Below are 243,549 nucleotides of genomic sequence, written 5' to 3'. Positions count from 1 at the left end.
TGTTAAAATCAGCAGAAAAGTAGTAATTTTTTTTTCACATTTGTTCATTGTAGAGGATGTCTTCACTTATTTACACTTAGAAAAACCTTAATGTGTAATCTAAGTGAGGAGGAGGTGGGCTTCAAATTTTTGACTATAACTTATCACAAAATGACTGTATATAGATTTAATGCATTATTTATCATTGAATAACTTCTTGATATACCCCAACACCAACTTAAAGTACTTTAATCTGTGTTCTGTAAGTTATTATTGAATAAAATAACAGCAGTTATTGATAGAAAAAATGGTTCCAAACCTTTGAACGGTAGCATAAATACCAAGTCATTTCTAGTAGTTACTGAATAATCAGGCTTAAGATAAATGGCTGAATAATAGGCCTGAAGTTTAAGGGGTTAAAAAGAGGAAAATCAGCCAAACCCAGAAAATAATGCAGCCTTCGCACGTATTCATATTTTATGAAAAGCACAAGCTGCACAGAAAGGCCGAACTGATGGTAACTTCATGTATGTAGGCTGTTTACGTCAAAACATGAAGCTCCACATTTGTGTTTTTCTTTTCTTGTTCTTTCTTTTTGGCGTATAGCGAGAAACCCAGTCCGAATTGCTCCGGTCGTCCCGTGTTCGCTGTCGTTCCTAAACGGTTTGGTGAGGGTTTTTTCTGTTTGTTTGTTTCTCTCCTGTATGATTTCTCGGAGGCTGTCTCGATCTGTGTGTTAATGTCTTTGAATATGCAGTCTTTGCTCTCTTTCTGCGTGTTTTCTCGATGGTACTGGAGATGTAGTCTTGAGTTTCCATGTTTGGTTCGGTGCGTGTTTTCTGTTTTGTTTTTGTTTTGCTTTTTTTTTCCGAGACGAGTGTCGAACCCCCCCTCCTCGCGGTGCTCCGAGGGGAAACAGAGGGGGGCTTCTGTCGCATTCTGGAGATACAGTAACAATAACATTGGCCTGGATTTTCTGGACTCAAAACACAAACCAATTGATACTAACATTGAACGATTTTCCTCAAATTTTTTCCCCCTGAAAATTCCACAAAAGGGATTCCGTGTCGTCCCATTGTGAAGACCGAACGTCCGAACAGAACAGGCCATGGTGCCAGGGGGGTGAAATTATTGTAGTATAAAAGAAAAAAATGAGAATTGTAACAAAAAAAGGTTATTTTATTGTAAATTATTTCACGTCTGTAATAAATAGATCATTAGTCTATTTGCGAATAATGCAAAGGGTGAATGTAGGGGAGGAAACTTCCCGCTACTGTTGTTCTTGAACCATGTTGACCTTTGTGACCTGTGGTATGAGTGTGGATATATATTATATATGACTGCAAAAAAAAAAACAACGTGCAGCGCATCTCTTCTTTTATTTCCATTTCACTTTTACCTTCATGTTCTATTGAAATTGTTACATTTTAACACTTTAAACTGTTTTATCAGCTCGATACTTAATAACTTTTACAACCTAATTTTACAAGAACTGCTTACAAAATTACACACTGGAGGTCGTGTGCTACCGAAAAGGTTTGCTTTAATAACAGTTTAAATATTACAAACTATTTACCAAATGTTTGTTTTTTATTGAATATGTCAGGAATTGTGTGAAGATGATAAATATTATACTGTAATTATCTATTTACATGCATTTTTTTTTCAAAATTTCTGCTTTGAGATTTGATCTTTACTTAGATTATGAAAAATCCTGGATATTAATTATATTACAACTTAACTATTTGCATCCTGCAATTATTCTAGAATCCTCTACAGCTCTGTTGATCATCCTGGATACATTTACAATTTTTTATTTGCATCCTCCAAGTGTCTTACTAATTTTTTGAAACGTTTAGAGTTGCACGTGAGAAGCATATTAGAGGAATTTTGAATGTTTGTTTTTATATTATCGAAAACATACAGCAGTGGACGTGGACATAGATATAGCCTTTAAATGTCTTAAGAAACAGTGAAATGTTACATTATTTGATGTAGCAGTGTCGCTTTACGGGTCGACTTTCAGATATGTGTGCATTCACTTTATAGGAAAAGGGACTTTTAATATAAAGTTTTAGTATTTTCAGAAGGTTTAATAGGTCAAAAGAGAGAAAAAGAAAACATTTTTGAAAATATAACCAATAATCATTATCTTTGTTATTTGTACACATGTAGCACAGACTCTGGGTTAAGTACTTAGATTTTGTAAATCATGAAGGCCACATTTCTGGGTGACTTTGACTCCGAACGCGAACAGTTTAAATTGTGGAAAATCTCCAATTTTCTCATATTAAATTCAACTACTGCATGCGTGATAATAGAAACGAAGACCGCTTTGTCTGGTGGGCCGGTGTGAGGTGGAAGTTGCTTCGTCCTCGTTTACGTGGCCGTTTTAATATGCGGTAATTGCGGACACCTCGCACAAAAGGAAGCTGATTTTCGAAGCGAGCCGCTTTCAGACAGGTTTAAATAATGAGCGCTTTTGTGACGTTCCACAGCTTGTTAGTTGGCATTAAGCTCATGAGCCTTTCTGCTGTGTAGATAGTAGAGTTTGTTTTTTTTTGTGATATTGTTTTTAACCATGAAGCGAGGTAGTGGGTTATTAGAGGATGTCTGAATGCCTTTCTTGGTGCAATTCAGTTTTGTCCTGTGTGGGTTTACATACGCAAGGCCAGCCAGCATCGCACACAACTCCATCTGCGCGCCCTTCGCTCTCCCGGTATTGTGCCACGCTCACAAGGCCATGGAAGAGCCTCCGGGCCTGCGTGCTAGCTATCTCTGCTCCCAGCCAGTCAGGAGTTTGGGTTTTCCTTTTGTTTTTCACACTGTTTCCCCACTTTTTCAGGATGGTAGTAAAGACAACAAAGCTTAAAGAACTTTTAAGAATTGATTTGTTTATTTTTATTTGTTATTACGTAGAAGAAGTTTGTCATACGCAAGTGTGAGTGTCACTATTTGCATCTGTCTTCAAGCATTTCAGCTCAGTGAGGAGACTGGTTGCTGGTCATATTGTGATCTTGTTATTGGGTTCTGATGTTTTGACAGGTGAACAGCAGGTCGGCTGATGTTGCGCCGATCTGGACTTTGTTAGGACGATTAGATCAGGAGCTGGAGTGAGAATTTGGCCGGATTCATGTCATTCTGGCCAGTGTCCACTGGGTTCTAGCAGGTTTTGACCAAATTCGCCCCACATGAGTGGCAGCACACACCCTTGAATAGTAGCAGTCTAGCTTTATTTATTTATTTACTTGTTTATTTTTTTAACTAGTTTGGAGTTGCAACACTAATGGACACTGTTTATCAGATTTCCTACGCTAAAGCTTCTGAATGGTGACTGGGATATAAAAAAGAGAGCGTTTTTCAGGGCCTCCTCTGACATTTTCACTAGATGAGTTCTGGGTTTCTTCATATTTGTCAGGGGGTGGGGAGGAATTTCTTCTTAATATTACTGTTGTTCATATTTTTATTATTATAATTAATAGTAGTGTTATTATAATAAGAATAATTAGTAGTAGTATTTGCATTGTTATTTTTATGTAGTAGTAGCAGTAGTAGTGGTACATTTATTATTTATTAGTCCTACAACAGGGAAATTCACAGTGCTTCAGCAGCAAAGGGAGAGCAAGGTACTCAAGAAAAGTAGTGACAAGAAGAGAAGACAAGTAATTAACCTTGTTAGTTACTTAACACGGTTACAGTTTGTTACTTATTTATTACTATATAGACAATATATTTATTATACTAAAGGTTAAAAATCTAAGATAAAAATATAAACTCTATTCTTTACATAAACTCTGTTCACAAAAATTAACAATATAAACAATTATAAACAAAAAAGCAAAAAATATGTACACTGTAAGAAAATGTTTTTACCCAAATTGCACATGCAGTATTGATTATACTACACATGGGAATGGTGAATAGGGATTAGTAGTAGTCGTAGTAATGATGGTTAGTGATCAGTAGTGGTAGTAGCAGAATCAGAATTATGTTGTTAGTATTATTATTAGTATTAATAGCAGTAGTAGCAGTAGTAGTAGTGGCAGTAGATTTGTAGCAATAGTATAGTGTTATTATTATTAGTAGTGGTAGCAGTAGATTTAGTGTAATTATTTTTAGTAGTAGTATTAATATTAGTAGTAACAGTTGTATAACATTAGCATAATTATTAATATTATTATTAAAAGTAGTGGATGTCGTAGATTCAGCTTTATTAGTAGTAGAAGTAAAAGTAGTAACAAGTTTTATTACTATTACAGTATTTCTGTGATCATTATTATTAGTAGTAGTAGTGACAGTAGTACTATTTCTATTATGTGGTTGTATTAGTAGTATTACATATCTTTGACTAGACTTGCTTTTATAGCATTAGTGCTGTTATTATTAATAGTCTCAGTAATAGTAATGGTAGCTAATTATTATTATTTATAGTAGTATTAATATTACAGTATTAGTAGTAGTGTACTAGTTACAATAGTAGTAGTGTAACTTTTATAGCATCATTATTATCAGTGGTTGTAGTAGTATTTGTATTGTTACTATTATTAATATTATAAGAGAATAAAAGCAGTAATTTAACACAAAGTGCAAAACCCAAAGGAAAATGTTCATTTTTCAGAGGTTCAACCTAAACACATCTTCTTCCATTGTGTTTCACTTTTCATGCAGGAGAGCTTCGTCCAAAAAACGGAGCGAGCGAAACACGGAGGTGAACAGAAAGAAGGAGGAAAGAATAGACTGTCCTTGCGACAAAGATGAACATGGTCACTCTGTGACACAAAGAGGTAGAGAGATAGTGAAGACGCTGAGGGAGTAGAGGGAGAGCACAGAGATAAATTGTCTCTTTCTCTCAGTCGAAGTTTTGTGAATGTCTTAATTCATCACAGGAACACAGTCTGAAGGTTGTAATCCGCTTTAGAGACGGCAGCACGGTCCGAACAGAGTCGGCGCAAGGCCGCTTCGCTGTCCAGCAGCGTCTCATAAAGAAAGCTGGGTTTGCATCAGTTCTCGCTGGTGTGTAACGTGCTTCTCAGTGGTGTGTAACATGTGGTAGCATATGGCAGGAGCAGAAAAAGTTTGGACACGTATAGGTTATAGATGTGTATAGATTTTTTTCTTATTTCTTACTGTTTTCCACATTTTAGAATAACAGTGTAGACGTCAAAACTATAGAAGAACACATATGGAATTAAGCAAAAATGCCTTTATGTAGCTTCAATCTCCCAGGAAGCTTCATAAGCTTCATAATACACACACCTAATAAATATAAGATATAGTATTACATATGATACTTATATATTTATAATACGTAAGGGTTAGATTATGAGTGTGTATAAATATATATATATATATTTATATGAATATATGTATGTAATCTATGTAATCTATGTAATATATATATATATATATATATATATATATGATATATATGTAATATGTAATATATATATTATATATATATATATATTACCTATAGGTACTAACATATATCCAATACTTGTGGGACATATTATTACTGAATATAGATACATACACATATATAATACATATGGGACATATGACCTGACAAGGTATAAAACAAATGTCCCTGTTTACATGTGAGTGCACACTTTCAGATTCAGTCACTGAAGGTCTTTGTCTCGTTAGCTGTGTGGACGTGTTTGAGCCCCAACCTGTCCCAGCCTGTCACTGAGGCTTGGGAATCTCCTCAGTAAATTAAAACAGCATAAAAACCCAGCTGCAGCCCCCCCCCCTGCACTCCTCTCCCCCCTGTGTAGACCAATTAGGCTGAAGGTCAAGCAGGATTGGGCTGGGAGGGGGGTGGGGGGGTGGAGTTAACGGGGTTTTGGAGGGCGGGGGGGGTGTGAGAGTGTGTGAGACCACCAACATGTTTCCTGGGTCACATGACTATCACTTTAGCCGGGCTGTGGGGAGGTGGAGGAAGGACAGCATCCTGTGGCTGTTTTGTCCTCTTTGTGCCCCCTTTCATGGTGAACGTGTGTGTGGAGGACGGAGGAGAAAGGAGGGAGTGTGTGTGTGTGTGTGTGTGTGTGTGTGTGTGTGCGTGTGTGTGTGTGTGTATGTGTGTGTGTGTGTGTGATTCTCACCCCCCGCCAGGAGTTCCTGGGACGGTGGAAATCCTCCCCAGGCTGTTTGCGGCTTTTCCTAGCGCGCCGGTCCACGGACCTTCCGATAAGTTATCCAATTAAGCAGTCTGGGGATTAGAGAGCGGAAATGCAGGCATGTAGTGGTACAAGCACAAACACACACCTGAACAATCTAAACTCTCACTCACTTGAATGTTTACACACCTGAACGCTGAACTGAATGCTTGTCTGAACACTGACTCACCTGAACGTTCACTTAACTGAATCACCCACTTAAACGCTTAACTGACCGCTCACTCACCTGAACATTCACACACCTGAATGTTCACTTACCTGAAAGCTTGTCTGAACCCTCACTGTCCTTAATGTTTACACACCTAAATGCTTAACTGAGCACTTGTCTGAATGCTCACTCACCTGAACACACGCTCCCCTAATGTTCACACACACAAACGCTTATCTGAACACCCACTTACCTGACAACTCACACCTGAACATTCACTTACCTAAACGCTCCCTTTAAATGTTTATACACGTAAATGCTTAACTGAATGCTTGTCAGAACACTCACTCACCTGAACGTTCACTTACCTAAATACTCATCTGAACGCTTGTCCAAGCATCCACTCACCTAAACACTCAACTGACACCTCAGCGCTCACCTCAACTCTGGTCTGAACATCCACTTACCTGAACACTCACTCCCCTGAACCGTTACACACCTGAACACTCACTCTCCTGAACCGTTACACACCTTAACACTCACTCTCCTGAACCCTCACACACCTGAACACTCACTCTCCTGAACCCTTACATACCTGAACACTCACTCCCCTGAACCGTTACACACCTGAACACTGACTCTCCTGAACCCTTACATACCTGAACACTCACTCTCCTGAACCCTTACATACCTGAACACTCACTCTCCTGAACCCTTACATACCTGAACACTTACTCTCCTGAACCCTTACATACCTGAACACTCACTTCCCTGAACCCTTACATACCTGAACACTGACTCTCCTGAACCCTTACACACCTGAACACTCACTCTCCTGAACCGTTACACACCTTAACACTCACTCTCCTGAACCCTCACACACCTGAACACTCACTCTCCTGAACCCTTACATACCTGAACACTCACTCCCCTGAACCGTTACACACCTGAACACTGACTCTCCTGAACCCTTACATACCTGAACACTCACTCTCCTGAACCCTTACATACCTGAACACTCACTCTCCTGAACCCTTACATACCTGAACACTTACTCTCCTGAACCCTTACATACCTGAACACACTTCCCTGAACCCTTACATACCTGAACACTGACTCTCCTGAACCCTTACATACCTGAACACTCACTCTCCTGAACCCTTACATACCTGAACACTGACTCTCCTGAACCCTTACATACCTGAACACTCACTTCTCTGAACCGTTACACACCTGAACACTGACTCTCCTGAACCCTTACATACCTGAACACTCACTCCCCTGAAACCTTACACACCTGAACACCCACCCCGTAAACCCTCACACACCTGAACACTCACTCCCCTGAACCCTCACACACCTGAACACTCACTCCCCTGAACCCTCACACACCTGAACACTCACTCCCCTGAAACCTTACACACCTGAACACTCACCCCCTAAACCCTCACACACCTGAACACTCACTCCCCTGAACCCTCACACACCTGAACACTCACTGTCCTGAACCCTCACACACCTGAACACTCACTCCCCTTACACACCTGAACACTCACTCGCCTGAACCGTTGCACACCTGAACACTCACTCCCCTGAACCCTTACATACCTGAACACTAACTCACCTGAACCCTTACACACCTGAACACTGACTGTCCGGAACCCTCACACACCTGAACACTCACTCTCCTGAACTCTCACACACCTGAACACTCACTGTCCTGAACCCTCACACACCTGAACACTCACTCCCCTGAACCCTTACACACCTGAACACTCACTCCCCTGAACCCTTACACTCCTGAACACTCACTCCCCTGGACTCTTACATAACTGAACACTCACTCCCCTGAACCGTTGCACACCTGAACACTCACTCCCCTGAACCCTTACATACCTGAACACTCACTCACCTGAACCCTTACATACCTGAACACTCACTCCCCTGAACCCTTACATACCTGAACACTCACTCCCCTGAACCCTCACACACCTGAACACTCACTCTCCTGAACCCTTACATACCTGAACACTCACTCCCCTGAACCCTTACACACCTGAACACTCACTCCCCTGAACCGTTACACACCAAAACACTCATTCTCCTGAACCCTTACATACCTGAACACTCACTCCCCTGAACCCTCACACACCTGAACACTCACTCCCCTGAACCCTCACACACCTGAACACTCACTCCCCTGAACCGTTGCACACCTGAACACTCACTCCCCTGAACCCTTACATACCTGAACACTAACTCACCTGAACCCTTACACACCTGAACACTGACTGTCCTGAACCCTCACACACCTGAACACTCACTCTCCTGAACCCTCACACACCTGAACACTCACTGTCCTGAACCCTCACACACCTGAACACTCACTCCCCTGAACCGTTGCACACCTGAACACTCACTCCCCTGAACCCTTACATACCTGAACACTCACTCACCTGAACCCTCACACACCTGAACACTCACCCCCTGAACCCTTACACACCTGAACACTCACCCCCTGAACCCTTACACTCCTGAACACTCACCCCCTGAACCGTTGCACACCTGAACACTCACTCCCCTGAACCCTTACCTACCTGAACACTCACTCACCTGAACCCTTACATACCTGAACACTAACTCACCTGAACCCTTACACACCTGAACACTCACCCCCTGAACCCTTACACACCTGAACACTCACCCCCCTGAACCCTTACACTCCTGAACACTCACTCCCCTGAACCCTCACACACCTGAACACTGACTCTCCTGAACCCTCACACACCTGAACACTCACTCCCCTGAACCCTCACACACCTGAACACTCAATCCCCTGAACCCTCACACACCTGAACACTGACTCTCCTGAACCCTCACACACCTGAACACTCACTCCCCTGAACCCTCACACACCTGAACACTCAATCCCCTGAACCCTCACACACCTGAACACTGACTCTCCTGAACCCTCACACACCTGAACACTGACTCTCCTGAACCCTTACATACCTGAACACAGATTACAAATAAACTGGATGTTTTCTTTCGTTAATCAGAGATCTCTGCACAATAAAGTGCAAAAGTCAGACAAAGTTACATAATATAAATTACTCTTATATGATTATGAACATGAACATGAATGACAAATTGCTGCTTTGATTCAGCAAGTCCTTATTATCGCAGTCTGTGAAAAAGTGGCATTGCATCATTAGGCAAAGGTTTTGATTTAATTTACCTCTATGAAAGAGCAAGGCCGCGCAACAACAACAAATACGCTCCCATCTCTCCTCTCTCTGTCTCTCTCTCCCTCCCTCTCAGTCAGTCTCTTCCTTCATATCTCGCTCACCCTCATTCCTGTTTCAGTCTCTTTTTTCTTTTTTCTTTTCTCTTTTTCTGTCTCTCAGTCTCTATCTCTCTCTTTCTCCCCCTGTCTGTCCTCTCTCTCTCTCTCCCTCTCTCTCGCTTTCTCTCTCTCTCTCTCTCTCTCTCTCTCTCTCTCTCTCTCTCTCTCTGATGTATTTTAAGCGAGGCCGTTGCTCCGGTGTGGTTTCCTCTCTTCAATGGTATTAATCTGTTATTTTTTCTCGTCAGGCTGAGCGCTGTGGATTGACTGTGGAGAGTCTCTCTGGGAGCACATGCACACACACACACACACATACACACACACACTCATCCACTCCAAACTGTAGTGCTTTCCCCACAGAGTGTACAGTGTGGGGGTCTGTGAGTGTGAGTGTACAGCGTGGGGGTCTGTGAGTGTGTGTTCAGTGTGGGGGTCTTGGAGTGTGTGAGCGTTCAGTGTGGGGGTCTGTTAGTGTGCGTGTCTATAGTGTGGGGGTCTGTGAGTGTGTGTGTGTTCAGTGTAGGAGTCTTTGAGTGTGTGAGTGTTCAGTGTGGGGGTCTGTTAGTGTGTGAGTCTATAGTGTGGGGGTCTGTGAGTGTGTGTGTGTTCAGTGTAGGAGTCTTTTAGTGTGTGAGTGTACAGTGTGGGGGTCTGTGAGTGTGTGAGTCTTCAGTATGGGGGTCTGTGAGTGTGAGTACAGTGTGGGGGGGTGTGAGTGTGTAAGTGTTTACTGTGGGGGTCTGTGAGTGTGTGAGTATACAGTGTGGGGTCTGTGAGGGTATGAGTGTACAGCATGGGGGTCTGTGAGTGTACACTGTGGGGGTCTATGAATGTGTGTGTGTACAGTGTGGGGGTCTTTGAGTGTGTGTGTACAGTGATGGGGTCTGTGAGTGTATGTGTATACAGTGTGATGGTCTGTGAGTGTACAGTGTGGGGGTCTGTGAGTGTGAGTGTACAGTGTGGGGGTCTGTGAGCGTGTAATTGTACACTGTGATGGTCTGTGAGTGTGTGTGTATGAGTGTACAGTGTAGGGGCCTGTGAGTGTGTGAGTGTACACTGTGATGGTCTGTGTGTGTATAAATGTACAGTGTGGGGGTCCGTGGGTGTGTGTGTACAGTGTTGGGGTCTGTAAGCGTGTGAGTGGGTGAGTGTACACTGTGGGGGTCTGTGAGTGTGTAATTGTACAGCGTGGGGGTCTGTGGGTGTGTGTGTACAGTGTGGAGTCTGTAAGCATGTGAGTGTACACTGATGGTCTGTGAGTGTGTGTGTATGAGTGTACAGTATGGGGGTCTGTAAGCATGTGAGTGTACACTGATGGTCTGTGAGTGTGTGTGTATGATTGTACAGTATGGGGGTCTGTGAATGTGTGAGTGTACACTGTGATGATCTGTGAGTGTGTGTGTATGAGTGTACAGTATGGGGGTCTATAAGCATGTGAGTGTACACTGATGGTCTGTGAGTGTGTGTGTATGAGTGTACAGTATGGGGGTCTATAAGCGTGTGAGTGTACACTGTGATGGTCTGTGTGTGTGTGTGTGTATGAGTGTTCAGTGTGGGGGTCTGTGAGGGTATGAGTGTACAGCATGGGGGTCTGTGAGTGTACAGTGTAGGGGGTCTATGAATGTGTGTGTGTACAGTGTGGGGGTCTGTGAGTGTGTGTGTACAGTGATGGGGTCTGTGAGTGTATGTGTATACAGTGTGATGGTCTGTGAGTGTACAGTGTGGGGGTCTGTGAGTGTGAGTGTACAGTGTGGGGGTCTGTGAGCGTGTAATTGTACACTGTGATGGTCTGTGAGTGTGTGTGTATGAGTGTACAGTGTAGGGGCCTGTGAGTGTGTGAGTGTACACTGTGATGGTCTGTGTGTGTATAAATGTACAGTGTGGGGGTCCGTGGGTGTGTGTGTACAGTGTTGGGGTCTGTAAGCGTGTGAGTGAGTGAGTGTACACTGTGGGGGTCTGTGAGTGTGTAATTGTACAGCGTGGGGGTCTGTGGGTGTGTGTGTACAGTGTGGAGTCTGTAAGCATGTGAGTGTACACTGATGGTCTGTGAGTGTGTGTGTATGAGTGTACAGTATGGGGGTCTGTGAATGTGTGAGTGTACACTGTGACGGTCTGTGAGTGTGTGTGTATGAGTGTACAGTATGGGGGTCTATAAGCATGTGAGTGTACACTGATGGTCTGTGAGTGTGTGTGTATGAGTGTACAGTATGGGGGTCTATAAGCGTGTGAGTGTACACTGTGATGGTCTGTGTGTGTGTGTGTATGAGTGTACAGTATGGGGGTCTGTAAGTGTGTGAGTGTACACTGATGGTCTGTGTGTGTGTGTGTATGAGTGTACATTATGGGGGTCTGTGAATGTGTGAGTGTACACTGTGATGGTCTGTGTGTGTGTGTGTACAGTGTGGGGTCTGTGAGTGTGTAAGTGTACAGTGGGGGGGTCTGTGGGTGTACAGTATTGTTGGATGGCATGCACATATGATCTGTCAAATCACAACTTCCCCAATTTAGTCGTATCCAATTCCATCCACTAGTTAGGACTCCCCCGAATCATACTGATACCACCAGTGCTAGCACAGGCTTCCTTCGAGACCTGTGAAGCTCCACTGTATCTTTATGAAACTGCTGTTAATGCAATGTCATTAGACAGTCGAATGTGCTCTGAGGAGAACACTAACTGGCTGTTCTGTTACGTCAGCTAACAGACCCCTGTGCTGACTAGCATCACGTTGAGTGATGGGGGGAGAATGGGAGGGGGGGCATCATACCCACCTAGAGAGAACAAGGCCAACTGTGCTCTCTTAGACTCCCGGCCACAGATGGCTGTAGCATCACCAGGGGTCAAACTCGCAATCTCTTGATGATTGGGCCAACACTTAGACGGTTGTGCCACTCGGGAGGCCCTCTGGTTGGTCACTTTAAACTTTCCGCCTTGGCATATTCCCACCATGAATACACTGTGTGATTTTAGCTTATTTTTAAATGCACATAATCACAACTACATCCCCAACACGAGTGGAGATACGTAGGCTAACAAAACTGAGGTGAAAAAGTCAACATTTGCTGCCAAAGTCTGTATATGCCCACATTACTCTGTTTGACTGGATTGAATTGTGAAGTATAAACTTTAATGTAGTGATTTGTTTTGTCTGGAGTGCACATTGTGGCACAGGTTAGCAATGCTGCCGTAGCCGTAGCTCAGTTTCTTTGCGTGCTTTGCTAAGTAGTCGGTGCTCACCGTGTTGTTCTGCATGAAACAGCTTTATTTGAAATTGTCTGTGGACACAGCTGTGCTGTCCGTAGGGCTGTGTTTCACTTAGCATGTCAGACCATTTTCGTACAATGTGAGTTTATAAATCATAGGCTTTGTACACGATAGTCTATTCAAACTGTCTGTTCAGGCTGTTGTTGAAAAAGACAGATGAGGATCAAAACTATGAAACGTACTTTACTTACCTACTTAGAATGCAGTAGTTGTTGGTGTGAATGAGTGCAATGTATCTTAACAGTTAAATCATTAAAATCTAGTGGATTTTAAATGAAGTGCATTAGCTAGCTAAGCTACATTAGTTAGCTTGGCTGCAGTTATAATAGTGCATTGGAGAAGTGCTTTTCTGTCGAGGGACAAAACCTGCTTTTCTCCAATGCACAATTACTACTTGATCCAAGCTAACTTATGTAGCATAGCTAGCTAATGCTAACTATTTAGCTGTGAAGGCACTTTGCACTCATTTACCCCAACAACAACTACTGCATTCTAAGTAGGTTACTCATTACGGTATCAGAATAAGTATTTAAAAACAGTCTGAAAAAAAGCTATTGATGTATCACTAACCTTGACCATTTAAATATGTGGAAATTGTGAAAAATCAGTGGAATTTCCCTTTAATACCAGATGTGAACATGGCCTGATACACTTATTATGAAAAATAAATGCTGTTAGCATGGCCAGCACACTGCTCAACCAATCAGATGGTTTTGGAACTAACTTATATAATCGCAAATACACCACAGCGTAAAAGAAAAGTGTTATGATTTCCCATTCACACTGACTTGATAATGCTAATAGAGAAAAATAGACAGTGTAGTTGAAAAAACAAATAAAAAAAATCTTTTCTTACACACACACAGAATGTTCACAGATGTGTATTAGCCATGCTTGCCTTGTTGAAAAGGCAATCAAAAAGACATATCAACACCTGAACAGTACTTTCAGTTATATTTTTGTAGTAGTTGGGATTGTTATTGAACTTAGCCAAGCAAAAAAAAAAAAATAAATTTACAACACAATTCAAACGAAACTGCTCGAAACCGTCGGCGCCTAAAAACACCCAATATCTCTCCACGCGCAGTGAATTGGCTTTGAGTGTTAGCTGCCCACCGGCTGAACGCGCTCGTGCGCTGGATCATGGCTGAGATGGGCTCTTGAAGCTCGGCGGATGGGGTTGAAATGTCACCTTTTTGAGATCTTTTTGTTGCTCTTTGGTGCCGTTCCATCCCAAGCACTTTGGAGTAGTTTTAAAACCGTTCGCTCTTGATGTGAAAGAGTGGAGGGAGGGAGAGCAGGATGGTCTTTCACTCTGTCTTTCTGTTCTGTCGTTCTCTTTTGAAGCGATGGTTTGTCCAGAAATTAAGTGAACACAGTTTTCCCCTCTCACTTGGTCAGCCAACACCTGTTTGTTGTTTGAAGTTTGCTTCTGAAGGTTTGTACTGGGGCTACCAGGCTAATGCTAACAGCCCTTCTAGAAAACCCAGTTCTGTTTTGGATGGTGGTATGCTGGTCACCCAGCACGACCATGCTGGGTGACAGGGCTAAACCAGCACCAGGCCAGCACTAGTGGTGTGTGCTGTTTTAGAGAGTATGCATATAACTAAAAACAGTAGTTATATGCCATTTTGATGCTTGAGTTTATGTCTGTACTTTTGTCCATGTTTATAGATAACAGTGTATCATACAGTATCACAAATGCATATTCAAGCCTATTTGAGACTATTTAAAGGGGAATTAATTAAAATTATAATTTAAAATAGTCATTCAGAGTGGTTTGGTGTGAAATGCTCCATTCTAGAGAAACTTACAGAGTCAGTTCACAGTGGTGGTGATAGGAACCAGACGTCTACCTCCAAATGCTACCTCACTGAAAGTTATTACAGGAAATGGTTATAAATACGCTGCCTGATTTACGAGCTTTGTGAAGGTTTTGGATTAAAATGTAACTTTAAAACTCATTCATGTTGAAGGATACATTCAGGGTGTTGTGAGGCAAAATAATCCCCAAAGAAAACTTTATTTTAGATTTTTCACTATTTTTCCATCATTAACGTTCCATATAAAAGCTCAGAAGACACGTGTAGGTTCACTGGTGGTTTGGATAGTAAATAAATAAAGAAAAACTCACAGAAACCATTAAAAGTTTCTGTTGGTTGCTCGTGGGGTCCAATAGTCATTAATGTTGTTTTATGTTTTCCTGATGGGTTGATATCACAGTATAAAGGACCCTAATGGTTTAACTTGTGTCCTGGGACGGATTCCAGATGCATTTAATGGCTTCCTATGAGATTTAAAACCATCAGGTTTACATCATTCTAGTGCCCTTTCTCATCAGGGTTTAAAGCCCATTAAACTTATTTTTAATAAGTTGTCTACAACAAATATAAACCATAAACTTAGCTATAGTAACAGTGACAGCGTTAGGAGCGGGAGCGCGCACGCAGCTTACCGTCCCGCCGTGCGCGCTCCCGCGGGCCTGACTTGGGTCATATGACTGAGCGGCGCTAGAGAGAAGCTGTAGCCGGACATATCTCATTCTCCACCGGTCAGACTTCCCTTAGTGCAGCCGAATAAGCGTCACTCTCCCGCCGGCCACAGTCTCTGTAACTGATCTGAAGATGGCAACCCTGTTGGCGAACCGGCCGGTGGATCTGAACGGGCCTGAAGCTGCGGCGCGGCAGCACGCTGAGGCGGTGAAGAGAAACTACATCTCCCAGCCCAGACTCAGTGAGTACGGATTAGCTTCAAACTGACCAGATAAAGAACAAATACGCGACATGTCACACTGTATTTGGGTATAATGGCATTCTTCTTAAGTATTATTTACTTTTATGCTCTGTTTGGTCATTTTTCCTAGCTATAATGGCGTTAAAATGAGGCTTGATTTTGCTTCTTATTAAAATGGTCCGTTCCACCTTAAATGGCACAGCAGTTAACGCTAACATTCTGGTGGCTGTGCGGGCGCTAGAGCGCAGCTGCTGTACCTTTTAAGGTGGAACGGAAAGTTCTAATTAAAAAGTCAGTTTGCTCACAGTCAGTCAATGTCATTTGCTCCCATGAAATAACACGTTGATAATACCTAGCTACCTAGGTTATCTATCTAGCGACAACTAGCTTTTCCCCACCTGTACAGTAATATCATAACAGTGTACTCTAATTTCGCACCGTTAAACAGCACAGCTAACCGCTAATGTTAGCTTTCTTGCTAACTGTCAGGTGACAATAAACTTCTCGTCGAAGTGATAATGCTTATAACAATTCTTGTCGTCTTTTTCACCTAGGAAATATTGACACAGCAGATTGCACTCTTCTTTAACAATACCTCACATTTAAAAAATGTATTTTTAAAAAAGATATTCTAATGTAAACATAGCGTAGCTAACCAGCTAGCTTGTTTGCTAACTGTCAGACTGATTGGCTAATTTTGGGTGAGCTGGCTGATCCTACAGCCTTTTTAACCATACCTGATGGTCAATTCATCAGTTTTTCTGATGTTAGAGTTATACGGGACCAACAGGGGAACTAAGTTACTTTCCTTATACAAGGCTGAAGTTGGTTCCTTATTCTCTAGCTTTCATGTTCGAATTTTCCCGTTCCACCTTAAATGGTGCAGCGGTTACACACTGGCGCCGCAGGCTCCATAATGTAACTGCCGTCCCATTTAAGGTGGAACGGGAAAATTCGAATAGAAGCTAACTTCAGCTTCGTTTTCATTCTCAGTACTGATGTGGGTTTACTTGGCTAGGTTATGAGCTTAGCTTGGCTCTTTCCTGCTTCCCTGGTGGTGCAGATCCAAATGAACTTTATTCTGATTAAATATTGTGTTTCTTTTGGCTCTGTTGAATAAGAATGGTTTATCTGTAGGCATAGTTAGATAGCAGGTTACGCTATGATGGGCTCAGTAGCTTTACAAGGACACAGTGCCCAGATGGTGTTATGATGATGATCCTTAACCATGTGATGTAATCACGTGAGGCAGCCTGTTCAGGGATGAGTAATGACAGAGCCACTGCATGTGCCTTTGAGTCTACATTTAAATGTTAAAAGTATATTAAATTATTTATTTTTTTAAGTTAGTTCTGAAATAGGAGGTCTTGGGTGCATTGTACCTCAATCTTCTCACTGACTGTGATGCACATCGCACAATAAACAGCACAATGTTTTATGGCTATTTTTGTAGTTAAATAGGAACTCCACCACTTTTTCAAAAGATGTAGAGTCATTCAGAGTGGTTTGGTGTGAGATGATCCGTCCTAGAGAAACTTACAGGGTCGGAATTGTTCACAGTGGTGGGGATAGGAACCAGACGTCCACCTCTAAAAGCTCCCTCGTTGAAAGTCGTTACATGAAATGGTTAGATATAGGCTGCCTGATTGTCCGACATTGTTTTATGATAGGTTTGCTATAAAGTTTTCGTTTAAAATGTATTTTAACTCCATTTATTTTAATCCATTCAAGGTGGAGGGGTACATGCAGGGGCGTTGGGAGGCGAAATAGTCCCCAAAGAAAACATATTTCAGTTTTATCACTACTTTATCATCATCAGCTTTCCATATAAAGTTCAGAAGACACGTGTGGGTTCACTGGTGGTTTTGGATAGTAAATAAAATGTCTATATTTGTGTTGTAGTCATGGCGATGCCTGGTTCCTATCATCACCACTGTAAAGAAGTAACCATTTCACATTAAATCACTTTAATGACTCTATTTACATCTCAAGGACTGAATTATTCAGAAATTTTGAAAAATGGGTGGAGTTCCCCTTTAATGATGTTCTTTTAGGCTTCATTTGTTCAACTTTTCTTTTAACGTGGTAACGTTGCACAAATGACTAGGCTTGCTTCTTTGGCTTTAACTCTTCTCATTGACCATAAGCTGCTTCGTTCACGTCTTATTACCAGTTTAGTCTCTGGGCCGTTAGGAAAATGCTGCTCAAACAGCCGATTCAGCAGAGGGATGTGAAAGCGTCGTCTGTGCTCAGTGTGGACCTGCAGGTCAGCTGACCCTGCACATGGAGAACATGTGACACTATGGGCGGCCCTTTTGGACCTGGAAAGCACAGCAAACTGCAATGGGATGAGGAACCAGACACTTAACACAAAGTTAAAGGGCTGTTTTGCAATTCTTTTTCACACATGTTGCAAAACTGGATTTTCACTGTGAGAGTTAAAGCCAGATGTGCTGTGGAATCTGTTAAAAACCTAAACTCCTGTACGGATGAGCTCAGATTTTCGTTGTGTGTGTATATATACACATACATTCACTCATTGCCCACTTTATTAGGCACACCTGCTTTGTAGCTGCACTTATTGTCCATTTTATCAGCTCCACTTAGTATAATGGTGAACTTTGCAGTTCTGCAATTACCGACTGTAGTCCATCTGTTTATGTGCGTACTTTGTTAGCTCCATTTACCATATTCATCAAAGGTCAGCACTTGCACTACCAAGCCAATCAGTCTTGTGGCCAAAATTACTAAACCTCTCAAAACCTGTCCATCATATATACGTTGCATTTACAATTAACAAAAACATGCTTCAGACAAAGCAGTCAAGTCCCCCACACCATTTGTTCTTCATTTTGTACAATATAGTCAGCCAGACTGAAGATTTTTATTGTTGTATCATGCTGACCCACCTCAGTCTTCATCAGGCTTTGATCAGTCTTCCTGTGGGTTAGTTATTGGGGTCAGTGAAGATCTTTCTGGCAGTGCCTGTAGTTTTGAATATCATGTTTTCTAATTAGCCGTGTTTACATGCAGCCTGATAATCTGTTAATAATCTAAATAATAGACTAATCTGATTGAGGCCATTCGGAATACAGTTTTTATCCGATTGAACGAGGTGGGTAGTCCTGTAAATAATCCATTAAAAAGAAGTATAATATCCGTGTAAACGCCTGTGTCTGATTAGCTACATTCCTAGTCGGAAATTTTAAGTGCGTCCTGCGCATGTGCGTCGCATCATAGTGAAAATTTATAATGTTCAACATGGCGGGAGCAGAAACTGGTCTGCAGAGGAGACAAAGTTTATGCCCTGAGCTTTAAAAGGCGGCGGTGGGACGGACGTCCAGCTTATGTGTCTCAGAACTCGACGTCTTCCTCTCACCTTCTTTAATAAGTACATGTGAAGTATGTTTTCTTGAGTCAGACATCATTTTAAAGCAGTTAAAAACACAAGCACTGCTCACTGCTGCTCGTCTCACTGACTGGACTCGTGATGCTCGTTGTCATGGTAACGTTACACTAAGTGGTAATCTGCGCATCTGCAATCCATAATTTTGGATCGATTACTCGTAGTGTGCATGTAAATGGAGATTTTCATCAGATTGTTGAGTAGAGTGAGCATATAAACACCCCGGTCTTGATCTATAATTGGAATGTATCTGATCAGATTTGCAAAAATCTTTGCACGTAAACACAGACATTAAGTTAGTTATTGTTGAACTCTGAACTTTCTAATTGGTTACTTGTCATCATTATCAGATTTTTAAAAAAAGTTTACATTTTTTGTCAGCACTGCTGTATTTTAATAACTCAGCCATTGCAGACTTCTGAAAATAACTTGTCGCTCGCTGCTGTCACGTTTGCTATCGTGGTGGTAACGATCATTTTATAGGTGGTGAATTGATAAAATTTGCTCAGTGACCGAGCAATTTTGTGCGGTAGGATGAAAAGTAGTTGTTCTCTTACTAAAAAAGTTATAAAAAGAAAAAGTCTGCTGGTCTGGTCTGGTTTTAGTGGACAAAATTTAGTGTTTTTGCTGGGGGCTCCCAGCAATATTGATGCGGAAGGTGTACAAAACTACACTAAACAGCACTTCATTAAATACTACTGCTTTTTGACCATTTTATCCACAACACTTATCATACAGGTCCATTTCGTAGGTGTACAGTTGCTGATTGTAGTGCATGCAGTTCATGCACAGTTTATCAATGCCCCTCTACACCATTGATTGGTCTCTTTCTGACCACAGGACCACCACTGACCAGATATTATTTGGGTGGTGGTCCATTCTCTGCATGGTGGCGCATGTTGTGTAGCGGTGGGGGATATGGCAAAAATATTACATCATGATACTTCAAAATGTTTTCATGATACACAGTGTGCATCACTATATCCAGTTTAAAAAGTTGGAACAGGCAAAATAGAATCTGTAACGCCATATGTAAGAATACTATAATAGTTATTAGGATTAGTAATAATCATAAATCTACTACAGTAATTTTTATTCAATGTTTTACAAACTTCATTGCACTAAATTCTGTTAACCAGGCCTATTTATGCTCTCTTTTTACAGAAACTTGTTAGTGTTCTTTAACTACTGACGACATCCACGATACGCTCAGAAAAACATATTGTGACATTTTATCTTTATTGTGATAAATTATATTGTCATATTGCCCACCACATGTATGTATTGCTGATATGAATACATCAGACACAGCGTCCACTCTCTTGTAGCTCTGCTATGCTGATGTTCAGTTAGAGACTGTAGCTCATCTGTTGGTGCACATTTTGTGTTCTTCATCGTCTAGATGTTTATCAGTGGTCAGTTTCTGACCACAGAGCTGCTCCTGTTTGGTTATTTTTGGGTGAACAGTCCACTCTCAACCTAGCAGTGATACTGACGTGTGTAAAAACGCTGTGTCTGATACACTCGTACCAGCACCACATACACTGCCATGTCAGTGTGACTGCTGTACTGAGAATGGACCACCACCCACATAATATCTGGACAGTGGTGGTCTTTTTTTTCCTCCAAACTTCAACAGCACAGCCGGCTAATATTTAGTATGATTTAGATGGTCCCTGTGTGTGTGTGTCTTTTCCCTCCATGTAAGAACCGTGAGATCCTTTTGTTCTTCGTAATGTAAAAACAGGCCACGAAGGCGAAGCGGAGACCTCTTGTTGTGCCGACGTCTCTTTTGATAGCATAATTTGCGTCTTGTGATGTTCCGGCACTTGATTCGTTAATTTTGTTTACCCTTTTAATGAAGAGCCCAGCGAAGAACTGCCTCACATTCTCCCTGTCTCGCTCGCTCTTTTCTCCTCCTTGTGTATTATTGATGTTATTCACCATCTACCTCATTAATTTACACCTCAAACATGCTTTCTCTGAGACGGCCAGGTAGCGCAAGGTTTTTATTTTTTCCCCGAGCGTGTCACAGGAAAGCTCGGGCTAAAAGCCTCTTAGCAAACCAGGAAGAAATGACTTAATGGAAGAATTGAATCTGAAAGCCAAAGCAGAGACATAGAAGGAGAGGGTGAGAGAGAGACACCCGCCTGATCCCCACCCCCCTCCCTCCACCCACCCAATCCCACACCCCTCTTAAGAACAGCTCAAATAGCCCCTCTAATGTAGGCATGGCTGGATAGCAGCACCATTTTCTTCATCATCAGGGAGCGAAAGGCTGAGTGTGTGCTGATAGCAGCCTATGATTGAAGGCAGTGATGAATGACGGACGTACAAACATGCCGCGCGGTCCTGCACCCGGGCGTCCCGAGAAACCAAACCCCCTCACCTCAAGCCTGATTGGCCAGTTCTGCTTTCTAAGAGAACTTGACGTATGCAAACAGATACAGATCTTGAGTCTCATTGGTCGAAGCCCTGCATTGATCATCGATCAGTTTCTCAGAATCCTTGAAGCTGATTAGGTCAAAGGTCTATGAGCCTGTTGATGTTATTAAAATTAGTCACTGAATTTACGTTTTGTGTCGCACGCGTACGTGTGTGTGTATACACACACACACACACACACACACACACACACACATATATATATCTCCATTTTTGTTTTTCAGTTTTTGACATTTGGAAAATGCCTTTTGCCCTTTGCATTATGTGTAAATTACATAATAATTGGACATAAGAAATCACTTAAAATTACTTGGACAAAATGTCTGGTTCCATTGACTTATATTAAAAGTAACATGTTTTTTCCGTCTCCTGTACAGTTATCATTTTGGAGATACAAGGTTTTGTGTGTATATATATTTAGATAGACCGTATATCCACATCAGTTGCCGTAGTAACAACATATGCGTGCGTATTGTTGCTGTCTGAAGAAAAACAAGTACCTTCAAAATGGTAACTTTAAAGGAGACGGCTAAAACATGCTTCAGTTTTAATGTAAGTTAATGTAAAGGCATTTTAATCTAAGCGATTTGAGAGGATTTCAATTAGGCTGTTTATTGTAAATTTTACACCATGTAAAGGGCAGCTGCTGGACTCAAATGAAGTAGAAAAATAAAAATAGAAAAAAGAAGATTGACAGTGACGATAAGCTGACTAGGTAGGGCAAAAACTTAGCAAACCTAATGATGATGAATAGCTAGTAGAACGGTTACTATATTTCCAAAAAGTTTCACTTTTTATTAACTACAGCATAAATAGAACATGAGTGCAGGTTGATCTCCTAATAAGCTATAAGCTGTAGCAGTGATGTTAAGAGATTTAAGTAACTGTAAACTGCAACAAGTAAAGTGAAAATGTCTTCTACTCTCCATTTTTAAGCTGTAATATGTGAATGTCTTACTGACTTTCTTGTCACACTTTCAGACATCCTGAACGGACAGAAAAAACACATGAAATCCAATCTGACCGGTCAAACTGAGTCACATTATCAGAACTGGATCAGATTCGAAAACCACCGACAAATGTGGCTTGAATACAGTTGCAGAAAATCTGTCCTGCTTAATTCGGATACACCACAAAATCTGATTTCAGCTGCCAGTCTGAAGAAGGCCTAACAAATCTGTCCTGAAATGGCACTTACTTACTGTGTGATGTTAGTTGTGCGGTAGGAGCATTTGAGTAGTTTCACCATGACGGCCACCTTTTAGTGTGAAGGGCCTCAATTCAATAAAGCTAATTATAAAGCTTAATGTTTTTAAAGAACCGTTATTGTGAATATTTGCTGTTGCTCAAGGTTTCAGTATCTCTATCAGAAACAGAAAAGTTGTTTCGTGCTGTCTTTCGTTTGCTGGTAATGTTCAGGCTTTGTGTCCTTCATACTCGCAGTAACTTAAGCGCTGTTTTACTGGGATCTAAATGGTAAAATAGTCAATTACGTTTGATGTGAAAATCCCATTAAACAGGATGTGATGTGGCCAACAGTTCTTCATTTCTCAATCATGAACAAAATGCACCCCAGCAACAAACTGAAACTGTGAACATATTCACATTTGTTCCACATTGCTGGCCATGCTGCTTTGCTTTTGTGCAGTAGCAGCCATGCATGCACGAGGTGTAGTTTTACTTTTTTGCTGCTTCTCCCGAGCGGTGTGCACTAGAATTATCTGCAGATACACCATCATGGCTGATTTCACTCAAAAAAACCAAAAAATGTGTCCTTTATAAAGGCCTATCTGCTTTTCCTGGTAATCAGCTACTGCTGATGTGAGCCCTCGTGGTATTTTTGTGAAACTTATACTAGGATGATTTGATAAATTGGCCTGTCAGTGTTAAGCACTGTTCACACCGGAGGACACAAGTTTTACAGTGTAGTTTTTATCTGCATTTCTCAGTGATTTTAGTCGACTGTGCATCAGTACAGATTCCAGCGTCTTTTACCTTCCATAAAACAAGCAGTAGAAATAAACTCAGGTTTTATTTATCCTGTGCAGTAAAACTGATGTGGAAAAGGAGTTTCCTGGGTATAAAGGCATAAAGTGTTCTTTGTGGCAAAAATCAAGCCAATCAGCCTATCATTCTTCAACTCACAACATGAAAAATGTAAAAATTACAGAAAAACATTTCATTTTGCAAATGATAATACTAATAACTCTGTGCATTCACTAAAGACAGCAAGTCAGATGGTGGGGGTAACCAGAATATGCCTCACTTACATTAACATGTTTTTTACTCCTTTCTGGAGTAAAAGCAGCGCGCAAATCGAGTAGCCACTCCGATCTCTGTCATTTCTACCGAGATTTCTTATCCCATGTGTATCCCAGACTTCATATGCTAAAGCAGCATTGCTCCACCTCCCTGTTTAAAAATGGATTCTGGCTGAATAGTACTTTGTATGGAGTCCCGCTGGTGACATCACGTATAAGTAATAATAATGCATGGCCATGATTTAATAAGGCATGGGAACGAGATCCTAGTGGCCACGACTTAATTATCTCATTCTCACGCCTTACTAAGTCATGGCCACGTCGTATTTATGTGTAGGAACAAGATCCTGATGCTTGGCCACGCATTATTTTTATTTATACAGGATGTCGTCACACCTATGGCTTAAAAGATTGATTGTTTTTATTTCAAAATGGCACTTGAAATCGCATGAGCTGCAATTTTTACAATAGCCTTCATTTATCAACAATGTTGTCAACAGATTTTAAGTGGGGAACCTAAAACACGAAGCTTGTGAACCGTTTGCACGTGAAAATGTTCACAATTTAACCTGCCAGACTGCCCGTTACTGGCTATGTTCTAGCCTCAAGCCAAAAAAATGGATACGGTCATCTTGGCCAAAAAAAAGAAGCCCTGGACCTCAATTTCTAGAAAGTAATCACAATTTAAATCGCCATTGGTATTGATCAGAAAAATTAGAAGTAGAGATTTTTACTGAATTGCTCAGCTCTGCTGGTTTGCATGGCAAAATTCCCTCTATAACAGTTGACGTGTGACCCTTAAACATAAAGTACCTGCTTAACACCTATAGATGGCAGTAGCTGTGAAAGGCCAGTCCATTTTGTGGGGCTATAGCTTCTATACTCAGCTTGCTGTTTGGTATACATTTGCTATGGAGGAGATATGACCAGCTCCAGCTCATATTTGTTTGTGATACACTGATGTATCGTGATATATTGGACCATAATGCATGTGTCGTGTATAATGAGTTAGTTGGGCCCATTGTAGATAGTCAATAAAAGGCGTAAAGCGCTAGTAAAGCAAGACCATCCCAAAATGTCCAGAATTAGGACGTAATTACACGCTGTCGGAGGGATTCGTCCTCGTTTCCGACATTTTATTTGTTCGTGCCGTTCTCTCCGGGTTCCTCGTGCCGGGCCTCTTGCCGTTGCGATGAGCTGATCTGTTCACACGCTCGTGCTAAGTCAGTCGCCTGTGACTATGAAAGCGACAAACAAATAAAGCGAACACAATACTCATCTAGCTTTTGATAGCTGGGGCCTTTTTTTTTATCTTAATCATGTCATTTGCAACAAAGGCAATTAACCCAGACTGTCTCCGCTCTTTGTTTTATCTCTGAATAGACGTTTAAATGAAATGAAAAGACATTCAGCGCGGTAATGGTATTTCTGTGAAGAAACAATTACCCATAATGACACGGTTATAAACAAATCTTTCAGATGTCACAGCCTGCTTTATTTTGCCTACAGTTTCCTGTTTCTAATCCTTTTGTCCGCTTGTAATTAATCAATTGTCGTGACAGTGAAAGAGAAAGCCCCCGGTGGGCGTTTGACTTTGTCTTGCCATCAAAGAAAATGAAATGATTTGAAAGAAGAGTATAGAATAGTTGACTTTCAAAAATAGTATCCAAGTCTCTAAATTATGTACCACTTAGACTGAGGGGTGAAGAGAGAGAGAGGGGAAAAAAAATGCACCCATTATCCTGAGCACAAAGCGCCACGACGCAACGCGCGTTTTCTTTTCCTCCGTTCAAGGTTCCTGTTGGCGCCTCGTGCAAAGTTGTTGGTCTCGTTTGTTTGTTTAAGGCTCCAGAATAGAAAAGTCTCTCATATTTAGTCGTTGTCTGGTGTTCACCCTGCATGTGTAGTAAGTTTCTCAAAATTATTAGCTTATGGCATATTTGCATGTAAAGTTTTGTCATTGCACTGTGCTTCTATGTATATGTGTAATGAGAAGCTTATCTATCTGGATCTTAAATGCATAAACGTTAAACTGAACCACATACAGCAGTTGGTGCACCAAAGCGCAGTGGCATACAAGGTTGCACATTCAGTGTATGAGGCCAATCAGAGCTTCATTTTTGCTTCCACACATGGTAGATTCAAACCACCTAATCTTAGGGATGGGTGAGATTTGATGCTGTTTTTATTGTATCATGGAAGAACAGAACAGTTAGGTGGTGGTGGGCTATTGTGCTAAACCACAGCTGCCTGAAAGTGTGGGCCGTGAACCGAAGTTGGCCCATTAGGACGTTTGGTTTGGCCCACCTGAACTGTGCCCTCACCCAATAAGTAGAAAGATATTTTTATACTATTAATGTCTTACTATGTTCTCATTTTGCTTTTAAATTTGTATTTTTAGAAGCATTTTAGTCAAAGTATGGTGCAATGTTATGTTTAAAATTTCAATGTTATATCTTCTGTACTCTGTTAATATTGTTTCATTTTTTGGCCCTTGGCCCACCAGAAACCTTGCACTTTGGCTCCCCAAGACAAAGCATTTGGGTACCCCAATGCAATTCATTCATAATTTATTTATTTTTTTTAATGTAATGAACTTTTGTGCATTTGTAATCCCTATAAATAAATGTTATTTCTCCGTAATACTAATCCAGCTAGATGTAGTCCCAGTTTCAGAGTGTTTATGTTTATGTTTATGTATCGGCATCAACAGATACGTGCATGAAAAGTATCGGATCTTGCCATCGAACTAGAATTCCTGTATCGGTGCATCCCTAGCAAATACTCTTTGCTGTTTACTCCTTGCTAGTTTTGATATTTTTCCTTGAACTTGTTTTTTTATAGTTACAACTCAATGGAAAGGTGAAAGCCGGTGGCTACAGGAAACCCCAAAATTAGACATTTGATAACCTGGGATGCATTTTCTGATTTAGGAATTCTTGGCCATGGAGGATATAGTCACTGTCCAAAGAAAAATCTCCATTTTTTTATGTTTACTTTTCTACAGCATTTGAGCATGGAAATGGTCCATACTGCTTGGAATAAAATCTCTTTACACTAACTTGACTGAAAAGTAAAGAATGTTTTTGCTCTCTCCTGTAAAGTTACCACTTTGGAGATACTTGTTTTTTCTTTAAACTGCGACGATATTTGAATTTTCAAATATAAATGCTTTTATAAAGTGTACAAATTGGGATTAAATGCTAATACTTGGATTAGCATCACAGAGAAACATTCATTTGGTACAAATGTGGTAAAATGAATAAAATGCAGATTATTTTGGCGCATTAACCCTTCATGTAAACTTCATGTAAACATTCTGCTTCTCCACAATACAATAAGCATATCAAATATCGGCTTCAAATATGTCAAATCTAAACTAGAGGTGGGCAATATGACGATGTTTTAATTGTTATTGTGATAAACCGTTTGCATTTGTGTGTGCATATAGCGGATATTGTCCACACTAACAAAGTTAATATCAAAAAAAAAAAAAACGGAATTATTCCTGTTTGTTTACTGCACTAATGCCCTGCAAATGCATTGCTTCTCTGTCAAAATAGTCACATTTCCTATTGTGTATCATGCATCATATTTTTGGCATATCACCCACCTTGAATCTTCACTATTTGTTGTTGCTAATATTGTTACAACTCTAATATCTTTGTGCCTCCCTATTGGTGCGGTAACTCTTAAGGAGGGTAAAAAACTGAAGTGGCAGATTTAAGAGACGTTTGCCAACTTGTTGAAGGCCTGGCTGTTTATCGATCTGTTGCCAGGCAGAGTCCTTCCAAATAACGTGCAGATTGCTTCGAGCATTACAGCCGTTTCAGTCTATTGTAACGGCGCCACTTTGCTGCCTCCTTTCTCCAGAGAACAGCGGAGGGGGTTAACCAGTTACCTCAGCGTCGCTGACAGCCCTTCAGTCCGGCAAACACGACCAACAACACACAGAGTCCTCTGATTACACGCAGTCCAATCAGCGCGAGTGTGCGGGGTGTCCTCACTTTGCCGCCGTAGCCGCTACCTGTGGGGTAAAAAGCATTCCTCTTTGATGGGGTGTCATCACTCTCAAGGGCTTTGTTAGGACAGCTACCATTATGCCAGGCTGGCCTGTTGGGGCTGGGATTGACTTATTATTATTTTCTCTATTTTCTCGATTTGAATAATGTTTTATAATTGCTTTTATGGTAAACCTTGGACTGTACCAAACGAGCAACTTACTGTTTCTTTAGAATTTTTTCATATATCATTTAATGCAGCTGGCCTAAACTTTCCCTGGCTGTGTTAATGTATCTGCCAGATGTATTCACATGAATAAGGCGCCACATGACCTTCTACGGCTCTTAGATTAATGAAGCGACACTTGTCGCACTTTATTTATTTTTTTTCTTTTCAGTTCCCAGCACTCTGACGGCTTTTGAGGGTTTGAGGCAAGATATTTCAGGCTGGCAGATTGTATTTTATTTTATTTATTTATTTATTTATTTTTTGGATGAAAGATTCATACAAAAGTCTCATACGAGACTCTTAAAAAAAAATATTCCATTTTTCTGATACTCTTGAAGTTTTGAATTTTGCCGCATTTTCTTCGGATTCTTGTACTTTTGAGTTCAGAGAGCTGCCGTGCTGCTGTCAGTGCCATAATTGGATTCTGTCTGTTTGCAATGAAGCCCGTATGAATGCCATCGTGGTCCCCCCCCCCTGTCAGTTTCGATTCACAGGCTTTCATCCATCCTTTTGCTCATCCTCTATTTCTCTTTTTATCGCATCTCATTTTGCGATTTTCACACATAACGTTCGGAGCTTCTAAATACGATTGAATCGAGCCACAATTACGTCTCTTAACGCGAAAGCTGGTGCAATTATGACAAAAAATAATTGATTATTTTTGCAGAAATGTGTTAATGTGTGTTTAGTCGGAAGGACATTTTTGTGGCTTTTGAAAAAGCCTTTATTTGTATGCCACGTATTGAGGCCGTCGCTCGCTGTTCGGAAGAATGGCCGGCTAATTCAGTTAACGCGCTGCTTTTCGATGTTCATTCTGTACACGTTTGCTTTAGTCGGCCACTCGATTCATGAGAAATGGGCCTTTACCTTATTGCAGTCACATTCAGAGTGTAATTTTGCAGCGGGGATGTAAATGTCCGACTTCATTATGGACCTTTTCTTCACTTTGTAGAACATGAGTTCTTGGAGCTAATGTTTCTGAGCTGACGCTGGTGTAAGGCCTTATGTCACTGGGTCTGTTTGATTCGTAGTGCCCAACTTTTGTATTTGCCTCACAAAATTTTTGATCCCCACACAGACTAGAACTGTCGAGTATGTCTCACATTACCAGTTCATGTGCTCATTCTTTTCCCTTGACCTCTATTTGCATTTGGAGCAAAACCTTGTGTTCCCGTCTCTTTTGTAGGTTTTACATATTTATTTGAAAACACCAGCTGCTGTTTGCTCCTTATTTAGATTTCATTATGAATGGATTGACAGAAATGGTCCAAAATAACTTGACGTTATATTTTGTGACATTATCTTGCATTGAACACTGGGGCAGTACCCCTCCTGTCACTGGGTTGGGACCCTCAAGGGAACATAATTGTACCATAATTCTTTGAAATTATATTTTCTAGGTTGTATTGACTCCACACATTCCCTGTCTCGTCTCCAGGCTTTTTATTTTATTGTTCTGTTTTAAAACATTCGGTTATGAAAAGGTACAAATATGTACTTTTCACCTGGAAAAACTTATTGAAGGTTCACAATTGGACCTTAAAACCACTGTTGTACCTTTTGAGGGCACATTTACATTGTTTTTACCTTGATAAATGAAAAATGTACCTGCACAGAACCTTTATTTCTAACATTAAAGTTGAACTTTTCCTATTGAGTTTTTTTGGATTTTCACAGCGGTGACTGGTTTCTAATGTTATTTACTGATTTAATCTGGATTCTGTTTAATGATTAGGTTCATTTTTCATTCATTGCTCTCATTAATCTTATTCTCTTGATATTGTTTTGCTATTCTGTGTCTACCAGAGGGGGATGATCCTTGGTTGCTCTCAGCGTTTCTTGCCACTTGGCCTGCTCATGTGGTGCTTGGATTCAAATTTCTAATACATTTTAATTGATTTGAAGTGATTTGAAAAAATAATTCAATGTTGCATCATTTTTACTGGAAAATGTTGCATCTTTAATTACCCAAAAAATAAAAGTTATGTCATGAATGAGTATCACTAAAATTGGTTTAAATACTACTGTCATTCATTTTCATCCATTAAATACTCTACTTGGGTTGTGCTCCATCATCTTCTGATGACACTATGCTCACTTTATACACATTATCAGTGGTGGGAAAATAAATGAATTTGAAAATGTACATAAAATGAATTAATAAAGCTTTAACTTTTACAACCAAGCTTTATAACTGGCTTTATAACCAGTGTCACGCAGTGGATTGACAAAGCTTACTGTGCTAATATGTTGTTACGCAACAAAGTCTGACTTCTTGTTTCTTCTCCATCTTAATGATCCATTTTTCCCATCGATGCATTTTTTATTCTTCATTACCTTCGTGTGAAAAACTGGAAAAACCATTTTAAGGATGTGGAAGGTGTGACGACGAGCTGGAGGTCGAATATAAATCTCGCCTTTTGTTCGACCTTTTCAGGACTAAAGGATGAACGTGGTTTTCTGTCAATGATTCATCCAATCTTGAGTCGATACTCGCCCTCGCCAGCCTTCTGTCGACAACGCCAGGGCGCTGTTTTAGCATCGGAGCACTAATCTCTTGTTCGGGATCTGTTGTTTTGGTGTTTTTTCTTCTTTAATTAAGAACTCTGTCTATGCATATACGTAGAAACAGTCTAGCAGGTGTCATGGGTTGAGTTGTATTATCTACGTATGCCTGTTTGGTGCCCTTCCGATTCCAAACCGAGGGCAATTAGCGCTCTGTTTACACAGCGTCTTATAGAAAAGCCAGTGTGTTCGTGGAAAGAAAGGAAGATCCCGAGAAGAAAACTATGAATTGCAAGCAGACCATCACTGTTACAACTGCTTTTGTGTCGTTAATTCGGGGCTTTTTGCAATGCACCCGCAAAAAAAAACAAAAAAAAACACCAAGCCTGTCCCGTACAAGCCCCCCCCTCCCCTCCCCATTCTCACCCAAACGCTCTCTCTCCTCAGCACCTCATCCCTCTCTTTGAGAGAAGGACTGGGGAATGTGTTGGAATGCTCTGTTCCTCTTTTCTCTGCCACTTGAATGGGCCCTTTTAGTATTTCACACCAAGGTGTCCTTCAGGGCGCGAGGTCAGGCTACCAAAACAGCTCCTAGCGCCGGATTAGAACCAATTAACGTCTCTTTGGACAATGGCGCCTTGGCAGCTCCGCTGGGCCCGGCTCTGACCCAGTGCTGCCGTTACACAGCCAGCCCTCGCACCGCAGCCACTCCAGCTGAAGTGTCCCGCGAGAGGCGGGGACAGTTTTTCAATCCTAATGGGAAATGTTGCTACTTCACGCCTTGCGAATGTATAGCCATTTTTTTAATCTTTATTATATTTTTTTTTTTTAAAGCAAGGCCCTCTTTTCTCGAGGCGCTGAAAGGGGCTCGAGTGCAGAGGCCGCCCAGTTCATCACCGTCACACAAACTGCGTTAGGACTGGCTTGTATTGCCGCTCGCATATACGTTTTCCCCTCTTTATTTGGTGGTTGTTGAAATTTTACAGGGTTTTGTGTGATTTATGTTGGCTCTTGTATTATTGTTTTATTTCTGTGATTTTCTAGAACCTACTGAATTCAAAATTAATTTAATTTAATTTCTGTCATTCATTCATTCCTTATTTAGTGGTTGAGATGTAGATAAACTCATTCAGAGTGGTTTGGTGTGAAATGGTTCAGATTTCTTTACAGTGGTGGTGATAGGAACTAGCGGTCGCCATGACTACAACACAAATATAGACATTTTATTTACTATCCCAAACCACCAGTGAACCTACACGAGTCTTGAGCTTTTATTTTATTTTATTTTATTTATCTTTTAAGGGGGTGATTATGTTGGCTCACATGTATCTGTCCACCATAAATTAATAAAAAAAATCATTTTAGACCAAAATCTTCTCAGAACTATCGTAAAACAGTGTCTCAGACATCAGGCAGTGAATTCATAACCATTCATGTAGTAACTTTCTGTGAGGGACCTTTTAGAAGTGGATGTCTGGTTCCTATCACCACCACTGTAAACAGCTCAGAGTCGGTAGGTTTCTCTAGAACGGAGAGCTTTTTTATTTATTTATTTATTTTTTTGTCTCACAACACCCTGGATGTACCCCTCCACCATGATAGGATAGAAAAGAAAAAGGGAAAAAAAACATTTTAGGCCAAAACTTTCTCAAACCATTTCATGTAGTAACTTTCTGTGAGGGAGCTTTTAGAGGTGGACGTCTGGTTCCTATCACCACCACTGTGAACAATCCTGACAGTTCCCCTTTAAGACTAAGCCGAAGGTACGGCTCATTTTGGTGGACGCTAGACTTGTGTTTTTGGCTGAAAGATTTCGGTAGTGTTGTCCATTAGTAGTGTGTGTGTGTGTGTGTTGTGTTTTGAGAGATGTTTTAAGAGGTTGATGCACAATTATACGGTGGCAATTTTCCTGCATCATAATTATGATCACATCTCGGTAAATAGCCATATGAATCTCTTTTGAAACATATGGGCAATTTGTAGGGTAAGTGTAGCTATTAAGTCCATTTTATAAACACATCCATCGAAAGCACGTACCGCAATTTGTCTGGGCTGGGTCGAAAAGGAGGCGTAGAACAAAACCCATAATGTCTTGCAAAATGTCGGAATTTGCAGAAAAACGCGTATTTCTGCGTATTTGTGAAAAGGGCATTATTTGGTGTTGGCCGTGATTAGGCTGGTGTTTTTCTTTCAGAGTCATAATGATAATTATGAGGCTAATCTTTTATTTAGAGGGGAAAATGTGCTCTCTGGAGATCCAAGCAATGATGACGATGATGATTTCATCTGAAGCCCTTTGGATTATTTATTTATTTTAGGCAGCACGTGTGAAGTTTCCTGGTCTCTTCAGTAACTATAGTCACCATAGGCTGGCGCAAGCACTCACTTTTCACCACAAGATGCGATCACACCGGTCACTTGTACCGCTGTCTGTCGTTGTGGTGCTGCGTGCGAAAGTTTGTGCGCCCCTGGTCAAATTCCATGTTATTGTTGTTTATTTGAGTGTAAATAGGTTAAAACATCCACTTCATAGAACACACTTCTGCACATTTTAATGCACAATTACTGTTTGTTTGCTGAGTTCAACATATTAAGGACGAAAGAATAACATAAACCGGGGCCTGTGCAAAAGTTATGGCAAATTTTATGGTTTGGTTATTTTTGTTTTTCTCCTAAAATGTTAAACCCAGCGCATGCTTTCTTTGTATTTTTTAAACTTATCAAAATGCCATATTTAAGGTTTATTTTGACTTCAACAAATCATGTTATTTGACTGGGAGTGTTCAAACTTTTGCATTCACAAATTAGCTACTTTATAGTTAGTATTTCCATGCTACCTTTTTTTTCCTGCTCAAATGTTTTAACATCGTAAAAAGCAGCTTTTTTAGAAGTCTAATCCTTCACTAAATCTCAGTGTTATTGTTTTTTTGCCCCCCATACAGTCTTTATTGTTTAATGTGATAATCAAGTCACATAACAGCACAAGCTTGATATAGATGGTTAGATGTTTCCTCTCTGCTTCCTGAGTTCTAATGGTGAGTGTGTGTTGTAAGTTTAGTGGGATGCTCAGCTGTGATGTGCCTGATAGAGTGAGCAGTATTAACACTTTAACTCCCTCATTAACCCACGTTTACGGGCTCAGATGCTAAAACCGGCCTTGTTTCAACGTTAGCGAAGGCTTCGCGCACAGCTGAATCATTTTTCCCTCTTAAAACGAGACAATTCTGACAATGTCTTTCGTGTCCTCGCTGAGCCACAGTCACAGAAAAGCGAAGGGGGTTTCCAAGGTTTAAAATACAGTTTATGATCTGTATGAGAGGCTGCTTATGTTGGCTTCTCATAATTATTTTATGACTAGTTTAACCAGTATATGTGGTTCTCATGTCTTTTATATTTTGTATGTTTTATATCTGTCTTAAATTTGCCCTCCAGTTGAATTTAATTGATAAAAATTTAATAAAAATGTTTGAAGGAGTAGAAAACGTGAAAACGACCCACTGAGACGGAGAGAATATTTCTAGTTCAGTTGTGTCTTTTGGCTTAAAAAAACTCCAAAGAGAATCTTGATTTGTGAAACTAGTTTGTGTTGATTAATAGTAGTACTTATTTATTGATTGATTGATTTGATTGATTTTTATATAGGAATGCACATCAATGACTGGCTGAATCACTGTCTGAACTGGATAATATAGTTTAACAAGCTGACCAAAAACAAAAATCATTAATATCATTGCTTTATTTTAGTGGTAATGAATGCATTAATTAATTAATAAACTGGAACTAAGAAAACGTGACCTAAGAAAAGTTAACCAGATCTTTTTAATATTATTGCGTTATTGAAGAGTGTACAGTCAGTGGCTTAAGCTCTGATCTAGATGATGTAAACAAATAAAATGTCTAGTATTATAACAGCCAATGTGTTTTATAGGTTTCCGAACTGGATAGTGAATGTTAACGGAGGTTTACCAACACAAAAGAGTATTGTTTCTTTATTTAACCCTCTATTAATCAATAGTGAACTAGATAATAGAAGCTAAAAAGAATTAGAACGTTATTTAATTGTTTAACCCTTTATAATCAATATCCAATGTGCGATTGGGGTCTGAACTGGTTAGTATAGACTAACAGGAGTTGACCAAAGTAAGAAGATAGAAGTTGAATGGTGCTAGCAACTTTGCAAGAGCTGACCAAAGCAAAAAGATCATTAATGCTATAAACTGTATAAGCTAGTAAGCATATAAGCTTATATAATTTAATATTATTGCATTATTTAAAGGTGTACAATTGGTGGCTTAGGTTGTCTCAGATCATGTAAGGATTTCTTAAAACTGCTTCTCAGACTGATCTACATAAAATGGGCAACAGACAACTAAAAGTGTTTTATATATTATATTATTAGCCATTGATGCGTCAGTTTAATACTTTTACGCTCTGTGCTGTGGATAATACAAGTGGGTAATGTAAGTGGATAACATAAGCTAGCAAAATAGCAAGAGCTGACCAAAACTAAAATCTTTTAGTTTATCACTTATTATTTAAGAGTTTACAAAGTCTGATGAGCTAATAATGTTTGAACTGGACAGTGCAGGCTAACAAAAAATTGACCAAAGCAAAACAGTGTATTCCCTGTGTAATCAATAGTGTATGTGTTATCAGTGTCTGAACTGGACAATAGAATCTGTAAAAGCTGAGGAAGCTGACCAAACAAAACATAATGTTATTTCATTGCTTGACCCTCTATAATCAAAAGCTTATGTGCTATTAGTGTCTGAACTGGACAGCATAGGCTAACTGGAATTGACCAAAACAGAAACGTCTTTCTTGAAGAGAAAGAAGAAAGGTGTTTTGTTTTTTGTTTTTTTTTGCTTTAAGCTTTGAGTGTTAATAAATGAATGATGCTAGCAACTTTGCAAGAGCCGACCCAAACAAAAAGATCCTTAATATTACAAACTGACTCTACTTAATATTGTAAAAAGACTCACAACTCTTTTTATATTATTGCATTATTTAAGAGTGTATGATCAGTGGTTTAGGCTGTGTGGCTCAGACTACGTAAGGATTTCTTAAAACCGCTTCTCAGTCTGATTTACATAAAATAGGCAAATAGACAACTAGAAATATTAAATATTATTAGTCAATGTGCCGTCAGTTTAATATTACACTCAATGTGGTGTCTAAAGTGGATTATGTAAACTAGCAATTAGCGATTACTATTTGAACAGGACAATGCAGGCTAACAGAAAGTTGACCAAAACAAAACGGTATTATTCTGTTATTTAACTCTGTGTAATCAGTTGTGTATGTGTTATGTGTCTGAACTGGACAATAGAATCTATAAAAGTTAAAGAAGCTGACCAAAACAAAAAGTCTTTATTTCATTGTTTTGACCCTTTTATAATCAAAAGCTTACGTGCTATTAGTCTCTGAACTGGACAATATAGGCTAACAGGAGTTGACCAAAACAGAGATGTCTTTCTTTCTTTCCTTCCCTCTGTTCTCTCCCTCCTTTCTCCCTCCTTCTCAACCTATGTTACTAATTGGGTGTGAAGTGCAGGTGTGTGTGTGTGTGTGTGTTGTGTGTGTATGTGTGTTAGCGGCGTATTCAGTGCTTTCCAGGCTAATTGGAGGCAGAATGGATGCTCCCCGTCGGGCTGCAGTTTGGGGCATTAAAGCCAGGCCTCATTTCCGCCGGGCTTTGATATGAGTGACGCCTCACACACAAAAACCCAACACACTGACGAGTTTACAACACACACACTCACACACACTCATTCATCACGTCTAAACACCCCGGGACACACTGAGACCCTGATGGACGACCCAGAACAAGCCAGAGCTGACCTTTGCTGCCCCGTCCACACAGACGCCAGGACCGAGAGACAGCACATTGGCTCTGGTGACAGTGCAGCTAATGTTTCCCCAGAATGAGCGAAAAGCTAAAGTGAGGACCACACCCCGTCTCTGCTGCTATTGTTAGGCCTTCTGCTAATGACGGCCGCCCACCCGGGCCCACCCAGGACACACACCTGCAGTGTGTGTGTGTGTGTGTGTGTGTGTGTGTGTGTGTGTGTGTGTGTGTGTGTGTACTTTATAGTGAACTATTCAGTTTTCATTGAAGTATTTCTTTGAATGCTGCGTCGTTTTTGGTGTAAAGTTTTTGTTGTTTTGGTCTCACTTTATTTTGCTGGTCCACTTCAGCTTGTATACAAACGTTTAAGCTGTTAACATCTTGTATGTTGAAGCTCAGTTGGGTTTGGAGGCCAGGACTGACGTTACGTTTAGAGTGAGTGTTAGCTTTAGCACTAGGGAAAAGTTTTAGTTAGAGATGCACCTACATTGGAATTGTGCGCCGAAGCTAATATCTGATATTTTTAATGTACATATCTGTCGATTCTGATACAGAAACATTTGTAAAATGCAGAATTTGGGACTAAATCTGCCTGGATAAGCATTACAGAGAAATGTAACGGTTATTTCTATAGGATTATAAATGCAGTAAATTTACTAAAATGCAGATTAGTGCAGTGTCGCCTGAACATTCAGTTCAATAAATACATTATAAAACACAGAAGCCATTCATGTGGTCAGATTTTGGCTTTTTGGGCTTTTTATAAAAAATTTTGATATTTTTAAGGTCTCACCTTCATTTTTGGTGAAAGTGTACTTTGTTAGCCCCCTTTTACCCTGTTCTTCAGTGGTCAGGACCTCCATGGACCCTCACAGAGCAGGTACTATTTGGGTGGTGGATCATTCTCAGTACTGCAGTAACACTGACATGGTGGTGTGTTAGTGTGTGTTGCGCTGGTCTGAGTGGATCAGACACAGCAGGGCTGCTGAGTGTTTTAGGTGTACAGCTCACACATTGCTAATTGTTGTACATGAGCTTCCATTACTTGTTAGCTACATTAGCCTCATAGCTCCAAAGAAGCAAACTTCAGTCACCAGACTTGTCTTGGCTGGTTAACTTCGTTTGGGGTAAACTTGAGCTCGTAAACTTAATTTTCCACCGGACTGTCAAACTTTCACTTCAATGCTGGAACAGGCTTCAGCACCTCCCATGCTCTTCCCAAGACGTTCCTCTTCCACTGCAATCCGTGTGTAATGCTCCGTACACTCCTTCTTTTCCTCCGTTAGAGCTTTTATTACACATTCCCCCTCAGAAAGAAGCAGTTCCAGCCTCTCTCCCTCTAATGTCTGTTATTTCTGATGCATTACACTCAGACTTCAGGCCGATAAATGACAGGCAAGCTATGGAAAGGTGATTGTTGAGGCTGGAAAATTGGCATTCGCTGTGCCCGCGTGAACGGGGCAGGGTCGTGCTCGGGTTTTGGCGAAGTGAGGACCGAGTCCCCGTCTTTGCGCCTGCAGCGAGAGGACCCGGCCGGCCCTGACATTTGCACACGGAAATGCACAGAAAGTCAGTTATGATGCTTCTGTAAAGGTCACTGTGTGCAATTAGACGCACAGGTGTTGTAGGACAGGCAGCATGTGTGTCTGTGTGACTGAAGGCTCTCGTGGTGAATTTTGTCCCATAAAGGAGCCGTTTTCACTGCGGAGCTGGAACAGGAGACTCACCTGAGTACGAAGTGCTGGACGATATGCGTATATATGTCGAAACTGATTTTTAGTTTGTTATGCAATAATAACTTTATCATATATCCTCAAAGTACCCTGATATGGTGATATTTTGTCAAAAGAATCTTCATTATTGTTCATTTTTTTCTTTGTATGGATTTTGAAAGGTGTTGTTCTGTTTTTTCCTCAGCGTACACCACTGTGTCAGGTGTTAACGGCCCCCTGGTCATTTTGGACCATGTCAAAGTAAGAGTTTATTTATTTATTTATTTATTTATTTATAGTGTATTTTTTTTATTTGTTTGTCTTTAAATATTGGACATGCAGTGTTTGACGTTGAGACCTGATTGATGTTAATCTTTCTGTCTTATGTTCTTTTTCTCTCACTCTTTCTGCCTTTCTTTCCTTGTTCTTGTTTTATTTCTGATGTTCTTTCTGCCTCTTTTCTTTCTTTCTTTCTTTCTGCCTTTTTCTTTCTGTTTTTCTTTCCTTTTTTCCTTTTTCTTTCTTTCTTTCTTTCTGCCTTTCTTTTCCTTTTTGTCTTTTTTCTTTTTGTCTTTTTTGTCTTTCTTTATGCCTTTATTTTTCTTTTTGCCTTTTTCTTTCTTTCTTTCTTTCTTTCTTTTGGCCTTTCTTTCTTTTTGCCTTTATTTCTGCCTTTCTTTCTTTCCTTTTTTCCTTCTTTTTTCTTTCTGCCTTTCTTTCTCTCTTTCTCTCTCTCTCTAGTTTCCTCGTTATGCGGAGATCGTCCACCTCACTTTGCCGGACGGTACCAAGAGGAGTGGTCAGGTGCTGGAGGTGATCGGCAGTAAGGCTGTAGTTCAGGTACGACTGCAGTGTCTCATTTCAGCCTCTACTTCAGCTCTTCTGATCACCTCGACTTAAAAAAGGAAGCACGAAGCTGTCGTTTAGAAATGCTGTACCGTCGATTAATGCAGGGTTAGATTCTCATATTACAGTTAAAGCTGCAATTAATGATTATTCCTGTAATCAGTCGTTCTGTCAACTGTTATTAGATTAATCGTCCACCACTGCCTTTGTCACCTTTTAGAATTCAAAGGTCCATCTGTGCAACATTTTTATTTATTTATTTATTTATTTTTTATTCATGGTCCAGGGAAATGAGGCCATATCGCCCCCTACGCTTCCTGTAGTGTATTACAGTCTGTCAGCATGACTGTGTGGATCATATGAACATTATAGAGCGCTTTTTAAATGTAACAACAGAAGTCATATTGCCCACTACACTTCCTGTAGTGTATTACAGTCTGTCAGAATGAATGACTGTGTGGATCATATGAACATAATGTGCTTTTATTTTAAAGGAAAAGATTTTTTTTTTCCCTCCATAATTGATGTCATCGTCTACTTGTTGCAGCTCTACTCTCAGTGTAGACTTAGCCAGAGTAGAAAAGATGTATGTATATATTTCATGGCCATGAAAAATTTCTCAAGTGACTGTTACTCATCTGTCCATTTTGTGGGTTTTCCATAGTGGAAGTGGTAAAGAGGAAGTGGGCAAAGGCTGAAATATTGCTAAACTAGGGCGGTTCTTTAAACGTGCTGGTTCCATCACATGACTGGTTAATCTTTAGTATGTCTAATGAGCGTTTAGGTATTAATGTATGAGTAGAAATAATTTCAGTAAGCGGATTTACCTAATATGTGCAGCCTTGGGTGCAAAGCTTTAATCAAGCCTATTGAAGCAAATCTAACCGCACCATATTGACTACCTAATGAAGAAGGAAAGTCTGGTTTGTCTGTTTTTTCTCCTGTGTGTAGCAGAATGTTTCACTTCTGTAGGTTTCTTTCTTTTGCCCTGAGATGCAGCTGAAAGAAATTTTTCTGTGGTCTGAGAATGCATTGTGTTCTCCTGCCTACTGAATTTGGAGGGACACAGGGTTCAGGGTAGCATTTATTTTGTTAGTACAGTGACTGTAGGCCAACTGTAAGAGCTAGGCCTAAGAGTGTTTGGGCTGTGGCTAGCGATAGGCATAAACTAACTTGTTTCATAACCACCTATTTATCTAGTGAAATGCTGCTGTAATTTGGTGAAAAGACTGTGATTGCTGAGATCAGATAGATAAAAAAAAATGTGAGTGTGTTAGGGTTGCAATGTATATTCAATAAAATAAAATAAGTAAAATGAAAAAGTCGTTTAAATAACTGTCACAGCGCTCATTAGCAAGAATGCCAACCAATCAGCACTCAGTGGCAAGAATGCCAAGCAATCAGAGCTCAGTAGCAGTAATGCTGACCAGTCAGAACTCAGTAGCAGTAATGCTGACTGATGGTCCCACTGTGGCTGGGCAAGTATGACGATATTTATTGTTATTGTGATAAATTATGTTTCAATACATCACAAATAGTTTATCATGGATATCATAAGTACTTAAAGAACTCTAATCAATGAGAACCTCATTAGTCCTGTTTAACTGGATTTAGTGCAGTCAAGTGTGTGAAATTTTAAATAAAAATCAATAGTAGTTGATGTTATTTCAGTGGATTTTTTTTTAAATTTGGCTTTTTTGTCTGTTCCAACTTACCAGGTATCAGAAAAAATAAATATTGTGGCTTACTGTATACTGTGAAAATGTCTTTAGGTATTGTAGTGTTCCATTTTTACCATATTACTCAGCTTTAGGTCTCGCATAAATGATTAGAAACAAGTTTCACATTTTATTTTTAGCTGTTCAGCTCTGTTAACCCCAATTCATTGAGGACTCGCTCACAGGGGCCCTCTAGCGTTCTGCAGGCATGTTTTTGATATAATGAGAGAAATAAGAAGTGGCTAGGCTCGCCTTGAACCATCTCTGTTTTTATTAAAGCATGCACTTCAGTGCACTGTTTTTATCCGTCTCAGGAGAAACGGCGAGCCAGCAGTTGCAGCACAACTAAAGAAAGCAAGATAATCTACCTGCGCATCACACAAACTAACTAGGTGGCCAGGAAGCTGTTTTCAGTTTTTAAGACAATGTGGGTAGAAAGACGCTGATCCTCTGCTCTCCTGCAGCGCTCATCACCAACCTTTGGTCTCAGCAACCTGGTCAGGGTTGCCAGATTAAGCATGGTCCTAAGAATAGCAATGTAGGCTACTTGCTATGACAGTAGCCTACATTGCTATTCAATTGTTTATAAGTGATATTTGTGCCTTGCTTTGTTTTTTTTCCAAGTTTTAATAATAATAATAAAACAGCAATATACAGCACAATATATGATTTTAAAAATGTTTTATTTGATTTAATCATTAAAATTAAGCTCTTCTTAGCATTCCTTATTTTTCTAAAACATTTAAATACCTGATAGAATATTTGAAAATGAAAGTATTCTGTAGTTCAGCCCTGCAGTACATATCTCACCTGCATCTGAGAGTTAAAATTGAATCCATTGATTAAACTGCAAAAAGTTTAATCTCAAGTTCGAGTGCAGCACCGTAAACTTTGACCTGTCCACAGAGAAAAGACCAGTGCCAGTTACGGGATTCAGTGCACTTACATGCAGATTTGTACACGTGTCACAGTTTATTTTTAATTTTAAAGCAATCAGTTACTCATTTTTTGGGGTGTTTGTGTCCTTGACCAGTTCAGTTCAGTCATCTACAGACGAGTCTGGATGGTTTTTTTGATGTTTGTTTTGCAATCTGCAGGTGTTTGAAGGGACCTCAGGGATCGATGCTAAGAAGACTGCATGCGAGTTCACAGGCGACATCCTGCGCACGCCCGTATCTGAAGACATGCTGGGTAAGTATACAAAATTGGTGTGAAGTTGCTTTTAACTGTACATGATCAGTAGTAATGAAAATATAGGGAATATTTGGAGTAATGGTTTCATATATCTGTGATTGTGATTTAGTTTGATTATTGCGCCCTGGTCATTTTTCCTGCAGGACGTGTTTTCAACGGCTCTGGTAAACCCATCGACCGCGGCCCCAGTGTCCTGGCTGAGGATTACCTGGACATCATGGGTAAAAAAGACACCTTCAGTTTCTTCCCTTTTCCAGCTTAGCCCTACGTTATCAATTATTTATTCAATTATTCTCACTCAGCAAAAATAAATGGCCCATAAGCACACTGAGCGTTATTGACCACTTTTTGACCTTTGACCTCTCTCAGGCCAGCCCATCAACCCTCAGTGCCGTATCTATCCAGAGGAGATGATCCAGACTGGCATCTCTGCCATCGACGGCATGAACAGCATCGCCAGAGGACAGAAAATTCCCATCTTCTCTGCTGCTGGACTTCCACATAATGAGGTGTGTACCTGTGAATTCATACCGTTGAATCGACTGATTCAGAGGGAGAAAAACAACGACCACCAAATCTGAACCACTAAAACTGTTTGCTTGCTTGAATTTCTACATGCGTTACTGTGCAAAACATCCCTGAAAATAAGATTTAACCTCTTATTCTCCAGGGTATATTTTGATTTGTCCATCTGAATTCACATGACCAAATTGTAAGGCAAATTATTCAGTAACTGCATGAAATAAATGTACATTTTTATTTTATTTATTTATTTATTTTTCCCCTCAAATTAACAGCAAATGTGTTTTATGATCATACACATTTTGATATATGCCAAAAATAAGCCAAAAATCTTTTCGCTCTTTGTATTATTTCATAAAAATAAATTTTACACAGCAGATCACTGAAGAGACGCCATCTGTTTCTAGTTTATAGCCCAGATTTGTGGAAAAATGGGTCGACTTTCAGTAGACAAAAAAACTTGTGAGTTCAGCTTCTTCTATTATAAGGGTTTAAAATGACATCACCCATCTATTTGACTGGAAAGAAGACAGTTACAGCTCTCATACGACATTCACCTTTTGAGTGTAGCTTATGAAACATGAAAGTTATGAAGAATATGACGAAGTGCGTTTTGGAACCACCGGTGGTCTCAAGGAGTTGAAAAGGTTAAAAGCTATTATCTGGGCAGTAAGAGTTTAATTTGCTCAGAAAAACACAAATATTAGCATAAACACAAATAATATTAATACAATAACAATAACAACAACATTATTTTTATAGCGGTTTTTGCAACTAATGTTGTCTCAAAGCAGCTTTTACAGAAACGCAGTTTATTTCCAAACATTTCCTCGTGCCAGCCCAGTAGTATTTGTTGTCATTATTCAATACTTGGTTTAGCTAAATCACGTGCTGCTGATGGAATTTAACAAATCCATGCGATGGCTGGAGGCGTCCAGGAGGGATCTAGAACCAAACGTTGTTCCTCCTTTTATAAAACAAGAAATTGTTTTGTTTTACTAAATATATTGTTTGTTTGTGTTTATTCTAATGTTACAATGTGTTTTTAGAAGAAAATCAGGTAAATGGTTTTTAAACAGTTTGTTTAGATGCCTTTAGAACCTACGTGTCAAACACAAGGCCTGCAGGCCAAGTCAGATCCGTGACACAATCCTGTTAGGCCTGCAAAATTATTTTAATTTTCTATTAATATTAGCCAATTTCACCATGAACTGCACTACAGTCCCCAACATGCACTGCAACGTAATGTGTGCTCCCACCCCCTCACCAACAACGATCAATGGGACAGCACCACAAAAACAACAACAACAAAAAAATGATGCCATGTGTTTAGTTCAAGCGAATGGGCAGTTTTAAAACCTGCTGTACTTGGGGACATTTAAAGAGGTTTAACAGTGATCTGGAGCTAATGTAGTCTATTGTCCTACATAAAACAGTTTGTTTTTACTTAAAATTATTTTTGAATTGTTTAAGTATTCAGTGCATATTTTTGCCGTTGTAGTTTTGGCATATTTTGAATAAAAAAATGGCCAGTTGGGGTGATGGCAAAATGTTAAGGAAAAACAAAATAAAAACACAGCTGGACCATGGATTAGTTGAGTTTTAAACATGGCCCTGTTAGTCGTTGAGTTGGACACCCCTGCTTTAGAAGATGTCTGCGCAGAGCCACGTTTTCCATGAGCTCCCATTGAACTCTTACATGATTAGAAGCTTGTCGGTGCCGTTCGGTGAAACTCAGTTTTTTACTATCTCAGTCAGATTATAATAAAATTTGTTGCTCGCTTCTGAGCTGTTTATTGTCTTGCTTGTGTCTCAGTGCCCAGCTGAACAAGGGAACAGTCTAACATGCTGTTTACGGTGGTGCAGTTATTAAACCACAGGAGACACATTTACATTTGGCCAGTTGTAACCCACTGCTGTTTCTCAGCACGTTCCTGCGCAGAGTGGACAGGTGATTCCTAGAGTGCGTCTCCATGCATATGCCTGAATGAGTGCGTGTGAGAGACAGAGGCCTCTGATTGCTGTTATTAGGCGCAGGAGCTTTAATCGTTTTCTGCCTGTGGTGCTACAGCTCGTCGTAACAGAAGTGGGTCAGGAGGACAATCTCCTAAACACACTCTGACATTTTTACAGCACGTCAGTGGAGCAGGGAAAAGAGCATAGGGAAAGAGAAGGAAGATGCAGATGCACAAGGCTGAGAACGTGGAAGAACCTGACTAAGCTTCTTCAGTCATTCAGAGAGTTGACTCTGATCACCAGTTTTATCACCAGATTGCTTATGAATCCATTTATTTAAACAACTAATTTACACTTATCCACCTGTTCATCTTACAGCACTTACACTGAAGTTATAACAGTGTCTCAGCTTGGTCTCAGCTGGTTTACAGCGAGGCACCGTGCTTGCTCACCCAGAAGCAACATGTGGAAATAGACACGGCAAGAAAATTAAATGAACCTCCATGTAAATAAGCACTTTCGTCATGCTATTTAGTTAGCTGTGCTAGTTACCTGGACCTTTCTAGCTAATATTACCTACACTAGCTCCTCTCTTTCAGTCTCGACAACAACACAAAGTAAATTTAAGTTCTTATCTCACTATGAAGCTTTCAAATTAAGATGGTCTGCTTTAACCGTCAAACAGTGGATAAGCATGGCTGCTTACAGGCTGCTGTTGGGTTTGTGATGCTAATAAAGGTAGAACTGTGTCTCTGTCTCTTCAGGGTCAAACGCTGAGCGAAGCTGCTTGATAAGATTCGAGAAATTGTCTGGAGTGAAATGTGCAGAGCAAACTAACAGCTCTGAATTAAAGCTGTCTGGGATCCTGTAAAAGATGTGGGAGCTGAAGGTCCTATTCACCAGCTTGTTTTGTGAATTTTTAGTTCCAGTTGAAATGGTGCCTCAGTTACATTCTGGTGCCTGTACAACCCGAAGCGTTTAAGGTAGAACGGAACATTTGATTAAGCTGGCTAATAGGAAGCCAACTTCAGCCTTGTTTAAGGATGAACATCAGTCTGCCGACAGTTTGGTTTCTGGGAAGGGAGTGAAAAGTGCCGACATCTCTTCACAGCCTGGAACGCTACATTTCTGCACATAGTCGGCCGTTTCCATTGCTGTTGCTCCGTTGCCTTTGTTCCGTTCTTCACAATGCCTGCTGGGCTAGAACGTTGGCTTGTATGTGTACATTTTGGGGGTGTAAATATTAAGTCAAGACTGTTATGTAACAGTTTAGGAATTTGGAAAATGGCCTGTTTTACTGCCCCCCTTTGCAGTGTTTGAGGTTCACATATGTTAATTCTATGTACTAAACTCGCGTTATCCAGCTGTGCCAAAGCAAATACAGTTTTCCATTCTGTGGCACATTTAAGTGCTGTTTATCTGATGCGGACAGTTTTGGTGTCACCCGCTCTTCCAGGTGGTTGTTATGAGCCCCACTTTCTCTGTAGCCTTTATTTTTTTGAACTCCAATTTTGGAAACTCCCATTTGTTTACTTATTTTCCTTTGGCTTTATCTCATCTCTTCAGAATCATCTCCTGAAAATTAATAACTTGTACTTAACAGCTGTTTTGACTTGAAATTAAATGGACTCTGACTTCTGTGCAGTACTGTGTATATGGTGTGTAATAAATAATATAACTTCTGTTCATAGCCACAGGACGGGGGGTCGAGCAGGTGGACTGCAGGGGGATTATGATCCTGTGTGAATGACCGAATGACTCTGACGGGTCAGTTACCTCAGCTGTGGGATTTTAACGCTTGAGGTGGCTGTCCTGTCTGAACCATCACTCTTTTAGAGGCCTCATTAACACCCTCTCACTCTCACATGTGCACACCATATTAAACTGTGGAGCAGTGACTGAGGGGTATTTGGCTGTTGGGTCCGCAGGAAAGTATGTGTGTGTGGGCATAATTTGCTGAAAACTGAGGCATGAGATACACAGATTGGCAGGTTTAATTACCAAAGGAGCCGCCTTTGCTGGCATTACATTTGTTTTTGGAGGCCAATAAAGAATAAAATGTCTATAAATACAGTAAATTGGAAATAAACAGAAAAACACTTTGTTATATTAAAAGTTTGGGCGCTCCTGGTCAAATGACGTGTGTTTGTTGATGTGTTGGTAAAAATAAGTTGGCACATCCTCTACAGAGAACACACTTCTGCTGCACATTTTGATGCATAACTGCTATTTATTTTATTTAACATACTTTGGGGGCAAAAATGTGCCCTGTGCAAAAGATATGGCACAGTTTATACTTTTATTTTTTCTGATATGTTAGAGCAAATGTGGAGGATGTGTTCACTTATTTTCACTTAGAAAATCAGCACAACTTTTGCATATGACTGTGTGCGTTAGTCCTTATAACAAACAGCATGTGTAGTTAATTCTTTATAAGCATTGAAGCTTTAAATAAAGAGCAGCAATTCTCATAAGAAATGAGAGTAAAACAGATATTAAACAGCGTAAATCTGATCTATTATATAACCATCAGCAGTGGTCCTCTTGTCGTTTAAATGATATTAAAAAAAGGACAAAGAGAAGTTAGCGGTTTGATTAAGCGCGGCTGGCGAGGTCATGGCCGTTTTTATCCCCTTAAAGAAACAGGTGTTGTGGGTCAGAGTTCATCCACCGGTCAGACCAGATCAGACACACAGGACCATTACATTAAGTGATAAGCGTGAAATTCCTCACACACACACACACACACACACACACACCACACACACACACACACACACACGCGTGCGCGCACACACAGATGTATGTTAAAGCATAAACGACCAGCAGTCCCACCAGCTTTCCCCCCCGATTTACTATTTTAACTTGATGAGGTTGTGATTTAAATTTTTTATTTGGTGGTCTCATTTTTATCCCTGTTGAGCCAGACTGCATTCTTTTTCACCTTTTGAACGATTTAATCTGCTTCTGCTTTAATCTATATTTGTGTGTTTGTTTTATTTATATTATAGACTGAATAGAGCTACGACAAAGAGGCTGAATCTAACACTTATTAAATCATTTTAATGGTGATGAAAACGAGAGAGTAATTAAAAATGCTGTTCATTTTCTTTGCTTTTCTGCAAGCAAGTTTTTCTTTATTACCTTGTATTTTTTGTGTCTGGTACATTTCATTCAAAAGCTTAAAAAAAAAAGTAATTAAGCAGTGATTAAAAAACGCTTTTAATTTTCTTCGCTATCCTGCAAGTTCGTCATCTTTATTACCTTGTTCTTTTTATGTTTAGTACATTTCACTCAAAAGCATAAATAAAATGGAAAGTTGAAAAAACATCAATGGTTTTTGGTTTTTAGGCAGGCGTGTTTGAGTGAATCACGAGTCATTTCTGTGCTCACTAAGGAGTAAGTCATTAAAAATGTTGCAGTGTCATGCTTGTTACCCCAGAGCAAGTTTCCATAAATAGGTATATTAATAAATATGAATGACTGACTGAAATCAGTGATTTTGCTTGAAAATAATAATTAATTTTTTTTTTCCCTCAGATTGCTGCTCAGATCTGTCGTCAGGCTGGTTTGGTGCAGAAGTCGAAGGACGTCATGGATTACAGTTCTGACAACTTCGCCATCGTCTTTGCTGCTATGGGAGTGAGTGCTTACATCTATTCAGTTTGTCCTTCTGTTTGTCTGTGTAGAGCTTTTCAAATCTGCACTTTGACTCCATACTGGATAATAAGCTTTATGTAATAAACCTGAGAGTTTAAGGGGTTAATTGAGTTGTTTGTCTAACTGATTGGTCACTAATGAATACATTCCGATTGTAGATTTAGACTGAGGTGTTCATGTGCTCTCTCCACTTAACAATCTGATGAAAATCTCCGTTTACATGCACACTGGTCTTCCTCTGCAGACCAGTTTCTGCTCCCTCCATGTTGAACGATATTCACTTTGGCGCGATGCACATGATCAGAACGTACTCAAACTTTCAGATTGGTAATATAATCAGATACAGGTGTTTACACGGCTATTATTCTTCTATTTTAACAGATTATTAATGGGATTACCCACCTCGTTCAGTCAGATAGAAGCAGTATTCTCAATGGCATCAGTTGGACTGGTCTATTCTGAGGTGTTTACATGGCCGTATTCTATTCCGATTGAGCTGTTAGTGGGATTATTAAAGAATTGTCAGGCTGCATGTAAATGTGGCTACTGACCAAATCAGCATTCAGTGTGGATTTGAAGACCTCTGGCCTATGAGATGCTTTATTCCAGGGTCTCTGCAGTTTACTGGACTGCACACTGCACAGAGGATGGTCAAACAGTGCATTACAACACATAATAAGTGTTATTGTATTACAATACAATGAGTATACCACAGTGCACAACTAGGCTTAGAGGGAAAGTCCACCAATTTTCCAAAATGTTCAGCATAATTCAGTGGTGGAGATGTTAAGTCATTCAGAGTGGTGTGTTGTGAAATGGTTGATTGTAGAGACTCAGATTTCTTTACAGTGGTGGTGATAGGAACCAGGGGTCGCCATGATTACAACACAAATATAGACATTTTATTTACTATCCAAAACTACCAGTGAGCCTACACGTGTCTTCTGAGCTTTTATATGGAATCTTGAAAGAAATAGTAGTAAATCTAAAAAAACAAACAAAAAAAAACTGGTTTAAAACTATCCACTAATGTAAAAGTTTTGTATATAAATACATATATAAAATCATATCAGCACATATGGTTGTTTGGGTGCTCCCAGTCAGATTACGTTTTCTTTATTTTCTAAGGGAAAATAAGTGAACACATCCTCTACAGAGCACACTTCTGCACATTTTAATACACAATTACTGTTTATTTTCTGAATTTAAGATTTGAAACATACAGTCTAGCCTGTGCAAAAGCTTTAGTATTGTTATATTTCATGTTTTATTTTATTCAATTTGTTAAACTCATCAAATACATAGAAATCATGCACTAAAGATAGTGTGTTCTCTGTAGAGGATTTGTTGATTTTTATTTTCACCTAGAAGATCAACAAAACATCTAATTTGACCGAGGATGTGCAGATTCTCTCCTGAAGACCCGTCTTGGTGTGAGACTAGGCTTTGTCCATGTCTAGACACAGACAAAAAGCCCTTTGTGTCCATGTGACTTAATCCCCCCCATTAACCCCACCTAACCCTTCTGCTCCACCTTCTGTAACCCTGTTGTTACTGTGGCCTCAGTGGTCAGCGTTATGGGGGTCAGGTGTCGTGTTCATCCACACATTCAGACACTCAGGTGTGGAGGGCTTCCATTAACCTGACTCTGAGATGTCACTGACCTGGGCTTCTCCTGCTGTTGTCCACTGCACCCGGGTTGGTTTTGTGCTTAATACATTCTCCATTCACTCCCTGTAACACTATATCCTGATTTCATGCGCAGCCAGGCTTCAGCTTTAAACCTGCGTCTGAAAGGTGTGGGCTTTCCCCTGGCAGGAAATTACCTTTTGGAAGGGCTTATTTGAACAGCGTTCAGAAAATGGACAGAATCTCTCCGTTTCCAATACTGTGAAATACCTTGACTGTGTACTACATGCATTTTTTGTGGTGGGGTACGGTAATGTAATTGTTAGCAGAGTGATTGTGGTTCCATCCCAATTCATCATGTCTGTAACTTTTTACGAACTGTGCGCTGTAAAAGCTGTAAAAAGAACCTCAGGTTATATCAAACCCATGCAAATACATTTTTGCTTTTATTCTCTGTGGCCCAAATCCAGCAAATAGGTGTTGGCCTAGTGCAGGGGTCAGAATCAGTTTTTTTTAGGTAAAAAATAAAAGATCTGCTGCTTTGTGGTAACATAAAGATCTGATCATTCTAACACAGTTTTAACAATACATTTTCTTCAACGCTGAAGATAAAGTAGGTTATGACTTCTTATTCACCCTTTAACCCTGTTTGTGCGCAGACTGCTGGCCACTTTGGCAATGCAGACAACAATCTCGCCTAGCCGTTAGCTAACAAAACGGCAAAAAGAAAGATTTAAGACGAACATCAATAATTTTGAGATGAACAGACTTATTTGCATTTATAATCACTCCAGCTGGTTTCCTGATACGTCTAATCTGCAACGAGAAACTGTCAAACGCTAAAAAAGTCACGAGGCTGAAGTCAGGTGCAGTAGTTACATTCTGGCGCTTTAGGCACTATTTAAGGTGGAGCGGGAAAATTGAAGCTGCTGAATAAACTATTCCTACTGTTGCGGAAAAGTTTCCTGCTGGAGATGTGAAAAAAGTGGCTGTAGCTGAGCTAAAGCCTAAAGCAGAGCAAAGTAAGTCTGTTTTTTCGTATGTATATTTTTTAGCCTATGTTAGTAGCACATATTTACAGCCAAGATGGTAAAATGGACATAAAGTGTTGTGGCCCCCAACACAATATATATATATATGGGCTGTAAAATAGGCTGTTTTTGCAGCTTACGGCCAAGGACTGTTTTTAGACAGTAAACAGCGTTTACGTTCTACATCAAGCACCTTTATTTCAAGAAGGTGCAGAAAATTCAGTTCTCCATGACATGGGCTCTTTAAATGAGCTGATATTTACACCTAAGGCACTTGCGTGATGTAGCTACAGATGTGATTGGACATGCGTGATGCTGATGTATGGCATCTGCTGTGAATTTGGGGTTAATCATTCTGAACAGTCCTTTTTCATGTGTAAGATGAAGATTTGCAGGTGGTTTATGATGTGACTCACTCTTATCAACTGTTCTCAGGTCAACATGGAGACTGCCCGTTTCTTCAAGTCAGATTTCGAGGAGAATGGATCCATGGACAACGTCTGTCTGTTCCTCAATCTGGCCAATGACCCCACGTGAGTCCTTGTTAGTTATTTGGTCTCTGATTCGAAGCACTGAGCTGTTGAATAAACTAGTATGCATGAAATGCCACACCTGAGAGGGTTTAAATACTCTGCACTGGACAATATCAGCCACTGTACTTACTGTACTGTCTCCGCAGTATTGAACGCATCATCACACCACGTCTGGCCCTGACCACAGCCGAGTATCTGGCCTATCAGTGTGAGAAGCACGTGCTGGTCATCCTGACGGACATGAGCTCCTACGCTGAGGCTCTGAGAGAGGTGAGGACCCCACAGTCTGGAAAAGTCGTCCCATAAGTACAGAGTGCCATTGTCATGCAACCTTCTGACTGATCATAATGCAGTGTTTCTGCATATAAGGTACTTCCATAATAAAATCATCCCAAACAGAATCCTCACAGATGGACAATTCCCATAACACAGCTAAACTGCTAAACTGCATCTCTTAAAATGCACAACTAAACTCAAGTACCCGACTAACAAGGATCACACAGACAACAGTGCAGCCCATACAAATAACAAATCAAAGAGCTAAATCCTGCTTAGTGTTGGATGTTGTAAATGTTTTGAGACTTCACTGTGAAAAATGATGTTTTGTCAAGTGATATTATTGCAAATCTAATCGAAATATCTGATATTTCTCGTTTTCAGGTTGTAAGCTTATTATAAAGTTACTCAGCTGATTTGTAGACACTTGTACTTGTTTTAAGTGATTTTAGTAAGTCAAACATCTCACTATATTGGCAGATCAGTCCTGTTATCTGCCAATATAGTGAGATAATTTGATTTGACTAAAAATCACGTAAAACAAGTAAAAATAAAAAAGTCTAATATAAACAGTCTTATACTAAGCTTACAACAATCTCAATATGAGAAATAGTAAATATATTGACTAGACTTGAGAGAATCTTTTTTTTACGATGCCATTTTTGCAGTGTTAAATGCAATGTTTTGTGCAACAATGTGCTGTGTAAAAGTGAAGTTGTAAGTACCATATATCGCCACAAGCTTATCCACATTTTGCTGTATATCGCTGCTGTCCAAAAAAAAAAGTATCTCCATTTTTGACGACTTTTATTCTTCTACATCATTTCAACACACCAGCTGTCCTTTACATCGTGTGAAAATTTCATGATGAGTGGACCAATAGAAATCCTCTAAAATCACTTGGAATAAAATCTCTTTACATTAACTTACATAGAAAGATAAGATTGTTTTTGTCTTCTCCTGTAAAGTTACTATTTTGGAGATACTTGTTTTCCTTTGGACAGCGACGATGTATAATTTAACAGCCATAGTTGTCTGACAGTTAACTTTGGCAATAGATTGTATCATCTCTGCTCTAACAGCAAGCTTAAAAATCTTGTTTGTTGAAAATGTGCGATAAAGCTACTGTGGAAAAACAGGTTTATTGGAGAAGGGAGAAATATAATATCCCGTGCTGAGATGGAGAGTCGGTCCGCATGCCTCTTCAAGGCCTTCTCCTTTCATTTCAATAAGAAGAATTATAGTATCCTGTGTTGCCAAAGTCTCCACATCCAACTCTGCTGGCTTTTTAGTCTGCCTCTGTGGCACGTGGCAGCATCTACGACCAAATGCAGCTTCAGGCAAACAAATTGCCCCTTTTTAAAAAGTGTCGCTGATGTCGAAATGCTCGAGTTTATATATTGTGAGTTGTGAATTGGGAAGAGTCCATGTAGATCTCCATTAAAAAAAAACGCCTTCATGGCATAGTGCTCCCTTAAAGCCGCCCTGGTGTAGAAGTGGCAGCAGAAAACAAATTCTTCCTGAAGCGCACCCTCACGAGACCTCTTTCCCTTTCAAAGTGCCCGAGCGAAATGGAGGTCATGCCACAGCTTGACTGCCATACACGAGCGTTTTCACTTAGTAATTGCCCCTGTCGAACAGCGACCTTGATAAATTCTATAACCATCAACTCTTTTACACATTTAGTTTTTCCCGAAGAGGGTCACACAATCATCTCCATAACTGTGGTCAACATGAACCGGACCGTAAATGGAGGTCTTCCTGACCATTTTCTCCCTCCACTCATTAGTGTTAAGGTCACGGATATAGAACCAAAAGGAGAGGCCATGCTGTCAAAGTATCCACTTCCTGTAACATGTGAAAGACATCCAGTAGGCAGTCTTAAATGAATAGCCTTAGAAATGTCCCCCTGACCTCATTATGGTCAATATAATGTGGAGACACGGGAAGGTCACCGTTTAGACAAATGGAAGATATTCCTTAATGTTCAGTTCCTCGCAGAGGTGAGAGTTTAAATTGGAAGTGTTTTTATTTGTTTGGTCTGGTTTTATTTGGCCATTTGGTTGTGGCCTGTGGCAAGACACCTCTATAAGGCCATAGACTTTTATTTTTGAAACTTGTGCAAAGCCAGCAATAGAACAATTTGCGTTTAAGAAAGCTGACGAAGGTTCAAAAGTGACTAAAAAAACTTTTGGAAGTCTTTCACAAGACATTCTGTACTTACACATTGATGTTATGCATAGATTATTCATTCGAGATGCCTGTTATTATATGTTTTGTTATTTGTTATTTATTATATGTTTTCATTTGATGTAGCGCTTCAATGTCAAAATACCAGCTTCTCTGTGATAAAATCGCAGTAACACACGGCCTAAAGTGGCTTATTGCTTTAATAAAACGGCGGCCAACATAAAATAAGATTAATTATTTTCTAAAAAATTGTGTATTTTATGTTATTATTAATAATAATCGATATAAACAAGTATTCCGCCAAGAAATGTAGTATGTCCTTTAGAGTATGGTATCGTTGCCAAGCGACATCACTGTATATTGCTGTCATTTCATTAATTTTTAAACTTTTTGTCATATAATAATGAACATATGATAACACAGCACTGTTTAACGCAACACTTTCACTTTATAAGTACTTTTTGATCACCGGAGCACCACCGTGAGTCTAATTTACCACCAAGCCAGCCGTCCCCCTCTTCTCTGCTGGGGTTGAATCTCAAAACGGCTCCCTGCTCTCTATATAGTGCACTACGTAGGAATTTAAATATTGGATCCTGCAGTCCAACAGTGCAAAATACAGCTAATAAATAGTCATTTGGGATTTAGACACATCCATACTGGGCAAATGATGCACTATTCGGCTGTAGAGGCTAGAGTTGCTAAAGTTTTATAGCTTTAGAGAGTACAGAACCGTTTGAGACTCAGCCTGGGTTTGACGCCACCACTGACTGAAACATGGACATTTGCAGCGTGTAAAACACTCAAAAGATATATTTTTTTAGACTTTCATACTGCTGTCTTACAGTGAATCATACCATAAGTGCTTTAATTCAACCCTGTGATGTTAATGATGGAGTTGTTTAGGCTGTTGGCTATGTTTTAGCCTGTTAGCTAGCTGACCAGCCTAGTTCTAGTTAAGAACATAAATTGCCAGCCCCTCAGTTTAAACAAAAAACAGGTTCTTACTTCATCAGTGCACTCGGTGGTCCATGTGAGCAGCATGAGGGTCAAAGATTATTCCATTAACAGCACAAGGATTTTTTTCGTGACGTGACATTCTTCACTTTGGACTCCTGTGGTGCCTGAATACCATTAGTCTTCCTTTTTTTAAAACTTGTATAATGGCAGAAACATAAAAAAAAAAGTTAGGGAAACATGTGGAGTAAGAACATCTGTTTGCTCTTGAACTAAACATACAAACTATTTCCTAAATGTATACAAAACTGTGTGCAAAAGCCAGAGACCACCCCTCATTCATTTAATTCCCAGTCAAAACAGCTATGAAGTACCAACTGTTCATTTTTCAAGTGAATATTTCTGAGGAGACTAGATATCAGATAATCCACTTTGCACAAAGAAGAAGGAAGTCTAAGGAAGACAACGCTGCTGTTGGAACAACAGTTTTTGGCCGACTTTGAAATTGCCTGTTGCTCTTTACATTGTGTGTGAATTTCATGATGAATGGAGCAAAAGAAACAGGCCACAATGACTTGGAAAAAGTCTGGTTCCATAGACTTACATTAAAAGTATGTTTTTTCCTTCTCCTGTAAAGTTACCATTTTGGAGATACAAGGTTTTGTTCCACCAACAGCAATGAGTGAAAAAACAGGAGTTTCCAAAAACTGGAGTTGGAGACAATGGGACTCCTAACAACCACCTGGGACACTTGGTAGTCCACTAAAATGGAAAGGATGTGCAGCAGTCAAGAGGACGTTACTGAGAAAAGGATAAAATAAGCTGAAAAGAATGTTGTGTATTGTTTGCCGGTGCAATTTTCTGTTTCTCCTGATGCTGAAAGATATAAACAACTTGGGCTTAATGGCTTTTAATACTTGAAGGCTGTGGTCTCTGACTTTTGCACCATACTGTATATTTTCAGTTATTGTTATAAGGATATTATTGAATGTATTTGAGTGTTTCATTACAAAAGCAAAAGCCCAGAATGGCATTATTTGACCCCATTTGAAAACAGCAGTAGAATGGACCAATAGAAGTGGCCCACATTAACAAACATAAGTTTGTTCTGTTTAAAACAGAATCTTTACATGCATAGTTGCCATTTTGCACGGTAGAAACTGTTATTGTTAGGCATTAATTATTCATTCTAGACACTTTGCTATACAAGTCTTCTGTTGCTAATTGTCAGCTTTAGTTTTAAACCATAAGCTCAGGCCCAGCTGGACGAGATGTCTTGATGTTGGGATCGGATTGCAATGAGTGTTTGTTTACAGCAGGAGAATGGAGGACGTCTGGCCATGACACACACTCAACAAGCAGCTCTTGACATTTGGAGCAGTTTTAGAGTGCTGGGCAGTTTTGGGGTCAGGTGTAGGGTTTCCTGCAAGGCTTTGTGTCTCCAGCACCCATAATAGAGGGATTTCGGAAACATCTGCCACTCCATAAACATACAATATCACATTTAGGCACAGAAGCACATGCCTCTTAGTCTGCTGAAGAGCCGTGACGATGACGAGCATTTATGAGGAACTAGAGAGGTCTAAACAGGCGCTCACAATTTCCTAGAGGAAGCAGAACAGCCATTAACCTGTATTTGGCAGCACGCACACACACACACACGGGTGGGGGGAGCACATAGAGTAAGAGATGGAGAATAAAGCATTCCTTCTGTCATATAAAGAATAAAGCATTCCTCAGCCTCATGGAAAATACCTTAACTTAATTTTTATTAGGTGCTCGGTCGAAGAGAAAAGCTCTTTTGATGAGACGTCTTCTGGCTTTTTCTTTGCAGTGTACCCCCTGTTTTTCTACATATATTGTGTGTATATATAAAATATTTTTCCCCTTTTTTGGGCGCCGCCGCATGTTTTGATGTATGAATGTGCCAAAGCGCACAATACACATTCCAAATAATTGAGATGCATGTGAAAGCACGACCTTCTGCACTGCGCGATTGTGACCTTGGTCCGTAATCGCTCACGTTAACACTTAACTTACTCTCTCTTTCTGTAAACGCGAAGGTTGAGCCTTCAGAAAGCTTACTGCGACCCCTCCTCTCCCTTTAACAAGGTGCAACAGTCACATCAGCATTGTCTTGAGTGTGAAGGTTTTTGCTTTACAAATTCCACAGATTTGAAAATGTTATCATTGTAGTCTTTACATTGATCATTTGAAGTGTTGCTGTGAGGAAAAAGGCCTCATTTTAGACCTCATTCATCACTTTGTAGGAATCTTCTGCAGGTGGTGCAATAGAAGTTCCGATCAGTGCAATAGAAGTTACCTAGCAATAGAAAATAAAATTGGACCAAAGATTGACCCCTGAGGAACCCCACATATGACTGTGGCTAATTGTCAAGGTTCAGACTTATTCAGTTATTTGTTTTATTTAGTAATGACGAGGCAAAGGCTAGATACTATTTCGTCCAGACATAGAGAGAAATAGTGTGGACTAACGACTTCATTTTAATTAATCAGTAGTCACATTAATGGAGCTCAAACTATTAAATAATATGAATGAGACAAGGTTGGAATTTAAATTATTTTCAAGTCATTTGTTTTAATCATTAAAAACAAGGCTACATACCTTTTTTATACTGACACAGAGAGAAATGGTCTGGACTTATGAATTCAGTTTCATCTGTGTAAGGTTGAATCTTATTAGACAGTTTGTTGTAATTATTAGAAACCGTGCAGTGGCCTTATGCCCTTCTATATAGATGTATGAAAAAGCAAAGGACTGTGGAAATGTTAACTTAAGTTGTCATCATAATCAACATAAATCAAAGTAAGTATGAATCAAAATATAAATGCAAACAAAGCCAAATAGTAATTTAGCAATAGGAAATACAGTTGGCCCAAGAATCGACCCCTGAGGAACGCCACATGTGATCTGAAAGTTGGAACTTAAATTATTTGTTTTAATGATTAGAAACAAGGCAAAAGCTATATACTCTTTTGTACAGCCGTACAGAGAAATGGTCTGGACTTATGACTTCTATTTTATTTGAGTAAGACAAGATTAAATCTTATTTGACAATGTATTGTAACCATTAGAAACCATGCAGTGGCCTTATGCCCTTTCATATAGACATATGAAAGAGCAAAGGACTGTGGAAATGTTAACTTCAGTTGTCATTATCATAATCAACATATATCAAAGTAAATATGAATCAAAATATAAATGCAAACAAAGCCAAATAGTAATTTAGCAATAGGAGATACAATTGGCCCAAGAATCGACCCCTGAGAAACACCACATGTGACTGGAACTTAAATCATTTGTTTTAATGATTAGAAACAAGGCAAAGGCTATATACTCTTTCATACAGCTGTACAGAGAAATGGTCTGGACTTATGACTTCTATTTTATTTGAGTAAGACGAGATTAAATCTTATTTGACAATGTATTGTAATTATTAAAAATCTTGCAGTGGCCTTACGCGCTTCCATTTAGACATATGAAAAAGCAAATGTAATAGCAATAGAAAATACAGTTGGCCCAAGAATGGACCCCTGAGGAATGCCACATGTGATCTGAAGGTTGGAACTTATATTATTTGTTTTAATGAATAGAAAGAAGGCAAAGGCTATACACTCTTTCGTACAGATGTAGAGGGAAAGGGTGAATCTAGTCGTTATCATGAGCATGGAAAAACAAAAAAATTGTGTAATTCTGTAATACTTAACAAGTTTAAGAGGGTTAATGAAGGCAGCAGTCTAACAGCGCTCAAGATCATTGGTTACCTTGCAATCATTTATAAAGGCTAGTCATAGTACACTATGAAAGTGCCTTGAATATGAAAGTAAGTTAAATGTTAATGCCTCTGGAGCACTTTCTGAGTGGATACAGACCAAACAAGCCAGCACGTGAAACACAGCATGTATTGATGGGCGAACATCTGCCAAGGTTAGCAGAAGGTCATGCTTTCACATGCATATAAACTAATCAGCAATGAGTGTTCAGCAGTCTTATTGAAATGTAAACGGTGTGTGCTACTGTGTGTTGGCTTTAATTTGATATGAAAGTGTTTTTCTTTCTCTCCTAGTTTTCCAGAGCATAACCTCATGGATTTAATGTTTTCAATTCAATGAAATGAATTAGCTGTGATTTACATATAACATACAGTGTCCTGTCAGTGTTAAAATAAATACTGAAATACATTTCCTTTATTCAGTATTACCATTTATATTTCATGAGCTAGCTATTCGCATTGGTCCCAAAAGTATTTGGACATTTGGGCCTTTGACATTTCCACCTCTATGCTTTTCAGAACGCTTAGTACAGGTTAAGTTCTTCTCCTGGCTTCTCTACATATTCTACCATCAGTCTGATTTTGAAGTGTTTTTCTTTGAAATAAAATATCATGTTAAACAGTTTTAGGAAGAAACCTAAAAAACCCAATGGTTACCAATGGTTAGTGTCCAAATACTTTTTAGGGCCACTGTATTCATTCAGTTAATACTAAACATATGTAAGTTGAAGGCTGTATGTTTGTACTATGCAGTTTTTTTATAATATCTATTTTTTTGTGCTTTTGATTAGGTTACAGTTATAACTGTAGTTAGGCTGGGGGTCGTGGATGTGATTAAGGTCCAGGGTCGGGTTGGGGTCATGTTAGGGTTAGGCTCAGAGAGAGAGAGTCACAGTAACATTTAGGTCAGCACTTACAGTTAAACTAATGTTGCCTATGCCTGTAGGTGTCCGCCGCTCGTGAGGAGGTGCCGGGTCGTCGTGGTTTTCCTGGTTACATGTACACGGATCTGGCCACCATCTACGAGAGAGCCGGGAGAGTGGAGGGCCGAAACGGATCAATCACGCAGATTCCCATCCTCACCATGCCGAATGACGGTATATGTGTACACACACACACAGGGCGAGATTTGAGTGATAAATGCACGGGGTTACCATCCCCCCAGACCAAAAAATATATATCATGTAGTAAAACTATTATAAAACTGCTGTCCCCTCTTACAAACCCCTTTGAATTAAAGTCTCTTTGAGTGATTATATTTGTAGTCAGTTTCAGTTGAGACTTCACAAAGGGTTCCAAAACAATTTATGCCGCTCAACACAACAGCGAAAGGAGCTCCACATACTACATACTACTCTATGTTGTGTCTGTTCCAAAAAATAAATAAATAAATACATTTATATTTATATATATATATATATATATATATATATATATATATATATATATATATATATATATATATATATATATATATTTATTTATTACAGGTTTACATGCACTCAATAGTACGATCACCATCAGTTTTCTGCAGTTATCTGATTATTTAAATGGTCATGTAAACGGCATTCTCTCATTTCTTAGTTCAGAGTATGATCGAGAAATCCGATAAAGAGAGCTGGATTTTAGCTCAGTAATCAGATTTCTCAGTGCATGTAAACTCTTACTCTGATTTCTTTTGGATTTCTTAGTCTGCACATGCGCGAAAGCAGACAGCGGTACTAGAAATAAGCAGGCAGTGTTTATGTTGCGTTATGTTTACGTCACGTCTTATTCTGTGAGTTTATTGGCTGGTTGTAAAGCAGCAATCCGGTTACTGTCTGACTCATGTAGATCCAGAGTTTCTCAATTATCTGATTACTAAAGTGCATGTAAAGTGTTGATAGGATTACTGACAAAATCTGATTTTCTTCAGTTATCAGATTAGTAAGTGCATGTAAACGCACTCAGTGATTTAGGTTTACTGGAGCTTTAAATTGATAGCTACTGAATCAAAACCAGTTATTTTTGTATGTAAAAGAAAATAAATAAGTGATAATACACACTTGTACAGCATCTTCCTAATGACAGAACTACACACAGTAGGGCTGCACAATTAATTATGTTTTACCGTTATCGTGATATCAGTTTCTGCAATAATCACATTCGATGCAATGACTGAACAGATCAAATTACCTCACGTGCAGCACCAGAGAGGCATCATATCATTATCGGCCCAAAGGCTTACAAATGCTTTTCTTCGCTGGAATTAAACCCTGCTGCTCTCCCACACGTGGACAAGGAACTTAACCATTAGGCTAAACAGCCAGTTACAAAACACACTTGCAGAGCTCAAACAGTCCAGCCTGAACTACATGCCTGTAACAACATCAAACATTAGGATTGTTCTCGCACCCAGTGTTGTGTTTTAGTTGTGCAGGCAGTAATGGCTTCTTTTATCAACAAACATACTTAATAACTAAACAGAAATCAATCCTGTGTGTCAATACAAGCAATAAATATATTGATTTGTTTGTGTAGCCCTTGTTAAAAAAGCTGTTGAGGTAATGCTTTGTTTCTCAGTTTTGACATAAGCAGCTGTTAATATTTCATTTTTTTTTATTTTGTTTTGCGATAGATTCACAATAGTGAAATGATGATTTTGTAATTTTGTATTTTGCAGATCTGATCTGTTTACACATCCAAAAAAAGTCTGTACTTCCAGTTAGGGGTCACATCCAGTTAGGGGCACACTATTTTAATAATGAGTTATCGCTTCTCGTATCGACATCCGACAGCTTTATCAAACATCACATTTTTGTCCATACAGTCCATCCGCGCACACACACACACACACACACACACTGTGCTGTGTGAAGTTACACACTCACCTGCTGAACACACAGTACTGAGAGAGAGAATCACCCGGCTTGCAGCTTCAGCACCACAATCCTGCAGACTGCACAGGTATTACTGGAGAGAGGGAGAGGGAGAGAGAGAGGTGGGAGTGATGCTTCTGTATTGATTCTCTGTTCAGAGCACAGAGAGATGAGCATTCTCCATTTCTTTGGTTACTATAGAAACATCCTTGTAAAAGACCAGTGTGTGTTTCTGAATGGGTCTGCCCCATTATAGCTGTATTAGGAAACTCTCTCTCTCTCGCTCTCTCTCTCTCGCTCTCTCTCTCTCGCTCTCTCTCTCTCTCTCTCGCTCTCTCTCTCTCTCGCTCTCTCTCTCTCGCTCTCTCTCTCACGTTTTCTTTTTCTTTCTGTTCTCTCTCTATCTCTCTCTCTCTCTCTTTATCTCCTTTTTTTTCCTTTCTCTCTCTCTCCCCACTCTTTCTGTCTAGCTCTCTCACTCTTTTTCCTTTCTCTTTTTTCTTCTCTTGCTTCCACTCTCATTCTTGCTTTTTTCTCTCTCTCTTTTGCCTGCTCTCTCTCCCTCTTTCTCTCTCATTCTTTCCTCTCTCTAGCTCCTTCTTTCTCTCTATCTCCTTTTTTTCTCTCTCCATGCTCTTTCTGTCTAGCTCTGTTGCTCCTATATTTTTCCTCTCTTCTTTTGCTCACTCTTTCTCTTTCCTTTTTTCTTCTCTTGTTCACACTTTCACTCTTTTTCCCTTTCATCTTTTTTCATCCTCTTCTCTCTCTTGCTTTTTCTCCTTTGCTTGCACTCTTTCCTTCTCTTCTTTTTTTTCCTTTCTCTCTCTCTCTTTCTCTCTAATTCTGTCTCCTTTTTTTCTCTCTCTCTGCTTTTTCTGTCCAGCTCTCTCACTCCTGTCTTTTTTCCTCTCTCCCCCTCTTTCTCTTTCCTTTTTCATTCTTTTGCTCACTGTTTCTCTCTTTCCTTTTTCTTCTCTTGGTCGTGCCTCTCTCTCTCTCTCTCTCTCTCTCTCTCGCTCTCTCTCTCTCTCTCTCATTCCCCCGTCATTCCCTTCATTTCTCCAGACTATCACCGCAGGCCGCTCCTTGTAGAAGAGCCTCCAGGATGGTTATTGTGGTTTAGTAAACAGTGTCTGTGGATCGATATGTTGTAAACGTGGATTGTAGGTGAAGCTTGTGTCGCCGTGTGCCTGTAAGCTCAGACTGCCCTGTAATTTCAGTCTGCGTTCGGGGGTTCAGTGGTGTTTACAGTAAAGACTTTGGGCGTTTAACAGCTGCTTTATCTTTTCTTGGTTTGTTGCTGTTCTTAACAGCTCCTTCCTTTCTTTTCCTTTGTAGATATCACTCATCCCATCCCTGATCTGACGGGTTACATCACAGAGGGTCAAGTTTACGTGGACAGGCAGCTGCATAACAGACAGGTGAGACGCTTCCCTTTACCTGCTTATGCAATAGCAGATGCGACACGGAGCTCACAACCAGTTATACTGTTTATACCTGAAGGGCCATGCCATGGAAAACTCAAATTTACTTGCTTTTTTTTTAATGTGTTTACGTTCTTTTCACTCCTCAGTCCATATACAGAAACTGAGCTCTTTTGATTCTGAATATCTGTGATGTCACAAGCACATTTCCATATGACTGCCTGAATGAGGCTTATTACAGAGCAGCCAATCAGAACAGAGGTAATTTACATATATCAACCTTAAAGGCCCAGTAACAAAAGCAGCCTGTTTAATTGTAGACAATAAGGAGAAGTTAAAAAAAGATCATGCAAAAATGGATTAGGACTGCTTTGCTACTTTTTTAAAAAAGATGGTTCTTCAAGAGTTCTTCAGTAAAGAAAGTGGTTCTAAATAGAACCATGAACATTCAAAGAACACTCTGCATGATTAAAGGGTTCTTTGCATGGTGAAATCGTTCTTCAGATTGATGGAGTATGTGCTGTAGATGGTTCTATATAGAACCTTTTTGAAAAGGGTTTAATAAAGCACCACAAAAGGTTCCACTATTGTTACCCCTTTTTTGGTACTATACTATATAGAACCCTTTTCACAAAGGTTCTATATAGAGCCATCTATAGCTCATGAAACTGTAAAGATTTCCAGAATATTTTCCTGTGATGTTTTATCCTCTGTTTATTTCCGTATTTAAAGATTTATCCCCCCATCAACGTGCTGCCCTCCCTGTCTCGTCTGATGAAGTCCGCCATCGGAGAGGGAATGACCCGCAAAGACCACGCAGACGTCTCTAACCAGCTGGTAAACCACAGACTGCTCACCCTGATCATGACGTGTTTATTATTGTTCATTTTCATTAATTAACGTTAATTAAGGTGTTGAAATGCATCAAGTATTATCATTCAACTACATCAATTTTGCAATATTATAGTCAGTCATAAGTGGAAGTAACAATATTTAATTAAGTGTGCCAAAAAATTTAAAACTGACAATTTTCAAACACAAAAATCCAAAGGAAAAACAAGCTTACTGTATAGTTTTTAATGTCTATAATCAAATATTTTGTGTAAAAGTTCCTCACATTTGTCACATTGGTGCCTGTTCACTGTATGGCCCAATCCTGTTTCTTTTTGCTTGACCTCTACCCCTTGTTTTCAAGTGTTGTCTTGCTCCTTGGAACAGAGTTACATAGGGTAGTGGTTGAAATCTTCCTCTATGAAATGGGACCCTCAAATAAAAAGAACATTACTTCATTAACAGCTACTAGCGCTGCACTGTAGGTGACCCTGCCAGTCTAAAGTCAGATATTCGCCAGCTTCTTGTTCTAATTTTCCTGTTCCACCTTAAACGGAGCAGCAGTTACATTCGGGCACATTCTGGAACAGGTAATTTAGCTAGCTAGCTACCGAGACATTAGATAATACAATGATTATTGTAATTTTAACAGAGAAAGTTCTCACATTTGTGAGTTTCTTTGGTCATTTGTGCTCCATGTTGCTGGTTTTCTTTTTTCCCATAACACTCTGTTTGGAGCGTATCTCTGACAAACCTCCGTTTGGAGGGCCATGTAGCCCTAACACTTCGCCCTACCCCTCTATCTCAACAAGAATCAGGACACCCTACTGCTAGACATGCACAAACAAAACGGAAGGTAGGGCTAAGTGGTAGAGGCGAGGGGTAAAATGGGGCTTGGGCCTACATTTAACTCTGAAACGTAATTGAATGGAAATGAATTAGTGTGAGGTCACATCTCTACTCTCCATACAGGTGAACAGTTTGGACTGTATTAATGAGGTGCTATATTCTCTCTCTCTCTCTCTCTCGTCTCTCTCTCTCTCTCTCTCTCTCTCAGTATGCTTGCTACGCTATCGGTAAAGACGTGCAGGCGATGAAAGCCGTGGTGGGTGAAGAAGCTTTGACCTCTGATGACCTTCTGTATCTGGAGTTCCTGCAGAAGTTTGAGAAGAACTTTATTGCCCAAGGTACAAAAACACAACTTAACCCTCCTATTTTCCACCCAGTTTAGTTGTAGGCTGCAAGTTAGCTCTCCCTCTGTCACACAATGCTGCCAAGCTGGGATGATGAAGGCTAACATGAGCTTCTTCCAGGACACAGGAAGCTCCACCACATCTTTTCAAACTGCTGCTAACAGCAATGTCATTGAACAGCTCAAACAAGCTTGGAGAAGATAGTTAACTACAGCTCCTGCAGTTGTAAACAGTCTCAGTATGTGCTAAAGTACTTGTATCGGCTAAAAATATAATATAAATGAAAATGCAGACTTACTTTGCTCTGCTTTAAGCTTAAGCTCTGCTTTTCTCGCATCTCTGGCAGGAAACTTAGAAAAGTTTCTAATAAAATCCACTATTTAAGGTGGATCGGGGAAAATACGAACAAGAAGCTGGCGAATGAGAAACTGACTTCAGCTTCGTGACTTTTTAGTGTTTGACAGTTTCTCGTTGCAGATTAAACGTATCAGGACACCAGCTGATTATGAACACAAATAAGTCCATTCGTCTCCAAATTATCGGCTGTTTGTCTTAAATCTTTCTGTGCGCCAACCTTCTGGGTTAAAGGGTGAATTAGCAGTTCTACATTAGCTCCGGCGTTTAAGACCATTTATTATTAAAACAGTGTTAGAACGGTCAGCAGAGCTTTATTTTACTGTAAAGGAGGATTATTTTATTTTTACCTACACGTCTAATTCTGCTGTGGAGCTGCAACAGGGCAGTAAAAGAGCCGCATGTCGCCGAACGCTGGGTTAGGTTTAGAATTTAAAACAAAGTAGCACCAACACTGAGAAACGCTCGATCCCCATAATTCCGCAAGTACCAATGTGTGTAAACACAAGAGCCGGCTTTTGAAGTGTATGTTGGCTGTTTCGCTGAGTGCAGTCAGAGCCTTTTCTTTTCTCTATATATCCACTTTACCTCCTCACTGATCACCACGTTTCATATTGATCACAGTTTGAATTGTTGGTGGAAATTCTCCATCGGCCTTTGTGCAGCTTCACAATAGCTGCATTTCTGCCGTCAGTTTAGATAACAGGAACTGTTTAAGTCCCACCAGTAAGAGAACAGTGTGGACTGAAGAGTCTTAACATACTTTTCTGTTTGTTTCTTTCTTTTCTTGTTGTGGTGTTTTTTTCTCCTGAAGTGTTTTACTGCTGGAGCTGTAGTTTGGGATTTAACATATGAGGGTTAAGATAACAGGAACTGTTTAAGTCCGGGTGAGGGTTAGGATTGGGATTTGGGTTTTGGGTTGAGATTAAGGTTGGGGTTAAGATTAGGGCCACAGTGTGGGTTAGGATTAGGTTTTGGGTTGAAGTTATGGTTACGGTTAGGATTAGGGCCAGACTGAGGGTTGGGATTAGGTTTTGGGTTGAGGTTAAATTAGGGTTAGGATTAGGTTTTGGGTTGAGGTTAAGGTTAGGGTTAGGATTAGGTTTTGGGTTGAGGTTAAGGTTAGGGTTAGGATTAGGGCCAGGGTAAGGGTGAGTCTTATGTTTTGGGTTGAGGTTGGTAAGGTTAGGTGTTGTGTAATAGAAGTAACATGTTAACAGGACTACTTAATGTAAGTAATGTAGCAACAGAACATCTACAAGATATTTACTTCAGTGCATTCAGATACTTCACTACTGCTACTTCATTGATATGTTGTTGGTGTTACTGATAATCTGTTAAGAGTTTATAATCATCTACAAAGGACCACTCCAGATAAAGCGTTACCTTTAATGTTAATATTAATCAAACGCCCCATTTCAAGTAATAGTATTCAAATATTCTAACAGGAAAGTCATTTATATTGTTAGCAGCAAAAAACAAGTGTTTTAGGTTGATTTACTGATTTTGTTTTTGAGTTTTCAGCTGATTTAGCGACTGATCTTTGCGCTTTAGGTTGATGTAGTGATTTATGTTTGTGTTCTTTATTGTTTATTTCATATGAAATAATGGCACATGCTTTATTCAAATACCTGATAAAGTAAACAAATATTAAAGTGAATTCTTTTGCACCATATGCGCTGTGGAGGATTTTCTATCTAATAGTTCATTGCAGCTGTGGCCTAACTAACAAGTGCACAACGGCCTTCAACTACATTATTGTCTTCTTTTGTGTGTGCGTGTGACAGACGGTCTCCGCTGCATGTTTGCCCATGTCCGCTCTCTTTCCAGTGATATTGTATTGCCGAGGGAACAAAGGAATAGAGGAATATTTATGTAGACTTTATCGGCACGGGCCGATTCATCCCAGTTCTCCGGAAACTTTTCGGTGGCCTTCAGTCCTGTGTGAGTTTATGAAGCTGAGCCTCTCCTTTCACAGAGATCTCTATTGGAGGTGAAGCTATTACCTCTACACAAATAATATGAGGAACATAGTTCACTTCCACATTACAACCTCAGTGCAGGAGAGGAAAGAAAATGTGGAACTTTTTCAGAGCATCCCGAAGGCCTTTTCTCACCTGGGAATAAAATAGGGCTGTAGAGCCGATCACCCTGTTCAAACAGCAGGGCCAGCTTAACCCTTAGATGTCTAGGGAAATGTCAGTTTGTAGTACTTTTTAAGTGCTTTTACATAATTAATTGTACAGTGATGACAGGATGAATTACATTTACAGTTGATTTCCATTCTGTGTCCATTTTTTTGTTTGCTTTAATAATGATTATAAACAAAAACTTCTCAAGTTCAAATCATAACAAAACATGTCCAAAACTATGGATTAAAAGAATAGAATCTGCTCTTTCAATACTGTTTCTCTGCTTGTTTCTGTGAGCAATGCATCCAAAATATTTATAAATAAAATGTAGAGATGGCACAATACCACTTTTTTCTGATACTGATATTAAAACGTGTCACTGATACCGTTATTTCTTCACTAAAACTACTTGGCTTTTTTTCTCCAAAGAACTCAAGACAAGTCTTAATTCTGCTCCATAACTCAGCTTTGCTGAATAACAAAAACAAAAGAAAACTGGCGTTCAGGCTCAGACTAGCGCTCGGCTCTCTAACGCCGAAAGATCTGCCTCCAACAGTGACCAGTCTAAATTTTAGGACAGCTAGATGACCTGGGTCGGAGGACCTAAGTATTCGGGCAGGGCAGTGAGGGTGCAGGAGCTTGGCTAGAAGATGTAGAGATTTGTCAGTTAGCAGGAGGACTTTAAACCGGATATGAAGCGGGACAGGTAACCAGTGTAACTGACACAGAATTGGAGTGATATGAGCTGATTTTTTTAGATTAGGTTTAAAGCTAGTCCATGTTCATGATTATCCCAAAAATTAAAGATGCACTATGTAAGTTTTGGGGATTTGGAGACCTCTCTGGTGAAAATGTGTAATTGCAGACAACGTGCGGGAGAGCATTATGTAACGTGAGTTGTGCTTCAGTCCCCTTCCCCGAGCGGATGAATCTGATCATTGAAAGAGAAGATAATGTAGATTTTGCGTTTGAGACATAAACATCAAGCCGGGCCTTCATTTTGCACCTGTGCGGATGTTATTACGTAAAGATGTGTGACGTGGTGTGAAAAATGACCCGATTTTTCTGACTTTGTGCTACTTCTTTCAATTTTTAAGAAAGAAATCTTACATAATGCAGCTCTAAGAAGGCCCTGAACTTACTGGAAATTGGTTAAAAAAGCCCATCCCCCACTAGCAACCTGTTAACATTAGGCTCAGTGGTTACTGTTATCATGTTACCTACTTTTCTTTAAGTTTTGTGGCGCACTTCTGTGACATTTACAGAAAGAGAGCCGAAAAAAAACTAAAAGCAAGTTATTTTGTTACTGAGCCTGAGTCATTGTAAAGATTAACTCTGTAACGTTAATACTGCCCTCTGTGCGTCTCCTCCAGGTCCCTATGATAACAGGACGGTGTTTGAAACTCTGGACATTGGCTGGCAGCTGCTGCGTATCTTCCCTAAAGAAATGCTGAAGAGAATCCCTCAGAGCACGCTGGCCGAGTTTTACCCGAGAGAGTCCGCCGCGCGCCACGGAACCTCCTAACCCCCGAGCTCAAAGGGCAGAGGTCATGTGATCTGCACGCCCCCTCACCTGTCTCACCTCTGGCACCTGCGTCCACCTCCACCCAGAGAACAAAGTACTGTAATGCTTTAGATATGGGGGCCTAATTCAGGACTTTATAAAGCATTAACCTCTTAAACTGCAGCTTAATCTGAACACCTTGTAAATTATTCAGGACTTTGCAGTATAAAGGGTTAATAAAGCGCACGCTATATGGTGATGAAGCATTTTTATTAAAGTCCTTGTATTTCGCCCCTTTAAATAAAGCGTTAAACAAAGTTGAAAAGTTGTGTACCCTCCGTAGACTTGCCGTGTGTATCAGGATGTGTTTGTGTGGGTCGAATACATAACTGTGATTAGCCTACTGTAGTCCCTGTCTGTTTTTGTTTTGATTTTATTGTTTGTTGGTACTTTTCCACATGTAAACACACCTTTAAATCAATAGAAGATGCAAATGCTGGACCTTTTTCCCCTTTCTTGAGTCTAAATGTCCCAAATCATTTGAGCTGAAAGGGAACAACGTGTTTGTCATAGACCTCTGTAGTCATCGTCACGGCCATATAAGGAGCTCCAAGGCTAAGCCGTTCATCTCTATGGGGATGTTTTTGAAAATAGTTGCTGTAGCAATAAACGCTCTACAGCTTTTGTCCTATACATTTTCCCCCAAATGTTGTTGGATCTTTCGAGTTAAGAGGTTGTTTAGCAGTCAAATTATGAGTAATGCCACATGCATGCTACAAGCTAGCACTCACCAGCTAGCACTCACCAGCTAGCACCAGAGATCTTGGAGAATTTTCACTCTCTAATGTCTTCCGGGTTTCTCGAACGCTAGAGGGCACTCCCGAGTGAGTCCAAAATGAACAGGTTAAGATGGAGCATTCGAGTAAGATTAGTTTAGAAAGATTTAAACATATTTAGTTTAAAAGAATACATTCATTTGCTGAACTCAAAACAGGATAAAACATTTTAACACCGCTGTTATATTTTTACGTTATAGGAGTTTAAAACGGCGCCTCATGTAGGTTGGTGACATCGGTGAGCACGAACAGCCAATGAGCTGCTCCGCTTGCCAACCAATCAGCACTCAGTAGCAGTAATGCAAGCGTTTTCCTGCCCAAAACCCGTTTGCTGTAGAAAAAAAGAAACATGTTTCAGCTCCTTAATGACCTCATAATTCAGAGGATTCAGCGAAACATGGGGGAAAAACTCCTCAACTGACGGCAAAACATTTTTGTTTGGAGCATTTTGTTCACCATGGGGTGTGAAAAAACTTTCATTTTTCCCCATAGAGAAAGCTGACTTAGACCTGGAGCTGCTTATATGGGCATGTTCTTTCTCCTTGAGTCATGAATAAGATCTCATCTCTTGTCTGTTTTAGGATATCACCAGTCATTAAAACCTCATCACTCATTTTCATCCATCTTCATCATCTAAACCGCTTATCCTTCTGGGTCGCGGTGATCACTCGTTTTCATTTTTTTAAAATGCAATTTGAAAACACCAGCTGCCCTTTACATTGTGTAAACATTTCATGATGAATGGACCAAAAGAAATGGTCCAGAATTACTACTAATCATATCTCCGTACATTAAAAGTCCTGTCAAGTTACCATTTTGGAGATATGAGGTTTTATGACTGCAACAAAAATATTTATTTACTGTCAACATTCCTGCAAGCAGTCTGTGTTTGTTGTTTCACGTGAGCAGAAAGGTGATGCAGTTGATGAAAATGATTTATGTATTTTAATTTTGGCATATTTCATCCCCAGATACAGTGGATTTAAGACCACATAAAGCATTATTTATGATTATTATTGACTGACTGATGATCTAAAGTGTTTGTAAACAGACATTCTCAGTTCCAGTTTAGACATATTTTGGTTCTCCCTGCTCTGTTAGAACATGGAGAATATAGAAAACATGCAGTGCATATAGAGAACAGCACAGATCTAATCATCCCAAGTCCATCAGTACATTCCCATTTGGCTGCAAGCTGTTCGTTAAATGAACATAGAAGATGTTTACAATTTTGTGTTTTTGGAGTGTGACGTGTGCTGTGATCTCCAAAATATTGAGCATCCCCCTTCTTCCTTTGTCATGGTCACATCTTTATTGTATACACAAAGTCTATTTCTGTGTTGATTTACAAATGAATTAAATTATATTATTCTCCTGATGCTGAGGCTGTTTGTTTATTTGCTTGGAAGAAACTTCCACTGATGTTTCCATATTCCTGCATAATTTAGAGTGACTCAGAGTAGTTTGGTGTGAAATGCTCTGTTATAGATCTACAGAATCTGCATTGTTCACAGTGGTGGTGATAGGAACCAGACATCCACCTCTAAAAGCTCCAACACGTGAAGTTACAAGAAATGGTTATGAATACATTGCCTGATGTCTGAGACACTGTTTTACAATAGTTTTGTGGTAAAGGTTTGGGCCTAAAGCTATTCATGGTGGAGGGATACATGCAGGGTGTTGTGAGGCAAAACAGTCCCCAAAGAAAACCTATTTATCAAGATATATAACTGTTATCAACAACACCATATACAAATATCAGAAGAACACGCATTATCGTTATTTATACAGTATGTCACCTGCAGGGCTCCGTACTTTGCAGCTAATTCTGCAGAAACAATAAACAGTGCTGGCTGAAGGCCAAAATCTTATATCGAAACAATCATAAAACAATGTCTCAGACATCAGGCAGCGTATTCATAATCCATTTCATGTAATAACTTTTTGTGAGGGAGCTTTTAGAGGTGGATGTCTGGTTCCTATCACCACCACTGTGAACAATTCTGACTCTACAAGTTTCTCTAAAACGGAGCATTTCACACCAAACCCCTCTGAATGACTCTGTTTACATCTCAACCATCTAATTATGTAGATATTTTGAAAAATCAGTGGAGTTCCCCTTTAACCCCCACTTTAAGTAATGAAAGCCTCTTAGCATAGTGCTAACTGCAGGCCTAAATCATTATTTCCCTGTGTAGTTGTTATGTGATTTCTAATAGACTTATTTATATTCACACCAAACCACTCTGAACGACTTTGTTTACATTTTAACCATTTAAATATACGGATATTTTGAAAAACCGGTGGAGTTTCACTACAACTTTTCAAGGGGGGGGATTAGGCCCATCCAACCAGCATGTGAAGGCAGCATTAATCCAGATTATCAGCTGAATCAGGTGTGTTGGATTAGGCTTGAATTAAACCCACAGTGGGGCAGATTAGCAGGGCTGGTAAATATCGATTTAGTGTGAAACCGCCATACCGGTACCCCGATTAATCGTCAGACGCGCGCCCAAGTGTCACTTCCTGTTGCTCTCACGGTAAAGCAGGTAAAGAAGGTAAAGCTGGTAACTTTCTCCTCAATGGCGGCTGAAGAAGAGAAGCAAATGAGGACTATAAACGAGCTCTCGGATCAAGGTAAGCTGCCTAAGGAGGCTTGAATTTTGGTTGTGCGAATCTGAGATTTGTTTTGAGCGGGTTTGTCCGCCACAGGTATGTTACGCTACATGTCCATATATGGGGGCAAATGTCTGTGTGGGGGGACTTTCAGCAGAGGCTAGTAAACTTTCCTGCGTTTAGCACGGCTAGACAGGCTAATTCTGTGAGGAAAGTGATCTGCTTTTTCCTCCGTTTCATTTTAGTCATTCATATTTCGGCTCCTAATTCCTTTTTTTGTTTAATTTCGTTATGTTGTGTTGGTATTCATGTTCGAATTTTCCGTTCCACCTTAAATGGTGCAGCAGCTGCATTCTGGCGCCTCAGAATGTAACTGTTTCAGTTCCATTTAAGGTGGAACGGAAAATTCTCTTATGAAAGCACTTCATGGAGCTTTAGCATTTTATTTTGTGGCCCAAAAAGAGAAGAATTGAGCCTTACAAACTCAACCCCAGCCCTATAGGGCAACTCAGTAGGCTTATCCATAAGTTTTTGGACATAGTATCTTTTTTTGGCTGCTTTCAAGTACTTTTATTTCCACATGAGCCTTCATTTCACTGAAGGACCATCATTTGTACTGGAGGATGCATCTAAGCTCCTTTTCTGCACGTTTAAGTCAGTCAGTTCTAGAAATTATATGTTTATGTATATATAATTTGGACCACCTTGATTGACAGGACTATAAGGCGTTGCCCTGTTGCTGGTCTGGACTTTGCTCCCTTCAGCCCCAGCACAGACTCATAGGGGTCATCACAGGTCAGCGCAGGCCAGACTTCATTGTCATTCCTTCATACCGCAGCAATGTTGACTGAGGAACGAAGTATTTTCCGTCATGAAACAAGTGGAGGAGGTTCACGAGAACATTAGTCACAACTACAAACAGTAGAGTACACTCTTAAAAATGGTTCTTCAAGGGTCCTTAAAGTTAACGGTTGTGTAGAACCACGAGTTCTTTGTAGAACCAATTCATGGTTAAATGGTTTTCTACATGGTGAAATAGTTGTTCAGATTGATAGAGAATTCTGTTTAGAACCTTTTTGAAAATGGTTCTATATAGCGTCAAAAAAGGGTTCTTCTATTGTTCTATTGCAATTGTTCTATTGCTCTTCTACACAGTAGTCTCTTATTATAATAATAGAAGAGCCCTTTTTGCTGCTACATAGAACCATATACAGCACGAACCATTTCACCATGCAAAGATCCATTTAAGCATGAAATGGTTCTAAAAAGAACCATTGCCTTTACTAAGGAATCTGTGCACAATAAACTGTAAGTATTGAAGTATGAAAATCACTTCCAGAACCGCAGTGGAACTATAGTAGAGCATCTGGCACCATAAGAACCGACTCTGTTCTTCTCTTCTTGAGTCCTTTGGTTTAAAGTGAAACGATAAACCACAGGTGAGACCAGTTACAGAGCAGAACAGATGCTGAACTAACACAACATTATGCAGTTTAACACAAAAAAAGGAATTAGAAACTAAAGGTTGATGACAAAATGAAACAGAATAAAACATTGGTGACATTACTAACTAATGTACTGGAGTAGAAGTAAAAGTATTAACATTTGTAAACTAATTTGTATTTTCCTGAGTATTTTTCAAATCACAATATTTTCACTTCAAGCAGAAAACAGATAAAACAGAATTGTTTTTATCATAATAATAGCTTTGTCATGTTGTGATCTTAAGACTTTTTATCGAATTACTCAGTAACTATTATAACGACTATTCAGTAACAATGTATTCAGTATCTGCTATGAATTATTCAGTATCTACTATAAATGATTCAGTATCTACTATGAATTATTCAGTATCTACTATAAATTATTAAGTAATCACTATTAATTATTTGGTACGTAATACGAATTATTCACTATCTACTGTGAATTATTCAGTATCTACTATGAACTATTCAGTATCAACTATCAACTAGTATGTACTATGAATTATTCAGTATCTACTATTCAGTATCTCCTATTAATTATTCAATATCTACTATGAATTATGCAGGAAGTACTGTAAATTATTAGTATCTTCTATGAATTATTCAGTATCAACTATTAATTATTCAATATCTACTATAAATTATTCAGTATCTCCTATGAATTATTCAGTATCAACCATTAATTATTCAGTATCTACTATGAATTATGTAGTAACTACTATGAATTATTCAGTATCAACTATTAATTATTCAGTATCTACTATGAATTATTCAGTATCTACTATGAATTATTTAGTATCTACTATTAATTATTTAGTATCTACTATGAATTATGCAGGAAGTACTGTAAATTATTCAGTGCCTACTGTGAATTATGCAGGAACTACTATGAATTATTCAGTATCTACTATAAATTATTCAGTATCAACTATTAATTATTCAGTATCTACTATGAATTGTGCAGGAACTACTATAAATTATTGAGGATATACTATTAAACTAATAAGTAAATTATGTGGTTTTGAGAGTGAAGAACTCTCAGGTTCAAGTTGAGTGAGGTGTAGACTTATGGCTTGTGTTCTGAACATGGATTAATTTTAGTCTTGGACTAAATTACAGTGGCAATTGTGAGTCACCTTCCATTTCAAGTAATGCTTAGGCTTATTTTGGGTGTGGCAAACTAGTACTGAGATGTTAAGGGGTCCAAGCTGCACACTATGGACACTTCTAAAAAGGTGTGTCCCTCTGTTGAGTCTGCTAAAGCTCATTAAAACTAGATGTGCTCTATTTGAATTATACATTAATTTATGGCCAGGTTGATGTGCACTATTTTTTCAGGGAAAAAAGGAAGTTCAGTATTAGACTCATGGTTTGTCTTTCTGTGGAAGCTGATGAGTCTGATGTTACTCACCCAACTCATGCTAGTTCCACAGATGGACTTTCTGTGGTCAAACCTGAACCAAACAGGACTCACAGCTTCCCCCTGTGGTGCTCCAACCGTTTACAGTTTTGGAAAGAAAGTATTCATAGAGCTGAAGTGATTAGCATTTCCTATCACACGACTAAGCTGCTCAGTAATGAGGCCAATGGTGGGCTGTTAAAATTTCCCCGTGAGTTTTTAGCTGAAGTTTCAGCCATAAGTGATGCAGCTGTAGGTGTAGACTGTGTTCAGTGGTGGTGGTCAGTTGTGAATCATGGCTTACTGGACCCCCTGTTTCTCCACAGCGATCCGACAGTACGAGAGCCTTCGGAAAGAGCATGAGAAAACCAAGATGGAGGTGAGTGTGGCTGGTTGTTTAATCACTGTTACAAACACAACAGTGAAAATAACTTTAATTCAGAGTTGTAGTTGTAGTACAGATGGAACAACAGTTCAGAGTAAATAGCAGTCTAAATAAATACGGTACAGTGCATGTAAGTAGTTGTAGTTATAAGTAGTACAGTGCCAAAAACTGTCCAAAGAACCTTTTAAAAAGGGTTCTATGTGGCACCAATCCTTTTTGTATGCTATATAGAACCTTTTTTGCATAGTATATACAATGTGAATAACAGTTTAACTGTAGTACAGTGTATATTACCAATGTAAATAGCTGTAAATCACATGCACAATGTAATTAAGGTGAAATAGCTATTGTGCAGTGTCAGTCTAAATAACTGTAGTTTAGATTTAGATGTAAATTACAGTCTAATTGTAATATAGGGTCTGTATAGGGTCTAAATAACCATATTTTTGTAACAGTCTAATTAACTGTACTACAGTATAAATAACAGCTTTATTAACCACAGTACAATATAAATATTGTAGTATAAAGTGCTGTAATACAGTGTAATTATCAGTCTGAATAACTACATAATACACAAGTACAGTCTAATTAACTGTAGAAAGGTGTAAAAAACAATGTAAATAGATTGTAAAACAATGTACCGTCTAAATAACCGCAGTGTAGTATAAATAACTGTCTAACTGTAATATAGAGTGAATTAGAATCTAGTTAACTGTAGTATAATGCAAATTACACTTTAATTAACTGTAGTACAGTATAAATAACAGCCTTATTAACCACAGTACAATGTAAATATAGTATAAATTGCTGTAATATAGTGTAAATAGCGTAAATTTTGGTCTGAATAACTACATTATTACACAAATACAGCAGGAGTAACGGTCTAATTAACTGTAGTACAGTGTAAATAATAATAAATAAAGAAAATAGATTGCAAAGCAATGTACAACCTAAATAACTGTAGTTTAGTATAAATAACAGTCTGTCTACGTAAGTGTAGTTTAGTGTATATAAAAGTCTAACTGTAATATAGAGTGAACAGGAATCAAGTTAACTGTAGTATAATGCAAATAACAGTCAAATTAACTGCAATGCAGTATAAATGTCTGTCTAAATAGCTGATTTACATTGTAAACAACAGTCTAAACAACGGTGGTGCAACTTCTGTAGTCTCAGTAACATTTTAACAGTAATACAATGCAGTTAAACTACAAACAGATTAAACATATTTAATAGTTCTTGTAGTGTAAACAACAGTCTAAATTACCCCAGTACAGTGTATATCTAAATAACTGTAGTTTGGTATGAACAACAGTCTACAGAACTGTGGTACAATGTGAATAACAGTCACGCTAAGTGTAGTTTAGTGTAAATAACAGTCTGATGAACTAGTACAATGTAAATAACAGTCAAATTAAGTGTAGTTCAGTGTAAATAACACTAATTATCTAGTACAATGTAAATAACAGCCGTAAGTAGCTGTACTGCAGTGTAAATAAGACTTCAAATACCTGTTTGTTTTTGTTGTTGTTTCAGAGTAAGCAGCTGAAGCAGGAGCGAGATGAGGCCCTACGGAAGCTGGAGGAGTTTGAAAGAGGTTTGCTGTTATTCTTCAGCTTACAGTGATCCTCAAAACCATAAATAAGTGTACATCTTTATAAAAAAATAAAAAGGCCTGTTTGGTCACTTATAGTTTTAACATGGCTAGTCAAACAGGCTGTGTTACACTTTGCACCTTTCCAAAGGTTTCTTTACGGTGCATCAAAGACAAGAAACACAAGAATACAACCTGGAAAACAAAACAAGGGGGGAGAACAGAAGGCAGAGCAAAACACTACAACACAAATGGCCAGATATACATGTGTGTCAGCTTTAAAGGAGATTTGGAGGAAAAAGCAAAATAAAGACGGTGGAAGATGAACATAATATGAACAGGACAGGAATGTTTAATTATAATACAGTAAAACATGCTGTAAGCCCAGGCAGGCTACGAGTAAAAGTGAGCGCAGAGCTGCTGTAGCTGCAGCAGGTCGTGCTTTTCTCTGGGAATTATCAGCGTGTTCAGGCTTTGGCACGCTGTGGACTCCGGACTGCTGTGGGCGTCGTTCAGGCACGTCTGAGAGGCTTAAACACACACAGACATTTACTCCTTCACTGCTGACACAAACTGAGAAGCCTCTCGGTAGTGCAGATCCAGTCATAACTTAGTGTGTAATGCAGTCATTAGGATAAACATGAGGGAAAACTGATGAGTGTGGTTGAGGATTATGTCGAGGACTTTATTTCTGCTAAATTACTTGGCTGGCTTTATATTCTGAAGCAGGTTGTGAGTTGTTTGAAGCATAATTATTGTTATTAGGATTGTAAGAAAGTATTGATACACTTGAGTATCGCAATATTGTATTTTGTAATACTGTACCGATTCTCAAAAACACAGTTCCGTTCTTTAATTAGTCACTTATATGCAAAGATTCGTGGCAGACAGTGGTTCATTTTGTGTTGATAGCAGTATTGTAATCTATTTTCAGCCATTAGACTTTTTTTTACTGATATTTTATGCATATGATGGTGTTTTTTATACTATGAAGTTTTAGAAAATTAGACAAAAAAATAGCAGTATATCGCCTTGCTTACAGTATCGCAGTATATCGCAATATATTGAATCGTAACCCTTGTATCATGATATGTATTGTATCGCCAGTTTCTTGCCAATACACAGCCCAATTGTTATGATAAAGAAATAAAAATAATAAACAAAACAGTTACACAAAGTATTTCAAAAATACATTTGATTTTTATTTGTTTATTTTGTGGTGCTACACCTCCGGTTTGCGTGCACAGCAAACAGAGCTGTGTCATGACACCAGTTTCACAAAGCTGAGAAGTTTGTAGCTGTTTCATGTAGACCGTTTTGTGAAAGTTTTAGCCTCAGATCAGTGCTGTAGGCATTAACCTCTGGAGAGAATAAAAATGAGACATGTCTGTTCTTTCCACATTTACCCTGTTACTCATCACCTGATATTCGTCAGTAGAATAACTGTGGAAAAAATATGAATGTGGAACATTTAGGCTGTTTTTAAACTGCCCTGAGACTGTGACATCATCCTTGAATCTAGATTTATCCCCAGATATAAGAACCTGTAGACATAAGCCTGAATGTAGCTGACTGGGTATATCTCATACGTTTCTAACTGTAACTTTGATATTTTACGTTATCGTCCTCCAATTTAGCACAAACTCAGCTTAAGTATAACACATATTAATTAGTTATAGCACTTAACAGCAGGTGCAAAAAAGTAAATGAAAAATACAGAAAAATGAAACAAAAAATCCGTATATATATCCAAAAAAACTGGAAAAACTTGTGATATGTTTTCCCATTCTTGCCTATAAGAGCTAGAATTTCAGCCTTTCCACAGTTCAGGGTCTCCTTTATCATATTTTTCATTTCATAATGCGGCACATGTTATCAGTGGTGACAGGTCTGGACTGCATGCAGGCCAGTTTAGCGCCCGGACTCTTTTAATATGCAGCAATGCTGTTGTAATACATGCAGAATGTAGTTTCACATTGTCTTGCTGAAATAATCAAGGCCTTCCCTGAAAAAGACGTCGTCTGGATGGCAGCATATGTTGCCAAAACATATATACATCGTTCAGCATTAATGGTGCCTTCACAGATGTGCAAGTCACCCATGCCATGTGCGCTAATGCCCCCTATACCATCATGAATACTGGCTTGTGAACTGTGCACTGATAACAAGCTGAGTGGTCTTTAGCCCAAAGGGCACAGTGTCCATGATTTCCATAAAGAAATTCAAATGTTGATATGTGCCCACAGGACACTATTACACTTCCCCTCAGTCCTTCTTATATGAGCTCAGGCTCAGAGAAGGTGGCAGTGTTTCTGGATCCTGTTTATGTACAGTTTCTTCTTTGCATTTTACAGATTTAACTTGTGTTTGTGGATGCAGCGACAAACTGTTTTCACAGACAGTGGTTTTCAGAAGTGTTTCTGAACCACCACAGAATCATGTCTGTTTTTAATGCTGCCTGAGGGCCCAAAGATCATGGCCAGCAAATACTTGTTGTGACTTGTTGTACCTGTCCCAACAATCACTGTTGTCGGAACAAAACTTCATATCTCCAATATGGTGACTTTACAGGAGAAGGAAAAAAACATATCTGAAAAAACCATGTCTGACGGCCTGCAGTGTTTGGCCGCTGTCATGTTGTTAGAAAATTTCTGCTTTAGCTTCGCAGCCCACTTGCAGTGTTCTTCTTGAGTTGTATGACATCAAATATTATGGAGCATTATCACTCCTTCTGGGTTTGCATTGTCATGCTAGCGTTTTTAGGTGTTTTTTGTGTTCTCATGTGGATGTAGAGATTTTTTAAAACGCTGCTGGTGTAGACAAAGATTTTTGTATGTACTCACTGAGCACTTTTTTAGGAACACACCTGCGCATTCATGCAGTTATCTAATCAGCCAGTCATGTGGGAGCAGTGCAGCGCATAAAAACATGCAGATATGTAGAAAAAATGTGATCTCAGTGATTTTGACTGATGGGCTGGTTTGAGTGTTTCTGTAACTGCTGAGCTCCAGGGATTTTCACACACAGCAGGCAATCTTTAGAGTTACTCAGAATGGTTAGCTATAAAGAAAAAACATCCAGCAAACAGGAGTTCTGCAGCCTTGTTGATGAGAGAGGTCAGCGGAGAATGGCCAGACTGGTTCATGCTGACATAAAAGCTATGGTAGCTCAGATAACCACTCTGTACAACTGTGGTGAGCAGAAGAGCATTTAAGAACACACAACACGTCAAGCCTTGAGGTGGATGGGCTACAACAGCAAAAGATCACGTTGGGTTCCACTTCTGTCAGCCAAGAACAGAAAGCTGAGGCTGCAGTGGGCATAGGCTTACCAACACTGGACAGCTGAAAACTGGAAAAGTGCAGCCTGGCTGGTGGAGGTGGTGTAATGGTGCTGGGAATGTTTTCTCGGCACACTTTGGGCCTGTTAATACCAATCAGTCATCGCTGGAGTGCCACAGCATGTTTGAGTACTGTTGCTGACCATGTGCATCCCTTCATGGCCACAGTTTACCATCTTCTAATGGCTACTTCCAGCATGGTAATGCACCATGTCACAAAGCAAAAGTGGTCTCAAACTGGTCTCATGAACATGACAATGAGTTCAGTGTCCTTCAGAGGCCTTCTCGGTCACTGGATCTGAATCCAGTAGCATGAATTGCATGACGTAATGACTTTAACATAATCTCAAAGGAATATTTTCACCATTTTGTGGAACTGAGGCTGTTTTGAGAGCAAAGTGAGGCCCTACCCAGTAGTTGTGTATAGTATAGTATAGTGAAGTGCTCGGTGAGCAGAGATATTTATTTTAATTTTAAAAAACCTGTGTTAAGAGCTGTGTCCTAATTCAGGGGCTGCGTCCTTTCGGAGGCTGCATTTGAAGGCTGATTGCATCACAGCGGCGTGACTAGGCCGTCCCATTTCAAAGGCTTCTTCATATGCAGCCGAGAAATGTGTAGAGCAGACCGTCTCATTTCAGTTCAGCCTTCACGGATCTACGCAGCCTTCGAAGGATGCGGTCTACTAGGTGGCAGCCCCTGAATTGGGACACTGAATGTTTGAGAGATTTTTAAAACAAACTCTACAGCAAAAGTTTGTGCATCAATGAAGCTGATTTCCGTTGGGGGGTTGAATCCCAAAACGCAGTCTTGCTTTGCCTTCCCGAAACAAATGCGTCTCTCTCTCTCTCTCTCTCTCTCTCTCTCTCTCTCTTTCTCTCTCTCTCTCTCTCTCTCTCTCTCTCTCTCTCTCTGTCTTTCTCTCTCTCTCTCTCTCTCTCTCTCTCTCTCTCTCTCTCTCTCTCTGTCCTTTGTTTAAACCCCCACACTTCACCTCTATGCGATGTGTGAAAATGCCGCGCTCCTGCTCTCCATGCAGAATGGGGGGAATTGGAACATGAGGATTGAATTGCGGAAAATTTCAAAAAGCACAACAGCTATCTGGCAACTGACAGGATGAGAGAGAGAGAGAGAGAGAGAGCATTCTCATTTTAATGCCTGAAATGGGTTATTATGGGCTGTGGTCAGAGCGAGGCGTGTTGGTTGCAGCTGAATCCACTGGCCTTTGCTCGTGTTTCCCCGCTCGGTGCATTGTGTACGTTTTCCACTTAAATAATAGCAGAGCCGACGCTTTTCAGAGCCATTACGCGATTTCATATCTCAGAAAATGACTTCTATTCAGAGAGAGAGAGAGAGAGAGAGAGAGGGAAAAACCTGAAAAAAGAAAGAAAGAAAGAAAAGAAAAAGAGAAAAAAGACGGGAAGAACCTTATAGAAAGAAAGAAAGAGAAGAAAAGAACGGCATAGAGAAAAAGAAAGAAAGAAAGAAAAAAAATTAAAAAGAGGGGAACGAGACAGCTCTCAAGATAGAGAGAGAGGGAGAGAGGAAGAGAAAGACAGAGAGAGGAAGGAAGGGAAGGAAAGAATCTAAAAGAAAGAAGGGACAGAAAGGAAGACAGGAAAGAAAGAAAGAAATAGAGGGAGAGAGGAAGAGAAAGACAGAGAGGAAGGGAAGGAAAGAATCTAAAAGAAGAAAGGACAGAGAGGAAGACAGGGAAGAAAGAAAAAAATAGAGGGAGAGAGGAAGAGAAAGACAGAGAGAGAGGAAGGAAGGAAAGGAAAGAATCTAAAAGAAAGAAAGGACAGAGAGAGGAAGACAGGAAAGAAAGAAAGAAAGAAAGAAAGAAAAGGGAAGAACCTGATAGAAAGAAGGAGAGAATAAAGAAGAAAGAAAGAAAGAGGGGAGGGAGAGATCTGAAGATTGAAGAGTGAGAGGGAGAGAGAGAGGAAGAGAGAGACAAAGAAAGGAAGGAAGAGAAGGAAAGAATGTAAAAGAAAGAAAGGACAGAGAGAAGATGATTGGGAAGAACCTGAAAGAAAGAAAGAAACTAACAAAGAAACAAAGAAACAAAGAAAGAACCTGATAGAAAGAGAGAAGAAGAAAAAGAAAGAAAGACAGAGGGGAGAGAGAGATGGAGAGGAACAGAGGGCAGAGATAGAGAGATGTAAAGAGAGACAGAGATAGATAAAAAGAGAGAGATCGTTGGAGAGAGAGACAGAGACGGAGAGACAGTGTGAGAGAGAGAGAGACAGATAAAGAAAAAGAAAGACGGAGAAAGATAGAGACAGATGGAGAGATAGTAAGAGAGCGGGACAGAGAGACGAAAAAAGAGAGAGAGATAGACGAAGAGAGAGACAGTGAGAGAGACGAAGAGAGAGACAGTGAGAGAGAGAGAGAGGGAGAGAGAGAGAGAGAGAGGGAGAGAGAGAGAGATGATGCTGTGTGTGGTAGTAGTGGCTGTAGTTCTGTTTGTAGTGATGAGCTCAGAGAGGCCTAAACTGCTCTGCTCTCATCACTCTGCTGCTCCAGCTCAGGACGGAGGGAGAGGGGGAGAAACGAGGGATCTGGAGATGTGGTGATGATGAGGAGGACAAAACTCACAATTAAAACTGTCAGCTCCAACACACCCCCCCACACACCCCGATATCAACCGTCACCCACCCGCACGCTCAGCACTGTTTAAACCCCCCACCCGCCACAATTAACCTGTCAGAGAGAGAGAGAGAGAGAGAGAGAGAGAGAGAGAGAGAGAGAGAGAGAGAGAGAGAGAGAGGGGCAGAGAGAGGCGGAGAGAGACACAGAGAGAGACTCAGAAGGGGAAACAGAGAGAGAGAGGATGAGAGAAAGAGAGAGAGAAAAGTGTATGTGTCTGCGCGTGTTTGTGTTTATCTGTTTGTGGGGACCCAGATGTTGATGAAAACATAAACATTTTAATGTAACTCTCTTCTCCAAAACTGCACCTTTTAGTAGAAATAGTAAAGTTAAAAGAATAAAAAGTAAAAATAATAACAATCTTTACTCATTTAGCACTTTTGATTTCGGGTACAACATCAGTAAGGAAAACATATGGAAAATGACATTTTTATATTAAAATCAGACAAAATCCTACACCTGCACATTAATGTATATCATAGAATATAGAGATTAAATAAAGACACCGAAGAGATCCCTAAAGAACCTTCCAGTGGATGATTCTTTAAAGTACCTTGTTTGTTAAATGGATGTGTGAGTGTTTAACATAACGTAAAGGTTCTGTACGGGTTATTTTAAGGTTTTTCCTCCAGGGCTAGAACTTTATTTTTCTAGGGGTGACAAGGGTAGAAAGATTAGCTTTAAAGGTTAAGATAAGAGTCGAGTTAGCATTCAGTCTATACAGTCATACAGAAGGACGTCCCGCCAAGAAGGAATACGTGTATGTGTGCGTGTTTTTATCTCTTTGTGGGACCCAGATGTCCCCACACTGATGGAAACATTAATGAAAACGACACAAATTCGATGCAGTCTTTTCAGAAAATGCATAATAAGAGTTATGATAATAATAATGATAATAATAATGCTAACAGTAATAATAAAGATGGACATAAAAAGAGTAGTTTTGTATTTCTCCTCAATTTAGTGTTTTGAATACTAATATTTAGTTAAAAAATATTGAGTAAAAAATTGCAGATATTAATATTTAGTGTTGTCTGTAGTGAATTTTTCCCCACAATTCAGAAAATAATAATAAATAATAGATAATGATAATAATGGAGAAAAAAGTGGCATTATCCCATCTCCACTGTTTATTTTTTCTGAATAATAATACTATATAATTAAAAATATTTAGCAAATTGTATGTAGTTATGTAGTTAATAGCATTCAGTTTTGTGATATATTCTTCTCACCATGAAAACAGGAATATATGCAATAAAATTATGTAATAAACAATACATTATGCATATATAAAAAAGATATATAACAAAAATATATCTAATAATAATAGTAATAATAATGCAATAATAATAATCTCTGATTTTCTAGCATGGTTCATTTAGTTTACACAATCTCAAAACACTTCTTTAGCGTTCCAGCCAGAGCATTACATTTATTATATTCAAAAACAAACAGAAGGAAAGAGGTGCATGTTAAAGTCAATTAGACTATAATAAATAAATAAATAATAAATAAGAGACCAAAGATGAGCCTTTAAGGTGAAGGGGGGGGTTCATTTAGACCAGCAGCATTTGGTCAGTACAGTCATAGAGAAGTCAGTAATACAAGCCTGGCTGTGTGTGTGTGTGTGGTGTGTGTGTGTGGTGTGTGTGTGTGTGTGTGTGTGTGGTGTGTGTGTGTGTGTGTGTGTGGTGTGTGTGTGCGTGTGCTTTTGGAAGGGTCTTCACACTGGCAGCTGAATGGAGTGTAATGTGTGACCGCTGCTCATCAGTTTTTAATTAGGCGTGGTTGCTGAGGGAGCTGTCCGCGCCACTAATTCCTGTTTTCACCCTCTCCAGCCACAATGTGCAATTAGTTAAGTGGCAGTGATCTGGTGTGGAGCCAGTGCTGCGGTGATTACTGACACAAATCACGGCCCGGCCGCGCACGGCCATTACCGCACGCTCAACTTCTTCAATCAAAACTTCTTCATCATCAGTCCGACGGGAGTTTTTTAACGTTAGCGTCAGAGCCGCTGCCGCAACGAGTGCACAACAGAGTGAGCTTTTATCACGCCATCAGCTGTATGAACCGGCCTGGGTTATTTGAATTGAACAGCTGGGGAGGAAAAAAGGCTCCAGGAGTCTGAAGAGGAAACTAAAGCATATAGTTTTCTCACTTCAGCTCAGGCTGTGAGAATCAATGTGGCTGAACTGATCTCGACGGCCTGAGCTGCAGCTCGTCCAGCTGTGGTGAAGGACCGAGAAGGAATGGGACAAAGTACTAACTTCATGATTATATTGTGACTTGGTGCTGGGGTACTCTATTAAAGGGGAATTGCACCAAGTTTTTAAAATTTCTACATAGTTCAGAGTCATTCAGAGTGGTTTGGTGTGAAATGGTTCAGATGTCTTTACAGTGGTGGTAATAGGAACCAGGGGTCGTCCATGACTACAACACAAATATAGCCATTTTATTTACTGTCCAAAACCGCCAGTGAACCTACAGGTGTCTTCTGAGCTTTCATAAGAATGGTAATGGTAAAATAGTGATAAATCTGCTAAGTAAGTTTTCTTTGGGGACTATTTTGCTTCACAACACCCTGCACTTATCCCTCCACCATGAATAGATTAGAGAATGTATATTTTAGCCCAAAAGCATATCTCTATGCTTTAAAACTATTGTAAAACAATGTCTCAAATATCAGGTGGCATTATTATGCAGTAACTTTCTATGAGGGAACTTTTAGAGGCATTGAAACTCATCTGACGTCTGGTTCCTACCAGTCACAGCCCGGTAAGTGTAAATGTTTACTTTAAAGATTTAATCATGCAGCATTTAAGAAAAATTGGTGGAATTCCCCTTTATATTCGAACAGGGCTGGGAACACCACAGTTTTGCTGACGTTAGGGATTAAATAAGTTCTTTTTATGATCAATGAATATAATGGAACGTGAGGATGTTGCAAAGGACACACTGTTAACTCTTCAAATTCCACATTAAACTAGAGAAGCTGAGCTTTCTGACCAAATCTGTGTCATCAGTATTGCCTGTGCATTAAATCAGTGTACAGTAGTATGCAAAAGTTTGGGAACCCCTAGTTGAATTCCCTGCTTCTGTTGGTTTTCTAACTATAAATAATACACTTCTGCACATTTCCGTGCACAATTATTGCTTGTTTGCTGAGTTTAAGATATTGGGGGGACAAAAAAAACAAAATTTGGTTTATGCAGAAGTTATGGCACATTTTACATTTTATGTTTTCAAATATATTAAACTCAGCAAATATATAGATATTGTGCACTACAATTAGCAGAAAAATGCCACAAGTGTTCTCTGTAGAGGACGTGTTAACTTCCACCTAGTTTAGGCCCACACTGCATGATTTGTTGCCTGATTTTAACCCCACTTTGCTCCTTGCGACAAAGTTTCACAATCTGAAGCGATTTTCCAGGTCGGGAGCTCGATCGGAAGTGACTGACGGCGTGGCTGATCTGGTGTGAGAGGAAAAACGAGTGAATCTTTAGTCCACCGATCGAGCTCTGAAGTGATCAGAGTGTTTGATATTTACGACTCTCACTGTATCAGTGCTTCTCACCACATATTCATCCCCAGCACTTTCGCTGCACTATAAAAGCACAAACAGGTCCAGTAAGCGTAGCTCTGTTTGTGTCGGGTGATCTGAGGAGATCTGGGAGTTTGAGTTCTTATCCGTAGCCGAAACTCGTTATGTGTGTTATTCTCTCTCTTTGCCTTGTCGTCTAGTCTGAGCGTCCTCACAACAACAAGACAAGAAATTCTGCCAGACTGACGTTAAGTTTGTGATGCTCTCCATTTTAGAAATCTATTAAGTCATGCAGTGAACGGCCAGCCTTAGAAAATCAACAGAATGGAGTTTTCAGACCTCTGCATACGACTGACTTCTCTCTGTTTCCCATTTGTTGGCAGCCAATCAGAGGATTAAATGCACCCTCTTAAGGCTTTTGAGAAACAAGATTTTTTCTAGGATTGGTGCTGGAAAACTACAAATGCTTTTCGAGGGCTGCTTGAAGTGAGAAGCTGGTGACACCAGAAATATCAGGAGTGTGATGTGGCCCTATACAGCTAGACAGCAACACACACCACCAGCATGAACGCTTACTTCATAAACACACTGATGCTGGCCCCAATGCTCCACGGTCCATACAAGGAACGCTTTTTAATGTCTTGGTGCATTAATACAGAAATTATTTGATATGTGTGCTCACAAGTGTGTGTATTTGTTATTTTCAGTGGCTTCAGATGCAGCTCAGCCAGTCAGCTTTCAGATCTGGAAGTTTCTGTTTTATAATTTTAATGGGCCTTGAATTGAGGCTTGTTGGTTACTGAATAATCATCTAATGACTAATGACAGTTTGTATCCCTAGAATACACAAAAACCATTCATCAAAACACACACAGAAACACTCAGCTGGAACAGTGATTGGTCAGGATGGTAGTAAACACAGTAAAAACACTGTGATTTGCACATTGCAGTTAACTGTGGTATCAGTATTGCACACTTCAGTAACAGTTAATGGATTATGCAGCGTTTGACTGAACATAGACTCCGTGGTGCTGTTTATGCATTTGTTTGTTTATTTGTTTGCTTGTTTAAGCAACACTAAGTCATTATTCCTAATTCAAAATTAATGAATTAATGACAGAGACTCACAGTTCTGAGTTAATGTACAATCATGGTGACTCCATGGTGTGGCTTTTCTCTCATTGTGGCGCTGACAACTTGGAATAGAAGAAGAATAGAAGAAAAAAATATTTAGAAAGTATATATTTGATGTTTTGTGTGTGTGTGTGCGTGTGTGTGTGCGTGTGTGTGTGTGTGTGTGTGTGTGTGCGTGCAGTGTCTCACAGGGTGCTGCAGGAGGTCAACAGTATGCAGGAGAATCTGGAGGTTGAGAAGACATGCAGGGAGACGGTTGAGGCCCTGGCAACAAAGGTTTATCACATTCTATTCTATTCTATTCTGCTTAATTATATTCTGTTGTGATTCATTCTATTCTGTTCTTATTTCTATCCTTTCTGTTGTGCTTAATTCTGTTCTGTTCTATTGTATTCTATTCTATTCTGGTTTATGTTGTTTGATTCTATTCTATTCTGCCTTATTCTATTCAATTCTATTCTATTCTACACTATACTGCATTATTCTATTCTGTTCTGCTTGATTCTGTTCTATTCTATTCTGTTCTATTTTGTTCTATTCCATTCTCTTCTATTCCATTATACTTGGTTCCGTTCTATTCCATCTTACTTTGCTCTTTTCTGCTTTGTTTTACCCCATTCTGCCCTGCGTTTTCTATTCTATTCTATTCTATTCTATTCTACACTGCATTATTCTGTTCTGATCTGTTCCGTTCTACTGAATTTTGTTGTATTCTGCTTTTGTATTCTATTTTTCTATTCTATTCTGCTTAGTTCTATTTTGTGCTAATTCTATTCTGTTGTGTTTAATTCTATTCTGTTCTTACTTCTGTCCTTTTTGTTGTGCTTAATTCTGTTCCGTTCTATTGTATTCTATTATTATGTTTATTCTGCTTGATTCTGTTCTATTCTATCCTCTTCTGCACTGTTCTGTTCTATTCTGTTTTATTTTGTTTGATTTCTGCATTATTCTATTCAATTCTATTCTATTGTAGTCTATTCTACACTACACCTCATTATTCTATTCTGTTCTATTCTATTGTATTCTATTCTATTCTGCATTATTCTATTCTGTTCTTTTCTCTTCTAATCAATTATACTTGGTTCTGTTCTGTTCCATCTTATTTTGCCCTTTTCTGCTTTGTTTTACTCCATTCTGCCCTGCTTTTTTCCGTTCTATTCTGTTCTGTTTTATTCTGTTGTATTCTATTCTTTTCTGTCCTTATCTGTCTATTTAGTTATGTGCTGTTCCGTTAGGAAACTTTCAGGCAGTATCGATAAGGCCCTGTTGATCTGTCCTGTTTGTGAGGATATTATTCTAGGTATTTTATTGACCTATTCAAAAACGTCTTTTTTCTCTCTTTCAAATATTTTCTTTCTTAGCTACTGTTGAAAGGTTGGTCAAAATCTTTACACAATTCTTGTAGCACACGACTAAATTTACCTAAAAATACCTAGATTTAGAGGTTTTTTTGTTCATTTCAGTTGATATTTGAAATTGATTTTTATTTTGTTTGCATGTGAAAGATCACACCGTGTAGATGGTGCATTTGTTATTTGTATATTCTGATTTTATGTAGTAAACACTCTCTTACTGCACAGATAAATAGTTTTAAACAATGTTCTTGGCCTATAGACTTGGTCCTAAGGCTTTTGTGCAGCTCTACACAACGAAAATAACACAGAAAAAAGAAATTATCTACTTCTGATATAGTAGCAGATAATGTGTCATCAGTCCCAGAACGTCTGTTCATCACAAGGGTTCTCAAACATTAAGGTCCCAAATACAGAGCAAAATGCAGTGTATGTGCACTAACGGATGCAAAAGCCTAAGTTAAGTCTGAGTAAATGTTTTTTAGAAAGAGCCAGGTGTGAGGGGCAGCTCGGGGACAGAGAGCAAGTGCTTTTTTTTGATGGATGAATCAGCTTTCTGTCGCTGTATTGCCTGATAGCCCCATGCAGTGAGACAGCAATGAGAGAACAGCGGCATGAAGGGCAGGAGCGAAGGATGAAAAGATTGAAAGAGAGAGGAAAGAGGGTAGGAAGGTGACATGCCGCTGTGTTTTTCACACGCAGGGAAAGGCCTGGTTTACAGAAGCAGAGAGCTTTGACCGTCTGAACCAGTGTAGCTATCCAGGCCCACTAGATAATTCTCAGGGTTTATTTATTTATTTATTTGTTTATTTACTTTTGTGTTGTGTTTTCTCAAAACCTTTTAAACTGCTCCACACTGCAGTTCTTCACTAAGGTAGTGCTTTCACACCAGTTTCATAGTAGCTACTGTAGATACATTCAGGATACATACAGTCCATACACTGGAGATTTGGAACAAACAGTTGCCTATAAGTGATACCTTTGTTGTATTCATTTTATTTGTTTTCTTTTTTGTTTTGTCAACAAGTGTGTAGCAAAATGTTTTCTTGCCATCATTAGAAAACTTGAATTCATTATTTATTTATACATAATTTGTTTTTTTCTATAAATGCTAGCCACCCCTCAAATTTCACGATAAATGAGCCAATGGAAATTTTGAAAAACGCACCTTTCAGGTTTTCAAGTTACATTATATATAAAAAAAAACATAAGAGATTGTTTCAGAGACGATTTCAGCGGCGGTTTTAAAATAGATTATATTTCTGTTTCCACAGATTTTGTAGTTTCGTTTCTACCTTAGACGTGTCTTAGACTATTCTGGTCTAAGGGCAGCTTTCCCAGCTTGTTTCACAAACTGCTTTTGGGGTTTTTAGCAGCTGCCTATCAGCCTGGAAATAGCCCTACAGCTGAGCAGCGTAACGCTCTGGCATTATGTGCTTTAGAAAAGCTTGATTTGACCAATCACATGCTTCCTGTCTCCCATTAAAGAAGATGCTGGCGTGTCCTGTTATTGCTGGTGGCCACTGTGCTTGAAAACCCCCCTCTTTCTCTGTCTCTTTCTCTCCTCCTGTCTGTCCGGCCCTTTGTTCAGATCTCTCTTTGGCCCATCTCTGGCGTACACCGCCCCATACTCAGCCTGATGAATTGTGGTTTCGCAGCGGGAGGCTGCGACAACCTCTGTGAATGCTGGTTGTTTCCAACACCCAACTGGCTGATTTTATCCCCAGCCGTCCCCATAAAGCCTGTAAACTGTTTTGGCTTTAACCACTCTATCAGTTCTTTCATCCTATGGAGAGGAAAATTGCAACGTGTCACACTCTAGCTGGGGTCCTTTCTGGGTTTTAAGTCTGTTCACTGTATGTGCAAAAGCTTGTACATATAGACAACGCTTTAAAGGTGTGGTGAAAGTGGTGTTCCTCAGGGCTCAGCTGTAGGCCCTCTGCATTTGGGTTTTAAGTCCATTCACTACATAAACAGAAAGAGGTGGTGAATATAGACAACACCTTTTAATGTGTGGTGAAAGTGTTGTTCTTCAGGGCTCAGCTTTAGGCACTCTACACTTGGGGTTTCAGTCCATCCACTGTATAAATAGCAAAAACTAATGCATATATACATCTCTTTTCATGTATGGTGAAAATGGTGTTCCTCAGAGCTCAGCTGTAGGCCCTCTGCATTTGGGTTTTAAATCCAATTCACTATATAAACAGAAAGAACTTGTGCATATAGATAACTCTTTTAATGTATGGTGAAAGTGGCGTTCTTCAGGGCTCAGCTTTAGGCCCTCTACTTTTTCTCCTTTTCTCATTGGTTTATACAGCAGGGCAGTTTAATTGACTGTAATCTCAGTGTCATCCTTGTCGCAAACCTTGGCTTCAATGCTTAATCAAAACATCTCCAAAGAAGCTCTGATCTGTTTTCCCAGAGCCTTGCAAGCAACACTAGTTCAGATGTGTTTTTGGGGATATTTCTGCTGCACAATCACTTTTTTTGTTATTGTTTTGTTTAGAAAATGATAAAAATGGAAATAGGTTCATATTCCGGACTTGTTGAATGTGGTTTTAAAGAAAAAAGACCCACGTTACATGCGGCGCAGAATATGATTTTATTTCTTTCTTCTATTTTTTCAAAACGTGAAGGTTATGCTGCGAAAATTATAGCATTGGCTCATTCCCAATTTACATTTAAATCGGCCCAAACTATTTTGGTAGGTGTGATTGGCGGAGAGCGGAGGGAATCAGCTCTAATAACCGCCATGTTGCGGCCGTTTGATGCTTTGTTCCTGATGCCTGTAATTTTGTCTGCCAACGAGGCCTCTGGGCTGGCGGGCACAAAAAAAAATGGAAGAAGAAGGAAAAAATGGTAATCAATTTCTTAAACTCTGGAACATTCTGAATTAGAAAAAGAAAAAGGCAGTAATGGAGGAAAGAGCGGGCGGCGTCGGTCAAATCAAAGTGCAATCCAAACACATGACATTTTGTTTTGATGTTGGATTGGAGGAGATGGGAGGGGGGGCGACCTCTGTGACTGATTTCTGCAACTGTGTAATTTCACATTCACGCTTTCTCATCAATGCTGCATGATTATCACTTATGTGTTGTTGATTGTGTTTTTTTTAGAGTGAAGGACATCATCAGGAAGTGGCTTCATGTGGTTGTCTGGTCTTGGCAAAGGGACGGCATTAATAAGCGTTTTGACCAGTGTGTCGTGTAGGATTAATTTGCATAATTTACATATCATCATCCCCATTGGCTGGCTCCATCCCCACTTATTTCCCTCTCTAATTGCTGTTTGCGTGTGACCTATCTGTAAAGACTTTAATTTAACCGTAAAGACGAGGTGATATTTCTCGAACGCGGATCTATTGGAGTATAAGAGGGGCCGTATCGGGGGGGAATTTGGCCGGCTGTATCTGATAGCCCACGCTAATGATGTTTACGCGGTTGTATCTGATAAAGTACTGTAATTATTTTTATTTCCCCGCTTTTCCCCACGTCTCCTACGCGGCTGTATTATTTTACCCTTGATTATTGCTCTTTTCAGCAGAGTGTTTCATGCTGGGCGTGAGTGTACGTGTGTGTTCCTGTTTGATTGAGTGAAATGGGATGTGCGCAGGTTGGTATTTGAGCAGGCAGGGTTGCTGTGTTGATTTGATTTTTGATTTCAGCTCGCTGGAAAATCAGCTGCTTCAGACTTATATCATCTTTGAATTTATTTATTTATTCTTTTTTTTTTCCTTCTCTGTCTCTAATCGTCACACCTGAAAACATGACGGGAATGCCGCTGCGCAGCACTGACATTTCCAGGGATTGTGCATCTACATGTAGAGACATGTGCAATAGGTTTGGGACTTTTTTGGGATGTTTTTGTTGATGTTCTAAGTGAAAGTGAGTACACATCCTCTGTAGAGATCTCATTTTAATGCACAAGTACTCTTTATTTACTGAACTTAACATACTGGAGAAAAATAAACATAAACTAGCACATATATTGTATGTTGTGTCTTGTACTGACTTTTTTATTTTTTCCAATATGTTAAAGTTTAATGTAAGTTCTCTATAGAGAAGGTGTTAACTTATTTTCACTTAACAAAATATGTACATTGAGGTGGGATGTTCAAATTGTTGCACATGACGGTACATTCCCAGTTAAAAGTTTGGACCCACCTGATTGATTGGATGTTTTTAATAAGCTCAACACTTTTAAGATTAAGACTAAAATAATCTATTTCAGCCTTAATCTACTCTTGCCCTTTAAAAATGTGATTTCTCAATGCTGTCATTGTATTCACACTTCTGAGGCCTGTTATTGTTACTCTGATAAAGTTCTGAAAATGTGTGTCACAGTGCGTCCAACAATACAGGCAGCATGGAGCTTCTCTTATACAGTGATAGGAAACACAGCAGCTCACAGAAAGCTCCAATTCCACATGCTAATCTATTTTACTGACCAACGTGGACATGCACGCTCACCAACAACTCTGGTAGTAGATTCTCATCAGTTAAAGGAAACGAAGCCAAAGACATGAGCGAGATGTTAGGTTTGATAGGGTTAAAACCATACATTTTGCTTAAATGTTTAGTGGGCAATTCGGATGTTGATTAACCTCTTGAATGGCCAGTACATACAGCCAGTTTACATTGAAGTCCCTGTAGTTACTGAATAATAAATGTACATGGGTTTTTTTCCCCAACCATCCCCATAAAGCCTGTAAACTGTTTTGGCTTTAACCACTCTATCAGTTTTTTCATCCTATGGAGAGGAAAATTCTGATGTATCAGACTCTGACTGGGGTCTTTTTGGGATTTAAGTCCATTCACTATATAAACAACAAGAGCTGGTACTTACAGACAACTCTTGTAATGTGTGGTGAAAGTGGCGTTCCTCAAGGCTCAGCTTTAGGCCCTCTACTTTTGGGGTTTTAGTCCATCCACTTCGGATGTCGAGTACATTTTTACGGGTTCTTGGGGTAATTTCCTCTTTTATGGGTGCTCCTCTATAATTTTATTGCTGTCCAGATTATTCTGGGTAATTATTTTGGGTTCCATGACTGAAATGCTCAGCAGGTTGTTAACATATTAACAGGGTAAGTATGTCCACAGTACTGTGTAATTATTTTGAGTAAAAACTACCAGTTAGGTATATGACATAGAAATATTGTACATAAATAAAATACAAAGTCTCACATGGAATCTGGGCTGTAAAAGAATGAGAGCAGAAATGATTCTGAGTATAGTTTAAGTGGGTTCTTAGCATTTACTTCAGAAAACTGTCTTTGTACTTTGTGCCAATCTTTTTACACCATACAGCTTGTTACTTTGGAATTGTTTCTGATTTACACTCCTGCTTACATTGTCATGTGACATTGTAGAGAAGTACAGTGAAGTACTTTACAACGTGTTTTACTATATCCTTTATCAACTTAATAGCTAGAACCTGTTGGGCATTTCAGTGTAATTTAGTTAAACTGCCCTGAAACTTTTCATCACTCTTACCCAAAATGATTGTCGAGTACTTAGAAATTTGTACCCCGCACAAACCTGGTTAATGCCTCAGGGAACTGTAAAATAAAACAAGTTATGACAAAGCTAATGAGGAAAAGTACTGCAGTAAAACAGGCAAATAATAAAATGCAACAAATAAAAGTGACGAAAAGAAAATCAGAAAAAATGGCAAAATAGAATAAAAATACAACAAAGTAAAAAAATGTGTTTTTAGCAGTTTCAGTATCATTAAAGAGCCCATAATAGGGGAAAGCAAATTTGCCTTGTTTTTATAAATAAAAGTGTGTAATGTGCTGTTCAATCTATACAGTCCATATATTTAGATTAAGCTGTAAAAACAGCCAGCTTTGACTCTTTAATGATGACATTCATTCACTACATTTGACTGGTACTGTATCTTTGCGTGTGTGTGTGTGTGTGTGTGTGTGTGTGTGTGTGTGTGTGTATATATGTGTGTGTGTGTGTGTGTGTGTGTGTGTGTGTAGCTGAACAGACAGAACCGTTCTCTGAAGAGGAAGAGTATGATGTACCTGGCCCACCTGGGTGCTGATGTCATCGCTAAGATCAATCTGGATGATGAAGATGATGATCAGCAGGAGGAGGAGTCTGGAACCTGTAGCTCCACCCGCTGTCACACCATCGTCTCAGGCATGTCTCCACCCCCCTTCCCACAATGCAGCGCTTTCTGAAATGCCGTGTAGCTCTTTAACTGCTCTTTAACTGTCGATACTGTTTGAATGTAATTATATAGTGAGATAATTAGTGACACAGTAAGTTGTGAACATTTGAACGTCCCTGTTTAGAATGTGAAAATAAGTTTCCTTCTGCAGGAAACAAACCTAAGTATTATTCTACAAATTTTACTGCACAATTTCTGTTTTTTACTGAGATTAACATGTTGTGAAAAAATAAAACATAAAATATAAAATGAACAATGAGGCCACATTTTGCATTTTATTTTCCTTTGTCAATTTCAGCAAACAGACAGTAAATTGTGCTTTAGTTTGTTGTGTTAATTTAGTTTCATTTAGAAAATGCCTTTCGTTTGACCAGGGGTGCTCAAACTTTTGCATATGACTGAACATTCTGTATCAGCTGGTCTGTGTCTGTGCTTTTTTCCTTTTCAGTGACAAAAATGTGGCAAAAATGTAAAAGACTTTTTTTTCCTTTTCTTAAAAGACTTATCAAATTTAGATTAAATATGCTGTAATCAATTAGGGGTGGGAATCTCTAGGCACCTCACGATTCAATTCGATTACGATTCAGAGGGCTGCGATGCGATTATAAAACGATTATCGTTTTTTTCTATACATGATTTCTATTTTCTTATTGTCTGAGGACTTGGTAGTTTTAAAACAAAGTATTTGTAATGATCCATAATGCATTTACGTCCAATATCTTTTATTAATAAAACGAATGGAAGTGATGTGGCAAGTGAACTGGAAGGCTCTCGTTCACTGCTCTTGTTTGGAGACGCTGCTGCCACTCATCTGCGATAAAATGCGCTGTTACAGTGAAATAAGATCCAGTGGCAATGGATGTCCACGCAGCACATCATATATTCTTTAGTGATTTTATAACTTCGGTTTTGGTCTCGTGATAGAGGGGGGGGGGCGCGAAAGACTGCAGGTCACATAGCAACGAGGTTTCGCTGAGCGAAACGAACGAAAAAGGAAAAGAGAAAGACAGACGAACATTTGGAGATGAATGGACTTATTCGCATTTATAAGCAGCGCAGTTGGTTTCCTGGTACGTTAAATCTGCAACGAGAGATGTCAAACACGAAGTTGCGAAGATGAAGTCGCTTCTCTTTCTAATTTTCCCGTTCCACCTTAAATGGTGCATCGGCATCTCAGTCAGAATTTAAGGTGGAACGGGAAAGTTCAGCAAGAAGCTGGAGAATAAGAAGCAACTTCAGCCTCGTAAAACAGCCGAAAGCTGAGAGACATTTTACAAGAAACTATTCAACTTTTGAGGAAAAGTTTTCTGGCGGAGATGGAAGAAAAGCGGCTGTAGCTGAGCTAAATCTTAAAGCAGAGCAGAGTAAGTCTGTGTTTTCGTTTATATTGTTTAGCCTATACTAGGACATTAACACATACTGAGACATACTGGGCATTAAATGTTGCGGCTCCCAAGGTGGTTTGATTTTTGTTGAAAGGACAAAATGTCTCTTCTTATCATTTGTGTTGTGACTCCTGATCTAACCTGGCTTTAATGCAGAGGGAGCCGGTCGGATTTCTCACTCATCCAGTAGTGTCTTTGTTATGTGCCGTCACAGACTGACCGGGCGCTGCACTTACCCACTTCCAAGTTCCGCCCTTTGCGTTCCGTCAACATTACGTTATAAATTAAATATTTAGAAAATCGATTTTTGACATTTGTGAATCGATTCAGAATCGTCCACATCTGCATCGCGATGCATCTAAGAATCGATTTTTTCCCGCACCCCTATAATCAATATAAAGTTACAGTACACTATCATGGGACTTCTGTGTTAGCCTGTTGTGATTTTATATTGTTATGATAGAGTTCATTGGTTTCCTTTTGACTATTGTTTGTTTCTTTGTGTGGAACAGAGCTGAGGGGTAAATTAGAGTCGGCTCAGGAGGAGAAAAAACGCTTGGCCATTGATCTGGAGGCGGCGAAAGATCAGCTCCGCAAAACCAGAGAGGAAGTAAGACAGACTTTAATTACAGCTAAGAGTCCCACACTGACACAAACACACGCAGAGATTAGAGCTGCTACATTCTTAATGAAATCATAATCATGATTGTTTTTGCTTAGAATTGAATTCACGATTCTCATGAGGTTGGGGTGGATTGATGTAAGGCATGTTCTCTGACTCGACTCACACCCCAGAGCCTCGGGACTCACTTCAGACTCGCATCTCAGAGACTTGAGGCTCAACTCAGACTCCCACCCCAGAGTCTCTGGACTCGACTAAGACCTGCACCCTAAAGACTCGAGACTCGACTCAGACTTGCACCTCAGAGACTCAAGGCTCGACTCAGAATTGCTTCTCAGAGGCTTGAGACTCGACTCAGACTCATGACTCGACTCAGACTTGCACCCCAGAGACTCGGGGCTTGACTCAGACTCGTACCCAAGAAACTCGGGACTCGACTCAGACTCGTACCCCAGACAGTCGAGACTTAACTAAACCCAAAAATTCTATACTTGACTCAGACTTGCACCTCAGAGACTTAAGACTCGAATCGGACTCGAATCAGATACACACATAACTGATTTGGACTCGCACTTCAGGGACTTGAGACTCGAATCTCAGAGACTCGAGGCTCGACTCAGACTCGCACTCCAGAGACTTGGAACTCGATCAGACTCGCACCTCAGAGACTTGAGACTCGACTCAGACTCGCACCTCAGAGACTTGAGACTCGACTCAGAGTCTGTGGACTCAACCAGGACCCGCTGCCTAAAGTCTCAAGACTCAACTCAAACTTGCACCCCAGAATCTGGGGACTCGGCTAAGACCCACTCCCTGAAGACTCAAGACTCGACTCAGACTTGCATCCCAGAGACTCGGGACTCGATACAGACTCGCATCTCAGAGACTTGAAACTTCACTTGGACTCGCCCCCCTAGACTCTCTGGACTCGACTAAGACCTGCTCCCTAAAGACTCGAGACTCGACTCAGACTCGCACCCCAGAGACTCAAGACTCAACTTGGTCTTGCACCCCGTACACTCGAGGCTGGACTCGGACTTACACCCCAGAGACTTGAGGCTCAACTCAAACTCGCCCCTCCCAGAGACTTGAAATTCACAACTCGATTCAGACACACACGTAACTAACTCTCAGGGGACCTGAGACTCTAATCTCAGAACTCAAGACTCGACTCAGACTCGCACCACAAAGACTTGAGTTTCAACTCAGATTCGTATAACAGAGACTTGAGACTCAACTTAGACTCACACTTCAGAGACTCGGGCTCAACTCAGACTCGCACCCCAGATTTGACCCTCAGATTTGCATCTCAGAGGCTCATGATTTGCAGCTTGATTGAGACACACATGTAACTGACTCAGACTTCCACCTCCTAGACTTGAGACTCAAGACTCGACTCTGTCTCGCACCACAGAGACACAATTCGGCCATGAAATGACTTGCAACGTTTCTAGCACTTATGGAAGACGTCCACCTACGGTGCCGTCGTGCCCCCCGTGGTCGCCATTCTACCATCACACTCACAGTAAAACATTAAATACTGCTGCACATCTTTAGAAATTCACTTTATTACTCAATCCAATTTTCGTGGCTTTCAGTCCGTCATTATTTATCTCTAACTGCTCTGATGTTGCTCTATTCAGACTGGTTTAAGTATTTGAATGTCATCAAAAAAATCACTTAAATGTTGAAATGGGTGGATAGAATAGAAGAAGAAAATATCTTCATGTCATGAACTCGTTATTGCTTTTCAATGTCTCAGATTCTTTCTTTCGCTTGTTCTTTCTTTCTCTTTGTGCTCTCTCTCTCTCCCCCTCTCTCTCTTTCCCAGCTCCTGAGAGAAAAACATGATAATACTGTTTTGATTGCTGAAACGCTTCAACAAAAGAAGCTCTTGGGAAAATATAACAGAGGTTAGTTCCAATCCTGTTACCCACGGTAACCCCCCCCCCAACACACACACACACAGGCGCACACGGTGGCACCTCTGATCCCTGAGACAATGCGCACACTCGTATCATAATTACACCAGCGATTTGGTGCGGTGTTTTTTGTAAGCCGAGTCCTTGAGTGCTGTAATATTTTTTCAGCAGTTAAAGCCTTAGGCCTCTCATAATCGTCCTTATCATACATAATGCAGAAACCACAGTTTAACACTAATCTCACTCGCCCCTCTCTTACTCTCTCCCTCTCCTCTCAACGCTGCGGTACCTTCAGCACATGTTCTGTTATACACTGAATGTCCAGCCCTTCTAAAGAGGGGATTCGGCTATATTTAAAGGGTCCATATCCTACAATTTGTCTTGTATTTTGTTCACTTATAACATTTGTGTTGGCTTTATGTACCAACGTCTTTATTTTATACAAAAAGCAGTCCAGGCTGAAACACTCCTTATAACTTCACTGTGAATGGGCGGAGCTAAAAGGCTCCTGTTTTCATACAAACATTTAAAACAAGATGCTTTTTTAGCTTAGTTTCCGTGTATAGACCGCATGGACTGGAGAGTGAATGGTACAACAACTGGCCACTTAATAAAGTCCACCTCTTTGTTTCCACACTCACTGTCCATTTTATCAGCTCCACTGACCATATAGGACCACTTTGTAGTTCTACAGTTACAGACTGTAGTCCATCTGATTCTCTGTTCACCCTATTCCTCAGTGGTGAGGACCCCCACACACCAGGTACTGTTTGGGTGGTGGGTCATTCTCAGCACTGCAGTGACACTGATGTGGTGGTGCTATGTTAGTGTGTGTTACGCTGGTGTGAGTGGATCAGACACAGCAGTGCTGCTGGAGATTTTAAACACTGTGTCCACTCACTGTCCACTCTGTTACACACTCCTACCTTGTTGGTCCACCTTGTAGATGTAAAGTCAGAGACAGTAGCTCAGTTGGTCATCCTCTAGTCCTTCATCAGCGTCACAGACACTGTTGGCTGGATGTTTTTGGTTCTCAGTCCAGCAGCGACACTGAGGTGTTTAAAAACTCCAGCAGCACTGCTGTATCTGATCCACTCAGACCAGCGCAACACACACTAACACACCACCACCACATCAGTGTTACTGCAGTGCTGAGAATGACCCACCACCCAAATAATACCTGCACTGTGGATATTTGTGATATAGGCACTCATTGGTTGGAACATGCAGCCGCTGTTGCTCTCACTGGATGTTAGTTAGCTATCAGAAAAGCCATCAATGGAATTTCGCCTTTAAAACGTGTATTTGATCTACAGTGTGTGAGTAGACACTGATTTTTTTTAATGTTTCACATATCGCACTGCACTAAATCCATTTAAAGAACACTAAATATGTTCACTTTTTAGTGAAACGCACAGTCAGTCCTTAAGTATCACTAGTATCCGCGATATGCACAGAAAATTTGTCTATCATGGTCAAATTTATCACGATAACAATGAAATATCGTCAGCTCTACATCAAACTGTGTTAGCGGCGTTAAAGCATATAACGTATACCTGTCTGTATGTATGTGTGTGTGTGTGTAGTGTCTAAGTATGCAGTAGAGGAGTACGAGGCCCTGCAAGCTGACCTGGAGCTGGAGAAAGATCTGCGAGCAGAGGCTGAGAAGTTTGCACAAGAGGTAGACAAACACAGACGCTCTCCTCTCTCTGTCCTGTTTAATGATCTGATTAAAGATTCTCTTTTCAGCTGCTGGGTTTCATGTTTTTTTCTCTCATGGTGTTTGCATATAGATGCTGGTGGAGCAGAAGAAGATGAAGAGACAGAGTAAGGTTCTGCTGCAGACCATGTCTCCTTCAGAAGCTCTGCAGAACGCTCTCAAAGAAATCACATCCCTCACACACAAGCTGGAGACGCAGAGACTCGAGCACCAACAGCAGGTACACACACACCAGGGCTGTAGTCGGTGCAAATGGGGGGCAACTCATTTAAAAGCCAGGATCTCCAGCTTTCTGTGTGCCCCAGAAAAGTTCTCCAGTGTTAGAAAATATAGTAGACCCCTTTCACACTTTTTTTTTCAGGCATTTAACGCAGTGGAAGACGTCATAGTATTGAAGATTTACGTTACCAAAAAAACATTACAGCAGCAGCGGCGTTCGCGACTGTTAATGTGGGTCCTCTTTCATATCTCGGTTGTAGAGGACTTGCTTATTTTAACACTCTGCTTAAAGTATTTACCTCATTTTTCCACAGAAGATGATGTTTGTTTGGCAGTTTTCCTATTCAGAGACAAACGAGCTTCACAAGGGCTGCAAAAGTAGGACACTAACACAGCACTGAATACGTCAGCGGTACAGACTTAAAGAAGACAAGAAGATACAAAGCTGACTGAGAATGGGATGGAGAATATATGATATGTAGAATATATGACATTGTCTTTAAGTACAACTCCATTTCCAAAAAAGTTGGGATCCTATGCAGAATATAAATAAAAATAGGATGCAATGATATGCAAATCATGTAAACCATATTTTTAAAGGAAAATACTACAAAGACAACATATCAAATGATGAAACTGAGAAATTTTATTGTTTTTTGAAAAATATATGCCCGTTTTGAATTTGATGCCAACAACACGTTCCAAAAAAGTTGGTTGTTTACCACTGTGTTTCATCACCTCTTCTTTTAACAACACTCTGTAAGTGTTTCGGAACTGAGGAGACTGTAGGTTTGAAAGTGAAATGTTTTCCTATTCTTGTTTGATACAGGATTTCAGCTGCTCAACAGTTCGGGGTGTCCTTTGTTGTGATTTTCAATTAATAATGCACCAAATGTTTTCAGTGGTGACAGGTCTGGACTGCAGGCAGGCCAGCTTAGTGCACGGACTCTTTTAATACGTAGAGGTGCTGTTGTAATACATGCAGAATGTGGTTTTACATTGTCTTGCTGAAATAATCAAGGCCTTTCCTGAAAAAGATGTCGTCTGGATGGCAGTATATGTTGCCAAAACATGTATATATAATTCAGCATTAATGGTGCCTTCATAGATGTACAAGTCACCCATGCCATGCAAACTAATGCCCCCCTATACCATACCATAAATACTGACTTTTGAACTGTGCACTGATAACAAGCGGAGTGGTCTTTAGCCCAGAGGACACAGTGTCCATGATTTCCATAAAGAATTTCCAATGTTGATTCATCGGACCACAGGACACTTTTCCGCTTCCCCTCAGTCCACTTTAAATGAGCTCGGGCCCAGAGAAGGTGGCAGCATTTCTGGATCCTGTTTCATACAGTTTTCTCTTTGTATTTCATAGTTTTAACTTAAATTTGTGGATGCAGCGACAAGCTGCTTTTCCACTACAGAATCATGGCTGTTTTTAATGCAGTGCTTCCTGAGGGCCCAAAGATCACAGCCAGCAAATACTGGTTTTTGCCCTTGCCGTCTTACCCACCCAGAGAGAGCTCTCTCAGACTCCTGGCCACAGATGGCTGTAACAACCCCAAGGATTGAGCTCTCGATCTCCTGATGACAGAGCCAACGCTTAGATGGTTGCGGCACTCGGGAGCCCCTCGTCTTTACTTCTGAAAGACTCAGCCTCCATAGAATGCTTTTTTATACCCAATCATGTTACTGACCTGTTGTCAATCAACCACTAGGTGTTTTTTTAGTTGTTGTTTGATGCCATGTTGTCGGCATCAAATTCGAAATGGGCATTTTTTCAAAAAACAATAATATTTCTGTTTTAACATTTGATATTTTGTCTTTGTAGTATTTTCAATGAAATATAGGCTTTAAATGATTTGCACATTGTCACATTATGTTTTTATTTGCATTTTGCACAACTTTTTCCTTAGTTGTAATGTCCTGTTTTGATGCTTCACGTTGACGAGCACCTTTGCTCCATGACTGCTGAAACTAGCTATTATCATCTCTCTCCCTGCTGGCATTGAATAGCGGCACTCTGCTACATGACGCCATGCAGTGTGCGGTGGCCAGTATGTTTGTCTATAATGTTAATCCAGTATCTAATCTTTCTACAGTTTATAAATGTGTGTATCGGCTTCATCATGGGCAGATATGTATGTGTAAAAGATCGGATATCCACATCGGCCCAGAATTCACACATCAGAGCCTCCCAAAGGCTTTTTCACAGTAAAAATGTCAGTGATATTACTGATCAAACACTAAAGGAATTGAACACTGTCATGACAGTTAGCTTACAAAAGTACCATGACTACAACCTGACCATTTACAAGACTAGACACTGTACAGAACAACAGGAGGAAATAAAAAGTTAAATCACAGAATATGACTAAAAAACAGTAACTGACTACATTAACTTTGCTCCCAACCGGAACAACACTGACCATATCCTAGCAAACATTAAGTAGCTAATGTTAGCTGGCCTCGTTGTGTAACTTGTCATGAGATCATTAATTTACCTTCATAGTCAACTAAATATTTTAGCTTGTAGTAAAGCTTGCTCCTGTCTGAAAATGAGAACTGCTCCAGCAAATGAACAGCGTCGTTCTTGGAAAAACAGTAGGTAAATACCTTAAAAAGGATGTAAAAATAAGTCCTCTACATCAGAGACATTACAAAGGAGAAGACTGTCTGCATTCTCATTTGTAAACGGCACTGCTGCTGTAATGTTTTCTCAACTACTTCCACTGTGTCGACTACTGAAGTACGACAGGTCTTTTCATGTTGTGCTTTTATAATACAGGATGAACCCAAAGGCGCTGAGTGCTTTCAGCCTTAAATAAGACCTCCTTCTATCAGGACCAATTTTAGGCAGCCAGCATCACCATGGGAACGTTCACACGGGTGCATGCCACCACTGATCACACACCGCAGTTGTTTTCTACAATAAGGCAACATTAACACCAATAATAATAGGCACATAGTGGGAACATCCCTGAGCTGTGCTAGTTCCTAACGTAGGCTACTAAATAGCAAACAAGTTGACAGTGATGAAGCCAAAGTTCAACACTGTGCAGAAAATGATGGGAAAATTGCAGTCTTTCAGATTAATCTTTGAGGTGTGCTGTAGTTAGCGGTGGGCAATTCATGGGATTTGATTACATCATGAGGAACACTACAGCCCACGCAGGTGGATGAAGGCCAAACAGAATAGACCAGAATGTCAACAAAAACAATGAAGAGACACACAGACACTTTAGTTACAGTCTCTAGAAAACACTACAAGAAGATTAGCTTGATTGCTGGACAGGATTCATATAACCTGCACACGGCTCAGGAGCAGAAAAGTCCAGTTTTACTAAATAAAAATGGCTACCAGAGCTCTTAAATAATAAACACATACATGCCACCTTAAATTGTGCAGCAGTTACATTCAGGTGCCTCATGCGTATAAAGGTCATTTTTGTGAAGCAGGCAGATAAAAGAAGCCAGCATCAGCTTTGTTACATACACACACAGCTAAAAGGTATTTTGCAGCAGAAATATTCACACAGAAGCTCCAGAGTCCTTATCATTTCCTGGGAACTATTCATTTTGTAAACTAAACCATGAATTCGACCCCTTCCTGATAATTTTCTGTGAAACTTCAGCTTAAAAGGGTCTGTGTTAAAGAGGTTACACTCTTAGCTGTAAAGATAGCAGCATACAGTACACCAATAAGACATTAAAAAGGCATTGCCAGTGTATAAAAACCAAAAACAGCCATTAAACGAGTGACAACCAACACTTAAGGGGAATTTCACCATTTTTTTCAAAATTTCTGCGTAATTCAATCATTGAGATGTAATCATTCAGAGAGGTTTGGTGTGAAATGGTTCAACCTCTTTATAATTTCTTTACAGTGGTGGTGATAGGAACCAGAATGACACAAATATAGCCATTTTATTTACTATCCAAAACCACCAGTGACCTACATGTGTCTTCTGTGTCTACATGTGAAGTTTTTATATGGAATGTTGATGATGGTAAAATAGTGGTAAGTCTTATAACAGTAAGTTTGCATTTGGGGACTGTTTTGCCTCGCAACATCCTCCAGGTATCCCTCCACCATGAATGTATAAAAAAATGCATTTAAGGCCAAAACCTGCTCAAAACTATCAGAAAAGTGTGTCTCAAGACATCAAGCAAGCGTATGAACTCCTCTAATAACACAATAATGATTCTATAAATACACACCTGTGTCACATAGCTGAAGCGTTTGGAGGATGAACTGCATGGCTCTGATTGGAGGAAACAGCTGTCAGTATTAGAGAAGAAGGCAGAGCTTCTGGAGGAGGAGAGGAGAGAGATGCTGGAGAAATGTAGCAGAGCGGAGACTGAGGCAAAGGACCTGCGCTTTACAGGTACACACACACCTTGTGAGGAGGGTCATGGGGTCATACGTGAAGTCATATGCAAAAGTTTGAACAAACTGGTCAAATTTTGTTTTGTTTTAAATGAATTAGCATTTCTACATGGAACACGCTTGAATATGACTTTTGTCTCCAAATTCTAGTGAACAATTTCTATTTATTTGATCTGTTTAAAGCTGCACGATGTAAGATTTGTTTGTTAACATTGAAAGAAGAATCATTACTGAGTGAGGAGAATAAAAACAGGCTATAATACGGTGAGCATGCGCTGCTGCAGGTCGCCCTGTAAAGCCTGAAATAATCAGTTTTTCACACCACGTCGTACGTCTTTCATATTAATGGCACGCACATAGACTCAAAAAGAAGTTCCTGCTCGAAGTTTAGGTCTCAAATGATCTCAAAATCAACATTATACTGATGAAGATGTGATGACAATAGTAGTTAATTCACTCACATCCTCAGAAGAGTTCTCTTTGAATATCTTTTACTCATCAGATTCATCCATTTGGGGAAGGGGTCCAAAGCACGACCCACTTTCCACAGTGTTCTTCCACACATTGTGTACAATTACACGTTTTGACCAGAGAGGGCTCCAAATTTCCTCAAAACTTAAACATGTTAGAAAAAAATTAAATAAAAAATGTGCCATAACTTTTGCACAGGCCACATTTTAAGTTTTATTTTTACCTAATATGGTAAATTTAGCAAATAAACAGTAATTGTGCATTAGAATGTGCAGAAGTGTGTTCTCTCTGTAGAGGATGTGTTCACTTACCTTCACGTAGAAAATCAACAAAACTGTCATTTAACCAGCGGGTGACCAAACTTGTACATATTATGCTCCTGCTTATATGAAAGTAGCTGTATGTAATAGTACGTCCCCCATTCATTCATTTCATTTCCAGTCAAAATGTCCATTAATTACAGGTTCATTTTTAAACTTTAGGTAAAAAACAGGAAACTACAGAGACCTGCTGGTGACGTCCCATATAAACAAAAATAATGGCAACAAGATCCTAATGCGTGGCTACGACTTAGTAAGGCGTGGGAACAAGATCATGCCTTACTAAGTCGTGGCCATGCATTAGGATCTCGTTCCCATGCCTTACTAAATCGTTGCAACACATTAGGATCTTGTTCCCACGCCTAAGTTGTGGCCACGACTTATTTATCTTGTTCCCACGCCTTACCAATTCGTGGCCACGCATTATTTTTATTTATATAGGATATCACTAGCGAGGCTCCATAGGAAACATACAGTACTGTGCAAAGGTCTTGAACACCTACACCATTTATCCTAGCAAAAAGATTATTAAAAACTGAGATAAGCTGTTTTGAAGAACAAAGTTTGGTTGCAGATTTCTCTCAATGTCAAGCTTGTAAAAACAGAAGAACCCTTTTTGGTGCTGTATAGACCCCTTTACAACACATTCTCCATCCATCTATAGAACCATTTCACCATGCAAAGAACCCTTTAGGCATGCAAATTGTTCTGTGAGTGTTTATGGTTCTATATAGAACCACTGTCTTTACTAAAGAACCCTTGAAAACCTTTTTTTTAAGAGTGTAGGCTTCCAAGATGAGAGATTTTGAAATTGTTCAATATGCCGACAAGCATAAAAATCACTAGTTATTGTATTAATATTATTTGGATTTACTTTTAATGTTAGAGTTTTTCTGATCAAATCTATGTTTATCAAGTCCTGTATATTTCACAGGAAATGGTTTTCGCCACCCCCTGCTGCAGCATATCTCACTGTGTATTTTCCTGTGTGTGTTTGTAGTGGAGGAACTGCAGAAGAAACTCCAGCAGGTATCTAACCCTGTTCCTGCCCCTCCACCTCCTCCACCTCCCCCACCTCCACCGCCACCTCCTCCACCTTCAGTACCAACCAACCCACTCAGGTCAGTACAGTAAAGTCCTGACTTTGTTATAAAACCACAGAAAATCAGTTCTAACCTACAGAACCAACAAAATGCTCCTGACTTTGTAAAGTGCTTTTTATAGAAGCTTCATATTTCATTTAAGGCTGAAAGAGCAGAGCTGTTTATTTTTTGTGTTCTGAGTTTAAGATTAGGGCTTGGTTTAGAAAATTCTCATTACATATAGATACTTACATATGAAGAGTTTCATTCCAAAAGGCTCTATATACATTTATGTTTTGGATATAATGAGGTTTTGAAAAGAAGAACAGCTGGAGAAGACGTATTTCTCTTATAATGGTGGTATTAATCATGATTTAGCATTGATATTTCTTGTATGTGTAAAGCCCACTCCCAACAACATATGTCATAAAATCTTTATTTATTAATTTGTAGAATTAATTATGCTTTATAGACAGGTGTTAAAAAAAGAAACAAAAAAAAGAATTTTAAAAATTCTTGAAAGTGATCTGTAATGTTTTGCAGCGATACCCCTCAGCCCCGGAGAATGTGGCAGCGTTTCTGGATCCTGTTTATATATGGTGTCTTCTTTGTGTTTTAGAGTTTTAACTTGCATTTGTGGAAGCAGTGACAAACTGTTTCAGAAGTGTTTCTGAGCCCATGCAGTGATTTCCACAACAGAATCATGAATCATGTCTGTAAATACTGTTTTTGACCTTGTCCCTTTGCATACAGAGTTATGTAGATGATGAAAAGCAAAAATTCTTTGCTATTTTACATTGAGAAACGTGTATATATATATATATGTATGTATACAGTGAAGCCCGAAGTTATTCATACCCCTGGCAAATTTTGACTTAAAGTTATTTTTATTCAACCAGCAATTGTTTTTTTTGACCGGAAATGACACAGACATCTCCCAGAAGATAATGAGACATAAGAAGTACAAGAGGCATCATTGTGGAAAAAAATATTCCTCAGCTTTTATTTACATTTGAACAAAAAGTGGCATGTCCACAATTATTCATACCCTCTGCAGACTGTCACAGTCTATGGGAAAATCCAAAGTTCTATACCATTTCAAATAGTCCAAGCTGTTCTAAAGCATCCTAATTACCCTGATTCATTGGGAACAGCTGTTTTAATCAACTCAGCAGGTGAAAAACAGCAGCTCTCTGCAGTTGGTTTCTGGACAGTCATGGCTAAGACAAAGGAGCTCACTAAGGACCTTCGAGTTCCAGGGGCTACAGTGCAAAGTATTATTCAAAAATACAAGACGTTCTGCACCGTGGAAGATCTCAGAGGATGTGGTTGGAAGCCAAAAGTGACACCTGTGCTGGCCAGGAGGATAGTGAGAAAGGTGAAAAAAAATCCAAGGATCACCACCAAGGCCATCCTGGTGAATCTGGGCTCTGCTGGTGGCAACGTCTCAAGGCAGACAGTCCAACGGACACTGCACACTGCTGGGTTCCACGGACGCAGACCAAGGAGGACACCACTTCTCCAGAAAAGGCACACAAAAGCCCGCTTGGCCTTTGCAAATGCTCATCTGGACAAAGAAGAAGACTTCTGGTCTTCTGTTTTATGGTCAGATGAAACCAAAATTGAATTGTTTGGCCACAATGATGTATCCTTCATTTAGCGTAAAAAAGGAGAAGCCTTCAACCCTAAAAACACCATCCCCACTGTCAAACATGGTGGTGGGAACCTAATGAGGGATGTTGGGGATGTTTTTCAGCCAGTGGACCAGTGAACCTAATCACAGTAAGCAGCACCATGAAAAAAGAGCAATACATCAAGATTCTCAACAACAACATCAGGCAGTGTGCAGAGAAACTTGGCCTTGGGCACCAGTGGACATTTCAGCACAACAACGACCCAAAACACACAGCAAATGGTTAGCGGACAAAAACATTAACGTTTTGCAGTGGCCCAGCCAGAGTCCTGAATTGAATCCAATTGAGAATCTGTGGAGGGAGCTAAAGATCAGGGTGATGGCAAGGAGACCCTCCAATCTGAAAGAGTTGGAGCTCATCGCTGAAGATGAATGGGCAAAAATACCAGTGGAGACATGCAAAAAGCTGTTCAGCAATTATAGGAAGCGTTTGATTGCTGTAATAGCCAATAAAGGCTTTTCTATTGATTATTGAGAAGAGTATGAATAATTGTGGACATGCCACTTTTTGTTCAAATGTAAATAAAAGCTGAGGAATATTTTTTTTCCACAATGATGTACTTCTTGTACTTCATCTTATTATCTTCTGGGAGATGTCTGTGTCATTTCCGGTCAAAAAAAAAATTGCTAGTTGAATAAAAATAACTTTAAGTCAAAATTTGCCAGGGGTATGAATAATTTCAGGCTTCACTGTATGTATGTATGTGTATATATATATATATATATATATATATATATATATATATATATATATACCCGTCATACATATCTATACATCACATCAAGGTGCTTACAGATATGTAATACATATGAAACATATAATTCCACATATGTACCTGTTGGAACAAAACCTCATATCTCCATTTTTTTCAGTTTTTGACATGATTTGAAAGTACCTGTTACTCTTTACATTATTTGTAAATTTCATGTTGAATGGACCAAAAAAAATGGCCCAAAATGACTGGTTCCATTGACTTACATTAAAAGTAAAGTATGTTTCTCCTTCTCCTGCAAAGTTACCATTTTGGAGATACAACGTTTTGTTCTGACAGCAGCGATATATACATATAATACCTATAATACCTATATAGACATATTATCACATATATACATCCGTTCTAATTTATCTCAAAGGTGTTTGATGGGGTTTGGTGGAGGAGGGATAATGCTATGGGGTTGTTTTTCAGGGGTTGGACTAGACCCCTTAGTTCCAGTGAAGGGAAATATTGCTTCCAACTTTGAGAGAACAGTTCAGGGAAGATCCTTTTCTGTTCCAGCATAACTGAGCATCAGTGCACAAAGCAAGGTCCATAAAGGCATGGATGGGTAAGTCTGATGTGGAAGAACTTGATTGGCCCTCACAGAGCCCTGACCTCAACCCCATCAAACACCTTTGGGATGAACTAGAACAGAGATTGTGAGCCAGGCCCTCTCGTCCAACATCAGTGTCTGACCTCACAAAGTGCTCTTCTGGATGAATGGGTGAAAATTCGCACAGAGACTCTGCAAAATGTTGTAGAAAGCTTCTCAGAAGAGTGGAAGCGGTTACAGCTGCAAAGGGGGGCCAACTGCATATTAATGCCTGTTGATATCACATAATTCATATGGGACATATATACATGGGGTATATATATACTTTTATACTATTATTTCTTTGTTATTTTATACTAATTTTACACATTTCTGTCGGCCCATTTGTCATAAAGTGTTCACCCAGTGGGCAGCAAGCTTTTGTTCCGTGCAATTTAGTGTCTATGATTTTTTCCCTGTGTGTTTTAATGTGTCCATAACTCTTCCACAGTGTCTGCTAAATAGAGTCTAATAATCAGACTTGGTGTCTCGGCACATTAAAGCTGATCGCTGTATTGTGCTTCATTCAGTCATTTTTTATTTTTTCTCACTCTCTTCCAGCTCCCTCCTGTCAATGCTCCGTAAGAAAAAAGACACTAATAGTGACATTCCACTGGTGGAAAAAGACATTCCAGCAAAAGAACCAGGTAAGGACACAGGCTGGTGCATGCAGAGTGTTTGTATTCCTCCGTCACCTGCCGCTGTGTCGTGACACTGTGGTTATGAATCAGTTCTTCTGCCACATTATTACAGTAGCCACTCAAATGCTTTTGTTGGTCCAATATTGAAAGACGAGGCACCTTTACACCCAGGACTATTTTCATGTGCAATTTCAATAAACTTTGACCATGAGAAGAAACTTGAAAGTAACCCTGGTCACCTTTTTTGTGCTGTTCGCATCTGTGGCGCTGAATCCCATGGTTAAATATGCTTGAAGTGTTGAATGGAGTTGGCTGAAAAGTTTGAGCTTTCAAGTTTGAGTTTTTGAGGGAGCACAAACGAGAGTGAAATGCAAGTTTGCATGGCGAATATGTTACCATTACGGTTTACCAGACGGGTTTTTCCGTTGGATTTTATGACCTGGTAGATAGTGAAAAGGTTGCATGTACTTAGAGAGAAATTTCACTTTTTTCACTTTCTGAGCCCTTTATAACCTCTGATATGTGGTAAGTCTATCACATCATTTTTTTGGGGGCATTTTGTTTTCCAAAAATAACAATTTTCCGAAAGTGCACTCAAAATGACAGACTTGCGCAGCCATTAGCAGCGGTGAAGGTGTCAGCATTAAATTATTATTAAATGCTTTTTAAATGTCAAAAGGGCTTTACAAAAAGGCCTGTTTCTTTACAGTTAAAGTACCATGTGTAATCCAATTTCTGCTCTTTTGTTGTTTGCATGTTGCACATTGAAATGATTGATTTCCCAAAGAAACTGAAACTAAAATAACAAAAGCGTCAGAAAATGCATCGTAACAACTTTTAGCATGCAGAGTAGAGCGCATAAAGTTTAAAACCAACCATGCAAAGTGAGCACGTTTGTGTTGATGAGCTATGTTGCATTACAGTGTATAATACATAAGCACCATACACCTATTACGTATAAGTACTTGCATATAATACTATATATATATATATATATATATATATATATATATATATAGTTATATAATTATAATAATAATAATTATATAATAATTATAGGTATTTACATGTATATAATATACGTCATATTACTATGCACAAGTACCTAAATCTATATAATAAATATGGGTCATATTCTTATTACACATAGGTGCTTAAATAATACATATAGGCTGTGTTATTATTACATGGAGGTATTTACATATTTAATACATATGGATTGTATTTTTGCATATAGGTACTTACATATATCATGATGCATATCAGCTGTAGTTTTATCACTTATACTAGTACACACTAGTTTAAGCTTCTTATAGCTAATAACAAAAGTGTACCACCATTCTTTTTTTTGTTGTTTCTTTTTATTTTTTCGAAGAGAAAAACAGCTTCAATTCATATTTCATTTCTAACGGTGGTGAACTGTGACTGTTAGAGCTAGGCCTCCAATTCAGGCCAAACATTTACAATTAAACTCTACCACAATGCTAATGTCTGCTAGCACCCCTATGGGATTCTAGTAGCATGTTAGCAGTAAGCTAACTCTGGTGCACATGAGCATTTTTGGCTATTCTTCATTAAACACAAACTGAATGTTGTAAAAGACAGTATATGTTTTATTAGAAGCTTGTAACAGACAATTAGCATATAGCTGAGCTTGTATGTATATGGAACATATTATTACATACACACACACACACACACACACACACACACACATATATATATATATAAAATGCATATGGGATATATTATCACATATGTAATTCGTACGGGACATATTATATGATATTACATGACATATTACATCATCAGTAAGGCATGTATCAGTTTTACAGTGACACTTTCAGTAAAGAATCCTAACATAGAGCTGCCACCGCTGTTTGCTATTCCTAACAACTAAACTGGAACCTGCTTAGACTGCGGCTCATATTCACAGTGACATATCTAGAACTTCCAGAAGGACCAGAGTGATGTTTCTCTTACAAAATTGTTCCCAATCATGCTTTGATTTATAATGAATGGGAACAGTTTTGTAAGAAAAACATCACTCTGGTCCTTCTGGAAGTTCTTAGATTAACTGCATGATTATGTTGGTAGTTAATCTGAGGTGTGAGGCCTTCAGTCCAACTCCTGAAGTCCTAACCAATAGGAGAGCTCACGCGGCAGTATCTACCCAGATACCACAGAGAAAACAATCCTGATTGGACAGTTTTCTGTTGGCTGTGTCAAGAATTTAACCCTTTCGCTTCGAACCAAAACTTAACAATAAGAGTATTACTACAGTGTTTGCAGAGCTTAAATATAGCAGATATAATGACTATATTAAATAAAAAAATAAACAAAAAATTACAGACATGTATAGAAGGGTATCGTGTGAGCTATGAAATGTGTAGTATTCCTGTCAGTGGTATGGATCCAAAAAGGCTGTACTTGTTTTTTAACTTTCTTCATGTTTGCTCAGTTGGGTTTTGGACGTTTAATGCCAGTTCTAGTTATTGATATAATATGATAATATTTTTTATTTGAATGTTTTTAGTGTTCTATTCAGCTCATTTGACTAATTTTGCCTAACTTTAGGCCTTTTTACATAAAATCACATAGTTCTTCCACTCGCTCGTAAAATAAGTGATCTGCGAAGAGAGGCAGTTAATGCTAATACACTTTATATTTGTTTTTTTTTTTTTTTTGCTGGAGTTCAGAACATTTTAACCCGCAGAAGCTGACATTGGTGCACATACAATGACTTCATTTAGAGAAAAGAAAGTAGCATAAATGAGTGATCAAGGCTACATTCCTCTGTGATTCGTCAGAAATTCCTGACTTTTCCTTTTTTAAGCCTCAGTTTGTTTGTAAACACTGAATGAAGCCCTAATACAGAAATAAAATTTCAGCTCGTCCTCACTCCAGTCACGGCTGGTATTCGCAGAACCTTAAATACTTTTATTCATCGTTTTTGTCATCCTGAAATCCTTGCTCAGGGTTTTTCAGGTGCATTGAACACCTGGAGCAGAGTAATTAGTCAGTTATTAGCCGTAAAACATTGTGTCGCTATTTCAATTATTCCTCTCTGCTGAGCCGTGCACGGAGTGGCTGCTTTTTAATTGCATTCAGCATTCAAAGACTTTGTGAAGTAACGTTTTGTGTGTTTGTTTGTGTGTGTACGTGTTAGAGAAAGACATTAGGCAGCAGGCCGTGGTGGAGATGATGGAACGAATCAAAAAAGGCATTCAGCTCCGGCCAGTTGGCCAGACAAGCAACAGAGCCAAACCACCACAGGTACAACACACACACACACACACACACACACACACACACACACACACACACACACACACGTACATAATCTTTGGGAAAAAAGAATCTTCATGGAGAGCAGCCAGATATCCTCACAACCACAAAATGTTCATCTTTTCATCATTCTGAAGGGAATTAGAGTCCTCTATATGTCCCATATGTATTATATACGTGCAAGAACGTATATGTAATAATAATATGCCCCACTAGTGTTATGTTAGTACTATGTTATAATTTGATATATATTTACCTGTACATAATACTTGTATTATCAAAATATAATGTAAGTACCTATATGTAACAATACCATGTCCAAAATGTGTTACATATATGTAATTGTCTACATACAATGTGTCATATATATATATATATATAGATAGATAGATAGATAGATAGTGTCTATAAAGCATCACAAGTGTTATATAGGTACAATAAGTATTATAATTTATTGTATATTTACTATACATTAGCATTATACATTAATAAGACATTATATTATTAATGTAAGTAATGTAAGTACCTATATGTAACAATACTATGTCTAAAATGCATTATACATATGTAATTGTCTATATACAATAATGTGTCCTGTGTGTGTGTGTGTGTGTGTGTGTGTGTCTATTGCATATATGTGAGACCTATTATCAGATATAGATGCTATATATATGTGTGTGTATATATATATATATATATATATATATATGTGTATATATATATATATATATATATATATAGTATATCAGATATATACAATATTATTGTTTGTATGTATTTGCGATTATATAATACATCTATTGCATATATGTGAGACCTACTATCAGATATAGATGCTATATATGTATATATATTTTATATATTTACCTTACATAACACATTATATTATCAAAATATTATGTAAGTACCTATATGTAACAAAAATATATCCAAAATGTATTATATATATGTTATTGCCTATAAACAATAGTGTGTTCTATACTATAAGTATTGTAATTTGTTATATATTTACCTATACATAATACATTATACTGGTTTAAATATTATGCAAGTACACATACGTAAGTATATCTATTATGTAAATATTATTACATACATATGCTTATATAGGAGTTATATATATATATATATATAATAAGTCCCTAATATATGAAATGAACGTATGTAATATGTATGTAATAAAATGTCCATGAGAAGTTTGTAAGTGTAACCTTTAAAGAGAAACAGTTTTGCTCTTTCTACATATCCATAGAACACATTTCACACAAAACTTTCACACGTCTACACGAACTTAACTGCCATCTTATTTTCTGTGTTTGTATTTCTGGTGTTTTCTGCTTGTACACATTCTAAGAGTGATGACTCTGATAGCACCATACACGGCAGCTTCAGGCCAAAAATGGGTGGCTATTCTGTGTCATTATGCTGTGTTATTATGCTGTGCTATTATGTTGTATTGTGATGCCCCAGTTTGAACATATTTTCTTTTCATCAAAAACATTAAAGTCATTTTTGCAGAAGTCATCATAGTTCTGTGTCGAAGTTCCAGTACAGCTCAGTCCTGTGGTTTGATAATGGTGATAATGTCGGATGCTTTTGAGTCAGAGTGAATCTGCTGTGCTCATTAAAGGCTTACAGGAGTTTTAGGCGAAAGCAGTTTGTGTTTCTAAGTCCTCAGTAATCCCTCCGAGTACAGGACTGCCACTCTGCTGTGGTTAACACAACTGCTATTGTTGCTAATAATGCTGGTAATCAAGACACGAACCATAAAGCCACAATAAAGGGCAAGATTTAGACGTAGATTTCACACAGCTAGATATGTTAAAGAACGAGTGCTATTGAGGAGTTTTTCAGTTTCATGTTTGAAATTATGCGTTTTCTTTGACTTTTAAGTATTTTGTTACAAAAAAGTCTGTCAGCACAGATCAGTGAATATGAAAAACTTTACCAAGAGAAGCTTTTAGGATTTTTAATATGAATACATGTTAAATGAGACAATAAATGTTTGATTTATTATGAAACAGATTGAACTAAAATGATTTCTGTTCTGTTCCTCTGATACTGACATGACTACTTTGTTGTTTCTTTCTGAACTAGAGAGAGCGAATACCATCTGGTTCTGCCATTCAGGAGCTTAAAGGAATTTTGGTAAATACTTATTTACCTACTTGATTTAGTAGAATGATATGACAAAACAGGGATGCACCAATACAGGAACTGTGAGCAGATGCCGATATCCGGTATTTTTCTTTTACATACGATAAGGGACCAAATGACACCATGACAGGTACGGTAGACTGATATCATTTTTAGGGAGCTTAAAATTCCTATAATTGGTAGTATTGGCCAAAATAACTTTATATTTATATTTTAGTTTTGATTTTGTTCTCCAGGAGTTACAGTCAAACAATACTTAGCAATAATATGATTTTTCTAATGAGTTTTTTATATAAAAAACACACATTATCAATGTTACTTTTGCCGATACCAATAAAACAGCGAGTCTTCAATATTGGTTAATATTATCGGCCAACCAATATATCGTTCAGGCCCTGGTAACAAGGAACTTGCCCAAATGCATAAATGAATGATACAGGACACAAGAATCACCAAGTACCAATATGGGAATTGTGAACAGATGCCGATATCCAATAATTTTCATTTACATAGACCAAAAATTTGGCTTTATACAAAGAAATGCTACATACATTTCAATATATACATATCATACAATATTAATATCTTTATTGGAGTTTTGGTGTGTTTGGGCGGTTCTAATCAACTCATAAGGTTGTACTGTCACCAAATCATAACTGGTAAATTTATCACATGAACAACAGGTGTATTCACCGTGATGGACCTCTATGATCTAAAAAATATTATTTTTTATGTGACATATGTAATGGTATACTGTTACAATGATTTATGAACGTTATAATACAGAATTGATGTGTAATTTATGCATATCTTTAACTTTGTACACATACGTTTGGGTTCATTCTGTAAACTCTAGTCCAATAATTGGTAATATTGACCAAATTAATTTTATGTTTATATTTTAGTTTTTAATTTTGTACTCCAGGAATGTAGTTAAACAGTGCTTTACAATGATATGATTTTTTCCATTGATTTTTTTTTCATTATCACAAATTAGTAGTTTTGCCAATACCGATAGAACAGCAAGTCGGCATTATTGGTTGATATTATTGGCCAAACGATATATCATTCTGACCTAGGGAACTTTTACCATCTAATCAGCCATTTAAGAGTACTGTCCAAACGCCCCACTGGTGACCAACATTGTGGGCAGAGCCTGATGTGATTTTCTGTTGTGTGTAGAGCTCGGTGAAACGCCCCTCCCCGATGCCCCTCCCCTCCTGCACGGCCCTCGTCCCCTGAACCACAGTCTGAACTCCAGAAAGTGCTACTGAAACGCCGCGGTGCGCTGGAGACGACACAGGACAGCAGTGAGTCTCACAGTCTTCATCATTTCTGATTATCCATCACTGTGACTGTGTTTCAACACATTTCAGTCACATACTAATATGTTACACTTAGGGATGGGCGAGTTAGACAAAAGTCTTACCTCAATATGTTTTTTGATATTCCTAATTACTAACACTTGTGTGGTGTTGGGGTCTGTGGGACCCATTTTAATGATTACCAAAAGAAAAAATTATGCGATTTATTATTATTTCAACCCCAGATTTCTTGGCCTTTGCTCATTTTCTTTGAAGAACATATAAAATAACTATTTTCAATGACTTCACTCTGTTCACCCCCTACACATTTATATTACACGTGGTGTTGGCTGAACCCATGGGGAGGAAAAGTGTGGAGGTGCTGTGTTCTTCACATGGCCTGCTGTTAGTGTGTATCAGTGTGTGTCTGTTTGTATATGTGTGTGTGTGTGAGGGTGGACAACATGGACAGGCTGCTGACTGGCTACGGCTGCTAAAGGAGAACCCTACGCTGGCCTACTTGCGATACTTTAAACATCTGGTATTTTTATATAAATTGTTATGGCTGTATTGATTTTTAAAAAACCAATAATGCTGTGGGTCTGATGGAGTAACAAAAACATCAACACCACACAAGGGTTAAAGTCATTTACTTCTTATTGCTCCATTCTAAGTCTGAACTATATTTCAAAACCTGTGTAAAACAGCATGTTTATTCAGGTCGCTCAGCTGTGTTACATCTAATTTAACAAAAACAAACCAATTCACGTGTGAGATTTATTTTTGGACACAGTCCAAAAAATGTTTACTTCAGTTTTTTTGGCCTTTCTTTACTCTGCATAGTTTGAACAAGCTTGTTAGCTAATCGTCTCACTGGTTTGTGCTGTTGAGTGACTTCTTCACCTTCCCTTGAGTGAAAGACGCACCATCGCCTCCTAATATACTTAACAGCAACTGTTCAGCGCTCTCTGATCTTAATACTGGATTGAGGAAACAGAACATAATCATTTTATCCAGGGGGTCCCAAAGGTTTGCAACCACCACACAAGCTTCCGCAGCCCACAAGAACATTTAACCTGTCCTTTATTTCTGACTCACCTCAATTTTGGCAGCTACCAAGAGCCGAAAATGATGCAAACAGATTCCTGTGCCCGGTTGCATAAAACACCTTTGCCCAGTGAGGTTGCTGAGGACTGGCAGGGTCGTCTACAGAGCAGTGCTAGTAGCCTGTTAATGAAGTAATGTTCTTTTTTATTCAAGGGTCCCATTTCGTAGAGGAAGATTTCAACCACTACCCCTGTAACTCGGTTCCAAGGGGCACGATGACACTCGAAAACAAGGGTTAGGGGTAAAAATAAGTAAAGGGATTGGGCCCTTAAGTTTTTAACTATGGGAATTTGTTAAGAGGGTTGCAAAAAATGCCCCAGACATTTATCTTTAGTAAGAAAATGGTTCTGCATAATCTAAAAGGGTTCTATTAGTCACTGTAGTAAACCGCTCAGCATTTTCCTTAAGAACCCTTGAAGAACCATCATTTTTAAGTGTATATACAATATAAGAACCCTGTGCAAACCTCACCTGCATGAACCGACCCTCCTGATGATGCTGCTGCTGCTGCATAAACTCAAACTATCTAATGATTGCTCCACCTGTTTTTCCACGTTTTGTATTCTGATATTTTATACTATTGCTGTTTGCTATCCGGTGTCGACCAGAGGAGGATGGGTTCCCCTTTTGAGTCTTGGTTCCTCTCAAGGTTTCTTCCTCTTGCTCTTAGGGAGTTTTTCCTTGCCACTGTCACCATTGGCGACGCTCATGGAGGCTTGGACCTGGATTTTTCTGTAAAGCTGCTTTGTGACAACACCTGTTGTAAAAAGCGCAAGATAAATAAACTTTGACTTGACTTGACCTTTTTTGGTGCTATATAGAACCCTTATACAGCACATTATCAAAAAATACCTCAAACGTGCATCACTGACATTAGTTAGTAATTTTAGTTTTGATTTTATTGCCAACACTAAAACAAGGTTGCTTTGAATTTTCTGGATTTAAATGCGTACATTGAATGAAATACATCGATATAATTAGTGTCATTCATTTTTCTCTCTTTTGACCACAGCAGTGTTATGTAATATAGTTTATTCATGTGGAATCAATGCTTGCATTTGAATCCATTAAATTTAAAGCAACCTTGTTTTTCAGTGCAAACCGTATTACACTCTCTTACAGCTAATCAATTTCCCATTCAAAGTTACAGCTCAGTTTTTTTCATTCTTTCACTCTTTTTTCTCTATCTCTTTTCAGCATTGTCCTCACAGCCCTTTCCCAGCAGTGTTCTGGACCTGACCCGTGTTAAGCACACTCACACTGGCCCTGGACAGAGCGCTAACCACACGACTACACAACACTGACACCTAGAGACACCTGAAACTGTGAGTATCTCATACTGGAATGATCCGCCATCCAAATAAACCCTGAACTGACCATTGATGAATGGGGTAGAGGGGCTGATGCATTATGCAACATGTGGGCTACAGTCTGTAATTGTAAACCACTGTGCATCTGTAGGGTATGTGTTTCTAATAAAATGGCCAGGTACCACGTATGAGCACCTGAATTGACAACTGTGAATATTTGATTAGTTAGGTATGTTCTCAAATATGTTGGAACAGAAATGTAGAGTAATTGAAGGTCCTCAAGGAGGTAAAAGCTGCTGTACTAGGTCCCAAAAGGTTCTTTAAAAGAAAAAGTGTGTAAAGAAATGTTGTTTAAAGAAAGACACAATTCCTATTCTACTAGAAGTTCTAAAAGAGGAAATCCACAAATTTTCCAAAATATCTGCATAATTCAAAGGTTGAGATGTTAACAGAGTCATTCAGAGTGACAAAGCTCAGAAGACACATGTAGGTTCACTGGTGCTTTTGGATAGTAAATAAAATGTCTGTATTTGTGTTGTAGTCATGGCGACCCCCGGTTCCTATCACCACCACTGTCTGAACCATTTCACACCACTCTGAATCACTCTGTTTACACCTCAAACACTGTAGAAAATCTGAAAAATCAGTGGAAATCCTCTTTGAGGTTGTAGTTATGATGTTATATCATTCACTTAGACTTCGTGTAGGAGTTTACAGAATGGTAAAGCCCCTTTTTGTCCGTGGTGTAGCCGTAGGAGTGGGAGTAATTTTAGTGAAATAAAATCCGATCTTTCCCAGCGTCTCAGGCTTTAGCTGAACTCTTTTAGTGGTGGCGTCTGAGCCGGAGTTATTCACCGTAGTCTTTGTGTGCAGGAACAGTGTCTGCAGACGGGTATTGGAGCTTAGCCTTGAACGTTTGCCAAGCATTTACGTTTCTGAACAGTTCTGTCCAAACTAGTATTAATCTTGTAGGCTCCCATTCGGTAATTACAAGGCACTGGGCAGCTTTTTTCTCTCCTCTCTCTCCTCCCCTGATTGTTATAGCGCTGTCAACCATAAGGCTCTCTCTTTTTTAGCCCCTCTCAGCTCTGCTGCATTTGTCTTCACTTCACTCGCGCTGCCTTTTAACTCCAAGTTACAGTACCAGACGCAAAAACAGCTCAGGTCAAATATCTTCTTTAACCCTTTAAATGGCCAGTCTCCACCGACAGGGCCAAAGTCTTATATAATCTAAGAATAGCTCAGCCACTTTGCACTGGAGTCACTGTAGTTACTGAATAATAAGCCTTAGTATGTAATAAGCCTGAGATTTTAAGGGGTTAAAGGGCTTACTGTTACAGATTTGTGAATTTTCCTCACTTTTTTGATATAGTTCATAAACATAATCAAAGCTTCCAAATCAGACCCATAAGCACATCTCTATATATGAAAACTAAGCTGCCAAAACTGATTTGATGTGCTGTTTCTCTGATGTCACGAAATCCAGTGCCTTTACATGTATATCCACCATATTCAGCCTACAGAAGTTTTTCACACAACCCCCCCTCCCCCAACACCCCCCCAATGAATTTATAGCACTGTTTCAGCCTGGACTGCTTTTTAAATGAGGCACAATACAGAGCAGCCAATCAGGGCAGAGCTCATTTACATATATCAGTCTTTAAAGGCACAGTGACAAAAACTCTGAGGGATAAAGAGAGGTTAGACAATGATCATGTAAAAATTGATGGTACCACTTTAAAATAAGACTACCCCTATAAAGGGTTCATGAATGGTTTGAAAGGAGTTTATTAATGCTTTATTAATGGTTAGTTAATAGTGGTAGGTCTAGAAGACTAAATAAGCACTTACAACACATAAATAAAAAGGGCAACGGTGACCTGTTGGTTGTCTAATAGTGAAACCATGTTCATTATATTTATTAGATACAACAGCTCACTTTTGCCCTTTTTGTGAATGTGTTATAACTGCTTATTAATGATTAATGAAGTGTTCATGGCCTAACTAATGACTGTTATTTTGAGACCATTCATAAACCATATCAAAAGCCATTCATAGAAAGAGTAGTCTTATTTTAAAATGGTACCAAATTGTTTTAGGCTGCTTTTGGTGCCACACAAACAGAAGTGGAGCTCAGGGGAAAAAAGCTGAAGAATATGTACAAAATATTATATTGTGAATATTCAAAAATATACTGGTGCACACAGTATATTGCTGAATAACAATAGTGTGGCATGGTTAAAGAATGCCCAAAATAATTGACTTTTATTGGATTACATGGATACCTTGACTCATTAAAAGAGAAATCTACCCATTATTTTTTTTAATTACTGCATAAGTAAATGGTTAAGATGTAAACAGAGTCGTTCAGAGTAGTTTGGTGTGAAATGCTCATTCTAGAGAAACTTACAGAGTCAGAATTGTTCACAGTGGTGGTGATAGGAACCAGACGTCCACCTCTAAAAGCTCCCTCACAGAAAGTTATTACATAAAATGGTTATGAATTCACTGCATGATGTCTGAGACACTGTTTTACAATAATTTTGAGAACATTTTGGCCTCAAATGTTTTTTCGGATATCTATTCATGGTGGAGGGATACACGTAGGACGTTGTGAAGCAAGTAGTCCCCAAAGAAAACTTATTTTTTCAGATTTATCACTTTTATCATCATCAATATTCCATATAAAACTCAGAAGACTCGTGTAGGTTCACTGGTGGTTTTGCATAATACATAAAATGTCTGTATTTGTGTTGTAGTCATGGCGACCCCTGGTTCCTATCACCACCACTGTAAAGAAATCAGAACCATTTCACACCAAACCACTCTGAATCACTCTGTTTACATCTCAAACACTGAATTACACAGACGTTTTGAAACAGTTGCCATCATCAGAAGATCGGAAGTTTGATCCGCAGTGATACCACAGCCATCCGTATCTGGGAGTCTAAGAGAGTAAAACTGTCCTCTCTCTCCTCCCATCGCAGTGCAAGCCAGAGATGTACCAGTATTGCCGGGTAGTGTTTACCTCCAGTGACGCAGCATTAGTGGCAGTTTGAAAAGATGCAGTGGGGCACATATTGCGGGGAGACCTAGCTGGGGGTGGAGAACATTTAAAAACAAAAATACAACATGGTGATTGGTTAGAAGGCTTATTTGGATGTTTCAGTGTTTGCCAAGAGCCAATACTGTAGTAACTATTAACAAACAATATATTATGCAGTCCCTAATACTGTACTTTCAAACAGGAAAGAACACAACATTTTGGTATCTGGACACAAATGTAGAGCTGGATTAAAATGAACCCTTAATGAGATTTCTCAGCTGAAAACCTTTCTTTGTCTTGTGCTAGCCTTAGTTAGTTCAGACCATTCAAAATAAGTCAGTTGCTCTGATCTGATTCAAAGTAAAGTGATTCAGACTGATTTCACTCCTGGGTGTTTTATAGGCCCGCTTATATTTTCTGTTCATAGAGCTCCTTCCTAAGTTAGATATGTTTTGACAAAAAAAAACATTCTGCTAATCTTATTTATCCATGAGCACCTGCTGCTGTCGGCCCAAAATCTCGGCTCAGAAAAGACTTTAAAATGACAATGGCAAAATTAGAGATTTAAAGCGATGTTTATGTTGTCGGAACAAAACATATCTCCAAAATTGTAAGTTTACAGGAGAAGGAAAAACCTTACTTTTAATGTAAGCCTATGGAACCAGACTTCTTTCCAAGTCATTTTGGTCCATTCATCATGAAATCTACACACAATGTAAAGGGCAACAGGCACTTTCAGATATATATACACCGATCAGGCATAACATTCTGACCCCCTCCTTGTTTCTACGCTCACTGTCCATTTTATCAGGTCCACTTACTATATAGGTGCACTTTGTAGTTCTACAGTTACAGACTGTAGTCCATCTGTTTCTCTGCATACTTTGTTAGCCCCCTTTTACCCTGTTCTTCAGTGGTCAGGACCCCCATGGACCCTCACAGAGCAGGTACTGTTTGGGTGGTGGATCATTCTCAGCACTGCAGTAACACTGACGTGGTGCTGGTGTGTTAGTGTGTGTTGTGCTGGTACGAGTGGATCAGACAATCAGACACAGCAGTGCTGCTGTGTACCTGCTCTGTGATATATATATATATATATATATATATATATATATATTTTTTTGTTTTGTTTTGTTTTTTTGTTACAGTACTATGCAAAAGGTTTAGGAACTTGCGACAATTCAAAACCTTATTTTTGTCAGTGACTGTTTATTTGCCCAATAACACACTAATATTACATTACATTAATAGAGTAAGTTGTGGTTTTATGTCTGTCAGTGTGTTTGCATAACCATCTCCAGACTTTTCCCAAGTTACCATCCAATACTTCCAACCAATGAATCGATCCTTCATTAAGTTAAATCAAGCGTCCTGGTGATGGAATTTAATAAATCATCGCAATGGCTGGGAACATTGATATATATTGATATATATTATATATTCAGCAGTCAATTATACACAATAATAAGACATTTGTAATCAGTGTTATTCTATCCAGGAAACTCTGATTGGTGCAAACTGATTCCAACACACTATGATGTAGTAAATGTGCATTTTCAGGAAAAATCTAAACATTTGAGATGGTCTTGCTCATTCCTGCCATCACTAGCATTAGTTGTAACAAGTGAACTGGACCGTAACTCTTTTTAGGATAATTATATACTTGGGAAATTTGAAAATCAAAGCATCCTGTGGCCTGAATCTTCTGCTTTGTTCTACTAAACCACTAATGTCTTCAGTCGCTTCTATGTAAAGGAAAGAAGAGTTAGCACACATTTGACATAAATGAAAGGGCTGAAACAAACTGAAATATAGTAGATGGAACAGAATGTTTGCTTTTGTACATTTCAGAATAACATTTTCAGAGTTTTGATCTTGAGCAAAGCAGAAGACCTTGTGAAATCACCTCGGCTCATAACGTTTAGCGCCGTCATTCTGTTCCCCACAAAAGCAGACAGACAATCACGGAGGCACCATTGTCACCGTGTGCATGTGTCCGTGATCTCGGCCGTGTTATTAGGCCTCTTCAGAAACAGAGCGCATACCTGCCGCCGCCGCAGTGGGCACACTCCTTAAGAAATGTAAATGGATTGTGATTTACCAGGGCTTATGGGTCTCTCTTTTAATGAGAAACTCGGAGTGTCCGCATTGTCGCAGGTATGCACACTTTTCAGAAGTGATGCCAGCTCTGTTGAAGCATTGTGTTCAGAAGCCATGAAATGCCTTTGCAGATACACGGCAAAACCTCCAGACTTGAACCCTTTTTTAAAAACATGCCGTTATTTTAATTTTCCTCTATTCATCATTTTACACTTTAATTTCTCCCTGAATGTCTGACGAGAGGAAATATTTGAGAAATAGGCAGCAAATTAATACTTTCAGAGCTTTAAAACAAGGCGCACTGGCTCACATATGCTAATTCCACTAAAGATATGTTGGCATTTTGATGCATACATGTGCCAATTCTGTAAATAAATGGATGAAAGTGCATTTAAACAGTGATGGGGAACACTGAACACTGAATCCATTCAGAAACACCAGTCAAAGTTTGGCTCATGTTTGAAAGCGCTAGCTTGAAATCATATTAACAGACGTATTACAAATTAGAGACTGTAAATCAATGACGTAAAATTTCATTATGAGTTTTTATGTAGCCAGAAAATCATGCTTATTTTTGTTAAATCAAATTAAGTATTTTTTTAAGACCTCAGCCAAGGAAAAATATAATTTCCACTGCACTACAGCACTCACAAAGTCAAATATGGCATGAATTAATGTCCACTTTATTCAAAAGGATTGGTTTAAAGCCAAGCATGTACAGCTGTATGCAAAAGTTTGAAATCCATGGTCAAATTACATGCACAATTACTATATATATATATATATATATATTTTTATATATATATATATTAGGTTATGTTAAATGAATCTTTCAATTCAGTCTTCAGGCACCATCTTAGAATTTAATACCTCAAAAAGCAAAAATATAACACACATTTTTAGACATTTTTGAGCTTAAGGGTCAGTTTCCTAGACAGTTCCTAGACCTAGATTAAGCCTAAGTCAAGAGCAAATGGGTTTTTAATGCAGAAACTCAATTGACTTTGCAGATTAGGCTCAATTCATGTCCACAGAACCAGCTGTAAATGTTTAAAGGTTAATTTAAGACACTGTAAGACTTTTTAAGGATCTGTGGTTCATTGAGAACCATGTCTGAGATTATATTTAAAAATGTAAATAAATTTAAATGAAATCATGTTTTTCTCTGTTAAAACACTGACCATGCTCATTAAAGGTAAAGGGGAAATCCCTGGATTTTTCCAAATTTCTGTATAATTAATTGTTTAAGATGTAAACAGAGTCGTTCAGAGTGGTTTGGTGTGAAATGCTCAGTTCTAGAGAAACTTACAAGTCAGAATTGTTCACAGTGATAGTTATAGAAACCAGACGTCCACCTCTAAAAGCTCAGTTCTGAGATAAGATTTTAACCCAATATTCTTATTTTTTAAATATGCTTTCATCCATTCGCTTATACTTTAGCATCATCAACATTCCATATAAATCTGAGAAGACGTGTTTAGTGTGTCTGGTGGTTTTGGATAGTAAACAAAGTGTCTATATTTGTGTTGTAGTCATAGTGACCCCTGGTTCAAAATCACCACCACTGTAAAGAATCTCTCTGAGTCTCTACAATGAACTACGAACCTTTTTTTTTAAAAAAATAGTGGAAGTTTTTTTTCGACTCTGCTATACTTTTAGGGGCCCCACTGGCCCCTATATGTACAAATTAGCCTGCTGATTAGTTTCTTTCAACAGAAAAAGACACTCTTTCTCACTTATACACAACTCCAAACACCACGTATTCGAAACGAATTCTTACAGCCGTATTTGTGTGTTGTGAGTTCTGTTGGCTTTGCTCTTTGGTCATGCTGTAGTGCAGAATTGAAGGCAGGAAGTGAATTGAGTTTTAGGGGTCCTGCGTGTCGGAAGGAGGGATCATGTTTGGTGTCACTTTTGGTCCACACAATGGAGCGGTTTTAGTCACGGAAGGTTGTGAGACGGGATTTAATTTCTGCTTTTGTGCTGCAGGTTTAGTGTAGCTTTTGGTTGGAGAAGCTCGTCGGAAATAAGTGGTGTGTGTGTGTGTGACGGAGAGAGACAGAGAGAGTGAGGGAGGAGAGAGAGAGAAAGCTGAGCTGTGATGAAGGCTTTGGTGGCTTATTCACACATTTAGGCACAATTTCCAGTGCGGCTCAGTGCTCTAAATGAAGCTTAATCCATACAGACTGAGGAGAAAACTCAATCACTCTCACACTCACACAGAGACGCTGCTGAAGTGTCAGTCTTTTAAAAACATCCCCTTTAGCGCTGCATTGTAACATAATCAGTCCCTCAGAGGAAGCCTTTGTGTCTTCGCTGTAGATGTGCATGTTTTGAAGGTGCTTATCTGGAATTAGCACACACTTCAGCATACAATCACTATCAGAACAAAACCTTGTTTTTACTTCATTCAAAAAGGCCATTGACCTGACATTGTGTCAAACTAAATCAGAAATGCGGCAATAAAAATGATCCAAATTTCCTGCAGGAAAATCTTGAAACATTAAAAAGGATTTCAGCTGATTTTTCAAAAGTTCTGCATAATTCAGTGGTGAAGATGTAAACAGAGTCATTCAGAGTGGTTTGGTGTGAAATGGTTGATTGTAGAGAGTCAGATTTATTTACAGTGGTGGTAAAAGGAACCAGGGATTGTGATCTGTACAATAAAAATATAGCTATTTTATTTACTATCCAAAACCACAAAATAATAGTAATATTAACAATTATAATAATAATAATAATAATAAAAGGAGATTCTTTACGGAATATTTTGGCTTGCATCTCTCTGCCTTGAATGTATTTAGGAAAATACTCAAAATTATGTCTCAGTCAGCACATTCCTAATGATTTAGTGTAAACACTTTGTGGTCACTGCATGTGCTGAATGTTTAGTATCAGCAGAGGTGTTTAGATTGCATGCAATGAATGTTTAGTATTAGTAGAAGTGTTTGGATTGGATGTACTGAATGTTTAGCAACAGTAGAGGTGTTTAGACTGTGTTTAATGAATGCTTATTGTTAATAGAGGTGTTTTGGCTGTGTGCAATGAGCACTTAACAACAGTAAAGGTGTTTAGACTATGTTTAATAGATGTTTAGTATGAGTAGAGGTGTTTAGACTGCATGTAATGAATGTTAAGTAAAAAAGGTGTTTAGACTACTTGTAATGACTGTTTAGTATTAGTAGAGGTGTTTATACTGCGTGTTATGAATGTTTAGTATTAATAGAGGTATTTGGACTACTTGTAATGATTGTTTAGTATTAGTAGAGGTGTTTAGACTGCATGTAATTAAGGCTTAGTATTAGTAGAATTGTTTAAAATGCATGTGATGAATGTTTAGTATTAGTAGAGGTGTTTAAAATGTGTGTAACGAATATCTAGTATTAGTAGAGGTGTTCAGACTGTGTGTAATGAATGTTTAGTATTAGTAGAAGTGTTTAAAATGTGTGTAATGAATATTTAGTATTAGTAGAGGTGTTCAGACTGTGTAATGGACGTTTAGTATTAGTAGAGGTGTTTAGACTGCGTTTAATGAATGTTTAGTATTAGTACAGGTGATTAGACTGCATATAATGGATGTTTAGTATTAGTAGAGGTGTGTAGACTGCATATAATGAATGTTTAGTATTAGTACAGGTGTTTAGACTGCATATAATGAATGTTTAGTATTAGTAGAAGTGTTTAAAATGTGTGTAATAAATATTTAGTATTAGTAGAGTGTTTAGACTGCATTTAATGAATGTTTAGCATTAGAGGAGTTTAGACTGCATATAATGAATGTTTATTATTAGTACAGGTGTTTAGACTGCATATAATGGATGTTTAGTATTAGTAGAGGTGTATAGACTGCTTGTAATGAATGTTTATTATTAGTAGAGTTTAGACTGCATATAATGAATGTTTAGTATTAGTAGAGGTGTTTAGACTGCATATAATGAATGTTCAGTATTAGTACAAGTGTTTAAAATATGTGTAATGAATATTTAATATTAGTAGAGTGTTTAAACTGTGTGTAATGAATGTTCAGTATTAGTAGAGATGTTTAGACTGGGTGTAATAAATGTTTAGACTGCTTGTAATGAATGTTTAGTATTTGTAGAGGTGTTTAAACTATGTAATGAATGTTCAGTATTAGTAGAGGTGTTTAGACTGCGGGTAATGAATGTTTAGGATTAGTAGTGTTTGGTATTGTGGCTTTTTTCAGGCAGTGACTGACATACAGGAAACATTCTGTCAGTCTCATAAACTGAGCAATTAATGAACACCATGCTGAGCCCTGTGCTCACACATACACATTCATTCGGTCTCTCTCTCCCCCTCTCTCTCTCTCTCTCTCTCTCCTCTCTCTCTCTCTCTCTCTCTCTCTCGTTATTCGACTCTCTGTTGTAGCTGTACCTCTGCCAGCCAATACAAAGCAATCGTTTCTACTGAAGCATCTCTAAATTGGAGGTACCCTCTCGTGTGTGCGTGTAGGGGAAGCACTTCATTTGGCCTATTTTGTTAGTCATTTTTGTTTATTTTCCAAACAGAGTGATTGCCTGGTGGGGAATCAGAGCCTGGAGTGCTGTCTATCTCTCTCTCTCGCTCTCTCCCTCTCTCTGCTGCTATTTTGTGTCTCTCTTCCCTTGTTTTGCACAGCCTTCTCTTCTTAACCTCTGATCTGTGGTAGAGCTGTACAATATGAGCAAAATACCAGTATTTAGATTTTTTTCTGTATGTTTCAAAGCAAACAAGAGCATAATTAGTTGTTTATTCATAGTTTTTAATAGTCATTTTTAAATGTGGCTTTTTTGTCTGTTACATCTCATTACAGCCTGCTGGTGAATCACATTTGGCTGAAGATCTGGGACCGGATTCACAAAAGCTTTCTTAAGAACAAACTTGCAAATGTTCTTAAGACAAACACTAAGAAGTTCATGAGAATTTTCTTAAATTAGATAATCTTAATTACTTTCTTAAGAAAATCTTTATTGTTTTCTTATGTAGGCTATGTAGCATTTTACCACATACCATTAGCGATGCAAGATACAGTTTGAATCTGTATTAACTGTTATTTCTGTTGTTTAGTTTAATCCATCCGCCCAATGACAGCTGGGATAGGCTCCAGCACCCCACCGCGACCCAGAAGGATAAGCGGTTTAGATGATGTATGTATGTATGTATGTATGTAGTTTAATCCACTCAGAGGAGCAAAATGGAGGAAAAACATCAAAACAAGCATTTAAAAAAATATCAAATAAGAACTGAAGGCGATGGAAGAAGAAACAGCCAACAGGAAAAAATCCTCATTGGAAAATATGATAATTGTAGGGTGACGGATGAGGACAGGCAGGATTAGCAGAGGCAGCGTCCGTGATAAATTTAGATGCTGACCGGGTCAACTCTCACAGCCTTAGACAAGTGTGAGGCTATCATAAGGTTAAGAAAACATTTAAGAGCATAATATTTTCAAGAATACCACTTAGATACCACCTCTTAACATTACTCTTCAGAAAATATTTTAGAATAAAAATTTCTCGTACCTTTTTTCTTACGAACGAAGTTAAGAAAAAAACACACATTTAATGAGATTTTCTTTCTTAAGACACTTTTGTGAATCTGGCCCCAGCTTCTGTCTGACCAAAACAAACAAGCCCCTCCAAAGAAAAACAATATATTAACCATTCCACACTATTTGGATTATCAGTTATTTTATTTGCTGTTTTATTTTGTACAACGTTTTACATTAAAAAGCCAAACTATGCTTTATTTACATTTTAGTGACCCCTTTATTTTTAACACAGTACATTAAACAATGCTATACCATGTTTATGATATGATTTTTACAAAAAATGTCTCATATACTGTTTTTCATTGCATGCTGCTTACCGTGACTAGCATTTCAGCTTGTGGCTCGAGTGTTAGCTTGGGACCCTGTAAAGCACAGCCTTGTTTGAAATATTACACTTTATGAATGTTGAATGTCTGAAGAAACTGAAAAATGAAACACTGACGCATTAACATCAGGCACATTTTCAGCCACTCTATTTCTGCTGTATTGAAAAACGTATCACATTGAATTCTGAATTTTGTAAATGTAACGTAATAATAATCTGTAGCCAAATGAACAGCTGACCCTCTAAAACCATGTTGTTTTCAGACACTTCTGTCTTTAAGTGTAGCATCTTTCATGCATGCGACTCAAAGCAAAACCAGCTCAAGACATTTAGTAAAAACTGTCTAGTGAGAAGATGGAAACTTGTTCTGGGTTTTTTGTGACTGTGTTTGCCCTTTTGCAGCACAGCTGTGTGACTGTCAAAGCAGCTCATTCACTCACAATCACACAAACAGAGCGGACGCTGCTGCAGTGAACTGTAGCTGTGCTTTTAAAGGGGCCTAAATAATGTCTACATTCAGAAAGAGAGAGAAAGGACAACAGTGTGCATGTGTGTGTGGTCCGGTAGAGGAAGTGTGCGGTCAGTATACAATTGTCTGTGTGACAGGCACACTAAAGAGATTCACAGCTGATCTTTTTTTCTCATTTTAGACAAAAGCGTTATGTACCCGGCCTCGAATGAGCGTCAGAGTAAAGCATTTTTTCATATATGCTACTGTGATCCAGTTATAAAAAAGGCAAGAAAAGTCACAAATACATTGTTAGTAATTTGACCTTTAACTGGGCTACCAAAGACACTCCAAACAACAGGTGGACAGAATGTGTTACTTATTTCAGTCCAGAAAATAGCCTTATGTAGATTGCATGTCATACTTGCCTAATAGCTTTACCTGGAGCCTTACCTGGCTAATAGCTTTGCCTGGCTAATAGCTTTACCTGGCTGTTTGTGACCTTACCTGCCTAACAGTCTTGCCTGGTTTGCATCCTTATCTGGACAACTGTCTTAGTTGGTTTGTGGCCTTACTTGGCTAATAGCTTTGCCTGGCTAATAGCTTTACCTGGCTAACAGTCTTACTTGGTTTGCAGCCTTACCTGGCTAATAGTTTTACCTGGCTAACAGTTCTACCTGGTTTGTGGCCTTACCTGACTAGTAGCTTTCCCTGGCTAATGGTCTGCAGCCTTACCTTGCTATTAAACCTACCTGGCTGAAAGATTTACCTGCATAACGTTCTTACCTGGTTTGCAGCCTTACCTGGCTAACAGTCTTACCAGGTTTTGAGGCCTTATCTGACTAATAGCTTTCCCTGGCTAACAGTCTTACCTGGCTAAAGCCATTACGTGGTTAACAGCCTTACCTGACTAATGGTCATATCTGGCTAGTAGTCTTTCATGGCTATCTGCCTTACCTAACAAACAACGCTACCAGGCTAACAGACTTACCTGGTCCATAGACCTCATCATTCTATTAACATTACATTTCGAACCATTTATTCTCTTTTCTAACTTGCACACATGACAGAAACAGAGCTTTCAGTTTCTCCCAGAAACAGATTTTAAAGGAGAACTAGGAACTTCTGTGTTTAATGTGTACAGTGTGACTGTAGAAAAAGCACAACACAATTAAGCTTATTTAGTCCTACAAGCGAACTCGAGTGTCATAAAAGAAACAAAAGTGTCTAGTTGATGTGTTCTGTAGTCCTATAACCACGTATTACTCACAGCGAGCCTTCCATGGCACAGTTAAGTGTTTTTCCACATAGAACCAACTCAACAGCTAATGATCAAGTCCTTCTGGAGTTGAATCAGGTGTGCTAGAGCAGGAAAACATGGAGCTGTGCAGTGCAGGTGGGCTTTAGGAGTGGGATGGAGAGAACAGACGATATAAATGAAGTGAAAGCGTCATATTGAATGCTGAGTATGTGTTCTGTTTCTGTCTCCTAGGGCCGTTTGGAATGGAGAGAACGGCCGAGCTTCTGCAGGACAGCGTGCACTGCGTTCAGATGATTCACACAATTAAATTGTTATTTACTAATTTGAATATTGTTCTGAATATATTTTGGTTTGGTAATTCATATCTTATAAATGAAAAAAGGTTGATTTTTTGAAAGCAGCTAATTAATGTCACTACCAGGGATTATATTCGACATATATTTCAACTAAAAGAACGTTTATAACACAGGTCCATCAGTTCAGAAAGCACATGTGCAGTGACAGAGCTGTAACATTTCAACTTTATAAAGACTGTATTGCTCGTCACACTGTAAATAAGTACAGACTGTAAATGTGAAATACAAAAGGAATTGCCTGATTTTGTTATATATTTATTTCATTTTTAGTATGAAATAAGCTATTTTGGCAGGTGAGCTAACTTAATGCAACTGTAATCAGTTATACATTTAATAAATACAGTGTTGAAACAGCCCAGCAGAAATACTGCTGAACTGTTATATAAAAAACTGGTTTATTATAGCAGCTTTAGAAACGGGACTTAAGTAGATGGCACTGTGATTCACTTTATTAGGTACACTTACCTTATATCTACACTTCACTGTCCATCTTATCAGCTCCACTGACCATATAGGAGCACTTTGTGGTTCTGCAGTTACAGACTGTAGTCCATCTGTTTCTCTGCATATTTCGTTAGCCTGTTCTTCAATGGTCAGGACCCACACACAGCAGGTATTATCTGGGTGGTGGACCATTCACAGCCAAAAATACCCTGCCAGCATCATTTTGTGGCCAGACTTGACCACTGATGGACTAGAGTAGAGGTTCACAAACCTTTTTAGTCCAAAACCCCCTTTGTGGAGAGTAAATGCTAAGGGCCACTGTTTGAGAACTGCTGGACTAGAGGATGACCAACACAAACTGTGCAGCAGCAGATGAGCTATCAGTTCTGAGTGGACAGTAACTGCTGTGTCTGATCCACTCGCACCAAGACATCAGTGTCTCTGCAATGACCCTAATGATATCTGCTCAGCGGTGGTCCTGCAAGGCTCCTGACCACTGTAGAACAGAGTCAAGATGATCTGTAATTCTAGTCCATCTTGGATGTCCACAAAGTGTAAATAGTAAGTGGAGCTGATAAAACAGACGATTGTAGATACAAGGCAGGTGGACCCAATAAAGTGACCAGTGAGAGTAGATCATACATAGATGCCTATGAAGTGATATTATATGATGTATGATATAGATGGTGTTGCACTGAGCTTTTATGTTGATGTTGAGGGGACAGTAGCTGGTCATGCAGGCAGTTCGTCTGTGGTTGGGTTTGACTCCGCCTCCTCTGCTTCCCACGGCAACTTCATCTCCCGCACCCCTCCTGAAAAAAAGGCAGAAAACGCCTCTTCATTTGTCCCTCCCTTCATTCATGCTTTCATCTCTTCATCCCTCCCTTTATTGTGCCAAAAGACTGGAGTATAATGAGCGACGGGGAAGGATAATAAAGGCCTTGATGGATGAGACGACGCTCTCTGTGTGTTTTTAACTGAGTTCAGTAGTTAACAATTAGAGTTATTGTTGTTGTGCTTTACTGATAGGATGTGTTTTAACTTATTTCAGCATAGAATATCAACAAAACGTCATCTGATTCAGGGGATTCAAACTTTCGCATCACTGCTGTCGGAACAAAACCTTGTATCTCCGTTTTTGTCATTTTTCAGTTTTTGACATAATTTGAAAGTGCCTGTCGCCCTTTACATTGTGTGTGAATTTCATGAATAATGGACCAAAAGAAACGGCCCAAAATGATCTGGAAGAAAGTCTGGTTCCATTGACTTACATTAAAATAAAGTATGTTTTTTTCCTTCTCCTATAAAGTTACCATTTTGGAGATACAAGGTTTTCTTCTGACAACAGTGATATGCTGATTGTATAAGGCCCATTGGCCTCTACTATAACTGTTTTCAGGCAGCAGGTGTTCTGGTCTGCGCATGAAAACACTGAAATCATTGTCTGTGGTAATGGATGGTGTGTTATAGACACAGAAGATGGAGATTAGGCTGAAAATGCTGAAGTATTCCTTTACCTGACTGGGCATGTGAGAGCACTGAGTGTTTACGCTGGAAAGAGTTTAGTATGGATGTTTCTGTATGCACGAGTGATAAATCCATACCCAGAATGCCTTGCTCCTGCAGCTCTTGCTCTATACTCTGCAGTCGGTTGTACTTATTCATCCGCCCCCCTCCACTCAGGCCCCCCAGCTTAATGAACGTCACACCCACACCTACAGCCTGCACACAGAAACATGCTGTATAAACGTGGAGTCCATACTGTAGATACACTGTAAAAGAAACTGGCTTCTAGCTGCTCTAATTCTACAGTAATTTACTGAACCATATTAACAAAATAGCAGCTGTATAATGTGACTCTACAGTCGTTTGCACAGGATTACTGTGCTCTAGCTGCATTCTGCTGTATTCATACAGGTAATACACTGTAATAATACAGTAATCTATTGTATTTTTATATTGCAACTGTAAAAGTGATGCAAAGAAAATAATTGCCAGTAATTTACATAATTTAAAGATGAAAAGAAAAAAATCACTGGACATATTTATTTACCATGTTTTGCACTGTATGTATAAACAATAAATGCACGTTTTTGTTCAGCATTTACAGGGGAAAGATTTCTACATTATCAAAAGTTGTGAACAGAGTCGTTCAGAGTGGTTTGGTGTAAAATGCTTCGTTCTAGAGAAACTTACCGAGTCAGAATTGTTCACAGTGGTGGTGATAGGAACCAGACGTCCACCTCTAAAAGCTCCCTCACAGAAAGTTATTACATGAAATGGTTGTAAATACACTGCCTGATGTCTCACACATGTTTTATAAACCATTCATAACAGAAGAATACATATAGTGGTTTGTGAGGGAAAACAGTCCCCCAAAAATGATTTTTTCAGATTTTCCACTTTTTTACCATCGTAAACATTAAATATTCCATATAAAACTCTGAGGACACGTGTAGGTTCACTGGTGGTTTTGGATAGTAAATATTAATAAAATGTCTATATTTGTGTTTTAGTCATGGCGACCCCTGGTTCCTATCACCACCACTGTAAGGACAAATGAACCATTTCACACCAAACTACTCTGAATCACTGTTTGCACTGCAACAATGGAATTAAAAATGCAAAATTAAAAAAAAATGCTGAAATTACGCATTAAACAATCAGAGAAAAGCAACAGCGTAAACTTTAAAAGTCTTTAAAACACCAAAACCTCAACTGTCGAGAACAAAAACAGAATGAAAATATTTACATTTATTTAACTTTTTGGTTAAGAAGTACAGCTGACGCCAGACTCACCACATCCATCAGAGAGTCGTCACCGACCTCCTCACTGCTGACCGCTAGAATGGTCTCTCCATCTGCACACATGTACACAGTGAGCAGGTTCGTCAGGTCAGGCCTGCAACCAATTCAGCTGCACTACATTACACTGATGCACTGTTTTATAGTCAAGTCCCCTAAAGACTGGTCAGTAACTTAGTCCACGTCTAAACCTGATCTGAGTATCACTGTATAAGAGTGTGTGAGAGTGAGAAAGAGAGACAGAGCGAGAGAGATACAGAGAGAGAGAGAGAGAGAGAGAGAGAGACTGACGAGCCGCCTGCATAATGCAGTCGATTACTGCCTCTCTCACTGATGACATTGATCACCCTTCCATTGAGCTAATGTCTATTACAGCGTCTGCCCTCTCTTTACTTCTATTTCTCTCTCCTCCTCTCTAACGCTCTCTCTATTTCTCTCACCTCCTCTTTACCACCCTCTATTTCTCTCTCCTCCTCTCTAACGCTCTCTCTATTTCTCTCACCTCCTCTTTAACACCCTCTATTTCTCTCTCCTCCTCTCTAACGCTCTCTCTATTTCTCTCACCTCCTCTTTAACACCCTCTATTTCTCTCTCCTCCTCTCTAACGCTCTCTCTATTTCTCTCACCTCCTCTTTAACACCCTCTTTCTCTCTCCTCCTCTCTAACGCTCTCTCTATTTCTCTCACCTCCTCTTTACCACCCTCTATTTCTCTCTCCTCCTCTCTAACGCTCTCTCTATTTCTCTCACCTCCTCTTTACCACCCTCTATTTCTCTCTCCTCCTCTTTACCACCCTCTATTTCTCTCTCCTCCTCTTTACCACCCTCTATTTCTCTCTCCTCCTCTCTACCAGTCTCTATTTCTCTTCCTCTCTAACACTCTCTCTATTTCTCTCTCCTCCCCTTTACCACCCTCTATTTCTCTCTCCTCCTCTCTAATGCTCTATTTCTCTCTCCTCCCCTTTACCACCCTCTATTTCTCTCTCCTCCTAATGCTCTATTTCTCTCTCCTCCCCTTTACCACCCTCTATTTCTCTCTCCTCCTCTTTACCACCCTCTATTTCTCTCGCCTCCTAATGCTCTATTTCTCTCTCCTCCCCTTTACCACCCTCTATTTCTCTCCTCCTCTCTAATGCTCTGTTTCTCTTTCCTCCTCTTTACCACCCTCTATTTCTCTCTCCTCCCCTTTACCACCCTCTATTTCTCTCTCCTCTTCTCTAACGCTCTATTTCTCTCTCCTCCCCATTACCACCCTCTATTTCTCTCTCCTACTCTCTAATGCTCTATTTCTCTCTCCTCCTCTTTACCACCCTCTATTTCTCTCTCCTCCTCTCTAACACTCTATTTCTCTCTCCTCCTCTTTACCACCCCCTTTTTCTCTCTCCTCCCCTTTACCACCCTCTATTTCTCTCTCCTCTTCTCTAACGCTCTATTTCTCTCTCCTCCCCTTTACCACCCTCTATTTCTCTCTCCTCCTCTTTACCACCCTCTATTTCTCTCTCCTCCTCTCTAATGCTCTATTTCTCTCTCCTCCCCTTTACCACCCTCTATTTCTCTCTCCTCCTCTTTACCACCCTCTATTTCTCTCTCCTCCTCTCTAACGCTCTATTTCTCTCTCCTCCCCTTTACCACCCTCTATTTCTCTCTCCTCCTCTCTAACGCTCTATTTCTCTTTCCTCCTCTTTACCACCCTCTATTTCTCTCTCCTCTAACGCTCTACTTCTCTCTCCTCCCCTTTATCACCCTCTATTTCTCTCTCCTCCTCTCTTATGCTCTATTTCTCTCTCCTCCTCTTTACCACCCTCTATTTCTCTCTCCTACTCTCTAATGCTCTATTTCTCTCTCCTCCTCTTTACCACCCTCTATTTCTCTCTCCTCCTCTCTAACGCTCTATTTCTCTCCTCCTCTTTACCACCCTCTATTTCTCTCTCCTCCTCTCTAACGCTCTATTTCTCTCCTCCTCTTTACCACTCTCTATTTCTCTCTCCTCCTCTTTACCACCCTCTATTTCTCTCTCCTCCTGTCTAATGCTCTATTTCTCTCTCCTCCTCTCTAACGCTCTATTTCTCTCCTCCTCTTTACCACTCTCTATTTCTCTCCTCCTCTTTACCACTCTCTATTTCTCTCTCCTTCTGTCTAATGCTCTATTTCTCTCTCCTCCTCTCTAACGCTCTATTTCTCTCCTCCTCTTTACCACTCTCTATTTCTCTCTCCTCCTCTTTACCACCCTCTATTTCTCTCTCCTCCTGTCTAATGCTCTATTTCTCTCTCCTCCTCTCTAACGCTCTATTTCTCTCCTCCTCTTTACCACTCTCTATTTCTCTCTCCTCCTCTTTACCACCCTCTATTTCTCTCTCCTCCTCTTAACCACCCTCTATTTCTCTCTCCTCCTCTTTACCACCCTCTATTTCTCTCTCCTCCTCTCTAACGCTCTATTTCTCTCTCCTCCTCTTTACCACCCTCTATTTCTCTCTCTTCCTCTCTAACACTCTCTATTTCTCTCTTCCTCTTTACCACCCTCTATTTCTCTCTGCTACTCTCTAATGCTCTATTTCTCTCTCCTCCTCTCTAACGCTCTATTTCTCTCCTCCTCTTTACCACTCTCTATTTCTCTCCTCCTCTCTAACACTCTCTCTATTTCTCTCTCCTCCTCTTTACCACCCTCTATTTCTCTCTCCTCCTCTCTAACGCTCTCTCTATTTCTCTCCTCCTCTTTACCACTCTCTATTTCTCTCTCCTCTTAATGCTCTCTCTTTTTCTCTCCTCCTCTCTAACGCTGTCTCTATTTCTCTCTCCTCCTCTTAACCACCCTCTATTTCTCTCTCGTCTTCTTTACCACCCTTTATTTCTCTCTCCTCCTCTCTATCATTATTTTTCTCTCAGTCTCTCTTCTCTACCACTTCCTCTTTATTTCTCTCTCGCCATCTGTTTTCTATTTATCTCTCACCTCTATATACTGATGTCATCTCTCTCTCTCCTTCTCTATCTGACTATTTCCATCTCTTCTATCTCTTTATTTCTCCCATTCTTTCACCATCCCTCATTTTCTCTATCTTTCTCTTCTTCGTCTCTCTCCCCCTCTCTCAGTCTTTCAGTTTCTCTCGGTGTTGCTTTATTCCTCTCTCTCCCATCTTGCCTTTCACTCAGCCATCAATCAGATCTAACAGACCTAATCAAATGAAGATAAACGGCAAATAAAATATTATTTATTAATAAGCTGCTGGACACTCGCATCATATGAAAATATAAAAATATGTCACTTAGCTAAAACAGCAGCAGCCAGTTTAAAGCTTTCATTTTCTCTGTAGTTTAATTGTTTTATAGACAGTGTGTCAAACCGTGGACTTCTTCAGAACGACCACAGAACACGACAGAGTTTCCGATATTTCAGCCCAGTCTGTGCTGAGAGCAGGTTTACCCTTTACCTCTTCTCTCTGAGACGGCGTGGAGGAGGTCAGTGAGGGTCATCTCACTGCAGAGTCTGTGAGTGACCCATGTGACCCCTGGGGGGAGGGGTTTGGCATCCCTCCAGCATGGACCCGGACTGACCGCCGCATCTGCAATCAGGCAGCATGACTGGCCAATCAGAGAGCCCAGCTTCAGCCACTGTTCTACATCCTGTACAGAGAGAAGTGAGAGCTGCCAATCAATATAGTCTCCAGTATGTCAGAGACAGAAAAACACCGAATCAGAATCAGACCCCAGGTTGCCAGATTTTACTTTAAACAGAGGGAGGAAAACCCTCAGTCAGGACCAGGTAATGGGTTGCCATATTTTACTCTTATTAGTACTTTTATTAGTCAGAACTAGAACTAACCAGACCCCAGGTTGCCAGATTCTAATTTATAGAGAGAAAAAAGACAGCAGTCAGAACCAGGTCCTGGCCTGCCAGATTGTAATTTAAAGTCTTCTGGTTGATAGACTTTTTGATTTCAGAGGGAGAGCAAAGCCTTCAGTCAGGCTCAGGCCTGGGGTTGCCAGGTTTTACTTTTAACAGAGAGAGAAAAGCTGTCAATCAGAACCAGGTGCTGGATTGCCTGATTTTAATTTACAGTCCTCTGGTTGCCAGATTATACTTTATAGAGAAGAGGTGTCAGTCAGAACCAGGTCTTGGGTTGCCAGAGTGTACTTTACAGGCCCTGGCTGTCAAAATTTTCTTTACAGAGCGAGAACAGCCCTTAATTATTATAGATCCAAGGATTCCAGATTTTACTTTACACAGAGAAAAAACAAAAATCAGACCCAGGTCTTGGGTTGCCAGGTTTACAGAGAAAAATTAGTCAGATCCAGGCCTTCTGTTGCCAGATTGAACTGCAATCGCTTCTGCTTTGTCAACTACATTTCTAATAACATTAACACAGCTTACAGTGTATGTGTCCTCCTGCAGTGGTGTTTGAGGGGGATTCTGATAACAGATTTTACAGATGTTCTTACCTCTTTCCTGAAGGGGTCAATGAGGGCTGCAATAGCTGGGTACTTAGTGACCAGCCCCACATACATGTCCACCAGCTCATCTGGAGATTTCAGAGTCCCCGCCACCACTTCATACTTCCCCTTCGGCTACAACATAAAGGGAGAGATGTCAACAACAAGAAGCAAAAAAGTCGTGGTCAGCTAATTCTACTTACTAGTGACGACACACTGAATCAAGACTAGTAAAATGAAAGGCTTAATATTCAACTGAAGAGCTGATTACAGCAGAGGTGCTGTGCCAGGCCATTTCATATCACTGGTCTAAGGCCTGTTTGCACTATGATTTGATGTCCATATAGGCTAACCAAGCACTGGAGCCCAAACATGGCCCTTTTTTGCAAACATTTGTATGCAAAAGTTTGGGCACCCTGTTCAAATGACATGTTTTGTTGATGTCCTAAGTAAAAATGTGAACATATCTATTTGTCTGCAAATTTTAGGTCAATATTTTGGGAAAAAATAAAACACATAAATGTGCTTTATCTTTTGCACAGGCCACATTTAATTTTTCCCCTCAATATGTTAAAAACAAACTCACTGTGTATTAATATGTGCAGAGGTTTGTTCTCTGTAAAGGATGTGTTAATATTAAAGCATATGTTTCAACAAAACATTCGATTTTAGCAGGGGTGCTCAAACTTTTGCACAGGACTGTCCTCCCTTGTAGACAAGAATTCAAGCCTAATCTGACACACTTGATCCAGAATATCTTCAGGAGCATGGTGTGTTAGATCAGGGTTAGATCTTAACTGTCCAGAGAAGCTGACTGCCAGACGTTTTAAAGGCCAGAAGTTTAAAATGCTATGCTAATGTTGTTAATGGCAAATGGCAATTGCTAACAATGCATGAAATGTTTTGTGTCTACTCACGTAATCCATAAGCATGTGGGCAGCGCAGTTTATCGCTAGCCGGAGCTCTGTGCCAATGGGCAGTCCCAGGTTGGCACATGCCTCCATCAGCAGGTCGAGAGCTTGCTCCGGGCGGTCAAACCCCAGCTGCAGACCGCCCCCTTCAGATACACCCAATACTGCAAGCTGATTGAAAGGGGACAAGTCCTTGTTACAGTACTACAGACAAGCGGAACAACTACCTTCCATCTTCTATTGATATGGTTTTCATTTCTTCCCCATTTTAGTCACTGCCAAATCCACCTGTTATCTAGGTCTCCCTCTATCACACGATGCCACTAAGCTGGGAGGGTGAAGGCTAACAAGGGCTGAACGATTTGGGGAAATTGCGATTTTTCTAACCAATTTAAATTGTGAATTGTTAAATTGTTTTCTATGAATTAAAGTCCACGTCTGTTTCTTTGGCCAAGAAAACCAGAATATATATTTTTTCTGGCTTAAAGCTTGAACACAGAATTTAGTACACCACACTGCCAGTTAGTTTATCACAATAACAAAATGATAAAATCACGATTTAAAGCTTAATACAACAACGTTAATACTGCAGGCTATAATAAAGCATTAAGCCACGAGAGGCCATGCGTTACTGTGATTTTATCTTAGGGAAGGGCATGAAAAAAATCGCAGTAACTCACAGCCTCAAGTGGCTTATTGCTTTTATAAAATGGCAGCCAACATAAAATATGATAAAATACACAATTTTTCAGAAAATAATTTAAGTTATTATTAATAATAATCGACATAAACAAGCCAAGAAATAGAGTTTAGAGTACCATACTTTAGAGTATGGTATCATTGCCAAGCAACCATGGACTGCTGAATGAGGAGCACGTTCGGTCACCCATCGCAGTATATTGTGGTCATTTCATGAACTTTGTAACATTTTGTTGTTTATCAATGAAGATATGACACAGCACTGATTAACGCAAAAACCTTCACTTTATAAGTACTTTTTAGTCACCAAATTACCACCACAAGTCTTATTTAGCACCAATCCAGCAGCGCCCTCTTCTCACACTGGAGCTGAATCTCAAACGGCTCCCTGCTCCCTACGTAGTGCACTACATAGGAATTTAAACACTGGATCCTGCAGCCTAACAGTGCAAAATATAGCTAAGAAATAGTCATTTGGGATTCAGCCACATCCACACTTGATAAACGATGCACTATTTGGCTGTAGAGGCTAGAATTTCTCAACTTTCATAGCAGGCATACAATTTAGGGAGTACAGAGCTGTTTGGGATTCAGCCTGGGTTTGACATTTGAAGTGTGTAAGACATTCATGTGATAAGTGATAATTCAAGCCTGTGATATTAATGATGGAGTTGTTTAGGCTGTTGGCTATGTTTTAGCCTGTTAGCTAACTGACCAACCTAGTTCTAGTTAAGAACGTAAGTTGCCAGCCCCCCAGTTTACACAAAAACGTGTTCTTACTTCATCAGTACACTCGGTGATCCATGCGAGTAGCATTAGAATCAAAGATCATTCTTCAAGGTTTTTTCGTGCCGTGTCACAGTGATACACAATTCAGTTGTTATGAGGCAGTCATAAGTGTGTGTGTGTATTGTAGATTTTACAATGGCTTCAAACGCGGCTCAGGCAATCAGATTTTAGGACCGGAATGTGTTTGTTTATGGATAAATTCTCTAATTAGCATTGTAGCTCTTGCGTTTCGAAAACTGCACTCTTCCAAATTGCGATTTTTTCATCTTTCAGCCCAAATCTAACACATTCTTCCTCTAAGATCCGTGAAATGCCAACAATTTTTTTCAAACTGCCTTACTTGACAGCTCAACATGCTTGGAGGAGAGCACTAATTGCTTATTCTTTTATGTCAGCAAATAGATACCCATGTTGGCTACCCATCCCGAGAGAGGCAACAATTATGCTCTCTTGGACTCCTGGCTACAGACAGCTGTGGCATCACCAGGGATTGGACATGCAATCTCCCAGTGACAAAGTCAATTGATATTGTTTTCTACAGAACAATCTCAACCCTTGAAAGTCTAGACTTTTGCAGACTGCGCTTTCTGCTTGTTTCAATGAGCTACGAGTGAAAAGTAATCAATATGAAATTACAACATGCTGACAGTACTACTTGTAATACTTCCAAAGGTTAAATGAACTTTATTTGAAACTGACTGATTAACCAATTGATTGATTGGTTCAAATGGCTTGTCAAACATGCTACTCTGAATTGAACCATGAGCGGGAGTGAAAGAGAGGATGAGAATACGGAGTGTCAGAAAGTACCTAAAGGCCTTGCTCTTCTGCGAAAACACCAAGAACATGGACTGTTTGAAAGTGAAAGAGGGAGAAGGACACGCCTTTGTGTGTATGTGTTCTGTGCTAAGCTGAATGTTATTGCTGAGTGAGGAAATGGTATGTGCTCTCCAGCATGAGGTATTGTGAGAGAGAAAATGTGGTTTCAGTGGGTTTTAATAGTCCAGAAGGCCACACACTCTATAGCATGTTGCGTTTTCATCTACCCACACTGCGGTCCATGGACTTTATTGTTGCTGTATATGTAAGATATGAAGGAATATGAAGTCTAATCAATGAAGCCATGGTCTTGAAGTTGAGGTTAGCTTTGTAAATCTTTTTTCAGTGTGCCTGACCGTGCAGCTTCTGACCAACTTTTCTGTTTCTGACAGCTTACCCCAGTTTTACCAGCTGCAGTGGTGGTGATTCTCTTTATTTCTCTTTGGAGCTCACGGCCCATCCTGATGATCTAGACAGAAGGAACACAAGTGTTTTGATACACACAGCAGCAAAGTATACTGTGAAAAGGTTTAGGCACCTGAGAAAATGACATTTAAAAAGCTAACTATCTGGATGGTGAGCATTTATTTGCTCAAGAAAGACTAATATTAGAATAAAGATATAGATATTAACACATAGTTTATGTGTTTGTTTAACCATTTCCACCTCTATCCTCATTGCAGCCCAGTGTTATTTGTAGTTATCATCCAACATCTGGTGTGGCTAAGCGATTCTTCATTATGTTAAATCAGGAGTGCTGGTGATGGAATTGAACAAATCTAAGGCTACGTTCACATTACAAACCTCATTGCTCAAATCCAATTTTGATTTGATCTCTGACACGATGGTTTACAGTCATTTAGGTAAGTGATTCAAATCTGTCATTAATGTGAACGAACTGGTGTCCTGAAATGATCCACACGCGCACATCCTACTCAGTAACGTCACGTGAATGAATCACGTGCATCATCAGCAGCAAACTAACGAGCAGAACGAGCTTCGCTGTGAAGATAATTAACTCTGATCAGCTCTCAGCTGCATTATTAGAGTGAGGCGAAGACAAAAAAGGTGAGATGTGTTGTTTTTCCATCGTTTACAGGCTTTAACTTCTGTTCAGCGCTGCTGGCATGGTAACGCTGAATGATGGCGCACGCACAATGGGAAAAAAAAACACATGAATTGCAATCTGAGCGTCACATTAACGTCACGTGGCCACGAATCGGATACGTATCCGATCTAGGACCACATATGAAAATGGCTCAGGTCGGATTTGAAAAGATCAGATTTGCATGTCCACACAGCCCTGAAAACATCAGACCTGAGTCACATTAGAGCAAAAAATCGGATTTGTGCCACTTTAACTTGGTAATGTGAACATAGCCTATGTTTGTTTGCATCTGTTTTTTTCCAATTTTCTTTTACACAATTTAGTTATTGCCCATTCCATCCATTAGATTTGACCATCTCTTCTGTTTCTGACAGCTTACCCTGGTTTTATGCTACCAAGCTGGGAGGGTGAAGACTAGCACATGCTTCCTCCTGTTTGCACGTATTCTGATGATATATGTTGATCTTACAAGCAAAAACACACGTATTGAAAAGATAAATGGTTTTAAATATTGTGTTTAGGTGCCTAAGACTTTGGCACAGTGCTGCATATCACCTGGTCTGAGTATCAGAGACCTTGAGTTCATCCAGAATATTCTGCTGTGGAAAGCGTAGTGGAATGTGATTGCTTTAGTTACCATTTATATCCGTATGCGTGTGTGTGTGTCTGCACCTGTGAGGGGGAGTGTGTCCTGGTGGGCAGCAGGATGAGTTCCTCCAGCAGGTTGAGTTTCCCTGCCGATGCTCTTCCACAGCTTAACACTGTTAGCAGGGGTACAGGCATGAACACTGAACTCAGAGCCTGCAGACAAAGAGAGAGAGAGAGAAATACAGAGAGAAACACATCCTTCACTTCCTCTCCAGCACATTACTGAGTAGCTCGACTTCACTTCCTCCTGCTTGTTATAAATTGCTGGTTTTAAGGCACACTGTAAATGTTGTCTTTCATGATGTTATATTTTAGTCCTTGAAAACATTCTTTCTGAGTCATGTGAAGGATCGAGTAGGCAAGACTCTCAGTCCTTAAATACTGGAAATACTGTTAATTGGAGTTTTAGAATTAGGAGGTGACGTGTGTGATGTGTGTAATTATATCTGCAGCTCACAGGGTTTTGTGTGACAGAGCTAATCTAGGTTCCCTAGGCTGTGGAAGAGCGTCGACAGGGAAACTCAACCTGCTGGAGGAACTCATCCTGCTGCCCACCAGGACACACTCCCCCTCACAGGTGCAGACACACACACACACATACGGATATAAACGGTAACTAAAGCAATCACATTCTACTATGCTTTCCACGGCAGAATATTCTGGATGAACTCAAGGTCTCTGATACTCAGACCAGGTGATATGCACCAGTGCTGTGTGTATTCATATAAATATATATGTGTGTGTGTGTGTGTGTGTGAGTGTGCTGACCTGTGGGTCTCTGAGAGTGATGATGTGTTTGTAGAGGGGAACTGCAGAGAGGCTTGCAGCAGATTTGGCTGCTGCCAGTGAAACAGCAGCCACCACCATCGCTCCTGGCAACACAGGCACTGGCTGTTCTGGAGGAGGGACCAGCTTCTCCACACTGTTTCGCTTCTTACCTGCAAATACACCAGCCCAGTGCCAGAGAGTCAACACTAATGCTGCAGTCACGTTTGCGTTTGGTACACCACTGGCAGCATGAAGCCATACGAACGTTGGCATGGTTACAGTTTTCCTGGTGAAAATGGATGATTATGAGAGGAGAGCTTTAGCAGTGTAGACTGTTTATTTAAGGTAGAAAAAGGCAGGGGAATGCGCTGTACTCTTATTTTTTGCTGTATAATACTGGGATTGTCTGGAATTTAACAATGAGATGTTTGGCATCCATGGCTCCCAAAAAAAAGAACATCAACATGAACACTAACCCAAGAACATCAATGCAAGAGTATCAACACTAATCCAAGAACATCAGTGCAAGATATCAACACTAACCCAAGAACATCAATGCAAGATATGAACACTAACCCAAGAACATCAATGCAAGATATCAACACTAACCCAAGAACATCAATGCAAGATATCAACACTAACCCAACATCAATGCAAGAGCACTAAAACTAACCCAAGAACACCAACGCAAGATATCAACAATCTAAGAACATCAACGCAAGAGCATTAACACTAACCCAACATCAACACATAAGTATCAACACTAACCCAACATCGACACAAGAGGATCAACCCAAGAGTATCAACATTAAACCAAGAACATGAATGTAAGAGCATCAACACTAACCCAAGAACGTCAAGACAAGAGTACCAACATTAATCAAATATCAACCGAAGAGCATCAACACTAACCTTTAAACACCAGCTCAAGAGAATCAACCAAACCCAAGAAAACAAATAAAAATGCTCCAAAGCATTCAAGCTGCTAATGCAAGTTTATGCTAAACAAACAAAAAAATACATACATTTTTACACAATGTGCATTTTATATCTGCATATATATTTGGATTTATGTTCATGTGCATTTTATATCTTAAATATAGTTACTGTGATCAAAGTTTTAATGGCCTATTTCAGTTATTAAACTGTGCTGGTCTGGTTGCTCCATCTGACTTACTGGTTGCGCCACCTGACTTTTCAGACTAATTTCAAATTAAACAGGCATCTACTTAGTTTACTTACCTGTAGAAACCTTTGTCCTTGAACTTGAGTTTATACTCACATTTTTTCCTATAACTAAATATTATTACAATAATTCCACTCCACATTTTCATGGTTCTTCTAAGGTCAGACCACTTGACATGGTAAACTGAACCGTTCTAACCATGACTCAAACATCAAATCTGTGAAAGGGCTGCTGGCCTTGCATTGCACCATGAAGGTCACTTGGGGTCATCTTTGTGATGCACTGGCCCATACTGGCCCATCTTCGTAAAAGCATGCCAAAATAAAAGTTCTTTGTTTTTGGTTGGGCCGCGTGGTATTTGAGGAAGTAAGTACTTGCAGACCAACGTTTTTCAGTGAGTTGAGCACTTTTAAAGTTGTCTTATTTTGCAACATGGTTTTTACTTTAAAGTTTACAAACATAAAATCATGCCCAACTATTTTATTTAGAATTTTAAATAGCTAAATGACTTTTTTGATAGTTTACTTAATCAACATATACGTTTGGACAGCTGCATCACCTGACATTTTTTGACTTTTGGAGGCAAAAAGAAACTAAGATAATTTTATATGGATGCACTGAAAATTGTTTCACATTAAAAAGGTGTTGTTGAATAATTTGATATATGTCATGTATTTATTAAATTATTTCTGGGGAAAATAATGGACTTGGATACAAAAAATACATGTTAAATCAACAACCCACATGCCTCTGCACTGAAGCTCAGAGGAGAGTGTGTCTGATCTCAGAGCAGCAAGAGAGTAAAGCTGGCAGTATAATTCAAAAGGCAAAGTTAATCAATTTCAATTTCAAATGGCAAATTAAACTACTGCTGAACATACAAACTCAAACCACTGGGTCATTTTGGCCAAACAGATATTGTTTTGCTTTCAAATGTTGTTTTTGTTTTTGACATATATTGCTAGCTTAAGAGAATGCCCTACAGCACTTTTCTACAATGTTAAAAACTTGTAAGCTACGTTATTAGAAATCCCCTACCTTATATTGTGTACAATTACAGACTGCAGCCCATATGTTGCTGCACAATAAGTTAACGTGTTATTTTACAATCCCTTAAGCTCAATGTATTAGCCAGGCAAATGTGAGGTACAAACTCCAAAGCACTAGGTCATTAATTTGGATTACATGGTGGCAAATATCCAACAAGTTGTAGGTATTAATTGGCTGTGAGGCACAAATTCCACAGTACTGTTTAATTTTTTGGGGGTAATAATACTGGGTAAAAAAAAAGATTGTAAGAATTTAAGATAGTATGTATGTGTTTATTGCCTAGAATCAAAACTGAATCAGGACTGGTAAAGCAAGCAGTGGTTCTTTCTAGCCTTTACTTCAGAAAACTATCTTTGTATTTTTGCCATAATTTTACTCCATTTAACATTCATGATACTTCAAAGTGTTTTTGTTTTACTCTTACGGTTGCCACCTGACTTTTCAGGCTAATTTCAAATTAAACAGACATCTGCTTGGATGCCCAAAGAAACCCATGTTTGTACTAAACACTTTGTTACTCCAAATATTTTGAGGCATTTTATTATTACCACCATTGTACCCATAATAACAGCACAGCATCCACACTACGGTAATATCCAAAACCAGCAATATCAGTGTAAATTAGTTAAACCTCCTTGGAACTTACTAGCATGTTAACCAAAATAATTATTGCATACTTTGGAGTTTGTACCTCATTCTTAACAGGTTAACACCTAGAACTTAAGGTACTGTCAACAAAAGCATTACACCACAATTTATCAGCCCATTATATTATATACACCCTATATACCATTCATCACTGGCGAGTCTCTGACCACAGGACTGCTCTTGTCCAGATATTATGTGAGTGGTGGTCCACTCTCGTGACACTGATAATATGGTAGTGTGTGTGGGGCTGGTATGAGTGTATCAGCCACAGCAGTGTCACTGCTAGGTCGAGAGTGCACCGCCACCCAAAAATATCCAAACAAAAGTGGCGCTGTGGTCAGAAACTGACCACTGATGAAGGACTACAGGATGGCTAACACAAACTGTGCATCAACAAATGGGCTCTGGTCTCTAACAGTACACCAGCATGGTGGAGGTACACGAAAGTGCACTGGGAGTGTATATATACACAGTATATTCCCTCTGCTCTTAAAAAACAACACATCTTGAAATATTAATACACACTCATGAGTCACAATAACAGCTTTATGAATGGATAAAACTGTGATGAACCCAGGTCAGAACCTCCCACATCAGGTAGGAGTCTCTACTCCTCCATCACCTTCCCAGAGGACCGTCAAACACACTTAACCTGCCCGTGACCTTCACGGCACTCTGCTGTAAATAAACACCCTCCACCTAAACCAGGAAGCTCCGCTGAGTCTGGAGCTCTTTCTGCTGCTGGAAGAGCCTCGTGCTCTGCTGGCTGATGGATAGGTGTTGTTCTCCTTCCTCCTGGGACACTCTTCTTCTTGACATTTCTCATCGTCTGTTTTTTCAGTCGACCATGCGTTCCATGTTTCTGTCTTTTTTTCGGGTACAGTTCATTCACTTTTTGCTGCACTTATCTTGAGGGTTCTGTATGTGGGTCAAGTTCAGATCCTCACTCTCATCACTGCAGAACTTACATACATGCAGTACATCCCAATATACTGTACCACCGAATTACATCGATTTTTCAAAAAAGGCTGCATAATTAAAATGTTAAGATGTAAACAAAGTTGTTCAGAGTGGTTTGGTGTGAAATGCTCTGTTCTAGAGAGTCAGAATTGTTCACAGTGGTGGTGATAGGAACCAGACGTTTAAAGGGTTTAATGGCTCTAAAAGTTAGTTATTACATGAAATGCCTGATGCCTGAGACACTGTTTTGCGATAGTTTTGAGAAGGTTTTTGCCTTAAAATACATTTTAAAAATACATTCAGATCAGATAGGTACATGCAGGGTCTATTTTGCAATTATCCATATTATATATTAAAACTCAATGGGTTCAATGGTGGTTTCGGATAGTAAATAAAATGGGTATATTTGTGTTGTAGTCATGGCGACCCCTGGTTCCGTTTTTACACCATCACTGTAAAGAAATCTGACAATAACTGCCAATTTACCCTTTAACCCTGAAGGTTGGCGTGCAGACTGCTGGCCACCACAGAAGCGCAGACAACAAAAATTGCATAGCTAGTAGCTTACAAAAAGGCAAAGAGAAACATTCAAGACGTACATTGATAATTTGGAGACGAACAGACATATGTGCATTTATAATAATAATAAAAATAATAGTACTTTCAATTTATATAGCGCCATTCACAAACTAACACTTTGAAAAAGAAAAGTAGTGAACAGTGTAGAAGAAGGTTTTATGTTGAACTTTAAAAGAAGAGAGGGTAGAGCAGTCATGAAGAGATTGAGGTAGAGAGTTCCAAAGTTTGGGAGCAATAGCACTGAAAGACCTGCTGCCCACTGTTGAGAGTCTTGTGTGTGGGACAGCAAGAAGTCCAGTGCCAGAAGATCTGAGAGAGCGAGAGGGACAGTATGGTTAAAGGAGTTCACTAAGACCATGAAGAGCTTGGAAGGTTAGAAGGAGAAGTTTATACTTGATACGGGAAGATACTGGAAACCAGTGAAGTTGACGGAGGATGGGAGTGATGTGTGCAGTGCGCTTGGTAAAAGTGAGGACTCTGGCTGCTGAGTTTTGAATGAACTGAAGCTGGTTGAGCAATTTAGCAGGGAGATCATTGAAGAGGAAGTTGAATAATCAATGAGGGAGAAAATAAAGGCATTGACCAGCATTTTGGCATTAACATTGCTGAGCAGAGGGTGGAGACGTGCAATGTCTTATGCAATGTTACGCAAGTGGTAGAATGCAGTCTTAGTAAGTGCATTTGTAATTACTCCAGCTGGTTTCCTGGTACGTTTGATCTGCAACGAGAAACTGCCAAACATTAAAAAGTCGCGAAGCTGAAGTCGCTTCTCGTTCACCAGCTTCTCATTTGAATTTTCCTGTTAGACCTTAAATGGTGCCTGTGGTGCTATTTAAGGTGGAATGGGACAATTCGAACAAGAAGCGAATGAGAAGCTGACTTCAGCTTCGTAAAAAAAATGAATGTTGAGAGAAATTTTACAAGAAACTATTCTACTTTTGAGGAAAGGTTTCCTGCCGGAGATGCGAGAAAAGCAGCTATAGCTGAGCTAAAGCTTAAAGCAGAGCGAAGTACGTCTGCATTTTCATTTATATTATATTTTCAGCCTATATTAGCAGATTAGCACATACTGAGACATATTTACAGCCAAGATGGTACAATGGACATAAAATGCTATGGCTCCCAAGGTGGTTTGATTTTTGCTGAAAGGACAAAATGGCTCTTATAAACATTGTGACCCCTGGCCTAATGTGATACTACATTTAGCATCATTTAAATGCAGAAGCATGCATAAGGATCACAGCTATTTTACTTTGTGTAATGTAAATAACCTTTCTTGTTCATCAGTTTTTGGTCTAAAAGTCTAATAATATAAATAATTAAACTGTGGTATTAATTACTGTTGGCTTGATGCTTATGGCCACAGAACAACAGCGCCAAAGCCTCATAGCACAGTTCTCCCAAATATATATTACTGTGTGTATCTTGCAATTAGCAACTAAACAAGAAGTGTGCAGATTGAAGAGTTCATATATCACTTTAGCTTCTTTCCTTCATTACTCTACCTTTCTCTCCTCCTTTCTTGTCTTTGCTTTGAGAAGGTGGGGGAGGGGGCGTGGCCTCATGTGCACTTTCACTCCTCTTTTCCTCTTCCTCACTCTTCCTCTCTCTGTTACGAGCATCTTGTTCCTCGAGATAACGAGCCATGAGAAAATCACTGCAACACACATACAACAAGATAACCAGAATAAAGTTTAGTTTTACTGAATGTCGATTTACAGTTACTGTAGTCTGCCAGGTTCCAAGCTCTTTGCTAACTCTTTCACATTTCATGCAGTTACATAAATATTAAATGTTGCCTAAATATTGTCTTATACTTTATTGATGTGCTGAAGATATATGCATTTCAGGTAAAGGCAGCAGCAGAGCACTTTGCGTAGACACTGCTATATTGAGTAAAGAAACAGACTGCAAAAGCAGGTTAATGCATCAAGGCTTTTATAGGGTCCTGCATGGTAGTGGGGATCAAATCTAAAAGAACAATATCAAAGCCGTTACAGGTATACACTGTGTATCCAAAAATGTCCTTCTAATGAATGAATTCAGTGGACCCATGTTTAATTGTGCACACACAGCTAAAATCTCCATGAAAATACATTGTCAAATAGAATGGGATATATAGCCCCCCCAGCACTGAGCTGTGGAGCGGTGGAACTGCGTTCTCTGGAGTGATGCAGCTCCATCCAATACCTTTGGGATGAGTTGGAGTGATCCAGAACTGACCATCCAACATCAGTACCAGTGTCAGATTTGCGGAAAATATCAAATTGTGATTTTTCTGACCAAAATTGCAATTGTGATTATTTTCTTTAAATTAAGCTCCATTGGTCACATAAAAGATCTTAAATTATGTTCCATGCTCAACATGTACATGACATACATTACTCAATTTACAATTATGTACTTTTTTCACTTTCCACTTAAACATCGCCCTGAAGAGTTTTTTACGCAGCTCACTTAAAGTAAACGGAAAACTTATGGCAAAAGATGTTTTATGCAAGTTAACACGGTCCTGTTTTTGGCCAGCATATCACTTTTTTCAGCCCAGAGCCTTGAATGCTGAATGTAATGCTTCTCCACTTAAAGCTTGTGAACACAACATTGAGTAATGTAAGATTTAATTAAAATTGTAGCTCTGATTTAGTCGAACAACCCTAATCAATACCGGACCTCACTAACATTCTTGTGGCTGAATGCAATCAAATCCTCACAGCAATGTTCCAGCATCTAGTGTAAAGCATTCCCAGAAGAGTAAAGGCTGATATGCAGCAAAGGAGGACAAACTCCCTATTAGTACCCTTTCTTTAAGGAAAAAACACTGGGCAAGCAGGAGCCTGAGAGACTGAGAGTAAGGCTGTGTTATTGTGTCAATAAATCTGAAGGCCTAGAACCCATGTGTCAAACACAAGGCCCGGGTGCCAGATCAGGCCCATAGCATAATCCTATCTGGCCCGCAAAAATATTTTCAATTTCTATTAATATTAGCCTGTCTCACAGCACGCTGCACTACAATCCCCAGTATGCACTGCAGCACAATGTGCGTAATGTAATGTAATGTAGCCTGTTGTAATGTGTATGGTGTTGTGTACTGTAGTCTATTTATATATTTACTAATTCATTTATTTTATTTTTGAATATTTCAAGTATTCAATATGTAATATTTCAAGGTTCACTACAACCGCCTTTATTTTGATGCTGGTGTTTTGGTGTATTTTAAATAAACAATGGCCAGCCCAGGTTACTGCAAAATGTCATTTAACCATCAATTAAAAACACAGACATTCTCTGGCCCACAGATTTGTAGAGGTTTTCTAATATGGCACTTTAAGTGGTTGAGTTTGACAACCCTGGCCTAGAAGCTCTTGAGGGTTCCTCACTACTGTAGAAATCCCTCTGGTGCAAATATTGGTTGTAATGTTACAGAATTATCAGAATTATACATGTTTGGTTGTATGACAATGACTGACTCCATAGAGAGGAGATGGGTGCTATAGAGCATGTGATCCTGTGTGTAGTGTGTGTGTGTGTGTGTGTACCTGAGCACTTTGTCCAGCTGTGTTTGGTGGGCAGGGTTAAAGCCACACAGCATGGCACTCAGCTGCTCTCTGATCCACTCCAGAGCAGTCGCCACGGACGCCTGCTGATGGTTACCGTCAGCAACCGCATCCCTTGACTCCACTCCATCATCATCAGCACCAGTAATCACTGCACTGCACACCAACTGCAACACAGACACAGTCACACGTTCAACTGCACACACACAGTTTGTATAATGTCTATAGAATACCACTGACTTAGCTCAACATGAGCCAAAGGTCACCATGTCCAATGTTAAAATATTTAAAAAATTTTTACAATTTTTTGTAATTGTTTTACAATAATATTAAAAAGATTTTGGATTTATGTTTTTTTTAGGTATTTATGGTGGAAAGATACATGTAGGGCAAAACAAAATAGTCCCAAAAGAAATCTTTTTACTATTTTATCATCATCAACATTCCAAATAAAAGCTCAGAAGGCACATGCAGGTTCACTGGTGGTTTAGTAAATAAAATGCCTATTTTTGTATTGCCGTCATGGTGACGCCTGGTTCCTATCACCACCACTGTAAAGAAATCTGAACCATTTTACACCAAACCACTCTGGATTGGTGATCATAATTTTGAAAAATTAGTGAAATTGCCCTTTCCCCCTTTCCCCCAGGGATAAAACTGATAAAAACACAAACAGGGAGAGACACTCCAAATTCCTCTGTGCTCCTTCCTCTGCTGTGCTGAGTCAGACACTCCCCTCTCTCTGACCCTGCACTCAAACATATTCCTCTTTTTTTCTCTTCTTCCTCTCCTTCGCTCTTTCTCCACTCTACTCACACTATCTCCTCTCCCCACACATCTCCTGTGTGGGTGTGTTGTGTCACACATTAATCATCACATCACTCCTCGTTTGTCCTGCCGCACAGGCAAGAGGTCAAAGGTCACAAGTTGATGCCCCTTTCTTCACCTCACTGTAGGCTACTGCTTACATAAACACACAGTCTGACCTCGCCTGCCCCATCACTGCCTCACTTTACTGCCTAGCAACATGTTCACTACTCCCATCAGAGCGTGCCTGTGAGAGAGAAGAATCTCTCTTCTGAATTATTCCTGCTTTTTTGACATTTTTTAACATTTAGCAGTCATTTTCATTTAGGAATGGGCAATATATCAATATTTATCATCATCGTGATAAATTACATCACTATATACTTCTGTAAATATATAGTGGACATCGTCAGTGCTTAAAAAAACTGACCAGCTGCATATTTCAGTACAAAGAGAGCATAATTAGTGCTGTTTGACTGGAATTATTGAGGCATAAGTTGTGAAATGCTGAATAAAAATTATTGTATTTATTGTTTTCAATTGTATTTTTTAATTGTGCTACTTCTGGTTCTTTTCCTTCTGTTCCAACTTAACACATGTCAGACAAAATAAATACCATGACTTATTGTGTTTTGTGAAAAGTTCTTGAAATATCATAAAATATTTTTTCTATATCGCCCAGCTTTATTTTCATTGCAGTTTATGAGCAACTTTTGTTTTTTGCAAGTATGAATGGTCTTTACTTGCTTTAAAGCACTCAAATGCTGATGTAGTCAACCAGCTAAGACACGTTTGCTTCTGAAAAGTTTGCTTCTTTAGTTTTGCATTGGCAGTACAAGGTTCATGTTGCTAATACGTAATGGAAGCTTATAGCTATTAGCATGGTGCTAACTACACACTCAGATGCTGCATGGCTGACAGACTACAAGCTAAGGGATATACTGTGTATATTAGATTTTTCACCAGAAGTCATGTTGTCATTTTGTACTCATGCCCATATAAGGAACATCAGGGTCTGCGTAGTTTTTCTCTATGGGAAAAATGAATGGCGTTCTAAAAAACTGGTTCTATTGCACACTGTAGAAAACAAATGTTCCAAATCTGATACATTTAGTCCTATTTTTCTTCAGAATGTATAATATCACTGAATCCTCTGAATTACTAGCACTGCAGCTTATTAAACTCAGAACATAAGACTGGAGACATCACTAAAATGGCCAACGGAAACAAGCAAGCTTGACCAAACGTTGCTTTGAAAAGTTGCTTTGGCACTTCGGCTGGTGTTGGCATATATCAGTTCAAGTTTAATAATGATTAACTTTCATGTGACATCAGTGCAGTTCACAGTATTAGCTTGCTTGTAGCATGGATGTAGCATCATTCATATTTCGACTGCTGAACAATCTTGTGATTAAGAGGATCGAGTGACATTAAGGGGGGAAATGTAGATGAAATCAGCTTTAGAATTAAGCTACTCGAGGCTGTGCTTTACTGTGATTTTATTATAGGAAAGGGTTTTTAGGCACGACTTCAAGCGGAGTAAATCCCCCTGCCCCATGATAAAATCATTGTAACGCACAGCCTCTCTTGGATTATTGCTTTTCTAAAATGGTGGACAACATAAAATATGATAAAACATACAATTTCTCAGTAAACAATAACGTTATTATTAATAATAATCAACATAAACAAGTATTCCACCAAGAAATGTACTTCCTTTAGAGTATGTTATAATTGCCAAGCAACCATGGACCGCTGAAAATTCATTTAATGAATTTTATCGTATAACAACGAACATATGATAACACAGCACTGTTCAATGCAAAACCTTCACTTTATAGGTACTTTAGGTCACCAAATTACCACCGCAATGACAATGCTAATTTTCATTAGTGCCTCAATGTGATTTCCAGTCTTATTTAGCACTGAGCTAATGGCGCCCCTCCTTCCATGCTGGGACTGAATCTCAAATGGCTCCCTACTCCTTACATAGTGCACTAAACAGGAATTTAAATACTGGCTCCTGCACCCCAATAGGGTGTAATACAGCTTAAAATAATCATTTTAGAATTCAGCCACATCCATATTTGACCAAAAGTGCACTCTTTGGCTGTAGAATTTCAAAACTTACATTTAAGTGGCCCTTATTAGTCCCACAATGGGGAAATTTCACCTCTGCATTTAACTCATCTGTGCAGTGAAACACCACATACACACTAGTGAAGACACACACTTAGGGGGCAGTGAGCACGCTTGCCCGGAGCAGTGGGCAGCCCTATCTGCAGCACCCGGGGAGAAGTTGGGGGTTAGGTGCCTTACTCAAGGGCTCAGGGGATCGAACCGGCGACCTTCTGGTCGCAAGGCTGGTTCCCTAACCTCCAGCCCACAACTGCCCCAAAAGTTTTATAACTCTCCCTGTCTGGGAATCAAACCCCAGTCTTCCGGGTGACAGGCAGAGATACTGTCCACTATACTAAGGAGGAAGAAGCAAAGACATACAAGACAAGCACAGACTGTTAGCTAGCTGACCAGCCTAGTTCTACTTAAGAATATAAGTTGCCAGCCCCTCAGTTTAAACAAAAACAATCAATCAACACACTTGGTGGTCCATGCAGCACTGGAGGCAAAAATTATTCAACTAACTACAAAGGGTTTCTCGGTGGCGTAATAATACAGAGTTGTTGTGAGGTGGTCGTAGCTGTACATATATGGAGCATTTCACAATGGCTTCGAACACGGCTCAGCCAATCACATTTTAGGACCAGAACTGTCCATGCTTAGAGTTCCTTATATGGGCATCATGATCATGCTGACTACAGAATGACACAAAACACACAAGGTATAGGAGCTCAGATTGGAAGTCTGGACCTGTTTTGGTCATTTAAGGGGTTAACACACCAGATTCAACTCATCGGCTCAGTACCAAGCTGGTCATGAGATGAATGCGTGCAAACTCACAGACATGGACTGGGGAAACCCCCCATTTTCCGTGTGTGTATGAGCTGTTAACCCACCTTTTCTTCGTTCCTGACCACACAGTACACGTCTGCCTGCAGCGCTACTTCCCCTCTGCTGTCATACACCTCCCTGCCCACGATGGAACTGATCACAGGAGCGTGAGCCAACCTGGAGAAGTAATTCGCCTGGGTGAGAGAGAGAGAGAGAGAGAGAGAGAGAGAGAGAGAGAGAGTCAGCTTAAGACCTACTTACAAGACCTAAACGAAAGTCGTTTAGAGTGTTTTAATTTGGTTCTCTACAGAGAAGTTACAGTGGTGTTGACAGGAACCAGGAGTCACAAACACAAATATAGCCATTTTATTCACTATAAAAACTCTCCGCACCATGTATCCGTAAATATCACCGGGTTTGTCCTCAAACAGCTGATTTAAAAGCCCCTCTAAGGTCTGCGGGACTCGGTTGGCTCTGTAATACTCCGCCGCTCTACACTTCAGCTCATAAAACTCCTGCTCGGCTTTTAAGAAGCTTTTAAAAGACATTCTGGGTCGGTTCTCTCTGCGTTTCTGCTTTCCCGCTCCGTTTGTGTTCCGCGGTTGCTGGGCAACGGCAGCGGAAACATCGCGAGAGTTTCGAAGATTATTTATTTATTTATTTATTTGTTCTGTTATTTATTTAAGGCAAAAACCTTTTCAAATGAGTTTTAAATTTTACATCTGTTTTTTTAGAGTCGGAACAAAATATGTTCGTTCGTTTGTTTAGTTTATTGCGTGTCCGTAGTGACGGCTTTTAAAATGTTTATTTCTTTTAAGAGTCAAGCTAGACTTTATTTATCTGTTTATTTCATTGTTTGTTTGTTTGTTTGTTAATTGTGCGGCCATTATAAAAACGTTTAGAATATTTTTAAAATTTTTTCATGTTTATTTTTTTATTACATTTTTACTTTTTTAATTCTTGCATTCTTTTAAAGGTGAATCCAAACCTTTTTATTTATTTATTTAAGTGCATTATTTAAATAAATTAATTAATAAAGATGACCAGTGTGATTGCTTTTAACATAATCGTTTTTTCCATAGATCTTTTTAAGATTTAGACCAACTTTACTTACTTATTTACTATTTATTTATTTATTTATTTTTATTTATATTTATTGCATGTTCATAGTGATAGCTTTACAAATTAATTCTAAAATCTATACTTATTTATTTTAAGCGTCAGACCAAACTGTATTTATTTATGTATTTATTTATTTATTTATTTATTTTCTCATTTATGTATCGATTGATTTGTTTATTTAAATTTAGATTTTGTTTTTGCGTCACACAGTTGTGTTTTTTTTTTTTACTTTCAGCCCAAACCATATTCATTTATTTTAATTTACATACAAAACAGAACAAATTCAATCTGTACAATTATCAGATAATTTCGAGCCATAGCTCTTTTTTAAGTTTTGGTTTTGTTTGTATGTGTAAATAAAAGAAAACAGTTTGAGAAATCAGCGCTCTTTGATATTCATTCTGCACGTCATCCTTCAGTCCTCCAAAGGCCCGGATACTGAACTACACTGAACTATACTGAACTACACTAAACTACAGTGTATTAAACACAAAGGCGTCAATAAATAAATAACTAATTAAACTGCCATTCGTTCTGATCTGCGTAGCTGAGTCAGGCTGAGCAGCTGCGCTGAGTCTGAGGTCACCAAGCCTGTTCTAGAGGGTCTAAAGCCCACCCAGCATTGGGCTTTGGAACAGTGGAACTGTGTTCTCTGGAGTGATGGAGCTTCATCCAGTACCTGTGGGATGAGTTGTAGTGATCCAGAACTGATCATCCAACATCAGTACCTGACCTCACTAATGCTCAATCAAGTCCTCACGGCAATGTTCCAGTGTAAAGCCTTCCCAGAAGAGTAGAGGCTGTTACTGCAGCAACGGAGGACAAACTCACTAAAACCAGGAGAACCGCTGGAGTCTCAGAGCACAGACTGACAGACTGACAGACTGACTGTGTTTCTGAGATTCTTTACGTTTATTTTCTCAGAGAAGACGCTCAGGGACGATGTCTTTAAGCGTCATTAACACAGCTCGCGCGTCTCTGCGCTGCTTTTCTCACACAGACAAACTGACCGCACATTAAACACACACACACACACACACACACACACACACAGTTTATACTGAACAGAGGCTGTGAATTAAATTAATCTACATCACAGAATCAAACCCGACAGCAGCGCGCGGAGCTCACACACACACTTTAACACTGAACACACCAGTAAAAGGAGAGAAGGAGAGAAACCGTTACGAGGAGCTACTGGTCAGAACGGCGGTTATTAGCTTCCAATAATAATAATAATAATAATAATAATAATAATAATAACAACAAAACAATAAAAATAACAATAATAATACCAATATTTCTTCTTCTTTTTATTATTATTATTATTATTATTATTATTATTATTATTGTGTTGTTGTTGTTGTTGTTGTTGGTGGTGGTGGTGGTGGTGGTAGTAGTAGTATGATTGTTGTGCAGTTACTAACGGGTCTATCCTCAATTTAAATTAAAATAAATAAATAAATAAATAAATTCAAATGTACAGCATTATTGTCATTTTCAACAGAATATAATAATATAATATATAAAATATATAATAATTTTTGAATGTTTTTAAATTAAAATGTTTTTAAATTAAACCAAACTCCCACTTTGCTGCATACGCGGGCGCGCGAGCTGTACGTGTGCGTGTTGATTTATGACTCTGAGTGTGAAATAAGCCGCGTGCATTAATGAATAGAAATGTAAAGAGAACACAAACTTACGCGCACACACACACACACACACACACACACACACGTCATATTTATGAAGTTGTATTATATTTAGAAAAGCTCTCCAGTGACCAATCAGGTCCTTCATCATTCCATTAATGATATAATTGGTCTGATGTAATTATTAGTGTGATTATTAGTGTGGTTAATGTGATGAATGTGATCTGTGTGCAGCTGTAGTTAATCTCCTCCTGATCAGAGAGATGTTTAATCTCTTTAATCCTGACTCTGTGACCCACAGCTGCACTCTGAGGAACCTCTCAGCTCTGATCACCTCTAATCACTCACTAATACACTAATAATCAATAATACTTTCTCATCTCTCCTTCTTTCAGCTCTGATTACCTCTGATCACCTCTGATCACTCACTAATACACTAATAATCAATAATACTTTCTCATCTCCCCTTCTTTCAGCTCTGATCACCTCTGATCACTCACTAATACACTAATAATCAATAATACTTTCTCATCCCTCCTCCTCTCAGCTCTGATCACCTCTGATCATTTACTAATACACTAGTAATCAATAATACTTTCTTATCTCTCCTCCTTTCAGCCCTGATCACCTCTAATCACTCACTAATAATCAATAATACCTCCTAATCTCTCCTCCTCTCAGCCCTGATCACCTCTAATCACTCACCAATACACTAATAATCAATAATAACTCCTCATCCCTCCTCCTCTCTGCTCTGATCACCTCTAATCACTCACTAATACACTAATAGTCAATAATAAACTCCGAATCTCTCCTTCTCTCAGCTCTGATCAACTCTGATCACTTACTAATAATCAATAATAACCCACCATCTTTCCTCCTCTCAGCTCTGATTGCCTATAATGATTCACTAATAAACTAATAATCAATTTTAACTCCTCATCTCACCCTCTCTCAGTTGTGATCACCTTCATTAATAAACTGATAATCAATTAACTAATAATCAGTCAGTCACAGTTCGTAAGGTACTAGACTTTCCAGCTAAAGAGCAGAACTCTGAGATAAAGAGCTACAAATCACAAATCAGTTAAATTAAATGAATTAAATCAGCCCCGGTGCTGAGTGGCGTCTGTAAAAATGTATGAATAATTAGTGTTTTATTGTTAACAGTTCTAATAAACTCTGAGAGGATAATTTTATATGAATAACGCCATAAATTCATAATAATAGGAACATCACTTTAATATGTTGCTCTTTCCTGTTGGCTAACAGGAGATTTGGTCATCAACAGCACACAGAACGATCAATAATTATTAGACCATTTATCATTAATATGAGAATGAAGGGAATGAAGGAAAGAGAGAGAGAGAGAGAGAGAGAGAGAGAGAGAGAGAGAGAGAAAGAGAATGAAAGAGAGAAAGTTAAGGCTCGAGGTCCTTCTCAAGTTCATGTGGGGGTCAATCGCTCCAGGACACGGAGTCACAGAGCGCATATATGTGTATATATACATATATATATATATATATATATATATATATATATATATATATATGTGTGTGTGTGTGTGTGTGTGTGTGTGTGTGTGTGTGTGTGTGTGTGTGGAGAGAGAGAGAGAGAGAGAGAAAGAGAGAGAGAGAGTAATTCTTAAACGCTTAAACACGGATAACGCAGCGCCACCATCTGGTCAGTTCCAGCAAACAGCAGTTCAGTGCAGTTTCACAGAGCAGCGCTGCGCGAGCCTCACTGCAATACACACTACCTTTCCTCAATAACATCTGCATATATTTAAACACACATTCTTTAGACAACCGTTATATCTAGAACCATGACCACTCAGAGAGCCGTTCGTCCTCCTTTAAAGGTGAGAACATTTCGCTGTGTTCTGTCTGTTTTGCCACTTTTGTTAACTCTTCACATCTCTGCTGTGTCGTTGTGTCTTGCTTTGCCTTCTGTTCTTCCCCTTGTTTTGTTTTCCAGTTGATATAAACATGGTTCTATGTAACACCTAAAAGGGTTCCAGTCTCTTTGCAGAAGTCAGAGACCCTTCATTTATTCAATTTCTACTCAAAACAGCCGTTAAGTACAAGGTATTAATTTTTCATGAGATATTTCTGTGGAGATTAGACAGAAGATAAAAAGTAAAAGGAAAATAACTGAACTTTCAAAAATGGAGCTACAGCTACAGCTACAGAGAAAATAGGACTACTAACAACCACCTGGAAGACCTGGTAGACACTAAACACTGCCCCCATTAGATCAGAAGCTTCACTGAGAAAAGGAGACAGACACATCAAACAAAGAAGCTGAACAATGGACTGACCACCCCAGAGTCCAGACCTCAACATCACTGAATGTGTTTGATTACTTCAGAAAAGAAAAGACTGAACTTTGGAGGTGTGTCTGCAGATTTCTTTGAGAAACTCAAAGTGAGTCTCTTGAAAAGAATGGAAGCTGGAATAAAGGAAAAGAGTGAATCTCTGAGCACTCAAACAGCTGAGATTAGATTTAGCTGTTATTTATTTATTTGTTTGTTTTTTTTGTTGCCCTTTTTCCAACATTGAAAATAATCAAATAATCAAAAAGCAGTCATTAAGTACAAATACGTAATTTGTACTTAATGACTGCTTTGACATTATTGTAAGTTATTTCAGTAAAGATCAATTTTATCCACTTACGTTAGTTTTGCGTTGACGGTCAGACGACTTGTCCACTCTGTGTCCACAATAAGACGGTGTGAAGGCCAGACAAAACGTTGTCCACTCTAGTCATACACACACACTCACACACACACATACACACATAAATCACCCCAGACAGTGGTGGTCCTAATCACCCGGCCGAGTGTGTGATGGGTTTGTGCTGTGTCTGCAAACTCTTTAGTGGATGGGAGCAGGTTTTTTTTTTTTAACCCACACACACTCGCAGGGGTCCGGAGTGTTAAGGGCCCCTGTGAGGTGTTTAGAGGGTTAACAGAGCCTCGACTTCTTTTTTTACACACCCAGGAAAGACATGTGATCAACACACACACACACACACAAACACACACACACACACCACAGTTCATCATTTCTGTCTGGGCTTACAGAAATGGACAGCACAGAGATTTTACACATTGACCTAAGTTTTAAACTGAATTTTTAAGGAAATGCACAGAATAAGAGTCATAAACAAATACTACAAGTAAATATAATATACAGCCACAAAAGGGTATTGCAAATTAAGTATCTCTACATGTTACACTGTGCATGTTATGTACAATGTATGCTGCCATATATTGTAGAACAATGTGTGTGTAGTACATTACACACTAGTATATTATTCATCATAGAACATTACAAACTGTTATATATAAGTATGTAATGTACGATAGGTACTACTTTACGATATGTACTACAATATGCTCTGTAGTACATTTACAACGTGTAATACTGTAGTACATTAAAATAGGTAAATTAAGGTAAAGCGTGTCATTCTGTTATACATACTTATTTGTAATGTAATACAATATGCTCTAAAGTATGCAACGTACTACAACATGTAATATATTATGTAATGTACTACAACATGTACTACAGTATCTAATGTGCCACAATATGTATGTAGATATGTAATGTATTACAACATGTACTAAAATATATGACGTACTATGATATATGCTACAGTATCTAATATGCTACAATATGTAACAAAATATGTACTGTACTACAGTATGTACTGAAGTATATAATATACTACAATATGTATTACAATATCTAATGTGCCACAATATGTGCCAGGGTATGTACTGTGCTACAGTATGTACTAAAGTATGCAATATACTATAATATGTAATACAGTACATAATATACTACAGTGTATACTATAGTATGTACTGTACGATAGTATGTACTAAAGTATGTAATGAATTGCAAAAAGTGCAAAAGTATGCATTGTACTACAATATGTAATACAGTACATAATATATTGCAATGTGTACAATATATACAATATGTAATATGTGAAATATTACAAAATGGACTACAGAATGCAGTGTACTGCAATATGTACTGCAGTATGTAATGTAATATAATATGTAAAGCAGTATGAAATGTACAAGGTCTTTGGAATGGATAAATAGATGCTGTGAATGTCGTCTTCCTCGCAAATAATGCTAAATAATCTGTTACTTTGGACTGTTCACATTGCCTTGCTATGAAGTTAAACAAAAGGTTTAAACTAGATGACTTCAGAACTAAAACAGTACATTTGTGAGTAATTTTAATATTTTATTTTAGTTTGATTTCAAATTTATCTTAGATTCAACACTGTAATGCTGATCATTACAATCTCGGTTTGTATTGGTGTGACTGGATTCATTGTATGAGCTGGATTACTGACTTTATCGTTTTAGCTGTAATTGTCTTCATGCTGAGTGCAGTTAGCATGACATCTCTATGCAAAAGCAGGGCTTTATTTGTGGAATAAAATAATGTGTAGCATAGGTGACTATAGGCCCTTATATATAGAGGTGAATAAATGTGGTAATTACATTTTTCATTATTTATTTTTTTTAATGTATTTTCCTCTTTAACCAGTTTAGGTTCCCCACTGTAGTTAAAATCTTTGAAATCTGGCTTTGTGTTGGTGTCACTCACTGCATTACACATTATTGGAGGGAAATATCACCATTATTTCATAATTCTGCATAATTAAATGGCTGAGATGTAAACAGAGTGATTCAGAGTGGTTTGGTGTGAAATGGTTCGGATTTCTTTACAGTGGTGGTGATAGGAACCAGGGGTCGCCATGACTACAACACAAATATACCCATTTTATTTACTATCCAAAACCACCAGTGAACCTACATGTGTCTTCTGAGCTTTTCTATGTAATGTTAATGATGATACAGAAAAAAAACAATAGAAAATCTGAAAAAATTGGCCTCACAGCGTCCTGCTTTTGTCTCTTAAGACCACCACTGTGAACAATTCTGACTCTGTAAGTTTCTCTAGAACAGAACATTTCACACCAAACCACTCTGAATGACTCTGTTTACTTCTTAACCATTTTATTATGCAGATAATTTAGAAAAAATGGTGGAATTCCCCTTTAAGGTAAAGCAACATCATTCTGTACAGTGTAGGCATAGAATATGGGACATAAATACCATAAAAACTTTCAACTGGAGGACTTTATGTGTGAATAATGAGCACATAATGCCTGTGTGTGCATGTGTTCCTGTGAACAGTGCACGTTAGTCTTAGCCACTTGTTGCATTCTCACCCACAATAAAGCTCGAGCACCTAATTGCCCCCACCAACCCGTTTTTGCACGATTGTTTATGTGAATTCACCATTAAGTGTAGAGCACAGCAGACCGAGACCACAACACACACACACATTTGCATTCACGCTCTTTAATGGCTTAACTCATCACGTTAAACCAGCTCGCTGAAGGTTCCCGCTGGGGTCACGGGGGAAAAAGGCCCAGTTGTACCTAATTAGCGCCCCGGCCCGGCCTTAAAGCTGCCAGATGCGAGCAGGAGGGCCTGTCCTGCCTAATTGCCTCGTGTTTTCATGTTTTCAAACTTGACCAGGTGTCTGATGAATGGGGGGGCTGGAGGTGGTGGGGGGTGGGGGGTGTTGGACCCCAACAGCTTTTCACAGCTTTTCACAGCTCACTCACTGAAGATTCACTCCACACAAACTACCTGCAGGATTGAGCACTGACGCTGGTCAAGTGTGTTTATCTGTTTGTTTAATCTCGACTGTTTGTTTATTTATTTGTATTTTCGTTGTTTAGTCAAGTTTATTTAGTAAAATGTATTTGCGTAAAAGTCAACTCCTTTATTTATATAGACAAGCATGTATTTTTATTTATTTAGGTAAGTTTACTAATTTAGTAGTAGTAATTTAGTCAAGCTTCCTTTTTCTTTTCTCCTTTCTTTCCTTCTTTCTTTCTTTCTGTCTTTCTTTTTTCTTTCGTCTTTAATCAGGTTTATATCTATTTAATCCAGCTTGATAATTAATTTAATTATTTATTTTACAATGTATGCATATTTGTTATTCAAGTTGCTTTATTTGTTTGTTCAGTTATTTAGATAGTTTCTTTTAGTCATGTTTAATTATTCAGTCAAATTTATTTATGTATCAAGCTTCTTTCTTTCCTTCCTTTTTTGTTCAAAGCTTGTTTATATTTATTATTTAGTTTATTTGTTTTTCAGGTTTGTTAATTTAGTTTAGTTTATTTTCTTCAGTCAAGTTATTTTTTGACAAATTTGTTTATGTGTGTGTGTGTGTGTGTGTGTGTGTGTGCGATTGTTAAATTCAGTAAATGAAATTACACATCAGTAATGTGCATGCAAACGTTTTAGACACAGAGAATATTGGATTTAAAAAGCTCTTATCTTGTCACTAAGTATTTATTTGCTCAGAAAAACACTAATATTGGAATAAATATAAATAACAATAATGTAATAAGTAATAATTTTATGTCTATTAATGTTTGCTTAACCGTTTCTAAACTTCTCCTCATGGCAGCCCAGTATTATTTGTAGTTATCGTTCATATGTGGTTTGTTTAATCAATTCTTCATTACTTAAATCTTGTTACTGAATTTATTAATATTTGCATTTATTGTAATGATATTTAATGATTTTACAAGGAAAAACATTTATTTATTACTATATTTTATGTAGCATTTACCTATGTAAATAATATTTATTAGAAAATGTTACTATATATACACACATATATATATATATATATATACATATATGTGTATATATACATACATATATATACATATGTATGTATATATATATATATATATATATATATATATATGTATTTAATGTACAACATACAGTAAATTTAATTACTAATGTGATCTATAGCACATCATCCAATAGCATTGATATATGGGACACTGATATTTCATATTTCACATTATAACATAAAATGATAGAAAATCTGGGAGTTCAGTGTTTTGACTAAAAGCATGCACATTTATTCCTTCTATTATTTCTATTCGGAACTGTGTCACCGCTGAGGTCTTGCCTCCAGAGGAGGCCCTGTACAACATAACACACACAAAACAACTCATAAAAAAGCCAGAATAAAACTGTACAGTGTTCTGACTTCAGGATAAGCATTTCAGTTCAACAAGTGCGACCTGGGACAATGCAAGTGTCCAATAGTGTTTAAGTACCCATAGATCTGAGACTTGCTTTAATGAGTGTGTTTGATTATGTTTAAATCATTCTCCTGAGAGAGTTCATGGACGGGTCGTGTGCTGTTACACACAGCAGCAGTGGCATTGTGGAGGTGTTCTGCTGAATTATTCGTTTTGTGTCGTCTCTCGTCTCCATCTGGCTGTAATGCATAAGTAAATGCAAAACCCTTGACCTTTGCGTAGCCCGGTACCAGCATGCGTTTTCCTCCTGAGAGTATCATTTAACCTCTTAAGCAGCGCGCGAGGGATTGAAAAACATGCAACGGTGTCTCTGACGGGCATTCTGAAACCAACGTTTCCCAATCCTGCTCCCACTGGCTGCAATATTTTAATGTTTTTTATGTGATTCAACTCATCTGCTCAGTCCTGAACCCTTCCTGAGGTTAAAATGGGGGTGCTATAGCTGGAAAACACTCAAATGTTGGAGCCAATAGGAGCGGGATTAGGAAAGATGAGTTGATACAGGTGCAGATCAGTGACACAGTGATCTATCTGTTTTAAAAACCTGTATTATTCAATGGTAGAGGAATAGTAAAGCAAAAAAACCCACATTTCCACAGTGATCCCCACCAAACCCCTGATGCACACTCAAAAATGAACTAAATTGGTTGACGGACTAAAGATGAGTGAATTGTGTTGTCTTTAAAGAACTGTTTTACGTAAAATGGAATAAAAAATAATAAAAGTGGATTATAATGACCGAAACCTGTTCAAAAGAGAATCCCTTTACAATGAAACCCAAATAAATTACCCTGAAATATTTCAATTTGGTTCCATCAACAGTTGAACTGTATGTTAAGGTATCAAATTATGTACTGACTCTACTTTATTTGACTGACTTTGAGGCATAATTGAATTAAATTCATAAAAACAGTTCATTTTTTTGAGTGTAGTCCATCAGTTAACACAGGTTTGGTGTCTGAAATTTGCTTCTTTAGTTTTGCAATGGAGCTATGAGGCTAATGTAGCTAACAAGTAATGGGAGCTTATATACCACCAGTTAGCATCATGCAAACATATCAAATAGACTTAATTATGCAGTTTCTGACACGGTACATATTGCTATCTATAAAAATGGACAAAAGCACAGACAAAAATCGGCCTTGAACATGGCTAATGCTACTATTTTTAGCTGCCCAACATCCATTTTTACAGCTAATAGTGTCACACAGTGTCAGAAACCTCATAAACATGTCTATTAGAGATTACTTAACGACTTTGAGGCAAGTATGTCATAATTTAGTCCACGACTGGTGGAGAACACGCTTCTGTTACTTGTTAGCTATATATTAGCCTCATGGCTCCTGTCTTGGCTGGTGAAGAACTGTGTAAATGTGATTTTTTGGCCTCTAGCTAAGTCTTGCAGGAAATAAGCTACACGCTGCTGAGGTTTTGAAAGGAAAACAAGATCCATCTGTTTTCAGTGAGCCTGAAGGGGCAAAAAATTCAGCTTTCTGTGTCCACACTCCCCCCTTGTGGACTCAGGCCCATGGTAGCATACGCTCCATATGCTAACAGGCTAAATATAACACAGAAATGTGCTGGATAGCTGCTAGAGTTAAGATATCTCACTGCTAGTCTTCAGATATTAGCATTTATGCTAATAAGCATTATATTTACACTCTGGGTACAATATTCATGCTTTTGTTGGGCTATAAAATGAGATTTGTAGACATATAGCCACACAATCAAAACATAATGGTTTATTTATTAGCCCATATATACATTTTGGACTGCTATTATAATGGGTTATTTAAATATACAAGCCACCTTAAATATAGAATATAAGGCATCTTAAAAGTGTTGTCTTCGAGAATCAAGAATTTCCAATAAATTGCTGGTAAAAGGAAACTGCCTAGTAGCTTTAGAAATTAAACATTATATATGAAGGGTCAATTTCATTTAGAATTTTTTTAATAATTTGTGTTTGAGTGCTGTAAGCAAGCACCAAGGTTCCTATCTGCCAATGGGTTGGAACAAATGGCTAAACTGAACATTACCAGTTTGGCCTTGTATCAAACTCTTTTTGATTTGGTTTCTTTTGCTCCATTTCAGCCTTTGCACTTGCGTGCTATTAGTGCAACTCAATCAGAACAGTATTTAGCATAATTCACTTGTACTGTGAAAGTGTGCATAGAAATATGGTTTATAATAAAACAATGCAAGCAAGTTTTTCCAAACCTTATGTATAGGCACACTGCCGCCCTCTACAGGTGAGGAGGACAAAGTGCGCAATGTTAGCAAGTGTGTGTCGGGTTAGCATGTATGTGAAACTGATTTAATATGGTTCCCACTTAGATGAGGTGATAACCACCATCAGCCGGCATCATTCTGCTTTAGAGCAGCATATGCTAATTAAAGGACTCATTGAATACACATTAGCCATTCAGGAAGGCAGCGGTTACAGGGTTAAGGGTCTAGCGTTCAAAAAGTGGGCTGCTTGTTTGAGTTTCTAGCTTCAGATCCCTGCCATTCATCCTCAGACTACCACATTTACATTTCAATGTCTGTGTTATTTAAAGGCAAAAGCTAACATAAGCTTGGAGAATGGAATCTTCCATTTGGGCCTTGCCCAAAATGTATAAGTAATATAAGATATACAAGGTTTGGTCCAAAGAGTCTTCTTAATTACAGTGAAGTACAGCTAAAGTTTTAGAGCCATTCTTTTTGTTTCCCTAGCAGTTGTCTTGTTTGTGAACACGGCCTTGTTAACGCTCACAGCATCACCCGGCCTACAAAATTTTTACTTTAAATAAGAGCAAATTATGAAACATTAAACTTAACTTGACAAGATGCCCCTTGAAGTGGCTCTATGGTGTCCTTGAGAGCCTCAAAGTTGAAGCTTTAGCATTAGCTAGAAAAACATTCACTAAATTAGCCTATTTTGTTGCAGAAGCTTCAGCTAATACTGCTAAATAAAAGCGCTCTGAATGATCGCGACCAAGTTGGACTAAACAAAACATGACTGTCTTATGCTACAGTACCAAAATGTCATGACCATTTTTAAAAGATGTGTTTACTAATTTGATTTATATGCTGTATTAATGCCTGTAGATTGGCGTACTCTGCTAGAAAAACCAGCATAGTCCAGTGTATGTTGTGTTTTGGATGCTGGTATGCTGGTCAGCAGCAATGGAAGTTGATAAGCTGATCACCACTAAAAGCAGCATATGTTGTGTTTTGACGCTGACCATACTGGGGTGACCAGCTAAACCAGCAGACCAGCATAAACCAGCGTCAAATGCATGCTGGTCTGTGCTAGTTTATTCAGCAGGGTAAGCATACATATCTGAGAATACAGTGGCCATAGAGGCTTTAGTGACAGATTAACACTGTAAGTGTCTACACAGCATGTGAAGGGCTTTCTTTGAACGAAGCAAGAAGATGTTTAAAAGGTTTGTCATCTTAAAATGCTAGTGTTGCTAATAATGAATAAAAGCTGGTTGTAGGCATGTTAGCATAATGCATATATAATCATAATCATCTCCCTGCTAGCTTTAGCCTGCTATTATGGATGACTTGTTCCTCTTACAGGTCAAAACTGCTCATTCATATGTCTAACTTTAACGCACAAAATGACTTAATTTAACACAAAAGTCCATCATCCACTGTGGCTAAATGTGTCTTAGGACATTACTGTGTGAGTCACCGTGGTTGGATGTAGCACAGTGGAGCTTTTCTATATGAAATCTAATGCTGCTGTGTTGATCCCTGGAGGGTCTCACAGGTCAGGTTTGAAGTGACCACTAGATGGGGTAAGGAACTACTTTATGGTGACATGGCTGCATCGGCCATGACCAACCATTAGTTTCATCTTCCTCCTCCTCCTCCTCATCTTTCGCAGCAGTATCAGCCAAGGGCCTTATTCTATAGTTAGAGTATTCACATTGGCCGCCTAATTTATTATGCATGGTCCTCTTTTTTCTTTCTTTCTTTCTTTCTTTCTTTATTTCTGTCTATCTTTCTAACCACTTATGGAATCATTGACGTTCCTTTAAGCTATTTATCCTCTTATTTCTGATAACATTTTCCTTTCCAAAGAAGTAGAGAGTTGTTTTCAAAGCTTTTTTGTGGGAATGAGGTAACGTTTTTATCATGCTAATATGCTTTATATTTGTAATATTTACGTTTTTTGGGGGCTATAAATTGAGATTAACTATCATTCTCATGTTTGTAAATAGAGTTTTCAAAGTGAAAGTGACATATTTATATTACAATGTTATCATAATAAGTTATTTAAATATATATGGGCCGCTTTGACTATAGAATATAATACATCTTAAAAGTGTTGTCTTACAGAAGAAGAAATCTTTTAAATTGCTTGTAAAAAAAAAAACAGCCTAAAAGCTTTAAAGAACAAACAGTAAAGATGGAGGATTAATTCCTCTTATGATTTATGTATGATTTGTGTATGATTACTGTATATAAGCCTAAATGTTCCTATCAGTTAATCCACTGCCAAAGGATAAGAACAAATATTTCAATAAACATTAAAACATTAGCCAAAATGAGTTTAAAGTGAGTAATTAGTTGGACAGTAGACATTATGGCCTAATAAGGTGCTGCATGTTATCAAAAGTGTTTCATAATTTAAGTAAAAAGGTCTTTTTCAAGTGTGCATTATCATAGTGACGGTTGTTTACTAGGTAGTCAATGACCAGCACAGTGAGTTGGGCAGAATAGCCCAAAAAAGTGGCGACATGATGACCAAATCCTGAATCCTAAATGTATTTAGTTATGTGTTATCTTATAATGCATAAAAAAAGTAATACATTCTAAATACATTTAGTAATTCCGGTTTCCTCCCACAATCCAAAGACGTGCAGTCAGGCCAATTGGACATGCTAAATTGCACCTAGGTGTGAATGTGTGTGTGAATGAGTATGTCTGTCTGTCCGTCTGCCCTGCGATGGACTGGCGACCTGTCCAGGGTGTATCCTGCCTTCTGCCCAATGACAGCTGGGATAGACTCCAGCACCCCACCGCGACCCAGAAGGATAAGCAGTTTAGATGATGTGTGTGTGTGTGTGTGTGAATACATTTAGTATCTACTTAGAAAGCTTTGGGGATTTGGAGCCCTCTCTGGTGGAAATGTGCTATTGCAACATGCGGAACAACATTTTGTAGCGTGGGTTGTGCTTCGGTCCCTTCAGCGAGTGGATGAATCTGATGATTGAAAGAGAATTCAAAGAGAACTCAGTTAGAACTTGGTGAAGGACGTGTCCTCTGAGGCTGTGAGTGAATTATCTACTATTATCATCACATCTTCATCAATATAATGTTGATTTTGCAGCATTTGACATTGAAATTTCGAGCCGGACCTTCTTTTTGAGTGTGGGCCTGTGATATTATACAAAAAATGTACAACGTGATGAGAAAAACTCCCGACCCGATATCTCAGACTTTTAAGTGATTATTTCAGGCTTTACAGGGCGACTCTCAGCACTGCATGCTCACCATATTTCAGCCTGTTAAGTATTTTTCTATTCATTTCTCCTTATTATAGCCATAGCCAGCTGTTCTGATTGTACTACGTCACACACATGCTAATAATAAATAAGCAAACCTAAAAAAACTGCCCACTGATTTGAATGTAATGGTGCAATACGATGCAAGACAAGCAGGACATTTGAAATCACTCTATAGGCAGCTAAAACATCAAGGGCCACATAGTTTACACATGCACGTACTTCCTGACAGGAAAGGTGGGGTCCAGCGCTGTGATTTTTAACACAATAACTCCAGTTTGGGTGGTGGTGGTACAATAGCTTGAGCTGGTCTTGATTCTAGCTGTGATAAGTTCCACAGTGAAATCTGGATCTTCTTTTTTTTAAAGTGAGTATTTTGATTTATTAAGAGTTTAATTAAAAAAAAGTCAAAAATACTGTCCCATTATTTGTGGGCGGAGCCTTATTTTAGCCATGCCCTTGCATTTTAGAGCAGGACGTGAGGCTTCATCCCTGTCCCTCATGGCCACATGGTGAGCAGTTAGATCCCATTGTTTTGAAGTAAATCTGCCCCAAAGTCTGAAAATCAGTGTGGAACATTAAGAATTGTCACTACTGAAACACACATTTTCTGCAATTAAGTAAAATTCTTAGTGTTTTCATGAAAAATATTAATTATTCCAAAAACAATTAAGTTAAAAAGCAAAAACAATCTTAGGCCACAACTCTGCTCACACTTTTCCCTGGAAGTGTCTAGCAGGTGGCAAATGAACATACACATAAACATACATAACATACATTAAATAATAAAACAAATCCTACTTTAAAGGGGAATTCTGCTGATTTTTTAAAATTTCTGCAGAAATAAATGGGTAAGATGTAAACAAAGTCATTCAGAGCGGTTTGGTGTGAAACACTTTATTCAAGAGAAACTTACTGAGTCAGAATTGTTCACAGTGGTGGTGATAGGAACCAGACGTCCACCTCTACAAGCTCCCTCACAGAAAGAAATGATTACAAATACATTGCTTCTGGCTTATGCCCTGTGATGGACTGGTGACCTGTCCATATTGTATCCTGCTTCCACCCAATGACTGCTGGGGTGGGCTCCAGTGCCCCCCGCGGCCCAGAAGGATAAGCGGCTTAGAAAATGTGTGTGTGTGTGTGTGTGTGTTTGTGTGTGCTTATGGCTTAAAACATAGTTTATCATCATCAACATTCCATATAAAACTCAGAAGACTCGTGTAGGTTCACTGGTAGTTTTGGATAGTACAAAAATGTCTATATCTGTGTTGTAGTCATGGCGACACCTGGTTCCTGTCACCACCACTATAAAGAAATCTGTACAATCTGTACAAAAAGAGTCTGTACAATCAACCATTTCACACCAAACCACCCTGAATCACTCGAGACTGAGAAGGCAGTGATAGCACATCTTTGTTGCTATCTAAGCTAAATAACCCAAATAGTAGACAGTTCTGAGCCGATTCTGGCTTTCATGGGTGTTGGTGGTTGACTGCTGGGCAGATGTTAGGCACGCAAGCCAGAATAGCACCAGATGTTGTACAGCTTCATTGCCTCGTGTCTATATTTGTGGCCTGATTCTGGCATGCATGTTGTGTGCCAACAGTGTAGTTGGGCCAGATCTGGGCCACATTCATTATATTGACTTACTTTGTGTTGCGCTGGTACAAGTGGATCAGTCCAGGAGTTTAAAACACTGCATCCACTCACTGACCACTCTATTAGACACTCCTACCTTGTTGGTCCACCTTGTAGAGGTAAAGTCAGAGACGATAGCTCATCTGCTGCTGCACAGTTTGTGTTGGTCATCCTCTAGTCCTTTATCAGTGGTCACAGGACGCTGCCCACAGGACGCTGTTGGCTGGATGTTTTTGGTTCTCAGTCCAGCAGCGACACTGAGGTGTTTAAAACTCCAGCAGCACTGCTGTGTCTGATCCACTCGCACCAGTGCAACACACACTAACACACCACCACCATGTCAGTGCTGAGAATGACCCACCACCCAAATAATGCCTGCTCTGTGGGGGTCCTGTGGTGGTCCTGACCATCAAAAAACAGGGTAACAAAGTATGCAGAGAAACAGATGGACTACAGTCTGTCATTGCAGAATTAGAAAGTGCACAGAATGCACATTCCTAGTAAATATACATTGCTAAAAATGTGTTTTTGAATTATTATGACGAAATGTTACTAACCCATAGCATTCTGTTGGTCTATGGAGATTATGGATACTTTTGGACAGACACTGTAACCTACGGATCTAATATAACCTCCTCCACATACACTATAGCCCAGCATTCATCTCTGTGAGTGACAAAAGCCCTTTCAACTCTTCAAATAGACTTCAGAGCAGTTTTTCACTACAAAGTGCTAATTCATTTTATAATAGAAGCCCTTGTAAACTTGGCTCTGTTGGTTATTATGCATTTGTATGTAACGCACTGGTTGCCTTCTTATAGCAGCTATTCATAAACCAAATGTCCAACGAATGGACTTAACAGGTTAACACATGATGGTTTTGGACTACATTTAACTGGTGTTATTAGGCATGACACGAAATTACATTCCATATGGAGAACAAATACATGGGCATGTGATTTCAATTTCAAATTCAAATATATTGTTTCATTCAAAAATGTATTCCACACAACAAAGTACATTTTGGGCCATTTTAATACACTTAAAGGTGTTTGATAGACACAAGTCTCAGAACAGATGGCAGGAGAGGCAATTGGTTTGATAGGGTCAGCCCCAACAGTATTAAACATTGTCCAACCATCTCTGCAGTTGGTGCAGTTTACTGCGCAACAGCTCCTTGTCGTTGTTGCTTTGTGCCGTGAGGAGTGCCGCTTTCTGCTCCCTTGTTGCATGTGCATCTCCGTGATGGCGCTGCACAGAAACCCATGTATATGTTTGCTTTTGATTAACCATGAGTTGTTAAGTGGTTCCCTGGCAGCTGTGGGGCCCTAAGCAGCTGCATATGTCGATTATTAGGTAGAGCTGGGGTTCTACCCATTGACTGGTCCTACCAAGCATGCAGTTTTCATTAGATATGTGTAGTAACTCAGTATTTTAAACATTTTATTGTGTTTTTGATGTGAATTCAGTACAGATTAAACTTAATATTACTACTTACCCTCTGATGAGTTAGGCTATCAAAAGATCCTACCTACAGTTTTTGTATGGAGCTTCCACTAAATAGGACATTTCAACAAGAGAGCACAATTCATCAGAACACCAGCATTATGTGCTTTAAACTTGCCTTGCCTTACTTTACTTATTATTTACTTTTTTTTTATCATTTGTATACATGTACTCATATTTTTCTTCCTTATGTGGACCTTATGAGAATAATAAGATAAAATTAAAACTGGATATGGGCTCTGTTAAATAACTGATTAAAAAAAAATATATAGCATCGATATTTATAAGTATCGGTTCTCAGAACCGGACATAAATATCGCAGGTATCGACTCGCCCAGCCCTGCTTTACTGCAGATTACCAGCGCGTATAGTAGCGTTTCAACTCAGCAAGGGCCGAGCAGTCATTAGGTCAGTGCAAGCAGCCGGAGGGTCGAGCAGGGGGGCTGGAGGGGGAGCTACACAGACGGAAAACCGCCAGCAGTGGACTTCCTTTCTCCAAGGTGTCAGAAAAAAGTCGAGCAAAAAACGGAACCGCTCCTCAAACTTCAGCGCTCCGTGCTGAAAAAGGCTGGAAGAGCGGAGGAGAAGAGAGAAACGGGCGGCTGGAGCTGAGCAGGCAGGAGTGCCTCGATATCTAATGATCTAAAAAAGAAAAAGAAAGAAAGAAGTGAAGGAAAAAGGGGCTCTGCTGCCTGTGTTTTCATGACCGGAGGCAAACGATGGCTGACCAAGACACGATGGTGATCGAAGACATCATAACAGGTAAGAAAAGACACGAGGCTTAAGTTGGATTCCTATTGACCAGCTGCTCGCTCGAATTTTTCCGTTCCACCTTAAATGGTGCAGCAGTTACATTCTGGCGCCTGAGGCACCACAGTGTAACTGCTGCACCATTTAAGGTGGAACGGAAACATTCGAAGAAGAAGCTGGAGAAGAACGACTGCAAAGTTGTGCAAGAGTGAAAAGCAGAGATGTGGTCATCACTGATGGATGCGTGCACATTCTCGCCGCCCACCCCCTTAATTATCCCCCAGTTATCTCGCGTTCTCAATTTTTAAGCACCATTTGTTGCGCACGCGCTTTTTCATGGGCTGTTGGTGGTTTTGTAGTTGTTTTTAGTAACATAATCATTACTATACACACTTGGTTCTTCAAGGGTGCTACATTAAAGGCAGTGGTTCTACTAAGAGGCTCTATTTAGAACCATATGCATGCTTAAACGGTTCTCTGCCTGATGAAATGGTTCTACGATGGAGAATGTGTTGTGTATGGTGCTATATAGCACCAAAAAGGGTTCTTATGTTGTATACACTCTTCAAAAACGATGGCTCATCAAGGGTTCTTTAGTAAAGGGAGTGGTTCTGTTTAGAAGTTCTATATTGAACCATTTCTTGCTTAAATGGTTCTTTCCTTGGTGAAAGGGTTCTGATGGAGAATGTGTTGTGTATGGTTCTATAATGCACCAAAAACAGTTCTTATGTTGGATACACTTTTGAAAAAGATGGTTCTTCAAGGGTTCTTTAGTGAATGCAGTGGTTCTATTTAGAACCAAATGCATGCTTAAATGGTTCTTTGCCTGGTGAAATGGTTCTATGATGGAGACTGTGTAGTATATGCTTCTATATAGCACCATAAAGGGTTCTTATGTTGTATACACTCTTCAAAAAGATGGCTCATCAAGGGTTCTTCAGTAAAGGGAGTGGTTCTGTTTAGAAGTTCTATATAGAAGCATTTCACGTTTAAATGTTTCTGTCCTCGGTGCAATGGTTCTACGATAGAGAATGTATTCTATATGGTTCTATATAGCACCATAAAGGGTAATTATGTTGTATACACTCTTCAAAAAGATGGTTCTTTGGTAAAGGGAGTGGTTCTATTTAGAAGTTCTATATAGAAGCATTTCACCCTTTGTTTTTTTTTTTTTGAAAACGGTTCTATATAGCACCAAAAAGATTCTTCTGATGTATACACTCTTAAAGAAGATGGTTCTTCAAGGGTGCTTTAGTTAAGGAATGGTTCTGTTTAGAAGTTCTATATAACACCAAAAAGGCTGATGCACACACTGTTAAAAAGATGGTTCTTCAAGAGTTTTTTAGTTAATGAATGGAACCATAAGTTCTGTTTAGACTGTTTGAATGCTTAAGTGGTTCTTTGCATGGTGAAATTGTTCTTCAGATTAATGGAGAATATGTTGTATATGGTTCTACATAGAACCTTTTTTGAAAATGTAGCACCAAAAAAAACGTCATAACAGTAACAATAGCAGAACCCTTTTTGGTGCTACGTAGAACCACATGCAACACATTGCCCATCAGTCTTAAGAACCATGTCACCATGCAATGAGCCATTTAAGCATGCAAATGGTTCTTTACTAAAGAACCCTCGAAGAACCGTGTTCTGTTTTAAGTGTGCAGTACTGGAGGGGTCTCAGCTGGAAGTGCGGCTCTGCTGCAGTGGGTGGAAACCTAATGCTCCCTCCTTTTTTGCACATCCTGCATTCTCTTATGTCCTTTTTGTTCGCGAATAGAGTCCATTTTTTTTGCATTGCAAAGTTTTGCAGCAGGGCTGCATTTGTTAAAAGAGGCACTTTAAAAAAAATTAAAATATATTTCAACACAAATGCTGTCCTGTTCACATAACATGTGTTGTGAGTTGTGACTGCTGCCATTGGAGTGCAGCCTCGAGTCACGTGGGGCGTCGAGGCATTGCAGCAAAAGTCTGCGTGCCTCATCATCCTCCTCCTCCTCCTCCTCCTCATCATCATCAGCTCAGGTGAAGAGCGCTGAGAAGAGAGGTAGGAGCTGAATGCATGAGCACGAATGCAGTTAAATCTCGATTGCATTTACAATCTGCTTTAATGCATTTGATGCACGGGCTGTGTATACATGTAAATATGCCTTTGCCCCCCCCTCGCGCGAGCGTTCTGGGTCGTTCTTGCAGGTAGTTTGAACTGCAGTGTGAGGAAATGCGAACGTGCGCGTGCGTTCCGGCGGCAGCGCGTGCGTGCTTTTGATGTTTTTCCACCAGAAATGACTTTAATGTTTTAAAGCTGGGGGTGAAGGATGTGAGGGCTCGTGATTTGCTTCGGGCACTGTCCTTTAGGGAAAGGACACTCCGCTGATGTAATGCGGGCAGGGACGAGTGAACGAGTCGTTCTTCTGAACCGACTCTTTTTAGAGAATCGGTCGAACCGATTCACCTGCGGTGTTTTCAAAGTGTCTGATTAATTCAGTGTTTGAGGTGTAAACAGAGTGATTCAGAGTGGTTTGGTGTGAAGTGGTTCAGGTGTCTTTACAGTGGTGGTGATAGGAACCAGGGGCCACAACACAAATACAGACATTTTATTTACTATCCAAAACCACCAGTGAACCTAAACGTGTCTTCTGAGGTTTTTATGGCATGTTGATGATGGTAAAATAGTGATAAATCTGAAAATAATACGTTTTCTTTGGGGACTATTTTGTCTCATAGCGCTGCATGTATTCCTCCACCATAATTAAGCTTTAAATATATGTTTTAGGCCAAAATCTTCTCAAAACTATCATCAAACAGTGTCTCAGACATCAGGCAGTGAATTCATAACCATTCCATGTAATAACTTTCTGTGAGGGAGCTTTTAGAGGTGGACGTCTGGTTCCTATCACCACCACTGTGAACAATTCTGACTCTGTAAGTTTCTCTAGAACAGAGCATTTCACACCAAACTATTCTGAACGTCTCTGTTTACGTCTTGACCGTTTAATTATGGATTTTTTAAAAATCAGTGTAATTCCCCTTAAATGTTGTAGGTTGAGTTATAATATCTAAATAATGATTTTTCACAGTTGTAACAGGGATTCTGCTCAGTGATGTGTTTGTGCTGGGGGCATCCCATTTAGAGTTTAGAGTCTGACTCGTTTGTGCTCATTTGAATCATTAATTGAATTGAATATCATTGTATATTCCAGAAATGATTTACTTGAGTAGTCATTGCCCTCCACCAAAAGAAATCATGGAATAAAAAAATATTTGAATGTTTTGTTCATTGAACTGATTCATTAAAAGATTTGCATGCTAGGCCTGTGCGCCAAGAGTCCATCTCAAATAATGAGAAGAAGATGACAAAGTCTGTTCGACTGATAAGTGTGCGCTTCAGAAAGTCAGGGACAAAAAGGAATCACTGATTTGAATGTTTGATTCATTGAATTGATTAATCAAAAAATTGTGCTTACCAGCCCCGTGCATGAAACAGTGCAACTCAAATAGTGACTAGAAGTAGAAGACGACAGAGTCTGTTTGATAAATCATTGAGCTCCCCAGAAACTCAGGGACATAACTGACACACTGATTCAAATGTCCAATTCATTTAATTGTGCATGTGCACTGTGCCTGTCTTTCGTGTAGCGAGTATGATGCGCAGTGAGTAGAAGTAGAAGATTAAAACATCTACTTGACTGATCATTGTGCCCCTCAGAAAGTCAGGGTCAAAAATGAATCTCTGATTGAATGTTCAATTCATTGAATCGAATAACCAGAAATAGTTTATGCTAGCCCTTCGTGTAGTGAGAATCTGACACACAGTGAGTAGAAGTAGAAGATAAAAAACATCTGCTTGACTGATCAAGTACTTGTGCCCCTCAGAAAGTCAGGGTCAGAAAATGAATCACTGATTCAAGTGTTCGTTTCAATAAATAGAATCATTAAAAATTGCTCCTGTGCGTAGAGAATCTGACTCGAATACTGAATAGAAGTAGAAGATGACAGTGCAACAATTGGTCTACTTGATGAATCACTGTGCCCCCCAACCCATACACTGGCACAAAAATGAATCATTTAATTGCGTATTTGATTCCTTGAAGACATTTTGAAAGAATCGTTTCAGTAAACTGAATCAAACTTCTCATCATAACTATTGTCTTTGCAGAAGAACCATTTTAAAGGTGTAGCATTACAGCAGCTGGTGCATGTAAAGCATGCGGCTTTTTTAGCTTTTTAAAAAGATCCTACGTTGTCTCAGTGTGTGTCATTTGGGGGGTCTGGATGTGTATTGAGTGTGGTTGGTGTGGGCTTTGCATTAAAAGTTCACACCCCTTTGCTAATTGCGTGCATTTGCATAGACGCATTGACCATTTGTCTCTGGCCACAATCTGTGAATCATGCTAGCCCCTAGTGCCGTCTGTGTTTAGGCTGCTGTGCCCGTTTTCAACCTTCTCTGGGTAAAAATGCCAGCAGGAAAACAGCCTTGTTCCCCTGGGTGGCACTTCGGGGCAGTGGGGATAAAGGGGTCTTTGTTCTGGGGGGGAGGACAGCCTCAGAGCGAGCTGCATGTCCTCACGTAGCGAGAGAGAAGGCCTGTCGGTCATAACAGTGTCCCTGCACAATTCGGGCTGCTGCTGCTGTTTTAGCTATGTTAATGTACTTTAGTCCATGTTTGTAGATAACAGTGAGTCATACAGTGTCAGAAACCACATAATCAAGACTATGAGAGATACTGAACAATGCGATTTGCAGTTAGCACCATGTTAATTGATAGTTTATTGGCCTCCATTGCTGGTTAACTACATCAGCCTCATAGCTCAAGTGTAAAACTAAAGAAACAAACTGTACAAATTAAATTTTTTAACCAAGCTTTTCCTTTAAAACGGGTCTGTAAGTGCAGGGAGGCTCTGAAATGCAGATTGGAGGGATTCCAGAATTGTGAAACAGCGCTGTGGCCGATAGCCAGTCGTGCATTTCACATGTGGAGGAGGAACTTATGTAAACAAACCATTTTCTCAAACTGCGTTTGTTACAGTGAAGCCAATGCATTTTAGATAAATAACCTACTTGTCTATCACTCTCTCTCTCTACCACAGTGTTGTGACAGCTCGCTGTAAACTTGCGCAGTTAGATCTGCTGGAAGCTGCAAAATGCTTTGAGAAAGTTGAAAAGTTTGTCTTCTGGGAAAACTGATTAAAGGTACAATGAGTAAAATTTTCTAGAGGATTTTGGGGAGTAAATATAAAAGTAATAGATGGATTTTGAGGCAATATGAAGACCCCCAATCTAGATAAACTTCATAGAGAAACTGAAAAAAAATCATTAAAGGTGCAATAAGCATGATTTCCATCAGCGTTAACCATGATAGGTAGGGTGGATTATGAGTCAATGTTAAGGTCTGGTCTAATTTCTGAAGTCAAATCATTTAAGGCAGATTTTAGTACTGCAGCAACAAGGCTTTAAAGTAACAAAATTTAAAGTATACAGTGTGTACATTTGCCATGTCCATTTTTAATTACATCATTGGCAGCTTTATCATTTTTCTGATCAGGCTTTTACATCTTTTGATGGTCCTAAAACTGAGAATCAATCCTGGCCTATCATGTAAAAGTGAGCAGAAAAAAGCGGATGTGAAAAAACACTCAGCACAACCAATAAGAAACTTGTGAAAATATGACTTATTGTACCTTTAAGTTCAGTAAAGAACACTGCAGATTGAAATGCTTACATATGTGGTCATATTTAAGCCTTCTTTTGGCGTTTTTTCTGAAATGAAGGGTATTAATAGTGCGTTTGTCCTCCTTTCCTGCAGTAACAGCCTCTACTCTTCTGGGAAGGCTTTATACTAGATGTTGAACATTGCTGTGAGGATTGGATTGAGCATTAGTGAGGTCAGGTACTGATGTTGGATGGTCAGTTCTGGATCACTCCAGCTGATCCCAAAGGTATTGGATGGAGTTCCATCACTCCAGGGAACACAGTTCCACTGCTCCACAGCCCAGTTTTAGGGGGGCTTTATACCCCTCTAGCCTACGCTTGGCTTTGGTATTTTTACTTTTATTTTTAATTTTTACTGTATATACCGATATAGGCAATGCACAGTGGGATACAAAAGTCTACTCTGGAAATCTGGGAATATTTAACCCTGTAAATAAACGGAAATTTCTATTTAACCTCAAATAATAAACATCTTTAATTAATAATTTTACATTTTCTGGTGACTTTGGGATATATAACGGAATATATATCGATAGATTTTCAAATAAAACTATTAAAACTATCCGATGCTGAAGTAAACATACTTTTGAGTGTTAACAGTGGCTTATTATTCATACATGCCCCTTCACTTTTTAATAAGAAAGAGTAAATCTGAAATATGTTTATTTTTATTAATCTGTGTCAGTATTGCTTTCTGGGAAAAACGCTGTTAAATGTTTCGCAACTGAATTTGTACAAGGCCGATTTTTCTGGTCCACCTTAAATAGAGCAGCAGGTTCATTCTGGCGCATGTACAGGCACCTGAATGTATATGCTGCAGTATTTAAGGTGGAACTGGAAGTTTAAATAAGAAGCCAAATGATGCAACTGACTGAGTCAGGTGGCTTCTCAGGTGGTATCAGAGGAAGCATGGCAATCTGGTCATTCCTTTATGTCCTCTGCCTCGAAAACAAAGTGGACGGCTTCAGATGTAAAAGAAGGCACGGCGGGAGGTGATTGAAGGTCTGCTGTGCTTAAATTTTCATTTGAAATGTGACTGAAACACCCCTGAATCAGCCGGTCAGCTAAACAGGATATCATTATTGTGGTCTGCCTTGTTTGTACGTTGCGTTATGTGCACTTATATGTGGAATATCGATGTAACGGTTATGACAAAACTCATCTGAGAAAGAAATCTAAATATATACTAAATAAACCAGCTCTTAGGTGGATTTGATTTACTCATCATCACGAACTTGAGCTTGAGTGCACACCATCATTAAAGCGAAAGGGACACACACCACCAAATATTTTTTGCTGATGATATAATTTTTAAAGTATTAAATTAGGAAAGAAAGCAAATTAAAACCATTTTAACTGGTGCTGTCAGACTTTTGGACCCACTGTATTGCCCAGAGCGGATGCAATGCAACATTGATACCGAAGCGCAATTGTCCATTGCTTATTACGATGCTGTGTGACTTGACCTTTCACCTGAAGCTGAGTGCTGAATGTGAAGCTAAGCGTATTTTAGCAAATGTGAGGTTGTTTTGTGGCCTGTTTTGTTTGTAGCCCTTTAGAATAGACAATTTTGCCATTGTCGTGTCTAATCCGACTGGACATTGGTTAACGCGTGGCACGGTGATGTTTTTGTCTGTATAAAGGCGTGGTGGACACTGCTGGACAATGGCTGCTGGTCCTCAGTGGAGGGTTTACTGCCCAGAGCGCGCGGAGGCAGCAGAACTGCTGAGTCAGCAACTGCATCACCCACACACACAGACATATATACACATGTATGCGCATTCGCATGCATGAACACACCCATATGCAGTCTTCAGAGTTTTCAGTGATATAAATCCAATCAGGTTTTAGATGCATGAATAAATGATTCTAATCTGCTCGTCCTGTGAAACTTAAAATAATTAGCATGAATCTGTAAGTAAGAATGAAGAAATGTTGGAGTCCAAAGCTGTAGAAGATTCTCAAATGACTGAGAAAGCTGTAGAACATGCAGAACGAAGTTATAATAAAGTTCATATATACAGTGAAGTTTTAATAAAAGTAATATATAGAATAAAGTTATTATAGAATTAATTTCCAGAATGAAGTTCTGATACATTAATGTCTAGAATGTAGTTATTAAAAAATTCATGGCTGCAACAAACGACTAATCTGATCGAATAATCTGTCGATTACTGAAACGAATAATCGATTATTCAGATTATGAATCACCACATTACCAAATAACTTTTATGTAGCTATTAGCTTTTAAATTTAGCTTGAGGTTGTTTTATGCATTTGCTAACTAACAATGAAGACAATAAAGATGAATAACATTCAAGAATTCACTGTTTTAATGAACTTTCCTGCTAAAACAAAAGACAAGAAAGTAAAACTCCAATGTATAACCAAGGATGTGCAAAGTAGCAGCAATAAAATATAACAAAACTAAATCAGTTTTCCTTTAATCAAGTACATTAAAAAATCTATCTAAATTTAAATGTTAATTTTTTTACAGTGCAGTCTGTGATCTGTCTACATTTGCTGCAACTAAATTTTACAATCACAGGTCTTTATTGAAACGGAGGAAAGTCAGTATCTCTCAGTGCTCCTGTGAGAGGCCTGATCTCCTCTGAGAGCAGATATTCCCCTCTGCAGAGGAGGCGCGCTCTGATGGAGCGGATGGGAAAGTGGCGAATGTTTGTGGTAAACTTGTTCTCTGTGAACAGTTAAATTAACGATTTTGCGATGCAGTGTTTAAAAGTGTAAACGTTATCTGGAAAGTGAACAGGGTCGCTGTGAATAACAGTTACGTGCTTTTCTGTTTCAGCTCCATTAGCGATTCCGGAGAAAATGCATTTCGAAATATTACAAATATTACAGCTCATCTTACAACATGAAGTAGGACGGAATTTAGCCTTAACATTGGCTAACTAGCTCACTAGCTCAACTATCGCCGCGTCCCAAACCACACACTTCTGTACTTCACACACTACACTAATGAGTGCACTTATAATGGTATATGCGCTATTTTTACAATATATTTAAATTTATTATACTATTTAGTGTGCTAGTATGAGGTTTGGGACGCAGCGTATCTTACCGAGATTTATCTTCTTCATCCAGTGAGCCGACGAGTTTCCTCTAAAGATGCTCCAGCATGGAGGATGAGCTCCCATTTCAGCTAAGGTCAGCTTTACAAACAGCACAACTGACAACCTTTTTTTCTGAGTTCAGCTCCAACACTTTTTTGATTTTGTTCTTGAGGCTGCCATCGCGCTGTTATTAACCCTCCAGTAAACTGTAATGTCAAAACGTTCCTACAGTGAGCGCGAGAAAGACGCGTAATGACGTCACCAACTAATCGACTACTAAATTAGTTGCCAACTAATTTGGTCGTTGATTTTAGTCGACTCAGTCGAATAATCGTTGCACCCCTAATCCAGAATTATAATAATAAAATTAAATAATACAATTAGAATGAAACTGCACTAAAACAAATACCCAGGATGGAGTTATAATAGAATGATCATCCATAATGAACTTGAAATAAAATTAATATCCAGAATGAAGTAAATTAATATCTGGAATGTAGTTGTTATGAAATTAATATCCAGAATTATAATGATAAAATTCAATAATAAAATTAGAATGAAACTGCAATAAAATAAATACCCAGGATGGAATTATAATAGAATGATCATCCATAATGAACATCATAAATGTAATAAAATTAATATCCTGAATGAAGTTCTGTAATAAAATTAATATACAGAAAAATGTTGTTAAATAATAATATTAACCAACAAAATTGATGTCCAGAAAATTGATATAGAAATAGAAATAAACTTGTTATCCAGAATAAATTTAATAAAACTGATTCGATACAATGTATTCTAATAAAACTAATATCCAGAATTATGTTTTAATACTATTGAAAATGCAGTATGACTTTATAATACACATAAAATCCAGAATAATGTTCTAATATTATTAACATAACTAATAAAACTGAACTAATAAAATGAATAAATATAATTCAATAAAATAAATAAATAAAATGATTGAACATTGAAACAATTCAGTTAAACTACAAATAAAAAAAAACTATTAAAACTAATAAAATGAATGTCCAGAATGCCTTGTATTCCCAAAGTGGTGATCAAATCTTTAAATTAATATAAATACATATAATACAGTGTATTATTTACTTATTTGAAATATTTAATGAAATATGAAATAAACATTTTGGGTTCTAATTTGTGATATTAAAATCTACATTGTATTACTTATTATTGCATCGAAAATGCAAGGATTGTTAACATAACGACTGATTCCAAACCTTTGAATGGTCGTATATGAGGACATATTGTGAGTGAGAGCTGAGATGGTGTCCGTTCAGGGTGTGACTCTCTCTCTCTCTCTCTCTCTCTCTCTGTCTCTCTCTCTCTCAGCAGTTTTTGGTGCTGTAGAGCTGCTGTCTGGGTGTGGCTGTGTGTCACACACACATGTGCTGCTACAGATTCTCTACAGATAACACACACACACACGGACACAGCAGCGTGTGGAATAACTGCACACACTCAGTGGGAATTTAATTTGGTTTAAGTTTTATTGGCTCTGATTGTTTCCTCATTGTGATTCTGTCACATTACAGTAAATGAATCATATTCAAGCGACCTGCGAACGCTCAGCGCTTGGGCAGATTAATAGTTATTGGACATTATGTTGCGTAATGCTTTTCAGTGACAGAGAGTGAAATCATATTTTGGAACACTTGGTACACACAGGATCTCTCTCTCCCTCTCACACGCCCAGATGTTTCACATATCTGAACCCCAGGAGAGAGTGGGCCGGGGGGGGGGTTGGGTTCTGAAAGTGATTTTTGCAGCAGTTCAGCCGATCTGGTTTATGAGGACTCTAACAGAAGCATATCTGTTGTGCGACTTGGGCTGCTTTCACAAACCAAAAACACTTGACAGTGACTTCAGTGAGAACAATCCATTAAATGACTAGATCCCCATCTTTAATCCCATGTTTAAGGCCCCATCCACACCTATCCGGGTAGTTTTTATCTCCGTTTTGGCCTCTTGTCCCCATTAAAATGGAGTTGCGGTGCACTGAAAACTGAACTCCCTTTGTTTTCCTGCAAGTGTTTCTGTTCTTAACTTGTGTATCTCTGTAGCTGTTTTCATTTACTGAGCATGCAGAAGTCTGAGAAATGACTGATGAGTGGGTTGTGTCGGTGTACTCAGCAATTTGGTGGTGATTTTGGAGTTGATAACATGCTTATAATTAAATTTGGCTTTTTCATTGAACCGCAGCGCAGAGGCGTCAGAATGCACTGCGCTCGCTTCCCTTAAATGGGGTGTCAACTCAACTGCAAATAGCAAAAAATGTGTCAGTAATTCCAAACATATGTGATGGTGATCATTACACAAAGTCAGATTCAAAATAAATATTCATAGATGTACTACATAATTCAAATTCTAACTCTGTTGGAGTAGCCACGGCTACATAAACAACCCCACAGCAAACAGATTTTCTTTAGCCTTTTGAAGCTTTTATTTTCTGGCAGTAATCGGACTGAATTTGTATGAAATATTGAATTGCGGAGGTCTAACGGTGGGCAGGTCAAAGTCTGCTGTATTTGTAATATGGTGCTGTCAGGACATTAGTAAATCTCTACTTTAGCTTCATGGAACACACTATATTTTGCACAGTGTGCTCACAATGTTCTTCCAGCGTTGCCAGATTAACAAAACAAGCAAACAGGTTTATGGGAAAAAGCCCAAAAGAAGCGACTGGTCTCAAAAAATATGCGATCTTACCGACCACAATGTGTGTGAGAGATTTATCTATCTACGTATAAATATATACATATGTGTGTGTGTGCATTTGTTTAGCATTTCATTAGAAACCATTCCAAAAATATTGTAATATTACAAAGTTACAGTTTCTCCCGCCCTTTGTTGTATTTTATTTCCGCATTTTTCCCACCTAGTCCCTGCCATTGTTGACGAACTAGCTAAAGTAACTCCATTACTGCTGGATAATAATGGTGAGATTTTGATTTGTTTTGAGTTGTCTGGGGAAGACGAGGAGGGAACAGTTTTGTGGACGGATGGTGTAACAGGACAAACTAGCAGTTTGTCTTTATTACACAGGTATTGTGGAGAAAGACAGGATCACTAAGCAACAACCCTTTAGAAACAAGCCCAAAAAAACACAACCCGTGATTACTAAATATTTGTAAGCAACTTTACAGAAGAATAAACCCAAAGTCACTTATGATAAGCAGACTTGGCAACTGTGTGTTTTTCTTGAAGTCTGTGACATCAAATTTTGTGGTATTATCTTCCCCTACTGGGCTGGCATGTTCATGCAGTTACTGGCACAACGTGTTGTCATTGTTGCATAATGCTGATAAACATCGCGGCAATGGTGTTTCGTTCCGGGCTATTTGAGGTAACTTGAGGACATTACAGAAATCCTTTATCCCGTATGAATCGGCCAATCAAATCACACACATATTACATGATCAGACCTCCTCTGGTAAAACTAATCCAGCTTAAATAGGACTTAAGTGTTGTTTTGCACTTTGACTTATGACTGATGAGTAACACTTAAGGTTAACTTCTGATGACCCTTTGATGTAGACGATGTTTGTGCAACAACCCTGCACAGTGGACCGGTGCATCACTGTTCCATTGCAAGCCAAATCTTCCTGTACGTCCTTGGCAGTGATGTGGGGGTTTTGCTTTGCATGCCTGAACAGTCTATAAGCTGTTATATTAGAGAGTTTTTTGGCCTTCCACATCTTGTCTTGACTTCAACTGTTCTCCTTAATTTCCATTTCTTAGTGACATTTCAGACAGTAAAAAACTGTGAGCAGGAAGTCATTAGATATCTTTTTATAGTCTTTAATGTGTAAGAATGAATTTTATTTAGTTATGATTGAGCCTATGATTATTTAATCTGAGCACAACATCTTAAGAATTTTTTAAAGGGTCATAGAATTTTTTATGCTTGTGTTTGCTTGATAATCTAACTGTGAAAAGGTTGTATTCTCTTGTTTTCTAAATTAATCTTAGCAGGCTAGCCGAGAACAGCTTGGATTCATGTTAAAGGCAAATTAAAAAAACAGTCACTTCAGTGACAACGCATACTAAACTGAACAGCAAGATGGACGCTGTGTAAATTTTTTGCGAAACTATCCCTATGATCTCCAGTGTGAATTATATGGTATAATGAGCTAAGGTATAATTAGATATAATAAGTCAGTTTTATAAAGTCATGTTTGATGTAGTCATAAGAGAATATATTTTGCTCAAAAGGAATGTCCAGCTAAACTGTGTCAGAATGGGGCGCAGAATGGTGTACAAAGTTTGCGGTTCTTCACTGCGGACTGGATAAAGAGAAGTGCTTTATTCTTTAAACCTCCTCTTCTCCATGCTTCATTGTCTCCTCACTGGTGCTGAAATGTTTTGAGGAGATTCCTAACCCAGCTGTCTTAAATCCACACGCTTTGGCAGCCAGAACACAAGCACACTTGGACACATGCTGTCTGCAGTTGACAGCGCTAACTTGCCATTGCTGGGTCGGAAAAGTGAATGTTTATTCAGTTGAGTGATAGATGATCCAGTGCATCAGTGCAGATAAAGTACATGTAATGTACATATAATACTAAAACAAGACCGCACCTTTCTTTAGCTGTCTAGTAGGTATGGGGGCTGCAGTCACCCTCTTCATTAGAAACACCTACCTTACAGCTCCACTAAATGAATCATTTAACCAAAGTCAGATTTGAAAACTTATTTCAGACTTTTAACTGTTGTGGACTTAGTATGAAATCATTTTGCATTGAATATCTTCATTATGTTTATTTTATAACAAATGGTTAAAACAAAAGGTAGAACACTGCATTTTGCCTGAACAACGAATGTTTCAGTAATGACTGTTTCGGTAGTGACAATTTTAGCTAACTCACAAATGCTAGCTAGTACAAGACCAGCAAACACACCTTTGAACAGTTGCACACACATAAAATCCTATTTTTCTTAAATACGTATTTGCAGAAAATGTGCATTGCGGTAGTGACAATTTTTAATGTTCCACAGTGAGCGAGTTTACATGATCTGATGAACTGCAGAAAAATCAGATTTTGTCAGTAATCTGATCAACACGTTTACATGCACTTGAGTAATTGGAAAATGGGGAAACTCTGGGTCTACAGGAGTCAGGCAGTAATCGGATTTCTGCTTTGCAACCGGCCAATAATCTCACAGAAGAAGACGTGACGTAAATGTAACGTAAAACTCAGCTTTTAAAAAAATCATTGCACCACATTACCTGAAAATATGAACATACATCATATAAAACGTTAAGAATATTTATATCCCTTGTTTCGTCAAGCATGTAGTTGGGTTTCAGCGCCGCTCCAATAGTGTTTTGCGGTAACGTGGTCTGTTTTCGCACACATGCAGCCTGAGAAATCCGAAAGAAATCAGAGTAAGAGTACATGCACTGAGAAATCTGATTACTGAGCTAAAATCCAGCATCTTTATCAGATTTCTTAATTGGAATTCTTCAGAGTGTGCTGTTTACATGACCATTTGAATAATCGGATAACTGCACAAATGCAATTATGATTGGATTATTGAGTGCATGTAAACGCACTCACTGATTTTCAGACTTTGGGACACATTCACTTCTTTGCTCACCATGTAACCAGGAGTGACAGGGACATAGTCTCACTTCCTTAAAATGCAGGGGCATGGCTAAAATAAGGCTCCGCCTACAGACTAAAACTGTTTTAGTAGTGACATAAACCTTTTTTTTTAAAAAAATTAAAAATTAAACACATTATAAAGCTACAATCATCTAAGAAGCGGCATTGAAAAATAATACAAAAAATATTTGTAAGTAATATTTTCAAAAGTCTAAATTTAGGGGTTGAGGTTTGGGACAGACACCTCCCAGTAGAAGGTACCCTATACATTATGATTTTGTGTATATATTTAGCTCATTACTGTCTCTATTAATGCCTTGGTTTTAAATAGATCATAACATAATATTTGCAAATATCTAAGATCTGAGTACATTTTTAATAGCATGTTTTAAACTGTGGGTCTGCAGTTTGAGCTAATTTACTCTGTTTAGGTGTCTTATTACAGACTGTAGTACAGATCTGTTGCTGCACTGTCTCCATTCATCATTGGTCAGTTTCTGGACCACTGTTGATGTCCAGATAATATGTGGGTGGTGATCCAGTCTCAGCACAGCAGTGACACTGACATGGTAGTGTGTGTAGTGCTGCTACGAGTGTATCAGACACAGCGGTGCTGATAGTTTTTACACACGTTAGTGTGATTGCAAGGTTGAGAGTGGACCGTCCACTCAAAAACACCCAGCTCTGTGGTCAGAAACTGACATTGATGAAGGACCAGAGGATGACTAACACTGTGTATCAACAGATGAGCTACAGTCTCCAACTGTACACCAGCAAAGTGGAGCTACAAGGGAGGTGTTTCTGATAAAGTGGCCAGGGAGTGTGTATAGACACACTCTGTACTCCATCACAAAGTGTTTGATCTCCATAACTCCATATTTCTCCTCGACTACGACTACGCCCGTCTCTTGGAGCTTCAGCGAGGGTGGTGCAGCCTTCTAGCATAAAGCAGAAGCTCTTTCTCCTTTATGCACTTTGGCATTCACATCACAAAACACAGTTTATTAAAAGGGAATTCCACCAAATTATAAATCTTTTCTGCATAATTCATCAGCTGAGATGTAAACAGAGTGAATCAGAATGGTTTAATGTGAAATGGTTGATTGTAGAGACTCGGGTTTCTTCACAGTGGTGGTGATAGGAATCAGGGGTCGCCATGACTACAACACAAATATAGCTATTTTATTTACTATCCAAAGCCACCAGTGAACCTACACGTGTCTTCTGGGTTTTGATCTGAAATGGTGATGATGATGAGCGTCTCTTGAATGGACCGTTTAATCAAACCACTCTGAATGACTTTATTTACATTTTAACCATTCAATTATGCAGAAAAAATTTAAAAATGGGTGGAATTCCCCTTCAATAAACTGTGGTTTGTGGTGTGAATGCAAAAGTAAAAGTGTTAAAAGCTTCTGCTTTATGCTAGAAGGCTTACTTGTCTCTCTCTCTATATATATTCCTCTCTCTCTCTCTCTCTCTGTCTCCATGTCTCTCTCTCTCTCTCTCTATCTCTCTGTGTCCCTCTCTCTCTCTATCTCCATGTCTCTCTCTCTCTCTCTCTCTCTCTCTCTCTCTGTCTCTACGTTACTTATATAACAAATCACATGTATGTTTGATCTTCATTCTATATGACATATTTGAATCTGCACTTATAACATGGCAACCATAACTTCTCATTAAATTTTAATCATAATAAATATCATAATATCTCCTCTTCTACTCACAAACACAGATGTCGTATGGACTGAAAGTTTACGATTTGCTCCACCTGCTTCAAACAGCTATGGGTCAGAAATGATTCGTTTGAAATCACAGCACCTCCTGCAGTTTGTCCTGCTCTGACTCTGCTGTCCCAGGTCAGGAAACTGTGATAATTAGTTGGAGTGTCAAAGCAGGTAAACGCTAAACTGCAGGGCAGTGAAGATGACCGCTGTGTTGGAGCCTGCAGACTGACTTTCATCTGGACTGTTACAGGCCTGTCCTGCTATTTCATTTTCTAAAGTGAGTTTTAATGAATTGGCCTGCAGGCTGAGTGAAGGACGACGCTACGCTGACGGGTGGAGTCTCTCTGTGTTTGGGTGTTGGTGAGGTAATTAAAGACAGAGGCATCAGTGACTGAGATCAGCAGAATCTCCTCTCACTGTCTCTCTCTTTCTCTCTCTTTTTCTCTTTCTCACTGTCTTTCATTCTTTCTAGCTCTCATTCACTTTCTCTCCCATTCTGTATCGCTCTTGCTTGCTCTCTTTTCTGTCTGTCTCTCCCTTTCTCTTTCTATATATCTCTCACTCATTCTGTATCTCTCACCTATTCTCTCTTTCTCTCCCTGTCTCTCTCTTTCTCTTTCTTTTTCTCACTATCTCTTTCATTCTCTCTATCTCATTCTCTAACTTTCTCACTCATTCTATATCTCTCTTGCTCATTGTCTCACTCTGTTTCTCTTTCTCACTCGTGTCTCTGTCTCTTGCTCTTTTTCTCACTTATTCTCTCTTTCTTGCTCATTGTATCTCTCTCGCTCTCTTCTGCCTCTCTTTCACTCTCTCTCTCATTCTGTTTAATCTCCATCAGCCCGCTTTCATATTTCCTGCTCATATTTCATATTTCTCTCTCTCTCTCTCTTTCTCTCTCTCTCTTTCTCACCATCTTTCATTCATTCTCTCTTACTCACATTCTTCTCAAACATATCTCTTACTCTGTCTCTTCTCTCTCTTTTAACTTTCTTTTATGCTCTCTCTCTCACTCATGCTGTCTTTCTTTCTCTTGTCTATATCTTTCTTGTTTTTTCTCTGTCTCTAACTCGTTCTCACTTACTTTCTCTCTCTCTCTCTCTCTCTCTCTCTCTCTCTCTCTCTCTCTCTCTCATTCTTTTATGATCTCCATCAGCCCACTTTCTTATTTCCTGCTGTTCTGCTTGTGTAACGGCGTGTTTAAATAAGCAGCCGTTTTAATGTCTGTAGATGAAGTGAAGCTGGCGTTGGAGCGGAGGGCGGCTGGTGGAGTTTGGGGGAGTTTAGCGGAGGTCTGGAATGCTCAGAAAAGCCTGAAAATTTCGCCCCACCATTACATCATGCTATAGGCATTAACAAAGGCTCACATGCTTCCCCAGTGTAAGGAGGGAAAGAGAGAGAGCAGAGCGTGGATGAGCCCTATAAACAAAGAGTTTACGTGACGGAAGTCTGGGAGCTTCCTTTGTGTCGACACATTTTCCACCTTTCAGGGAGGATGTTAGATACCACAAATCTGCCTTCCTTCAACGAGCTGACAACTTTTAGACGCTTTCCAGCTCTCTCCTCTAAACACAGCTGACGCCTTGTTTACAGTAGTGTATCTTCTCTCGTTCAAGATGGTGCGAGACATCATTTTCAGTTCATTTTCTGCACTTGCTTCTTGTTTTTCATGCTATTACAAATGTTCCTATATGACTGTTTTACAGTTTTTAGTCTGGTTTTATCTAAAGACACTATTTTGTATGAATAAGTTTGAATAAGTTTGATAAAACTGCATAAAGGTTGTTAAAGTCATGAAAAGGAAAATCAGAGATTTGTCTAAACACTTCATACATGTTAGAAAGTAACTGCTGAAACGAGAAAAGACTGAACTGTGTAATGATGAATTGTGGAGTTTAACATTAAACTGTTTCTCTTTATTTTTGTGTTCAGTATTTTTGGGGGTGGGGGCTCAAATCATGGCTCAGTGATGCACTGGAGCCATACTCAGCATGACCCCTCCCCTAACACTATAGCTGTGTCCCAGTTCAGGGGCTCCATCCTGAGTAGATCATGTCCTTTAAAGGCTGCGTAGACCTGCGAAGGTTGAACTGAAATGAGACGGTCTGCTCTTATCAAGTTCTTTAAAAGCCAGAAACTTCATAGTTTTTTGTTTTTTCATTTATTGGAGTTGGAGATGTTTCTCTCTGTCTGCTCTTTGCTCCCTAAAACAAAATGAAGCGTTAGCATAAGTTTTGCTTCAGACCACATTGGCTTTTTTAACATTTGTATCAGTAGCTATTCGACTCAGTACTTAAACCCAGTACTTACATTTAAAGTGTCTCCTCAGCCGCCGTTTGCTCGTCTGCTGACGCCGCCATGTTCTCAAATTCTCACCAGCACACAATGAACCTTGGGATATGCTGGCTGGCGAAGGATCCACCCGTTGCCATGGAAAAGAAGGATATGTTTCTCGGCTGCATATGAAGGAGCCTTCGAAATAGGACGGCCTAATCACCCCGTTGTGACGCAATCAGTCTTTAAATGCAGCCTCCGAAGGATGCAGCCCCTGAATTGGGACACAGCTTATAACAGTATTAGAACTAGAGCCATACTTAGCCTGACACCTCCCCTAACACTATAACATTATAATGCCTGCTTAATTCCAAGAGATCAGTGAGGTTTTTAAAATGGTCGTGTAGCTGATTTGGGCATATAAAACCACACAAACAAGAAGGCCTCAAGGAAAGACATACAAGAACTATAAGAGAAGTGTATGGAAGGATATGGGCCCTTAAAATGCTGATAAAAGCTGTACAGGCCATGTTTCAGTCCTGCAGCAGTAAAGTCTTATGAAATATGCCTCCTACTAAAACGTACCATACCTTCTTAGCTGCTGTGCATTCTGAGATAATCCCGGGACAGCCATGGTGCTGTTTCAGCAACTCCTGCTTGAAGCTTTAGGCGCTCGAATTTGCATTGAATTTGCATGATTTTGACTAAAATAACCACCTCTTGCTGCTTTTCTGAAATAAATGAGAGTGCAACATAAAAACATAAAAATGCCAAACCAGTTCTGAAATGGCTGTTCATGAGGAGCACATGCAGAGAGTTCAAAAATCCAGCATAGCAACATCTGCGAGCCAGTTACAGTCTGGCCTTAAATGGCTCTGGATGTTTGCAGGAGGAGAATATGAAATATTAAAGAATGTGAAATAATTCAGACTTTCTCTTTCACTGACTCTCGTAAAGTACGACACGCCTATAGTCTCGTGGTCAGATTTGGGTCAGAACTGAGCCACTTAATGCTAGCGTGGAGCTGACTGATGGTGCTTAAGAAATATGAAATTAAATGGATGTGGATTTAGCATGAATATGCATCGATTATCATTCAGTGCTTCTGCTTTTTGAAGGTTAAATATTCCCCACATAATGTCAAGGTTTTACCCAGATACCAGGCATATATCGGTCCGCTGGCTTGATAAGGTCGCACCCTGCTGACTGTTTGTCACTGCTGGTCCACCCTCGGACGACCCGGCTTATTGTACTGCATACAATCTCTAACTAGTTTTTAATCTCCTCAAACAGATTTTAAATGCACAGAGACTTTTATTTTAGAAAATAAACTAAAGACAAGTATTACAAACAACTGAGAAAAAAAAAATGACTAGGCCTGATATAAGATGTTTTTGTTGAAAATGATGTTGCTGACACTGTGCTGGATTAAAATTATTTGCTAAAATAATTTACAAAGTATAGAAAAAATCAGTAAATTGAACTGTGAGTGGAAAATGAGAGATGATAAGTGGAATTTTGTCTAATACTCTGCTTAACTATCAGTGGTCCGCCCAGAAAACACTAAGCAAAGTGCCAGTGGACCACCAGCTTTGCCATCAGCAGGCTAACAGCGGCCCACTATAACCCTCGGAATGGTATGCAGTCTTTACATTACATGAAGGTTCTTAACATCTTTGGAAGACTCTTCTCAGTCTTACATCTCTTTTCATTCTTTAGTTATTCTTTGTAAATGAGTAAATAATTTGAATCCAGCACAGTGTCGGCAACAACATTTTCTATAAAATCATTTTATCAGACCTAGTAATTATTTTTTCTCTCTCAGTTGTTTGTAGTATTTGTCTTAGTATATTTTCTAAAATAAAAGTCTCTGTGCATTTAAAATCAGAGATTAAAACTAGTTAGACCTTGTATACAGGACAATGATTGGAATAAAGTCTGGTTCCATTGACTTACATTAAAAGTAAAGTATGTTTTTTCCTTCTCCTGTAGAGTTCTAATTTAGGAGATACGAGATTTTGATCCGACTACAGCGACATGGGACATTAATAAGGTATAACGCAGTATTTAAAAACAATGATGGTATTTCAAAATGATGACCGATTTCTATGGTGTCAAATTCTATTTGACTAAATAAACTCTTTCCATCCATTTGTGTTTTAGAGTGGTCACTAAATGGTGGTCTGGGGGGGTCATCAATATGAAGGTGGGAAAACTCAGGCAGGAAAAAGTCAGCAAGCTAGCTTTCAGCTTTAACATTCACTTTAGCACCAGTCCCTCAACTTTGCGCTCTCAGATATCCTTTAAATGAGGTCATTTTATTTTGAGTTCGCTGGAACCGGGCCTGTGTTGTGCTAATTGGTGGTGTGGGAGCTCACAGATAGGAAGACTGGAAAACTCAGAGGCAGGAAAAACATCAGAAAGCTAGCTTTCAGCTTTAGCTTTCACTCTAGCACCAGTCCCTCAACTTTGCGCTCTCAGATATCCTTTAAACGGGGTCATTTTAGTTCAGTTAGCTGGAACCGAGCCTGTGTTGTGCTGCGTAGCATGTCTGTCCTGCTAACTAAGCTCTTGTTAGCTTAGTCAAAACGGTACAGTCCCAAACACCATAAAACGCTACAGTCCCAAACACCATAAAACGCTACAGTCCCAAACACCATAAAACGCTACGTCCCAAACACCATAAAACAGGGTTGATTCCAGCTTTCTGTCACTCCAACACCAGTCACTGCTCTTTTACCCTCTCAGACATTCGTTTTTATCATCTACACTTATTTCAGCAGAGCAGTTAGTCAGAATCAAACCTATACTGTGGCGTGTGACACTGATTGGGTCTTTAGCCTGCTTGCTATGCTAATGCTAACTTAGCCAATCAGACTAACAGATCTAAACCACAGAACAGGTTTAATTTTGCTTGACTTCTGTCTTTTATATTTGAATAATCATCATCTAAGCTTGTGTCAGTGCTTTAGTTAGCCACAACTGAACATGTTCTGAGGTGAGCTGAGCTGTTATCATGCTAGCTAAGTTAATGCTAGCCAGCTCCTCTCTCCTAGTTAGCAGCACTGTTTAATTTGTATCAACGGTTAGATAGAAACTTTGCCATTTATTGAATGATGGCTGAAAATCGTGCACTGTGTTCGGTGAGCGTCCCTGCTAGAAAACCAGCATAGACCAGCATGGCTATCAGCATATGTTGTGTTTTGGTTGCTGGTATGCTAGTCAACCAGGATGAGCAGAACCAGACCAGCACTAGACCAACATAAACCAAGCATTTCATGTTAGTTTAAGCTGGTCTGTGCTGGTTTATTTAATAATTTATTGATTTTGAAATAACGCATACATTTTTTTTGCTCTCATGTAGTCACTTGTGTCTGGAATTTCCCTTCTCCTCAACCCCTCAGTGACCTCTATGGGTTGTTCTGAGGTCAGTTAAACTGTATTAATGTTAGTTTTAGTGATTTCTGTTGTTGTCAGTTCTGAGTTTTCCATTTTTAGGAATTTTTACTCACATATCTATGGCTTAATGTAAGAGTGTCTGCTAAATAATGTGAAATATATCTGTAATGTGATATTAAATATTAAAATAGCATCATATCATATTACAAGACAAAATGTTTGCTTAAATAACATGAGTTTAGCCCTGCCTTCAAAACATGGTCTGATTTTTGATGATGTCACCATGCACTAGCTGGCAGGACAAATAATATTGACCAGTAATATCATGTTTCACCTCCCCCTCCCACCCCCACCTATCATCTCACTGGTTTTATCAGTCTCTCAGTGATGTTCTATCAGTAGAACAACTCTCAGAATTATTATTGTGTTTTTGCTTTATGCTTATTTACATTACTAAAAATGTAATCACACATTTACATAATGAATAACTTTTACATTCCGTTTGTGTTCTCCATGGACAAGTTTGAGTGTGCACAAAAATAGCAAAAATGTAAAGGCTGTTTTTCTTTCTATAAAACGACTGTACACACAAAAATAACCGTCCCATCAAATTGAAATGTTAATAAAATATATTCTACTCTTCCTACAAACATGTATGGATTGAAAGTTTAGAATCTGCACTTTCCACACAAATTCTCCACTTGTTTCAATGTGCTGTGAGTGAAAAATAGTTCATATTGAATTACAGCCTAATTCTGTTATTGCTGGCGATAAAGGTTGAAGGAGAGCTAATGGAGATGCTGTGTAGTGTGGAGTGCCCTGAGGGAGAGCGTGTTGTAGAAATATCGAACTCTTCAGGTTCCTCGGTCCCGGCTGGTCGTTGTGACTCCCCTGTGGTCGTGGTTACGGGATGCATGAAAGCTGACCCCTCCTGAGTGGACAGAGATGTTGATCATTGGGTGGAGCAGCATCTGGTGTCCACTGTCCATGTGAGTGGTAGAGATGGATTGTCATGGAACCGTATTACTGTAATACGGATATCCAAACTAGAAGTGGTCGGTTTGGCCAAAGATTCCTATCATGGAATAATAATTTTCTGATGGTTTTGGTTTATATCATGGTAAATTTATATATATTTTCCAAATAAATCTTTTGGGCTTTGGACTGTTATTCTGGGTTGTCTTTTCATTTTCAATAAGAACCATTTTTAACAACTAAAGCAAATCTGAAATATTTTTATTGTGCAAAATAGTAAAAACAAAACTGAACAATATGTAGATAAATCTGTCAATATTGCTAATGCTAACTAACGTTAGCGGGTCTGACTAAATTGGGGCTAAATACTGATTCACGTCTGAATTTCTACAAGACTGAATTTGGCTTTCTCTCTTTCTGCTACAGGTCATGAGTTGTATCGCGATTTTGTGATATGCTAAATATTGCAATATATTATGATTCATTCGACTTATGCCTACAAAACATTCTCTTTTTTATTTATTAAAGTCCAATTCTGTATTTTTCATTGAAGCAAAACTGAATTGCAGACTAATATTCATAAAATATCCTCTGATATTTACACATTTTGCAGACGTTCTAATCCAGACAGACTTAATTAAGTAATAAAGTATCAGTACTTTGGCTTCCATGAATTGATGCTATTTCTTCACCAAAAATACTACAAAAATGTAACTTTAAGGATAATAATAATTAATTGTTTTAATTAAACTACAAAATATCAGTACTTGGGCCTCAATTTATCGCTCTACCCAAAATATTGGCATATAATGTATTCATTTTTCAAATGATAGATTAATGAAATATGAATCAAAGAAAATATTGACATTTGGGCCTCAATGTACAAATGTGAGTTCCCCATTCAAACTATTGCAATATTACATGTAGATGTTTTTTAAATGATAAAAGAATTGAATATATATTAAATTTAATTACATAATAAGGTATTGATACTTATATCTCCATGTGTCAATACTTTTGCTCCCTAAAAATAATGTGATATAAAAAAAAGATTTTTCTTGAAAAATGAATTAAATATGGACTTAATTAAAACACAAAATAACGACACAAGGTCTCCATGTATCTATTGCTCCACCCAAAATATGTCTTAATATTTATTAATGTTAAAGCACTATTAATTTTTCCAAATGATGAGTTAATGGAATATTAATTAAGTAATAAAACATTGATACTTAAGTCTTCCAAGAAAATATAATAGTTTGTTAATTAGATAAGGAACTATGCTTGTATCGATATTATTTCTCCTGTCTAGATATCGTTGTACTGTGTTGTGCTGGTGTTATCGTAGTGTAAAGGAGGGCGGAGTGGATGTGTTTGCTGAGAAATTCTGATTCTATTGTGTTGAGTCGTCTGGATGTGCAGTTATCTACAGAATCCTAAAGCAGACCCACAGGAAGGAAAGCTATTCTTACGCTCAGAGCCTTTATGTCCATAGACAGACACACACAACACACACACACACACACACACACACACACACACTTTTACACATGTACACATACACACACACACACACACACACACATGCACAGCACTGGTTTTCCTCTGTCAGTAGCGTTCTCTATTGTTCTGCAGCCTTTCAGCTCCGTTCTGTTTATGTACACTGATCAATTTGGCCAAAATCCTTCTCACATTTAGTTCCGATTGAGTTTCGATTTATGTCATTACAGTACAAACCCGGCCTGGATCCACAAAAGTGTCTTAACAAAGAAAATCTTCCTAAATGTGCCTTTTTTTCTTAACTCCACACTTAAAAAAGAAGTTAAGACGTGGGTCAGGGTTGGAATGGGGGCTGTTTGGCTTTTCTTTAAATGGAAAATAATAAAAAATGGATCACAAAAAAGAAAAACGTTAGGATAAGTTTTTTTTTTTTGAAAACCTTCTCTTTTGTATTGGAAGAACATGCAGCATTCTTAAAAAATATGTTCTTACCATTACGACAGTCTCACACTTGTCTTAGACTGTAAAAAAACTGACTGGGTAAACCGCTAAAGTGAAAAAAATATAATGGTTAAACTTAAAAAAATAAATTCCAGTAATCTTTAAAATGCAACATGACATTGATGGTTTACAATCTAAGATGTATGACAACATAATCTGTAGCCTTCATACAGAAATGATTACAGTTATCTTAAGGAATTAGGACTCTCTTAAGGGAATCTTTGAGAACTACCTACATTTTTTACGAGACTCATTTCAGAATATTCTTACGAACTTCTTAGCATTTGTCTTAAGATCCTTGGTAAGTTTTATTCCAAAGCTAGGACAGCAGGTAAAGAGCAAAAAAGAAAAAAGAGAAAGCAGTGATTTACAAACTGTCTTTCACAAATATTTCATTGAAATCAGCACAAAGAGGAGACATTTAATATTTCACCTTTACGTTTTAGCTTTGGGTGTATATGTCTGTCTGGCTGCCCTGCGATGGACTGGCGACCTGTCCAGGGTGTATCCTGCCTTCCGCCCAATGACAGCTGGGATAGACTCCTGTTTCTCTCCTCTCTCTAATTCCCTCTCTCTGTTTGTCCTCTCTCTCTTGTTTTTTTCTCCTCTCTCTCCCTCCTTCTCTGTCTCTGCCTCTCTCTCTCTGTTTCTCTCCTCTCTAATTCTCTATCTCTTTCTTTCTCTGTCTCTCCTCTCTCTCTGTCTCTCTGTCTCTCTGTGTCTCTCTCTCTCTCTGAGGGTTTGTCTCAGTGTTCTTCATTAAACATTAATGTTATTACAGAGATGTTCCTGTAATAGATAATAAAAATCAGAGTGGCCGACTGTTCTCTCTCTCTTTAATCTCCTCTCTTCACTAAAACCCTCCACAGTTCTGCGCTCACAGTGACCGAACGCCAGGCTGACTCTCCTCCCTCGCTGAAACGCAAGCAGCTTGATTTCCGCACAGTGGATGTGTTGTGAGCTCATTCAGCACCACAAAGATATTGTTTTTTTTATCTTAAAAAGTGACTGTGACTGTGGCTGAGAGCAGGGAGTCACTGTAACATTTCGGATGTCAAGCAAGGAGTTTGCATTGGTTGTTTATTAGTAGACATCATGACCTGTTACAGTGCCAAATAGCAACAACCTGATTGGTCGCATCACACCTGGGGAGCAGTTGGGGGTTAGGTGCCTTGCTCAAGGGCACTTCATTTACATACTGTCAGCTCAGGGGATCGAACTAGCAACCTTCCGGTCACAAGGCTGGTTCCCTTACCTCCAGCTCATGACTGCCCCTGCTGCGTTTCACGTGGTCTCCATTAAACACTAAGTTAAAGGGGAATTCTGCCTTTATTTCAAAATGTCTGCACAGTTCCATTATTATGATGTAGACACAGTCATTCAGAGTTGTTTGGTGTAAAATGCTCCGTTCTCACAGAGTCAAAATTGTTCACAGTGGTGGTGATAGGTTATGATAGGGTATTGTTCACAGTGGTGGTGATAGGTTATGATATGAAATTGTAATGAATACACTGCCTGATGTCTGAGTCATTGTTTTACGATAGTTCTGAGAGAAAATTGTGACCTAAAATGTACTTTTTAAGCCTTTTATGGTGGAGAGATGGTTCTGAGGAAAAATATTCCCCCAGAAAAACTTATATTTTTCAGATTTCACACTATTTTACCATTGTCGACATTCCATATAAAACTCAGAAGACTCTTGTAGGTTCACTGGTGGTTTTGGATAGTAAATAAAATGTCTATATGTGTGTTGTAGTCATGGTGGTTCTTATCACCACCACTGTAAAGACTTTTGAACCATTTCACACCAAACCACTCTGAATCACTCTGTTTACACCTCAATATGATTGGTTGCCTCTCAGCTCAAGTCTGTCCAGAAGGAGAGAGTGGAGAGCGTGGTGGTCTGATGTGTCAGTAATGTGTATAGCATCGTCTCTCGCCAGTTTACAGCACGTTATGACACGTTCTTTTCGATGTAAAGTATCTGAAACAATCAAATGCAGGAAAGGCGCATCATTCTGAATGAGATCACTGTGTATATGACGTATATTCTGCTTAGGATTTCAGCTTCAAACCCATTTCCACATCTCTGCTATGCATTTGAACTGCTTGGAATTCCACAGAAGAGTCCTAAGCGATGACCCCCACTGCTTCCTTCCGGTGTGTGTCTGACACTCCAGAACCACGTGTGTGTGTGTGTGTGTGTGGAGGTTCATTCATCCCCTGTCTGGCTGCTGAGGATGTAGGGAAGGATTAAAAATAACAGGATACTCTATCTTCTCCTGCATCTCTCCATTCCCTCTACAACTGCTCCTCCTTTGTTTACACTGCCAGAAGCGGCCGTGTCTCATTGGGGGGCATGCTCTATTTTAAGACCCCCATTCTTCTTCTTTTTCAGCTTGTCTCAGTCTGTAGCAAGAGCCTCAAAGTCGGTCATACAGCATCAGACCACAGACTGAAATCAGCAGCACCGTTATCACATCCACCGACACTCAGGAGGTGCTCAAACATTGCGTTCTGCATAACTCACGCATTACGATGTACACAGAGTCATTCAAAGTGGTTTGGTGTGAAATGCTCTGTTCTAGATAAACTTACAGAGTCAGAATTGTTCACAGTGGTGGTGATAGGAACCAGACGTCCACCTCTAAAAGCTCCCTCACAGAAAGTTATTACATTAAATGGTTATAAATACACTGAAACATTGTTTTATGATAGTTTTGACAAGATTTTAGCCTGAAGTGATTTTTAATCCATTTATAGTGGAGGGATACATGCAGGGTGTTATGAGGCAAAATAACCCCCCCATAGAAAACGTATTAAAATAATAAGTAAATAAAATGGCTATATTTGTGTTGTAGTCAAGGTGACCCCTGGTTCCTATCACCACCACTGTAAAAAATATGAACCATTTCACACCAAACCACTCTGAGTGACTATTTTTTACATCCCAACCACTGAATTGTAAAAAAAAGGTGGTATTTCCCTTTAAGTTAGTTATAACAGCTTTATTGCATACAACAAATTACTGCATAATTCAGTGGTTGAGATGGAAGTCATTAAAAGTGAGTTCATGTGAAATTGTTCATTGTGGAGTCAGCAGAGATGCACAATGATATCATAATGATATTAATTATGACAGATAATTGCTTAAAATAAAAGGATCAGCGTCAGACAGCTGTGTGGATTTGACTGATATTTCAGACCGACACTTGATCACATATTGTACTCACTTATAAATAAATGTTCAATTTCTCTGTGATGTTAATCCAGGTTCATTTTTATGTACATGAGAAATATCAGCTATATCAGGCCTCGGCTCACAATTCTCGCATCGGTGATCAATTCTCACATCCCTGATCTCAACGGTGGTGATAGAAACTAGGGGTTGCCAAGTCTACAACACAAATATAGCCATATTATTTACTATCCAAAGCCACCAGTGAACCTACATGTGTCTTCTGAGTTTTATATGGAATGTTGATGATGGTAAAATAGTGATAAATCTGAAATTAATAAGATTTCTTTGGGTACTCTTTTGCCTCACAGCACCCAACATGTATCCCTCCGCCATAAATGTATATAAAAAATATCTTTTAAGGCAAAATCTTCTCAAAACTATCATAAAACAGTGTCTCAGACATCAGGCAGTGAATTCATAAACATTTCATGTAATAACTTTCTGTGAGGGAGCTTTTAGAGGTGGACGTCTGGTTCCTATCACCACCACTTTGAACAATTCTGACTCTGTAAGTTTCTCTAGAACAGAGCATTTCACACCAAACCACTCTGAATGACTTAGTTTACATCTCAACCATTGAATTATACAGAAACGTTTAAAAACAGTCGAATTGCCCTTGTGTTTCCTAATGAATAGAATAGATAGATTCCCCTCAAAAAATGTTGCTACACATCACAGTTCATTTTGCCTGCCGGTGTGTTACAAAAGCAGGCCAGACACTTAAATGATTCGCCTGTTCTGTGCCGGGTGACACAGAACACCTCATTTCTAAAATAGACGCCGTCTCTATACAACAGTAAACCAACTTGTCGAAAAAGAACTGACATTCTTCGATCGGGACAGTTTGTGTTACCCGACTGTATTGTTGCTATTGTTGGCCTAAATTGCTGACAGACTTTCTTCCTCATAAACAAACCTTTATGTGTTGAATAGCAAGAAAATCAGCCGAATCAATACAGTTACATAGCGCAGATCCATCAGTAACCTTTAAAACCACCTAGCGTACCTACGCAACTGTTTTTTCTTTAACTTCACGTTTTATTTTCTCTCATCTTCTTTGCCGCTTCTACAATAATGTACAGACATTTAATGGCCGTCAGCTGATTCAAAAGAAGCTTAAGCGTAATTGGCTCGGCCCAAAACAGCCCGTAATCAACCTGCGCTCAATCGCTGCCACATAAACAAACTCGCATTCTTTTCTAACCTGAAAAACTGCATTGAAGAGCAAAAAGAAGGGGTTTTGGGGGGGTGGAATAAGAAAAAAAGGCATGTTTCTGCACGTAACACTCCACTTACAGACATTTATCATTACAGGCAATCATTTTACACCTCCTCTGTTGATTTTTATGCCTCATTGTCCTGTATTTTTCCTTTGAAATCAATGACGGCGTGGTTAGCCGGCTGAAAGGCAGCGTTAGCCGCAGGTAGCCGGTCGCTCAGCCCGGTAATTACCGGCCCAAAGAGTGCGGTGATGACTTGGGCCGCGCTTTAAGCCCAGCATGGGGTACACTGGGGGGAAAAAGAGGGTGAGCGTTTTGGAGGAGCGGAGAGATTGCGCGGCGTCCCGCCGTGCGCTAAACCCCTGGCGCTACTGTTAGCGCGCAGTAGTGGAGTGGTTTAGCGAGGCTATTAGACCGCGCTAATGAGGATGATGGCTTTGGACAAATACAGACTCTAATTCAATTCAAATGTCACCGTGGAGAAGAGTGCCTGCATTAGCTTGTATAAAGCTTTTAAAGGATTTGATGCTTTTTTATGGTCCGATAATCTAGAATGTGAAGCTAAAGCGTTGTTATAAAAGTTATTAAGTGTGGTTTTTGCCGTGCGCAGACTGGCTGGTTCTCTTTTTTTCCATCCATTTTCACAATATTTTGCCAGTTTCCCCCTTTTACACCAAATATAGTCCTTTGGTTTTGCGCAAGTGCTACAAGGCTAATGTAGCTAAAATAAATGGAAGCTTATACCCCATCGGTTAGCATCACGCTAACTGTATGTCTAAATCATCACCAGTGTGGAGTTGTTAAGTAATCTCAAACAGTGTTTCTGACACTGGAGCCCTGTTCACAACTAGTTTTAGAGGGGAATTCCACCATTTTTTCAAAATTTCTGTATAATTCAGAGCTTGAGATGTAAACAAAGTCATTCACAGTGGTTTGATGTGAAATGGTTCATTTTGCAGACTTACTGACTCAGGTTACTTCACAGTGGTCCAAAACCACCAGTGAACCTACATGTGTCTTCTGGTATTTTTTAAGCAGCGTTGATGGTGGTAAAATAGTGGTCAATCTGAATATGAGATTATTTTGCTTTGGAACACCCTTCAAATATCTCTTCACCATGAATGGATTAAAATATGTTTTTGACAGTTTATGACAAAGCTTGTAAAACAGCGTCTCGGACATGAGGCAACATATTCATAACCATTTTATGTAATAACCTTCTGTGAGGGAGCTTTTAGAGGCGGACATCTGGTTCCTGAATGACTTTGTTTACATCTTAAACATTCAATTATGCAGACATTTAAAAAAATAGGTGGAGTTCCCCTTTAACATTCGTCACCAGTGATCTGATCTTAAGTAGACAATGAGACGTACGGTTGTTGAAGCCTGCCGTTTCCATCAGTCTGAAATGTGTCTCCAGTGACCGTGTGACTGGAGGAGGGACTAGAGGAAGGGTACTGACCGCGTTTACTGCGTCAGCCTGTTGCTGCGGTTGTTGTTGGCTTGTATACAAAGTGGACAAAGTGTACCTTTTGAGCAAAACAGCTTGGAACCAGTTTGAGTACTGATATGCACCGTATATGTGTGTCAGTCTATATTGTAATCCTTAATTTCATATCTCTTTATGTGTTTCAGATGCAATGGCTGCTCCGTCGCCAGCAAAGAGTATCGGCGACCCAGGCATCACGCCTCTCTCACCAACACACATAATGGTGAGCTTCTCCATGATCTTTAATCATACAGGAGATGAATAGTAGACACTGACCTTGTAGCTCCACTTTACTCATGTACAGTTAAAGACCACAGCTGATTTGTTGATCTGTAAGTGGAAGCACAAGGTAGGTGTTTCGAATACAGTGGCCAGTTAGTGGAAGTACAAGGTGGGTGTTTCTTATAAAGTGGCCAGTGTGTGGAAGTACAAGGTGGGTGTTTCTTATAAAATGGCCAGTGAGAGGAAAACACAAGGTAGGCATTTCCAGTAAAGTGGCCAGTGAGAGGAAAGCACATGGTTGGTATTTCCAGTAAAGTGGCCAGTGAGTGGAAGCACAAGGTGGGTGTTTCTAATAAAGTGGCCAGTGAGTGGAAGTACAGAGTAGGTGTTTCCAATGAAGTGGCCAGTGAGTGGAAGTACAAGGTTGTACTTTTATTTGTTTTAATTGTTTTATTTGATCATTTGTAAAGATCCTTAAAGCTTTGAAAAGTTAGCATTGGACATCCCTTAAAGCAACAAGTCAGCCCCAATTTAAATTTGCCAATTTTCCCCCTCTTATCCCAAATGTAATTGATAAGTTCAGACATATTTGGTGTCCAAAGTTTGCTTCTTTAGTTTTACACTGGTGCTACGAGGCTAATGTTGCTAACAGGAAATGTACTTTTGTCCATGTTTTTGGATAACAGTAGGTCATTCAGTCTCAGAAACCACATAATCAGGTCAATAAGAGTAAAAGAGGGAACACTGTGTACATTTTTGGCTGGGCTGTCGCTTTAAAGTTACACAGCATTCATATATGAAAAAATAAGTGGGCTCAGTTGTGCCAAGTTCCTGTATCCTTTGGATAAAGAGACTGAAATGTCATGTAGTCACCTTTCCTACTCACTGACTCTCTCTCACTTTCTCTCTGTCTCTGTCTGTCTCTTTCTGCAGAAGGATGCAGAGCAGAATGAGCCAGCGGGGCACTCTTTCGTTGTTGTCGTGGCCATTGACTTTGGCACGACCTCCAGCGGCTACGCCTACGCCTTCACTAAAGAGCCGGAGTGCATCCACACCATGAGGTAAGAGAGAGAGCAAGGAGGAAAGAAAGTGAGGGGGAGGGAGGAGTGGCCTCCTGATCTCAGAGGCTAAGTAAAGGGATGGAGAGAAGCAAGTGTGACATTTCTTGACATGAAAAAAAACATTTGTCCGTTCTAAACTGAATCTTCTACTGTTAGAAACATGCTCAGAACCAGCTCGTGAATGCGCTACCTGCAAAACTCAGTTGTTTTTAAGTGACCACAGAACATAGCCTGAGTTCTTCAGTTGTTTAACAAGCTCATAATATAGCTGTGTAGGCCACTTCTTCATACATGTGCTCTTGGGTGAGCATCAGTGTGGAGGGGTCAGGTGTTGCTGTCTGGACAGGTGAGTGTGTGTCAGTTATTGTAGTCTGGACAGGTGAGTGTGAGTCAGATGTTGTAGTAGACAGGTGAGTGTGGGTCAGTGGTTGTAGTCTGGACAGGTGAGTATGAGTCAGATGTTGCAGTAGACAGGTCACTGTGGTTCAGGTGATGTAGTCTGGACAGGTGAGTACGGGTCAGGTGTTCTAGTAGACAGGTGAGTGTGGGTCAGTAGTTGTAGTCTGGACAGGTGAGTGTCAGTCAGATGTTGTAGTAGACAGGTGAGTGTGGGTCAACTGTTTTGTGGACAGCAAATGCGGATCAGGTGTCTGGACAGGTGAGCGTGGGCCAGATGTTACAGCACACAGGTGAGTGTTGGTCAGGTGTTGTGGTGTGGACAGGTGAGTGTGGTCAGGTGTTGTAGTAGACAGGTGAGTGTGGGTCAGGTGTTGTGGTAGACAGGTGAGTGTGGGTCAGGTGTTGTAGTAGACAGGTGAGTGTGGGTCAGGTGTTGTAGCCTGGAAAGGTGAGTGTGAGTCAGATGTTGCAGTAGACAGGTCACTGTGGTTCAGGTGAGTGTGAGTCAGGTGTTGTGGTCTGGACAGGTCAGTGTGGGTCAGATGTTGTAGTAGACAGGTGAGCATGGGTCAGGTGTTGTAGTAGACAGATGAGTGGGGGTTAGGTGTTGTGGTCTGGACAGGTCAGTGTGGGTCAGATGTTGTAGTAGACAGGTCAGTGTGGGTCAGGTGTTGAAGTAGACAGGTCAGTGTGGGTCAGATGTTGTAGTAGACAGGTGTGTGTGGGTCAGGTGTTGTAGTAGACCGGTCAGTGTGGGTCAGGTGTTGTAGTAGACAGGTGAGTGTGAGTCAGATGTTGTGGACAGGTGAGTGTGGGTCAGGTGAGGGAGAGTCAGATGTTGTGATGTGGACAGGTGAGTGTGGGTCAGGTATTATGGTGTGGACAGGTGAGAGTGGGTCAGGTGTTATGTTGTGGACAGGTGACTGTGGGTCAATTGTTGGTGTGAACAAGAAGAAAACAGGAAGTTTGGGTCAGGTATTGTGTGGACAGATGAGCGTGGGTCAGGTGTTATGTTGTGGACAGGTGAGTGTGGGTCAGGTGTTGTGGTGTGGACAGATGATTGTGGGTCAGTACCAGTTCACTGGTACGTTTGGGTCAGTGCAGGTCAGAAATATTTTCTTCTCTCTCTCTCTTCTCTCTGTCGGTTGCTCTCTCTCTTTGAGTAATGCACTAGTGTATTCATTAGCCCAGCTTCTGGTTCAGTCTCTATTTCAGTCTTTCTCATTTGTCTCCCCAGGCACTTACATGCCCTATTAAAACTTATATATAGAAGCCTGTGTCTGTGCATGTGTTAGTATTGAAGGCCCACCTGTCAGCTGCTCTCCAACCTTGATGGTACCCTAAGAAGTTAGCTAACATTTGACCCCTGGAGGTCAGCCTGCCTCAGGGCATCATAAGAAGAGTTGCCGTAAAATTTTCAAACAGATATACAAACAGCTGAGGAGGTAAAAAATAGCTCAGCTACTGATGAGGTAGACAGCTGGGTTTCCTCCAAAAGCTGTTAAATATAGCCAGGAGGGACAATCATTTCTGGAATTCTGTTTGGATGTTTGTTTTTGTGACCTCCTTGTTTGTATACTTAGCAGGGTCACTGTAGGTCACTGTTCCGGTCCTTGGAACTCTACACGCTGCAGTTTTGTTGTTTACCAAAAATATGATTTTAGACCCATCCCAAATACCAGAGTGGCTCTTATCTACCATAAAACAAACTGTAGATGAAAACCAGGTCCGAAGGTTTGTAGGCACCTGTTTCTTCAGCGTTTCTTCTGAAACGAAAGGCATTCATAGAGAGTTTGTCCCCCTTTGCTGCGCTAACAGCCTCTACTCTTCTGGGAAGGCTTAACACTAGATGTTGAACATTGCTGTGAGGATTTGATTGAGCATTAGTGAGGTCAGGTACTGATGCTGGTGGATCACTCCAACTCATCCATAAGATTTTGGATGGAGTTCCATAACTCCAGAGAACACAGTTACACGGCTTCACAGCCCAATGCTGGAGGGCTTTGTACCCCTCTATATGGTGCCAAAGAGATCCTAACCCTATTGTTAGCTATATACAATCAGAAAAACGTGTCAGGGGGAGACTTTCACCTCCAGGTTGTGACTCTATTGCTAACACGCTAATGTAATTCAGCCAGTAGTTCCATATTACATTAATTCTGGCCATGAAATGCAGATTGTTGTCTTACACACACATACACACGCAGCAGCAGGCCCCTTAAAAGGTTTACTTTAGATTGAACTAACTGATCTCTTTTCGAGCTCTTGAGCTTTTCTTTTCCGCGCTCTGAGGCAGGGCCTCCCTCCCTTACTCAGCCGAGCCGATCAAAGCCAGCCTGTAGAAAAATCCCACTGAAAGCTCCCTGAATAGATCAGGATCTGTAGAGAATTCAGAGAAGTCAGACTGAGCCTGTTCACTCAAAGAGTCATGAAAAAGATTCACTGAGCTGATCTGTGTGGATGTTTGTGAAGAACCACACAAAGGATTCACTGAGTCAGTTTGAGTCTGTATTTATAGTGTCACACAAAAGATTCACTAAGTCACTCCAAGTCTGCTCGTAGAGATTCATACAAAAGATTCGGTAAATCAACCTGAGGTTTTTTTTATGAAGAATTACAAAAGATTTAAGAGGTCATATTGTGCTTGTGGGGAGGTGTTTCTGAGCCAGGCTGAATTTGTTTGTGAGGGATCTCACAAAAGTCTGAGTATGCCTGTAAAGAATCACATAAAAGATTTGGTGAGTCAGTGTGAGTGTGTTTATGAGGAATCACACAAAAGATTCACAGACTCTGTTTATAAAGAATTACTAAAGATTCATTGAGTCAAACTGAGTCTGTTCATAAATAATTACTAAAGACTCACTGAGTCTGTTTATAAAGAATTACTAAGATTCACTGAGTCAGACTGAGTCTGTTTGTAAAGAATAAGTAAAGATTCACCGGTTCAAACTAAATCTGTTCATAAATAATTACTAAAGATACAATAAGTCAAACCGAGTCAGTTTATAAAGAATTATGAAAGATTCACTGAGTCAGACTGAGTCTGTTTTTTAAAAATTACTAAAGATTCACTGATTCAAAAGGAATCTGTTCATAAATAATTACTAAAGATACAATACGTCAAACCGAGTCTGTTTATAAAGAATTACTAAGATTCACTGAGTCATACTGAGTCTGTAATGAATTACTGAAGATTCACTGATTCAAACGGGGAGTCTATTTGTAAAGAATTACTAAAGATTCAGTAAAGAGTCAGTCTGAGCTCACCTGTAGCAAATCATAGCCTTTGGCCTACAAAATGAGAAGACATCCTGATCTTGGTTAACCTTTTTTAGGAGGGTTAATGATGTTGCTTACATGTGCTATTGAAATTATCGTAAACAGGAGTTCCAGCTTGATGATTGCATATGAACGTCTCTTAAAGTCTTATTTACAAATATCTGTGAAATTCGTTAAAAAAACCTTTAATCATGGCTGAGAAAAGTGCGGTTTCAGTTGTTGGTAGGTAACATTAGTTCTTCATTTTTCTAGTTGCGGCTTGTTTTTAGCAGGCACTGATTAAGCTAAAGCCGTTTGTTTACACCTGTAAACCTTGGATGCAGTACAGTTTTATATTAGGAAGATACCAAAGTAGAGCTAACGTTAGCAATAGATTTATCCAGATTAGCTAGCAAATCCTGTCTGTTTGTGACTACAAAGAAGAGCTAACGTTAGCAGTACGTTTACCAAGATAAGCTGGCAAATCCTGCATTTTTCTGACTGCAAAGCAGAGCTAACGTTAACAGTATATTTACCAAGATTTGCTAGCAAATTTTGTCTGTTTGTGACTGCAAAACTGAGCTAACGTTAGCAAGGCTTTCCTGCTTGTTTCTGACTGCAGAGCACTTGAACATAAAGAATTATGACTTTACAAGTTTATTACAGTTGTTTCGGCGTTACGCAAACGACCTGCCACCATTTTGGTAGGCAGCTTCAGATTCACTTGAGAGCGCAGTGGTGGTTTGAAATAAAGCCATAACTGGTCCAGCTAAAGCATAGAAACACATTTTATTTTGGAATAATTCGTTTAAAATTATTTTTTAGGTTCAGGTTAACCCGTTATGTAGGGAGGCTGATGTCTGGGTTAACTTTCTGTGTGAGGTCTTGGTGATGGTGGCCCTGCCTCTGTCTGATTCACCTCGGAATAATTTAATAACCCAAGTTTATTCTCTCACTCTGAATGTCTGAGTAGGGGAATAGAACTCTCTCTCTCTCTCTCTCTCTCTCTCTCTGTCTCTCTCTCTCTCTCTCTCTCTCTCTCTAGGGTAATAGAGTTCTCTCTCTCTCTCTCTCTCTCTCTCTCTCTCCCCGAATGTCTGAGTAGGGCAGTGGGGTTGCTTTTGCTCTTAGGCTGTAAACTGGATGGAAATGTGGATATTGATGATGATAAGAGGTTGAGTCTCCTTAGGGAAGTGTACACATCAGCATTACTAATGAGCCCAGCAGCGTGATTGAATGTGCAGCTATTTGAAGGGGAATTCCACTGATATTTCAGAATTTGTGCAGAATTAAATGGATAAGATGTTACCAGAGTCTTTCTGAGTAGTTTGGTGTGAAATGCTCTGTTCTAGAGAAACTTACCAAGTCAGAATTGTTCACAGTGGTGGTGATAGGAACCAGACCTCCACCTCTTAAAGCTCCCTCACAGAAAGTTACTACATTAAATGGTTATGAATACACTGCCTGATGTCTGAGACACTGTTTTATGATAGGCTTCAGAAGATTTTGGCTTAAACACATGTTTAAAATGCATTCATAGTGGAGGGATACATGCAGGGTGCTGTGAGGCAAAATAGTCCCAGAAGAAAACGTTTCATTTTTACATTTTTCACTATTTTACCATCATCAACATTACATATATAAGCTCAGAAGACATTTGCAGGTGACCACTGGTGGTTTTGGATAGTAAATGAAATATATATATATATATATATATGTGTGTTGTAGTCATGGCGACCCCTGGTTCACCACCACTGTAAAGAAATCTGAGCCATTTCACACCAAACCACTCTGAAACACTATGTTTACATCTCAAACACTGAGTTATGCAGACATTTTAAGGATGGAAATTGCAGGAAATCTAGGGCTGTAATTGAAATCTAGGGCTAAGGTTGGAAACTTTCCTACTGCTTTTGTCCTAGTTGAGGGCAGGACAAGAGCAGAATGAATGGAGTGAACAAGCAGCAATTAGGAAAACAGGACAGCTGTTCTGTTTCAATGCCACCAGATTCTATGTTGACTATTAAACTAAACTTGCACAGTGTTCACTTCAAAGCAAGCCCCTAATACCCCTCATAGAGGTGGGCGGTGTAGCTTAAATATCATATCATAGTACTTAAAGGGGACCTATTATGCTATGTAGGTATTGTGATTTAAACTGAGTCTGATCTACAGTTTCTTATTAGGCTGAATGAATAACTGACTCTAAATGTAGGTATTGTGATATAAACTGAGTCTGTTCTACAGTTTCTCATTAGTTTAAATGAATAACTGACTCTAAATGTATGTATTGTGATATAAACTGAGTCTGTTCTACAGTTTCTCATTAGGTTGAATGAATAACTGACTCTAAATGTATGTATTGTGATATAAACTGAGTCGTGTTCAGTCATGCACCACAGTGATTGGTTGATGTACTCTTGTTGCTAGGCGCTGGGAGGGCGGAGACCCAGGAGTGTCCAATCAGAAGACGCCAACCACCATTCTGTTGACTCCGGAGAAGAAGTTCCACAGTTTCGGTTACGCAGCAAGAGACTTTTACCACGACCTGGACCCCACTGAGTCCAAACAGTGGCTCTACCTGGAGAAGTTTAAAATGAAGCTTCACACGACTGCAGTAAGAACTGCTTAAATCTCTAATTTCACAACTAATTATGATTCTTTAGAAAAACAATGTAGTTTATCATGCAATATCAAATCTGATTATAATTCAATTTGATTATTTGTAATTCAGAATTATTAAAAAACTCAAGAACTGATGACAGAACTGATATAGACTATAAAAGAAAAATAGACAAAAAAATCTTTTTTAGGATTTCTTGATTGAAAATATCCCACACATTTAACTGGCCAAAAACTGAGCGCAGACATTATTGACATGTATTACAGTTATTGTGATCATAATAGATTGTAACATTCCAAAATTGATCACATACAGACTGAAGGTGCATCATTGCTTTTAAAGCCCTTTAACCCTGATGTTGTTTATTTGTTTACTTTTTGGTGTCTTCCTCCCCAGAATCTGTCCATCGACACAGACCTTCATGCAGCCAATGGGAAGAGAGTGAAGGCGTTGGATATATTTGCCTACGCTCTGGCCTTCTTCAAGGAACAGGCTCTCAAAGTACACCAAAGCACATTTCAGTCTTTAATCGCAGTGTTTCTTTACCGCTCAGTCGGTTTGAAGTTTGTTCATCCTTCGTCCTTGACCTGTCTGGTCTAGTAAAGGCTAATGCTGTAGCTACTCATATGCTGCCAGAATGTTTAGATCGCCACCTTCTGGACAAACAGTATTGAGATGCTGAGCTGCTGCAGCTGCTGCACTGTTGAGCTGCTGGGTTGCATTATTGCATGCAAACCCTAGTAGTTACTGAATAATTCATAACAATTACTAAATAATTCATAGTAGATACTGAATAATTCATAGTAGTTACTGAATAATTAATAGCAAATACTAAATAATTCATAGTAATTACTGAATAATTCATAATAGTTAATGGATAATAAGTAGTAGATACTGAATAATTCATAACAAATACGGAATAATTCATAGTAGATACAAAATAATTCATAGTAATTACTGAATAATTCATAGTAGATACTAAATACTTCATAGTAGTTATTGAATAATTCATAGTAGATACTAAATAATTCATGGTAGATACTGAACAATTCGTAATGGTTACTGAATAATTCATAGTACATACTGAATAATTCTAGCACATGCTTAGCAACTCATTACAGTTAATGGATAATTCATAGTAGATACTGAATAATTCATAGAAAATACTGAATAATCTGTAGTAAATACAGAATAATTTATATTAGATACTGAATAATTCATAGTGGGTACTGAATAGGTCAAAGTAGGTAATGAATAATTCATAAAAGATCTTGAATAATTTATAGTAGTTACTGAATAGGTCATAGTAGATGAATCAATAGTGAATCATTGTGACTCTTTTGGAATATAGGAATGAGTAAAATTATGTTCAGTTATTATTATGTTGTTGTCCTCCCTCTGACTCTGTGCTGTGATTGGCTGTAGGAGCTGAGTGACCAGGCAGGGGCGGAGTTTGATAATGCTGATGTCAGATGGGTCATCACTGTTCCTGCTATATGGAAGATGCCAGCTAAGCAGTTTATGAGGGAGGCAGCGTATAAGGTACACACTACACACACACGCACACATACACACACACACACACACACACACACACACACACACACACACACATACACACACACACACACGGTGAGATCTGCTGAAACTGCAAGACAGGTGTCCAGAATTTCTGACATGTCAGGCAATCAATTGGATCGTCCGGCTGCTCAATCGGGCATCTCTTGCCCCTCACACCACACAACCGATGATGCTGAAATTCAGCCCAATCATGAAGTCGGCTACAACCAAATCAAGCATAAGAGCAGGCTGAATGTGTTAATGACACAGTAAAAGAGAGAGAGAGAGAGAGAGAGAGAGAGAGGAACATGTTCTCACTGCCTGTCTTAAAAGGTCAAGGAGAGAAAGTGAGAGTGACCTCAACCCACCACCGAAATCCTCCACCAAACACCACTTTATTCTGCTTTATTATTTGTGTGTGTTTGCGTGGATGGATGGAGTGCACTGCCCCTGACACTGAGACAAGGAAGGAAGGAAGGCATAGGAGGAAGAGAGAGAGAGGGAAACAGACGGGAAAAGAGAGAGAGGGAGAAATTGAGAGGGGGAGGGAGAAAGAGAGAGAGAGAGAGAAAGCGGGGGGGGTGGGAGTTTGAGAGAGAGAGATCGAGATAAAAAGAGGGAAAGAGAGGTAGAAAGGGGAGTTTGAGAGAGAGAGATCAATGGAAAAAGAGAAAGGGAAAGAGAAGGTGGGGACGGAGGGAAAGAGATGGGGTGAGAGAGAGAGATGGGAGTAGAGAGAGAGAGATCAAGATAAAAAGAGGTAAACGGAGAGAGAGAGAGGGGAGTTAGAGAGAGACAAAGATCAATAAAAAAGAGAAAGGGAGAGAGAGCAGGAGAGAGAGAGAGATTGAGAGAAAAACAAAGGGGGGGAGAGCAGGGAAAGAGAGAGGAAGAGATAGTGGGGAAAGAGAGAAAGAAATGGAGAGAGAGCGAGGAGAGAAAAAGAAAGGGGGAGAGATAGAGCAGGAGAGAGAAAAGAGGAAAGGAGAAAGATAGAGCAGGGAGAGAGAGAAAAGGATAGAGAGAATGAGAGATGTCGAGAGAAAGGAAGGGAAAGAGAGTCGGGAGAGAGAGAAAGAAAGAAAGAGAGAGCGTGAGAGGAGGGAGGAGTGCGTGTATAGGAGGTGGTGAGAGAGGAACAGAGGATTCCTCCACAGATTACTGTAGTAAAGACGGAGCTGAGGCGTGAATATGTGTATGTGTGTGTGTGTTTGTGTGTGTGTGTGTGTGTGTGTGTGTGTGTGTGTGTGCACATCTGCAGTGACTCAGCGCTCTGGATGCTGAATCATTCCAGTGAAGATGTTTTTCTGGCTGCTGCTGTTCTCAGCAGGGCTGCACTGATGTTTTTTGTGTAAATGTCTGCCAATACCGATACATAAACATGTAGAAAATGTAGAAATTAGGGTAAAACTAAATAAGCAAACTTCAGACACTGAGCATGTCTTCGCTGATCAACTGCATTTGGGGTAAACAGGGGGGCAGATTACTTTCCTTCAACTGTTTTCCTGCGTGTTTCCTGTTCTCAGGCTGGGTTAGCAACCCGGGATACCCCTGATCAGCTGATCATCGCTCTGGAGCCCGAGGCTGCCTCCATCTACTGCCGCAAGCTCCGCCTCCACCAGATGATTGACCTGGGAGCCAAGACGTCCATAAACGGCTACGGTCCACCAGAGAACGTGGGGGCGGGCATGGCCCAGGGTAGGCACCATTCGCTGTCACAAACACTCACGCATGTTTGGGCTTGAGGATAAAACAAACCACCAGTCTCATCTCACAAGACTTTGTATGACGATTTTGTTGGAGTTCCTTATAGCTAAAAACGTTTTTCTGAACCTGACCCGACTATTCAATCATCATTTCTCAAATATTGTTGGGTTTGGATTGGCTCGTTAGTTATTACATAATCACCCGATCGTAACTTTTTGAACTGACCGCAATAATTTTCCACAGTATTTGGCTTTCACAGTCATTTGTTTACACTGTAACAACTAGAATGTAAGTGCATTTTCAAGCAAACAGTAACACCTTACAGAATTGAGTTATGTTTATTCATTTGATGTTTGTAAATAAAACATTTAGAGGCCGGCAGGGAGTCACGGTTGTTTATTTGATGTTTGTTAACTCCTTTAGAGGGCGGCAGGGACTAACGTTTGTTTATTTGATGTTTGTTAACTCCTTTAGAGGGTGGCAGGGACTAACGTTTGTTTATTTGATGTTTGTTAATGCCTTTAGAGGGCAGCAGTGAGTAAGTTTTGTTTATTGGATGTTTGTTAACGCCTTTAGAGGGCAGCAGTGAGTAAGGTTTGTTTATTTGATGTTTATTAACACCTTTAGAGGGCGGCAGGGAGTCACGTTTGTTTATATGTTATTTATTAACACCATTAGTGGGCAGCAGGGGGTCACGTTTGTTTATTTATGTTTATTAACACCTTTAGAGGGCAGCAGGGAGTAACGTTTGTTTATTTGATGTTTGTAACACCTTTAAAGGGCAGCAGTGAGTAACGTTTGTTTATTTGATGTTTGTAACACCTTTAAAGGGCAGTAGTGAGTAACGTTTGTTTATTTGATGTTTGTAACACCTTTAAAGGGCAGCAGGGAGTAACGTTTGTTTATTTGGTGCTGCGGCTTGGATCGGGGAAGAACCAAAAGTTTTCAGGCTGTATTTGGGTTCAAGCCTCTGGTTTCGGTTTAAATGAATCTGTAAGAACTGCACGTACTAGAAGGCTTTGGATCTCAGTAAGCAATAAATCCACTACTTTGCCGTACTTAGGGTCAGATTAGCTGCTGCTGAGGTGTTTGACCTCAGTGCTCTGATGACATCAGCAGCTTTATGGCTATTATAGAGATGCAGAAACGCTGCATCACCTGAGAGAGAGATGAGCTCATTGATCAGAGAGAGAAAGTGAGAGCTACACTCAGTTACTCCATTAGTTTTTGACCCTGTCATCTATAAAATTAAATATCATACAGTGTCAAAAACCACATAAGCAAGTCAGTTTGAGCTTATTTAAAGGGGAAAAGAGAAACTTACTGAGTCAGAATCGTTCAAGTGGTGGTGATAAGAACCAGCTGTCCACCTCTAAAACCTCCCTCACAGAAAATTCCTGATGTCTGAGACACTGTTTACAATCATTTTGAGACACATGCAGGAGCCAAAATAGTCCCCAAAAAACTAATTCTTTTCAACATTCATCAACATTCCATATAAAACTCAGAAGATATGTGTAGGTTCACTGGTGGTTTTGGATGGTAAATAAACTGGCTGTATTTGTGTTGTAGTCATGGTGACCCCTGGTTCCTACTATAAAGAAATCTGAGTCTCTACAAAATTTGGTGGAATTCCCCTCTAATAACTTGAGTGTGTGATGATTTAGGTACGCAGTAATTGTTGCCCATAAATTTTCATTACTTAAATTACATGGATAGATGGATGGATGCAGAGAAGGTTGAATAGATGAAAGAATGGATAGATGGATGGAAGGGTGGATGGATGGCCGGGAAGTTTGGATGGGAAGGATGGATGGATGGATGGAAGGATGGAGGGATGGATGGATGGCTGGGAAGGATGGATGGATGACAGTGATGGATGGAGGGGTGGATGGAAGTATGGATAGAGGGATGGATGGATTGATGGATGGAAGGGTGGATGGATGGGAAGGATGGATGGATGATAGTGGTGGATGGAGGGATGCATTGATAAATGGATGTATGGATGATGGACAGATGGATAGAGGGATAGAGGGACGGTGACAGGGAAGGTTGGATGGGAAGGATGGATGGATTGATGGATGGATGGAAGGATGGAAGGATGGAGGAATGGACAGATGGAATAAATTGAGGCAAGTATGTGATGATTTAGGTACGCAGTAATTTGGAGTACTTGTAGATGGTGATTCTGCTGTTCTGTGAAAACGTGTATTCTCTAAATTATCTGCAAATGCTGGGATGAAAACCATCTGAACTGCAGTCACACAGTTCTGCTTCACTGAACAATTCTATTTATATATATGAATATTTCTGAGGTGCAGGGCATGAGAGCCGCGCTGGATTAATTTAGCCATGAGGAAAGCCGTTAAACAACGAGAGTGATTGTGATTCTGTCCTGAAGAAGGAGGGGTCATGTGACCTGCTCTGTAAATAAAGTCTACAGTCTGACTCAGGATGTGAGAGGACCTCTCCGGCTTGGGTCAGTTGGGGAGGGCAGTGGAGAGGAAACACTCTTTCCGCCTCTTTCTCACTCTCTCTTTCCTTCTCTTTCTTTCCTTCACACAGGGGTGTAATTAAAGCTGTGTTCACATTACTAGTTAAGGAAGCACAGATCCTTTTTTGTCTGAATGTGATACAGATGGGAAGCACTTTCATATATGCTCATAGGTACAGATGTGTACAGTCGCTGGAGCGCTCTGCTAGACGGGTGGATGGATGGATGGATGGATGGATGAATGGATGGCAGGGAAGGTTGGATGGATGGATAGAGGGATGAATGGATGGATAGCAGGAAAGGTTGGAAGGGAAGGATGGACGGATGGATATATGGATGACAGGGAAGGTTGGATGGAAGCATGGATGGATGGATAGAGGGATGATGGATGGATGGATGGATGGATGGATAGAGGAATTATAGATGGATGGATGGATGACTGATGGAGGGATGAATGGATAGAGGGAGGGAGGGATGGATGGAGGGAGGGATAGATGGATGTCAGGGAACATTGGATGGTAAGGATGGATGGGAAAGATAGATGATTGATGACAGTGATGGATGGATGGATAGATGGATGGAGGGATGGATGGATAAATGGATGGATGAATGGATTGATGGATGGATGGATAGCAGGAAAAGTTGGAAGGATGGATGGATGGATGGATGACAGTGATGGATGGATGGATGCATTGATGGATTGAGGGATGGATGGATGGATGGATGCAGAAAAGATTGGCTGGCAGGGATAGATGGATGGAGGGATAGATGAATAGAGAGGGGATGGATAGGTGCACGGATGGATGGATGAATAGATGGATACAGGGATGGTTAAGTGAGTGTATTATAACGTGACTGACTCTGAAACATGAGAACTTTAACGTTGTCCAGGACGCATTTTGAGGATGTGATTGAGATGATAGAGGATGTGTGGCAATAATACCCCCCACCTCCACCCACCACCCCCCGCCCCCCGATCATAACGTAATAAATGGGCCCCTGCTTTCGCATTGTCTGTGTTTGTGGCTATTTCTCTTTCTCTTTTATTTCTCTTTTTCTTTCAGTCCTGTCTTTGTTCCTTTTGTTTCTTTTCCTCTTTCTCTCTGTCTCTGTAATGCTCTTACATCTCCCTGGCCACTTTATCAGAAACCCCTCTCAGGGTGCACAGTTAGAGACTGTAGCTCAACTGTTGATGCACAGTGCAAGTCACCCGCTAGACCTTCATCGGTGGTCATTTTCTGTGGGCTGATAAACTGTGCAGCATCAGATGGACTATAGCCTGTAAATGTACACTGATCTACAGGATCAGGCAGGTGTTTCTAATAAAGTGGCCAGTGAGCAGAAGTTCAAGGTAGGTGTCTCTAATAAAGTGGATGGTCAGTGTGTATATAAACATACATTTAGGCAGAGTCCTCATAGGCTAGTTTAGTTCACTGTGCCTCAGTGAGGCCGGTCATGTTGTTACTGGCGCCTTGATGTCCTGCTCTGCACTTTCTGTGTCAGAAGAAGTGCTGACCCCGGCCTGTGTGTGCCCGTACACGCTCGGAAATGGTTACAAATGACCAAGGGTTGCATTTTTAAGCAGTGGGGAGCCTTCAAGGCCTTCAGAGAGAGACATCTAAGAATTTCTGTCAAATAAAATACATTTTTATTTTGTACAATAATGTTGTATTTAAACTCTGCAAGTATTGTAGTAATACTGTCATTTCATGGTTAAGTTTTGATTGGAAACAAAAGGGTTAAAATCTAATGGAAACATTTCCAATCAGGATTGTTTTCTCTGTGGTATCTAGGTAGAAGCAAGCGGGCTCTCCCATTGGTTAGGAGTTCAGCAGCTGAACTGAAAGCCTTACATGTTAGATTAACTACCAACATAATTAGGAACCAACATAGAAATCACCCAATCACGTTCTAAAGTTCTAGATATGTCACTGACCGTGAATTTGAACCGTAGGGGAATGGAAAACAGCGGCAGCAGCTCTGTGCCAGGACTCTTTACTGAAAGAGTTACTGAGTGTTTACGTGCACTTCATGATCTGATAACTGCAGAAAATCAGATTTTGTCAGTAATCTGATCAATGCATTTACATGCACTTGGGTAATCAGATAATGGGGAAACTCCGGGTCTACATGAGTCAGACAGTAATCGGATTTCTGCTTTACAACCAGCCAATAAGCTCAGAGAAGAAGACATGACGTAAACAAAGAAAATGTCGCTTCAAACGTGGTTTGCTGCCATCTCTGCTTATTTCCGGTACCGCGGTCTGTTTTCGCACATGCAGACTGAGAAATCTGAAAGAAATCAGAGTAAGAGTTTACATGCACTGAGAAATCTGATTACTGGGCTAAAATCCAGCTCTCTTTATTGGATTTCTTAATCAGATTTCTAGATCTTGCCCCAATCTAAGAAATCGAGTGTGCTGTTTACATAACCATTTGAATAATCAGATAACTGCAGAAATCTGATTATGATTGGATTATTGAGTGCATGTAAACACACTCACAATAAAACGGATGCATGCAAGCTCAGATATATATTAATGTCTGTAAAAAGCTTTTAACAAAACACATGGAATGACTTTTACAAGTTTCAAATGTCTGTGTTTAATCTAGAACAGCCAAAAATGTTTGTGTACCAGCATTAGCTTAGTGCTAACGTACTATTAGAAATCCCATAGGGGTGCTAACTGAAACTAGCATTATATACAGGTGTAGGTGTTTTCTTCCCTTGTTTATGATCGAGTTTTGATACTTATGATGCAAACTGAAGGCCTAGCTCTAATAGTCACAGTTCGCCACTGATTTTAGGTGATGTCGTCATCATGTGGCGGTCAGAGTTCAACCAGAGTTCTCCTTTACGTTTCCATGTTGCCAGTTCCAGATTTATTGTGTCATTTTCCTGTGTTTTCAGACCATTTATGGAATAATAACCCTTAGAATGTGGACATCTGTGAAGTTTAAGGGTTAAAAATAGCATGGTGTTTTGTATTATGTGTGTAACTACGGAAAGGCAGCATCCTGGATTTGACAGGTGGGCTTTCTGCTTCCTCACTGAGTGAATAGGGGAACGTGAGACTTGCAATTCCAACCATGCAACAAGTTGTGGAGAAAGTGAAAAATGTGGACAAACAGTGGTGAATGAGAAACATCCATTCATACTGATAAACTGTTGATTATGTTTGGACCTCAGAAGCCAAAGACCGCATGTTCTTTCTATTAGTGATATTGCATTGTGATGCATAATGTGAATGTTTATTTGAAAACAGTGATTACAGTCACACAGCTGTTGTAAGATATTCGGCTTTCTAGCAGTAACGTTAGCTAGATCTCCTTATGCATTCAACAGCTAATGAAAAAATAACACCTTAAACCAGCCCACCTCAAAAATCTGCCCCAAAGTATTTGTGTTGTTTCGAAAGCACCTCCCACCTTCAAGATACATCATCAGAAGGGGGTTTATACAAGTCTTTAAACCAGAAAATCTCACTCTAGAGCGGCACTGATCCAGAAGATGAGTAAGTTTACAACAGATTAGCGATTGTTACATGTCCATCTAAATAAATGTTTGTTTTTATTATTATTATTATGATTGTGCATTGCAAAGCAAAACTATATTTTTCTTTGTTTTATATTCTTCTTCTTCTCTATTATTATTATTATTATTTCCGCCAGATTTTTGCTGGTAACTCGTTCCGCGGTTTTTGAGATATCAACACTGTTCCAACTCCAGATTGTACGGTCTGACTGTGTGATTCTTGCATACAGCTTTTTGATCAGATGCACGGTTTCCGTGTAGCAATGGAATTTTGCTGAATTTTTTCCCATAGAAAAACACACACACACCACACACTCCACACACACACCACATATAACACACCAAACACACACATACACTTCTAAGGTAGCAGGAGATTTTAGGTACCAGTGTATTTAAGGTGGCACTGGATTTAAGGTTGCAGATTTAAGGTAGCAGGAGATTTAAGGTGGTAGTGAATTTAAGGTGGAAGTGGATTTAAGGTAGCAAAGATTTAAGGGAGCAGGACATTTAGGGTGGCAGTGGACTTGGCAACCATAGCAACCACCAACTTAGCAACAACCTAGCAGGAAGTGGGAACCTTGTAAGCTGCCCAACCATTGTGCGTTTCCTTCAGAAAATGTACATATCTGGTTATTATTATTATTATTATTATTGTTATTATAAATAATAATAAGGCATTTTTAAATTATTTTAGTAAATCTTTTAAATTATTATAATATTAGTATTAATTTTATTGAGCATAAATGTAAAATTGTATACCTTATTTTTACCTCATAAAATTTTACCTCATAAAAAAAAGAGAAACAAATTCATCTGATTCACATTTCCAGGCTTTAACGTCCAGTAGTGTTTCCTGCCCCTCATTTCTCTGCCATGCTGTTGCCTTGCCTGTGCTAATGTCACACACGCACACACACACACACACACAAATGGCTTCACCAGCTCTTTTCCAGCTTCTCATACACACTCCCCTCTCTCTCTGTCGATAACCAGCCAAGGATCATGTGCGCCGCAACCGGCAGAGCCGCACCTTTCTGGTGGAAAATGTCATAGGAGAGCTATGGTCCGAACTCAACGAAGGTAGAGTCCGCATCCCTCTCTCTTTCTCTCTTTCTCTCCTTCTTTGTCTTGAATTCTTTTGCTCTTTTGCTGTGTCACTGTTGTGCTCGTGCTCTGCCTAATGCTGCTCTCATACAAAATAAAACACAAACCCTCTCAGCCACGATGAATGATTAATTCATGCTCCTACAGTAGAGTACAGAGCAGAGACTCCTGCATCCCTCACTGCTCTTCAACTCCAGTAGCCTGAATACCTGAAAAAGATAAGCCATGAAATGGTGAATAGATGCTAGCTGTATCCTCATGCTGGGTGATGTATCATCTGTGCCAGTGTACCCTTATTACTTAAGTAACTGTAACAGGCCTGGGTGATAAGGCGATGTTATTGGCAGTGACTATCAAGTAACCTGATGATGATGCTTCAAATGTAACTTACAGCGAACTAAAGCAGACTAATTTAATTTGGAAAAGAATGATTGACAGATAAATAAATAAATGTTAAATTACATGTACATAAGTTTTATTTCCTCTTACTGTCAAAACAGTGGATTAAGAAGCCATTACAATAGAGTTAATTTCTCACTAGCTCTGCTGTGCGTTTCCAAAAGTGCAACACAACGTGCGCAAAGCACTTTCTGTACAGCTTAAATGTCCCAGCGGTTTGAATGTTTGATTCAGGAATCTTCAGCTAATATCCTGAGTACCTCTGTTATAACAGCAGAACAAAACCTTGTTCTTTGATGATATTTAAAACGTATTAATTTACTCGAGCATATGTAGCAGTTTGAAGTTTGATGTTTCTCCAGAAGGGGGAGCTATTAGCACACAAGTAGTTTTTGTCTGCATCGTTTAAAGAGAAGAATGAACCCACACCAGCAGGAGCTTGTGGCAAGAGATTAGTATATATTTGTAAATATATACTAATCAGTTAATGTTAAAAGGCAGCTAAAGATCGTAACGTAGATCGTAAGCTGAAGAAAATATCATGCTAATTATTTTTAGATATGGCCCTAGACTGCAGTGTACGTCATTTGCCCAAATGCTTCAGATTGTTTTAAAAGAACAGGTCAAAGTTTCTACTTTCTGCTCGGTTAACATTTACATTTACTGTGTACGGTTCCCTTTGGTGTCATTTTAACAGTAGAAAAAAGATTGGAACCGTCCAATCAGAGCTGGCCTCTACTCTAGCATAGAGTACCAGCATTGAAGAAGCATGGGTGCATTAACTTTGCTAACTTAAACATCATCTTATTCCTCTATGTTACATATAATCTACTATATTTACATGGGTTGTGATTTAAGAGTGATTTGGACAGGTCTTAAAGTGTTTTAGAGTTATTTTAGAGCACTCTTAGGCCTGTCATCGTTGCTGCTAATACCTTGCTAATTGCTGCTTGGCCTTGTTTTTAAGTGCTGATGATTTCACACCAGACGTCTGTCCTTGTAGCATCGTCACGTTTAACTCCAGCTAGATAGAGCCAAGCTCAAATGACACGTACCACTACGTTAGCACTCTAGCTGCCACAGGATTGTGCTCCTGGAAACCATGGCACCTCCAATGAACCCTAAAACTGGGTCACCAGCCCGCCCGACGCCCCAAAAACACTCTATTGAGGCCACCCTGTCAGATTCATTCTCTTTCAACATCATCAGAGCACTACTTTCCACAGTATGGAGGACATAGGAAGTTACCAGAAGTAGGTGTTCTGTTCTAAGTGACCTTTGTTGACCTCTGATTAGGCCTGCATGATACTGCATGATAGCAGTGATTGTCAAACTCCGATGGTTTTTCACATCAATAATGCACGTTTGAGATATTTTTGATAAAATGATTATGCTGTTCTGTTTCTCATTCTGGCATTAGCAGCAAAGTCTTGACCTTTGAATAGTTGCTACTTTGGTACACTAGGTGGCGATGTGTGTCTTTTACTCTCTAGACGGGGAGGAAGAAGTCTAGCCCTTCACTCACAACAGCACAAACCAGCAATATATTTAGCTAAAACTGGATGGTAAAAAAACCTGTGAGTTTTAAGAAACATGCCTCCCAGCAAGAAGAGACCGGCGGAATAAAGGCCTCACATTCTCTGTGATTCTCTTTTTGTCATTTTTTTCTATTTTTCTGACCACTAGGAGAGTTTTAAGTGTTGCTGTTGAATGTAAAGATCTAGTAAAAGTGCAAAATTCTGTTTTCTTACTTATTCTATGTTCACTTATGTAATAAATAGCTCTGAATCCACATTTTGTTTCAGTTTAAAGGTCTATTCTGATTTAAAATTGAACACTATAAAATGCGCATTTAAATGACCAATAATTATCAATGTTGAATGATATGAGAAAATATATCCAGAAAAGATTTTTTAACCATATCGTGCAGCCCAGCCTTAGCTATTGCTTACTGTTTGCTGCTGGTCTGCAGGTGACCGTTACGTGGTGATGGATTGTGGCGGAGGGACGGTGGATCTGACGGTGCATCAGATCCGGATGCCCGAAGGTCATCTGAAGGAGCTCTACAAGGCTTCAGGTGAGACCAGGTGACCTTATCTAACCCCGGGAGCCAGTGAAGAACTGCGAAACAGTGCCACATCTATATCATCTATATCTATTCTATATCAGCAGCTTTTCTTTACGTTGTGTGAAAATTTGACGATAATTAGACCAATAGAAATGCTTCAAAATTACAAGAATGACTCATCTGCTGCTGCACAGTTTGTGTTGGTCATCGTCTAGTCCTTCATCAGTGGTCACAGGACGCTGCCCACAGGACGCTGTTGGCTGGATATTTTTGGTTGGTGGACTATTCTCAGTCCAGCAGTGACACTGAGGTGTGTCTGATCTACTCAGACCAGTACAACACACACTAACACACCACCACCACAGCAGTGTTACTGGAGTACTGGGAATGATCTACCACCCAAATAGTACCTGCTCTGTGAGGGTCCATGGGGGTCCTGACCACTAAAGAACAGGGTAAAAGGGGGCTAACAAAGTATGCAGAGAAACAGATGGACTACAGTCTGTAACTGTAGAACTACAAAGTGCACCTATATAGTAAGTGGAGCTGATAAAATGGACAAAGAGCGTAAAAACAAGGAGGTGGTCATAATGTTATGCCTGATTGGTGTATGTATATATGTATATACATAATATTTAAAAAATTGTACACTCATTTTTTGGTCAAAATAAACTCTTATGGCTAGTTTTGAATGTAAAATATTGTTTTTAGTGCTTGTATTCAACTACTGTTTAAATAGATTCTCCACTTATTTCTGTATTCAATGAGATTTTGAAAACCAAATTATTTTGTGCCAAAATAATCACATCGATTTTTGGTAAATTTGAGATTTAATGATGTGTTTATTTTATCCATAAAGAAACAGAATTAAATCTATTCATTGTGAGACCCTAACATTAGCATGTTTTTGTGGATGTTATCCGATACGACTGTCTTTCCTCAGTCACTGCTGTAGAAGACACGTTGACCTCTATGACCTGTATGTGTAAGCTGACCAGCATCGATTCCTCTCTCCGTCTCTCTCTGCCTGCAGGAGGTCCGTATGGTTCTATTGGCGTCGATTATGAGTTTGAGAAGTTGCTCTGTAAGATCTTTGGTCAGGATTTCATTGACCAGTTTAAAGTCAAGCGTCCAGCGGCGTGGGTGGACCTGATGATCGCATTTGAGTCCCGTAAGAGGGCGGCGGCTCCGGACAGGACGAACCCCCTCAACATCAACCTGCCCTTCTCCTTCATCGACTACTACAAGAAGTTCCGCGGCCACAGCGTGGAGCACGCGCTGCGCAAGAGCAAGTGAGTGGGGCGGGGGGTGGGTGAGTCCAGGAACACCATCCATAATGGTTAAGAAGGAGAGGAGGTGGTAGGCCTGGAGGCTAAAAGTAAAACAAAAAAATTCTGTTCTGCAATCCAGTATTAGCAAAATACTATTCAGACTTAAAATGCATCCGTAGGAAAGCCCTTCTGATATATAATTCTGATGTATAATTAACAAGATTAAATAATAGTTATTCATAATTATCAATACCAAATTGCAAAGAAACGTATAGAGATTTTTGACCATATCACCCAGCCTTAGATGGTGTTTGTGTATGATTGTTTTTTGAATGAAAGGAGGGATGGAAGGATGGGTGAATGGGAGGGAGGGAAAGATGAACGGGATGGATAGGTCAATGGCTGGATTGATCGAGGGATGGATGTATGGATGAATGAGTGAATGGAGGAAAAGATGGATAGGAGGATGGATGGGTGGGCAGGTGGGTGGGATGGAAGGATGGCTTGATGGGGAGGGTGGATGGGTGTGTAGATGGGAGAGATGGATGGAAGCATGGATGGACTGATGAATGGGTGGAGGAATTTGTGGAGGGATGGATAGGAGAGATGGATGGAGGAATGGGTGGATGGTGGGTAGGTTGGTGTGATTGATGGATAGAGAAGATGGATGGGAGAGATGGATGGATGGGGAAGATGGTTAGATGGAAGGGATGAATACATGGAAGGATGGAGGGATGGGTGCATAGATGGACTGATGGATGGGTGGAAGAATATGCGGAGGGATGGACGGAGAGGTTGATGGATGAAGGAATAGGTGGTTGGAGTGAGGGGTGGGTGGATGGTGGGAAGGGGGATGTGATGAATGGATAGAGAAGATGGATGGGGAAGATGGTCAGATGGATGAATGCATGGAAAGATGGAGGAATAGGTGGAGGGATGGACAGAGATGGATGGAGGAAACGATAGATGGATGGATGGACACATGGATTGACTGATGGATGGCTGAAGGAATATGTGCAGGGATGGAGGAATAGGTGGATGGAGAGAGGGGTGGGAGGATGATGATTAGGTCGATGTGATGGATGGATAGAGAAGATGAATTGGAGGGATAGATGGGGATGATGGTTAGATAGATGAATGCATGGAAAGATGAAGGAATAGCTGGAGGGATGGACGGACAGAAGGATGGAGGGAATGATGAATGGACCCACAGCAGGTAGGTGGATGTGATGGATGGATGGGGAAGGTGGATGGATGGATTGAGGAATAGGTGGAGGGATGGAAGGAGAGATACGTGGATGTATAGAGGGGTCGGTTTTTAGTGTGATTGGTGATGAATGAATGGAGGCATTTAAAGGAACAGATTGAGAAATGTGTGGTTTGGTTTAGAGAGATCACATCTTCCTCAGTGACAGTCATCCACATCAGTCATCAGTACTCCAGAAGGAAAACAGTGACTTGGTCCTAATATATAGTTTTGCGTTACACTTCGAGAGAAGGCGTGTTTCCTGATCACTGACCCTCAGCTGCTCAGTCAGACTGTCCACTTTAATGGCATTCGTCCATTACGGGCGTTAAACGTTGAGTATGTGAATGTTAAATGTGGCGTCTCTTGCTGACTCGTCGTCTCTGAGGTAATCGAATCTGCGGGTTTAAATGCCTCTGATCCTGTTAACCTCTACATTGACAGCTGCCGTCGGTTTCCTGAGTGCCACAGCATTAAAACAGTCAGCTGTGTCATTGCCTGATGTGTCTGAAGCTGCGTTGGTCAGCTGTGTCCTGTATTGTCCTGTAGAGCTGCTGTATTGTCTAGTTTTGTACTGCGTCTAATCAAGCCGAAACAGTTTGTTTAGTGCAGTTGATGTTGGGCTAACATCTTTGTACAGAAGACTGACAGGCTGACATGTGTTGACTGCTGTGTGTACTGTGTACAGTATTTGCCTTGAAAGAGCAGCAAATGATTCCTTTTTTTTAATTTTTATGGAATATTTATTGTGGAAACTGTTGTGCGGTGCCACCAGCTGTGTAGGAGCTTTCGCAGGACAGATGCAGGCTTTTCCATTCACTATTGTCCAAAATAAAAAAAATGAAATACTAATAGCTTCTTACATCATAACTGCAAGCACATTTTTGTGCAGTGAACAGTGTCATTGGTGTGAAGCGCTGCTCTTATGAGGCACCATAAGCTGCCAAAGGCGCCCTCTTGTGGAGAATTTGTAGCCTGCGGAATGTGAGTTGCATGAGGTGATTCAGTCTAAAAACAGTCAGGCTACAAACACAAATACATATGTATATTTTTATTTTCAATATAGGCCAAAACACACCTATATATATGTATATGTATAAACTTTAATCCTTAAAAAAGCTTCTTATGATGATGTAGGTTAGTTGTGACTGTAGCTATTACTGCCTTTGTTTCACCGTACAGTGGGTAGTTGTGGGTGATATGGCCAAAACTTTGTATCTTGGTATAATTAAAATTTCGGTTTCAGGCTATGTCGCAGTATATTTAAAAAGATAAGTAAAACAATTTGAGATGACAGCAGTAGGAAGCTTTTATTATTAAGCTTTTATTTTCTGGCAGAATTTGGACTTCTAATCTGTGTGAAATATCGAATTATGGAGGTCTTCGTGTGTGTTACGCTTTTTTTACTTTGTTTAGGTTTGCTTTTTGTGTGATAGTATGTGTAAGTGATTCTCTCTCTCTCTCTCTCTCTCTCTCTCTCTCTAGTGTGGACTTTGTAAAGTGGTCATCTCAGGGCATGTTGAGAATGAACCCAGACGCGATGAACGCCCTGTTTAAGCCCACCATCGACCACATTATTCAGCACCTCAGTAAGTGTCCGTCGAGCTCATCCCTCTGAAACATTCACAGAAAACCACAAATGCGTCCTGGCTTCATTTTTACCAACACTGTGTTCTTTCCAAAGTGTTGGATTGGTCAGAACCAGGTTCATTACTGGACTCATTTACTTTTTGCCAACCACTCATTCTTTCTCCCTCTTTCCGCCCCCTCAGAGGAGCTGTTTGAGAGGCCTGAGGTGACAGACATTAAGTTCCTGTTCCTGGTGGGCGGCTTTGCGGAGTCCCCTCTGCTCCAGAAGGCGGTACAGGAGATGCTTCAGGGCCGGAGCCGCATCATCATCCCTCATGACGTGGGCCTGACCATCCTCAAAGGGGCAGTGCTGTTTGGCCTCGACCCTGGCGTCATCAAGGTACGCCGCTCGCCGCTCACCTATGGCGTGGGCGTCCTGAACCGCTTTGTGGAGGGAAAGCACCCTCCCGAGAAGATGCTGGTGAAGGATGGGACGCGCTGGTGCACCGATGTCTTCGACACTTTTATCGCAGTTGACCAGTCGGTGGCGCTGGGTGAGACGGTGAAGCGCAGCTACACTCCGGCGAGGCCGAGCCAGCAGGTCATCGTCATTCACGTCTACTGCTCGGAGAAGGAGTCGGTGGGCTTCATCTCGGACCCCGGCGTGCGGAAGTGCGGGACGCTGCGGCTGGACGTGAGCGGAACGGAGAGTCCGGCGGCGCGCAGGGAGATCCAGACGCTCATGCAGTTCGGAGACACCGAGATACGCGCCATGGCCATCGACGTGGCAACCTCGCGTAGCGTCAAAGCTAGTATCGACTTCCTCAGCCAGTGAGGATAGAGGGAGAGGGAAGAAGTAAGGGAGAAGGAGGAAGGCTGTAGATAATGCTTTGCTGTGGTCACCAGCCCTACTAATGGAGATCTAATTTCATCAGTGTTCAGTTCCAGCCTAGTAGGAACACCAATGATGCAGCTCTGATAAGCTGCGGGTGCGTAAGGCTGGGGTGGGAACATACAGTACCAGTCTAGAGTTTCGACACATTTGATTGAATGTTGAGCAGCACCAACGAAATGGCAGGAAAATGTAACAAAAATACAATCTGGTGCTTTATCATGTTTTCGCTTGAAAGTTTATAAGCATAACCATTTAACCAGCTTAACTCTGAAAAATGCATTCGGATTGTGTTAAACACAAAAAAATCATATCATATGTTTGTTAGCTAACTTGCTAATAATGCTAACTTAACTTTTGTTCATCTAGTTAAAGAGAATCACTAGATGGCTAGCATAGCTACCTACCCAGCTTGCTAGCAAGCTCTTGGTAACTTAACATTCGTGCTGCTCTAGCTTAGGCTAGGCTAGTGCTAGCTTAGCTTAGGGCTGTTCAGAAACAAAATGAATGGTTGATTATTAGTGCTAATCACACTTAGTTTAGGCTACTACTAGCCTAGCTTCTAGTTGTTTGGGCAGACTTATTGTCACTGTGGTTGATCATTAGTGCTAGTTAAGCTAATGCTATGCTAGCTAGCTAAGCTTAAAGTAATTTGAACAGAATCTTTCCATGGTTGATCATTGGTTAACCTTATGCAAGCCTAGCTTACAGTTGTACAGGCCAACTCTTTCTTCAAGGGTTTTTTAGTAAAGGGAATGGTTACATTTAGAACCATGAGTTCTATTTAGAACTATTTCATGCTTTGTTATGATGTCAACCCTCTCTGGTGCTATATAGAACCATTTTTAGAAAGGTTCTATATAGAACCGTATACAACACATTCTGCATCTATCTGAAGAAACATTTCCCCATGCAAAGAACCACTAAAACATGCAAATGCATGGTTCTAAATAGAAGTATTCCCCTTACTAAATAACCCTTGAAGAACCATCTTTTTTAAGAGTGTATGGTGGATCATTAATGCTAGTTAAGCTTATGCTAGGCTAGAGCTAGCCTAGCTCACTGTTGTTCGGACAGACTGTTTCTATGGTTGATCTAAAAGTTGTAAAAGTAAAGAGGAACTTTGGACTGGGACTGAAGACGAGGAAAGTGGTTCTCCAGGACGAGGGCTGGTTGCCATTGGGTAGAATTGTTCACAGTAAATTCCCCAGGACTGAACTAACGTTCAAACAAGCGTAGCTTTACTGAAACTGTCCACTGTTAGTTTTCATTCTGGCGATTTTGCTGTGATTTAGCACACAGTGACCCCACCCACCTTCAACATCACACCAGTCTAAGTTTCCATTCAGTGCGTTTGTTAATTTCTATAAAAATTACAAGCTTACTTAGACCTGCAAGACCAGTCTAGTTTAGCTTTAGGCTCTTGTGTAGTCATGTACATGCTGTCCAGTAGTAGGCGGCTCACATCACTCTTGCTTCTTTGTTCACCTGTTCAGATCTGGGTTCTTTGAAGCAGTCGAGGATTTGCGAGTGCGCTTCAAAACAGAACTGAGGTCATCTTTGTTCCTCCTGTGAGTTCAGACTTCCACTCTGCAGAAAATTACATCTTCACAAGTGAAACCAATCTTAAATCTAGTCAGTGTATCTGTTAGTCCTCATTTTGAGATTGATATAAGAATATTATTATTATTTAAGAAAATTATACTCTTAGTACACTGAGGGGTTCCAAGAGAACCATGAACACTCAAAGAACCATTCTTTGCATCATGAAATATGATAATTCTATATAGAACCTTTTTGAAAAGGGTTCTATATATCACCAAAACGGTTCTGCTATTGCTACGATGTCAAGCCTGTAACAACAGAAGAACCCTTTTTGGTGCTATATAGAATTATTTTCGAAAAGGTTCTCTATAGAACCATCTACAACACATTCTCCATCGGTCTGAAGAACTGTTTTACATGCAGAGAACGAGTTAAGCGTATAGAAGTAAATAGAACCATTGCTTTTACTAAAGAACCCTTGAAGAACCGTTTTTTAAGTGTGTATCTATGGAAAGTGTATCTTTGTTGGCAGATAATTTAGCTTGTTTATGTAATGATGCTTGAAATATTCTTTATTATTTGCCAACAAAATACTTTATATAGATAAAGTGACTTATTATATGTGAAACAAATGTCTAGAAATATGTTAAATGATCATATAATATAAAAACACTGATCTCAAAATGAGAAACAGTATATATTTTGACCAGATCTAAGCTGAGTGCTAGGATATATGTTGTTATTCGTTATCAGAACCTGTTGAATGAGCTCAGGTGACTCACAGAGCAGCACATGAACATGGTCAGGTAAAGAAGATGGAACAAGAGTGATCTGACCGTCAACTGCTGATCAGAGCCTTAGTTACTAACCCCCTGTGGTCCAGTCCAGAACGAGCCCCTGTCCCATTTACTCATTTTAGGTTGACAGCTAATGGGGATGGGTGGGCGTGGCCTGTCTGAGAGGGCGGGGCATTACTTCAAAACCACATCAGATAAATCTGCCAGGTTACCATCTCAATCTTGACAGTCTCTTAAAGGGATATTTCGGACAGATATGCTAATGCTAACAATGCTGCGGTTAATGAATGCTAGCTGCGAGAGGTCATGCTGCGTTCCAAACCCCGTGGAAAAACAGAATTTTTCCAACCTCCGGGTAAAAGTGCTAGTAAACTCAGGCGAAATACAACACTGTGGCCTCCAGAGAGAAGCACATCGTTACTGTAAACACTCTTTTTAGGACTTTAAGCTGCTAAAATGCATCGTTGAGTCAGATTTCCTCTTTGACAGGTTATGAAAGTAACCTGTAATGCTGGCAGAGTAGATTGAACTCTGTGCGTTTAGAAGTTGAAAGTACTTAGGACTCTTCCAACTTTGTGTGGAACACAGCATTAGCATTAGGGCCTGACCGATATTAAAATCAAATGTCAAAAATCGAAACTGAGCTAAAAATTCTAAAAATAATGTTAAGAAATATAATTTTAACATATATAGTTCAAGAGTGCTTTGCTATACTAATTAATAAGTCTTAGTATATTGTACTTAGTATATTGCTGCTGTTGGAACAAAACTAGTATCCATTTTTTTCAGCTTTTATTTTTTACAGAATTAAAAAAAAAATTGTAGCTGACATTTATAATTTATAAAGAGTTAAACTTTAACACATGAAACATGCTAGCGCATTTACAGGACTTTTTATTAGCTATTATTTGCTGTTTATTGGCTTATTTACTTGCTTATCTAAATAGCATTTATCAAGTAAAGATACAGATCTTCTCTGAGTGTAATGCATCCCTAATAAACATCATAAAACTCACTAATTAATAATCTTATAACTGTACACCTTACAGCAGGGAAATAACGTCAGTGGTAATCTCTAAAATGAGTGTTGGCTTCCAACAGTATGTTTGGCTGTTGTTCAAAATATGATCACATTTCTTATTTAACACTTAAAGAGTCATCATTAGTGGGAATTGCAGCAAGTCCAATAAATCTATGGAACGCTATTATCATCCGGTTTTAGCTGCCAGTCAATATATTGGTCAGGTCCTAATTAGCAATGTGAAACTAGCTTTCATTAACTGTTGGCTTGCATTTAAGGGGAGTTTGAGTTAAGCAAATTATTAGAGCTTTAATATTCATTTCTTAGCCCATGTCCAGAAGACACTAGCAAAGAGCTGTCAGAATTTGTCACTACGGACATTTTCAGCTGCCCCAGACCTCAGGCCAGAGAATGCCACTTAAAGGGAAAATTGAATTTAACATTCAAACTTGAGCTGTCAGTAGCAGAGCTTTGAGGTCGTCCATTAGCATCCGTATTATTGCGGTCACCGGGCTCCTGCTCTTGGTGCTAATGGAGCTGCATGGGAACGCTCTGTGACTACGGCAACAAAACACATTTATTTTTTGATTTTTGATTGTTTATTTTATTGTTTTCAGTTGTAATTGTCTGTTATCTTCTCCATTTGCATGAACTTTGAGCACATCATGCATATCCAGTGTTATTCAGTGTAGGGCACTGTTTATATCTAAGCTATATATAATGGTTAATTCTGTTAAAGGGGAATTTTAAATTTTTTCAATATTTCTGCACAAATCAGTGGTTGAGATGCAAACAGAGTGATTCCGGGTGGTTTGGTGTGAAATGATTCAGATTTCTTTACAGTGGTGATGATAGGAACCAGGGGTCGCCATGATTACAATACAAATATAGCCATTTTATTTACTATCCAAAGCCGCCAGTGAACCTACACATGTTTTCTGAGTGTTATATGGAATGTTGATGATGGTAAAATAGTGGAAAATATGAAATAATCTGTTTTCTTTGGGGACTATTTTACTTTACAATGCCCTGTATGTATCCCTCCACCATGAAAACAACATCTCAGACATCAGGCAGTGAATTCATAACCGTTTCATGTAATAACTTTCTGTGAGGGAGCTTTTAGAGGTGGACGTCTGGTTCCTATCACCACCACTGTGAACAATTCTGACTCTCTAGAACAGAGCATTTCACTCCAAACCACTCTGAACGATTCTGTTTAAAGCCTAACTGCTTAATTATGCAGAATTTTGGAAAACTCAGTGGAATTCCCCTTTAATGAGGACTAATACATTTTCACATATCACATCACTAACCTCCTACTCTGATTGGTCAGTAAGTTGTGCTGGGAGAAAAAAGGAACTTTTTGAAAACGTGAATCCTGGAATGTGAATTGAAGTGCGCCTTACTTGAGGCCGTGAAAGAAAAAGGCTGCTGGTGGGTTTATAAAGATAGCCATCGCAATATGCTTGTTGCCTTTATCCTCATTGCTCAGCAGAACGAGGAGCACACTGATATTGATTTTAATTTTATTTTTAATTTTGATTTTGTTTTCTTGATATTATTTTGTTCTAGGAGATTACAGTGGGAGAGATGGCTGAAATATGTTTATTTCTGTAAATACAGTATTTAAAGATATTGTACAGATTTTTAGAGTTACTTTAGTGCTAATTTAGCAGCTTTCATAGCAGAGTGCATGTGTGTGCGTGTGTGTGTGTGTGTGTGTGTGTGTGCGCGTGTGCTCTTATTGGACTCACTCTCACCAGCCTGTGCAATTTACCCCCCCCACACACACACACACACAAACACACACTGAGCTCATAACACACACAAGTGAATGCGTGTCTGTGTGATTCTGTCGCAAAAGAATATAAGACTTGAAAGCCTTTGACCTTAAACGACTTCACCGTCTCCTAAGCATCGCTTTAAAAGAAGCAATATCTCACTGTGCGTCGAACCTGAGGAGGTGCAGAGGTACTGCTACTCTTTTTAGACTTAATCTGATCATAATACAGCAACACTCAACACCCCCCCACCCTTTCCCGGCCAAATAAAATGCTAAAACATAAGCAATATTGTATTGTGACGCTCTGTGCCATGCGAAACCCCTTAAAGGAATACTTCATTATTTTTCAACCTAGTCTTTGTTTGATGCATCTGCAGCAGGTGGCCGATCACCACGAACAGTTCTTTAGACGCGTTTCTCTTTGCTTAGAAGAGAACAGAAAACTCGCAGCTGCAAAATTCTGTGAATATATTTGAAGTGTGTGGCATAACGTGAAAGCTGTTATTATGAGGTTTTATCCAACTTTCTACAGGCCAAACCACACAATATTATAGTGGTACTTTAGCCACAATAAAATTCTACTGCGATATTTAAAGATGTGCTAAGAATCGCAGTATGATATTACAATTTTGCAATTAACCTTGTTTTTTGAAATCTTTTTTATTGAAAACAGAATTATGAAGCAGATAAATCAACATTAAAAGTTTAAATTTACATATCGTCGCTGTCCAAAGAAATCTCCAAAATACTAACTTTACAGGAAAGAGCAAAAACATTATTTACTTTCAATATAAGTTAAAAGAAAGAGATTTTATTCTAAGCAATTTTGGAGCATTTCTCTTAGTCCAATCATCCTGAAATTTTTGCACAATATAAAGGACAGCTGCTGAGCTCAAATGAAGCAGAAAAGTAAATATCACAAAAATTGGAGATACATGTTTTTCATTGGACAGCGACGATATATAACAGAAGCTTTTATATGTCAAGCATATGAACAGTGTTTAAAACAATGAAAAAGAGGATGTTATCCACTACGCTGTCCGGTTATAGCAACACTCGGCCTTGACAGAAGGCAACAGTGCCATCTTGTGCATTAAGATAAAAAGGTTTGGTTATCTATAGCCGTTCTACTGCTTTTCAGCAGTTTCCTCGTCGCGGTTAGCTAACCATGCTCAGGGCTTTACAACTATTTTCAGTCCATCTTTCGATAAATATCAACCCATCAATCTAAAAACAGTTGCTAAATGTTTAGCAGTGCTGTTTAGTAGGAGAGAAGAGCTGGTTAGCATTAGTTTAGCTAACATGCTACTCGCTCTGCTCACCACAGAACATGTTTGTGGCTAACAGAAGCTACACTGATGTAAATTTAGATGATAATAAATGAAGTCTGTGGAAGCAAGTTGGTGTTGGAGTGAAGGAAAGTCAAAATTATTGTCCCGTAGTGTTTGAATCTGTAGCCTCCTTGTATGGCTAATGCTTGCTGGCTCTACTAACCTAGTTAGCTTAGATGGGCTACAGATCCAAACACCACAGTTCAGGTTCTATTCTGACTAACTTTTGCTCTGCTTTTAGAGTGTGGATGATTAAAAACTCAGTCCAGAGGGGCTGGTGTTGGAGTGACAGCTAGAAATTTAATTGTTCCGTAGTGTTTTGCGCTGTAGTCAGCTGGGCTAAGCTAATGTGAGAGTAGTTAGCAGACTAAAAGTGCCACCCACCTCAGTACAGGCTTGGTTCCAGCTAACTGATGCTAAAATAACAGCTGTTTTGAGGAAAGACTCATATCTCAGAGGAAAAGTGATTGGTGCTCGAGTGACAGCTGAAATAACGTGTTATGTGATGTAGGTTTTAGCCTGTTAGCTGCTGCTGAGCCACTTTTATGTGTAGTTTTCTCCAGTATTTCCTGTTATTCTGATTTAGCAGTACAGCAAGTGGAAAAAGAAACTGTAACCAGTGTCTAGCACAGCCCTGGGAACAGTTTTGACATATCCTAGTATATTCATAATTCAATAACAAAGTATTAGTACTATTATTGAACCCCAAATATTGTATAGATTTTTCTCCCATCTCCAGGAGCAACACAATAAAAATCTAATAAACATGATAACAAATCAAATTCTTCCCTCTGGAAAACTAGTTCCATCGCTAAAAGAACAAATAAGACAAATGTACAGCTCAGTTTACAAAAACCTTTGGAATTCATAACTTTAAAAAATGGACAAATGTTTACTGGGATGAAATTAAGCAACTGCCCATTGGCTTCTATTATAAGAGCCAACTAATTTTCTGTTCTTTTCTGAGTACAGAGAATCAAATCAAAATAACTGTCTGTGCTAACTGACCGTATGCGACAGGTGCAGCAGATGGAGATAAGGTCGAAAAATGCTGGAGTATTGCTTTAAGCTGACCTTGCTATGCCACCGCTATGTCTGTGTGAAAGCTTCAGCTACGAAAAGTACAATGTTAGCATTGAAAATATGAATGTTTTAAATTCATTCAGATACTGATAACCAAACAAGGCATCATGAAATTTGTGTATTGCAATGTTTAGAACAATAATTAAAAAAATAGAAACAGTATTATTTATCAGATACAAAGCAGCCATCTTTAGGTCAGTCAGCATGAGAGGCTTTACCTTCTTCACTTGACCACTTTTCTTAAAAAAAACAAATATTTGATACTTACAGGACTGATACTCAAACCAACCTGCTTAATTCATATTTATGTATTTGCAGGACTGTAAGAGAGCCTTATGGAGCCTCCATCACAGTCAGCGTAGCATAATGATCAGTATGGTGTCTGTAATTATAGCATTGTTAATATATGATTTAAAAACTGTTTTTCGCCATATCATCAGGTTGCTAACAAAAAGCTACATACATACTTATTATATTAATATATTCGTAAATAAAACTCACTGAAACTGTGTACGACGACAAACACTTGAATAGCCTGAGTTTCTGCAGGCTGGATCACAAACTCTTTACTGAGTAAGCTCTTGCGCTAAATCTGTCAGTGTTAGCATAGCCTAGCATCTTAGCTAGCGTCGTAGGCTCACTTTCTGATGTTTTAACTGCCTTTGGTGTCTTGCAGCACAGCACGATTAGCATGAGTACCTTCAAGATCTAAAAATAAAAAGTACTAATTAAAAAAAAACAGGATTGCTAATTTTCTTGCCTCTTTCTTCACCTCAGACATGACACGGTTCTGCTAAGATGGTGTTTTAGGCCGATATGCGCTGTATTTGGAGTCACAGAGGAAGGGTTTGCGCATTTGAAGCTAACAAACACAATGGAGGCTTATTCTTCAGTGCTAGCGTTTTAGCTACAATCAGCTGTGCATGATAAAAAAAGAAGAGAGGTCATTGGCTTAGACGTGTACGCCCGCACATGGGCTCTGTTAGCACACTAAAGTGCACACTTAAGTAAACACACAGGTTGGGAGACGAACTCCTCACCTCACCACCAGTTAGCGTGCAGCTATGCTATGGTTTCTAGCTAAAACACTATGTATAGCCACTTTATACTCTAGCTAATGCTATGTTAAGCTTATAAAGTTAAATGAATAAGCATTATTCAGTTTACATTTTGTTTTGAATACCATACTGTGTGCCGAGATTTCAGTGTCTTGTTTTGAGAGGCAGGCAGTCTCTGGCGCTAGTCACTAACTAGCGGAATTGAAATTGGAATGGAAAGGCTTGCAAACTTTGACGTAACTGGATTTAAGGAAAAATCAATGAGCCGCCCTGGCTTTGTCGTACCAACAGATGTGAACAGACACTGGTTTCTAAACGTTACTCGATTGTCTTGGCAAGATCTGGGTCCTGTCACATACCACTTGCTGTTTCCTGTCCTTTGCGCTCTGAGCCACTTCAGAGCCATTTCTTCCACCATTTGCACACACAAAAAAGTAGGCAACAACTGTATTACAATCAATGCCAAGTACCCAAACTGTCCTCCAATAAAACATATGTGTATTTCAAAGAATGATGCCTTGTATTTGTGTTTTTTGTTCCAGTTTTTATTCACATACATGCTTATTGACTTTAACATGCAGCTTCCTTCTGCAGTGCCCCCTAGTGGCCATTCTGTGGCCATTCTCAATGTAACTCAATGATATTTTTAAGTAGCATAATAGTATAAGATGTCCACGTTGAGGTGCTAGTGAGTGAGGGGTGAAAGGGGAGGGATGAGGACCCCTTGCTGTGAAAGCAGTTCACACCTCTCCACAAAGATGGCCAGGCCGAGATAAAACAAACCACAGCTTTCTTCATATCAAACACTCCAGCAAGCTCACGGAATAAAAATAGCTTTGTTTGTTCACCTACAAAGACAAATATCCAATTTGTCTTTGTTTTTGTAAATCATATGTCCATCCCAATATATTCCATAAATATAGATTAAAGAAAAATCCATCGTTTGACTGAGGCACCTCCAAAAAAGTGGAAATTGAATTTAATGACTACTGTCTTTAATGACCAAATTTAAGAAGTAAAACTGAAAA

At 39.4% G+C, this 243,549-nt stretch overlaps 4 protein-coding genes across 6 annotated transcripts; 3 read left to right on the top strand and 1 right to left on the bottom strand.

Moving 5' to 3' along the window:
* Window positions 1-15,393: 15,393 nt before the first annotated feature.
* atp6v1ba (ATPase, H+ transporting, lysosomal, V1 subunit B, member a) lies at window positions 15,394-70,873 on the top strand. Its single transcript, XM_036593057.1, has 14 exons — window positions 15,394-15,650; window positions 38,263-38,318; window positions 38,799-38,897; window positions 41,719-41,812; window positions 41,959-42,036; window positions 42,185-42,324; window positions 47,834-47,935; window positions 51,049-51,146; window positions 51,293-51,416; window positions 59,310-59,460; window positions 62,560-62,642; window positions 63,378-63,482; window positions 64,534-64,663; window positions 68,529-70,873. Exons 1-14 carry the CDS (start codon window positions 15,542-15,544, stop codon window positions 68,678-68,680), a joined length of 1,521 nt encoding a protein of 506 aa, XP_036448950.1. The 5' UTR covers window positions 15,394-15,541; the 3' UTR covers window positions 68,681-70,873.
* A 1,100-nt stretch (window positions 70,874-71,973) lies between these two features.
* Window positions 71,974-134,644, top strand: shtn1 (shootin 1). The gene is given in 18 exon segments (XM_036592594.1): window positions 71,974-72,132; window positions 75,321-75,373; window positions 76,916-76,976; window positions 87,822-87,916; window positions 94,979-95,141; window positions 97,070-97,167; window positions 99,011-99,092; window positions 100,688-100,782; window positions 100,895-101,041; window positions 105,281-105,434; window positions 107,228-107,348; window positions 110,914-110,999; window positions 114,163-114,269; window positions 116,379-116,429; window positions 117,621-117,644; window positions 117,646-117,748; window positions 120,047-120,174; window positions 133,122-134,644. Coding segments are annotated over 17 exon segments (1,602 nt in total). The 5' UTR covers window positions 71,974-72,077; the 3' UTR covers window positions 120,154-120,174; window positions 133,122-134,644.
* On the bottom strand, window positions 134,408-158,995 carry eno4 (enolase 4). The gene is made up of 13 exons (XM_036592595.1): window positions 158,786-158,995; window positions 158,459-158,587; window positions 154,620-154,804; window positions 152,589-152,740; window positions 146,661-146,830; window positions 145,917-146,045; window positions 144,534-144,605; window positions 141,836-142,000; window positions 140,928-141,053; window positions 139,919-140,111; window positions 136,490-136,551; window positions 135,295-135,412; window positions 134,408-134,502 (listed from the first exon to the last, which is right to left on the bottom strand). The coding sequence occupies exons 1-13, from the start codon at window positions 158,939-158,941 to the stop codon at window positions 134,423-134,425; spliced, it is 1,737 nt and encodes a 578-aa protein (XP_036448488.1). The 5' UTR covers window positions 158,942-158,995; the 3' UTR covers window positions 134,408-134,422.
* Window positions 158,996-177,401: 18,406 nt separating this feature from the next.
* On the top strand, window positions 177,402-234,717 carry hspa12a (heat shock protein 12A). 3 transcript variants are annotated; one of them, XM_036593789.1, is made up of 12 exons: window positions 177,402-177,759; window positions 208,636-208,712; window positions 209,645-209,772; window positions 215,860-216,046; window positions 216,449-216,553; window positions 217,478-217,594; window positions 219,139-219,310; window positions 226,345-226,431; window positions 228,827-228,931; window positions 229,956-230,214; window positions 232,925-233,028; window positions 233,212-234,717. In XM_036593789.1, exons 1-12 carry the CDS (start codon window positions 177,717-177,719, stop codon window positions 233,841-233,843), a joined length of 2,016 nt encoding a protein of 671 aa, XP_036449682.1. In that variant the 5' UTR covers window positions 177,402-177,716; the 3' UTR covers window positions 233,844-234,717. The 3 variants fall into 3 exon arrangements, with proteins under 3 accessions (XP_036449682.1, XP_036449684.1, XP_036449683.1); XM_036593790.1 differs by lacking the exon at window positions 177,402-177,759 and adding an exon at window positions 179,722-179,791 and having other exon boundaries at window positions 233,212-233,843; XM_036593791.1 differs by lacking the exon at window positions 226,345-226,431.
* The last annotated feature ends 8,832 nt before the right edge of the window (window positions 234,718-243,549 follow it).

Source organism: Colossoma macropomum, unplaced genomic scaffold (genome assembly GCF_904425465.1).
Source record: "Colossoma macropomum unplaced genomic scaffold, Colossoma_macropomum, whole genome shotgun sequence".
Classification (NCBI taxonomy): domain Eukaryota; kingdom Metazoa; phylum Chordata; class Actinopteri; order Characiformes; family Serrasalmidae; genus Colossoma; species Colossoma macropomum.
The sequence above is the reverse complement of the archived record's forward strand: the minus strand, read 5'-3'. Positions and strand labels throughout refer to the sequence as shown.

Excerpts from the sequence above, each read along its gene's own strand:
- atp6v1ba (XM_036593057.1), top strand. The coding sequence starts at position 15,542 with ATGGCAACCCTGTTGGCGAACCGGCCGGTGGATCTGAACGGGCCTGAA. Across the intron at positions 38,898-41,718 it reads GCAGTAAGGCTGTAGTTCAG|GTGTTTGAAGGGACCTCAGG; the intron begins GTACGACTGCAG and ends TGCAATCTGCAG. Across the intron at positions 62,643-63,377 it reads GGCAGCTGCATAACAGACAG|ATTTATCCCCCCATCAACGT; the intron begins GTGAGACGCTTC and ends CCGTATTTAAAG.
- eno4 (XM_036592595.1), bottom strand. The coding sequence starts at position 158,941 with ATGTCTTTTAAAAGCTTCTTAAAAGCCGAGCAGGAGTTTTATGAGCTG. Across the intron at positions 144,606-145,916 it reads GGACACACTCCCCCTCACAG|ATCATCAGGATGGGCCGTGA; the intron begins GTGCAGACACAC and ends CCTTCTGTCTAG. Across the intron at positions 141,054-141,835 it reads CCCACATGCTTATGGATTAC|CCGAAGGGGAAGTATGAAGT; the intron begins GTGAGTAGACAC and ends TTTATGTTGTAG.
- hspa12a (XM_036593789.1), top strand. The coding sequence starts at position 177,717 with ATGGCTGACCAAGACACGATGGTGATCGAAGACATCATAACAG. Across the intron at positions 217,595-219,138 it reads TGAGGGAGGCAGCGTATAAG|GCTGGGTTAGCAACCCGGGA; the intron begins GTACACACTACA and ends TCCTGTTCTCAG. Across the intron at positions 219,311-226,344 it reads GGGGGCGGGCATGGCCCAGG|CCAAGGATCATGTGCGCCGC; the intron begins GTAGGCACCATT and ends GTCGATAACCAG.